Source organism: Equus przewalskii, chromosome 2, assembly GCF_037783145.1.
Source record: "Equus przewalskii isolate Varuska chromosome 2, EquPr2, whole genome shotgun sequence".
NCBI classification, from domain to species: Eukaryota; Metazoa; Chordata; class Mammalia; order Perissodactyla; family Equidae; genus Equus; species Equus przewalskii.
In genome coordinates this window covers 29417758-29637737 of record NC_091832.1, presented here as the reverse complement: position 1 = coordinate 29637737, position 219980 = coordinate 29417758, and the positions used below count along the sequence as shown (strand labels likewise).

Here is a 219980-nt window from a genome sequence, read left to right as displayed (position 1 = left end):
AAACATACAGAATAGAAGAATAGAAAAAGTAGAATGGAATGAAACAGGAAATATCAGAGAGTATCACAAAGTTCTACAATTATGTTTGTGGCTCAGTGCATATTTGTGGAATGATGAAAATTCTTTCTGAAAAGGGACCGTAGCCACAACGAACATGTCTCTTTTCCTTGATCACTAACAGAGAGCTTGCCCACGGGTTCTCTCATGGAGGGTCTCAGGGCCTCCCTTCGCGGATGAAGAAGCTGGCTCAGAGACGTGAGTGAGCTGCCCAGGTCGCCCAGTCAAACAGCAGAGCTGGGACTTGGGATGCGTAAAATAACTGATGGAGCTCAAACTCTTCGAACTCCAATCTTTCTTCTCTCTCATGTAACAACCTTGAATCTTAAACTTGCTGTTCTTTACTCAAGAACAAGGCTGTCACCACAACGCCTGTTTGCCGCTCTGGCTTATTGATCTGGTTCTAGAAAACACTTGAAAGGTATAATGGATAAGGTTTGAGGAAACTTCCCATGATTGTTGGTCCATGTGGTCTTCACCCAGCAGCCCCTGCCTGATGCCTCGGGCCCTTCAAACCATCCTAACCCCAGAGGGGCAGATCCTGAGACCCTGCCTAGAATCTGGAGCCTCAGTAACCCAAGGATGTTAAAAAACAGACAGACACACATGCACACATGCATGCACACACGCACACATGCACACTCACTCCCTGATATTAGCCAGTGGAACCGGATGACTGAATTACGCCAGGGTTTCATTTTAAAGATACTCTTTCGTTTCTAGCTTTATGGAGCTTGATGCAAGCTTTTAGAAATGTACGTTTATGAGTTTCAAAGATATTTATTTTACATGCCCTTTAAAAAGTGCCAGTATCATAAATAACAATAACAACTAATATTTAGTTCCTACTACATGCCAGGCACTCGGCTAAGACATGAATGTGCATTGTTTCATGTAATCCTCATGATGTCAGCAAGGTGAGTGTAACCCAGGACGCGAGAGTGAGAAGAACCTCGACCCCTTACTATGCTCGGGGAGGTGGCCTCAGCTGAGATTCTTGAGTACTGCGATCCAGCGCCTGCTGTGCCTCTTACTGCCAGTTACTTACATGCTCTGATCCTCAGATTCCATATCTGCAACATTCTACCATTGAGCTGATGGCCTAGAAACTCCTGGAGAGGAGGGCCTTCCCTGAGCAGTGCGTGGCACAGTGCCTCCTGGAATAGGGCTTCATAAACAGTACTGTTATTATTGTCCAGGCAGGGACCGTATCTTCTGAAATGAAAATCTGGGTGCACAGCCTGACAGATGAGAGTTCTCGTAGGGACCATGGACAGAGTCCTTGAAATTGGAGCTTCCCTGGAGACTTCGAATTCCGAAGTTTCAGTTTGGGAGGCAAGCCTGCTTCCCACTAGGACATGAGGCAGCAAGGATGCTTTTCCTTTTATAACGTTGGTTCACATCCAGGGAGTGCTCACTCTGGACCAGACTCTGTGCTACGACATTTACAACGATGAGCTCCTGTCGTCCTCGTAACCACCCTGTGTGGTGGGTACTGTGATCACCTCCATTTCACAGATGAGGAAACTGGGCCTTCAAGAGGTGAGCCATTTGCTCAAGGTCTCACTGCTGGTAGGAGATTGGGTCCAGACTCCAGGGTCCTCTTTCTTACCACTCTGCTTTCCCTTTCCCAGCATCCTGAGGACTTAGGTTTGGGATGTAGATCAAGCATAAGTCCAACCCAGCCTCTGCTCACTTGGTGGATGAGCATAACATTTGCTTCTGGCTCTTTATAGCCGGTTATTTAATTCTCACATCATCTTTCTGAGGTGTGTGTTACTATTGACCCCCTTTGACAGATGGAGAAACCAAGACTCAGAGAGGTCAGACAAGTTGCCCAAGATAAACCAGCCAATGTGCGGCAAAGCCAGGATTCAAACACGGGCCTCCCTGACTTCACACCTTGGCTTTAAGCCAGGTTTCTCACCCCTGGCCCTGTTGACACTTGGGGACTGGACACTTCTCTGTTGTGGGAGGCTGTCCTGTGCATTGTAAGGTGTTTAATAGCACCCTTGACCTCCGTCCACTAGAGGCCAGTAGCACTCCTCCCCCAACTGCGACAACCAAAATTATCCTCAGACGTTGCCAAATGTTCCCTGGGGGCAAAGCTGCGCCCAGGCAAGAACTCTTGCTCCTGGTGGGCTGGGCCACCTCCGATGCAAGGCCAAGGGCTCAGGCAGGAAGATTTGAAAAGAAACTTTTTGTGATCTTCTCTTAAGAGTCTGAGGGCAGGCGTTCTAGGCTCTGTGACCCTGAAATCAGCTCCCCCTGCACATCGAGGCACTGACTGGGTCCTGCAGCCTGCAGGATGGAGCGCGCCCAGGACAGCCACAGGGCCTTTTGCCCGGGGACCAAGCTGGGGTGCTCTCACTGGGCAGGCCCCTAGTCCGCAGTGTCTCTCCTGCCCGGGGTTGAATTTGTCTGCAGGCGACTAAGGAAGCTGCCCGATGATTATCTCTTGGCTGGAGCTTGCCTTTATCTCTAGTCTTCAACTCTAAATAGGACTAATGGCCATTTGAGATTCAGATTCTGCACCAGCTGCCCAGCACCCTGACCGCCTGGCTCACTGCTCCCATCTCAACACATGCCCCCGGCCGGGGACAAGTTAGAGGCCTGGGGATCATTGCAGCTGCCTTCTTCTCTATCAATGTCCAATTTCAAGTCATCACCAAGTCTTATCAATCTTTTGGATTCTAAATATGATTTGGATCCTGTGGTACTGTCCGCCTCCCACTTCTCCAGTTCAAGCCACCATAGACTATTGTAATATCCTCTGAAAGGCACCCACTTCATTCATTCCTGCCCTCCATTCTGTTTCTCACACTGTAGCTAGAGTAGCCTTTTTAAAATGTTAATCCGAATCCACCTACCCACTTACTCCTACACACACATTCCTACTCCTGCCCTAAATCATTCAGTGATGCTTCCTGTCTTTCCCCATCATTCTCTCTACCCAAGACATACTGGCTTGTCTGCTCTCAAAACACTATGTTCCCTCCACCCCAGGGCCTTTGCATATGCTGCCCCCTTAGCCTGGCTTGTCTCACTATCCCTCTTTGCTTAAGTAACTCCTCTCATCCTCACCACATCTCACCCACTTGGACTCTGAGTCCAGAACCACTGTTACATGTTCTTATAGGAGCATTTCTCTCTCCTCTTAGCTTGCATACTTATTTGGGGGTTGCTTAAACTCCTCTTCCCCATGAGACTGTAAGCTCCACAATGGGAACAACGCATCTATTTTTGCTCACCATTATATCCCTGAAGCTTAGCATATTGTCTGGAACATAGTAAGTACTTTATACCTACTTGTTGAATGACTGAATGAGCACATATAATTCTCCCAACAAGCCTGTGAAAATTTTGCCTGAGGCAGGTGCTCTTTCCCTACTCTGACCTTGTACCTGCCCTCATGGTATTATAAGATAGAGAGCAATAGACTCGGAAAGACATAAAGGGCTCTGGAGCCTGACTGGGCTCAAATACCCCCTCTGCCACTTACCAGCTGGGTGACATTGGGCAAGTTCCTTAACATCTCTGTGCTTTAGTTTCCTCTTCTGTAAAATGTCAGTAATAATAGTACCTGTCTCATGGGGTGGTTGCAAGGATCAATAAGTGAGTTTCTATAATATGCTTTTACAAGGACTTGGCACATAGTGAGTACCCCATTCATCTTCGTTATTATTAATGTTATTAACAGAAGCAGCATAGATTCTGGGATTAGATGAGTCTGGTTTTCTCTCGTATTTGCAAATTATTCCCTATGTGACTTTGCACAAGTCATGGCACACCCCTGAGCCTCACTTTCCCCATCTGTTAAGTTGGGATCTCAAGGCCTGCTTCAGAGAGGGCCATTGTGAGGGCCGGATAGGATGGAAGTGAAGCCCTCAGCACAGGGCCCAGTGCCTGGTGTTCCCTTCCCGACGGGCTGCACTGGTCCCTATTGCCTTTTAGATAAGAAGCTCCCTGAAGTAGGCTTCAACGCTGCCTTATTTAGGGCTGTTATCCCCACCCCTCTGTACCTGGCACACAGTAGCTGTTTAATGGGTGGTTCTTTACTGAATGAACCAATCACTAATGACAGCGACCAGGCTTTGCTCATCTTTGTGTCCAACCCGAGCCTAGCGCAATACCTGGCATCTAATTTCAATAAATGTTTGTTGATGGAAGAGATTTTTTAAACGGCTATTCGTTTCTGTTCCCAGTCCCACTTGAGTTTCTGAATTAAACTGAGAAAGATACTTGTTCACCTCTCCTCAGTCTCCCTAGCCTTAGTATTCTTGGCTGTAAAATGAGACTATTAATAATATCTGCTTCCTAGGAATGTTCTGAAAAGTAAATGAAGCAGTATGGATTCGGCACATAGAAAATGTTAGTTTATTATCATGCCCTTCCCCGAGCCTCAGTTTCCTCATCTGTGAAACGGGCATCCACTCACTCACTTATTCATCCATTACTCCACAAGCAGCACCCGTGTGGGAAGCACTGTAGTGATGACCTAGGGCAGCTGGAGAGGTGAACAAGACATGGTCCCCGCTGTGAGGAACTGAGTGTCTGCTGTGGGAAGAGGCCAGGCCAGGCCTCTGGGCTCCTGTGTCAGGTGCATCACGTGCTTGTCTCTGATGTTCACAGCTGGTTCCAGGCAACGGTCGCCTGCCAGTCAAGCTCATGAGAGACACTGAAACATCTGAATTAGAATTTTACATTTAAGCTGGGTGTACTTGTGGGGTTGGGAGAGACTATTCATCTCCAGTGACCAAAATATTTGCCCCCGTTACCCAGAGCAGTCTTTTCTTTTCAATTAAAAGAAATTTACACGCCAAGGGTATTTAAATATCAGGGCGAGTCTGCTGTCAGCAGCCTGGCCAGAGGTAGAAGGATGTCTGAATCCCAATGGCCCGTTTGTAGCCTCAGGCCTCAGGGAAGAAGCAAGATTTATGAGATGCGAGCCCGCCCGGACCGCTGCTCCTGCTGGGAAAGGCCTCCCTGCAGTATTTTCTGTCTCGTCAACGCTGCATTTCACTTTAAATTGCAGCTGAAAGCAGATATTTTCCCTCTTGCCTGTTACACCTCTTAATTTGTCTCTCCCTCTGCTGTTATTTGTCTCTATAAAGTGTTTTGCATGAAAGACCCACGCAGCACAATGTTGCTTTGCCCTGGGTTAGGTTTAACAGGAAGGGAAGACACAGACTTACGCCCAAGGAAGAAGGTGTGAGGGCCTTGGAGTCAAGACACACATGTGTCTGGGAATATATCCCTGGCAGTGTGCACGTGTGTGTTTTTGGACCTGTTGTGTGGGTATGTGTGTGCACATGTTAATATTTGCACTAATAGATATATATGTCTGTGTACGCTTTGGTATAATCACTTGGTGTCCATAGCCAAATTGTGTATGCTTGTGTGCAAGTACACACCCACATGCAATCTCTGAGTGCCTGTGTTTCTATGCATAGGAGCACACGTGCACACAGGACACATGCAGGCATCTAGATATGCATGTCACATGATGTGTGTGGTCTCTGCACACGACTAGGGTTCTCTCTCCTTCCTTGCCCTCGTACCGCTGCGGCTAGCGTCTCCCCCTGCCCCACCCAGGGGCCCCGGCCAGACCTGGGGCTGTGGGTAAGGAAGGCTGAGCAGTGGTCTGCGGGGGTCCCGTGCAAACAACTGCCTTAGGCCGGCCCAAGCGCAGCCACAGCTCTGTGGCTTGGCTCTGGCCACCCCTTGCCACAGCAGCACCACCGCGGCTCCCGCGGACGCTCTGGGGACCCCCGGGCAGTCCCCCAGCTCCCTGCCAATCCTGGACTGGCACAGAAAGGTGAGAGAGGTGACCGAACGACGGCCAGAGACCCCCAGACCAGCTGGGTCTCCTGCCCCCTCCCGGGGACCAACAACCAGAGCAGCGCGGACGGGGGCGGGAGGGGGGTCTCGGTCTCTCCCAGTCCAGCGAACGCTGGGCACTAACCAATGGGCGGCTGCGGCCCAACGGGGATCCCTCCGAGGCAGCCAATGACCTCGCTCCGCTCTGCACCCCCACCCTCGCCAGCCCCGCGCAGCTGGACCATTGGTGCTGGCGGGACTGGGGGAGTGTGCGCGGCGCGGGCCGTGGGGGAGGGGGCGTGGCTTGGAGTCCCGTGTCCTCTCCCCACCCTCGCTTAGGCCCCGCACTCCCGGCCCAGACGCCAGGCCATTGGCCTGGTGCGGCGCCGCGGCGGACCGGGCCCGAGGGGCGCGCAGGGGGCGTGGCCGGAGGGCGTGGCCGGCGGGAGGCGGGGCGCGGGCGCGGTCCCGGGGACAGCCGGGCTGCGGCGCCGGCGGCGGAGGCGTCCGGGCGGAGAGCGCGCTTGCGGGGCGCAGGCTCGGCTCGGCGCGGCGGCTCAGTCTGCGGCGGCAGCGGCCCGTCTGGAGCGGCCGCGGCGAGGACGCCAGCTGCAGCGGGGGAGGCGCAGCCCGGCTGCACACTCCGCGGAGCCAGCGGGGCCGGGAACAGGTGATCCTCGCGGGAGCCCGGAGCCCTCCGGAGTTGGCGGGGCGGGAGCCCGCGTTCCCGGGCGCAGCTGCAGCCGCCCCGGCGCGGCTGGGGGCGGACGGCGCCCGGCTGCGGACTAGGGCGCGGGCAGCCCCCCGCTCTCGGAGGCGCGGGCAGCCCCAGCCCCTGCACGCTCGGAGTGCCTGCTCTCGTCGCCTCGCCCGCCCCGCGGCCAAGCAAAGTTGTGGACGTGTCCTGACAGCCGAGCCCAGGCGCTGTAGCGACCCGGCCGGGCGGCGCGCTCTCGGAGCGGCGCTGACCCGCCGGCCCCGCCACCTCCTCGCCCCCTGAGCCGGCCGCCTGCTTCTGAGGCTGAAACTTTGGGCCGAGGGGGGCTCGGCGCGGGGCTCAGGCCTGCGGGCGCCCCTCCGCGCCGACAGCCCGGGCGCCGCGGACGGCATGTGACAGTCCCGGCGGCAGCCGCACGCGGGAAGGCGCGGGCCCCGCGGGCTCCGGCCGCGGCGAGGAGCGGCTGCGCGGCGGCCGGGGGAAGGCTGCAGCGCGCGGCCGACCCTTGCGGGCCCGGGCCCCGAGCCGTGCCGCCCAGGCTCGCCCGGGCCCCGCCGAGGCTGCTGCGCCCCCGCCGCAGCGCGGGGGGACCCACTCTGAACTCTCTGAACTTCGGGGGCAGTCCCCGGGGCGGCAAAACTCTCAGGGACCCCCGGCCCGGGTGGCGCCCCTCGACCACCTCCCCTGGCCGAGCCCCCTGCTGCCAAGTGCCTGGACGCCGAGGGCTTCGGGGCCCGGCCGGAGCTGACTGTCCCCAGCCCCGCGCCAGGCCACGATGCTCATGAGGAAAGTGCCCGGCTTCGTCCCGGCCTCCCCGTGGGGGCTGCGGCTGCCGCAGAAGTTCCTCTTCCTTCTCTTCCTCTCGGGCCTCATCACGCTGTGCTTTGGGGCCCTCTTCCTGCTGCCCAAGTCCTCTCGCCTCAAGCGCCTCTTCCTGGCCCCTCGGACCCCGCAGCCCGGCCTGGAGGCAATGGCCGAAGCCGCCAGCCACCCTCTGGCCCACGAGCAGGAGTCGCCTCCCAACCCGGCCCCCGCTGCGCCGGCCCCCGGCAAGGACGACCCCAGCAGCCAAGCCACTACCCGCCGCAGGAAAGGGTGGCTGCGGCGCACCCACCCCACCGGGCCCCGGGAGGAGGCCACGGCGGCCCGGAGCAGCGGCGTCGCGGCCCTCAGACCCCAGGAGGAGAGCATCCCGTTCAGCTTTGACTTCAGTGCGTTCCGGAGCCGGCTCCGCCACCCGGTCCTGGGGACTAGGGGCGACGAGAGTAAGGAGCCCCAGAGCGTAGTTCGAACTCAGCGGGAGAAAGTCAAGGAGGTAAGGACTCTCTTCCCCCCGCCCCAGAAATAAAGATCCCTTGTGCTTCCATCCGTTTCCCCTGGCCCCAGGCGCTCCGCGCCCCTGGTCTGCTCGAGGCCCTCCAGGCACACTGCACCCTCCCTGCTCCTCCCGAACTTCCCACCTTCAGTCCTCTCTGGCACTCTCCCTGGCTGGGTTCAGTTAATCATCCCCACCCCTGACAGATGGAAGCTGACCCATTGGACCAACTGTCCCCCACCCCAAGACTCTGGTCTATCCAGTCCAGTCCCCAGCCCAGGGGGCTCCACGCCCTCTCTTTGTGGAGTTGCCAAGTGAGAGTGGAGTTCAGGTTGGTTAGTGGACACCTTCTCTTCCTGCATGGGGCCAAGGGCCGCATTCTTTCTCACTGTGTCCTTAAGTCCTGACTTCCCCCAAACCCCTGTGGGATCTGCTACCCTGGAAGTCCAGGATTTGGGGAGTATTGGGTGTCCTGCAGGTATTTTGTAATCTAGCCAGCTACCTGCAAACCAGAGGATGTTGTGTGTGCTTGCTAACTGCTTCTAGTGACCTTTTGGAGCAACTGTACATAATTGCATAATGCAGGAAGGAATGATCAATAAGGCGGTGGTAACGGTACAGAAGCTCCGAGGTTATTGGCTTAATGAAGCAGGTCTTGGACTTGTTCCCTGTAGGGATTGTACCAAGGAGGGGTTTAGAAGGATCACTTGGAGTCTTAGTCTTAGTTTAAGAAGCCGAAAGCGAACGCAGCCTCACCATGGCTTGAAGGCTGTTGTCAAGCCTCGGCTGGTGCTAAAGATTCTGCTCCACTCCTGTTAGAGCTGCCTGTGGGAGGCTTGTGCCCAGCAATGCAGAGGGGGCTGTAGTGACACCCCCAGGCCACAAGGGGGCTGTGGGCGCACGGTGGGCCGGGGTCTCCTAGAAGGGAGAGGATGCTCCCCCTCCCGTGGGCCCAGAAGGAGAGAGCTGCTTCTGTCTGGACTTCTTGGTCTGCTGCAAAGGAGTCAGCAGGTGTGCCCTGATTTCCAGGGGGAGCACGCAGCGAGGGTCCGGTCCTGCCCTGTCCAGACCTGCTCAGGGCCACTGGAGAGCTTAGCTGTCCCTCCTTGTCCGGACCGCCCTCCCTCCCAGTGCCCACCTCTTCCCAACTTGTGTCTGCTGTTACTCAGCCCTTCTACGCTAAGCCCTGTTTGGAGTCTATCTTAACTCGCAATCACAGGACATTTGGTGACGTCAAGATAGGAAGCCACAAAGATGAGTCCTTATTTTGTGTGTGTGCGTGGGCTCTCAGTTTCCAAAGTCTTGTTGAAATCTCAGAAGTTAATTGAAGGCCAGAACTTGCAGTGGCTAAGGAAGGGTCGTCATTTCTCCCCTTTTGGTTAAGGAACTGTGTTGTTGGCTGCTCACCGGGACCCCCTGCAGCTCCCTTTCTCACAGCCGCCTCTGAACACATTAGCTCTCTCTGCGCTTTCAGTCACCACCAGTGAAATTACGTATAAACTGCATGCGTGCGGTTTCTCGGGGGACGTCCAGAGCTGCCATCCAATTTTCAACAAGATCTCCCAAAAGATGAAGAAGTGACTACTGTCTTCTTCAAAAGAGGCGCTCTCTGCGTTTATATCTGGTTGTGTAACCCATTTCTGAAAGCCTGGGGTCAGGAGCCCTGGTAGGAAGGGTGGGCTGGCCAGTGGGGAACATGGTTCTGCCCCTCTGTACAAAGACAGCCTCCCTTGCTGGCAGCAGCTGCGGGCGGTGACTTGCTGCAGCTGCTGGAGGGTGCTGGGAGGTGTGGAGACTGCTTTGCAGGTGGGTGTAAAATAACAGGATGGGCAGAGGTCCATGTGGGTTGCCAGCTGTCTGGATCTTTCTGTCTGGCGTCTCCGTGCACCCCTGGTAGTAGCTGGAGGCCTGCTTGCATGCATCTGCGGTTGGTATTCCGTGAGCGCTCTCTTACTGTCTTGAAGACCTTAAGCTCCTCGGAAGGGAGGGGCTGGACTGTGTACCTAGTAGGTTTTGAAGGCTGTTGTCTCTTCAGGCTTCTTGAGTTTGGAACTACCCCCCTCCCCCCCCCCCCCCCCCCAACAAACAACCTGAAAAACGTGGGGCAGAGTTTTTGGTTCAGCTGCTAACACAGAGTTACCTTCCTGGTGTCCTGCTTGCTGAGGAACGCGTATGCCTACTGCCGGAGGACGTCTTTATTTCCTTCTCATTTAAATTTCTATCTGTGCCCTGCCCACGGGTAGAGCATTTTAGAAAGTCGCCTGTTTTCATAAAAGGGACTCTTGCTTTCCTCTCTGGCTTGTTTGTTTCCAGACGTGGATTGATTAGACCCCCAGGAGCAGACAGGGAGCTAGCATCAGATAAAAAGGGCTCTGTTCTTATAAGATGAGGTTTTTAAAGTGGAAGTAAACATCAAGAGAGGCTCAGAGAGGGTGACAGATGGGAGTTAATGAAGACTGGCCCCCTGGGCTCTAGATCAACTAAGCATATTTATGATCATTCTGGTTTGAGAGAGAGACATGGGCACGAGGCCTGTGCTGATAAGATGGCTGAAGCTGCACGTTCTGGGTGTGCATGCATCAGGAAATGGTCTGTCACTAGAACCAACTATTCCTCCTGACTTTGCAGTTTTTGGAACCTTGGAGGAGGCAGTGTGGTGGAAAGGGGAGACCCAGAGAACATGGGTTCTAGTCTCACCCAACCGTCCACTGTCTGACTCTGGGCGAGCCACTTCCTCCCCTTCCTGGACCTGGTTTTTCCTTCTGTGATGTGGGGTGTGGGAGGGGAGAATTGGCTGGTCACATACACTCTTGCTTCCAGACCTGGCCCCTAAGTGGACTGCCGGTCTGGCCAGGGACTCCATCGCAGTTGGGCTCTTTCCAGCTCTGTTTTCAACATGTTTCAGTTCCATGAAGTCAGGGGCGATGATGTGTTGTTGACGATGGTGGTGTTTTCGCTCTTGTATCCCTTAGCACCTAGTCAAGACTAGGTATTCCTACAGTTGATTAAGTTAATCTTTCCTCTCACCCAAATTGAATTAGAAATGGGACTAGACAGCGACAGGTCCTCAGCTTGGGACCATGAAGAGTGAAAGGGTTGATGAGAATGTAAACAGCTTGCTAGCAGCCTTCCCTTTCAGATCCGACCGTGATATAGGAACTGATCGTTATAATTATTACAGGGGACCTTGGCCATAGGGGGGCCTCTTCCAGATTCAAGTTCAACAGACTTTTCTCACTCAAGATAAGGTTTGGGAGTGAATAGCTTGGACATCCCAATGAAAGGATTCAAATTCTCCTGGGTCCTATTAGTGAAGGTTGGTTGCTGATCTGGGGAACCTCAGTTGTCCCTTCCAGTGAAGGGGGATTTTGTTAAAGAGAATTGGGCAGTCTGGGGCGGTGAGAACATAGCACTGGAGCGGGGCTGCCCCTGGTCTGTATGAAGAACATGGGTTGAATTTCATCCCCATCCCCTCTGCCCATTGCCCTGTGCGCCACTCTAAGTGGCAATCCCGCTAAGAATCCAACCTGGGCTCCAGTCCGAGCCATGCCGTCAATTCTGAACTCAGGGGAGAATTCCCATTTATCACTGGGCCTCAGTGTTCACGGTACAACAAAGAGACTGGCATTTAGGGCACTCTTCTCTCTCCCTCACTCCCACCTGTTTACTGTTCTGTTTATGGGGCTGCCCAAGCACCTAGAATAGGGTCTGACACCCAGTTAGAGCTCAGATACTTGAATGAATGGCTCCAGTAAAGATCTGTAGACCAGCAGTTCAGTTGCTGATGGCAGAGGCTTGGTCTTCTTCCTGAGGGTGCCTGGAATTCTAAGGGTCTCAGAGTCGGGGCCACAGCAAGGTTTGGGGGCTCAGCAGCTCTGTGACCCAAGAGGCCTTTTACAAGCTGCAGTGTTTTTCCAAGTGCAAATCTAACTTGAAGGGAGTGGGGAGGGGGCAGCCGTGAGTAAATTCTTTCCTGCTTGGATGGCAGGCACCTGGAGATGCCCGAATCGCCCTGGAATGCCTGCAGCTTGGCAAGGAGTGCCCTGGCTCTTGCCCTCCGTGCCTGCTGCATTAGGCCGCCAGGGTATTGCTGCTTATGATATGTGGCCGTGTCTGAATAAGTCATCTTGGCCAATGATCTTTGCTCCCCATTAGTGGGCTCGTTCGTTAGTCATGTGTGATTTCTCTGTATATCTGATTTATCGCCGCCAGTGCCAGGCACAGGTTGGAAAATGAAAAGGCTTTGTGTTCTTTGTAGCGTGTGAATCTGAGCCTAGGAGATGTTCAAAATAATTAATATTAGGAACAACTCAGATTTAAATAGCTTTCCTTCGAAGAGCTGTGTTTAAAGTTGCAAATCTATTGAAGATCTCTTCCCCACCCCCCCGTCCTTCAGTTTCACTCTGTCCTGCTCTGTGATACATTTAATATAGATAGGAAGGCTGGCCTATAATAACTGGATGGGTCCTTTGGGAGACCCTTATATCCTAAGCCCGGCCACACGCCTCGTCCTTCTTCCTTAGAACTGAGTAGACAAGTAGAGTAAAGCTTAGAGTTTGTCCCTCCAGGTGTACAACTCACCCACAGGCTGGGTGGATCTGTGCTTTCATTGTGAGTTGTACCAGCATTTGGGGGCATTAGGTACAGGCATCCCAGGAGCAATTGCTTCTCAGGCCTCCCATCCTTAGCTCTGTCTTTAGTGTTAGGTCTGGAAACAAACAGTACCATGACTTTGAAAAGTCAGCTGCTTGTTTCACACTGTCGTTAGCAGGGCGGGTAAGAATATAGATTCCCCTGCGGTTTTTAGAGTGACTGATTTACATCCGAGCTCCAAAAATGCCTTTTCTCTAGCTTTCCCCGAAGACTGATCCATTACTCCACCAAAGATAAATATTGTGATATATATCAGGCATACTTTGCTCAAAGGGACTTACATCTTTTCTCTTATCGAAAAAAATAAATCAGGCTCACAGATTGGAAAGCCCTGTGCAGGGAAGCTGGCTGGTAATCCAGGTGGGCAGCAGCCTTCTGGGGACCGCCTCTGGCTTGGGGAAGGCACCTGCCTCTGCATCCCAAGTTGCGTCTGCACTAAAGGAGGTGGTGGGAGTTTTAGGAAATCTCTCCTGCTGTGCTTTCATCGGCCAGGTCAGGAAAGCCTTAGCAAGGGAGTGATGGACAGGATTCCGGAGAGTAGTGGCCTCGGGTGAATTTGTGGGTCTTTATTACATTACTGTAAAAGAGGGGCCATGCACGGAGCAGAGATGAGTTTCATGAACCAAGGATTATTATTCCAGTTCTGTGCACCTGCAGTCCAAAAAGACCAGGCTCATTCAAACAATAAGCCCTGATTCTTGATTTCCCATTACTCCAGGGCCAAGGTCTTAAGTACAAGTGTTTGCATAATTTGGGGAAAAGAAACAACAGACTTTCATAGCCCTGTATTCTCATGGCAGGTGATGGTAGGAAAGAAATTGGAGACTCCTCAAAGAATTCTGAGGACCCAGGGCCTAAGTCCCCCCCCCCCCACCCCCTTCGGCTCTGGGGGTTAATAGCTGAGGCGCATAGTTTGGGTTCTCTTAAGTGCGGAGTTGTGGCTAAGATGGCTGTAGGTCAGGCCTGCTTTTTGGTGTCTCCACCCCTGAAGAGAACAGAAACCTCAGAGAGCACAGCTCCAAGAGCCTGAGTGTGGTGGCCCAGCTGTAGGTGTTTTCTCTCCTGAGAAGGCTGTTTTCTAAGATTTGGGTTGAGAGCTCCCCAAACTCAGCAGGCAGGTGGTCAGAACAGCTTTTACTCAAAAGGGGAGGTCTGAGTACATCTCTTAACTCTGAATTTTCATCAATTAAAGGCTCAGACCTGGGCAGTTGTCCATCTGTTTTAGTTCAGTAGCACTAGTGGTAACTTCTAGAAGAAATTTGGGTGTATGGGTTAGCATCCTCCTTAATAGATGAGCAACAATTGTGCTTGTATCTGGCATGCTCTGGGAGTCAGCTGCTCCACAGGCCAACCTTCCAGGCAAACAGTTTTCACTAAATAGCAGCCATTGTCAGAGACTGAATAGTAGGAAATAATTCTCCCCTCCTTCAACCTCTGCCGGCACTTGGTGAGCACCATAAAATGCCCTGTGCCAGACAGCGAGGGCCCGGAGGGCCTGCGGAGGTGTGTAGATAAGACTGGTGGCCTCTCAGGACCTGTGCTTTGTATTCTCTTCTTGTTTTTTCACAACAACCCTGAGAGGCAGGTACTATCTATTTATTTAAGTCTAATTTACATATGGCAAAACGCACAAAACAGAAAATCATGTAAACCATACCTGTGAAGACAATGGAACATTTCCATGACCCCAGAAAGTTCCCTCTGCTCCTTTCAGTCAATGCCCCATCGTCCACCCCAACCACTGTTTCTGTTTGTCACCAGGAATTCGTTTTGCCAGTTCTAAAGCTTCAGATAAATGGAGGGGCACGACACACGCCCTTCTGTGCAAGGCATCTTTCACCCAGGAGGATGTTTTTGAAATTCGTCCACATCGTGTGTGTCAGTACTTCATTCCTTTGTTATTGCTGAGATGCATTTCATTGTGTGACTGTGCCACAGTTTGTTTATCCGTTCACCTGTTGTCGAACCTTTTGGTTGTTTCCCGTGTTTGGGTATTATGAATAAAGCTGCTATGAATGTTTTACTTACAGGTCTTTGTGTGGGCATGTTTTCAGTTCATTTGTGTAAATATCTAGGAGTATAATTGCTGGCTCACAGAGTAGATATGTGTTTAACTTTATAAGAAACTGGAAGCACTTTACCCAAGTAGATAAGACCATTTTATACTCCCACCAGCAATGTGTGAGAGTTCTGTATCTTTGCTAGCACTTGTTATTGTCCACCTTTTGAAGTTTAGCCATCCTATGTGATGTGTAGTGATATTTCATTGTGGTTTTAATTTTTGTTTCTCTAACTATTGATATCGAACATCTTTTCATGTGTTTATTTGCCATTTCTATATCTTTCTTTTAACTGTCCAAAACTTTTTTTAATTTAAAAAATTGGCTTTTTTATCATCTTACTGAATTCTAGAAATTCTTTATATGTTCTAGATAAAAGTCCTCTGTCATATATATGTATATATAAAATAAGTATTTGCTCTCAGTCTATGGTTTGTCTTTTCATTTTCTTTTTCTTTTTTTTTTTGAGGAAGAGTAGCCCTGAGCTAACATCTGCTACCAATCCTCCCTTTTTTTTTTTTTTTTTTTTTTGCTGAGGAAGATTGACCCTGACCTAACATCCGTGTCCATCTTCCTCTACTTTATATGTGGGACGCCAGCCACAGCCTACCTTGACAGGCGATGCATAGATCTGCACCTGGGATCTGAACTGGTGAACCCCAGGCTGTGAAAGCGGAACGTGCAAACTTAACTGCTGTGCCACCCATCCGGCCCCCTGTCTTTTCATTTGCTGAATGGTGTTGTTCAAAGAGCAGAAGTTTTAAATTTTGATGAAGTCCAGTGTATCAATATTTTCTTTTATGATTAGTGCCTTCTGTGTCTATTTTTAAAAAAATCTTTTCCTACCCCAAGGTCATGAAGATAGTCTCCTTTTCATTCTAGAAACTTTATTGTTTTAGTTTTTCCATTTAGGTCTCTCATCTACTTCAAATTAATTCTTGTATATGGTATGAGGTAGGGGTTGAGGTTCCTTATTTCCCATTTAGATGTCCACTTGTTTAGCACTATTGGTTGAAAACAAAATTTGATCAAAATTTCCTTTCCCTATTGAATTGCTTTGATGTCATGTTAGATTAATTGACCATATATATGTGGCTCTGTTTCTGGACTCTTCTGTGTTATTGATTTCTCTTTATGTCAGTTCACACTGTCTTGATGCTGCAGCTGTACAATAACTCTTCCGTCTCTGGACTTCTCTTTCAGTGTCGCTTTGGCTGTTAGAGGCCCTTTGCATTTCTGCATATGTCTGAGAACAAGCTTGTCAGTTTCTAAGAAAAATCCTGCTGGGGTTTTGATTTGGTCTGAGTCGAATCTATAAATCATAAATCAACTGGGGAGAATTGATATCTTAACGATATTGGGTCTATGATCCGTGAATGTGGCATCTCTTTCCATTTATTTAGATTTTCTTTAATCTCCTGAACATGTTTTATAGTTTTCAATGTGGAGGGCTTAAAAATCCTTTATTATCTGTATCTCTAAGTACTTTATATTTTTTATGCTGTTGTAAACGGTATTCTTTAAATGTTTATTTTCCAGGCATTTGTTGCAAGTATGTAGAAATACGAGATTTTTTATGTACTGATTTTGTATACTGTGACTTTATTGTCTTTTGGTAGATTCCTTAGGCTCTGTTATGTATACAGTTGTGTCGTCTATGAGTCTTAGGCTCTGTTATGTATACAGTTGTGTCGTCTGTGAGTCAAGGCAGTTTTCCTTCTTCCTTTCCAGCGTTTGTTCCTTTTCCTGCTACATTGCAGTGGCTGAGACTTCAGCTCAATTTTAAATAGAAGTGGTCAGAACTGACATCTTTGCCTTGTTCTTGATCTCAAGGGAAAAGCATTCAGTCTGTCACCATTAGGTATAGGTTTTGGTAGATGCCTTTTATCAGGTTGAGGAAGTTTCCTTCTATTCCTAGTTTGTGGAGAGTTTTTATCAGGAATGGGATTGAATTTTGTCCAATACTTTTTCTGCATCTATGGAGATGATCATATGGTTTTCCTCTTTAATTCTGTTAATATGGTGAATCATATTGATTTTAAAAGAATGTTAAACTAGCATTTGATTTTCTAATATTTTGTTAGGAATTTTTGCATCTATGCTTATGAGGGACATTGGTCTATAGTTTTCTTATAAAGCCTTTGTTTGGTTTTTGATACAGCATTATGTTGGCCTCATAAAATGAACTTAAAACTATTCTATTCTCTCTATTTTCTGAAAAAATTTGTAGAACACTTATCTTAAATGCTTGATAGAAATCACCGCTAAAGCTATCTAGGTCTAGAGAATTTTTTTGGTGTGTGATGTTTTAAATTATTAATTCAATTACTTTAACAGATGTAGGGCTATTCAGAATTTCTATTTCTTGTGTCAGTTTTGTCGATTTCACTTCCAAGTAATTTGTCTATTTCATTCGAGGTGTAGAATTTATTGGAATAAAATCGTTCCTAAGATTCTCATTTTCTTTTTAATGTTTGTAGGATCTGAGTGGCGTTCCCTCTTTTATTCCTGATATTGGTAATTGGTTTCTCTGTTTAAGTCTTAAATAGTTTACTTAGTAGTTTATCAATTTTACTGATCTTTTCTAAGAACCAACTTTTGATCTTTTGTTTAATATCTATTTAAAAATTTTATTGACTTTCACTCTTTGTTCCCTTCCTTCTGCTTATTTTGGGTTTAATTCACTTCCTCTTTCTAACTTCTTTATCTAGCCTGACAATCTGCCTGTGTCTACTTACCCTCTCTAATCTTCATTCTGCATGTGTTGTAAACTTCACAGTACATTGGTATTATTTTTTATTTAAATAGCCAGTTTTCTTAAAGAAATTAATAAACTAGAGTCTTTTAATTCACCCATGTACTTACCACTTAGAGTGTTCTTCGTGCCTTCTTGTATGTCTGATCTTCTGTCTGGTGTCATTTTTCCCTTCGGCCTGAAAAACTCCTCTTTACATTTCTTGTCGTGTAAGGCTGCTGGTCACAAATTCTTGTAGCTTTTCTTTATCTGAAAATGTCTCTCTTTTGCCTTCATTTTAAAAGGATATTTTTGCTGGAAATAGAATTTTAAGTTGACTTTTTCTTTCTTTCTGTACATGAGAGACTCATTGTCCTGTAGTTTGCATTGTTTCTGATGAGAGGTCAAATATATTCCCTTGCATATAACGTCTTTCCCTCCCTTTGGATGCTATTAAGATTTTCTCTTTATCTTCAGTTTTCAGCAATTTGCCTATGCTAGGCCTAGGTGTGGATGTCATTGTTTATCCTTCTTGAGGTTTGTTGAGTTCTTGCTTCTGTGGGTTGATTATTTTTTCATCAAGCTTGGAAAAACTTTGGCCCATATTTCTTCAATATTTTTTCTGTCCCAATCTATCTCCTTTTCTTTTAGAATTCTGGTTACATATGGACTCAATTGCTTGATATTTTCCCAGAGGTCACTGAGATTCTGTTCATTTTCTTTTCACTCTTTCTTTCTCTGCTTTGGTGTGGATAATTTATATTAACCTATCTTCAAATTCACTGAACTTTTCTTCTGTAGTGTCCAATCTGTTGTTAAGCCCACCCAGTGAATTTTTTTATTCCAGGTGTTTTTTTACTTCTAGAATTTCCACTCGGACCTTTGTCATTGTTTTTGTTTCTCCAACGTTCCCATCTGTTCACTCATTGTTTCCATATTTTCCTTTAAATCTGAAGGCATATTTATAATAGCTTTTCATAGTCTTTGCTTGCTGTTTCCAACCTCTCTGTCATCACTGGGTCTGTCCCTATTGACTGTTTTATCTCCTGGTTGTGGGTCACATTTTCCTACATCTTCATGTGTCTACTCATTTTTTAAAATTCTATGCCAAATATTGTGAATGTTACTTTTCTGAAATTCTAGACTCATCTGCTTTTAAGCAGCTTTTCTCCAATATTTCTGTTAGACTGTCAGCTGTCTCTTCTCATAGCTGTCAGGATACCTGCCTCCGGCTGCTTTATCTTCTCCTCTTCCTAGTTTGCTATTTTCTAACCTGCAGTCGGCTAGGAAACCAGTCAGTCTAACTTGTTAGCACTAAATGTAAAGTACAAATGAGCAGACTTTGAGTAGATCTCCAAAGACCCCTGATTCAAGTGTACAAACTTTAATGTGCGTATTTTAGAGTAGTTTAGATGTTTAAAGATTCTTAGTTATTTTTGGTAATTGGTATTGGGTACATGAAATATAATTTTGTGTTGAAACTGTATCCTGAATAGAGACTACAGTTCTCAAAAGGGCTTCTAATTTCTGGTTGATGTCATTTTTTCCTCATCTGCTTTTAGGTGTTAAGAGTAAATATTTGTTCGTATCTGTGATGTTCCAGCAGCTGCTATTAGTGTGACTTTCTTCTTAAAATTTTTTAACCTGTCAAATATTTTCTCTGGCCTCCTTGCCTTAAGTCTAATGACTACTTTTTAAAACTTGGTTTATAAATCCCCACAATGAAAACAAAAAGACTGTGTAGGCCAAATTGCTGAATTACTGATCAGAAGGCAGCTAAATATACATGGCTGAAGGATTTCCAAGCTGTGTTCTGTAAAATCTGGTCTCTTATCTCCCTTCATTTGAGAAAGTTCAGTATGAAGGAAATGTATCTTATTGCAAAGGCTACCTTTAATTTAATTCATCTCATTTAGGGTATTCAAGGGTGTTGAATAAAAGTTCTAAATCTCTTAAATCCTTCTCCCCCATTTTCACTTCTGGAATGAAATTTTCGGAGGTTAAACCTAAACCTTGCCAGGTAAATGCTGGTCTCCTGGGAAGACATTTTGGCACCTTTTTTGTTTTTCTGTACCTGTGTTCTTGACCTAAAGCAGCAAATCTTCCTCCTTTCCAGCTCTCCCAGAAGCCATTCTCCATGTCTGTCACATACCCTACAGAGCCCTGGAATGGTCCTGTTTTTTAATTATAAGAATCAATGGGAAAAGACGACTTTAGTTTCTTGCTTTCAGAACTGGACCTTTTAGAGAACACCTATCAAATATAATCAATTTTGCTGCTTTGGAGTGTAAGGAAACCCTTTATAGAGAAAGTTCATGTTTTGACAGAAAAATAGCAGCTCAGTCTAGAGACATCTCTACCGGTTTATGTGTAGGCCTCTTGGGTGTGTAATTATGTAAGGGGCAGAGACTTCACGCTGATGTACTCTCAGAGGTGGTGGGGTAGCACAGCCTCCCTTGTAATCATGCTCAGAGGTCTACCTCTGGTTATTGATCCTTGAGTAGCTAAGATTGGTACCAGAGTGGCGTCCATCCAGATGGGGCCGAGGGAGGCAAACAGCATTAGATGCTCCCTGAGATTAGGCACTGGATTAGATTAAAGCATAATGAGACTCTGTGCTCTGAGTAAAGTGCTCTTAAACTTGGCACCAGTGGAAGCAAAATTCCAGTTTGTCAGCCGTAGAATTTGAAGTCTTCTTGCATGTGAGGAAAGGAGTTTCTGACTCTCTGGCCTCTGTACCAACCATTGTTTAAATCCTCCGGGGAGAATCCCCAGGGGGTCTGCTTTGGAGGGAGTCAGGGCTGGGCTGGGCTGAGGCCAACCCCTTGTGGCTAGATCAGACCAAAAATTCCTTGTGTGTGTGGTATTCCTAATAGAGCCCTGGCAACCCGTTAGGAGTTTAGCTGATGCCCACCACAGCCTTGTGGCAGACAGGGCATGGACTATAATCCCATTTTGTAGCGGAGAGAGTGAAGACCTTGAAAAGGCAGTGACCAACTCCTGGCCCCACCAGTTTCCATTGTGACGCACTGACTCAAACCTCCCCTCCTGACTCTTAGGTTGACTTTCTTTCTATTACATCATCTGAAGGCTCACCGGTGTTAATTTAGAGGAAGAGTTTTTGCTTTGGGATGGAATAAAGCAGAAATTGTCATAATCTTGGTAGGTATTCAAAAGAACTGGTCCTGTGAATCTTTAGAACAGGGATGCTAACCTTTATTGCCATCTGGAACCCCCCCACCCCGGGGGATCTTAGTCAATGCTGACGCCCAGGTTCCTCCCAGAGAGATTCTGATTGAATTGGTTTGGGGTGCGGCCTGAGTACTGGGATTTTCAGACACCTCCCAGGTGCTTCTGTTGTGCAGCCGTACCTTAGAACTCACCTGTGGGTGTTTCATCTCCACCTCTGCTGGTCACCTTTCTGGCTAGATTTCTCTTTTATCTACTTATGGAAGAGGTTGGAAATTTTCTGTATTTATTAAGACCTAGACCAGAATCAGATAAGGAAAAAATGAGCTGGGGAAAAGACTCAATTAAACTTGAGTTTTCCAGAAGTAAGAGCAGATCCTGTTCACGTGCTCAAGAGAAGCCATGAATTTATGAAAACTTTTAGAAAAAATATTGAAAACACCCACTGTCTGTTGAGCCTCAGTTATGCACTGAAGGGACAGCAAAGAGGAATTGTTGGCTTTAAGGCATTTTAAAGTGTAATATTGTCATGTGTCTGAATCACTTCCCACTCCATACAGATGCACGGAAGGAGGGAAACATTATTTAGCTGCATAAATATTTGTCCCACCTAAATCTTTGTTTGGGAAGCAGGCAGGGCATAAACATCTGAAATGAAAATATTTGCCCAGGAGTAGATTTCCCGGAAGGCCATCACCCTCCCTCCTGTGGCTGCCTCTCCCGCTTTCCAGTGAACAGAGCGGCTGTTCACATTGCTGCTTGGGCCTTAAAATCGAGTAACAGATGCTCAGGAAAAAGCATGGAAGAAGTGAAAGAGCCAAACCCAGTCCCAGGTGTTCAGAGTCATGATGGCAGTGTCTGCGATTTCCTATCATCTCTGCCTGGCCAGGTGCTAGATGGGACTTAACCTGAGAGTTGCTGCCCTGGGTTGATCGGATCAAATCTATCTAGGCCACCTCTGGCAGAGGCTGTAGGAGGTGAGAATACACTATAGATGAGTGTGAGTGTCCCCCCCACGGCCTAGTGACGGTCCCCTCAAGAACCGTTTTCATGCAAGAAACCTTTGAATTCTCAACCTGAATTCTCAAGCCAAGTTGCGGTCTTTGTTCAATCTGTCCCAACTATTTCTAGCAAATTCTTTGGCTGATGTGGTGTAAAGAACAAATCCTATTTATCCCAAACTTATTTCATTCCAGCTCAAGGGGTGGACGTTGAGTGTACAAGCATTAATGGAGAGTCAGACTTCAGAGGAGAAATTTCCTTCTGTTGTTAAATCTTATATTAAACTGTGCTTACTCAGAGGCCTCTGGCTGCTGGAAGCAGTGATGAGGATGGAGCTTGGCAGATGGCTGTAGCTGTGGCTTCCTGGAGGCCTGTGTGGAGAGACGATTGTTTGTGCATTGGTTTTCATTTATGTATTGGTCTTATTTTCATCTTCCTGAGGTACCCAGATGCTATGGTGATAGATTGGTTAGAAACGACTCATTTGTCAGGGTTCCATGGGGGATGTAGGTTTCCTTCCCGTGTGCAGTCGAGTTGAAAATGTTTAATTAGATGCTGAGGCGTTTCTGCATGGGTCCATCTCTGCTGCTTCTCCCAGGTGGATGCCATTCCATAGGTTGGAGAGGGACCAGTGCTTTTCTGGGCCCAACCTCCTCTCCCCTCATTTTGTCTTGACTCAGTCTTCAGACCTACCTCCTTTGAGCTGCTGGTTTTTTTCCCTATCACTCTTGTTCTAGAAACTGCCAGAATTTGCAGAGCTGATTCGTGTTGGAAATCTAGTTGTCAAGCAGGTCCAAACCAGACTTTATGAAATCAGGTAGTTGAACTGATACGCGGTGAGAGGAATGTTAACTACCTGCTGCTCATCTGTTTTGTTCAGTTCCACTTCTTGAGAGAACTTGCCTCATTCGTACTGCATGCCAGGCAGTGCCCTGGATGCTGAGGATGCAAAGATGAGGCTTCTGCCCTCAAGGAGGAGAACGTCTAGCTAGGGTGCGGAAGACGTGTCCACAGTTGTAACACATGGAGGTGCCCCAATAAAGGGCTGAACACAGGGCTGGGGACTCACCTCAACTTGACGTGAGCTTGGGGAGAAGGATGACGTTTCAGGCAAATGTGCAGAATACCAGGGGCAGTGGGCATGTGAAACAGCAAGGAGCCCCATGTGCTGGATCTGGGGACGTGTCATAAGTGTGGATGTGGGAGGTGGGTTGAGAATGGTCAAGATTTCTACCTGGGGACATCAGGAAGTAGGGACAGTGAGAAATCCTGGGAGAGGGGGAGGCGAGTTGAATTCTAGACATGATAGAAATTATGATTGTGAAATCTAGGTGGTTGCAAATATGGGTTTGGTCCTGGTTGGGGTGATGGCACAGGAGATTAAGATTTAGAAGTCCTGTGGGGTGCCAGGAATTGAAAGGCTTGAGTGCAAAGTCATTCGAGAAGAACCTGGACTGAAAGGCACAGGGGTGAGAGCCTTCGGGAGCACCAGTGTTTTAAAGAAGAAACAGAGATCTGAGGGGAAGGTAGAGTCAGGTAGCAGAGGGACCAAGAGAGCCATGTCCAGCCTCCTTTCTCCTTTCACCAGCTGATTCTGCCACGCTCAGTCGTGCACCAAGCCCTTTGAGCAGCTCTCAGCCTCGTGCAGGCTTGCAGCCCATGGCCTCTCCTGAGGGGCCTGCCCTTAGTCTCCTGCCTGCCTCACCTTCTCCCCACATCAGAGGGCTGTCTTCACTGGCCACAGACTCCTTGGCTTTCCTTTCTTGCTGGCATTAAGGATTAGAGAATCTGTTTCTCTTCTTCATTCTCTGATGGTTTTTCAGGACTCGCTGTCGGACCTCTGCTAAGGAGAGCTGGGTGCTCCGAGCTGTCTGCTTTTTAGCTTGGACCCAGAGCCCAAGAGCCAACGTGAGGACGGTACAGACCCTTCTCCTGGCCTGAGGCAGAGTGAGTCCAGCCTTGTAGCTTCCTCCTTGTCCCAGCAGAATGTACGAAGCTGTTCCTTCACCTCTTTTCTGGTGGGAGAAGGCATGGTTCAATCTTCATTGCTGTCTAGGAAAGAAAGAAATTGTGGAGTGGTGAAGACACGTTTTGTCTTTCCCAGTGACCACAAGCAGGCAGTGGCCAAATAGATACCACTGTGTCCTTCTCAGCTTGTGGCCAGAGCCTCCATTCCAGTGGGAGGGTTCTCTTCAAACCGCGCCACTGACCGTGGAAGGGAGGGTCGTTTGGCAAAGTCCCTGCCGAAACTGCCATCTAAGGGACATCTAAGTGGCATTCTCACCCTGGCCACCCTTCCAGATTTTCTCCTGGTGTCCAAGCCTCAGAAGCCGCCCTGCTTCCTGGCCCCAGCCTGGGATCGAAAAGAGGCTCCTCAGCTGGGCTCTGTGTCCAGAAGAAAGCCTGAAGGCTCTGGTGCCACGGCAGTCCCTGTCTTAAGGCAGCCAGGCCATCTTGGCTTTCTCCGTCTTGCCCGAATCATTCTGACATTTCCTAAAGTGGTTTGAGCATCCTGAAGCCTGAATATTTAGGGCTGTTCATCCCCCTGCGGTAACAGGTGAGACACGGCCAGTGCTAGTCAGTTCCGGTTTGTCATCGCAGAACTGAGAAGCACGTGGTGTCTTTCTCCTCTCTGCTCCCTGTGTTTTCAGCAACAGCCTGTGTTGGGTTGCTTGGTCTCCTCAGAGAGGTGTCGAAAGCTAAATTGAGTTCCTGGTCCTTCGTCCATGCCCGTCCTCACAGCATTTATTTATGTTGGCAGAGGACCTTGTAGCAGTTCCACCAGCTCAGTTGAAAACTGTCCCGCATCCTGACTCATACACACTTGTAGGCCTGCCCCTCAGCTGGGCCTGGACCTTCTACCTCCGGCCAGCACCCCCGTCCTGTGCTGGAGCTCCAGAGGCTCCAGTCTTGCATCACAGAAGCTGTGAGGCGGCACAGGAAACTGCGTAGACTGCTATGTGAGGTGGTGACTTGTTTTTTAAATTGTGGGTGAGATACACATAACATTACATTTATCATTTTAACCATTTTAAAGTGTGCAATTCAGTGGCTTTAAGTGCATTCACACTGTTATGTGAGCATCACCACTGTCTAGTTCCAGAACATTTTCACTGCTCCGAACGGAAACCCTGCACTCACTGAGCAGCCGCTCCCTGTTTCCTCCTCCACCTCAGCCCCTGGCAACCACGAACCTGCTTTCTGTCTCTATGGATTTTTCTATTCTGGATATTTTACATAAGTGGAATTATACAATCTGTGGCCTTATGCCGTTTTCAGGGTTCATCCATATTGCAACGTGTGTCAGTTTCATTTCTTTTTGTCTGAATAATGCTCCATTGTATGAATAGGCCACATTTTGCTTTATCCGTTCACCTGTTGATGGATGTTTGGGACTTTTCTGCCTTTTGGCTATTATGAATAATGCTGCTGTGAACCTCCGTGTACGTGTTTTTGGGTGGACGTATGTTTTCAGAGCTTTTGGGTACCTACCTAGGAGTAGAATTGCCGGGTCACATGTAATTCTATGTTTAACTTACTGAGGAGCTGCCAGACTTCCACAGCGGCTGCACCCTCTCGCGTTCTCATCAGCTGTATGAGCGGAGGTGGTGACTTTTGGAGCCGCGTGTGCCAGCCCCTCTATCTGGGGTGAGCCTCGGTGTAGGGTGGCTGGCCCAGTGGCATCAGGAGTGAGCAGGGAGGGGACGCAGGGCCTGGGGAACTTGGATGGAGTTCACAAGCACAGCTGGACAGTGCAGGGCCTACCCTCGGGGGTGGTTGAGCTTCCCCACTTTGGTGGGAGTTGTGATGGGAAGCGTAAGGGGCAGTGACTTGAGCAGTGGGAGGGCCACATGGTGAGCCTGGGAGGGCTGCCCCAAGTGGTGTCTGTGGGTGCCAGGTGTTAGACTCTGAGCCTGGGATGGTGGCAGAGTGTGGCCTCCTCCTGGGAAGACTGGTTACAGGTGGAACAAGGGGGCAGGTCCAAGCCCAGCGCACAGGCTAGGCTGATGGGGGTGGGGGTGGGGGACAGGAAGGGAGCACTGTAATGGGAGGCCGGGGGTACCTCTCTGGGCTCCAGTGTGGAGGTGCCGTGTCTTACCCCAAAGCAGTGCCCCTCTCCTGAAGCCGAGGCACCTGATTGCCCCCTCCCTGGGGTTAGGTCCTGACCGAAACATGTGAGGTGAAATCACCTGTGGTCAAAACTCTCCTTGGAAATCTCTCATTGCTGGGACCCAGGCCCTTGGAAGCTCGAAAGCCAAAATTTAGTTTCGTTTGTTTTCTATTCAGTGGTGGCTTCTCTCTCCTTGGGGCAGTGGAGGCCAAGGTCTAGTTCCAGTGGGGAGAGAGTAATAGGAAGAGTGAAGAGAGTGGGTGGCAGATAGGTAGAATCGAATGTGTGTGAGTTAAATGTATATATGCTATGACCGCCCCCCCACCCCCACCCCGCCGGCCTTCCGGCTGCTGTACTGTCTGGCTTAGGACCCAGGGTAGGTGTAGGGCTGAGGAGGACCAGAAAGGCCACCGTCGGAGCCTCTGGGGCAGATGCTGCAGGGCTGTCCTTCATCCCTTGCTGTACGAGTGCTTGGAGAGACCTGGAGTCAGACAACCATAACCCACAGCAGCCCCAACCCGGCGCAGGCATTGCTGGGGTGGCCCCTTCGTGGTACCCGAGCTGTGAGAGCTTAGCCTGCATCTGGCGGAGGCCTCCTTTGGGGTGCGTGGGCCCAGTCAGTGCCGCCTTGTAAACGGGGTTGTTATAGTTTAGTAGTGATGCTTCCACATTCGCTGCCTCCTTGAAGCATCTGCTAATCGGGGAGCATGTTCCCAGTTTACGGATTGAGGCTTAGAGAAAAAGTAGCTGTCAAAGTTCCCTGAGTAGGAAGAGACAGAACTAGGACGCACACCAGGGACTTGTGGCTCTAGACTCAGCGTTCTTTTTATTGCGTTCCACTTCTTGGGGAAGCTATCTGATACAGGCGCTCATCTTTTCCTACACTCTCTCTGTTAGAACAGGTGAGGGCCTTGGGGTCATGGGGTGCTAAGAACCTGAGGAAAGGTCCGGGTCATGTCTGATTCTCATGCATGTAACTTTCTCTCTCCCCGGGTCTGGTCAGGTGTCAGATGGATCTGTTTTCCCTCGCTCTGCCAAGGCCGTCTTGGCCCCCGGCTTTGCCCCCGTCTGTCTGTGCCCCTTTCTGGGCAGCAGCCTCCTTCCTCTGAAGTCAGCTGAGATTTTTGGGTCGAGCGTCGATTCTGCGGAGGCAGAGTTAGCCTCTCCTGCTGCAGTCCCGGCTTTCAGCAAACGGGAAACTCTACTTGAGGGGAACGTTCAATTATGAAAATCTATTTCTCTCGCCACATTCAAAAAGTCTCCTAATGTGCCTTTGTGCACACACAAATTTAGTGACACATCGCTAAGTGTGTATGTGGTTGCCATGGAAATGTCTCTCTTCTAGCATGGCATTCCAAGAGCAAAGAGAAGGGAAGTTTTCTTTGTAAAGAGAAGCAGAGCAGAACTTGGCTAATTGTCATCGTGCTAATCCCCAAACTGTCATTCTTCCCTGACTACCTGTCTCCTGCTTCCTGTCAATGGTGGAAGCTGAATGAGCCCGCTGCGTTTCCTGAGGAATTTCACAAGCATTGTTCTTAGCATGTATGCCAGGCACGTACCAGGAAGGACCACGGGACTCTTGGTGTAAGTTTTACCCAGCTTAGAAGGGGCACCTTCCTGCGCTGTCCAGCACTTGCCCCTCGTAAGCACTCGAGTCTCAGCAGATCTCTTGGCCGTAGATTCTTTGCAGAACACGCACGTCTTCTGAAGCAGCTCTGCTTCCTGTTTCCCACCAGAGACTCGGAGCTTGGGTTTTTGTCTTTGTGACAAATGCATGATATGAGCGTGCTGATAGTCAGGCGCTCTTTGAATGTCAGAAATCCCCAATATTTTCCTCGTGGTGGTGTGAATCCAAAGAGCCTGGGGAAAGATGGAGCAGGACCTCAGAGACCTGACCCTGGCTGCTTGCCTTCTGGTCTCTCTGGCCCGCCCTCGCCCCATTTTCACCTCTGTCCTCTTGACTTCCTTGAGTGAGCTTTTCTATGGGCAAGGAAGTCCTTGTGTTTCTGGACTTGACTGGCGACTTCTGAGGGGATCTTTGGTCCATATTGGCTGATCTTTTGACTGGGTCGTTGGGCTGAGCTCGCTTTCGCGGCCTCAGGGCTGGGTGGCTGCTCTCAGTGATTCTGATGTTCAAGCCAATGAGTCTTTTTGCTAACATCGTTCACCAGTGGTGAGCTCTGAGGTGAGAACCTCAACATCTTGCCCTGAAAACCTGCCCTGGGAACCTCAGTGCCATCTCCATTCTCAGCGGCTCTGCATCTCTCTGTGAGACTGCTGTCATCCCACAGTCAAGAGATGGTTTCAGGGCTTCAGAGGCCAGTCTGCCCATGCGTGTGTTTCTGTTCCGGGTATCCAGTACACACGTGGCTTCTAGGCTGGTGGGTCCCAGAATGCTGGACTCCCAAGAGGTCTCCAACGGGACCTCTTGGTTCCTGGGGTTCTGAGAGCCTGCCTGCTACTCTTCTGTAGTGGCCCTGCATCTGATGGAAACATCTGGTTCCTGTCCAGTGTCATGGGGTGAACTCCAGAGGTTGAGAGTATTTCAGCCCTGTTGCTTTTAATGCAGATGCTCCATCTTGTCCATGGCTGTATTAGCTCCCAAGAAGACCTTTGACCACTGGCTGTGGGTGGGACAGAACCAGCTTCTGACTCTCAAAGCAGAGGCTTAAATGCTGGCAGCCCCTATGTACACAAACCTGCATCCCCGACGGGGTCCTGTGGGTCTCCGCTTCCCATGGGCCTGAGGCAGGTCTCTTCTGCCCTGAGACAGATTGTCCCTCTTGCGTTTATAAATCGGATCCTCAGGGCAGTTTCTTCCCCAACATTTGTGTCTCCTGTGCTCAAGGAAGGATGAGGAGCGTCTGGCTCACTGCTGGGCTGTGACCTTGTTGAATGTAAGTTTGACCAGGAGTTGAGGGGATCCAGTCAGCAACTGTGTAGGAGTTGGGAGCCTTTCGTTACCAAATCAGTGCCAGTGCTCACCAAGCTGAGGCCTCTAGGAAACCCATCGGTCTCTGTAGCAACCATCGCTCCAGGCTGCTTCCATGTCGCCGTTGCTTCTGAGGTTGTTCTCAGCTTATCTTAGGGCCCATGTTGAGAGCTCATGACTTCCCCCCAGAGAGACCAGATCAGACATCGCCTGCTTGACTCTCTGGCTTCACCAAATCTCCCCTCTGGCAGGGAACAGGGGCTTTTAACAATAGAAAACTCTATTTGGGACAATATAGAGCTGACCTCTGACATATCGTGTTCTGAATTCTCTTTCTGCCATTTTAGATTCTGATAAGTCTACCATACTTGGAAGTATAAGTGGCTGTTAGGAAAGCCGGCTGGCCCTTTTTGCTCTTGGCTTGTGCAAGTAAATATCAATTTAGTCCTTACAGAAAGAAAAATAAAGGCGACTTGGTTGTCTCCCTAATCCACAAACCCTGTAATTCTCACCTGGAGAATCTGAGTCTCCTTTTTCCCGTCAGTTTTAATGGTAAAGGCTAAAGGAAGGCTTTATTGCTCTGATCTGAGCTTATTTTTGAAGTTACTTTTTTTAACTTGTTCGTTTAGTAAATAAGAACCCCTTAAAGGAGAACTGGGGCGGCTTGGCTTAGGAGAAAGGGAGTAAATGACCTCAGCAAGGGCCAGGGAGGCAGGCTTGGTTCTGGAGACATTCCCGCCTGCTGGATGCTCAGAATGGAGTCCACCAACTAATGAGCAAACATTCTAGAAATCAGTGGATGCCAAGAACCAGGAGACCAGCCACTGCTGAGTTCCAGGGTGCCAGCTGGAAATCCTCTCCTGTCCTTTCTTCTCTCCCAGAGGGTGCAGACTAGCCCTTGCCGGAGACTTCTAATGGACAGTGGACCAGCTGGCCAGAAGGACACGCTGCCCAGTTTGAGAGGCGAGAGGGGTGTTGGTTCTTCCAGGCCTGGGCCCTGAGCTTGCCTGACTCTGCAGCTGTGCTTTAAGCCTCTCTCCGAGCTCATGGCCTTGTTCCTGGGGCCAGGAGGCTGCCTGTTGCCCTGCAAGTGGCTTGACAGGTTCCTGTGCCCATTCTGCCCTCTGCCATCTGTGAGCCTCCCAGGAAGTGGAAAGGGGGGCTCACAGCCAGCCCTGTGGACAGGGCTCCTCATGGCAGGGCCTGACCCTTCCACACCTGCGGGGCCGTGACCCAAGGTGGGACGCCGTTTCTTCAGTAGGATGCTCTCTGCAGGGGGAGCCTGATGCCTGTTCCTCTGGCTCGTGTCACTGAGCAGGCTGCACGGAATTAACGTGCTCATCCTTTAACTGCAAACTGATCCTTTCGGCTTGTTGGAGGGCATTCTAATCCCAGCCCTGGCTGGGGCCTGAGGTCCACTGTAAGAATGAAAGAAAGATGTTCCCCATGGGGAAAATCTGTGCTTTGGGGTTTGTATCTGGCTTATTTCAGGTGTTTCCTCAGACTCTTGGGTTGTGGGGTTTAGAAAAGCGATGAAGTCCTGTTCTGTCGGAGGCGTGTTAGCAGCATGGTCCCACATCAGTGCTCTGGTGGGTCCTGAGGGGGAGGCAAGACCCCGCTGCCTGCCTACTGTGGCCTGAGACTGGCCTGAGCAGGGATCGCTGAGTAGTTTGGGGACCCAGAGTACATGTCCTGCTTCCCAGCATTGGCTACCTAAAGCCAAGTGCTTTATCTTTCCGATTGGCCCCTCCATGGCATCTCCTGACTCCTAAGAGTCTGACCGGCTGCTCTCCAGGCCGCCAGGCCCTTCCCGAGGACGCTGGTGGACACTCTGCTCCCGGGCTCTTCGCCGAGGAGCTTCCCCCAGCGTCGGGGCTGCGAGGCCTGTGTGGTCCCTGGCAGAGGCTCCCTGACCGAGGTTCAGGCAGCACCAGGGACTCCTGCTGCAGGACAGCTGTCGCCTCCCTGGTTGCTGTTGGGAAACAAATGGCTTCTCTAAGTGACACTGGGACTCTTGCAAGTGTGACTTGCTGCCAAAGACGTCTGCTCAGTGCGGCGGAGTCACGCTCTCCTGGGAAGTGAGACTCCGCTAATGTGTTCTCAAGTTCTGTTCCAGCTGGCGGCAGCCGTGCCCCCCAGGGGCTGGAAGGCCCCCAGCACCCACTCAGGCACGGGGTGGAGGTGCCAGCAGCACTCAGCACGTGCCTGTTTAGCTGAGACGGACGCCTGCTGCCTGCCTAGTGTCAAGCCACCTTTTCCCTGCCTCGCTGGGTCTTGCGAGCTGGGACCAGAGCCTCGAGAGGCCCTGTGGTGAGGTTGCCTCCTCCTGAAGCATAGCGTGGGTGTCCTTCTGTCAACATGAGGGTGAACAGGCGGCCTTGAGCAAGTCGCTTAACTGCTGCCTCAGTTTCCTTTTCGGTACAATGGTGATAATGAGACCATCCTCAGGGTTGGAGTATGCATAAAGTGCTTAGCAGGTGCCTGGCGCATAGTAGGTGTTAATCACTACTAGCTTCTATTGTAACTTCTCTGCTGAGACTCCTGACAATTTCCCAGCACTGTGGGTCGTGGTCCAGCTCTCCAGGGGCCCTTGTAGGAAACCAGCTTTTTGTGTTGTGATGTGACTACCGTATGCCCCTTGTTCAAATGCCTTCTAATTAGGTGTCCTGTCACCCCACCCTGATGAGACGCTCTGGCTTCTCAGGTGGGCCACTCCATGGATGCCCTGATTTTCCTGAACCGTCGTGGACCCAGCAGGGTCACTGTCCTGGGCTGAGGGGCCATGTTGGAGAGGGTATTGGTCTTAAGCTACTGTCGCCAGAACTAGGCTTCTGTGGCTGGCCTCAGTTTCCCTCAAGTCTGGCTCCTGCAGGAAATTTGCCGAGCAGCCCAGCTCTTTCCTAGGGGGCAGGGGATGAGGCCTGTTTGGGAGGATGGTATGGGACCTGCACTCTGAGACTTGCTGCCCGTCTATTCCAGTGGTTCTCAACTGGAGTAATCCCCCGCCCCCCCTACCCCCCACCGCCCACGAGGGAACATTTGACAATGTCTGGAGACATTTTTGGTGGTCACAACTGGGGATGCTGTTGGCATCCAGTGGGGAGAGGCCAAGGATGCTGCTAAACATTGACAATGCACCGGACAGCCCACCACAACAAAGAATTATCCAGCCGAAAATGTCAATAGTGCCAAAGTTGAGAAACTCTGATCTATTTCAGGCTGGAGAGGGAGATGAGTTTGGGAACTCAGGATTGTAGGAGCAGCATCACCCAGATAGATCAGCCTGGGTGCTTCACCCCTTCCTGTCCTCCAGCCCAAGAACCTAGAATCACTTATCTCTTACTGATGTGCTGTGCAGCTGTGGATAAATTAATTAACCTCTCCGAGGGGACCCCAGGCTGTTACTGATTCGTGAGTCACCTGACTCCTTCCAGAGGGTACGGCTTTATAAAAGGAGAGCAGTTCTGACTTTTCTCGTGGGGGTACTGTTGGGCTGGATCCAGGCTCTGAGTTGAGGAAGCTCTGTCCCATGGGGTAGGTGGGCGTCCCCCTCAAGCTTTCCCAGGTCCCAGGACTGTGCCATTGCTGAAGCGGTTTTTCTTTGCTCCAAATAATTGTCCTTTCTTTATGCTCAGTGAGCTTTCATGTTAATCTGTGTGTGGCCGCGTTGGGAAGCCCGGCTCCACGGCAGATGCTGTGGATGGTAATCTGCTCACGTTTCGGCTGTAAATTTTCCGTGGCTCCAAAGTGCTGTGGGTTCACCGGAACACATGCTGTCCTCTGATCATTGAAGTGGCTTAAAACAAAGCGAGGCCTTATTGGTTTGAAATAAACCATCTTGTGAGCTAGGCTGTTGTGAAACAAAAACTGAACTCAGTGCATCTCTCTCGTGGAGGGCTCCTACCTACGTCATCCCCAAAGGTCACGGATTCCGGAATTAATTTACTGTGGGATCTTGGGCAAGTCCTTGAACTTCTCCAGGTCCGAGTTTCATCTATAAAATGTGAGGACGGAACTAGATCTTTGAGTCGCTTCCTGCTGCAGCCTTTTGCTCAGCTCCTGGATTTCGTGGAACCTGCTGTCTCATCTGTCCAAGCCTAAAATTGCCCCTTCTGAAAGGGGTGGGCGAGCCGAGGAACTGACCCTCTCTCCTCGCCTCCGTATTTACAATTGTCAGATGCTCTCCAAGTACCTGATGACTAGTGTCACAGAACTGGCCGACGCTTGTAGTTGAAATCTTTTGTCACAGCTTCAAGGGAGCGAGTCAAGTTTGACAAATGCAAATAGAAAACTGTTCCCTGCCTTTCCCCAGGCCCTTGGGGACAGAAGATGATCAGCGCGCTGGTTAGAAGGCAGCCTCTTCCTTGCTCATCCCTCTTCAGCTCCTCGTTTCTCTCCTCGGGTCTGTGGTCAGCCCGGTATCAGGGATACTGGCTTCCAAGTCTATTGGTTGAAATCTCTTCCTTTTTAAAACCCTGCAGAAAGAGCCAGTCTCCCCTCAGGGACTTGTCCAGGGGTTAATAGGACAACTAAAGAAATTCGCTCTTACCCTGAAACCCCAATTGTTCCTTTTGCAGTTTGACTTAAAGAAAAAAATCTTGTCCTTGAGCTTGACAGGGTGAAATAGCTCCTCTGGGGCTGGGGGTGGGAGAGTGAGTGCAGGGCCTGGACTGTGTCCTCTTTTTGGGGGGGGGGGGGAGTCTCCAAATGGCCTGTCTGCAGAGCCAAAGTGGGTCTTAAGTTACGCTTATCACGTCCTTCTAAGAGACATCATTTCATAACATGGTACAGGTGCATTTGTCACCTTCTCCAGGGTTAGCGATCTGCCAGTTTGAGTAAGAAGTACTTTCCTCGGTTTTATAGGGTCAGCTGCATATTTGGAATAAATAAGCCAGAGTGTTCATTTCTTCTGCGTCTCTACCTTCTGCGGTGTGTTTCTTTGCTGTGTGTCAGGCTGTGCTTGTGTCTGTCTGCTTAATTGCAGTGGTTCTTGAGGGTGCTGTTAGAAGAGAAAATGAAAGAAGCCTGTTGTTTGGCCCTGACCACGCTGGCATCTGGCTGTCTCTTTAGGTTCGCTGGTCAGGGAGGAGTCAAAGAGAAGGGAGAGGGATTGAGAGAGAGACCAGCTTGGGTCGTAACCAGGCAGAGGGAAGGTCTTGGGCCTGGGATCCCGACGGAAAATGGAGCCTAGGGCCCTCAACCTTCTGAGCGAGCGCCTGTCACGGCCATCCTTATCATTACCCGGCTGGACAGCTGTGTGTCCTGAAACCCTTCTCCAGGCGTCAAGGAGCTTTCAGACTGAGAGAGCCGCCCCAAGATGCGCCTCCTTCCAGAGGGTGGGGAGGAGGAGGGGCGGGAGGCATGAGGGTCGGGGTGGATGGGGGAGGGGTACTTGAAGCCTGGGAACAAAGCCATGAAGCACGGCCCGAGGCTTGGAGTGGTGGTGCCTTCCCTTTTCAGTCGGAGGTGCTTACCTCTAGTGAATCATCCATACACACAGCAATTTATGGTCTTCATTATTCTGTAGCAAGAAATAATTTCCTGTGCATCTGTCGCTTTAAGACTAAAGGCCTTACACTCCCTGTGCTGAGAATATAGTAGCTCGTTGTACTTCAGTTCTATTTATGTCCCCTTTGGGGGGCTGCCCTTTGACAAACACACAAAAGAGAGATTGATACGGCCAGAGCCATAGAAAAATGAGAGGGCAGGACCGAGGAGCTCGGTAACCTCCTGTTAGCCCTGCTCCCCACGGGGCTTTGGCCTCAGTAAGTTACCGCCGGCTACCGCTGCCTGCCTTCCTGGAGTAGAAACACCCATGTAATTCGCACGGCGAATCATCTCCCTGTGGTGTTGTCGGGGGAAATGAACTCTAGGCCGTGGATGACCACAGGCCGAGCCTGGCCCGTCACCTGGTCACCTGTCCCTTCGAGGGCTCGCCCACCTGTGGAGCCTTTACAGCTGGGCCCTGTTGTGCTTCTCACTCTTCTCAGCACCTGCTTCCTCGAGCCCCAGGCCCCCTGCTCTCCGCGAACACCTGGTCTCCCTCTGGGTGGCCTAGCAGATGTCACTCATCCAAAGCCAAAACTCAGTGGTCACTCCCAGGGGCTGGGCCTTCCCATAGGTTACTAATCTTCTCGATGGTTCTAGCAGACAGAGATGGCTCTCCTTGTGTTGTAGATGGGGAAGCTGAGGCTCAGAGATGTTAGGCAGCATACCCAGAGTTACATAGCTGGAAAGTGGCAGAGCCAGGGTGGTCATCCCGTTCTGCCCTTGATCACAAGATGCGCAGACTGTAGACTCTACCGGCTGGTGTGAGTGGAGGGGGCACTGGAGGCTTCATGGGAATAAAGGAGGGTGGTCCAGGGACTGGAATGAGCCTAGTAAGGGGACAGCCTGCTGTCCCCAAACCTGCCTCCTAATACTCTTCCTCTCCTCTGAGGTTCCTCTCATCTGCTTAGCCCACTACGTCTCATAGAGCCCTTTCTCATTTCCTCCTTTGATCTTTAAAACAGTCCACAAAACTTGTCTTCCTTACAGATGAGGAAACTGAGGCTCAGGGGGAGGGTCTTGTCCAGGATGGTGTAGCGAACAGTGGAATTAGCGGGACTTTCAGGTCCTGAGTTGTGCTTTCTATTTTCTGTACCATGCCCCCATTCCTGCTCCCCAGCCCCGCCCCATCCCACCCCATCCCACTCCATCCCGCCTTGCTCGTGTTTCCAGTGTCTCCTAAATCCTGGGCTTGGCTGTCCTCCAGGGTGGACTCTGGGCTGGAGCCTGGGCTAGCCAAGGCTCACTCAGCCCGTTCCCTGCTTGTCCCCCAACCCCAGGCCCTCTCAGCTCTGCCCTGTACCCCTGCAGCACCTCGCAGCCCCACTTATTTCCCCAGGTCACCCCCAGTCTACCTGCACATGCTGTGAAGAAGCCGAGAGAGGTTGTCCTGCCTCCTTGTGTTACCTGCAGCCTGTATTTTTCAGTCCGGGCCCTGCCTGCCTCTTCCCTGCCTCCCCCGTGTTGTTCCTGAGTCTGCTGCTCAGGGGAGAAACATTAGGAAGAGCAGGAGGCCATGGCAGGGCCCAGGGTGCTCATTCCCAACAGAGGCCTTGAGCTGTGAAGTCGCCCGCTGGCCTGCGTGGTCCCTGGTTTCACTACGGCAGGTGCTCCCAGCTGGAAGCTCTGAATCTGCAGGGGTTGGGGTTCGTCTTGTTGCTGAGAAGGCGCTGTGGGCAGCCTTCACAGTCAGGGCCATCTTGTTCTGGATCACTCACCTGTCGCTCCCACCTCGCGCTCCCCACGCCCCGTGCAGTCGGCACAGCTTCTGGCTCTGCTTCTGCAGCTCCCCAGCTCTTTCCCCCCCTTCTCGGACCTGGACTTCTCTCTCACCTGGCTGCCCTGGGGGAGCTTCTGGTTTGGCCCCAGGCCACAGTTTTCCACAGTCTGTGCTTCGATGCCTGAAAACCACAGCGCTGGCTGCGCCTTTCCCAAGCCTCCAAGAGGCAGCGCCATTCCCTCCAGAGCAGACGCTGCACTCCCTTCCCTCCAGGGAACGGAGCAGGCCTGGGAGGGGCTGGAGCACGGCTTTCAAAAACCCTAAATCTGGGGCGATTTTTTAGGGGGCCTAAATGTAATTCAAAAGAAATTTTTTTCATGACGAAACGTACCTGTCGCACCAACATTGATATAGCTGCTTTCTAGTTTTCCGATTGCACAGACGGGCGAGTCCATTAAAGCCGAATGTCCTGTGATCCCAGAGCAGGGCCTGGGCCTCCTGTGGGCGGCCCCCCAGCCTGTGATATATTAGAGCTGTTGTTAAATTTTCAAAATCTTAGCTGATTGTTAAAAATAGCCATGATTTAAAAGTTAATTATATAAAGTTACAATTAAATATATTAAAAGCAAAGGTAGCTGGTACTCAAAACTCATCACTTTCTAAGTGACTTACTACCCTTCGTTACCTCTCTCTGCCCTTGAGGTCACATATGTCTGTTGTACCTGTATGTAATGTGGGCCACTGCACGTCTGTTCCCAACCTCATGTTGGTCGCTTGAACTAGGTCGTGATGGGAACATTTACACCACAGAAATTGGCAAACATTATAAATCAGGATTTGATTTATTGTTCTCAGATTGTCTAGACTTAGGAAAGAGATGGAGAAAATGTTCATACTGTAACCTTAAGTGTGTCATTGTAAACAGCACAAAAAATTGAAAATAACATCCTTCTAGTTTTCAAAAACCACCATCCAATTCAGCATAGAATCCGCTTCCTCATTGACAAAAAAATGAAATTCTGGTATGTTTTTGTTATTTCATTTTTGTCTTTGTAAAGTAAACAAGAATGTCACCCAGTGATCGTGTGGGGGGTGCACATTGGCCAGCACACCGCTGGGTCCAGCTTTGTTGCGTGTCCCGTGTATTTTAGCGCCTCCCTGCCGGCGACTGGCATGCCCAAGTCCCCTTCCACTCACTGACTTGTTTATTCAACAAATAAGTATCGAGTGCGTCTTATGTACCAGGCACCAGAGACACAGCAGCAAACAAAACAGACAATAAACAAAATAAATGTCCGCTTCATGGTATGCATCTTCAAACTTGTCCTTCCTTCGAGGCACAAGTGCCCGCTGTCTGTGTCTTGATCTCCCCCACCGAGGGTGAGCTCTGCCTCCGCTGTGGTCACATCTTTCAACTTTGAGCTGATGGGGACGAGCCTCAGCTGGAAGACAGTCTGAGCAGAGTCCTGTGTGAACGGCTCGGAGCTGGAGGAAGGCCTGGGATTGCATACTGAAGTAGCCTTGTGGGAGAACGCCAGTGAGACGGAAGCCAAATCTCAGTTTCTTTTGAGTTTGTGAAAATGGGATGCATCCTCCCAGGCTAGTGATCTGTTAGCTGTTCCCTGTGCTGTGGGGTTGAAGGAGAGCTAAAATGACACCTTTGTGCCTGAAAGGGCTTAAAATATTTAATATAAGAAATATCACAGAATAGCCTGCTGATTCACTTATCTGTTTGTTCAGCAAATACAAGTGCCTACGCAGCGCCAGGTGCTTGCAAGCTCCGTGAGCTGCCAAACCACATGACCCGCGGTCTGTCCCCTTGAGGGACTTGCAAACTTGTGGGGCAGTTTATAATCCAGATGGCCGGCCGGGGAGCACAGAAGCCTTCCCCATCTCTCTGCAATCAGGCCCCCACACGCAGCCTTCCTCCTCTTTCTCTCTTCTCCTCCTATTTAGCGTTGATCTCAGTTTGTAATTATATATCTCTCCGTCGTTTGATGGATGTCTATCTCTTTTAGAGGAATGTCAGCTCCAGGAGGCAGGGGCCTGTGTCTGTCTTGCTCACAGGGCCCGGCGTAAGTAGGTGCTCAGGGAAACCTTGCTGAATCAGTGAATGAAGGGAGGAACAAGCGTGGAGGGAGATTGAGTGAGAGGCCGGAGGGCAGCTGGAAGACGAGGCTGGAGAAGAATGAAGCCTTCGTTCTTTGACTTTGGGCAGGAGAAGCCAAACTCTTGGTATTTGTCTAGGTCCCACCCAAACACCACGTCCATTGCGTAGCTTGTTCTTACCCCTTCTCTGTGGATAGATCTCTGTGGCAGAACACAGCAATTTGTATTACAGCTTTTATGTGGCTCTTACCTTTCTCGGGTCACAGACCCCTATGTTAGCCTGCTCCTTCTCCCCAGAATAATGCTCATGGCACGCACAGAGGTGCACAAGAAAACGCTCAGGTTTGCATTCACTTTCAAGGGGTTCACAGGCTCCCACCCCATCCAAAAACCCCAGATCAAGAACCCTGCTTTACAAAATGTGATTCCCCACAATAGATACACGTCCTGTTCCTCTGTAACCCCAACATCTAGCACCATTCTTGGCATACAGGCAGCACTTAATGTGGACTGTTGGGCGGATGAAGGGCAGGACGGATGGGTAGATGGGTGTAAAACGTGACCTCTTCAGAGTTGAGGCAGTAATTCCATTGAAGTCATGGGGGGAGAAGGGTCAGCTTGAGACTGGTAGCACTCGTTATACGGCTGGACTGTCCTGCCTCTTAGAATGTGGTCCTGCCCGTACCCGGGAGGCCCACCGACTCCCCAGGACATTTTCCAAGTAAAACCTTAGAACATGGTGTCTGGCACATTGTCTGATAATGGGACAGAACATTTGAAATTGGGCCTATCTCAGAAAATCAGAGACTGTGTGATTCTGAAGGACCGTAACTTATTCCTGGGGCTGATTGGCTTGTTCTTGGAGCTTCTTTAAACTTCCAGAAGGGGACGATCAGAGACTAGGCTGCACTCTCCATAGAGACTAGATCAGTCCTCCAATTCTGGGTAGAGGGGCCAGCATGGCAGGCCATCTGTCTTCCACGTTCTTCTCCGTGGTCACCTGTGTTGAGTGACTAGTTCCTAGTGGCATCTCTAAATGCTGCTCATCTCTTGCTCACTACTGTCCCCACCCCCCTACCCCTCTAGAAAAGGTGGTATGAATCCCTGGGTTTTAAAATGTTCAACTCTGGAAGCTTAATTTTTGCTTCTATTTTAATCCCTATTTTTCACATTAAGGCGTTTGACAATGTTGATTTTTAGACACCAGAATAGTTCAAAACCATGGGGGGAAAAGCCTACAGTACTAGCATTTGCTTCGAAAACAGTTGTCAAGGAAATAGATTTTGCAGAACACTTCCTCCCAGGAGAGCTCTCTCTTTCCATGTATCCCCACATTGAAGATTATTCTCCTGCGCGATAGCGGTAGGCAAAGGTACCCTTGGCAGGTAATTTGTCTAACCAACATCTCATCATGAATTAAAGCCGTTGCTGGCACGTTCTCAGGTCGGCAGCCGATGGTGGACAAAGCTCAGGTTCAGTTTATGGTGCATCTGAGACGTTCTTGGACTTACAGGAATGACGGAAGGTTTCTTGGCCCTGGCTGTAGACTGGGAAATAGGATTCTGTAAACTCTATTAGCAGACAATGGAAGCCCCTGATAGATGGAGCTGAAATTGCAAAACGGCGTCGTTTCGATTAAAAGAAAAGGTGAAGGCTCCTCGGGCAGGAGCTGTGACTCAAGGCACTCGCGTGAGAAGGTACTTACCTCATGATGAGAGGGCTGGCCGCCCAGGCACCAGCCAGCAGTACTTGGGGAGTCTGTCCCTGTTAGACATGCCACGGTATGTATGTGCTGCTCAGTTGTGAACGGGACCTCACAAGTGAGGCTGGCGGGTTTAATTATCACTTGTGAGAACTTAGTCAAGAAGGTACTGGCCCGGTTAGAGTTATGGCCGCCAACACTGGCAGGTGGTCAATTACAGACCTGTCCAGTTCTGTGCAAGTGCAGGCTCCGTGTGTAGACAGGAGAGTTGCTGACGGAGAGGCGAGAGATGGCCGTGTCTCCGTTATTCTCGTTGGAGTTGGGATCTATTGTACTTGCAGTGATCTTTAATTATAAAAGCTATTACTATGGGATAGATTATCAATGTTATTCATTTTGTCATGTTGCCTGGTAACATCCCTTGGTGCCCAACACACACATGTTTCTGTAGTTACGGGTTGAAGAAGAGAAACCTTCCTCTCTCTCAGCCATTTTGCCATCACAATATTATAAAAAGCTATTTTGAGAGATAGTTGAGCCAGTCCGTGGGATGAAAAAAGGACCCGGTGTGATGACAGCTTGAGTCTTCGAAAAGACTTTGTTTTAACCAGAGTAGTTCACGATGCAGTGTCCCCCAGTAGCAGGACAGAAAACCACTTCTCAGCAGTTAACTGCATTCTGCTCTCCTCTTTTAGATAATGTTCTGTCCCATTACAGACCAGTCTCCACTGCGGGACCCATTTTACGCATCCCGATGGACTGCACGAGAAGCAGGAAGATGTGAATCTTTAGGTTTGTGACGATTTCCAACCTAAGAAATGATCACTGGTGGAGAAAATAGGGCGTTAGATATTGCAGGTACAGTCTGTCTGCAACTCTGTGAAGTCGAGTTATCTCCATCACCCTGCTGGTTTTGAAAATGCCCCGTTAATGGAAGAGATGGGGGCAGAGTTATCCCCAGAAGTACTCAAAATCATTCCCTTTAAAGGTCACACTGGTGGGATTTTCAGATAACATTTGGCATTACTGTTTTTTTTAAGTGGGAAAGCAGCTGCTCCGGGCCTAGGGAGAGGTCATCCATTGAGTTTCAGATCTCTAGTTAAGGCTGTAACCCCACAAAAGTGGTTATCGCTTAAAGATAATTGCCTTCCACATTGTTCATGCTAAACCCTCGAGATGGACCGATTGGCATATTTAAATCTCATCTCCTAGGCATTTACTAATTATTGTAGCCTGGTTGGAAAAAAAAAAAACCCTAATCAAATAGCTGTTTAGAGATGCTTTGCATTTTAAAATTTTGCTGGGTTTATCCTAGGAAGAAAGGAAATGTGCCTCTGAGTTTCCTCTGGTTCTTTCCCTGACCTCAAGAGGGTTAAACTTTTAATGATTCAAATAGCCACAGCTAATCCCTCAGGAAACATTTTTGCATTTACATTCTCTGTCTCTGTTGCATCGTTTCCATCCCTGACCTCCTTTCATCACCCTCCAATGAAGCTTTCTCACTTAGTGACTTCCCATCCGTGAGGGGGCCGTTGAATTCCAGCTAATGAAGCTCATCCTTTTTATTCATTTTAAGTGGTACCAGCCAGGCTCGGAGTCAGACCTGAGCATGAACGGTTACTCACATCTTTCTCAGGTTCGTAAATGGAACACCAGGTCCACAGTGGAAATAAGAGGAATTTCTTCCTCTTGCCCAGAAAAAGACAAAATGAACAGCTTCTTGGATCAGCAGATGAAGTAGAAGCCACTCTCCTTAGAAAAGGCACGCAAGACTTGGTGTTATTTTATTAACGGCAGCTGGAGAAGACCACCCCACCCCACCCCCACCCCCACCCGCTGAATGGATATCGTTTTATGCAATGTTTTTTTCAGCTGCTGTGCTCAGAATTGGGAAAACATGCTGGTTTTCTCCTTTATACAGCGTACACGGCTGTCAGCGACAGAAATCTCACCAAGGCCTTTCTTTTGTAGGGGCTGTCTGAAAGGGCCTGTCTTTGAGATTTATGAAAGAGCCCCAGTGAGACACCATCACCCACAGTTGTACCTCAAAAGCAAATACAGGGAAGAGGAATTCTGTGAAGGTTTCATTGCATCACCTGTCATGGGCTGTCGTCCATTTGTCTCCCTTCTGTGAAAGGGTCTTTTCTGCTGGCTCCGCAGGAGCTGCCACCTTCCTGCCGCAGGTTTACAGGCCCAGCAGGAAGCCCGGATCTGCAGGCAGCTTAGGAAAGAGAACACCGGGTCCTGTTAGAAGCCAGAGCAGCAGCGCTGCGCAGGTGTATTCAGGTATCTGGGAGCGGGATGGCAGGGTTTGACGGGGGTGGGAGGAGAAAGCTAAAGATCAAGCCAGCTGAAGGCCTGTGTGCGCTTTGATTCTGATCTTTCAAACCATTCAAAAATCTGCAAAACTTGAAGATCTGAGTTTTCTCTCTCTCCCCTAGTCTGTTCCATTAATTCATCTAGATTAGAGCCTTTTGGTTTTCATCATTAATTATTCTTTGGTATTCCATTTCAGGGTTTTGAAATCAAATTGCTTGATGTTTTACTCTGTCCCGTGTGATTAGGTTATCCTTTGTAACAGGGCCACAGTAATTCTTTCAAGAACACAGTGCTTGAGCTCAGCACTGTCAAGGAAAATGTCCCAGGGTCCCATGAAATTCAGTCCTGGAGGAGTGAGCCAACACCACCCACCCCTTATTCTGGATGCAGAAGAGCCACCGCGCATCATCCATCATCACAGACCTAGAAAAATGAAAAGAAAGCCTACGCTGAGCTGTCTGATTAATGCAAACTCGAGGAGCGCTTATGGGGTGGCAGCTACGCGGCTTCCTAGGATGAATGAGCTCCAGGACCTGGGTCATTTTATACGGTGTTTGTAAGGCTGAGCTGGGCTGTTGACTGCTTTGGAATTCTCCTGGTGTGGACGAGTAATCTTATCAGTGGGTTTGGCAAGCCTTTCCAGCCAAAGAAAGGAAATGTGTACTTTAGAATCTCTGCCGATAGGGGCCTGGGGGGAATAAAGAGGAAAGTCAAATGCATTTCTCAGGCTACACGTGGGGAGCAGGAGGAGCTTTTTTTTTTCCAGATGCTAATTAAGATCTCAGCTCAGTTCTCATCTTGGAGGCCTTCCTTGGCCACCCCCACCTGCTGTCATCCCTGCCCCTCACCTCGTTTGATTTTTCTTCATAGTGCTTGTCACCATTCAAAATTACGCCGCTTACTTGTTCCCTTCTTGTTTTCCGTCTCCCCACGCTGAGCCGTGAAGGCAGGAACCTTGCCTGTCTTGTTGACTGCTATCTGTACCAGAATGTGGGGTATATAGTAGATGCTCGATACATCTTTTTTTTTTTTAAATGGATGTCAGGTGCGGGGAGGCAAGAACAGGAAAAGGAAAAGGCTGGGATCAGACCTGGGTTTGAATCCAAACACTGCACCTATTGGCTGTGTGCCATCAGAATAGTCACTGAACTTCTCTGAACTTCAGTTTCCTTGTCTGTAAAATGGGCATAATATCTGCTTCCCAGAGTAGCAACAGAGGATTAAATGAGATACAGTCTATGACAGCATCTGGCACAGGGGCTGCTACATGGAGATGCTCGATAGATACTGGCTCCTTTTCCAGGCCTTGATTCAAACAGTTTTCCTGGAGAAGAAACAGGCCCTTCCCTGTCCGTGAGTGTCCAGCACTTCTCCAGCCTCCTTCTGGAGTCCAGAAATGGAATCTCCGAGGAGAATGGTACTGATCCTCTTTTGACTCCAGGGAGAAACACGAGGAAGTGTTGACGGTTCCGCATGGATGAGCTGGAGACGGGGCCCCAAGGATTCTGTTCGCAAAGCTGTTCCTCGAGAAGTGGGGACACTGATATGGGAACCAGGCTCCTGCCCCCCTGGAGCCTTTCGTTCTCATCCTCGGCCGAGGGCCTCCCGGTGGACCCTAAGGGCCCTGAAACAGGCCGCCCAGGCCCCCTGCTTTCACAGAGATGCCACCGAGTCTAGAACGTGGCTATCCGGGCTCCACTTCCAGATTTCAAGTAGTGTTACCTCCCTGGGAACCCTGACAAGGGAAATTACTTCCCTCCACGCTCCAGGCAGGCTGTCTCTGCTGCTCGCTTTGGTATTTTCCTCATTTTCACTTAAACTTCTTTTCTTTTCTTTCTTTTTAAAATTCTTAACATTTAGGCAAAAGGACTGGCTCTCCCTCTTTCGTGTTTGCGGAGGCGCCAGCCTTTGCTGGGGCAGCTGTAAAGCAGGTCATCCATTCCTTCCAGCAGACTGAGCCCTCGCGAACTGGGAATTCGGGCATTTCTCTTTTTCAAAGAGAAGCAGACCTCAGGACGGGCCAGTCGGCCCAGGTGGCAGGAGCCGGTCCTCATTTTGATTCTGCGTGTGCCACGTGCCGTTTCGAGGTGCCGGGTTGATGTTTTATTCTTTCGTTCATCAGACAGCAGAGCAGCTGGCGGGTGGAAGGGGCACAGCCCTTTGAATCAGCCACACCCAGGCTTCAAACGCTGGCTCTACCGCTTGTGCTGGGAAGAGGACACACTGATCTTTCCCTGAGGGTGTTGAGCAGCGGGAGGCAGTGTGCTCCAGGGGCAGGAGTGCAGGCTCCTGAGTTGTCCGCTTGCTTCCATCGCCTGGCTCTGTCTGCCACTATTCTGTGTCCTTGGGCAAGTCATTTAACCCCCCAGGATGCGATTGCTTCGTCCTGGAAAATGGGGACTATAATGGTAATCCGCCTTGCAGGGTTGGTGTGGGATGAAATGCTTGTGAAGGGCGTGGCCCAGTGCTCAGCAGGTGGTCAGTGCTCAGTAGATGTCCACTGCTGGATAACGGAGGTGACACATGTGGCCACTATTATTACTCATGTGCCCTGTTGACTTCCTCTGTTTGGCCAGGCTCCCTGCTAAGGGGTTGGGGTTGCAGAGGTGAATAGGTCACAGAGCTCAAGGGCAGGGGAGACAGACTTGAAGTTATTATCCTGCAGAAGTGTTACATATTGTCATGGATGGACGGCAAGGGGCTGTGGGAGAACAGTGAATTCCAGAATGCTGGTGCCCTTACTCCAGAATATCAGAATTCCTTATGCAGAAAAAGGGCTGTGGTGGAGTGGAAAGAGTATTGGAGATTTGGTGGTTTGTTCATTCAGCTTTTCATTGGCAAGTGCAAAGGCCCTGAGGTTTACTGTTAGTCTCCTATTGTTGCAGTAGCAAATCACACAAACTTAGTGACTTAAAACACCACCAATTATTCTCTTAGAGTCCTAGAGGTCAGAAGTCCAAAATGGGTCTCACTGGGCTAAAATCCAGGTGTCGGCCGGGCTGCAGTCCTTTCTGGAGGCTTTGGGGGAGAATCCATTCCCTTGCCTTTCCAGCTTCTAGAGGCCCCCTGCATTCCTTGGCTTCCGGCGCCTTCCTCCGTCTTCAAAGCCAGCAATGGCCGCTTGCCTTTCACGTCTCTCGGCTTTGACACTGGCTCTGCTGCCTGCCTCTCTCACTTCTAAGGACCCCATGATCACCGTGCGCCCACCTGGGTACTCCAGGCTCATCTCCCCATCTCAAGGTCAGCTGATTAGCAGCCCTCCTTCCACCTGAAAGTTTAGTTCCATTTTACCACATACTCTCAGGCTCCTGGGATTCGGACATGGGCACATTTGGAGGCCATTGTTCTGCCTACCCTGGGCGGGAAGTGGCTGTGTGTGTTTGAGGTGTTGTCCAGAGGCCCCGTGGCTGAGCGTGGAGAGTGGGAAGGGGCGTGGGGAGAGGTCAGAGGCGGGCCTCCCAGGGGGGTGCCCTGGGGGCTCCTGGAGCTCATGCATGGAGGAATGAGGCTGACCAGTTTGCATCCTCAAGGGATCGTGCTGGTGGCTGTATGGAGAAAGGATGAGGGGAGGCGGGGCAAGAAGGGGAGTGAGGAGAGCGTGCTGGGGCTCAGGGACAGTGGCAGGGGATAGGGGGAGGAGGCGGATTCGAGCTGTGAGTCAGAGATGGCGTCGGCAGACTTGCTGGAGAACAGATGTGAGGGGTGGAGAAACAAGAGACCCCAGAGGACTCTGAGGTTCTACGAGGATGGTGGCCGTTTCCTGAGGGAGGAGGAAGAGAAACATGGCCCCAGGGCAGGCAGTCGCAAGTGCCGACACTGCCAGTTTTCTGTGTGCCAGGAGCTGCGCAGAATGCCGTGCATTGTAATGAATCCTTACACCTATTTGGGACAGGTGCAGGAATTGATCCATTCTGTGAGAGGCAGTGGAATGTTGTGGCCAAGAACACAGACAGCCTAGGTTCAGATCCTGGCTCTGACTCTCACTTGCTGCGACACTTGGGCGCACATGCCTCAGTTTCCCCATATGAGAATGGCAGTAATGATATACTAATCTTATAAGATTAGCGTGAAGACTAAATAAGTTAATATATACGTAAAGCACTGGTGACTCACAAAATGCTGGAGAAGCATGGCAGTGTCATTATTTTTAAACAGAGGAGAAAATCCAGGCACAGAGAGGTTAAGTATCTTGTCTAAGGACACACAGCTGGGTAGAGCTGAGATCCAAAGCTAGGCTCTTAAGCACTATGCTTCCCCCCTTCTTGAGAGGGCCTCTCAGAGCCGTGGTGAAAACCGCACATGCTGAGACACGTAACAGCCCTTGGCAGGGTGCCTGGCACACTGTGCACGTTCCATGAATGTATGCATGTGGAAGGGCACCTGCTGTTTCTATAAAATGAGAGTGGTGGCACCCACCCTGCCTCACTCACAGGTGACCATAAGGCTCAAATGAGGATGGCAGAGCACTCTGGAAATGACAGAGCCACCTGCACACAGGTGGGTTTTGTACTAAATTCCTTCCAAAGGGCCTAGTTGAACAATTCCCCTTGGAATTTCACTCGCAGGCACATGTCATGGATGGACGGCAAGGGGCTGTGGGAGAACCATCTTGGTCCCCTAGGTCATCCATCTTGGTCCCCGTACCCCATCTCCCTGCCCCAGCCCCCGACACCCAGTCTGTGATGGAGGAGAGGACTGGGGGGGACCCTTCATTGTGCACTCGGGGAACCGGTCTCAGTGCCCTGGTGGAACTCCGATTTCCTTGTGACTGTCTCCATCAGCTCCTTTTGTCCTTCTGCCGACTCCGCTCCAGGATCATAAAGGTTCTCACTAGAAACGTGTCTCACCCATTCTTGCCAGCCCTGTGGCCTCACAGGGGGAGCTGTTTCCTCACTGGGGCTGTGGTAACTCCTTGTTGAGCCAAAGCCACTGGGCTGTGGGTGTTTCTGCCCCAGGCATCCTCCTTTCCCTGTGGTCCTCAGGACGTGAGCGGCCCAGGGGAGCTGCCCTGTGTTGTCACCATCCTAAGACATTTCTTCAACATTTATTTGTGGAGGCCTCTATGTACAGGGTGCTCTGCTAGGTGCTGGGGATCAATAGTGCGCAATGGAGCCAACAGAACCTCGTGGACCCTTTGTTCTGGTGGGAGGAAATAGGTACTAATTAATCAATCACACAATTAATGTAAAATTCCGACTTTAATAATCCTCTGTAATAGGGGGATTCGACCTGATCCAGGAGGCTGAGCTTCTCTAGGACATGACGAAGCTGAGATCTGAAAGATGAGTGGAATTTGCCAGGCCAAAAGAAGAGGGAGGAGTGGTCCAAGGAGAGGGACTGTCGTATGCAAAGGCCCTGTGGCAGGAGGCGGCACAGGGTTTTTTTTGAGGAACTGAGAAAGAAAGCTAGTGTGGCTGGGGCAGAGAAGGGAGGATAAACTGAGGCTGGAGGCGTGAGTGGGTGGGACCCTACAGGGCTTGACGGGCCTTATTGAGTTGGATCTTTATACCTGACGGAAGTGTTCAAGTGTGTGTTGGGGGTGGGGTGGAGATATCAATAAATCTGCATTTTGAATAATCACCCTGGCTACCGTGTGGAGAACAATGTAGGAGGTCAGAGGACTCCTCTAGGCTGGTCAGGAGGCTGCTGCAGGAGCCCCAGGGAGAGAGTCGAATGGTTTGGAATAGCGTGCAGAGAAATTGATAGATACTTGGTAGTAGAGCAATCATCCTGTGGCTGCTTTATATCAAGTACTGTCCTGAACACTTTATGTATGTTGTCTGTCTTACTCTCGGGGCTACCATCAGGGTTAAGTGCTCCAATGTTCTTCTTTTATAGATGGGGAAACTGAGACTCAGAGAGGTTAAGTCACTCACTCAGGGCCGCATAGCCAGTAGGTAGCAGAGCCCTATAGCAGCTTCTCAAACTGTAATGTGCGTTTGGATCACCTGGGATCTTGTTAAAATGCTGATTCTGACTCAGCAGTTCTGGGATGGGGCCCAGGCTGCTGCATTTCTAACATGCTCCCTGGGTGCACCCAGCTCCTGGTCCCTGGACCACACTTTGAGCAGCCAGGGTCTGTCTGCCCCAGGGCCCCCTCTCTCCACCCTGGTGCCTTAGAACAGCTCCAGATGGGGTGAGATATCTGCGACTGCTCAGATCTGAGTCCCCATGGCCAGGATCTGGGGGAGCTGTGGGGACTGCACATAGGTAGGGAGTCATATTGCATGTTCGTTTCCTACAGTTGCCTTTCAACAGCTCGAGCAAACCCAGAAGTGAGGGGGTTGGAGGCAGCATCTCCCTCTTCAACTAACCCCCACCCCCAGCACAACCACACTGCGCCTGCCTCCAGCTTCTGAGCTGCAGACCGGGGGTTATGTGTGTTCACAGAAGTCTCTTCAGTAGTCACCAATCAGGTCATTTTGTGGGGCACCGATAGGTGGGGGTGGATTGAGAAATCTAATGTGGATGGTTTTTAGGTACCAAGTTGTCAACTGTCTCCCTGGACTGTGCTAAAAGTGAAGGAAAAAATCAACCCAACGTTTTAATCTCTCTCTGTGTGTGGTCATTAGATCCCAGGATCATTAGAGACCAAGCCTTTTCCCGCTCAGCCCCTGCAGATGGGGCCAGGTGTCACTGCTGGGGGACGCCAGTAAGCCTGTGAGTCGTGGTGTGAGCCTGTCTTTAATGACTGGGAAAATCCATTTCCCTTCTTGGCAGCTTTGAGATTTGCAACTGTGGTTCTGGGTCGCTGCCAGACCCGATCCTGTCTGTGGGCCTGTTTTACTTAAAAAGGGGGAGAACGTCTCACTGTTTCTGTGCTCGCTCCTTCCTTCCCAACTGCCCCAAAGAACTTTCCAATGCAAACTATTAGTTTTCCACTCTCAAGGCAATCTGCCAGTGTCCCTGTTCCCTCCCCCCCTCAGATGCGTCTTGGTCCCCTTGTTCTGGGGCCCCTCAGCTGGGGTGGGCATCGGTGCCTGGGTGGCACAGTGGATTCTAGTCACTTTCTGCAGGAGAGACTTCTGGAGCTTTGAGAGAGGTAGAAAGTACACCTTAAACAAAATAATAATGTCTGCCTGAAATTAGTAAATACTTTTCATTTTAAGATTTCGTGTCATTGTCATTTGTTCGGGTGGACAAGAACAGCTTTTGTTAGAGAAAGAACTGAAGAGGTGTCTTCGGACGCAGCTCCAATTGCTCTGCCTGTGTCCGGATCATTGGAGCTTTGTTTGCTGCCTCTGTAGGGCTCGGTGAAGTGAGGGCGTTGTGGTCTGTTGTCAGGTGTTCTTTGAATCTGTAAATCACAGATTGCTGGAAGGAAGGGGCTTCCAGAGACCGTCTAGAGCTGCCTTCCATCTCTACCACGGCACACACGCACACATGCGCGCGCACACATGTGATGACTGCCTGTTGTGTGTTTTCAGAACCCAGTGGGAACAGAGATATAATCTCTCTTGGTATTTGGTTCTCACGTCTCTTGATTCTTACAGCCATGTTCTTGAGTCTGTCCCAAATGTCTCCTGCCGTAGCCCAGGCTGCCCCAGCCCTAGTCAGCTGCTTCACCGTCCTGGCCCATGTTTTTGGAGATGTTACCATCCCTGTGCTGTTAACTTCTGTGTCCTGGCCATGGCAAGTCACTTCCCCTGTCTGGGCCTCACGTGTTCTTGTAAAACGTGGCTTTGGGAATAGATGATGTCTCTGGCACTCAGATTCTGTTTGACTCTGAGCTTCTGGCTCTGTGCTTCTATTTATGTTGTTTCTCTTGCTGGTTGGCCTTCTCTCTGACTCCCAGCTGTCAAGATCTTCCTTGCTTCTATCAAAACCTGGCTCCATCCCACCCACCCCATGGCCAACCACCCAAACACTCCCTTTTGACTGAGGAGTTGCACTGTATCATTTCTTGCTTATGTTTTTCACTTTAACAACCTTTAATTTTGACATTAAAACATTTTTAGATATTCATTATAGGAAATTTAGAAAATATAGGTCAGTAAGAAGAAAAAAGTAGCAATCACTCAACTTCTCCCTGTCAGACATAAGCACTTTCAGCATTTTGGTATATTTCCTTCCAGTCTTTTTTTTTCCTTTAAAACACTCATACATAGAACAGTCAGTTTCAAACTATATAATTTAGCATCCTGCTTTTTCATTTAATATTATGTAATGAGCATTTTTGTACATCCCTACACATTTGGAAACACAGTTTTTAATATCTGTTTAATAGTTTACATCTCATGCTTTATTTAGCCCTTGCGTGATTATTTCTAAATGGGAACAATACTTATCCTGTCAAGCCCACTGAACTACCCAAATTAAATGAGATGAAGTGTGCAAAGAGCTGCTCAAATGTAAACGATGCTTGTTCGTTATGTTAGTTTTCTCTCCCCAAGTGAACTGCTTTACTGTATTGTCACAAAATCGTTATACGTTTTCCTAGTCACCAAGCTTTGCCCAGTGGTGGGCAAAACAAGCAGTCTGGGTTTAATCTTTAAAAGGGAGCATACATATCAATAACTTTTAGTTTTTTTCCTAGCAGTTTCTTAGAGGCTCTGGCCTAAAGAAATTACTTGAAATATAGAAAAAGGAGTGTCCACGAAGGTGTTCGTTATGGCCTTATTTATAATAGCCCCAAAGTAGAAATCACTGAAATGTCCAATTATATGGGAGGAAGGTTAAGTAAATGATGCTGAACCTACTGGCTGGGTTATTACATAGCTATTAAAAACAATGTTTACAAAGCCTTTGTAGTCTAGTAGAAAATGTTTGTGTCATCTTCACTGGAAGAAGCAGAGATGAATGGAAAAGGGTGGAAAGAAGGACACCAAAATGGGAAAGGTGGTTATAGCATTTGAATGATGGGTGATTGTTTTCTTTCTCTCTGCTTTTCTGCAGTGAGCATGTGTACCTTGGACACATTAAAAGTAGGTAGATAGATAGATAGATAGGTAGAGATATCAACCTTATTTTTGAAACTGTCAGAAAGGATGTATGCAGAAGAAGGTAGCAGGGGCCACAGAACCCAGCTCAAGTGAAAAGAGTGGCCCTGATGTGAGAGAAAGGGGCATAGGGAACTGAAGCCCGGGTTGAGCTGGAACTTCAGGAAAATGCTCAAAACCACAAAAGGGGCCTTTTTATTTATTTTTGGAGCAGGAAGAATGGAGTAAGGATGGGCACCTCATTTGAATGTGGTAAGATACATATTCATAGAAACTGTACTTCCAATTTTGAATTTTGATCTTTTCCCAGGCCATGACATGCTATGCATACTCTCTTGGGACGCTGGGCAGCGACAGTGAGCCGGAGCTCCCAGTCAGCCACGCGGTCACGAGGGTGAACAAGTGATACACTTGGAACCATTCTGGTGTTCACTTTCAGTGCAGCATTCAAGAGTCTCCAAGAGATTCCATGAGCTATTCAACACTGTGTTATAAAATAGGCTTTGTGGCAGATGATTTTGCCCTACTGTGGGCTAATGTGTGTGTTCTGAGCACAGTTAAGGTGGGCTAGGCTAAGCTGTGATGGTCAGTAGGTTAGGGGTATTAAATGCATGTTTGACTTCACAATATTTTCAACTTACGATGGGCTTATCAGGACATAATCCCGTCATTAGTTGAGGAAGATCTGTAGTTATAAAAGGAGAAACCAAAACTGCTGGTTCCACATTTGCTCCATCTTCTGACCAGAGTGGGCGGGACAGGCTTGGCGAGGAGGATGTGAAAGCCCAGGGAGGCTTTTGTGGAATGTGGGTAAGAGGAGCTGCAAGGAGACTGGCAGAGGCACATTCTGTCATAATTTACAGAAGTGGAGGAAAACAGAATTCTGTAATGTATAACTTTGGGTGAAAATGACAAAAATTTCCAACAAAGGTCCCTGATGGTTTTTTAAAAAAAATTATTTCAGACTTGTAGAAAAGTTGCAAAAATCTAACCAAGATTTCACATTTACTCTTCACCCAGATTCCTCAAATGTTAACATTTTACCATTTGCTTTCTTTCTCTCTCTTATACGCACGCCCCACCCCCACATACATTATTGTTTTCTGAACCATTTGAGAGTAAGTTGCAAACATAATGCTCCTCACCCCTAAATACTTCATTGTATGTTTCTAAAAAGTTAGTGACACTTTTCTACATAACCACAGTAAAACCAGAAAATTAACATCGACACGACACAATCAGCTGATCCCGTTACCCCATTCAAATTTTGTCAGTTGTCTTGACAGCTGTCCTTTATAGCAGTAATAGTAATAATAATTGCTGCATTGTTATTTCTGCTCCAGGATCACTATCGCATTTAGTTTATGTCTCTTTAGTCCCCTTCTTAGTTCCTTAGTCTTTCCTTCTCTTTCATGACCTTGATGCGTTGGAAGAGTAAAGGCCATTTATGCTGTAGGTTGTCCCTCAGTGGAGGTTTGTCTGATCTCTCCTCATGATTCCATTCAAGCTTGCATTTTTGGCAGGGATACCATTGAAATGATGGTGTGTCCTTAGGGTGTCATATCAAATGGCGTACCATATCTGTTTGTCCCCACTAGTAGTTTTTTTTAATATAAATAACAGCTTTATGGAAAGAGAATTCACATACCGTAAAATTCACCTTTTTTAAAGTGTAAAATTCAGTGGTTTTTACATATTCACAGAGTTGTACAATCATCATCACAATCGACTTTAGAACGTTTTCCTCACCCCACAAAGGCCCCATGACCATTAACAGTCATTCCTCACGTCCCCTTTTCCCCATCCCCTGGTGACCACTAAGCTACTTTCTGTCTACATGGATTTGCCTATCCTGGACATTTCATATAAATGGAATCATGTGCTCTGTGGCCTTTGTATCTGGCTCTCACTTTGTGGCTGTCACTTAGCACAGTGTTTTCAAGGTTCATCCATGTTGTAGTATCTGTTAGTACTTCATTGCTTTTTATGGCTGAATAATATTCTGTTGTATGGCTAGACCGCATTTTGTTGCTTCATTCGTCAGTCAGTGGACTTTGGGGTGGTTTCCACGTTTCGCTATTACAAATAGTGCTGCTATGCACATTCGTGTACAAGTTTTTGTGTGGACGTATATTTTTAATCTCTAGGGTATATGTCAGGGGTCCCCAAGACCACCCCTCGGTTCAGCGATTCTCTAGGAGGGCTCCCATGACGCAGCCCTTGTTCCTACTCCCAGTGATTGGCCACAGTGAAAGGACACAAAGCAAAGTCAGCAAAGAGAAAAAGTGCATGCGGAGAAGCCAGAGGAGAGCAGGAGCAAACTCCCGAGGGTCCTCTCCCAGGGGATCACCCGGGACACGCTGTATTCCTCCAGCACTGAACTGTGACAACACGCGTGAGGTGCTGTCTACAGGGAAGCTCATTAGAGACTGAGTGTGCAAGGTTTTCACCGGGGGCCCCCTCTGCCCAGCACGTGCCAAAATTCCAGACTCCCATGGGGAAAGCAGGTGTTTGGCATAAGCCACGTTGTTTGTACAAACGGTCTGGGTACAGTTAACCACTCTAACCAGTCAGAGAGTGACGAGAACTCGCTAAATCCACGTTCCCAGACACCAGCCAAGGGCCAGCCTTGCTCTCAGGCCTTCTAAGGACAGACGTCTCAGGCCTGCCACAGTAACTCCTTTCTGCACGGGTCTATACTGAGGAGTGGAACTGCTGGGTTACGTAGTAACTCCGTATTTAACTTTTTACGCCAAACCGTTTTCCATGGCAGCTACACCATTTTCATTCGCACCAGCAATTTGTGAGAGTTCCAGTTTCTCCACACTCTGGCCAGCACTTGTGATCATCTATCTTTTTGATTATAGCCATCTTAGCAGGACTAATAGGTTTTTAAGTTAGTGACTTGCAAGCATTTAGAACAAAAAATGATGATCTGTAGGAGTCAAAATGGGTTCTCTAAGAACAAATCATGCTGGTCTAACCCCTGGTTTTTTCTTTAAAAAAAAAAAAAAAAAAGCAATGATTTTTTTCTGTGCTAGCTGTCCTGGGGCAGAGTGTTTCTGTGTTTCAGCTCTGCCCTTCACAACATCTTCGTGTACAAAAAGGGAGACGCGGAGGTCGTGCTGACCGTCTGGTGGGTCCCTCACTTACTGACAGATGTCACTCAAAGAGCAGTGCTGGATCCAGAAGAGAGGCCCCTCCTGCTCTTTCTCTGACTCTGTCCTCGGCCCAGCCATTTCCTGTTTCTGTCCAGAACTTGGGGGCGGACACAGATGGCAGTCCCATCAAGTTTGCACATTACCCAAAGCAGGCAGAGACACACACGCTGAGTGATAAGATCTGGCTCCAGAAAGATCCCGATGGCACAGAATGGTAGGCAGAGTCCAACGAGGTGAAATTATTAGGGACAAATGGCAGGTGCACACCCGTAGGATCTGGTCCTGATGTGACCAGGGAGCGTCTGCATTCCGATTTCTGCTTATTACCAAAAGTATAGCCGGCCATGACAAATGAGTGGCAAAGTCTTGGGGCACCGTGGAAAAACGTTGTGACGTGTGGGTCTGCAGTTTCTGGGGACTCAGAGCTCTGCCAGAGGAGAACTGTTGAAGGAGCCGGCTCTTCAGCTGGCCAACAGGTGGCCTAGGGTGACTTGAGAGTTGGCTTCTCCGGGCTAAGGGCCTGTGGTGTGAAGCAGTATGAGCTGTCTTCCCCACGGCCCATAGGGGAGAACAGATTTGAATTGATTAAGGAGGAACTTTGTGAAACTGCATAATTGGATGGGCTGCCTGGTAAGGTGGAGAGCACCCCATCATGGGGAGTGTTCAAAGACAGATTACTTCATCCTTTTAAGGAACTCGCATGGGGCTGGAAGCGGCCTGCGTGATCTTTGATGTCTTAGACCTGCCTAAGCTTGAAGCCAGGGACTGTCCATCTCTAAAGCCAAGTCCAGGGCTCTCCCAAGGCACGTGTCACCAGTTGTAGAGTGAGATTAGCCATTCTGGGAGTCATCCTCTTCTTGTGCCCCTCACAGTCCCGCCTGTCCATCAGGACACCTGGGTACCCCTGAAGCATCCCTTGAGACGCATGCTTGCCCTCTTCGGAGCACCTCTGTTGCTCAGAAGCCCTAACCCGTTACCTGTCTCACCTGTGACGTGTGTGGTCCACGATGAGTCTCCCAGCCATGCGTTAAGCTCCAGAGCCAATTTCCTTGTTTGTTCTTGTATTCATTCAACAAATATTCAATGAGCACTGGTTATGTGCCAGTCCCTGGCTGAGGTGCTGGGCATGCAGTAGTGGATATGGAGTCGGGGGACTGACCAAGTAATCGCAAGTGTAGAAGGTTGACTGCAGGCTGCTCTGGGGCCTGGCATCAGGAACGCGGGATGGAAGTGGAGGCCTGGCTTCGGGTTGGCTGGGGAGGAGGTCTCCCTGCGAAAGTGCCATTTCAGCTGGGATCTGAAGGAAGAAAAGCAGTTGGCAGGGGCGTAGAGGGTGGGGGCTGGGGAAGCACTCCCACCATGGCTGCAGCCCAGCTGTGCGAGCACAGGATGGGGCACCTGGCGGGCGCTTGCATAGGGTGCGTCAGGAAGAGAAATAATGACTGCCGGGCTGGGGGTCTTTCCCCATCCCCTGCTCATCCAGCACCTGGGCTGAGCTACTCATGACCCGAGGTGAGAGACGCACGTGCGTTTGGGATCTGTGTGTACTTGTGCACGCGCACGTGTGTGTGAGTGAAAGCAGCTCTGACTGCCTTCTGAACCCAGTCCCAAGTGACACGGGGATTATTTGTGCCTGCCTTCCCCTCCGTTGACATGAGTGACTGTGAGAACAGGCCGCCTTCCAAACATCCCCACGGCCCTGCAGTGACAGCTCCTTTGAGAACACGCAGATACCTGTGGTTCTCTTAATTACTCTGCACACCCACTTCTCTCTCTCTCTGTCTTTTAAGCAGGAGGGGTTTTGAGGGTGGGGTGCAGGCTCCGCTCCAGACCTCTGCTCCTTCTTTCCTGCTGTCATTTATGTTTTAACTTCCTCCTGCTGCTCTTCCACCTGCCACGTCCCCCCCCTCCTTGTGCTGACTTAGTTGAGGGAGCCCCCCAGATAAGAGAGACTGAGGGAGGAGGACAGTCTCCCTTAAGCACTCGTACCCGGCAGTTAGTGTCTGTTATTGCCAATTTAAGATAAGTGGAAAATAGCAGAGGAAGGGACCCAGGACTCCGAGCCCGTGCCAAGTGCTTGGCATGCGTTACCATGACATTTGCATGTGTGTCACATGGGAAGCCACAGGCCAGGCCAAGCGTGGAGGTGGGGTCTGCTGGCCCGGGAGTTGAAAGAGCTGGATTCCAACGCTGCTGGCTGTGCTGTCCTGACCGCTTACCATCTCTGAGTCTCAGTTTCGTCATCTATGAAATGGAGACGTGGTACTAGATTATTCTGCCCTTTCACGGAGAGCCCAGGCCATAGACAGTCAGGTCTGTTCTCCTGGCCAGTGCATTTGGGCTGCAGCAGCAAGAGTGGTGGTAATTCCTGTCCAGATGTGCCTGCAGGAGATGCTTTCTGAGCAGCAGGAGTGGAAGAGCATGGAGAATGCAGGTGGAGATGTCCAGAAAGTGGGGAGCTGAGGCAGGAAGTAGGCCAGAAGTTAGAAGGAGAAAAGCAAAAGGATGCCAGACAATGTCTAGAGGTGAGGCGAGGAGTAGAAATAAACACGTAATAGATCAGTGATTCTCACATGTGTCCCATGGACCAGCAGCATCACGTGGGAACTTGTTAGAAAAGCAAATTCTTGGGCCCCACCCCAGACCTGCTGAGTCAGAAACCCAGGGAGGGGGCCCAACAGTCTGTTTTAACAAGCCTCCAAGTGATCCTGATTTAGCTAACGTTTGAGAACTAATAGGATGGGTGGAAGGAGGGGTGGGTGGATGAGGCTTGGAGAACCAGGAGAGTATTTCAACCGCCGAGGAGGGAGGAGAACTCACGTTTGTTAATCACTTACAAACGTGTCAGGTCGGAAGCTGGGCATTTCCAGCTACTTTCTTTTATTTAAACCTTTCAAGATTGTGGCAAAGCAGTCCTTGTTATTTCCATTTCAAAGATGAGGCAACTGAGCCTCAGAGATGTTTAGTCACTTAAAGTCAGAGAAATGGAGGCAGAGGTAGGATTAGAACCCAGGCTTCTCTGGCCCCGAAGCCTGAGTTCTTTCTACCACAACAGGTTGCCTCTCTACCTACCTGTCCCTCAGCTGTTCCTCCACTGCCTGTCCCTGGCTCTCTCCTCTTCCCTCGTCTGCCCTGTGGCCACCCCAGAGCTCTGTGGTCCTCCTTCTGCAGCCTGCCACGTGAAGGCAAAAAAGGAGCATGATAGAGGCAAAAGGGAGACTGGGGGACAAGGGAGCAGGGCTTGGGGTGGGTTGTCACCTTGCATTCCTCTAGCCACCAGTGCCAAGTGCAGCTAGGGGACTGCAGTGTTTGTGTGATGCTCCCAAGGAGCTGACGTCATTGCCTTAATCTGGGAAGAACTTGTGCGTGCACTGCGTTACTCCTTGCTGCCTAGATATGCGAAACCCTGTGCTGGGTGCTGTGGGGGAAACTGAGGCAAGGCAAGCCTAGTTTCTAGCTTCAAGGAGCTTATGATCCAGAGCCAGGGAAACAAAAAATAACGGTGACCAACTGGGGTGCCAGGGAGCCTGGGATGGCCGGGGTAGGTCAAGGCAAGTGTTGGAGGAGTTCAGAGACTCATGCTGTGACTTGTGGGGACAGCACCAAGGCTTTGGGGACAGACCTAAGGCTGCAGAGCCAGAGGGCATGGGTTCAGTTCCCAGCACTCTCGCTGACTCACTGGGTAACCTTGGGCGAGTTGCCTCGTGTCTGACCTGTCTCCTTGTCTACACGTGGAGTTAAGAGTCCCTGAGTCGGGGGTTGTCTTGTTGGATATGGCAGGCATCACCCAGTGAGTTGTCCCTTCCCTTCAGAGGACCACTCTGGGCCAGAGCAAAACAGAGAAGGCTCCCTGGAAGAGGTGGCTTGTCACTTGGCACTGAAGGATGGTTAGAACGTTTCTAGTGCTTTTTGTGTCTTCTCTAGGGAATCTATGGTTAGTCTCTGGGCGTGTGAGGTTGTCTGAGGAGAATGGCTTTCCGGGCAGCTGTCACTAGGAATAAAATTATGGTGAGAGGAAGTTGTCGTCTCAATTTGGAAGATTGCTTGTTACACGTGTGAGCCTGTTGCCGAGGGCAAAGCCGGGGGCCGGTCCACGTGGTCAGGAAGGGCCACGCTCACGTCCCTGTCCTGCTTTCTCTGCAGATGATGCAGTTCGCCTGGCAGAGCTACCGGCGGTACGCAATGGGGAAAAACGAGCTCCGGCCCCTCACGAAAGACGGCTACGAGGGCAGCATGTTCGGTGAGTGGCGTCGGGGAGGCCGGCTGTCCCCCTGGTGGCCGAGCGGAAATTTCATCTGTGCCCCTATTTCCCCAGACCTGGGGGCTCCCAAGTCTGAGTTCCTTCTGGGCTGTCCAGGCCCCTGAGCCTTCTAGATTTGGGGGGAAACCCATACGCTTCTCTCTCACACACTTCTTTGTAGGCGCCCATGATTTATTTTTTAGAGCAAATAAAGTTGGAAACGTGAGTGAGGATGGTGAGGGGCGGAGATTGGTTTCCACGGAGGTTTGGAGTTCTGAGGGACACAGAGGACCGAGTTTCAATGCGGTCCTCCAGGTGTAGCTGTTAAATGATCTCGGGTGTTTTCATGGGGAAGCGGAGCAGTTTTCCAATGAGGGGGCCGGTGCACTGCCTTTCGGGTCTTGGGGGTGTGTCTCTCGCACGCTGACTTGGTGGACACACAGAGTCACCCGTCACCCGTCAGGAGCAGCCCGGGTGCTACCTGTGTCAGCAGCTTCTGTTTGAGCTGCAGCCTCGCCTGCTGACGTCTCTGCCCTTTCCAGCCCGAGGTTCTCCTGGCCCAGAGCCTTGAGAGCGTCTCAGCTGGAGAGACCCCAAGGTGCCTTATTGTGGGCACAGCCTTGAATTTCAACTGAACACCCATCCATGTCGCCAGCCCCCTCTCTGCACGTGAAAAGATGCTGGGGGCAGCCTGGCTTCCTTCTTCCCTAAGAGACAGGAGCTGTCTGGGGCTGGAGATGGAAATTCCTCATCTGTATTCCTCACCGCTTAGAGACACAGGCTCCTGAAGTCAAGAATCAAAGAGCAAGTCCGATGGAAATTTCCAGGAAAATCTCAAAAGCAGATTTACAAGGGCTGGCCCCGACATGTATGGCCCTGTCAGAATTATTTGTGTTGTGGGAAATGGGAGATAGGACCTACTTTTCTCCCTCTTACCAGTCAGCATCACAACCTTCCTGGTTGTTCAGACAACTCACTCCCCTTGAGGGGGGACAGGTAGTGTGTGTGTATGTGAATTTAGGTAGCTCTTTTTTTTTCTGATTATCATAAGAATGTAGGGAAAAAAGAGAAAGTATCAAAAAAATGTAAAGCAGCTAGAAAAATAACTCGTCCTGCCACAGGCATGCAGCCTCTATTGACATCTTGGCTCATTTCCTTCCAGTCTTGTCTTCTGTGTGCTTTTTTCCCCTTTATGTACAATATTATGTCCTTTTTTTTTTTTTGGTTTAATGTTACATCATAAATGTTTCCCTAACTCTTTTAAATTTTTTCGTAAAGAGTGTTTTTAATGGTTGTCATTATTGCATGGATGTGCCATAATTCATTTAACCATCTGCTGAGGTTGGACAAAGGTCGCTTCCAATTTTTTGCTGTTAAAAATAATGCAGCACTTATCCTCTTTGTGCATAAAATATAGTCTTAGGATAGATTCCTAGAGAGGGCTCCTGAGTCAGGAAGCAGGAAAGCAGATTTAAGTTAAAGTTTCTTTAACCTCAGGTCTGAAATGTGTGGATTCCGGTTTTGGGGCCCGGCTGCCTTACCTGCCTCCACGCCCTACACCTGCCCCGGGAAGGGTGGCTGGTGTGGGTCTCATCAGAGCTGTTAGAGCTTTGGCTACTGGTATAAATCAGAAATGTGATCCAGGAAGCTCCCTGTCTCCTTCCCTCTAAATAGGTGCAAATATTCAGGGAACTGGTGGCGTTTGGGGGGCGCTGCACAGAAACTGCACAGCTTGCGTAGCCATTGCTCAGACCATCCACCGGCCGAGAGGGAGCACGCTGGGGAGCATTGCTGCAGGGACTGGGCGAAACCAAGCTCCTTCTGTAAAATTCCTCAGGACCCGCGATTTAGATCTCAGCTGTCCAGCCCATTCCAGTCACCGAGCCTCAACGGAGAGTGGGCAGCCTGGAATGGATGGTGGAAGGAAACTGAGACCTTGCGTCGAAAGACCTGGGTGCAAGTCCTCACTCTGCCCTGAACACTCTGTGTGGCCAAGCCCAAGTCACTTGACATCTCTGGGCCCCTGTTCATTCATCCTGCACCCTGGGGCTGCTATGAGAACATATATGAACATGCAGAGGGCCAAGGATATATGAATGTTTTATGCTTTCTGTTGTAATAACTGTGGTTGGAAGTTGCTCAGGCGAGCCCCTGGGGGGTTCTGGGGTCCCTTTGGCTGTCTGTCACCCGGGAGCAGCCTTGGCAGGGTCCTGGGCACCCCATCATATGGTACCTGCAGCAGTCCTGGCAGTGAGCGGAGCCTGCCTTCTGCAGCCAGCTGACGAGCCACAGTGGGCAGCTGGCGCCTGGGAAGGGAGGCTCTGTGTGGATCCAGGCCCTGGGCAGGGAGAGCTGGGCCTGACTGACTGACTTTCTCAACAAATGCTTGCTTCGTGCTGTGCCCAGTGCTGACTGCTAGGAATACAGGGGTAAATGGCATGGCAAAATCCCCCCAGCTCGGCCAAGATGTACACTGGTAGCCCTTACCCGGGGCCTCTCTGGGTTCTGTCAGGTGCTCTCAGAGAGAGGGACAAGTAGAAGATGATCTCAAGTGATGACGTGATCAGTCCTTTACTGGCTCCAGTTTCTGTGCCTCTGGAGCTGGTGGACCTGAGTTCAAATTCAGACTTCACTACTTCCTGGTTTTGTGACCTTAGGCAAGTCATTTTTCTCTGAGCCTGAGTTTTTTTTGTGAAGTAGAGCTGATGAAAACATCCACCCGCAGCCCAGGGCCTGCCTGACACGTGGAACCTGCTTAATAGGTGGTCTCTGTGATTAGTGTTACCACAAATGGGTCTGACGATGCAGAGGCTCATGGGAACACGCCCAGAGGAGGAGGGCTGGGGGGCGTTCTAGGGGCCTGGAGGAAGTTCCAGTTTGGGGTGGAACTGTGAGGGGCTTGGAAGCCAGACTGTTCCCAAAGATAGAAGGAGACGAACTGGCCTGAATTAGGCTACTTGTTACACCACTACGTCTTTCTCTGGAGTCGTGTCGGGTGCTGGGTGGCATCCTTCCTGTTCTGGCTGCTGCTGTCGTCAGTGACCTCACTGTCAGCTTGGCCCTGCAGGGAACGGTCAGGGGCAGCAGTGCCCGCCTGCCCGGCTGAGTCAACGTACAGGGCCCTGAGGGTGCCTCCCGCATCCTGCTGCATGTCAGTTTGGACATGGGCCCTGGCGGCCTCCTCCCTGGCCAGCGGGACCGGGCAGGCTGCAGACAGGGAAGGGGAACGAGTTCACGCTGGTGCCCGGCTTGGCAGGGTTTACAGGAGCCAGAGCGAGGCTGTTGGATGCTGAGCTGGTCTCCCTGTGAGGCATTCCACCAAATTGAATTCCCCTCCCGACGGCCCATGGACCCCCCTCCCTGAATCTGTTCTCACTTTGAGAGCATGACCTCTGGGTGAGGTGTCGCTCAAGACAGTTTTTGTGTCCTAAGCAATTCAGTGTCAAAATGGCTTCCTTTTTACCAACATCCAGCTCAGCAGGCCCCATCGGAAGACTTAAGACCAGCGGCCGTGAGGGAAGAGGACCAGCCTGCGTCTTGCTTGTGGCCCAGACCAGAAAGATACCTGCCTCTTTCCCATTCCCCTGAGAGGTGGCCAATGGGACAGGGTGTCCAGCTGGGTGGTGGAAAGAGTGTGGATTTTGGATCCAAGCGAGCGTGAGTGGAACCTCTGTGTTGTCACTTAGCAGCCATGTGACCTCGGACTGCGGAGTGGGACAGAGGCCCCTGCTCCTGGGCCGATGGTGATGGGTGGATGTGGCAGCACTCCCATCACTGTTAAGTCACAGGGCAAGTCTGCCTCTGAAGGTGTTCGAGGAGGGGAGGGTGGAGGCACCAGCCACATCGCGGCAGCTGGCGATGACGTAAAGCACGGCGGCTCAGCACCCAGAGGCCCAGCTTCCTTGCCTGGAAGAAGGGGCTGCCGCTAGGACTTGGGGGATATTAAACAAGCTGGTTGAAGAGCATGGACTCTCGGGCCAGACAGCTTAGATCTGTGTACTGCTGTGCCATTTACTAGCTGTGTGACCTTGGGCAAGTTTCTTAACCTTTCGGGGCCTCGGTTTCCCAGCTATAAAGTGAGGATAACAATAGTACCTGCTCACAGGATTGTTTTGAGAACTAAGTGAGTTAATATATGAGAAGTGCTCACATTCATGCCTGGCACATAGGAAGCATCCTTCAAGTTCAGCTTCCGTGAGGATGATGTAAGGCTCTTAGGACAGTGTGTGCTTCTCCCATTTGGACTGGGGGGTGTCCAAGTCCCCTGGACTCAGGACCCACATGAGGGCTCCAGGGCTTTCCCAGCCCCTCCTGCCCTGTCCCCCCAGCCCTCCAGTGCCTGTGGCAGAGATCGTGGCTGGGCAGCCCCCTGGTAGGCAGTGGACCTCTCACCTCTTCATTTAAGCAGCTTACAATGGAATTTTTGACAGGGAAGAAGCGGAGGAAGGTTAGGGTTCAAGGCCATGGAATAAATCGGCCTCTTGCCAGCATAAGGGTTTCTGGGCGAGTCGTAAGTGACCCTTTGCACTCAGTGTTAGCTGCCAGCTTTGAAGCACTTAATGAGCATTTATCCTCCCAAGAAGTCAGAGCGATCCGTGAGAACTCACCCTCCCCTGGCACCGAGTCTTGGAAGGTCGCCACCAGAGAGGCCCTTTGAAGGCAAATCCAACTCTCTTGTCTTAGAGTTGGGGAAACCAAACTCAGAGAGGGGGAGGGACTTACCCAAGGTGACACAGCACTTTAGTTGTAGGACTAGGAATTCCAGCCCAGTCCTCTTTGCACCACCCACTCTAAGATTAGCCAACTGTCGAAGGCCAGATCCTCGAAGCGCAGGCATATGATGACCACCAGATACCACCAGGAACTTGAAAGGCTCAGAGCTTTAGCAGGGGCATGCTATCAGGAGGTGTATGATTTGGGGGCCAATAGCCCACCCACTCCCTGTGCATGCATCACACCAAGCACGGAAGCCACATTCTCTCGTGTACCCCCGCAGCCCTCATAAAGGATACATTACCCTTCTTGGCCCCATTTCACAGATGAGGAAACTGAGAAGTGATCACAGGTCTGTTGGACTCCAAAACCCGATCTGTAAACCACCATGCTGCCGCATCCCCCAGTGACCACATAATGGTGGCCATAGAGAAGGGAGCTGGGCAGAAGGGTGGCCTCAGGGTTGGTGTCGCATCTTGTACTTCACTACCCTCGAGGAAGCCGTGCACTTCATGGCCGGGGTCTGCAGCCACCCATCGCCAGGCATCATTGCTTGTTGGACTTCAGCTAAGTATTCAGGGCTTGGGAAACAGACCCAGCTTTCCCTCTTTTCTCACCATAGGAAACATTTTATCCCTGCCTAATAACCTAAAAACACCTAATTGCAAAACATGCCACTGGCCGTCAGCACAGCGAGCTGAGAGGAGCGTGGATTTGAGAACCAGACCAGCCTGAGTTTGAATCCCAGCTCTGCCACTTAGTAGTCTTGCCCCTTGGGCGAGTTGCTTGACCTCTCTGTGCCTCAGTTTCCCCATCTCATCTGAGCAACGAGGATAATGCTCACATCACCCCACAGTTGTGAGGATGAGATGAAGTCCATGTGTGTGAACCGCTGGTGCAGTTCCTGCCCATAGACTTGCCCACATGCGTCATGGACGGGAAGCTGCTGCCGTTATGCTCTGTTATAAAATAATTGTGAGAATAATTCTATCCCGAGGAAAGTAACAGTGTCTGGCACATAGCAGGCTCTCGATAAATATTGCGGAATGGATGAATTGCCTCCCGCGGTCTCTGCCTGCCCTGTTTTCCCTTTTGCCCTTCGTTCTGGGTCTGGCTGGGGAAGGGCTGGGTCCTGCTGTGCTGTTCCTCTCATCCTCCTCAGCCGCCTTGACCTCCTCCTCTGTCACAAAGTGCATTAAGAATCAGCAAACTGACCCTGTAAGAGCAGCCGTCCTGCGGAGTCAGCGGATCTGGTTCTCCGGCATCTTCTCTGCGGAGGATGGAGGTGCCTGCATGGCCAACAGCAACGTCCCCCTGCTCCGAGCCAGCCCAGGATGACCGTGAGAGCCCCACATTGGATTCTGCCTCTGCCTGGTGAATCCCGGACAGAATTGCCAACCAAATCCCCATTTTGAGGGATGATTTATGAGCTTGGGTGAGTTAAGAGGCAAAATGAACACAGCATGATTTTCAGATCACAGGCTAGGAGTGTTCGGCCTTGGCAGAGAGAAAAATCATCTTTGCCTTGTAAACAGAGCAAATATGGTGTTGAAGAGGGAATAAATCCAGGCCCCAAGATGTCATTTTTACAATTGCTTTTTTGGCGTGTGGCTTCGTAGTGCCTTCTGCAAAATGTTCGCGGTCTCACACGCACATGCACACACATACACACACTCTTACTGGGTCTTCTTGTTGGGGGAGAGTTACTCTCCCAGTATGGCTGCCTGGAGAACTGCACACTTTGCCGGATAGTTTGTGAAAACCACCTGCTTCCCAGTTTTCCGTGGACCCCTGAGTTTGTTTCCGGGAGGCAGCGTTTTGACTTGGAGATATGCCTGGGTTCAGATCCCCAGCATTTACCAGCTGAATGAAATTGGGCAAGTCACAGAGTCCTCTGAATATCAGTTTACTCATCTGTAGAACGGCGGGGGGCAGGGTTAGGCAGCCCACAGTGCCTGGCACGTTACAGAACATGAGCTGTGTTCCTTCCCTGCCTGCACACACGCCCTTCCCTGTGCCTTTCCCTTCTCTCCTTTTATTGGGTAACAGAGCACTTTGACTTATCTGGCTGAAAATATCATATCTACTTTCATGAGTTTTGTTTTTGGGAGTTTTTTTTTTTTTTTTCTTAAAACCAAAAACAAAACGCCAGTTTCCATGGAAAAATCAATGTCGCTGATTTTGGCAGGCCGTGGTGCACATTCCTGACCCAGGCTGAGTGTGTTTTGAGAAAGAGCTGTCATCAGCCTCAGAAGTGGTGATGTTGCAATGCCTTGGACAGAATGGGTCAGGCTTAAGTGTGGCGAGCCAACTTCCCGGTAGTCACATGTTTTGGGGGCCCTGTCTGCTCTATCTGTGGCTGGAGGCTGTCGAAGTGCAGAGGAAATGGATTAGAAGCACCCGTCACTGGCAGACGGGGCTTTAGCACAAGGAGGGTAATGAGATGAAAATATTAACCCCAGACGTGGGAAGGACAGGCAGAACTGGCAGTTGCTGATCAGATGCTGCAGCCCCGTGGTGGTCTCCCTGTGGCCTGGAGTGACACATCCATGATTCCTCCGTCAGCTTCTGAAGACCAGACGTCCTCGGGTCACGCTGGGTGATTATCAAAGCAAAGCGCTCACCTCTGAATTATCCTGCTGGATTTGTCACTCTCGAGCTGCTGACCATTCGTGGCTCCGTGTTCTGCACCCCCTCCCCAAAGATTTTTTTCCCCAAGCAGTTTCTAATTAAGATGCATCTTGGCTGTTTTCTTTTTCTTTTTGTTTAAAAGACTTTCCACCAGTGCAGGGCATAATTTATTTCTCTGGAAAATATAGTAGCAGGTTGTTGTAAAGAGAAACCTCGAGGTTAGGAGCCTTGGGTCCCCGTCCCAGCCCTGGCGCCAGCAGCCCGTGAGCCGGCGGCCGCCTTTGGGCCTCCTCTGGTCTTTAGTACAAAGAGGTTTGCACCCTGGGCCCTCACCATCCTCTCTATGATTCCCAGTTCATTTCTAGGCTGATTTCCTTTTTCTCCTCTGCGAGGCTATTCAGGCTGTTCCGGTTCTCTTGAAATTTGAAATTTTAGTAGCAAGTCTTGTTCCTGTTCGGGAGGAGTGATTCAGGGTATCTATTCCCAGAGTGAGCTGCCGGGATGCAGAAGATGATTCATATTGAAACTGACATTCCCTCCTGGTTGGCGCGTGTTCCCACCCACTCTCCAAAGACCTTTCCTTCCTTGGAAACAAGGCTGAGCCCACAGCAGCCAGCCAGCCTTGTTTTCTTCACACCGCATTGATGGCAAGCACTTGCCAAACTTCCCAGCAAATTCAGTGACAAATAGGTATGTGAATTCACAGAATCTCAGACTGACAGTGCCAGCTGGATTCTTTGAAACCATCTGGTCCCGGGTCTGAGGATGGGGAAAGAGGCATCAAGAGGGACGGGGACTCTAGATGGCCTGACAGCCGGGGTTCAAATCCTGGTCTTTGTAATGACTTTTGAAAAATTGAGATATAACTGATAGCTTACATATAGTAAAAGGCTCAAATCTTAAGTGCACAGCCCCTGAATTTTACAACGAATACCCCTGTAACTACCACGCAGAAGGAGACGGAGAGCATCTCCATTGCCCCAGAAGCTTCTCTCAGGCCCCTCCTGGTCAGTAGCCCACAAGGGTCACTACTGTTCTGACTTCTGTCAACTTAGATTCGTTTTGTCTGCTTTAAAATTTCATATCATACCGTTTTACTCTTTTATGGTTTATTTTTTTCGCTCATAATTAGACCATGAACTGTCGTTCATTCGTTTTCAGGTTTAGCCGTTCTATTGTTGCTGGGCCGTTTTGTTCCAGTACTTGGTAATTTTGAGTAAAGCGGCTGTAAACACTTTTTGTTGGTTTAAAACTTAGTGGCTTGGATTATATTGACAGTTTTGCGACCGTTACCACGATCAATTTTAGAACATTTTCATCATCCCAGAAGGAAACCCTGTACCCGTTGGCAGTCACTGCCCATTTCTCCCAAACCCTCCCTTCCCCACCAGCGCTAGGCCACCACTAATCTACTTTGCATCCCTCTATAGATTTGCCTATTCTGAGCACTTCATATACAAGGAATCCTACGATATCGGGTGTTTGTGGCTGGCTTCTTTCACTGAGCATCATGTTTTGAGGTTCATGCACATTATGGCCTGTGTCAGTTTTTCATTCCTCTTTATTGCCAAGTAATATTCCACTGTTTGGATATCCTGCATTTTCTTTATCCATTCAGCAGTTGGTGGACATTTGGACTGCATCTACTTTTTTTGGCTATTACGGATAATGCTGCTATGAACATTCATGTCTAAGTTTTTGCGTGGACATAGGTAGGTGTTCATTCCTCTTGGGTATATGCTCAGGAGTGTAACTGCTGGATCACATGGTAACTCCATGTGTAACCTTTTGAGGAACTGCCAGACTCTTTTCTGCAGTGGCTGCAGCATTTTTCATTCCCATCAGGAGTATTTGAGCATTATGAATGCTTTTGTACATGCTCTTAGTGGAAACAAGCAATCATTTATGTTGAGATCTACCCAGGATTTGAACTGCTGGTCATACTGTATTAATATGTTCAGCTTTAGTCGAATGCGGCCAGTTTTCCAAAGTGGGTAAACCAATTGGTAATCCCACCAGCCATGTCTGAGAGTTCTGGCTGCTCCATTATCCTCACCAGTGCTTGCTGTTGTCAGTATAATTAATATTAGCCTCCTGCTGGATGCTGCCCCACCCCACCCCAAGGTCAAAGGCCCAGCTTCCCTGGCCTGTGCTCCCCAGGGCCTGCTCAGCCCTTATCTGGAGGGGGTCCCTGTGCTTCCTGCCTTAACTTGGGGTGAACCAGGCCTCCCAGACCAGCCACCTCTAAGTCTCCTCGCAGCAGAAGGAAAGGTCAGCAATGTCTGCCTTCACCAGCCCCTCCCCGTGCTATCTCTCCGGTGGCATGGGGTGGCCTCTCTGCTTCCCCGCCCACTGCAGCTGTGACACACGGGCCCAAGATGACATGAACTGGAACTTGTCTAGTTTGGTGACCATGCCAGGAAAGGGATCTTAACAGAGAAAATGTTGACCTGGGAGTTAGGAGCCTTGAGCTCTCCAAATCCTGGCTCCACCACCAACTCACTGGGCAGGTGTCCCTTTTCCTTTCTGAGCCTCAGTTTTCTCTCCTGTGGAATGGCGATGATGACAGCTTCTCACTGGATTGTCCTTGAGATCACGTGAGACCATTGCTTTACCTGTCAATGATTGTTCAGTGCCTATTGTGTGCCCGACACTCTTCTAGACAGAGGGGAAGCTGCAAGGAGCAAGAGGGGCACCCACGTGGACCTCCTAGGCTAGTGGGGAGACGAATGCATGAACTTAAACTTTAATTAAGGCAGAATGAGTGCTGTGAGAGAGAAGGTCACACTAAGGGCTCCTCAGCTCAGTCTTGGAGGGATGGGCTTCAGAAGGTTCCCTGGGAAGGGGCCTGAAGCATGAATGAAGAAGCAGGAGAAAGGCGGGTGCAAAGCCTAGAGGGGAGATTGAGCAAGACCGTGGCCTCTGGGGGTCTAAGACATGTTCAGTGTGGCTGGAGCGGGTGGCAGCGAGGTAAGAGACCATCTGTGAGCAGTGCTGGTATATAATGGGGTCCCGTGAATGTAGCTCCCCGGGATTTTCTCCCCACCCCAGACCCCAAGAGCCAGAGGACCTAGCTTCTAATTGCTTCTTGGCCCTCAGTCAGCTCTGTGACCCAGACAAGGCCCGTTCCTTCTCTGAGCTCATTTCCCCACCGTACAGTGTGGGCATCTGGTATATGGTGTCTCGTATTACTTTTCGGTCCTAAAATGGTAAGTGATTGGGCCACTTCTGGGTGTGTTTCACTCTGGCTGGTGAGAGCCTGGTGCAGCCAGGTGGGCAGCTGGCTCAACGACGAGGCAGCGATGCTGCACCGGTCATGGTGGCCCCACATGGGGTGGGGACAGAGCCAAGGCCACTTCTCTGGAAGGTGGGAGCCAGGGCTTCACTTCCCCCCGCTTTTGGGGCCTCTGAGGCGGGCAGGTCGGTCCCTCGCTCCATGGACGGCTGCTCTCCCAAGCATAAGCGTGAGAACCATGCAGGGATCCATAGGGATTGTTGAGAAGTTGTGGAGAGAGCCTAGAGGACAAAAAGACCCGGAAGTGTGCTGTCAGTACAATCTGGAGCTAATACTCAAGTCTGTTTTCTTTTCCTCGAGTCTGAAAGGCGGTTTGAAATCCACTGCTCTCGTTGTTGTTTTAATGACTGCATAAAGCACAATTGCATTTTCTCCCCCAATAACTTTGAATTCTGGGAATAGATCATGGGGTGTAATTGCTGTTATCTAATCCTGCCGATGGCCAAGCAAATGATTAGGATGGGAGGAAGGGAGCCCTCTGCCTGCCTCTTACTTCCCCCAGGCAGGGCCCGGCTCCCCAGATAACGCTGTTCCTGAAATAGCAGTTGCCCAGAAACGTGTCTGGATGTTGTTTCACAGCAAGTGACTGATAGCATGAGAGCACGTGAGGAGTTTGAATTCTTTCTTTCTTCTTCTTTTTTTTTTGTGAGGAAGATTGTCAGTGAGCTAACATCTGGGCCAATCCTCCTCTATTTTATGTGGGATGCCACCACAGCGTGGCCTGACAAGTCGTGCTAGGTCCATGCCTGGCATCCAAACTCACGAACCCCAGGCCACTGAAGCAGAGCGCGTGGACTCAACCACTATGCCACCGGGCCAGACCTGAATTATTTCTTAAGCTGTAATTCAAGTCCGCAACTTTGCATTGAGTACCTACTATGTGCCAGACTCTGAGCTGGGTATGGAGTGGTAAGAGGGTGCAAAAAAGAGCAGGACATGATGAGCTCCTCGGAGACAAGACAAATGACAGCTGCTTACGCCGCCAGACAGAACGCGTGCCTAAGCAACGCTACTGCGAGAGAGAATGTCGCTGTCTATGGAGAGCTGCCGAGCGAGTTCCTGAGACCTTTTTTTTTTTTTCTGAGGAAGATTAGCCCTGAGCTAACGTCTGCTGCCAGTCCTCTTTTTTCTGAGGAAGACTGCCCTGAGCTAATATCCATGCCCATCTCCCTCTACTTTATGTGTGGGATGCCTGCCACAGCATGGCTTGACAAGTGGTGCATAGGTCCATGTGTGGGCTCCAAACAGCAAACCCCAGGCCACCAAAGCGGAGCACGCGAACTCAACCAGTACGCCACCGGGCTGACCTCCTGAAACCGTTTTTTAAAGTGTTCAAAAGTTCTCCACATTTCACTGATGGGGAATCACAAAGATGGTGGCATTTGAGAGGAGTCGTATGGGGGGGGGTGGCTCTTGGGTGCCAGAGTCGCTCAGGGTGTAAATTTTGAGAAACATCAATGAAATTTCTGTTCTAGGTGGAGGAACAGCACAGGCCAAGCTTAGGAAGTCATGCCAGGGAGAGTGTTTGTGCTCAAACGGGGGCACGGTTGTGGGGAAATGGGCTGTAGGCTCAGAGGGAAGAGGCCTCGTCTGTGCATCCAGCACCCAGCCAGGCCCTCCCCCAGAGGTCCCTGCACAGGGCCGACTCCTTCGTTAGATACAGTGCCTGGAGATCACAGAACTATTGTGATTTTAATTTCTTTTAAAATCAGAAGAAAAATATGAATATAATAATGTGTAATAATGAATCCAGCCTGGATTATATTCCTCTTCCTACCAATGCCATTGTACAGGATCATTTTAAATTTTTCTATGGAGGTAGGACTCGTGGAAGTCCTAATGCACCCCTGCTCCTGCGGCCTGGTCTTCCTTGCTGGGTGAGGGTCCCAGAAACCTGCGGCTGCTCAGACTTGGTGGGATGGGTCCCTTCCTTCTTATCGTTGTCATGAAAGCCGGCAGATAAACCCGCCGACTCAGGTTCTTTGTCTGCGTTGGTGTGGGGTGTGGGGGGCCTCGCCGCAGGTGCCCACGTGCTGTGTAGGCACCTTCTCGGGAGCTCCGTTCATTCCTTACGGTGCCTCTTTGAGGTGTCACGACGATGAGGAAACTGAGACTCTGAGGGGAGAAGGGACTCGCCCAAGCCTGCAGAGAGGCAGAGCAGCAGTTCAAACCCAGCCTTGTCCACCTCCAGAGTCCACACGTTCTGTTTCCCTGCCTCAGGGACTGTATCCCCCCTCAACGGGCCAGGACCTCCTGCGTCACCTGCCTCGTGCATCCCCAGTGTGACCTCAGGCCGAGGTGGTGCTTTTCGGGTATCCAGAGGTAACGGCGGATGGCAGAGAGGGGTCCATGTGTGTTTATTGACTAAAAGGAGGTTGTGACATACTTCCGTTGACGCTGCTCAGCCCTGGTCCTTTGCGTCCCCCTTTCCTGCATTAGGCTGTAAAAGTAAAGCCAGAGTGGTTACTTATCTTCCCCAAACCAGGGAGGACAAAACCCTGAACACCCCAGACAAGGCTATTGTATGGCACTCACCACGGTCTGGGAAAATGTCACACCGGGGCTGGACTGGGAGAAGCCGCATTTCCCGTTCTCGCCCAAATCCTACTTCAGGGTCCTTCTTTCCGCTGGGGATGTGGCTTCATCCGAAGGGTCTTGAATTCCTGGGGCGTGAGCCACATCCACACCCAGATGTAAGTGCAAAAACAGGTCCCTTGACCAACGAGACACACTCTCTGGATTCCCCTAGGCTCCAAGGGTCGGAGTGCAAAGCTGGGCACCTCCACAGACACCATCCCCCAAAAACATCCTGGAGTCTGCAGTTCAACCCACTGACTGGGGAGGAAGCAAAACCCCTGAGGCAAGATCCTGGCAATTTGAGGCAGTTACCCCAACTGGATAGGAGCAGAGGCTTTGGCACCATTTTCTGGCTGTGTGGTCTTGGGAAAGTGAACTAACCTCTCTGTGCCAAAGTTTCCTCTCCTGGAAAAATAGGAATAATAGTATCTACCTCATAGAGTGGTTGTGAGAGTTCACTTAGTTAATACATATGAAGGGCTTCGAGTAGTACCAATGAATAGTACCTGCTGTTATCATCATCATCATCATCATCATCGTCATCTTTACCATTAATATTGTCACAGCTGTCCAGGGAAGCAGGAGAGTTGGGTCCCACCTCTGCTCTACCAGTGATTGTCAGTGTGACCTTGGACAATGCACCTTCCCACCCCTCCCTGAGACAGTCTCGCTGTCTGTGAAATGAGCAGTTTGGACCAATTTGTGGCCCTTAACCAGGGAAAAGCCTCGGAATTACCTGCAGGGCTTTTGCGAACTTGGACTTCCAGGTTCCATCCCCAGGAATTCTGAGTCCCTGGGTCTGGGGCTGCTCCAGGGATCTGTGTTAAAAACGGAATCTCAGGGGGCTGGCCCCGTGGCTGAGTGGTTGGGTTTGCACACTCCACTTTGGCGGCCCAGGGTTTCGCCGGTTTGGATCCTGGGCGTGGACATGGCCACGTCAGGCCGTGCTGAGGCGGCATCCCACATGCCACAGCTAGAAGGACCCACAACTAGAATATACAACTGTGTACTGGGGACATTTGGGGAGAAAAAGCAGAAGAAAAAAAGAAGCTCCATCAGTGGTTCTGACATACAACCCGGGTTAGGAACCACAGGACCCTCCTGGGCCTAAAGTCCATCGTTCCTGAAGTGCCTGGTCCCCTCCCACAGCCCCGTTAGTGCCTGTGGCAAGGGCGAGCCCCCTGCCCCCAGTAGGGGCTGAGTCTACCACCTGGGTGGGGTCCCAGTTCAGCAGCAAAGCTGGGGTGGCCTGGAGAGCAGCCGTGTGGGGTGAGGGGTCCGGCAAGTCTGGGGGTTTTCATCTGGCAAATGTTTGGTGAACGTGGCATTTGTAACTGGGAGGCAGAGCAGTTGTGAAAAGGGGGTCCTTTCCTGGCGTGTGGTACTTAGGGCTCCTCCTACCCCCGGGTAACACAGGATATTCTCAGGGTGACTATGAACTGTGTCTGAGGTGTGGTTTAGAAGGGCTGGGGTGTGCATGTCTGTCAGCCCCTCGTTCCTGCATTGCCAGGGAGAGGATTTTGATCAGAAAAGCCTCTAAGAAGCTTTGTTATCACAAATGACCCATCTCCTTGGGCACTGGCAGGGCCCCACCTGCCGGAGCTCATTCTGCTGTCCAGCCCACCCGCAGACCCCCGCCTGGCACAGCCACCTGGCTCAGTACCCTTCAGCTGGCTCTGCTCCCTTCTCTGATCAGTAGGAACCTGCCAGGGAGGCAGGAAACCAAAGTCCCTTTCTCCCTCCTGAGGCCGAATGGCAGAATCTTCCTTCCTGCCTGCAAGCCCCATGTTCCTTTGTGAGTTAGACTGGATTTGTTTTTCTCTTTGAAGAACACGCTCTGCAGTAGAAACTGCTTCCTGAAGGTAGGCGCAGCTCTGACTGACCTTCGCAGCCAGTGCCGGTCCTGGCTAGCAGCACAGATGCTGGAAACGGGCAGGTGGATAAACCAGCCTGGCTCCTGTCCTGAGACCCAATCCCGGGGCAGTGGGGCTGTGCAGCCCCCAGCGTGGGAGCGGAGGCCAGCAGGCCACTGGGCACGAGCTTGTGAAGAGTCTTGGTGGTTGTCGTCGCTTACACATTTACCCACATCGGTTTGGCAGATGTCTTGAGGTGCTGAGTAAGCATCTTGTCAACTTCAACACAGCTGACAAAGTTGTGACATGAAGAATGTTTAGACTTTGCTGTTTTCCCCGACCTCCAGCTGATCCCGTGTAAGCATCGCTCCTCCTTCCAGAGAGCTGACTTGTGCCCCAGATTTCCCCATGTCAGCAGGAAGGGTCTCTGTGGGGTGAAATAGAGATTTGTTATCATCCTTATCCTCTGAGTCTGTGTGCCCGGCAGGAAGGCACGTTTTGTGTCTGGTTTGCTGCTGGCTTTTGGGGCTGGTGTCCCATGGGATGGAGTGATGGGGACAGATGCATGAGGATGGCTGGAGAATTTTCATTTTTAAGCTACTCCTCTTAGACACGAAAGCTTGAAAGTGGAATTTTCCTTCTTCTCAAGGCTGCCGTTCTTGATGCTTCTTCTCAGTTGGAGAGTGATGAAGTTTGAACAGATCCCTGTATCCCGTTTGGAATTATCTGAGTGTGAAAATCCTTTTCTACCCCTTAAAATTACTCCATCTCTTTTTTCCTCTTTTTAAAAATTTATAAACAGGGGCTGGCCCGGTGGTGTAGTGGGTAAGTTCACGTGCTCCCCTTCAGTGGCCCGGGGTTTGCAGTTTCGGATCCTAGATGTGGACCTACCCCTGGCTAATCAAGCCATGCTGTGGCGGCGTCCCACATACAAAATAGAGGAAGATTGACACAGATGTTAACTCAGTGACAATCTTCCTCACCAAAAAGAAAGAGAAGAAAGATAAACATAATATATGCCCATTGTAGAGAAATTAGAAACTACAAATATGAACCAGAAAGAAAAGCTTCTGAACACCACCCAAAGGTGACCCATAGTTTTGTGTGTCTGCACATGTGTCCCCATGAAAATGAATAGATGTAAATATGCATTTTTACAAAAAAAGAATTATATGGTAAATACTATCTTGTGATCTGCTCTTTTCACTTCACAGTATTTTGTGATCTTTTCAAGCTGTTAAACACTAAACATTGTATTGTCACATTTAATGACTGTGTGGTATTCTGTTATATGGATGGACTATGTATATGTGTGTGTGTTTATATTCATACATATTATATCTGGTTTTTTTTTTCTTACCCCTATTACTGGACATTTAAGCTTTTTCTGATTTTTTTGCCATTCTAAGCAATGATAAGATGTTTTCTAATTCAGTTCACTACTCTTTGCATGTTTTTCCTAATGTTTTCTTTGGATATGTTCTTAGAACAGGACTAGCTAACATGATCTAGCATTTACCACAGGCCGCTCTGCTGAATACTTTAAATATATTATCTATTTAATCCTACACATGATTCTGTACAGAAATATCCATATTTTACAGATGAGGACACAGGCCCAGAGAGGTGGCATACCTTGGTCGAGGTCACACAGCCAGCAAATTGCAGAGCCAGGATTGGAACCCAAGCTCTTTGACCCCAGAAGCTTCTGATACAAAAGGTTAGGTCTGTTCAGCCTCCCACAGTGTGGTTTAAGGTGCCAGTCTCCTGCTTCCGCTTTTCCAGCTCTTCACTGTGTGACTGCCTTGCCTGAGGCCTGGTCCCTCAGAGTGCCCCCACACATTCAATTGCACAATAACGACAGGAAGGGAAGAACTGGTGGTGTTTGCTCCATGCCGCTATGACCTAGATGTGGTTCTCAGTCCCTGGCAGGTGCCTTCTAGGGAACCATCCAGGACCAGGAAGATGAGGCCACTGGAGACCCACGTCAGGGGAGCTGTGAGCGTGTCTGCACAACTCGGCAGGGTTGGCCGGCCTGTGGGGCTGGGTTGAGGTGCGGCCAGGCTGAGAGCGTGCTTGAGCTGGGAGGTTCCTTGCAGGACTGGGCTCTGCCCCCAGGAATCCGTGCAGGCCCCTCTCGGGTAGAGCTGGGCCTGTGCATGGCAGCCTGAGCCCTCAGCAGTGAGAGCATTGGGAAAGGGAAGATGTGAGCGAGGGGCAGATCCAGGACAGGGGCTATGGAGGTGGCTGGTGAGCAGCTAGACTGGGCAAAGCCAAGGCCAGAGCCCAGAAGGTAAGGTCTGTTCTGCAGGCACTCACCAGTGAGCACTAGGGGGTCCTCCAGCCCCGAGGCGAGACCAGGGCCCTCTTCTCATCACCCTCCCTGTTCCCAGCTCCTCGGCAGTGGCTCTGCCCTTTGGGGATAACGAGAGGTCCAGCTCTGCCATGGAGCTGGGTCCTGGGACATGGCTGGCCTTGGGACACTGGCAGAACAAGCATCTCTAAGGAGCAGAGGCTCAAGGATTCTCGCCTTGGCCACCTCGCGGGGAAAGTGTGTCTTGGCCCTGCGGAAAAGACGGCCGGGAGCGCTTGCCCTCTTTTCCGCTGAGTTCTCTCTTCCTGATTTATCCATAGATTGAGCTTGATGATCTGACTCATATTCATTCCACTAATCACGCGAGTTATTTCTGCAGTTTAGGTCTTCGAATAAGTGCACTTGGTTGCTGAATATGTGATCAGCCACAGATTTCTCATTCTTTAAACCCAGGGAGCGGAAATGCCAACATAGAAAGCCATTCCACAATGGCAGAGATTTCCGAAGCACTAAAATCAGACGATTCAAAGCTCCGGCCCCTAGACCTCCCATCGCACTGCCGCTTGGCCCGTCAGCGCTCCCTGCAGAGCCCAGGGTGGGGGGTCTTTATCTGGAAAACCCCGGGGGGATGACAATCAATAGGTAATCTGCTCACATTCTTTTTACTTAACCCGAGAATTGGTCTGCCTCTGAAGTAACTTGATCTGGAGGAGAAAATGCACTTGAGGGCTTCCAAAGGGTGTAGGTCTGCTGGGAAAAGCTGCCATGGGCTTTGAGGTTGGAACGGTCAGCGTCTGTTCTGGCTGCCCAGAACTTCGCTGTAACCTTGAACCACAGCTTCACCTCTTCCTCCGTATCGTCATCACGGTCGTCACCAGCAGCTGGGCCCCAGCGTCAGCGGAGCAGTCACGGGACAGGACTTATCATCCATTCGTTCAGTTTATCCAGCGAAGCAGTGTTGAAGCCTTATAGAGTTCCACGTGTTGGAGTGGACACTGGAGATTTCAGAGAGAAACTAGACCTGGGCCCTGCGCTTACATTGCTCTGGCTCTCATGAACGGGAAGATGCTGGGCTCAGGAAACAAGTGTTGGAGTGGAAAGGACCAGGCGGCGCTGGGCTGTTTCCTGTCTGCGGGTGACGGGATGGACCACGTCAGAAGTCTCGAGCCAGCTATTGAGCAGACGCTGGTTTTGTTTATTTCTCTCCGAAGCCTTCGGATGCTGCAGGGTGGGGCGGGCTAGAGCTCGGTTGAGGGAACACTTGTCCCAGCAACAGTGGAGTGACAGCTACACCACGTACCTCGTTTGGATCCTTCCTATCTCCCCGGGCCAGTAACACTAACTCGCAGCCCCAAAGCACGGAGGAGGGGATGGTCTCCAGCCGAAATAAGTATTTTGGGGCAGAATCCAAGAGCGTGGCCTGAGATAACAAAACATACAGGAGCCATAATTCCAGGACAGCCTTCCATCCTTCCAGACTGACAGTCTCATTTTGTTTGCCCTCAAAATTTACATGGTTTTTAAAAATCAAACCTAGTAGAATACTATAAATGACTCTTAGTTCTTTCCAGGTGGCCCCTTTGAGAGGCTAGTTCACGTTCCCCGATGCTGTGCAGCCTCAAACAGCTCTAGCCTCCCATCTGAGAACGGCGTTCAGGAGCCGGTGCCTGACCACGCATTATCACCGCCTGCTGATTTGTTGTCATTCACCAGACTGGGACCCCAATAAACCCTGTTTCTGAAAAATAGGTCTCTGCCTGTCTCTCTGGAGATTCAGAACCTGAGTTAGAATTTTGCTTTGCCGTTTGTTATTATCATGACATTGGGCAGATCACTCGGCTTCCCTGGGTTTGTTTCCTCATCTGTGAAACGGGCGCAGTCCCATCTCCCCCGGCTGTGCTGGCATGACACAGAAGTACCTGACCTGGTGCTGGGCGCCCTGCAGTGCTAACCTCTCCCCGTCTCTCTGCACCCCACCCCCTTGTTTATGAGAGGACGCGAGAGATGTAGAAAGAGTGCTGGGGTGAGCGGGCAGGAGGCCTGTGTGATCCTAGGCCAGTAATTCACCTCTTGGACTCAGTTTCCTCATTTGTAAAATGGGGAATTGTTTCCTAACTTTGGCCAGCCTCAAAGGGTTAGGGTTAGAAGGGTTAAACAGGAAGAATCCTAAGACAGTTTTTTTAGATATAAAATGTTGGACAACTGCGTGCGTGATCTTAGAATCTGAGGCCGAAGCGAGTTCAATCCCAAGTCAGTACCAAGTGGCCGCTGTCTGGGGACATGTCTGAGAAGGTCCCTGGGGACCCATTCAGCTCCACCTGGGGTCTGGGCACTTGCATTTTCTAGCCCAGGAGCTGTGGGAGTCCACAGATCTGCCCAGATGAAACACAGCCAGTGTCCGCTGCCTAGCAGGAGCCTGGGACCTGCTAGGCTGAGTGACCACAGGGCTCTGAGCAAGGGGAGGTTGGAGGGTGGAAGAATGTCTGGCCCCTGCCAAACAGCAGCTGTCTCAGTCGCTTGGGGCTGCTGTGACAAAAATACCATAGACTGGGTGGTTTTAAAAACAAACATTTATTTCTTACCGTTCTGGAGGCTGGGAAGTCCAGGATCAAGGCTCCAGCAGATGTGTTGTCTGCTTGAGGCCGGCTTCCTGCTTCATAAAGGGCCATCTTCTCACTGTGCCCTTACATGGTGGAAGGAGCAAGAGAGCTCTCTGGGGTCCCTTTTCTAAGGGCAGTAATCCTATTCATGAGGGCTCCACCCTCACGACCTGCTCACCTCCCAAAGGCCTCACCTCCTAATGCCATCACATTGGGAATTAGGATTTCAACATATGAATGCAGGGGCACGCAAACATTCAGTCCATTGCAGCACCCTTGAACAGGGAACATCTCTAGGGAGGGAACAGGTTTTCCTTGGAAATGAAAGGCACGTATGGATGGCAGTCCCTGCTGCTTTGGTTATTTCTAAGATGGCGAGGCTCTGGTTGTAGGTGGCGTTTCCTGTTCTCAAAGAGAAGGGAAACCCTGGGACCTGATGCAGGCTGTAGAAGAGGTGACCAAAGACCAAGCAGGCTGGTGGAGTTTAGGAAAGTCCCATGGGACCATCTACTTATATTGCAGTCATGACAGTGGCAGCTCCAGGGTCTCAGGGCTGGCATACAGTAGATGCTCAATAAAGTCTGTAGCAGCAATAAATGGATCAGTGGAAAGTAACAGTCCTGGACTAAACCAGCACTCCAGGGACTAACAGATATTTCTTACCCACGCTAACTGTCCATCTCTGAAGCCCGTGCTCCTAATCACATCTCTGTAAGGCCTCTTCAGTTGTGTTTGTCAATCAGGTGTCATTGCTGCCCTGCTCTCTTGGTTACAGTAAATGTCCCTTAAGTTCAAGAGCCTGGGATCTGGTGAGTGGAGGGTAGGGGAGACCATGCGTGAAAGTTCGTTGTTCCACACGCTCACCAGTGCTTGGTATTGTCAGTCTTTTTATTTTTAGCCTTTCTGGTGGAGGAAACACTACATTATTTGTTGAACCCCTTGAAATGTATTTATTTATTCATTCTGCACTTTTGTTCAGTCCCTACTCTAGGCTAAGCACTAGAGAGAACAGAGCCGAATAATCGTGGTCTGTACCCCGTGGGCTTGCGTTGGACAGCTGGGGTGCAAATCCTGCCTGGCCACTTCCCAGCTTTGCTAACCTTGGGCAAAGTCATCTCACTGAGCCTCAGTTTCCTCATCTGCAAGATGGGATTCATACCTCAAAGAAATGTTGTGAAGATTAACTGTGATGATGTCTGTAAAGGGCTTGGCCTACAAAGAGATTAAGTCGATGTTGGCTGTGAGTGTTATTCATTCATTTTGTCTGCTGGCTGGCAAACGGTAGCAGGCACCAAAGGTCTCAGAAAAATCTGTGAGAGAAGAATTTAATAAAAGTAATAGCTAACATTTATTGAACACTTACTGTGTGCCAAGTGCTGTTCTAAGTGCCTTTTATATATTACTATTAAAAATTCTATTGATTTCCGTAATGTTTTACAAATTGGGAAAAGTCCATGTGGTTTGATTTTCATAGCAGAACACATGGTTGTAATTGTGTATGAACCCAGTGGCTTTCTAGGAGCATGAATCTAGAACCTCAGAGGGAGTGAGCTGGGAACTAATGACATATACTTCGCCTCTTTGTGGCTGTTTAGTGACCTTCACGTACCTGCTCCTGCCCTCTGTTCAGAACCTGAGGGCTAATAACTTAAGAAGGTGAGAGATCAGTGTTTGGTATAGTTGGAAGGGTCCTGGGTTCGTGCTTCCCATACTGGGATCCTTGTCACTGAGAGGTGTGGTTTTAGGGTAGGTCTCTCCCCTCTCTGAACCTCGGAGTTCCCAGTTGTTTAGACTGATGAACTCAGCGTATCAGTTAGCTACTGCCATGTAACAAACCAACCCAAAACTTAGTGGCGTGAAACAAAGGCCATTTATCATTTCTCATGAGTCTGTGGGTCTTGGCTGGGCTAACTCATTTGTCTGCAGTCGGCTGGTAGGTCACCTAGGATGGCCTCAGTTGGATGACCCAGCTTTGCTACATGTGGACCTGGACTTCTTCTCGTGGCAGAGACCAGGGTCCACAAGAACAGGTGGAAGACTGCATAGCCCCTCAAGACGTAGGCTCAGAACAGGCACACACACGTCCTTCACATTCTGTCCATCAGGCGAGGTAAGAGGCCAGCTGGATACACGGAGACAGACTCCATCTCTTGATGGGAGCAGCTGCTATGTCACATTGCCGAAGCCGTGGATACAGGGAAGGGTGGAGAATCAGGAATGTTTTTGCAACCTACCACACTCAGAGTCCTTCCTACTCTAAAATCTCCAAAATCAAATCGCTTGTGGATCAGCCTAGAGAAAGAAGTTGGATTCCCATTGTCTCAGGCCGAGGGATATGCTTTTCCTGGGTCTGAGATAAACTGGCCAGGTATCCAGTCACTGTTGGTGCTGAGCTCAGCTCCAAATGGACAGAAGTAAAGGACATGTTTTTACTCTGTCACTCGCTCTGCATTTATTGAGCACCACCTGTGTGCCAGGTACTGAGCCAAGCCCTGAGGAGCTAGACTAGCCCCTGTTCACAGGGCACCCTCAGTCCTTTAGTATAACAGGCATGTGCATGGTGCGTGTAGCATGTAGCATGATGCATGTAGGATGTAACATGATGCATGTGCATGCTAATGCAGCACACATGGTGTTCACGGGCTCACGGAGAAGGCCCTCCTGGGGCCTGTTTAACACCAGCGACGTCCCTGCAGCCCGGTGCCGAGGCAGATCCATGGGACTCTTTTCAGACCACATACAAATCAGGAAGCCTTGGGGCCCGATGGTTCCGTTTAAACTCCGTGGCTCTGCAGTTAGACAGCCCTGTCCAAACCCCCGCAGCACTGGGCAGCCAGGAGATGGAAAAATAGAACAAGGGGTCCAGCGCCAGCGTGCGGGTTTGATTAGTCTCCTCCTGTGCTCTAGGACTGTCTGTGTCTGCTATTTGCAGCTGCAACCCAAGGCTGCAGGTTACTCATGCACTTGCAAGTGACTGGGGCTTCCGAGAGTTATATAAACCTTCCATTTCCTGCAGCCCCTCCTCAAACAGACACCCAGCTGGCGTTTTTCCTTAAATACCACTCACTTTTAAAAGGGGGAAAAATGTCGGTGGCATTGAAATAGATCACACTTGAAAATGCAGAGTCGCAGAGAGTCCGTTCAAATTATTCTCCTAATAGAGTTCTTTACAGTGAGGAAGTGACGAGTGAACATAATCGCTGCTTTTGTCATCTGATCAAAATCTAAGGACTGCAATCCGTTTGTCTGCGAACGTGTCTCTTCGGTACAAATTGCAGTAAGCAATCCATCCCCAGGGTAAATGGTCTTTAATTAAAGTCACTCACTTGTCTCTTGGGGTTGGGGAGAGGGGAGGGTTGTTTGAAACCCCAACTAATATATATAATCTCCTTCCCTTCAAAAACAAAAAAGAATAGATTTTATAAAATTACATTTTTTCCTTGATTTGATGATTAGGGAAAAGCTTTATTTATAGGCAAAACTATTCAGGCTCTTATTCATGAATAAAAATTTTGGTAGTAAGGCCCCTGAGAAGCCGTAGGAGAATTTCCGTAGCAATCCTGGTAAAAACGCGTCCTCCAGCATTGATTTTTATAGCTGAAGTGCATTATGTGTTTTGCGTGAGCTTTTGAAAGCTTAGATAAATGAGGTGGCTCAGAAAGCAGATAAAAAAAAAATGGGAGGAAATTATACCGATCCAAAAGAAGATAAATGTCCACTAATTCCCAGGTTAACGTTTTAGACTCATGTGTTTTTATAGGGGGATTTTCACAGTGCTGATAATGTGAGATTGCTTTACAATGTCACATACCAGGTACAATCAACAAGGCCTTGTTTGAGTTCTCAGAGTAAGCTGCACTTGAAAGGAGGTAGAATTAACGCAACAACCTGGTGGTACCCTGGCACCTGTATTAGATGGCAGCACTACCCCTAAGATGATTTTTTTTTTTTTTTGAGGAAGATTAGCCCTGAGCTAACTACTGCCAATCCTCCTCTTTTTGCTGAGGAAGACTGGCCCTGAGCTATCATCCGTGACCATCTTCCTCTACTTTATATGTGGGACGCCTACCACAGCATGGCTTTTGCCAAGCAGTGCCATGTCTGCACCCAGGATCTGAACCGGCAAGCCCCGGGCCGCTGAGAAGCGGAACGTGTGAACTTAACTGCTGTGCCACCGGGCTGGCCCGTAAGATGATATATTTTAAGGGTGACATTGACTCTCAAGGTCAAGTGTGTCAGTTTGCCTTCCCTGAATTGCAAGAGACAAAGGCTTAAACTCATTTGGTTTAAGCCCAAAAGGAATTTACTAGATCACTTGGTTGAAATCATTAGAATTGGACTTCAAACACAGCTTGATCCAGGCATGAAATGAAGTCACCAAGACTCAGTTTCTCTTTCTCCATCTCTGTGCTCTACTTTCTCTGGATTGGCTTCACTCTCATATTGGCTCTTCCTTGATAGCAATTTGGCTACAGCTACGTTAGCTTCCATCCACCCCATTCGTGTGTGGTATAAAAGAGCTAGTGCCACTTTCTTGATTATTTCAGTTGAAGTCCCAAGATAAGCTCTGAGAAGCCTAAATTGAGCCCATGGCTCTGTCTGTCCCTAACTAATCCCTGTGTCCAGAGGGATGAAAGGTGTGCACTGGCTGAGGTCTAGATCACACGATCGTTCCCACTGCTGAGAGTGTGGACAGCCCCATCCCAAGAAGGACAGGGACAATAAGCCAGGGACGAGATATCTCATTGTAGCTTTATTTACACACACCTCTCTCTCTCTCAAACACACACACACACTTCCCATTACCCATTGTTTCTATTACAGTTACGTAAAAATATTGATTATTCAGTGTTTAGCACCATCTTCACTGTGTACACACTCTTCATGGCTGATCCTGGTACAGTACAATTTCTCTCTCCTTCCTGTGTAACTGTTCTCTCCAGGGCTCAGAATTGTGCTGCTGGTTTGCTGTGTCGTGTAAGTGTTTATCGCTCCTCATTCCCACGCTCTCCCCTGGTTGTGTGAATCTCCTCTCAGTGGGTTCAGCTGCGTTAGGTGTTGCTTCAGTTTCATCCCAAGTCTTCTGACCGGCTCCGTTCTGGAGACTTGACCCCTGGGCCTGCTGCTTGATTTTTACAGCTTTGTAGTTTTTAAAACAGGAAATGTGAGTCCTCCAACTTTGTTCTTCTCTTTCAAGATTGTTTTGGCCATTCTGGGTCCCTTGTATTCCCATTTTAAGATCAGCTTGTCAGCTTCTGCAAAAAAAGCCGGTTGGGTTTTGAGAGGGATTAGGTTGAATTAGCTTGGGGAGTATTGCCATCCTAGCAATATTAAGACTTCACTTCATGAATATAGAATGTCTTTCCATTTATTTAGACCTCCATTGGTTTCTTTCAACAACATTTTCTGGTTTTCAGTATACGAATCCTGCAATTCTTTTATTGAATTTATACCTAAGTATTTTATTTTCTTTGATGCTATCGTAAAGGGAATTATTTATTTCATTTTTGGAATGTTCATTGCTAGTATATAAAAATACAGCTGACTTTCTGTATATTGCTGTATCCTTGCTGAACGCATTTATTAGTTCTAATAGTGTTTTAGTAGATTTCTTAGGATTTTTATATGCAAGATTACGTCCTCTGCAAACAGAAATAGTTTTACTTCTTCCTTTCCAATACGGATGCCTTTTATTTCTCTCTTGCCTGATTGCCCTGTCTAGTATCTCGAGTACACTGTTAAATAGAGCTGGACATCCTTGTTTGTTCTTAATCCTGGGGGAAAGCTTTCAGCCTTTCACTATTAAGTATGATGTTAGCTGTGAATGTCTCTTGCTTTAAATCCCCAATTTTCTGAATTCTTTGCCTTTCTCTTTCTTGGTTTGCTCCATGCAGAAGCTTTCTGGAAAACAGTGTATTGGGGAGGGGTGGGTCAAATATTTGAAACTTGCAAAATCTGAAACTCTCTTTTCTACTCTCATGCTTAATTGATAATGAGGTCGAATAACAAAGTATAGGGTGGAAGTCATTTTCACTCAGAATTTTGAAACTGATCCATTGTTCCTAATTTCTAACATCCCTGATGAGAAGCCTGGTGCTATTCTGATATCTGATCATTTGTATGTGACCTGTGTCTTTCCTCTAGAAGCTTATGCCATCTAATCTTTGTCCTCAGTGTTCTGCAATTTCATAGTGACACGTCTTACTGTGGGTTAGTTTTCATTCATTGTGCTGGGAAATCAGTGGACCTTTGCACTCTGGAAACCCATGTCCTTCAGTTCTGGGAAATTTTCTTGAATTCTTTCTTTGATAATTTTCTTCCCTCCACTTTCTCCATTTCTTGAATTCTTACAGTTTGAATGTTAGACCTCCTGAGCTGGTTCTCTAATTTTTTTTTTTTTTTAATCATTTCTAGCTCTCTGGTTTTTCGTTTTTTTTGGTTCTACTCTGGGAAATTTCCTCAAGTTTATCTTCCAGCTCTTCTATTGCGTTTTTTGTTTCCAGAGTTCTGTTTTGTAAGTGCTCTCTTTTGAGCGTCCTGTTCTTATCTCACGGTGCAACATTTATTTTCTTTTGTCTCTTGGAGGATGTTATTTTTTGTAATTTCCTTCTTCCTGCAGAGCCTCTGTGTCCTCTAAATTTACTTGTCCTGTTTGTGCATATGGATGCCTATCTCTCACTTTAGTTTTTCCTCAGATGTTTGGGGATCCTTGGCTGCATGCTCATGTTAAATGTGGCGCAGAAAGAAGATGGTTGAAGGTCCCGTGTGGTGTGTGGGCTCTGTCAGAGGATGCTCACTGTGGGGGGATCTGACAGGGCAGCCTTGATGTAGGTTTTGCTTTCTAGGGCTGGTCCGATTCTGCATAGAGGATGTTTCCATTCTCCTTCCTAGAGGTGGACTCCTGGCTGCAGCTTGCTGAGAGCCAGGTGGGCAGAAGGGCTGGGGTTCAAACTGGGGCAGTCCGGAAACTGTCACCTAACCCCCTGCTCTCAGGATGGTGCCTTCTGCCTGGTACCCCACGGTCCAGAGGCCCTCTGTCTTACTGCTCCCACAACTCAATCTCTAGTTTTCATCTGGGATGAGAGGGGACATTTCCTTGGCTGGGTAGAGGCAAGGATAAGATCTAGGGGTCATACTGCCTTTTAAGCTGACTTTCAACAAATCCTCCTGTTATTCCACTTCCAGAGATGCCTGGGGTTGCCGCCAGCTCCAGGGCCTCTGGGGTTGTCTCCTGCTCTCAGCATCGCGACTTGGATTCTGCTTTCTTGGCTTTGCTAAGTCAGTATTACACGTCTCTCTCCTTCCCAGCTGCCAAAACTTGTTGCTGTTGTCTTCTCCCCTTTTTGTTTTGTCCTTGTGGATTGATGCCTTTTTAAAAAAATTCTCATTCTGTTGTTTTAGTGGCGTTTCTGGGGGGAAGTGAGGCTCATGCATTCATCCCACCCGCTCTCTTTAACCACAATCTCTTGCTCCTCCAATTCTTTGCTTCCCTGAGCCTCCCCATCATCATCATCTGTAAAATGGGGCAGATGATCCCTGTCCTGACAACTGCCCAGGAGCCTTTGTGAGGATCAGGTGAGTTTTTGTGTAAAGATTTACCATTCGAACACCAGGAGTCTAAGTGATGCCTGGCTGAGGGTAGAGGGTACCTTCTAGAGGCCAGGACTGGAGGACAGGCCAACGCAGGCTGAGGGATACGGAATCAATTATCTGTTGCCACAGTGATGCTGTGTAACAAGCACACACAGACCCCACTGGCATGCAACAGGAAGTGCTTATCTTGCATGGGAGGCTTCGGGGCTCAGCTGCTCCAGGCTGGTCGGCTGAGTGACTGCCGATCTGGAATGGGCCCACCCTCGTGTGTGGGGGTGGCTGACTGTGGACTGATCTAGGCGACCTTTGGCTGGGACGACTCAGCTGTGCTCCGCGTGTCTCTTATTTTCATCAGTCTAGTCCATCTGTTCTCATGGCGATGGCAAAGGGGCAAGAAAGCAAGTGGACATGTGCTGGTGTTTCTCAAGCCTCTGCTTACATCCCGTTTGCTGTCGTTGGCTAAAGTGAGCCACACAGCTGAGCCCAGGGTGAGGGGACGGGGGGGACACCTTGCTCAGACTGGCAAAGGGCGTGGACACGGGAGGGGTGAGAAACCGGGGCCACAGATGCAGCCTCTCTACCCGGGGTGCCCAGGCATGATCAGAGTGCCCCCCATCCTGGATTTTTCTTCTGCTAAACCCAGAATTCTCTGCCTAAACCAGGAACTTACGATCCTGCCACCCAGATTTATATTCAGTTGAAAGAGTCTCTCCTTTACTTACTACTCGGAAGGAATGCTCTCCATCTCTGAAACAATCAGAAATGATCTCTACAACAGAGAAGCGCGCTACCCCGGCTCGGGCTGGGGCCGTAGATCACAGGCAACCGATTTAATCTGCTTAATTATTTGATTCAATCAGAAGTTGGCTTAATTATTTTCTTGCTTCTCACCTCTTTTGAATCCATTCTGGAAACTGATTATGTCTTTAACACCAGCCCAGAGATAAGCGTTTCAATTGGGAAATGTAATTAGCCAAGGAAAGTGAACGTGGGCGCTGCCTTTTGTCAAAGCACCATTAAAACCAGACTCTGGTCGATACAACTGGCATGAAGACAAAGGGCGCAGTTTGCTCCTTTCTGACTGGAGAGGGAAGACCCCGCAGGCAGGGGCGGTTAGGCATCTTGGGATCTTAGCAGAAGGAGGTTCATTCATTCATTCACGAATGAGGCATTTCTAGGCAGTTCTGGGCTGATGCTGGAGATGCAAAGGTGAATTGGCCGTGTCGCTGGCTCCGGAGGAGCTTTCCTCCCAGAGGGCAGGATCCTCACGTGATTTGAGGGGCAAGGGGAGGAGCCGCTGACTCCACCTCTGGAGCTTCACAGAGCAGGTGGTGTCGAGCTGGGCCTGGAAGATGAGCCGGAAGAAGAGAAGTGCGTTCTAGGCAGAGGGCACAGCCTGGGCGAGGGCATGGCGGGGTGAGAGCCCAGGAGCCATCCTAGTGCAGACTAGAGCGAGGCTGCCCAGGCCCTCCTGGGTCTCCCAGAGCACGGGTGCGCAGTGTGTCCTTGGGCCATCCCATCTCACCTCTCAGCTCTTCCCTTCCCATCCTGATCCTCCTTCTCCACTCCACTTGGCCTTTTAGAAGGAGTTCTAGGATCCTCCTAAACTGTTTGTTCTAGCAGAAGTTTAAGAAAAATGACTTGTGAGGGAGACTCTGAACAATCTGAAAGCTGGGGGACGGTTCAGGGCAGTTAAGAAACAACCAGTGTGCACTCAAGAGCTGACAAGTAGGGGGGCGGAGAAGGAGGGCATTCTGGGCAGAAGGCACGGCCTGGGCAAGGGCTTGGCAGTATGGGATGTTGAACTGAGGGTGACTGTAGCATGAAGTGAAAGGTGAGTAATGAGCTGCCCAGGTGGGCAGGGGCTGGGTCACAAAGGGCCTTTCTGAGGGTAATTGGAGACCAGGTAATCTCGGCCTTGGCCTCTGTGGTGGGGGGACTGCCGACGTGGGGGGTTCTGTACCCCTGCTTGGGCTGTAGCTGCTGCTCAGCCCCTCTCCCACGAGTCTGCACTGTTTCAAAGCTGCACGTGCTCAGAGCAGCGGTTGCTGGTTTGCTTGGATCTCTGCCTGAGCCTGAGGCCTGTCTGGAATGTGGTGGGGTGGAGAGATCACCTGGCCAGGTGGCTCCTGCACCTGGGGAGAGGGCAGGAGGACCCCCTGCTGCCACAGTGCGGGAAAGGTTGAGCCACCACACCTGCACTCCACTGGCTCCTGTTCACCTTACAAGGAAAAGTTCAGTGAAGAGAGACCATGAGCTGACAGAAGTGGCCAGGCCCCACCTCACTCTGAGACAGCCACCCACTGTCTACCAGACCCCACCCATCTGATCCATGCACACTCGAGTTTTTAATGGAGTAGTGACCAGCATGTGTACAATTTTATATCCTGCTTTTTAAATTGAGCTCATAATAGTTTACATCATTGTGAAATTTCAGTTGTACATATTTCTTGTCCATCACCACATGAGTGCACCCCTTCACCCCCTGTGCCCACCCCCCACCCCCCTTCCCTGGTAACCACTGAACTGTTTTCTTTGTCCATGTGTTTGTTCATATTCCACATATGAGTGAAATCATCTGGTATTTGTCTTTCTCAGACTGGCTTATTTTGCTTAGCATAATTCCCTCTAGGTCCTTTCATGTTGTTGCAAATGGGATGATTTTGTCTTTTTTATGGCTGAGTAGTATTCCACTGTATATATATACCACATCTTCTTCATCCAGTCATCAGTCGATGGGCACTTGGATTGCTTCCATGTCTTGGCTATTGTGAATAGTGCTGCAATGAACACAGGGGTGCATATGTTACTTTGGATTGTTGATTTCAAGTTGTTTGGGTAGATACCCAATAGTGGGATAGCTGGGTCATATGGTAGTTCTATTTTTAATTTTTTGAGGAATCTCCATACTGTTTTCCATACTGGCTGCACCAGTTTGCATTCTCACCAGCAGTGTATGAGGGTTCCCTTTTCTCCACATCCTCTCCAACATTTGTTATTTTTAGTCTTAGTGAGTATAGCCATTTTAACAGGTGTAAGGTGTTATCTTAGTGTAGTTTTGATTTGCATTTCCCTGACGAGTAGCAATGTTGAACATCTTTTCATGTGCTTCTTGGCCTGCATCCTGCTCTTTTGCTTGGTAAATCCTGTAGCCTCTTTCCCTGCCTTCGCCAGGTGGGACTCCTCTCAGTGGGGAGGCAGCTGGCATAGGGAGAGAGCACCAACACCAAAGGCATTAAGGCTCTGGTTCCCGCTTACTTGCTGTGTGACCTTGGACAAGTTGCTCCTCTCTAAGCCTCAGTTATTTCATCTGGAAATGGACATGCTATAACCTCTGCTGTAGAGTTGTTATGAGTATTAAGAATAAAATGCTCAGTTTAGTGCTTGGCATGAAGGACGTACTAAACAAGTGACCGTCACTATTATGGGACCTTATGGACCCAGCTCAGATTACTGCTTGTGGACTAGCCCGGTGACCTTGAGCACCGTCATTTAATGTCCATGAGCCTGTTTCCTCCTCAGTACGGTAGAGGTGATGGCGCCCCTCAGGGTGGGTGTAAGGATCAAACATATTCATCACTGTGTGTGAAAAGACTGGAAACGGATGCTTTCTGTCCTTGTTGCTTCTGTTCTGTCTCTCCGTAGGGCCTAGTCCAGGTGTTGGTGGTTGTCACTCAGGCGGGTGATTTAAGGGCTCCTCACACGCCCCAGCCAGAGCCGGCGAGCAGGCGGTAGGAAAAGTTGAGAGCAGCGGAGGTGGAGCAGCTCAGCGTCTGCGCCTGCCCGCCCGAGAGCGGGCAGCAGGGCCGTGTGGACAGGGTGCGGTGGCCCTGCCCTGAGTCCAGGCTCCAGGGGCTGGGGGTGAGGCCTTCTCCACCCCTGCCTCCAAGCTGTGGGAAGGGAAGCCCCCTCCGCAAAGGACGTGTAATGACCAGGGTCCTGTTAAAGTTGCTGATGGCCACACCCCACTCAGCACATCACACGTTGCTCAGCCTCCTGTCCTCCTTTGGGGTCCCAGCATCAGTCCTGGGCTGGGGGTGCAGGACTGCCTAGGAGCGGGGCACAGAGGAGAGCCTGGGCCACCGATGTGGGCTTCCATCCTGGGCCCCTGCTCCCTGCCACACTGGCTGGCAGAACAATGCTCAACCGTACAACCACATGAGGTGCTCAAGTCTCCAAAGGCAGCAAGTGCATGCGCTGAGCCCAGAGGCTGCCAGGAGGTCACCAGAGCAGGAGAACGTGGGGACTGTGCAAAAACATGACAAGGCTTTGATAACAGTGTCGACCTGACAGGTCTGAAAAATCAGGCATGCATCTTCCTGGCAGGGCGTGCAATTTCCTGTTAATGAGTTGTAAGAGGCTGGAACAAGTTATCAGGGAAGCTGGGCTGACTGCTTCCTGGGGAGCTGCCAGAAGATGAAAGCCAGGCCCCAGCCTCCTTCCTGGGGGGCTCAGCTATTTGGGGAGCATCTCTGCTGAGGGGCGGAATTAAAGCCTGGAGGGAGGGTCTCCAGTCTGGGTCAGGATCTGCTGGTGGATCTTGACCCCTTGCCTGGAGCTTCTCCAGGCCTTGGCTGCGCTCCCCCTGCCTCCATAGGATCTGTGCAAAGTCCCCTCTCCTTCAGGCTCTTGGAGACACTGAAGCCAGTAACACCAGTGATGAGTGGCATCTCTGTGGTCCTTCCCTCCTTGCAGAGCATTGCTCATGTTTGTCATCCTGTTGGGCCTACACAAGAATCTGCATTAGAGAAACTGAGGCTCAGGGAGGTGAAATAACATGCCCAAGGTCATTCTGTTTAGTGAGAGCAGTTTTTACATTAAGGTAATGCTAGCTGCTGTAACAGATAAACCCAGAGATCTCAATGGATCAAGACAACAGACATTTATTTCTTGCTCATGTAAAGTCAAATTGATGGGAGAGATAAGGGTCTCTGCTCCTTCTGGTCACTCAGGACCCAGGGTGATGGAGGCTCCATCATCTTCAGATCCTGACTCCCAAGGCCCCTCAGCCTTGGAGGATCCCACAGTGGTTTTTATGGCCCAGCCTCAAAGTGGTGGATGTAACTTACACCCATATTCCATTAGTGAGAATTGGTCATAGGGCCCCACCTAAATGCAAAGGGGCTGGGAAATGCCATTCCTAACAGGGCGGCAGTCTCCCCACAGCTCTGCCCTAAGGAAGGGGAGCTTGGTCTTGGCTGGGGATTGTAAAGGGTGTTTTCCTTAAACAAAGGCTGGGAACCTTGGGTAAGAGTGTGGTGGGAGTGGTCACTTAGAAGTCAACAAGTGCCCAGTGTGGGCAGAGACCCAGAGGAAGACACAAATGTTCCTGACCCTTCGAGCAGCCTGGATTGCACGAACACTGTCCCAGCCTTCTCCACAGCCTGCCCACGGCCCCTCAGTTAGCTTCTAATCCACACAGCTGCTCATAGGCCTGGCCCTGCTGACACACCTCCATGGCTCCCCATCCCCTCTCAGTAGAGTCCAAACTGCTTAGCCTGGCACTCACAGACCCTCTCAGGAGGACCCCAACTTAACTTGCGGGGTTCTCCCACATCCCCGGTGCTCCTCCCTCCTGCGTAACCTCCCACGCCTGTGAGATGAGCATCCCACTTTATAGAGGAGCAACCCGAGTCTGAGAGATACAGGAACTTGTGTGGGGTCACACAGCACGTGAGAGGCAAAGAGGATTCCCAGCCCAGGTCTGTGGGCTCACAGCCGAGAGGTCACCACTGGAGAAACTTCCACCTTCTCTTAGCACCTGCCATGGACGTCGTAATTATTCCTTTAGTTAATAGTTTGCTGTGAATTTGCTGTCTTTCTGAGGAAGCGGCTGCAGAGTCCCTGAGGGCCGAAGGCACGGCTAATGCATCCTGGACCCTCCCTCACCGCTGTCCCCACCACCACGCTGAGGTCTGGGTGGCGATTTGCTCTCAAATCCCTCGCCCCCTGAGAACCGGAACCAGAAGTGCCTCAGATTATCGTCTGTCATAATCCCCTCCCTGCTTGCCTGTCAGTTTTTGAAAGTTAACCTGAAACCATTTGAAAATGATCTGAGAGGCACAGGCTGGCCTTCTCGGCCTGATTAAGTACGATGGCTTATTAATGATTTGAGCTGTGCCTCCCGTGGATTGACAGAAATGGATTACCGTGTATTTCTGAAAACTGTGCCACCACCATCAGATTGCTCTCGTTTTCGCCGTCATCCTCGCAAACCTTGGCTGAGAATTTCAGATCCTCAGGCTGTAATTGGTCAGTCGCACGTTGGGGGAGAACCGCTCTCACTGGGAAAGCCTTGAGAGGCTCCTGGGGGTTCGATCGTTAGGAAATTGAACTGTGTGTTTTCTCTGAAGCAGAGAGAGCTGCCCTCTGGGCCGTGGCACGGTGGCTGCATTTGTGAATTGCTTTGGTCCCTGGATCTAAGACAGACGCAGTTCTCACCCAGGAAGCTGCTCAGGGCTGTCATGCCAGGAATGACGAGTGGGTGGGCATGGGCAAGTGGGACGGGGGCGGGGGGGCCTCTCATGCTCAGCGCGTGCACAGACCTTCCGCCTCCTCTCCCTTTCGGTGAGACATTGTGCCTCATCCAAGCTGCCCACACCTTCAAGGGGATTACTATCAGTTGCTTTTGACAGATGCAGACTCACAACTCAGAGAGGTAAATTAAGTTGGTTGTAGACACACAGCTGGTAATATGCAGAGCGAAGACTCAAACATTTTGACCGGAAGCCTGTGCTGGGCCAGCCCCGTGGCCGAGTGGTTAAGTTCACACACTCCGCTTCAGGGCCCAGGGTTTTACCGGTTCGGATCCTGGATGCGGACCTAGCACCACTCATCAAGCCACGCTGAGGCAGTGTCCCACATAGCACAACCAGAAGGACCCGCAACTAGAATATACAACTATGTACTGGGGGCGCTTTGGGGAGAAGAAGAAGAAGAAAAAAAAGATTGGCAACCGATGTTAGCTCAGGTGCCAATGTTTAAAAAGAAAAAACCAAAGAAGCCTGTGCTTTTTCCATTATCACTGCTACCTCTAAAAGAAATCAAATTAAATCAAATGAAAGGTGACTCACAGGCACCCCCTGCAGTCCATTTACATTTAAAGAAAAAGAAAACCTCACTGTGCACCGACTACTGCCAGTCTCTCTAGTAACACACGTGATCTGACATGATCCCCATTTCACAGATGAGGATGTTGAGGCTCACGTGGGTGAAGTAGCTAACCAGAGGTCACACAGCTGGGAACAGCCAAGACATGATCTGATTCTATATCATTCCGACTCTAGAATGACTTCCTCACCCCGTCCGTTGTAGGAAATAAAAATCTGTCACAGACGACCCCTGCCCCCGACCTCAGTTAGGTGGTCAGCCCAGGTAATTCTGGCGATGGGAAGCCTGTGTTACTGTAAAATGTGTGCAGGCCCCTTTCAGGTAAGAGGAGGGAGTGGGGGGGCTTCTATTAGATTCTGGAAGAGGCCTAGGGACCAAGCAAAGGGAAGGTCTTTGGTCTGTAGAGGAGGGCAGATCGGTCCCCTCCTGTTCACTGGATGCTGGGAGGGAATCAGGTGGGACCATCGTGGGTATGATGGAGAGAGGGCCACCCGGTCTGGCCGTGGTCATGCTTCCTCCGGGTGCTTCTCAGTTCTCTCTCTGGGTTAATTCAGTATACGTTTTACTCCAAAGCTACTGAGCACCCAACATTATACTAAGCTCTTTGAATATGGCAGGATCTCTGCCTCCCAGGGCTCCTGCCTGTCAGAGAGACAGACCAACATGGACCCTCCTGTGAGTCAGCCTGGGCCAGGTGATCAGCAGTGGGACCCAGAATGGTGTAGGGAGGATGATCACCCCCTCGAGGGGATCTGGGAAGGCTTCCTGGGGGAAGAGGGCCAGACTGGTCTGTGCATCACCGGCAGGGCTCCTGCAGGGAGAGGCACCCAGCTCCTCTCACACAGGCAGTGCCTGCTACAGAGGGGGCATTGCTCCAGCCCACAGGCGGGAGGTACTGTCAGACCCTGAGGAGATAGCCTGAGGGTCTCGTGGCTGTGGGCACCTGCCTGGGACCCTCTCAGACCCTGTGAACCTGGCCAAGTTCCCAGAAATTGCACAGGAGCGGGATGGCACAGCAGTGAAACACAGAGCCTCTGAAGCAGCCAGCCTGAGTTGAATCTTGGCTCCCCATTCTCAACCCAGGGAAATTTACACGATTTCTCTAAGCCTCAGGTTCCCCATCTGTAAAACAGGGACACAAATTGTGCCTGCCTTGTAGGTTTCTTGGGAAGCTTGAAGGAGGTGCTGCCTGTGGGGCGCTCACCAGCAGGTGTCTGCCTCCACACGGGCTCCACAGCTGAGAGCCGTGCTGGCATCTCCGCTGAGGCCGAGGCTGAGGCCAGCCATGGGCGGCTGCTGCATCTGGAGTTTTACTCACGCTCTGTGACCTGCAGCCCTCATGATGGTTCCGCAGGTGGAGGTGGTGTTGCTCCAATCATTGTACAGATGATGAAACTAAGGCAGCCAGTAAGTGTGGTTCCGGGACTGGCCCTTTCTGCTGGCCCGTTCCCTCCGGCTCAGCCGTCCCATCGGGACCCTGTGCTGGAGCGCAGCTCGGCACCAGGCTCTCCCGGCACTGCCTCTGCCGTCTCTTTCTATTCTTGGGGTGAATAGGGCCTCTTTGATTGCCCTTCTTTCCCCCTTTCCAATAATCAGCATTCATCTTGGTATCAGAGCCATGCATCTGTACCTCTTGGCTCTAGTCCACCGGCCGTGTTTGCCATGATCAGTGCATAGCTCTGTGCGGCCACAGTGTATATCTAAGATGGCATTGTGACTCTGCGCCTGGGGGCCTGAGGGCAGCTGGAGGCTCCCCCTGGGGTTGAGGTGCGGCAACTGGGTGATGTTGACCTCTGCTCTGGGTTAATTCTTCTTGTTCCTGGACTGGGAAACCTCTGCCTTCTGGCTGGGGAGCATCTCCAGCTGCCTTTGAGGGGTCTCAAAGTGCAGGCCAGATGCTCCCTGCCTCCCTCCCACCCATCTGTAAGTGACCAGTGGGCACTCACCTCCAAGATGGACAGCTCCCTGAATTATTCCATGTGGGGTCCCTCCTGGGTCCCCTGCCAGGTCACTCTTCACACAGCAGCCAGAGGATCACTTTAAAATGCCAGTCAGATTGAGTCCCTGAGCCATTGCCATGCGTTTCTGTGAGCTCTCTAGGCCCTGTGTGGCCTGGCCCCACCCCTGCACCGCCTGCTACATTCCCTCTTTCTCACTACCTATGACCTCCTCTCTGCTCCATGATCGAACACGTCAAGACTTCCCGGCCTCAGGCTGTTCTGTTCGCTCTGCCTTCTGCCTGGCCTGCCCCGAGCCCCTCTTTCCTCCTCTGCTTCCTTCAGGCAGCAGCTCAAGTGCTGAGCCTCCCCTGGCCACGGTTCCGCTCTCTTTTCCTTTATCACTCACGTTCCTTTGTAACTAGATGTCGTCTGTGTGTACCTGGTTGGTGTCTTTCTCCCCGACCAGACCTGCAACTCTTGGAGAGTGGGGACCGGGACTGTCCATTCCCCACTGTGCTCCAGCACCACGCACGCCCTGAGCACTCAAAAATATGTTTTTGGGTGAATGAATAAATCTTGAGGAAGTGACTTAATTCCTTGAAGCCTCGCTCTCCCATCTGTGACAGAGGGGCAGTGACAGAATTGGCTCGAGGTTTAAAGAAGACGATGTGTATGAAACCTACAGCACGGCGCCTGGCACTAAGCGAGCGCTCTGTCAGTGCAGACTGCACTTACTCCTAGGAATCTCTCATGAGGAAGGGGCTGGCAGTTGGCATTTGGGAGAATTCCACATTCCACAAGCAAACCTGGGTGGGTGTCTGCCCTGGGCCAGGGGCTCGGAGCATCATGGAGTTGGTGTCTGCCCCCCCGGCACCTCACGCCACGTAGGAACGGCCTCTGGAGAGGGGCACAGTCGGGGTGGCTTCCTCATCTGGGTATGAGGCAGTGCGAGGAGGCTATCCAGTCCTTCGTTCAGCAGATCCCAGTGACGCCCAGACTCCACAGGGCCCTTGCTGGCTCAGAGCCACCAGGCATAGAGTCAGCCCTGAACACACTCCCTGCCTGCGGTAGACTGGAGAAGAGGACACAGATGACTATAATGAAAGTTGTGAAAAGCAGTTCTTTCAATAAAAGAGTCAGAGGAGGCGGACCAGGTCCAGGTGGGGCAATCAGGGACGTCTTCATGGAGGAAGCAGCATTTTCTCTAGGACTTAAAGGAGACATTGGATTGGAACATGTGTGGAGACATTTTGGGTTAGAGGAGGGTGTTCCGAGTGGAGGGAACAGTGTGAGTAAAGGGCTGGAAGGCTAGAAAGAGTGGACCACATAGAATCAGTAGTCTAGCTAGAGAAGGGAAAACACGAAGAGACTACTAAGAGTTAGGGCTGGAAGGGCATTATATCAGTCAGCTGTTTCCAAAATCATGCTGTGTAACAAATGACCCCACAATGAGTGGCAGGCGACAGTGAGCATTTATTTATTTCTCATTCATGTGGCTGTAGGTAGGCTGGAGTTTGGTTTATCTAGGCTGTGCTCAGCTGGGTCCAGGTCTGCTCCACCTGTCTCTCATCTTTCTCGGACCAGTGGCTATTCGAGGCTTGTTCTTCTCCTGCTGAAAAGCAGGAGGAAGCCCACCCATGCAAGCTTATTCCAGACCTCTGTTCAAGTCATGTCCACTAATCCCACTGGCAAGTCTCCTGGCCAAGCCGAAAGTCAAGGGCAGAGTTGAAGTCCCACCCACCACAAGGCCAAAGCAAGTTACCTGGACAAGACCAAGGTTGAGGGGACAGGGATGTCCACCCTCCCTGGAGGCAGAGGAAGGGTACTGAGCAGTCATCTCATTTACAGATAGAAGCCGGAGCGTGGAGGGACTGAGGGCTGCCCTCAGGAGCTGCCCAGAGCAGCAGTGGGGTTTTAAGTTCTCTGGGGGTGAGCAGCCAAGGGCTCCAGCTTTTGCTCGTCTCCCCAGTAAGGTGAGAAGTGTGTTAAAAATGACACAGTGCCTGCCCAGCTTGGTCCTGCCTTCCTGAGGGCTCTCGCCTGCCTGCCTGGCGCAAAGGCCGTGCCATCCTTTCTTGCTAGGCCAAGGATCTGCAAAGGATCCTGGCTTTGCTGGCCCTGGGATGGCTTCCTCTGCTGGAACTGAGCCTTATGATAATAGCCCCAGGCACTGAGCACCTCTCCGTTGCTGGGTGTATCAAATTCTCTTGTACTGAGCGCCTGCTGAGTGTTCTTGGTATACATTCATCTGAGCTGGCCATGGCATTCTATAAAGGAAACCTAATTGTCCCATTTTCTGAGGCCCAGAGAGGTCAAGATCACACAGCTGGAAAGGGAAACAAGGTCGTGTGGTCTGGAAGGTGGTGTCTGGTTACAGCTCTGCCCTGAGCTGCTGTGTGTCTTTGAGATGTCACTGCAGCATCCTGGGCTCCCATTTCTCCATCTGCCTTTGCTTCTCTCGGAGATTTTCTGAGATAAAAGCAGTTCAGAGCTGGCTCCACAGCACTGTCAGAGGGAGTTTTAAATACTAGTTTCCAGGTCAGACAGCACCCGCAGCCCTTATTTAAAAACAAACAAAACATTAACATTTTTAAACACACCCTGTTTTCCAGCGAGGAGCCCCGTCCAGTCGATGGCTTTAGTGAACCATATCCTCCATTCGTCACAGTGGCCTCGTCCAGCCGTCGGCCACGCCACACCTCCTCCAGCCAGCTGTGGCAGCACAGCGTGGCATCTGTTTGGGAAGGGCGGAGGAAGCCATTAGTTCCACCAGGCGCTGACGTCTGCAGCTGCCCATCTCGTCCCTCCAACCGTGTTTTCCTTGGATAGCTGGCCACTGCTGTGGGTGGTGTGTTTTTCTCGAGGCCTAGAAGCCTTGTAAAGTGTTTGGCGATCCCTAAGAAAGCGCTGTGGGCGTTTCCACTAGTCGCTCATTCATTCAACAGTCGTTCATTCTCCTTCTCGGTGCCTGGCCTGGGGATGGATGCTGGGGCCACTGGGAAGAGTCGGGTCCAGCCCCTGCCCCCTGGGATTCACGGGCATGTAAGCAAAGATGTGTGACGTAGTGCAGGCAGCGCTGTGACAGAGCCCCTGCAGCAGGGCAGGCGGGCTTGCTAAGGGGGGACCGTCAGATCTGCTTGGTATGTCAGGAATGCCTTGAGGGAAGCTCGAGCCAAGGCCAGAACCATGAGTAGGTGTTTACCAAGCCACCTCGGGAAGGGAAGGCATCCCAGGCATAGAGACCCATGTTGGCAGACACCCCAGGGCGTTTGGGGAGCTGCTGGTGGTCTGATGTGGAAACAGCATCACATGCGGAAAGCAGTAGAGAGGTGAGGCTGGAGAGGTTGCCAAGGCCTGGACCACGGGCACCCTGCCCACTGCGCCAGGACTTTGAACTCGGAGAACAGGGACATCACTGAGGGCTTTTACAAAGGACAGTGATGTGGTCACATCTGATCGTCTTTTACTAATCAGCCTATAGTAAGAGCATTCTGTTGGGTTCTAGGAATAATTCCTAAAAAATATCTTTAGTCCTTCCAGAGGCTCCGAAAAACTTTTGCCTGGAAACAATCAGCCTACTGGAGGGGAAAAACCAGACCTGAGAGAAGTGGAGAGGGCCTAATCCCTGAAAGGATTGCATGCGGCCAGACCTCGCCATACAAGATGATGTGGTTTCCAAACAATGTGCTTTGGGGTAGTGGGGATATCGCTTTAATTAATCTTCCTAGAAACCCATGTGACAGAACATTCCAGTTGCTACTGCTGCATAACAAATTACTTCAAAACTTAGTGGCTTAAAACAATTATTTCATTATGCTCACAGATTCACTGGGTCAGGAATTCAGAAAGGGCACAATGGGGACAGCTTGTCTCTGTACCACAGTGTATGGGGCCCCAGCTGGGAAGGCTTGAAGGCTGAGGGTGTCTTGACCACTGGAACCATCTGGAACCTTCTTCATTCACACGTCTGGAATTGATGCTGGCTGTTGGCGGGGGCCCTCCGATGGGCAGTCAGTCAGAAAACATACACATGGCCTCTCCATGTGTTCTCTCGTGGGCTGCCTTAGGCTTGCTCACATTCTGGTGGCTGGTTCCAAGAGCCAGCATTCCAAGAGGCAGGGAGTGGAAACTGCCAGATTCTTAAGGTTGGAGCCTGGAAACTTGCACATCATCCCTTCTGCTTTATCCTGTTGCTCCAGGTAGTCACAATGGGCCACCCAGCTCAAGGAGAGGAGCCGTGGGAAGAGTTGCTCTCGTGGGATGGCATATACCGTGCAGCTATCTTTGGGAAATACAACCTGCCACACAGCCGCATTGGTTTCTTTGGAAGCTGAGAAAAACATTTTTGTTGTTTCTTTACAGATTAAGAAAAGTCTCTGTGGATTATATCATTAAATTAAATGCAACCATTAGTTTATGGCTGTGGGGATACAGAGGTAATGGGCTACGCCTTGGGTGATTTTTTTCCTGCTAAATGTTCTTCCTGGAGCTTATGTTGCCCAGCCTGACCCATTTCTCTTTGCTGATATAACATCACATAAAAACCTCCTCATCGTTAGTATGGCAGAGTCAGGAGAGGGGATACAAACTCAGTCCAGAAGGATAGGGCGGTTCCTGTCCAGGCAGCCCCCAGGGAGGAGGCTATGGGAGCCGGGGTCTGGTCCCTTGTAGAGACCAGCACACACATGACAATTTACTTCTGGTGCTGGCACACACCAGCATGCGCAGGGCAATGGTGAGGACGTGCTCAGCCCCACTGACTGATCTGGCTGCAGCCTGGTGGGAGGGTCTCCTCTGTTGGCTCCAGCCCTGGACGTGGTCACCACAGACGCCTATGTGGTGGGCTCAGTCTGTTCAACCAACACGTTTTACCTTTAATGCCTCTGGGTGCTAGACCGTAGCCAGGCACTGAGAGATGCGAATGAGCCATAGCCCCCTCGAAGCGTCCCCTGCCCAGGGGGCGGAGGCCCTTTATTCCCAAATACTGACCGGGCACCTGTGATGGGCTGGAAAGTGTTGGAGGCAGTGGAGGACTGCAGTGGACAAACGGAGCTCTCCCCTCCAGGAGCTTCGGCGCCACCAGGGGAAGGCAGACCGCCAACAGGGAGGCAGATCCTCGTGTGACGACCCTGGGGATAAAGGCGCTCAGGAAGGTGAAGGGTGAGGGGATAGCAGTGGGGGTGCTGTTTCAGCAGAGCCGTCACAGTCCAAGGCCAGGGCTCCAAGGCCTGGAGGGCTCCAGGAACGGGGTGCCACTGGAGAGGAGGGAGAGGCCAGGCAGGGGCCGAGGAGCCAGGGCCAGCTCACGGGCCTCCAAGTGGATGGGAGCCATGGGAGGGTTTTGAGCAGAGGAGTGGGGTGATATGACTTGCATTTTTAAAGGTGATAGCACGGAGGAGGTGAGAGGTGGACAGAGTCTGGAAATCTTGTAAAGATTGAGCCAGATTTGCTGCAGCACCAAATGTGGGGGCGAGAGACACAGCAGACTCAAGGGTTTAGGGCCACAGCTCCCCGGAGGTGGGAAGGTGCTGGGAGGAACAGGTGTGGAGGGAGGAGCAGGATTTGCTTTCAGACAAGTTAACCATGAGATGCCTGTGGACCTCAAGTGGAAATATGAGCGGAGAGTTGTCAGATAGGTGAGTCTGGGGTTTGGGGACAAGGTCCTAGCTGGAAATTTAAATCTGGGAATCATCAGCATGTGGATGGTATTTAAGCTGTGAGATGGGATTGGATCACTAAGGGAATGAGGGACGGAGAAGAGAAAAGACCCAAAGACAGAGCCCTGGGAAGCCGGTCTTTATCCGTGTAGAGATGAGGGAGAGCCCACCGGCCACGGAGCCTGGGAAGAGGCGACCTCAGCATTGGGAGGAGAAGGAAGGGGAAGAGGGGCGTCCTGAAGGCCAAGATCCAGCGCAGAGCAAGCGTGAAGCCGGGAGCGTAGGTGCAGGTGGCCAGAGCCGGCCCAGCCTGTTGTCCTGCCCTCCCACCTTCCCACTTTCGCTCAGCAGCTGTTTCTTGAGCGTGGAGATGACTCTGGTGCGGACCAGAGCCCCTGTTCTAACAGGGGACAGGGACAAGTAAAGCGACCACTCCTTTATCGTGTGATAAGAATGGAGGAGTGCTCGGACTGGAGGTGGGGGTCCACAGAGGAGGGGCCTGCCGTGTGGGCCTGGAGGGGCCAGCGAAGAGTTCTCAGAGGGGGAGAGTCGGGAGGACCCTCGGGGGAGATCACAGGGGCTTCATGGGCAGGGAGGCGTCAGGGTGGGCTCTAGAGTCCCACAGGGGGAGGAGGAGTGGGAAGGCAGATGCTGGTGGAGTTTCTAGAAGAGTCTCAGGAGGCGGGGCGTGTGAGGAGGCTGCAGGAACAGCAAGTGGCCTGTTGGGGTTGGGGGCTCTGGCCTTGGGGGCTGCTTGACACAAGGTGGGGAAGGAGTATGAGAGAGCCAGGGGGAACCCTTGACCTCGAGCTCACAGTGTGGTTAGAGGATGGGACAAAGCCCACAGTGCAGGGTGGGGGTGGTGGGTGCCTGCGTGGAGGCCAGAGAAAGTGCTGTGGGAGCTCTCTGGGCAGGAGGAGGCTGGCTGGGTGGAATCAGGGAAGGCTGCCAGGGGGAAGTGGACCTTGAAGAAAGTGTGGGCTTTGAGTATGCCCAGATGCACAGAGCAGCTTTCCTGGCACAGGAGACCCCACATGCAAAGGTGTGAAGGCGGGAGTGGGCAACGTGTGTCTAGGAAGCAGAGCTTGGCAGGAGTTGAGATTAGCCAGACCCTTTAGAGTCACACCCAAAAGGCTTCACTCCCCTCACTGCATGGGTACTGAGAGCCACTGCAGGTCCCTGAGCTGGGGACGGACACAGCTGGATCTGGCTTTAGGAAGACAGATCAGGCAACAGTGTACAGGGTGAATCAGGGGAAGGAAAGGGGTCCTGGAGGGAGGAAGGCCCTTTGGCGGCAGGTGCACACCCAGGTCACGGCTGGCGATGGCCACAGCAGCAGGTAGGGCTCATGTGGTGCTTTCCCTTTAAGTTGGGCCAAGGGTTTTGCAGTCTCGTGCCCACATTGCCCTGCGGGGCCGGGAGAGACCAGCAATGCAGGAGGACTGCAAGGCCTCAGTGACCACAGAAGGTTTGGTGGAGTTGCTGCCCAGGGCCAGTCAGGGGCAAGGAGGGCCCCACTTCTGTTTATTGGGTTAAGCTCACATGTACCAACATTGTGCCAGCTTCTTTCCATCCACTGCCCATTTAACCCTCCCTGCAGCCTTAGGAGGTGGTTCCTACTGTCCTCATTTTGCAGGTGAGGAACATGAGGCTCAGAGAGATACAGTGTCTTGCCCTGGCACACAGCTCGTATGTGATGGAGCCAGGATTTGAACCTGCATCTCCCTGGCCAGGCCAGTGTTTCAAGGTGAGCTAAGGGATCCCAGAAATGGGAGCAATGAACTGATTTGTCAAGCACTCTGTGCCAGGCACGTACAGATGTCCTTATCAGAGGTCTTTGGACAGGGCATATATGTGATGCATTTATCCAGGCTCAGGAGCCTGCAGTGGCTCCCTCGTACCCCAGCCCAGTGGTCTTAACCTCATTTTACTGTTGAGAACTTTGACTCTTAGAGCAGATGTGTTGCTGGCCCAAGCTGGGTTTGAACCCAGAGTTGTGTTCTTTTAACACAGCTCACTGCCTCCTGCCCTCCTCCCCTCCCCAGTGGAGGGGGAGGGAGTCCTTTGTGAACAGCAAGGATTCGGAGCTGAGGGATTGGGCCAACCTGGAACCTGCACCAGGCCCAGGCCCGGTGAAGCGTCCAAGCTGGCTGCTGGCCTTCTGTGCCCGGTTGGCTCTTTCCATATAAATCATGGGCCTGTTTACTGAATGGACCTGTGTCTTTTCCCCAGGGGAGCTGCCGAAGGCCGGCTGCAGGTGCAGATAGAGTTGAATTTGGGATAAGGCCTTCTCCCCTGCCAGCCTGGCCGCCGGGTAACCTCTCGCCTGGAATGAAAGGCTTTCCAATGAGTGCCTTGCTGGCCCGCAGCCCGGCTGTGTGGTAGGTGGAGACGGGTGAGAGCTCAACCGAGAGAAGGAGTCAGGAACCTGAGAGCAGGGCAGACCCTTGCCAACAGATCTCTTAGCGAGCTGCCTTCTCAGCCGCCCACCTCCGGAGTATTCAGGAAGGACAGCGGGTCACGAGGAGCCCTCCTGGCCCAGCCGACGCCCTGGGGCCCTGGGCTCAGGCTCAGCCCAGGGGGAGGAGGGCCCGTGAGGTGGGAACACCAGCCCAGGGCAGGATTCGGAAATCAGATACTCTGCCCCCTCTCCCTTGGCCTTGAAGAATGCACAGCTGGGGCTTCTCTTAGCGAGCGGCACGGCAGGGACCAGAGTGGCCCCTGCCCCCGCAGGGTGGGGTGGGGCTGCAATCAGACCAGAAATTGTTTTCACAGGGAACTGAGAGGCAACTCCTGTCGTGGAAAACACATCACACTGGGCCCAGGCTGGGTTGCCACTCCTCCGCTGGTCTATTCTTGGGCTTGTCCCAACCCCTCTCTAGGGGTCATCTTGAAATTTAGGGGTGGGGCAGCGAGATCTTGAAAATCCCTCCAGGACCTTAAAAAATCAGGTTTGAGACCCTGTGGTATAAGAGGAGGGGGCCCTAGGTTCAGAGCCAGGAGTGGGACACCAGGCTGGCACTCTGTGGCCTGGGCATGTCGCAGTCTCTGTCCTTCTGTGGTGCATCAGTGCCCCGGTGCCTGAGCACCTCGGAGGGTACAGCGTTCCCATGCACCACGTCCAGCCTCTGGCACGTTCAGGGGAAGCAGCCAGGATCAACGGGGGTCTGTTTTCCTACCAATCCTTCAGTGTAGTGGGGGTTGACGATCTGGAAATTCACTTCCACTCAAGTACTGAGGGCATCCAGGAACGCAGGACTCCGTTGGGAAGCCCTCACTTCCCCAGCCCTCCCCTCCTTCCTCTCTTCCTTGTTAAACCCTCCCTGCTGGAAATGGATTCTTTAACCTCCAGCCTTATCTTTCTCCCAGCCTCTTCCTGATCGCCCTCCCATCCTTTTCCAGGCTGTGCCCTTTATCAGACCTTGCCTGGCCCAGAGGGGTGGGTAAGTGTGTGAGTTTCAGAGGGATTGTCTGCCTCCAAAATTGACACAAGTGAGCAGTTAGGGAAGCACTAATCAAGGAGATTCGACGCTAACTCTGAATGCAGGAGTGCCCGCAAAGCCCGTGCTTCAGACTCAAGTGGGGCTCAGCGCTGTCGGCGAGCTCTAGAGCTCCTCTGGGGGCCTCGGAGCCTGCGATGCTCACGGCTCTGAGCCTCTGCAAGGAGGACTCTGAAGGAACAATTACTCCTCTTAAACTACATTCTGATCCCTAAAGAAAACTGCTGCTGCCTGCAATGCCTGTAGTTGGAAGGAGTTTGTGGGAGGCAGCTTCCTCTTCCAGGAAGCCCTCCAGATGGCACCAACCACATCTCTTTTTCCCTCCCTTCCTCCTTCACAGGCCTCTCCACTTGGGCTCTGGTTGTGCCCTGTGGGGAGGTCGTCGTCCTCACTCTCCTGCCCAGTGTGTGGTGTGGAAAACTCTCATTCTGCACGATGATCTCAGCCCTTACTCCCAGGACGAGAGTCTCAGGCCCAGTGGCAGGGGCCACCTTGTAGCTTGTGCTTTGTGTCCTCACCGTTCTTGAGTGGCCACAGAATCTTTGGCTTGTGCATTTGTTGGGTTTCTTTGCCCAAACTTTCTTTCCTTTTTTTCTTAAACGGAAATAAACTTCTAATTATACAAATAATCCATGAGCTGAAGAAATCAAAAAGCACCTGTAATCCCAGCTTGGAGATAACGCCTGAATTATGTCCTGCCAGACTAGTTCTGTGCAGGCTCGGACGCGTTTGGCCTACGATAAAGAAAAGAAATTATGCTGTGCTTTTTTTTTTCTTTTGCAACCAGCTTTTTATTTAACTTAACAGATCCCATGGATATCTCCTCAATAAACACACAGTTTATATAACTAATCCCCTATTACAGGACTTGGCGTTTTTTCCCAACTTTTCCCTGTTATATATGGTATTGCAATAAATACTTCCCTGGATAAATGTTTATGAACATCTCTTTTTTTTTTTCTTAGAATAAAATAAGGAATGGAATTGCAAAGTCAAAGGACTGGCACATTTGTTAGGATTTTGTGGGCCAAATGCCAGTTCAACTTCCTTACAGCATCACAGAAGAGTGGTGGATACCCAACCAGCACTGATGGTTGACTTGCTGGTGGATATAAGAGTGGACCAAGGTCTGGGAAATGGCTTAGCCCATGAATGTGGTCTTCCAGCCTGCCACCCACTCTTTGCTGCCTTGAGGAGGAAGCAGCCCGTGGCGGGGTCACTGGGTCCTGGCAGCCCATGGGGGGACTCGCCTTCCAAGGCTGGTGGCACAAGATTCTCCCTGGATTATGCCTGGGCCAGCCTTGGCCTTGGCGCCTGTCCAGGCATTTACAAGGGTCCTGGGAGTGGTGGCTTGTGTGGTCGGGAATGGAAAGGATAGGAATGACCCTGGGTCCTGCCTTCCACCCTCTGTGCCTGCAGGAGGCCTCAGCGGAGCGACAGTCATTGACTCCCTCGACACCCTCTACCTCATGGAGCTGAAGGAGGAGTTCCAGGAGGCCAAGGCCTGGGTTGAAGAGAGCTTCCATCTGAACGTGGTGAGTCACAGACCCTTGGGGTGTTAGGGCCAAAAGGGACCCAAGAGGTCAGCTGCCAGCTCCACGCTGTCATCTCTGAAACCCAGAGACCTGGAGGCTCTGGCCCTAGGCTGCACAGCAGAGCAGTCACTCCATGCTGAGTCCCCTCTCCTGAGACCGGCCTTAAGGTGGGGGACGTCCCCCCAACCCTGGCTGGCCCATGAGTATTTATCACCCTATCCTCCTCTCCTGGGAAGGAAGACAGCCATGACTGTTCTTTTCACTCTCTGGGGTGCCAGGCATGTTGCTCACACCCAGGAAGTCCCTTCTACGGCTGGATGTATTGCACAGAACAGCAACAGGGGAAGTGACTCTGTGGAGGGGAGGAGTGGCTTGTCTGCTCTGAGTTGCTCTAACCTGGAGGCCCCCTGTCCTGCCCTGTTGAGAGAGGGGCTGGGAGGCCATCTGGTTAGAGGCCCACGACCAGGTCCCGGACCCTTGGTTTCCAGCCTCATAGGCATCCCTGGTCAGAGATCAGGGCCTTAAGGAGGAGACGGTAATGTGTCTGGGTGGCATGAAATCCTTAAATACCGGACCCCAACCCCATTGATCTCCCAGCCCAGACTGAAGTAACGGATCCATCCTGGAGGTCTCAGCTCACCATGGGGAGAAGCTGTTTAGATGAATTTGGGGAGCAAGAGGTGGAGACAGATAGAGGGAGGGTCACATCAAAACACACTGTCAGGCAGCATCCGGGGCTCCCCGTGGGACAGTCCCGGTGCGTATGGGGACAGCTCCTGCAGCTCATGTCAGTGCAGAGCGGGGCAGGGAGACAAACCGGGGAAAGCTGGAAGCAACACCACAACAGAGCCTCCCTGGCTTGGCTGGCAGCCTGGGAAAGTCGTTAGCCTCCCTGAGCCTTGGCTTCCCCAGTTCTAAGACAGGAAGGACACAGCAGCGACAGTGATCATGCCTAACTCGCAGGCCTAAGTCCCATGGAGGGTTGTAACAAGCATTTAAAACCCTGTCAAGTCCAGTACAGATGTGCCATAGTGCCAGCATCATCGTCTCATTACTGTGATTATTTTGAGACTTACTGTGACCTCTGGTAGTCAGTGTGAGGCGAGGAGGTTTAGAATCCCCTCATTTCCGCTGTATTGAGTGGGAGAAAGGCAGAGGTGGGAGAAGGAACGGGTGTCTTCATAGGCCCACCTTGTCCCCTACGCAGGGGATAGAGAGCGGGCACCAGGCAGCTGCCAAGGTGCCAGGTGGTGCCAGGGTCAGGGGAGTCTGGTAACATTCAGGCAGGCAGGGGTGGGTTAGGGAATGCCCCTGGAAGAAAGGAAGATGTGGTCACTCCCCCTCTCTGAGCCTTGGCTTTCCCATCTGAAAAATGGGAGTGACCACCTCAGGAGCACTGTAAGGCTAAAAGGGAGAGAGGCTGGGGCCGGCCTGGTGGTGCAGTGGTTAAGTGTGCACGTTCTGCTTCGGCAGCCTGGGGTTCCCCGGTTCGGATCCCGGGTACGGACATGGCACCACTTGGCAAGCCATGCTGTGGCAGGCGTCCCACATAGAAAGTAGAGGAAGATGGGCACGGATGTGAGCTCAGGCTAGTCTTCCTCAGCAAAAAGAGGAGGATTGGCAGGTGTTAGCTCAGGGCTAATCTTCCTCAAAAAAAAAAAAAAAAAAAACCAAAAAACTGAAAAAGAAAAAAATTAAAAATAAATTTAAAAAAAGAGCTAGAGGCTTAACAGCGTTCGGTTGATGGAAAAGCTCTCCCCATAAAGGCGTGATGGTGGTTGTTATCAGTAATAAAGGACCTGATGTGGGAAGCATGCCCAGGGGAGCCCTCGGGGGCCAGGGAGGTAATAACAGGCACCTTAAAGGAGCAAGGCTGGGACAGGCGGGCACATCGCCTGCATCACTCTTCATCTCATGTCCGCCCTGCGCAGGAAGCATTGTCAGCTCTGTTCTACAGATAAAGAAACTCGGCAGGGAAAGGCTAAATATCTTGCCCAAAGTCCCAAAGCCAAGTAAGTGGCTCAGGTGGGATTTTAACCCGCTTGGCATGATGCCCCAACACTCCTCATTTGCTCCAGACTTCAGAAAGAAAGTATCAGTGAATAAGACGAGCGTGGGCATGCCCTGAGGGCTCCAGAGCCGAGGCTGAGAAATCGCTGGTTGCCTACAAGGCTCTGCCTGGCACCCCCTCCTCTCAGCCTCAGCCTGCCCTGTCTGCCCCAGAACCTCCTCTGAGAACCTTTCCATTGCCCTGTCACCCTGAGGAAGGGCCACACCACCCTCCTACTCAGCCCAGGGGCTCCCTCGGGGAAGGGAAGCAGCCAGACTGGTGGAGAATATGCCTCCCTCGGGCTAAGCTTCAGCCCGCAGCTCCCCACCCGGTTCTTGAGTGCCTTGGAGAGCAGCCAGGCATAACTTTGTCCCGATGGCCTCGGGCAAGGGCTGGGGAAGGAAGCCAAACCCAGTGTTTATTTGGAATGCTGTAAATGTGCAATAGCGGCAGCCAGGCAGGTGTTGATCCCTCTCGCCTTTTGCCCTGAAAGCCGCCGTGGAGCATCGCCTGGCCTGCTGGGCAAGGCCCTGGAGCCTGGCACACATGTGGCCAGATCCTTGGGGTTGAGGGGCAGTGGCCTGTCTCAAGGGCCCCGCTATCCCTGGGAGCCCTGTGGGCATCTCACAAGTGTCCCCACCGCCCTCCCCCCTCCCCCCTTCTTTCTGCCCTACAGAGCGGAGAAGCATCCTTGTTTGAGGTGAACATCCGGTACATCGGAGGCCTCCTCTCAGCCTTCTACCTGACGGGGGAAGAGGTGAGTTGGCCCTTCAAGGCGCTGGACCATCCAGGCTGGAAGGGGCTTTGAAGAACATCCAATCCCAACTCCTCATTTCACCAGTGAGGAATCTGGGATTCGAGGGGATTTGCCCAGGGCCACCCACGTCCCCCCTCCCCTCCACCATGCCACCTGCAGAGTCTTCCTCCTCTTCTGCCTGATGCGGCCATTCTGCTGCCCAGGTGAGCCCAACTGGCTCTCACGGTTGATAGTAAATTCTCTAAGGGCAACCACTGCGTCTATTCGCCCAGCTGCGCAACCCCTCTCACGGAACCCGGCAATAACTGGGCTCGGTTCAGGCTTGTGGAGCTGCTGGACTGGTTTTTGGAGGTGTTGGTTCTCCAGACTGACAAAGCCAAGACCATTATTTCACCATTTCCACCCCTGGGGCCCCTTGGCCCTGTCCTACTCCACAGCCATCTCTTGCCTGCGCCTCCTGGGCCAGCCACCAGCCAGACGCTGGCTCCAGGTCTCAGGGGGGCAACAGGGAACTTGGGGCAGCCAAGCTGGTCACATGCTGTCAATGTGAGACCTTGGCCTCAGGTGAGCCGCGTTGGCTTCCAGAAGGAGGGCTGTGAAGTGAGGTGAGAAGGCAGAGTCCTGGGCATGGAGTCAGAAAACCTGGGCCTCATCTCCACCCCACAACTGCCTGTGACCTTGAGGAGTGCCCTTCTCTCATCCCCGGGCCTCACTTCCTTCCCTACCATGGAGATGATCCTAATCCCCCTTGGGTCAAAGAGCTGTTGTGAAATGGGACAGGAAGGAAAGGATTTGACCCCAGGGCTGACCGGCTCCAAAGCCCATGTTCTCTGCACTGCAAGAGAATTTTGAGAAGCGCGGAGCTCTGTAGAAATGGGGGGCTTCCTCAGCCCCTTGTAAGCTCCCGTGAAGGCACAGCCCAAGGATCTGGTGGTGAGGTTGGCCGGGTCCCCAGGACGTGGTCACTGGTCACTTGTGTTCTCTGTTACCCAGAGGGGCCGCGCTGCCCAGCACGACCACTGCTCTGTCCACCCAGAGACAAATAATTATCCCTGGCCCCCTGCCGGTGGGGAGCCTGGAGGTGAGGAGAGCAAGCTGCAGAAAATTCCCTCTTCACCTCTGCGGCTTGTTGGCTTGTTGTCTGAGAAAGCCATTTCCGCTTCCCTTCAACTTAAGGCAGCAGCGGCTGAAGCCAAGGGTTAGAGGCAAAAGGCGTGCTCTTTCTCTCTCCAGTCGCTCCAGGCCTCTCTCCATCAAGCATAATCTCCTCAGCAGAGATTACTGGTTGTACCAATTTGTCCCCAAACAATTGTAGATGGGAGCCCTGGGCTGTGAGCCACCCGAGGCCTGGATTTCATTTGAAAACCCCAGCACAGGAAAATGACATATGGAGCAGAAAAAGGCATCAGTGTTCTTCACGGGCCCTTGCCCAGCCTCCCGTCCAGCTCGTGGGGAGGTGGACGTGGGATGTGGGGAAGGAGGAGGGAGCCGTGCAGCTCGGGGCTCACAGGGGCTGGTGTGGGTGCCAGCGATTTAGGAAGGAGCTAGCGCTGCTCAGGCCTGATGCTCGGGCCTCCTTCCCGCCTCTGAGGGTGGGTGTGACTCCAAGAACCTGTTTTGGGGCCTTGGCTCGCTAGGAGGGACCATCAGCCTGGCTTTCCAGGATGCAGACCAGACAGTGGGGTGTGGATAGGAGCACCAGTGACTTAGAAGTAGTTCAAAAGGACCAAGGAGAGGCCCCAGTCGCTCAGAATCCCTGAGCGGGCAGCTCCTGAGGGTTCAGCCCCTGTGCTCCAGCCATGCCTTCCTGATCCGCCTCTGCCCCCCCAGCCCCTCCCCACGACAGATACTCTGCCGCTCGTGTACATTCTCCCTGCTCCTCAAACAGCCCATGAGGTGGGTGTTGTCACCGATTTGCAGATGTGGAAACAGAGGTTCGGAGAGCAGTAACTTGCTCAGGCCCCACAGTCCCTGACGGCTGCTTTGGGCTGACTCCTGACGCTGCGGCCTCTCCACCCTGGGCCAGGCTTGTAGCTTGTCACCAGGGCTTAGCCACACTCGACGGAGGCTTCCCTCCTCTGTCAGTCCTCGATCTTGCACATGGTGGGTGCCTATGGAATGGGTCTTTCCATTTTTAAAAATTTCCCACGAATATTTGTGGAATGAGTGGCAGAGGAGACCCCACACCCCTTGCTGGGCTGAGGGCTATCTGCTTCAGAGGGAACCTGTGGAAGGAGAAGCTCTTGCTGGGTAGGCCAGTCCTACTGAGACTTCTAGGAGACTATCAAGCATAACCACAGCACTTTACAGTTTATATGGCACATTCACTTATATACATTCTCTCATTTGATTTCTAGAAGAACCCTGTGAAGCAGCCAGGGGACATATCAGTGTTTCATTGTGCAGATGAGGCTCGGAGACAGTACGTGGCTCACCCAAGGTCACACAGCTGCTAAGCGGGAAGATCTGAACCTAGGTTCTGACTCCCAGGCCAGTGCCCTTTCCAATCTACAAAGTAGAATTCTTGCTGGTTTTTCTCACCTCTGTTCTGGAAGCACCGGCCCACTGCCCTTTGCCTGCAGTGGCTGTCTGAGGCCGCATCTCTGTGTTGGAGAGGCAGCTTGGGGTCCCGGAAAAGAGCCACTTAGTTGCCCCACAGCTTGGGCAAACTGCTTCTCTGAGACTCAGTTTCAGAGGTCCTCAGTCATCCTCAAAGTGGAGCAACACCTTCCCCACCAGCCGTTGCAAGGGTTGATGATCACGTAGATAAGAGCTGGCATGCCTCCTCACTTCCAAGGTGGTGAGGGGGACCAGTGGTCTGCTGTTCCCAGTGGTATCACTCCTGTGCACATGAGCTCGCCCAGCACCCTCCCTGGGGTGGTGGAGGCCTGCAGTGCAGCCAGTAGATAGGAGCATTCAGGAAGAGTTAGCTCGGAGGCCTCAGGGCAAAGCGCGGCCAGAGCCTTGGTGTCTAGGTTCAGGTTCCGGTGGGTTCCTTCATGCTTCTGTGCTCAGCCTCCATCAGGAGCCTCAGAGGAGAGCCCTTTGTTGTTGCTAACCCGGGGGCTTCTGGGGTGATGCGAGGCTGTGAACTCTGGACTCTAGAAAGCCCCCAGGGATCCGACCCCTGTGCCCACAGCTGGACCCACTGTCTGGCACTGACTTTACCCTCTTCTCTCTCGCATCCCCGCCAGGCCCTGGGCGTGGTTCTCCCCTCTCCCTCCCTCCCTTCCTAAGTGAGAACCACACCTGCCCCTCCCAGTCCTCCATCCACAGCCCCTGTAGGGGTCGCAAACTCCTCCCCCACTGCGGTCCCTGGACAGCTGCCTGCGCATTTCTAAGTTGCACGTGTTGGGAGGGGGGGACCTCAAGACTTTGTTTTGCAACGACACATGCAGGAGGTCAGCAAATGGGGTCACCCTCCAGATCCGAAAGGAAGTGTGTGTTGTCCCACCAGGAGCACTTGCTTAGGGACTGGCATCTCATCTTTTAAAAGATAAATCACCTTTATTGTGAGATTGTTTTTATTATAAAAATAACACAGAAAATAGAGATAAGCCAAAAGAAGAAAATAAAAATCCTCATGAGCCTACCGCTCTGAGGAGACCATCGTTCATATTTTGGTGGATTTTCTTCCCATCCTTTTCTCTCACATCCATGTGCACGTAATTTTTACAAAAGTTGAAATACACTATTTTGAAATATTTTTTTCTTAATAGATTATAAACCCTTTCTTGGCTATTAAATATCCTTCTACAACATGATTTCAGTGGCTATATGGTATTCCATTAGAGGAAGCTGTAATTTAACCACTAACCAATTGTTTGATACTTCTATTTATAGTAGATAAATAGAATATATAGTTTGCTATTCTATTATAATAGAGTATTTCTGTTGTTTCCACTATTTTAAACAATGCTGGAATGAATAGCCATAAAGTTAAATTTTTACAACAGCCTTGGTTATTTTTTATAACATCTAAGGTTGTCTGTTGCCTTAGAATAAATTCCTAGGAGGGAAAGTACTGAGTCAGAAGACCCCAGGTCCTTTTGAATTACTCAGAAGGGTAGTTCGAGGGGGTCCTAGCCTCAGGCAGGGGCCTTGAGGCTGGGACCCGCTGTGGCTCCCTTGCCATCACATGGGTGGTTTAGGACGAGCCAGTCACCTTCTCTGTTCATTCCCTCTGTAAGTGGGAACAGTGGGCAGAGCCAGGATGTCAAGGGGAAAGACTCCCCTGGTTTGACACGTGCGGTGGCAGTGGTTTGCTGAGAAGTGCACAGAAGCCAAGTTGTGGAGTCAGGATGGGAACCCTGGGTGGGGGTCTGGGCTCCCAGTCCAGTGCTCATTACACGCTGTCCAAGTTCGTTTCCCACACACTCAGCCTGTGATGTGACGTCCTGGTCCAGCAGTGTGGGCAGACACTAACCATTGGTGACCCACTGCCCTGACTGCCTCACCTTCCCAGTGGTCACCCCTAATCTCAGCTTTGGTCCCTGAGCCTCAGTCACAGGTCTGACACGGCGGTGAGGGCCTTAAAACTATTACCTACTGGGGCCGACCTGGTGGTGCAGCCGTTAAGTTCGCACGTTCTGCTTCAGCAGCCCGGGGTTCGCTGGTTCGGATCCTGGGTGCGGACATGGTACTGCTTGGCAAGCCATGCTGTGGCAGGCGTCCTACGTATAAAGTAGAGGAAGATGGGCATGGATGTTAGCTCAGCACCAGTCTTCCTCAGCAAAAAGAGGAAGATTGGCAGCAGTTAGCTCAGGGCTAATCTTCCTCAACAAACAAACAAACAAAACTATTACCTGCTTTTCATTCCTCCCTGCACTCTGAGGAAGGCAATATTGTCCTTTTTATGAAGAAGGCACTTGAGGCTCGGAGAGATGCCTCACCTGAGGGCACAAGCCAGGAATTCGTGCAGCCTCCCCTCCTGGGCCGGGCAGCATTGGCGGGTTTATCTGCCAGCGGGAGCAGCTCCTTGCAGTGATGGTGCCCTACCCAGCCGCTTTTCACAATGCCCTTTGACCCTTCCAGGTGTTCCGAATAAAGGCCATCAAGCTGGGAGAGAAACTCCTGCCAGCCTTCAACACCCCCACGGGAATCCCAAAAGGCGTTGTGAACTTCAAAAGGTAGGATGCCTTCTGGTTTCCCACTTGTGGCTTCGGCTGTGTTTGTGTGGAAACTGAGGCACAGGGAGATGACAATACCACCTTGGGAATCACAGCAAGTCAGGGGCATGGTGAAAGCTAGCCTTAGCCCAGGGCTCTCCTGGGCCGGTGTGTGTCACCAAACCTCGTTCTCAGGGTTTAGGCCACACAGGCCTGGTCTTCCGGGGATGGGGAGGGGGCAGCTGTTCCTCTGAGGTCGTCCCACTGCACTGCCGTGACGCACAGCCCTCCGGGTGTGCCCCAACCACCCGCCTTCCCAGCCCACATCAGGAGCCAGTGGGCACATCACACTCTCCCACCATGAGGAGGCACCCAAAGCTGCTGGGGGGGGTCTCAGGACCCAGGGCAGAGGGACCCTGGTCTGCCAACCCCTACCCTCCGTCCCTGGCAGGGCTGGGTCTCAGGAGCCCAGTGTCGGAACCCAGAGGGGCTTCTGGGAGGGTCAAGCCCATGGAGGCACAGACACTGAGGAGTGAAGGCCCGAGCCGGGGTCACGTAAGCCAGTAACTGACCGTTCTAGGACACGTACCCAGGAGTTCCAACTCCATTTTAATAAAATATGTATTGAAATTTTCCCCTCTATATAAAGAATAAATTCTCATTGCAAAAAATGTAGATTATACCAAAAGTGTTGGATAAGACCAAAAAAATCGCATGTAGTCCCACTAATCAAAGAAACCCTGGTAATGCTGCTTTCTGCTGGCTCTGTTGTGAAACGTTGATTTTTATTGGCCGCTTGCGTCATCCCATCACACACCCAGTGTGTGGACCAGACAGAGTCTTTCTGGGCATCACTAAGTCACAATGCCAGAGTGGACGCGACCTTGGGGGACCCTGCTCGGGAAGAGTGCGCCAGGGCTGCAGCTCCGTCCAGCTCCAGAGCCTTCGGGGTGCCCACCTGCCCCCCCCGACACCCCGTGCTGCTTCCTTCCTGCTCATGGGGGTGGGAGTGGTTTTATAGCCACTCATTTTCCAGCTGTGGCGGCCGAAACCCAGAGGGGATAGGATGGGGTCACAGTCGAGAGAACTAACCGCCCAGCCAGCTTTAAGATCCAGCTTTAAAGATGCGTTGAAGAACATGCATCATCTTGCCCCTGGGGACTGCAGTGTGCCCCCTTGTCTTGCCTTCCCTCACTCTCTTCCTCCACGGATCGCCCTTCCCTCCAGCTCCCCTGGCCGTCAAAGCCCAGCTCAAGGGCTACCTTCGCCATTAAGCAGAAGCCTCTTAGCCTCTCCTGGCCTCCAGGCACTTCATGTTCTTCCATGAGGCCTCGGTGCACTCCCCTCCACGTTCGCCCACCGCCTGGGAGCTCCTCAAGGGCAGAAGCCGTGTCCAGTTCTTGCTCATTCCTTTGACAAATATTTGTGCTAGGTGCTGTGTGCAGGATGAAAGATGAATAGTAACGACCCTGTTCCTACCGTTTAGTGAGCAACTGCTCCATGCCTGGCATTGTGCTGAGGGTTTCCGTTCGTTCCCTCGCCAGACATACTCACAGCCAGCCTCTGAGGGCAGGTGCTTATATTACCCCCATTATTCACAGGGAGTCTCAGAGAGAGATGGAGAAACCGCCCGAGGTCTTATAGACAATGGGTAATGGGGCCAAGATTTAAACCGTTTTGTTACAGATCGAAAGCTCTGCTCTTAACTCCTGAGTCCCTCCCTCCCTCATGAAGCAGACCCCCGGGGAGACACTGCAGAAGGCCCCAGGGAGCCCTCTGGGGCATCCTCGGGGAGCTCTGTGGGGCCAACCTCAGGCCTTTCTACAACCCCGGGCCTGGGAGAAGGGCTGTAATATTTCCATTGCTCTGGACTCCCCGGCTCCATCCCCTGAACTGATTTCTTATCTCAGGGCTCTCAGTCCAGCAGTAGCTTCTGCCAGCTGCCTGGGAGGAGGACGATGCTGGAGGAACGCAGGGACCCTGGGCTCTGGCGGAGTGCCCGCGGTGCCCTCTCTGTGCTGGGAAAGTCCCACGCTTAAGGTCGGCCTCAGTTGCCTCATTAGCCCGTCCTGGGCCTTGAGGAGGGGACTAGCCCTGCTCGGCATCTTCGCCTACTGTCTCTGTGGTCCAGAAGCATTCCTGGGGTGTGACCTCACTCAAATTGCACCATGGGCCACGGAGGGGCCCTCAGGGCCAATCGAATCCTGTTCCCAGTGCCAGGGTTGCTTCCCCAGAGCTGGACACTTGGATCTCTTCTCAGGTTCCTCTCCCACAAACACTGATCCTGCAGAGACACAGCCGGCTGTCAGGGAGCCGAGATGCAAACACGCTGTCTTTCTGGCTCCCTCTCCCAGATGCAGCGTCTCAGGCCTCGCCGCCCAGGGTCTGGGATAGGACCTTAGCTGAGGCATCCCTCCCTCCCTTGTGCGTGGACCTGTCCCCTACCTCAGGCCCTACAAACCGCAGCCTGGCCTGTCTGCCTTACCCATGCCCCTCAGAGCCCGGACCTGATGCTGACGTTTCTGATTAAGAAAGTGCGCTTATTTTTAGGCTGTTTGCGTTCTGCTGGTGCTGTATATGTGTGTATGTGCATATTTCCCGGCAGCACCTCCCTTTCGTTTTCTAGATAAGAGAGTCTGCTGCTAAAAATGCCTCCGTGTTCCACCAGGGAGAACGTCAGGGATGGATGTGGCCCACGTGGCGCTGAGTGTGCCCTTTGAGAGGGCCTACTGGTGGGAGCTGGGGCACACACTGCAGTCCCTGCTCTGGGCGGGACTGGCTGGGGCAGCTCTGAGGAGAAGGGTGAGACATGGGTGCCAGCAGCAGGAGTAGATAACTAGGCCCAGCCTGAGAACAGCCAGGGGAGGGGAGCCCTGAGAGGCGGTGGGCCCCGAGGGGGTGTGACTGCTCCTCCCCCCTGAGGAGGTGTGTCTGTGCAGCCTGGCCGGGGAGGCAGAGGCGGGGACAGCCGTGACCTGGGAGCTGCAGGGACACTGGACTGTCCGGGAGAGTGGCAGTGGCCAGTCCAAGGACCTCTGCAGCTGACTCAGTCTCTCGCTCACTCACACACAGCCTCACACACGCATACACACTCTGCTGCCACCCATTCAAATCATAAAGGCTCAGATACACAAGCTCACCTTTGTCACACGCACTCTTGTGTGTATACATACATGCACACCTTCACACACAAATGTGCATTTATGTATGTGTGCCCCTGCCACACACAGATATACACATCTTAATAATTGTGAATGTTTATTGAGCGTTCACTGTGTGCCAGGCATGATGTGAGCATGTGACATGGATTCTCTCTTCAACCTCACAACCACATGGACCCCATTTTACCAGCAAAGAAACTGAGGCTCAGAGAGGTGAGGTAACTTACCCAAAGTCACACAGCAGCAAAGTTAGAATTAGAATCCAGGTCTGCCTGGTTCCAAAGGTGATGATTACACTGTACACATGAGTGCACACACAGGCACACACACAGCTTCTAGCCGGGCAGGGAAGCGGCGTTGTGGAGCAGCCCCTCTCACCAAGGAGGGAGAACACAGGCTCCACGCCCACTTGCAGGCTTAAAAGCCTGGGAGGGAAGCAGAGGGCAGAGCTTCCATTAGCCCATTGCCTCAGAGGGCTGGTCAGAAGGCCTCCTAGTCTCTGGATGCTGCCCAGAACAGATGCATTTGCAGCACAAAGTACCTAAGATTTGGATTTAGATTCAGCTCTACTGGCTCTATCACTTTCTGTGTGACCTTGGAAAAGTGTCTCCCCCTCTCTGAGCCTGAGTATCCTCACCTATGAAATAAGGATCATGGTGTCTACCTCTGAAGTTGAATCTGAAGATAAAATAAGAAACCACAGCTCTCTGGTACATATCAGGAACTCAACTCTAACAACACAATTTACATGTGCGTAATTACATAAGGATAAAATTGACAGGAATTACACACATAAGTTATACCTCACAATAACCCTGTGAGGTGTGGGTACTGTCATTTAATGGATGAGGAAACTGAGCTCTAGAGAAATTAACCAACCTACCTGCCCAAGGTCACCTAGCTGGGAACTGGAGGAGCCAGCATTTGAAGCCAGGCAGGAGAGAGGGAGGGCCCGGCCACTGGCCGCCTCTGCCCAGCGCTGCCTCCGCCCGTCTGCTGGGTGGCTCCACCACAGGAGTCCACTTGGGAGGGTGAGTGTTGGCAGGGAGGAAGGAGAGGCTCGTGGGGAAAGATGAGAACACAAGATGACTGGGTGGCCGGTGGTTTTTTTTACCTTGAATTTCTCTGCGAGGGCAGGAAGCATCGGTTATTCAGGAAACCCTCTGCGGGTACCCACCGCTCCCACTGAGATCGCAGGCTGAAGAGAGGAGTCTCGCTTGGCCTAGGGGGAAGAGGGAGAGAGCGGGTACCGCCCCCCCTTCCCTCTGGGTGGATGTCCGGCAGTTGGAGTGGGAGACCCCTTAGGGAAGTGAATCCCGCCTCAAACTCCTACAGGCTCTGACCTTCAAGAACTCTCTTGACTCTCTGAGCCTCAGTTTCCTCCTTCGCACTTTGGGATTAATGATACTTTACCTTGTGGGCTGTAAACGAAGTCCAGATGCAAACAGCTTGCCCGAGAGTCTGGCATCTGTGGTGCCTCAATAAATGCAAGCTGTTTTATTTATTATCCGGAAACCCCGTTTCCCCTCTCTGTGCAAACCCATCCCTCCCTACTTGCCCCAGGTCAGGGAAATACCCAGAAAGTGGAGACAGGAAGAAGGGGCCAGTGGTCGGCTCCACGTTTATTGAGGTCACCTGCTCCAAAAGATCCTAACACTCGAGTCCTCCATTTATTTCCGGAAGCTGGGAGACTGATGAGTTTCCTGACTTCCCTGGAAACCAAATCCAGGTCGGACAACAGAGTTTAGAGAGGAGAATGGCAGCCTCAGGGGAGCCCCAGCCCACACCGGAAAAGGCAGTGCCCCTCAGGTGGCATGCCGTGACCTCCCCCACCCACACCTGCCTTCCTGGGTCCTGTTCCTGGAAGACAGAGGGACAGACAGGGGCAGTTCCTGGGGAGCGAGAGCCTTTGCAGCAGGGAAGTCGAGGGGCTCCCGGGAGGCCCTTGCAGAGCCAGTCCCTCAGCCCAGCCCACGCTAACTGCACCTTGGAGGCCCTACAAGTAGGGGGAGCTCACTCCACCTGGCTGTTTTCACCCCCTCTCCTCCACAACCTCCCTGCAGAGCGAGGTTGACCCCTGTACCCCTGGTGGTCCTAAAGGTCCCACAGGAAAGATCATCACTATACATATGCAGAAACTAAGGCACAGGGAGAGGAAGCAGCTTGTCCAAGGCCACCCCCATTCTGGAGACGGGACAGTATTATCGTGACCCAGTGTGATGGATGCAGACACTCTGCGTCACAGGATGAAATGGTTTGCTCAAGGCTGCTCAGCTAGCAAACTCGAACCCGCGCCTTTTGGCTGCAGGTCCCGGGAGATTTTAAGTGAAAGCGCCTGGGAAGGCAGTGTCTTTCCTGATTGTTCTGTAATTAAAAGTGAGGCAGCCCGCAAGGTGGCTAGGACAAGCTCTGGGTCAGACCAGCGGTGGGGTCCCAGCTGTGCTACTTCCTGTGTGATCTCGGTCGGGTGACGTCCGTGTCCTGTGCCTTGTTTTCCTCATCTGTAAAAGGGGCAGCTGGGAGCACTGGCAGAGGCCCTGCCACTGCTCTCTTCCTCCTCGGAGGTGCTCAGCACGTGGAGGCCATGTTTGACATCCTTCTCCACCGAGGTCTCGGGCCATGCTAGTAATAGTATGTCATTGACTATCTGAGGTGCCCATGAGAAGCGGGTGGTTAATGGGCGAGGAGCCTTTGCTCCAAGAGCCCTGCTGCTTTATTCCTGACATGGGGCTTCCCCGGATCCAGGAGCTCCAGGTGTGGGCGTACCAGGGCCACCTGCCCTGCAGGTGTGGGTGCCACAAAATTCCAGGCAGGGGCCAGTCTGTGTCCTCGGGAAGCACTGAGAGTTCGAGGAGAGAGGAAGGGCCAAGTGGGGCCCCTGCTTCTCTTCCACCCCCATTCAACCCTAGCCGGTACCCTCCACACGAGCAGCCAGGTGGCCTTCAGCGGGAGGAAATCAAGTGATCTGTGGGGTCCGACGGCCTCACTGAGATCACCTGTAAACATAACATGGCGCGTATGCCAGGTCTTGGTCACCGAGGCAGTTCTGCTACTGTCCTCGAGTCCACGAGTCTGGTAGGGGCTGCTTGACGGTAGAAACGAAGAATATTGCAAGTCAGACAGGCTGCGTTCAGATCACCTTCAGCAGGTCCCTTCGTCTCATGGACCTCAGTGTCCTCATCAGTAAAACGGGGCTGTTCATAGCCCCGACGCCCAGGGAGGGTGAACTGAGATGATAGGCGAAGGCTCCTGGGACAGAGCCTGGCACATAGTAGGTGCTCCCCCACCAGCAGTCCCTGTTCCTCTCAGCAGGGGAGCCGGCCTGGCTGGGGTGGTGGCGGGGTGACAGTGGCTGCTTCTGTCTTTTCAGCGGCTCCAACAGGAGCTGGGGCTGGGCCATGGCGGGGAGCAGCAGCATCCTGGCCGAGTTCGGATCCCTGCACCTGGAGTTCTTGCACCTCACTGAGCTCTCTGGCAACCAGGTCTTCGCAGAAAAGGCAAGTCTTCTCACCTGCTCCCTCCCCAGCTGGCTCCTCTCTTCCCCTGTTGGAGAGCAGAAGGCTGAGCACTCAGCCCAGGAAGGGGAAAGGGATCACGGGGCAGCAGGGGGGTGGGTGGGGAACGCAGAGGGCCTCCAGCCACTGCTAACACAGCAAGGAGCTACTTGTGTACAGGTGGCAGGGACTGAGCACAGGGAGTAACCAGGATTCTGCAGAGGACAGGGAGGAGAGGAAGCTGCCAGCAAGAAGCTTCGCACTGGTGTGCGTCAGCTCGGTGACAACCACACATACGTGGCATCTGGAGAAAGTGCAGCAACTGAAATCTAGGCTCCAGCTCGCATTGGCAGGAATTGGCCACCTGGTGCAGAAGTCCCCTTTCCAGAGACATTTAACTTCTTCATGTGAGATCTGCCTGCCCGTTCCTCCCAGATGCCTGTCTGGCTCACGTTGTCAGCAGGCTGCAAAGCGATTGCACTCCACAGCAGAGGCACAGGTCTGTGCCTTCTCAGTTGTTCCCGGGCTGGCTGAGGCTGCAGGGGTGCAGAGAGCTGGCATCCAGGCCGGTGTCCTGACAGCTGCCCGCTCCTGCCCCTCTGCGAAGCCCTCCAGAAGGAGCAGCGTCTCAGTGTCACAGCCCTTGGCAGTCCCACTGTCTGGAAGTGTCTCCGTGGGTCTAACCCTAAGCCCAGAGAAGGGACATGTACACACCCCACCCTCAGATGGCCCTCAGGCTCCGTCGGCTGTTGTCCCTTCCGGAGTCTTGCCTGGGGAGATGAAGCCCTGCCCTCCCAGAAGAACCTTTGGAGGCCCCGCTCCCAAAGCCTTCTCTTCCTCGAACGTTAGCCTCTTAAATGCCAAGGGAGCTGGCAGGTCATGGAGTCACACCTTACCCGGTGGCTCCCAGGCTTGTGTCAGCTAATTAGCCTCAGATCATCGTCTCACTGCCTGGAAGAAACAACTTTCTGGACTTCACCCTGGGCCCGGGAATCTGCATTTTCAACAAGCACCCATGTGCTTTTTCACACCAGGTTTAGACCACTGCTTGCTCATTGTGGGAATCCACCTGAGCGTTCTTGAGAAGATCAAGAGGTTTTTAAAAAAATTTTTGTTTGTTTTATACTAGATTTTCCTTTTTTTTAGAGAGGAAGACTGTCCCTAAGCTAACATCTGTTGCCAGTCTTCCTCAGTGTTGTTTGTGGGATGCCAGTACAGCGTGACTTGACGGGCGGTGCAGGTCACCCCCAGGATCCGAACCCGCAAACCCCAGGTCGCCAAAGCTGAGCTTGCAAACTTAACCACTAGGCCGCCAGGCCAGCCCCAAGAAGAGCTTTCTAACACCTTGGTGACTTCCTCTGCCCTGAGGCTCACTACTGCCCTTAGTCAGCCCGTCATGTTGTCAGAACTCCCGCAGGAGCTCTTCCTTAGATCGAGAGGGACTCTGCCTGTCTGTGACACTCCACCTTGAAAGCTTGTGGAAGAAGTTTAATCCCGCTTCCCAGCGGGCCTTATTTTCTGGTCCTTTTTCCCACCTCCAAGCCCTTCCTCCCCCAAGCCTCCCTGTTTCCATTGCTCTTGAGCAAAACTCCTCTAGGAAGAATGGAGTGGGACAAGGAGCTCCCTGCAGTCCCTGGCTGGTCTGGAGATACCACCTACCACTGCCTGAGCACCTTCCATGTGCTGGGGACCTTAGGGTATCTCTGTCCCACCCAGCAACCTAGGCAGTGGTCTTCCTGTTATCCCTATTTCACAGAGGAGGAAACTGAGGCTCAGAGAGGCTGAGTCACTTGTCCTGGGTCATCCAGCTGGGATTCAAGCCCAGGACTTTCTGACTCTGAAGCCCAGATTGGTACAGCAGGCTTCCGGCTTTTTCTCCAGAGTGCATACGCCTGTCTGTTTCTCTGTCTCTCTCTACATTTACATTCTCAGGCTATTTTTGTCTTCTAATCATGCCTCCCACAGAGGCGATTATTGGCAGTCAACAAATTGGCCCAAATTCTGAAGTGCCCGCACCCTCCCAGGGAGCAAATTTAGCCTCTTGCCTGCTCACCACCAGGACAGTCAAGAATAAGTCAGGTGCAAGCCTGTTTCTGTCCCCCATAATGGACTCCATTAACATAAATGGATCTGAAATGTGATGTGCAAAGCAAAGTCTGTGCCCTGGAAAGCAGGGTCTGACAGCTAAGGGCTGCTCTCCGTGCTCCTCGCCTGTGGGGAAACCTGCGAGCCCCCGATTGAGCGCTGGCCCCAGGGCCTTTCTCTCCGGCGGATTCTGTACCGGCAGGATTCATTTACTGCCGGACAGCAGACCCAGGGAGAGAGCCTTCCTGAATCCCGCTTCTCGCTGTTCGCAGCCCTAAAGGTTGCAGGTCCAGCTTCTTCTTGCTCCAGCTGGGGCGGCCTCTGCTGCACGGTCCCCACCCTGATCCATGTTGGACCCAGAGGCTGCTCCTGTGATCAGACACCTACTCGTGTCCTGGTCTGCCACTTACAACCGGTGACCATGGGCAAGTCACTGAACTTCTCTGAGACTTGGGTTTCTTGTCAGTTAAACTGACATAATAAACCGTGACGGCTGTTCTGAGGGTTGGAGATAGTGTGTCAAACGGGTGTGGCTCGGAGGAAATGGTAACAGCTGTTGTAGTGGATGTAGTTGTTAAAACCCTGAGATGCCCACTGGGGCACAGGGACGTCAAGGAGCCTAGCCCTCTCCTCTGGCATGGTTCCTATGGTGTCAGATAAAGTAACGTATGAAATGGCCAACATTTGACCGTTTCTGACCGTTTAAAAAGGCAGTTCTGCGTAGCACTTACGAATGAGCTACGATCACTTATATGAACTTCTTCCTTAAAAGACCCATCCCCCAAAGCGACAGGCAGTGAGGAAGGGGTGAGGTGAGGGGGCAGTGGGGGCCTGGCAGGGCTCCAGGCGGAGCAGTCAGTGCAGAGGTTGTGGGTCAGGCCCCTCTGTGGCCATGTCCTGACATGCCCCGCGTGGGCACAAGGGCAAGGCCTGCCCCCAGCTCTGAGGTGGAGCCTGCTGTCGGTCCTGCAGCTCCCCCTTCTGCCTCATGGGAATGGTTTCCTCTGCATCTGAACCAGCTGCCTCCATCCTCGGTGGGCTGGGAGCCGGCTGGCTTCTTCGGGAAAGTGAAGGTGCACCTGGTGTCCATCTCTCGACAGGTCAAGAACATCCGGAAGGTCCTCAAGAAGATCGACAAGCCCTTTGGCCTCTACCCCAACTTCCTCAGCCCAGTGAGCGGGAACTGGATGCAACGTGAGTATAGAGACCCCGCTGCCCCTCCTTGAGCTGATTCCTGCCCAGCTCCCGGCTCTGGCCTGTGCTAGGCACCTGGGCCGCGAGGGGAGTGATGCGTTTATCAGAGCCGCATACTAGCATGGCGTTCGCTCAGTGCTCCTGGACACCACCTACCCTGCCAGGCTTCGTGGGCGGTTTCATTACTGTTGTCATTGCCGTTGGGATGGATGTGATGGCTGCTGTCCAGGAAGGCCCTGCCCCGAGCATCCCCCGCACACTAGCCGTCTCCAGCCTCCTATCAGAGCTTCAGCCTTCCGTCTCTTCTGCTGCCCACTGAACCCTCCTTCATTGTCCACCGCACCTGCAGGACTATTCCATAGAGAACTACCTGCTCCAGAAGTGGCTCTAAGAAAGGCCGTGCTTCCTCTCCCAGCCCCTCTAATCTGGTAACCCACCTCCAAATTTAATTTAAAAAAAATTCAGCAGAGCCTAACTATATAGCAATATAAACATCATGAGTTCACCGCTGGTATCTCACGCCTACAAGAATCGGTCCCGGGATTTCCTGCTGTTCTCTGTTCTGAGGCTTGTTTCTCAACCAGACTGTTGCGGGTCAACGGCGGAGCCTCATTCCCAGCCCCCAGCTCCACCCTCTGAAACAGAATGAGGTCAGGGGGATGCTCAGTGTTGAAAAGTCTCCCAGGCTGCTGGGATTGCACCCCTGTCGAGAAGCCTGGGCTCCGCCTTGCCCTCCTGACCAAGGCCCTGGTCATGTGGTCACAGTGCTAACTGGTGGCACTGCTGCCACCATGGGCCCTGCCTCTGGGGGCTCCCCAATAGCTTCCCAGAGCCCCCACCTCCACTGCGTCTGCCCAAACAAGGCCCCCTCTCCCTTCCCCTGCCTCTGGCCCTGGTTGTTATGGCATCAGCAAGGGCTCAGGGGCATAGTAGACATGAGTCTAATTACTGCCTGACTGGGGGATTTGCGGCATCTCTAAGTCTTGCTTTCCCCTCCTATAAGATAGGAGGAGAGCTCCAGATGTGTTCTTTGGGGACCGTGCAGGGCATGGAGGCACGGTCAGAAGCTGCAGCAAGCAGATTTCAGTTCACCTTCTGAAGGTGATCTGTCTGTCCCGAAAGGTAATGGTGCCCATCACTAAAAGAATGCAAGCACAGCCTGGCCGGCCGCAGGGACACTGGAAGAAACTGCGAGCCCGTCTTTCCCACCCCGAGCCCCTCTGATCCGAGGGTCTAGGAAGCCCAAAAAGTTCGACCCAGGAATTTTCACAGGTGATGACCTCACGCCCACAGGTCCTCCTGCAAAAACCGCTTATAGAAATGCAAAGTATTTTTAACCAAAACACACCGCCAAACCCAAAAGTGCCAGGAGAAAACGAAGGTTTGAATTACAGATTATGGCCACGATGGAGACAGTTCAATAACTGTTACTGCTTTTAATTGCAAGGCCTGACTGAGGATGAGATAAACTACGCCGCTGCCCGCCTTCGTGGCTCCAGGACAATGCAGCAAAACCCATAAAAAGGAGAGGGGTGTGGCTTCCCAGCCTGAACAGCCACCTTGGCAAATTACAGGGGAGCCCCCTCGGAGAAGCATTATTTTCTTTTCAGCCTGCGCCAGGGTCGCGGGGCTGGGCAAAGGCACTCACGTCTGGAAAATTGTTTTGTATTAATAAAATATGAACCCGAGGCCTGCTAAAGAGCAGAGGGAAGGTTACAAAGTCCTGCTCATCTGGGTGCCTGCCCACCTCCTCCCCTGGCTTTGGCGCCTGGGTCATCTCAGGTTTTCTGTGATTTCTATTGTGTTTTTTGGTGATTGTGTATTTTTCCAGCAGATGATAACGTTCCCAACTTGCATAAGCTAAGTGTGTTCACGTTCTTTTCTTCCTTTAAATCCTCTGTTTAGTTCATTTGCAACCACAGAAATGGCAGTTTAGAGAGGCGATTGAGGAATTGGGCCGCAGCCCCGTCCCAGGCCTCTATTCTCGCCTGCTCCCCTCTCCTGCTGGGAGCTGAGCTTCAGGGAGACGGGGGAGGCCGAGACCCTCCAGCCACTAGGACTTCAAAGCCAGGATAAGTCCCTCAGGCTCCTGCTGGCACCAAGAGCGGATGCAACTGACCCCAGCAGAGACACTTAGAGCTCAGACAGCTGCCAGCCCTTCAGCTTGGGCCCTGGAGTGGCTTGTCCTTGTCCGCTGCCTGAATCCCACATTTTCCCCAGTGGGAGGGAAGTGGCAAATCCAGATTCTCCCCGGTGGGTATAGGAGTGTGCGTTCCCGTCAGCGCCAGCCTGGCAGCCTCCCCCAGCGTCACGCTGCTCTCTTGCCTGCTGATTCCCAGGCTTGTAGGGCGGCACCTCCTGCTGCCAAGTGTGATGAGAGCGTTGACACAGTCAGGAAGCAGAGGAACCCCACTCTGCTCTAGGGCTCATGGACACCAACTCACGCTCTGCTTTGGCATTTCACAGGTAAGGAGACTGAGGCCCAGACTGCAAAATGGCTTGCCCTGAGCTAATGGCAGATCCACGTCTGCTAATTCCCACCCCTGTACTTCTCCCAGTGTACCCCATGGTGCTGGGAAGATACTGCACACATGCTTACTAGGAAGCAGTAGGGCCTCCAGATGAAAATTGACCACTTCATTTGAAGCCCCCTGAGACACAGACTATACACATATCCCCAAGAGGCTGTCGTGTCTCAAACGCCCATGCGACTCCTGGTGACCTGGCTCCCGCTTGTGCACACCCCTGCCAGGTGAAGCCCTCTGCCATGTCACACACACACGCACACACACATACTCTCTCTCTGCAATCACATGATGAAGTCCAAACTCTTTGGCTTGGCATTCGAGGCCCTTCCAAGCACAGCTCAAACCTACCTTCCTTTCATTCGATCAGGACTTACTGGGCATCTGCCATGTGCCATAGAGGTACTGGGCCTAAGGTGTGAATCATACGTGGTCCCTCCCCACACAGAGCCCCAGCCTGGTAGGGGAGGCAGACCCATCAACAGATGCTTATGGCACAGTGTTGAGAGCAGCTGCTGGCCAGGCACGCACCCAGCAGTGGGAGGATGGCTCCTGCTGAGCGCTTCCCACCTGAAGCTCACTGGGCCGGAGGTTGCGTGTGCCTTATCTCCCTCACTCCTCACGGTCAGCCTGTGGAGAGGCTGGGAGCAGGTTTATGAAGACACTGAGGAGAGCCTTTCTTGGGGTGGGTGATGCCTGAGCTGAGGCATGGCAGTGAGGAAGCCTTCGCCGGGCAAGGCGGGAAGGGTATTCTAGGCGAGGGGTCATCAGAGGTGAGGAAAAGCATGGGAGGGCTGGGGCTAGGACGGTTTGGGGTGGCGGAGAAAACAGTGAGAGGAGGCAGGCCAGTGGAGATGATGAACCCCTTCTGAGCTGTTGCTCTAAGCGGAGGCTGACCCCGTGTGCCTTCCAGCCTCCCTGCCTCCCCACCCCTGCTCTGCACAGACCTCCTGCTCCAGCCGTGGACACCCCGTCAACATGCTGGGCCTGGCGCATCCCTGTCCCTCCCTTTGTGCTTGCCCAAGCCGTGTCCTCCACCTACCATTGGGGGGTAGGAGTGGGGGTCCTCTATGCTGGTCCCTCTTCCCTCTTCACATGGCAAAGTCCAGCCCACACTGACCCCCACCCACCCACTGCTCGTTCAGGTCTGTTCCAGTGTTTGCAAGTGTTTGTCCTGTCCCTGAACCCCTGCTCGGCCAGGATTTGTTTGTGGAGGGGCTGGAGGGCCGGAAGCACTGGTTTACTGGGGGGGCCCCCCCGCCCCCTTTCCCTGTCCCCATCCATCTTTACCTCTGACTTTTGTCCCTCTCTCTTCACCCATGTCCTTCCTTTCCTTGAGCATCTTTGTTTGCATTCTCTGGTTGACTGTAAAGCTGAGGAAGTGAGGGCTCTCTGGCTTGGTGGCCTTGGACGGGCTATTCGGCCTGCTCTCTGTTTCCCATCTGGGAGACAGGGTTCACAGTGCTTACCTTGCAGGGTTCTTGGGAAGATTGTTGTAAATTATCCAGTGAAGCTCCTGGCCCACAGTGGACCTTTGATCAGCGGTGGCTGGTGCTGTATTCTCTGTTTCCTTCTCTTCCTGCCACCCGCTTTCCCTCTCTTCTCTCTTTCTACCCGCTCTTTGCCCAGAGGAGCTGAAAACACTCTTCCCATTCCCCCCCAGCCTGCCGCCTTAACCCACTCGCCGTGTTCCTTGCTGTCTCTCTGCGCACGTGAATCCTAACAGGGCACTGAAGTTTGCCCTTTCTTGTGCCTGTAGTGAGAGCCTTATGCTTCCCCACTGTTCATTTCTAAGGCGTGTGAGTGAAGTATTTTCGTGTCTTGCGTCTGTGGTTAAGTGCTCCTTGGTCGACCCATCTTGCTCCTGGGACAGCCCTGGGTGCAGACACCTCATTCAGCCACAACCTGGAGGTCCTGCCACTCGAGGCAGATGCCAACAGGGCAGAGAGGGGTCCACAGATGCGATTTTCCCTCCCCCGGCTCCACTGATCTGCATGTGTCACAATTTGCTAAATTTAAACTCGGTTTCTCCAGAGCAGCTCTGTACTTTGTCCAACTAAATTAAGCGTCTCCTTCCTCCTTTCTGTGGCCTTTTATGAACCTGCCCCGCATTAATTACCATGTTTGTCGCAGGGTAATAAAAATCTCTGAACTCCCTGCCACCACATTATCTTTTTAAAGAAATGCAACTCATTTACAGTTAATAACCGGAGGCCCTGCGTCCTCCGTGGCTGAAGCAGCATGATTTATAGTGGCCGGATGAGCCCGCGCGCTTTCGTGCGGGATGATCGCGCGTCAGGACGGCCCTGGTGTCCCCTGAGTCACGGGCCATGCCATTCTCTCGGCCCCTGTTCCGGGCTTGGAGGCTGCTGATTAAATGCTCTCTCACTGCCCGCGCATAGCACCGGGGGCCACCGAGGCTGGCAGGCGAGACGGCGCCCGGTTAGTCCCGCCTGCGGCCTCAACAGATGGAGATAATGTTCTTGTCATCTTTCCCCTCACAGACCACGTCTCGGTTGGAGGACTCGGGGACAGTTTTTATGAATATTTGATCAAATCCTGGCTGATGTCGGCCAAGACAGATATGGAGGCCAAAGACATGTACTACGAAGCCTTGGAGGTAAGATGAGAGCCTTATTCTTCACAGGCCGTTGGTCATTGGCCACTGGCTCTCACCCAGGCCCCTGAGTGCTGAGGGGGGTGGGGTCGGGGGGGTGCTCACCCCTCCCCCACGGCGAGCTGGCTGGAAGAACAAGACCGTCCCCTCCCCAGCCAGTCACTTTGCACACCCTGTCTCGTGACTCTTCTCAAACACCTTGAAATTAGGGCTGTGTTAGCATCCTCATGTTTCAGATGCAAAACCCAAGCTCAAGGAGGTGAAGTCATTTGTCCGAGGTCTCACGGGAAGCGCAGGCAGTCTGATTCAGAAACCACCGTGTCTGTGCCTCAGTTGATGTGTCAGAGCCCAGAATGCAGCCAGACGGTGGGCTGGGAGCCCCCAAGTGAGGCTGCCCAAGGAAGACCCTCAGCCGTCTTCCTGCCAAACCAAAGGGGACATAGTTTGCACATCTAAGCCGGGAGGGGCCTCCCTCAGGGGAGCACCCAGTTCTGCTCCTCTTCATGTGGATGGAAACCAAGGCCCAGAGAGGGGAAGGCACTTGCTCAAAGCCACACAGCACAGAACTGGCAGAGCTGGAGCTACAGTGTTATCCCCATTGTCCGTCACCACTGCTGGTCTGTCCATGGGGTGTGAAATGAACAAGGGGTGAGTGCCTCCAAAGGGAGGGGAGACTTTAGGACAGAAGGGGGAATCGGGTAGCCTGAGCTTTTGGGAAGGGGGTCTGGAATCCCCTCAGCCCATCCACAGATACCTTTGAACCCAACTCAGAAAAAGGCACTGGGCAGTCTCCGGGCCTCAGTTTCTCCATAAAGTGAGTTGAGCAGGTTGGATCTACTTTGCTGCCGTCTTGGTCTAAGCTACTGCCTTATGTCCTCTAAACTGGTCTCCTTGCCTTTCCCCGCCCTCCCTCCAAGTCACTTCTCCACACAGCAGCCAGAGCAGCTGGAAATGCACATCCCTCCCCTCACTGGCTCCTCTGAGCACTTGGAATAAACCAGACTCCTCGCCTTTGCCCTCCAGGTTCCACCTGATCTAGGCCTGTCAATCACCCTGAACTCGCTCCCCTTTGCCCTCTCAGCTCTGGTCCCCAGCCTGCCTCAGACACACCAGATTCCTTCCCACCTCAGGGCTTTTGCACTTGATGTCCCTCTAGCTGGAATATCATGCAAATAGATAGGTCTCACTTACTGGTCAACTCAAATGCCACTGAAATTAGCCTTTCCCAACCTCTCTCTGTCACATATCCCAGACATATTCTCTTACTCACCTTCACTGGCATCTGAAATTATCATGTGCACATCTTTGTTTACTTGTTTATTGTCTATCTTCCCAGAATGTGAGCTACCCAGGAACAAGGATCTTGTTTATTCATTCACTGTATAGCCTCACTCCTGAAACAGTGCCTGGTACTTTGGAGGCATACAGTAACTATTTGATGAACAAGTAGATGCATGAATGCTGAAAGGATGGAGGGAGAGAAGGATAGATGCATGGGTGGATTGGTGGATGGGTGGGTGGATGGATAGATGGGTGAGTAGATAGAGGGGTGGGTGAATGGATGGATGTGTGGGTGGATGGATAGATGGGTGGGTAGTTGGGTGGATGGAAAGAAGGATGGGTGGATGGATGGATGAGTGATCTCTAACTATCCTCTGATCGCATGAATCTGGCCAGAAATGATAGTACTTAAAGGAAGCACAGTGAAACAGGCCTCCAGAGTCTAGCTCCAGCTCTGCCACTTCTGGACCCTTTAAACTATGGGCTCAGTGATGAGTTTTCCTTGCCCAGCTCCCTGATACCAAGGCCTCAGTTGTGAAGCAGCTGCTGGGACTCCAGGTCCAGCTCAGTCTGAGTCTCAGCCCCGTCCACTCCACGCTTCTAGGGCTGAGCGTAGACTGCAGCCAGCATCTGCTGTCAGAGGATTAGCTTTTAGCGGTGGCAGGTATGCTGCCCAGAAAGGCCCTCTCTGATCTTTCTGCAGTGCCTTGCAGAGTAAACAGAAAGTTAACGGCAGCCTGGTTCCCTGCCCTCAGGGCACAGTGGAGTTGAGGCTTCAAGGGAAGAATGGCCATGAATTATTTAAGCAAACGGGGAGCCTTATGGAAAGCACTTGATTGAACGGGAGAGAACTCAGCTCTGCTGCTGAATTTGATCTCCCCAGTGAAGAGCCTGGAGTGTCCCTGGCCCTGGGTAAAGTCTGGGCCTCTGGCAAGTTTGAGGCTTTGAAGAATATTCTGGTGGTTCTTAACCATGTCAGCATGTTAAAAATCACTTGGGGAGCTGTAAAATCCCGATGTCCAGGCTGCACCCCGACAAGGTCACAGCAGAACCTCCAGGCCGCCACAGCCACTAAGCTGCCCAGGGGCCTCCAGTGCGTGGTGAGACCAATGTCCAGCTGGGTAGGCGTGGGGGGTTCGGACAGGCCGACTGGGCACAGCCCTGAGGGTCACAGGGGGAGGGTCGGTAAGAACAGGGGGAGCCTCTGTCCCCGCGGCCTCCTCCGGGCAGGCGCGCTGGGTGCCATGTCGTATTTAGCCCCCTCTTACAGATGATGAATCTGAGGCTCAGAAGGGCCCAAGGTCACGAGGCAACAAGTGTCAGAGCCAGGGCGCAAACACGGGTCTGACTGGCTCCAGATCCAGTCCGGGAAGTGCACAGATGGGTCCCCTCCAGGGGGCAAAAGAAGCCAGAGTCTCTGACCAGCCTCAAAACCAGCCCAGGGGTTACTGTTCCCATTTTACAGACGAGGAAAGGGGCTCTTCAGAAAAGTGAAATCACTTGCCCTGGGTCACCCAGCTCTCCACTTGTGGAGCCGAGATTCGAACCCGGGTCTCTGGCTCTCAGCCAGCTCCTTGCTATGACTTAAGCCTTTTTACCTGGCGGTTGCCAGCCTGTGCTGTCTTGTGCTTTGCTTAGGGTTTTAGAAAGCCTTGTCTTTGCATCTGCTCGTCTCAGTTGTGTCCTCCGCGAGAGACTGGTCTCTCATTTCCTCTTCACCGCAATTACTTAGCTTGGGGTTAACCCCGAACAGAAATCACCTGTGGGAGATGGTCTTGAAGGTGCAGACGACTGGCTACCGGGCAGGCTTCCTGAGGTCTCCCCCGCTGTCCGTGTTCTCTCCATTGTGTTGACACCGGGTGACTGAGCTGGGTTTCTGTGCCCTGGACTGGCCCTACCACCCCTCCCGCCCCGCATGCTTAGTGATGTGGAGCAGCTGCCATGCACCCGGCCCAGATCAGACCCGGCAGAGCGGCAGGCGGCTCTCCAGGCCTCCTCGGGACTCCTCTCCACGTGAAGCAGGCACCCGGGCATGTCACAGCATCAGAGGTTCCCCGCCTGCTGCTCAGTGAGGGTCCAGCCAGCCCACCACCCTGGGCCGTGCAGGACAAGGAAAAGGGAAAACCAGTGAAGGAGCAAACGTTGTCTGAGCACCTTCCCTGTGCCAGGCACTGGCTGGGACTGTGGGTGGTGGCTTCTGCTGCCACGGCGCCGAGTCCTGGGAGAGAGACAGATGCTCCCCAGAAACACGCACAAATACGCAAACAGTGGGGGTGGTGCCACGCTGAGAGAGAACAGGGTGGCAGAGCGACGGGAGTGCTTTAGATCAGGGTGCCCTCTCCAAGGGATTGCCTCCCGGAGGAGGCCCAAAGGCCGAGCTGGGGTCAGCCCAGGGGGAGGGAGCCCCGAGGCAGGAAGAAAACCCAGCCTTCCTGCAGGCCCCGTCACCTTCTTATCTGGTCACCGCCTTCTCTGAGCTCACTCTGCAGAGTAGAGCCCCTCCGCAAGCTTTTTTCTGTCTTGGCCCCTCAGTGAGTTTCATTCAAAGTACTGAGCACACACTGTAGTTCTTCCATGTATTTGATTTCGGGGAGGTCTCTGCGCTCACCGGTGAGCTCCCTGAGGCGGGGTCCAGACCCATCCTCAGGGGCTGTGTCCCCTGCACCAAGCACAGCACTGTGCTCCCAAAATGCTCCACGTGGGGAGGGGGGGGCTGTGAATGAAAGGAGGCCAGCATGGCTGGGGCGGGGGCCGCCTGGAGAGGAGCTGTAATGGCCAACGTCCATGAGGACCCCCCGAGCTGGGAAGCAGGCCGAGCTCTGCAGACACGTCTTGTTTCATCCTCACAACCCTGTGAAATGGTTCATGCTCTTACCCCATTTTACACATGAGGAAATTGAGGCACAGAGAGAGCGCAGAACCTGCCTGATGTCACCCAACTTCGACCTGATGGAGATGGGTTTTGAACCCAAGGATTCTGCGCCCAGGAGCCGTGTCTGTGGTGGCAGCGTAAACCTCTCAGGGTCCAGAGCAGGCACGAGATGCAGTCAATTCATTATTTATAGAATGCAGAGGCCTGGCCGGGGCCCCAGAGGCCCCAGCCTTGGACCATGACCCATGGCCCCTTCGAGTCCAGCCTTGTGGTTGTTTGGGCAGCTGCTGCCATCACCTGGCTCTCCAGGGCTCCCAGGGACCAGCAGGGAGCCGGGGGGCACAAAGACTGAGACCTGCACCCCCCAACACCCCAAGAGTCCTTCCCAACAGCATCACCTGCTGCAGGAGCAGGGGGCTCCCAAAGTGCCTTGCCACCAAAAGGAGTGGCCGTCGTTGGGTAGTGGGAGGCGCCGTGCTTGGGCATCTGGGGCTCCTCGTCCTAATCCTGATGTGGCTGGGTGACGTGGGACAAGCCACTTGACCCCTTTGTATAGGGCACTGCAGCCCATGTGCCTGGCTTGTCGTGGGTGTTAAATGAGAAGCCGTCTGACAAGGGCCTGTAGGAAGCAGCTCTTAATTCTCTGTAGTCCTTTTTGAGAATCTGATAAAATATATGGACCCTCTTCCCACAGGCCAGCCGGGCTTCAGGTTAAGATGCCCTAACAGAGGATATAATGGACGATGACAACAATTTTTAAAGAGATTTTTTTTTTTAATTTTGTATGTTGAAGATTTAAAAGTCTGTATGAGAGACTCGCCCTGGGGAGCTGCCTTGTGTCCAAGCCCCTCAGCAGGCGCCGGCCTCGGCTGGGCGAGTGGCAGAGCCTCCTGTGGCCCCGTCAGGAGCGGCCGCCAGCCCGGGCCAGCAGGCCGCCTCTGCCTGGGGTGGAGGGCTCAGCAGAGCCGCTTTTGCTGCTGTCTCGGAAATGCTCATCTTCCGTCCTCTCCTCTCCCTTCTCTGTACCCCTGCCCCTTCTCCCTGCCCAATCCCCACCTTGCTCCCAGGCAATAGAGACCCACTTGCTGAATGTCTCTCCCGGGGGGCTGACCTACATTGCTGAGTGGCGAGGGGGGATTCTGGACCACAAGATGGGGCACCTGGCCTGTTTCTCCGGGGGCATGATCGCCCTCGGTGCCGAGGATGCCAAGGAAGAAAAGAGGGCCCACTACCGAGAGCTCGCAGCCCAGATCACCAAGACGTGCCACGAGTCGTACGCCCGCTCAGGTAACCCTGCAAGGGGAAGGGGCAGCAGGTGAGACTGAGGCTAGCCACCAGGAGAGACCAGCAGAGTGGCAGTGAGAAGGGACGCATGGACTTAGGGCAGCCTCGCCTTGAAGTTATGTCAAATCTGAATGGGGACAGGTTGTCTGCGCTGAGATTGTGCCCTAAATTAAAGGGAAAAGAGTGATGATGTGTTAAGCGCTTTGTGTGTGTAGGTGTTGTTCAGCACTTGACGCACACATCATCACTGAACCTCACAACACAGATGAGGAAACTGAGGCTCGGAGGTGACTTGGCCAAGGTCCCATGTGAGGGTCACAGAGCAGAGGGTCCCCCAGCCCCTGAGGCAGAAACATTGGCTGCCTGAGCCTAGCAAGTCCCTCATCCCGGAGCTGCTACCCCCGAACTTTCTCCCCTTTCCTCCCCAAAATCCCCCCATTTAGGGGGTCTCATCCCCTCCTGGCAGCACCCTGTTTGTCACCCTCTTTGATGTAAGACCACCGGAAAGCTCAAGAGTGCCTGCATCGTGCCCACCCGGCACTCGCTGCAGAGTCGTCAGTGCTAGAGTCAGAGGTCGCGTTAGATGCATGAGCCCAACTCCTTATTTTACACGTGGAGAAACTGAGTCAGCCCAGAGTGGGGAAGTGACTTGCCCAAAGTCACACTGCGCATGCGTAGCTAAGCGGGGCTGGAACCCAGCTCTTCTGATGCCCGGCCGCACCGTGTGTGCTGCTTCTGCAAGCAGTGCCCCCCGGGCCGCAGGAGGTGCCCACCACGGAGTTTAATCCCAGTCTTGGTGGGAGGAGAGGACCTAAGATTTGTAGTAGAAATTCCTGGCTCAAGTGCCGCTCTGCCACTCACCAGCCAGGTGGCCTCTGTTTTCTCATCCGTCCAGTGGGGACAGTAACACAAGTCTCCTTGGGGCGGGGGGGCAGAGGGTTCCATGGAGACCACACTGCCAGCCGCCTTCAGCCAACAGCGTGGGAGGCGCTGGTCAGCATCCCCCAGAAATGAGACTGTGACCACTCCGGTTGAGTCCAGATCTCTTAGAGCTGTTTTCAGGAAGCCAGCCGTTCGCAATGGGTCCTTAAAACCGGTCTTTAGTTCCCTTCAAAGAGCTGTCTCTGCCAGGGCTGTAAACAAATAGGTAATCGCAGGAATAATAAAAAGCTCGCTATTTGTCTGGGACAATCAGCCCAGACCATAAAAGACAGTCTGTTTAATGGAGCATATTGTTGCAGCCAGCCCGCTAGTCCACAGATGGCTGCGACAGTTGCTCCTGCCCTCACCCCATTAGCAGCTTGGCAAAACGACTGTTTTCTGATGGGCGGAGCAGCCGCACCACTCCAGAGGCTTGGAGGGGCCCGGGTCTGGCTGGTGCCTCTTCCATGCAGCCCTCCATGGCAGAGTAGGACATCCTGCAAAGCTCCAGCTCATCTCTCTCGAGGAAAGGCAGTGCAGGGCCTCTGAGGGTCCCGAATGCTAATGGGAGGAGGGGGCACACATGTGGACCAGAGCTGCGCCCTCAGCTCACCTGGACAGGATGTGCAGGCGTTCGAGGGAGGAAGATGTGACCCACATACCCTAAATTTTGGACCTAGAGAGTCAGACCCAGGACAGAAAGAGAGAGCACAGCCTGGGGAAAGGGCATCAGACAGATCCAGGGTCCCATCCCAGCTCAACCACAACTCGCTGTGTTGCCTTGGACAAATTACTTAGCCTCTCTGATCCTCAGTTTCCACATGCATGAGAGAGGAATAATAACATCTACCTTAGGAAAAAAACATTTTTCGAGGACTGAAATAATGTGTGTGAATGGTGGCTGCGGTGGTGGTTATAATTGTGGTCATCCAGAAAACAGGAACGGCAGCGAATTGTCCAAAAAGCAACAAACAAATAAAGACAACAGTACGCAGACCTCTTCAGGCCTTCTCTATCAGTTCCCTCCGCCTGAGTACCTGCCTGCTGGGCAGGTCTTCCCCTCATCGCCACCTCACCGGGCTCCCAAACTGTCAGCTCTGGATGGCTGGTTCCAGGTGTTGAAAGCCATTCCCTAAGACAGGGGGTCTGTGGAGAAGCATCATGCATGTTAGCATATTAAAAGATCTGATAAGTCCTGCAGCTAGGAGACCATTTTATTTAACGCACTGTTCCCCCAATATGTTTAAACCTGAAACCCTTTCTTGGCTGAGCTCTGGCTGACAACTTACGGAGTAGTGTTTCAAAATACACAGTTGGGGACATCGCCCAAACCTCTGCCTTCCCAGAGTGCTGGGTAGTTCATCTGGATTCTCAGATTCTAAAACTGCAAAGTTTTCAAGGCCCCGGGGTCTTCTTTGGCCAGTGTGGGTCAAGAGGGAAGCTGTGTGTCTGCCAGGCTCAGCCTTACGGGGCAAACCGAGCAGGGCCCCCCATGCCAAGCCATCAGCAGCCAGCGCTCGGCCGGGGCTTCCTGACCACTGAGATCCCTCCTGGGGCGGCTGCCTCCTGAAGAGCGGGGAGGGGAGGTCTGACCTGGGCCCTCTGGCTGCTCCTTCCCACAGATACCAAACTGGGGCCCGAGGCCTTCTGGTTCAACTCAGGCAGAGAGGCAGTGGCCACACAGCTCAGCGAAAGCTACTACATCCTGCGGCCGGAGGTGGTGGAGAGCTACATGTACCTGTGGCGGCAGACCCACGACCCCATCTACAGGGAGTGGGGCTGGGAGGTGGTGATGGTGAGTGCGCCTGGGGCGAGGGCTGGGGGTGACGGGTGGCCCTGACAGACAGCTCACAGTCAGCGTCCAGAACCCCCTAGCTCAGGCACCAGGAGGAAGGTCAAGCCAGGGTGACATCTGGCTGAGGTTCAGAATGCAAAGGGTCCAGGTTGTGTTTGCAGAGCCAAGGGTCTCCTGCTGGGCAGATTCTGGCCAGGACCTTGTGAAGAGGGTTCTGAGTGCCTGCAGCCTTCGGGCCCGGGCGGGTGTCAGCACAGTGAGAGGCCAGACACAGGGCCAGCCAGCGAGGGCCGGAGCCCGTGTGGGCGCTGCTTTCTGACCTGAAGCCTGGACAGGTGGCCTTGGAGTTCTCTTCTGGAACAGGAACTGGCTGCTGGGCCAGTAGCTCACCCCGTCCTGTACCCAAAGCCAGCCCAGCCCCAGGCAGCGCCCCCTTCTCTGGGTTCTGCTCCCTCCTCCCGCCCCAGCCTCCCCTCCACTAGCCCTCTTGTCCCCAACCACCTGTGGGAAACCTCACGGCCCTCTTTGGGCTGGGTGTCAGAGGCAGGTGTGTGGACTCCAGAAGCTTCCTTGATGGATGCTGAGCCTTCTGTGTGCCCCCCCGCCACCTCCCCGCTCCTGCCCCACAGGCCCACTGCCCTCAGGGGCACTGACTGTCCTGGGGAGAGCCACACCCAGAGCATCGCACTCAGGCGGGCACGAGGCCTGCTCAGGTTCCCTGACACAGGTCACTGGCCAGAGTCCCCTGCTTCCAGGGGGCCCTGGTTCTTGACCATTGAAGGCCAAGTGTTCTCTGCTCCTGGGCCCAGCCCACAGACCCCTCAGTGGGTAGAAACTGCATTTCTATACAGAAGGCAGACAGCCCGTGGCCCACTCACCTCTGGCCCAGGGACCACGTCTCTGTGGGGAAGCCCTGGGGTGTGCCAGGTCTGGTCTCCAGATCCCAGCCACGAACAGCACCAGTGCCTTCCTCTGTCCCCACTGTGGGGGTGACTGTCAGGTCCTTCTAGTTCCCTGAAAGGCAAGGAGAAGCTTCCTCTGGGTTCAGACTGCAAGAGCTCAGGGCAGGCGGCCCGTGTCACTGATTCTCAGTGACGGGCCCAGGGAGGGTGGCCCCTCCAGCCTGGCGGCAGGGCAGCTGAACCCTGGAAGAATACTTCGGCCTTCTGCTTCCACAAACGCCGGGGTCCCCAGCTGAGGGCTCCGGGCCTGCCTGTTTGCGAGCTGGGCAGGCACGAGTCTTGGGGACCTCTCCTCTCCCCACGCTGAGGCTGCCTTGCTTTTCTTCAGGCCCTAGAGAAAAACTGTCGAACGGAAGCTGGCTTCTCTGGGATCCACGACGTGTACAGCAGCATCCCCAACCACGACAACAAGCAGCAGACTTTCTTTCTAGCGGAGACACTGAAGTGAGTTGGGGCTTGGCCGGTGTTCTTTCCAGAGGGCAACTCAGGCTTTCCTTAGGGATGCGGGGAGGGGTCAGCGGTCCCCCCTTCACTGACAGTCAGGCTCTGACATCACAGGGAGGCCATGAGGGATGGGGGCCTTGGGATCTGGAGGGTTACACACCCCCAAGGGTGAGCCTTGGGCCAGGCTGGTGTCTCCACTCAGGGAGAGACTGGCTTGGACTCCACCCCTGAGTTTTAGCTGTGTGAGGAGTCAACTGTCTCTCGGTTTACTTAGTCCTTGGAACTGTGTCCTCTGCTGTAAGACGGGAATCATGTCGAGGATGACATCAGCACTGGTCACTGCTGTTGACTTGCCCTCTTCAGAACAGCTGCTGCTCTGTTCTCTCGTTCTTGGGGTGGGACTGGGCCACCCCATTTCCTTGCTGTTCCCCAAAGCAGTCCCCTTGTGCTTTAACCCTTTAAGATGGATTGGAATGGCCCTTTCCTTCCAGAAAGAACCCCATGGCTTGGGAAGCTGGAGTTCTGGAGTCACAACTCCCTGTTCATTTTAGCGCCCCAACATCTATGTCACTATAGTCTCCTGGGGGGCACATAGGGAGCAGCCTCAGAGTTTGGACTGGTGCAGCACTCAGGCCACCCTGCAAAGAAAGGAGAATCTAGGCCCTAAGGGGTCTTCGCAGGGCTCACATACAGGGCCAGGTGGGGAGAGAACCCGAGTGAAGCTGGCTGGGCGCGAGGGCTGGGGCAGAGCCAGGACTAACCCAGGCCTCTGCCCCAAAGCCCAGGGCTCTCCTCCCACCCACAGCTCCCTCCCTGAGACCAGCCCTCCAGGCAGATTTGGGGTCTCGGGCCTCCCTGCACCCTTAGCCACAGGCTCCTCACAGGGGCTCCTGGGATCCGTTCCCACTGGGTCCTCGTTCCCCAGAACACTGACAGGCTGTGTCTTGCTTCGCTCCCTGCCCGGGGGCACAGGTATCTCTATCTTCTGTTCTCTGAAGATGACGTGCTCTCCCCGGAAGACTGGGTGTTCAACACGGAGGCCCACCCGCTGCCCGTGAACCACCTGGACAGCTCCAGCAGGGCGGGGGGCTGACGCTGACCCCGCCTCCCTGCCACTGCCGGGCCACCTGCGCCCGTCCTGGATTTGGGATTGTTCCCAAAGGGACTGGGAACGTGGGCCCCAGTCCAGACGGGCCCCGGGCCGATGTGTCGGACAAGCAACTTCTTTTCCTCTGTGAGGAGACAGGACTTGGAGATGCAGCGATGCCACACCAGGCCCAGACATTCCTTTCTATGGAGAATTTCTATGAAACCCACTCACTTGCCATTCCAGGGCCGAACGACCAGAGGTTTCCATATCGACCCCATGTATTTGATTCACTACCTTTCGTTTTTCAGGGTTTTTTTGTTTTTGCTTGATTTTGCCTTTTCTCTACAGTTGTGTTTTATCACAAATTATAAATATAGTTTTCCAAATCGTGTGCTTTCAAAAACAGTGTCATCCTGATGAACTAAACCTTCAAGTGTTTGCACATGCCCACAAAACCTGGACCTCGTTTTCTATATTTTCAATGCCTCTGCCCAGCCTTTGCTATGTGTTCAACTCTGTCATTTATCTTTATAATTTGAGGAGGGGCTTTGATTTGGGCCTCAGTGTTACGAATCACTAGGGCTATTTTCATTGTTGTAATGGAAAAATCTGTAAACTTACAATAAAAGAGTTTATTGAATAAGAAATATGATTGGGTTCACTGCACATTAGTGACTCCTGGGAAAACACTGCAATGTTATCCTCAGAAAGGATAGTCAACCAGCAGTTGATTTAAGATACCATTTAGTAAAGACTCCAGCTTCTATTGCCCTCCCTTAAATTGGTCCTAATATATTCAGTGAGGCCAGTCCTTTCAATGGAGTTGGATAGTTATACTTAGGTCAAGGCTTGGAAGAGGCCCAGAGAGGGGCAGCAACTTGCCTGAGGTCGCACAGCCAGTAAAGACAGAGGCGAGCTCAGCCCCTGTGGTTTGTCCACCACCCCAGTCCTGTGTTCATCTATTCCATTATTCGCAAATTCTTGGTGAGTGCCTGCAGGGGACCAGACACTGGGCTAGATGCCAGGGACATACCTGGGACCACAACTGTCATAAGCCCTGCCCTCAGGGAGCGTCCAGTCAAGGGGGAGAGACAGACAGTGAACTAAAGTGACAGATAAGTCACGTGGCTGCAAGTTACATGAGATGCTGCAGAGGAGACAGGCGGGCGAGGTCCTGACAGCCAGGACCTATCTTGGGGACGGCGGAGCGCCTCCCTGAGCAGCTGGCCGTCACACCAGGACCTGGGAGAGAAGAAGGGGCAGCGGGAAGGGTGTCCCCTGCGTCCACTCTGCGCCTTGGCCGCCACCTGCTCCCTGGGAGGAGGCCCAGCACGCAGAGCAGGGAGTTCAGGCGCCTCCTCCCCTCAACCTCACCCTCACCCCTGCAGCTTGTCGCACTGCTGACTGCACAGGACAACGTTGAGCCCTTCCCCACGTTCAGCCGCTCCATTCTGGCTCTGTTAGCAAACCTGAGTAGCTGCCAGTGTGCTGGGCCCTGGGCCGGTGACCTGGCCTTAAGCCCCGGCTGTGGGACCCTGGGCAGGTCACCTCCCCTCTCTGGGCCACTCTCTTCCATCAAGCAGAGGAAGACCCCACACCTCACAAGGTTGCTGTGAGGTAAGCGGGAGGCTGCTGGTGCCCTGGCACTGCGGGAAGCACTGCTGCCTTGTTCTGGAGACTCAGATGCTTCCAGCACCTTCTTAAGCAGTGGTCAGAGCTACAGGTGAGCTGTCCCTGCGGCAGGAGCCCTGGCGTTTGGTGAATGAGTCACTGCCTGAGCCCAGCAAATCCCTTCACTCTAGACAGGCATCAAGAAAGTGTGGCTCTGGCAGCCTGCCGGTGCCCGTTTAAAGGAGCAGCAGAACAGAAAAACCCACGACACGAACATCATAGAAAGGTTAGGAGGATCTTTATTGACAAGCAGAAAGAAAAATCATTGGCCATCTTACTTTCTAGAATAAATACTGTTATATTTTCTTCTAGATCTTTTTCTATGAATGTACAGAATCTATTTTGCAAACATGGTATACTGTGCATACTGTTTTATTATAATCTGCTTTTGCTCTTGACTATATTCTGTAAACATCTTTCCATGTCAGCAAATATACATTTACCTCCTTACTGTACCTGGCTGTGTAGTATTCCATCGTGTGCTGTATCATGCTTTCTGGATCCGAGCCCCTGTTGCTGGGCATTTGTGTTTGTGTCAGTTTGGGTTCTTAAGTACAAATAAGAGAAACCAACTCTGTCCAACTTAAGCAAAAAAAAAAAAACCCTGTATTGAAATGCCTTGGGGTGATTCATGCACTCTTAGAAGAATAGACAGCCAGACCTCAAGAAAGACTAGGAAGAGGCTTTGCCCAGGGATCCAGGCAGGCCATCAGGACGGGAGAGTCCAAACGATTCCCCGTCCTGCTGTGTCTCCCTTGGAGGAAGAGAGCTTCCAATTGGCCTGGCCTGGGTCACGTGCTCCCCAGCCAAGTGGAGAGCAGGACATCGTGACTGACGGAGCCACCAAGGCCCCGTGCAGTGGGCAACGGGCTCTTCCCTCGAGAAACCATGAAGTTTGCCACCAAAATAATGAAGCTGCCAGCTGGCCAGGCAAAAACAGCAGGAGCTCTGCAGGTTTGGCTTTGATTTTTTCAGCATTATAAAGAGAATTTTGAAAGCGTACTGAGCATTCCCCTTATTCCTCTTGTCTAACTCCTGAGAGTCAAGTCCTGGAATGTCTCTCCATTGCAAAGCCCACTTCTCAGTTCCCCAAGGCCCCAGGCTCCCCCCGGGACCCATGTCGCTGTCCCCCTCTCCTCCCCAGGCGCTCTTGTCTTCTGCGTTATTGCTGTGAGCAAGTTGTAGAAATGAATATTTGAAAATTCATCCTCCAGGAGGGCCCTTGCAGGTGGAACAATATCCTTTTGGCAACTTCACTCCATTCCAAGGATAAAAATAAGTAAAACCCAAGGTAGGCTGAGAGGAGAGAGGAATTAAGAGATGAGTCACCCTCCCGAAGGAGGAGCTGCTGAATCCAAGCTCAGGGGACCGGGCCTGAAGTGGCACGTCCTTCCCCAGCCGGGCTCGGCGTCTGCCAGTCTCATTTTGAGCCTCGTCTTTGCCCTCCCCGAGGATGAAACCACCTTTTGCACCTGTTTTCTTCACAGATGGGCTTGCTGCTGCTTCCTGCCCAGAAACCTTCGTTAGCACCTGGCTCCCAGCACTGAGGCCCGAGGAGCATCACACCCCCGGGAAGGGGTCGGGCATGGTCCTTTTCCAGATGCCTCCCGTTAAGAGACTGAGTTTGTTCAGACTGGCTCTGTGCATCACTTTGTGTCTTTGGCAATTTGCAAAGTTCAAAAACCAAATACATTGGAAGGAAAAGCAAAAACAGAAAATCTGATTTAAAGGCAGCGTCCCTGAGAGCCAAGATGCGGATCTCAGTTCTGCTCCTTTTGCTTTGGGGAGGTGATCCCATGGTGGTTTGAGAAGATGCTGGAGATGGGGAATGGGCCAGCTCCTCCCACCTACCCCCCTGGGGGTCTGTCCTTGGAAATATGCTCATTGATCACGTGGCACAGAGATGCTCAACCGACTGCGACTGAAGCTGAATCACACACTCCTGCGGGGAGAGGGGTGCTGATGCTGATTTTTTGTATCTAAAAATATCGGTTTGGTTTCCTATATCTGGGGCAATATTTTGATCCCGCTCAGTCTGTCTCTTAAGTCAGAGCTTCTCAAACTTGAAATGTGCACCTGAGTCACCTGGGGATCTCGTTAAAGTGCAGGTTCACGTTCAGTGGGTCTGGCATGAAGCCCAAGATCCTGTGTCTCTAACAAGCTGCCGGGAGCTGCTGATGCTGCGGTCCTGGACCACACCTGGAGTAGCGAGGCCTCGGTTGGTGAGTAGAGTGGCAGGATGGCATCACAGGTGCCTCGGCTGCAGAGGGAGCTGCCTCAGAGCAGGCGTGTCTGTCACCTGTGTCAGCGACTCCCCCTCCACCAGGACGGTCAGGAGGAGACGGGGCAGACTCGCTGATGGCTTAGAACAATGCTGCCCAGTGGAACTGCCTGCGGTGCCAGAAACGTCCTATATCTGTGTTATCCAACATGTGGATATCGAGCCACATGTGGACATCGAGCACTTAAAATGTGACAAGTGAGACCAACGAACTAAATTTTTAATTTTATTTCATTTTAATTAAACTTAAAGAGCCGTGTGTGGTTCCTGGCGGCCGTTTTGGACGGTGCGGCCTTCGAGCTCAGAACGTCAGCCCTCCGCTCCCTGAGCCCGGCCCCGCCGGACCCTCCGCAACCTGCATCATTACGAAAATCATCTTAGCACAAAACATATTGTTTGGAGACTCGAGGTTTCCCTTGAACACACCTGGTTATTTTTACACTCACTCCAGCCTCCAACAGTTTTCTGCAAAAGCCTCTGGTTTTTAACTTGTTTTCTTTTGTTCTCACTCACTGTTTGTCTGCAGATCGGGTCAGGCTGAAGATGAGAAAGGCAGAATGGCAGGAGAGGAGACTGAAATGGATGGAACTGGGTGCAGCTCCACTCTGCCCTTTCCCTGGGCTGTGTGACCTTGGGCAAGCCCCTTAACCTCTCTGAGCCTCTGCTTGCCTGCTTCTCCATCTGTGGACAGGAAGGGTGATTTCAAGGGTTAATTGAGCTCCCCAGGGCAGGAACTCATCACTTACAGTGATGATGGTTATTGTTATTATGTGAATGCTCTTTGTAAACTATAAAACCTTGCGTAAACGTGAGGCAAAACACTGCTGTCAAAAATTCTTCTTTTTAAACCAAATGCTCTGAAACTTGGAGGAGACTGCATCAACCAGGCCCAGGAGACAGACCAAACTCTCAAAGCAATAAATCTAAATGTTTTCTGCTTTTCGCATTGAGTGAGCATTTTGCCATAAGCCCTGAATCTCCGGAAATTGGGAAATGGAGATGAAGATTTGTTGGCTGTCCCAGGGCTTCCAGGGGCCAGCCTGGCTTAGGGGGTGCGCAGGCAGGGGTCGGGGCGGAAGGAAGACGCTGCGAGCTCACCCAGGAGTCCAGCCGAGAGGCGTCCGGGGCACGTGAGGTCCAGTTCGCCCTTCGTCTTCATGGTGTTCTCCATGGCTCCTCCCGACAACTGGGAAGGGAGGCGAGGCCGGCAACCACCTGCAGAGGAGGAAACCGAGGCCCAGAGTGGCCTGCTGGGTCCAGCCGCTGTTCCCGGCCTCCGGGCAGCTCCAGGAGGCCATGGTGGTCTCCCCACCGTTCCCCACAACCTCCATCACCCCCCTTCTCATGCAAATGACTCTAAGTGTAGGGTGACTGCTGACAGCATTGGCTCGGGACGGTTTCAGCATGACCTGCTGTTCCAGCACACTAATTAATAATGCCCGCTCTGCTCTCAAAAGGGTCCCAACTGGGACAACAAATTAGGTGCCCCCCCGACCCCCTATCTAAGTGAAAAGATCGATAACTGAGATCTTTCTCCCAGAAGCCTTCAGTGCTTTAGAGAATGGTAACACCCAACCAGGAAAACATGCAATTAGCCCAGAGATTCCTTCCTTTAGAAACTGAGCCAGAACTGCCCGTGTTCTCACACACTTCCTTGTCTTTCCACACCTGTGCCTCTTTCCTGGACTGTCTCTGCCCCCCAGGTATGCCTACTAAACTCCTCTTCCTTCTTCAAGGCTGCCCTCAATGTCACCTCCTCCAGGAAGCCTACCTGACCTCTCCCTGCCACACCCCTGACACAGGCATAAAAACTCCATTTCCTGGGCTCCGGCCATACTTGTGGCAGACCCAGGTTTGCATGAGCCCCTCCCTGCTAGCCTGGGAGCTCCTGGGTGACAGGGACCTTGTCCCAACCATTGTCTCCCCAACACACTGTAGACAGCAAGAAATGTTTGTGCTGGAGGTTTAGGGATTAGTCACCCACCCGCCTCCCACAAGGTCCAACTGGTTGAGAACAGACACAAGAAACCAGGTGCGGAACTGATGATCAGTTTTATTGCAGGGTTTCTGGGGGCTGTCCTGGTCCGTGGGCTGACTGGAAATTCCAGAAAGTGTGTGTGAGGGGAAGGGAGCTCTTTCCACTAAGAGATAGGAAGGTCCCAGAGAGATGGAGTACAGATTGTGGGTCCAGTGGCCCTGTCAGTGCAGTGACCACTCCCCTGGCTAAAGTGACAGGAGTGTCAGGCTCGCCCAGTTCACCAGTTTGATGACCTCACCCCTCACCCCCTGCACAGAGCAGGGAGACAGGCCAGACCCATTTATCACTCTCCAAGTGGGGACGTCACCGATCCAGGGGCTGAGATGAGAATATGCAGAGTAGAGGAAAAGGTTTCACACACACATACACACTCACACGCACACGTGCGTGCACACCTCAGCTTCCCTCCCCCAAGCCTTTGGACTAATTGGCTGATCTTGCAGTCAGTAGGGGTGTGGCTGTCCCCTGGGAGAGAGGGAGCGTACACCCAGCACAGCTGCCCTGACCCTCAGGAGACGCTCGCCCCCCTGAGGCTGGGGCGGGAGGTTCTGCGGTGGCCCACAGGATGGTCCAGGCCTGGCAATCACTGGATCAGTGGGTCTCAGACTGCAGAACCCGGTCCCGGCACCAGCAGCACCCAGGAGCTTGTTGGAAATGCACATTTGAGGCCCCAGCCAGACCTCCTGAATCAGCAGTTCTGAGGGGAGCCCAGCAATCTGTGTTTCCAACAAGCCCCCCGGGACCCTGACTCAGGAAAGTGTGGCCCTGGTGCACGTGATCTCCAAGACCCCCGCTCGCCAGGACGAGACCTACCAGTCTCGACCTACAGGACGAGACAGGTCTATCTCCTGTCTCATGTTGCTCCAGCCTCGACTGTGGCTCATCAGAGTTTCTGCAATAAACTCAGTAAGAGGAAAACTGCCCCGCCTTCAAACAATATTGGAACCCTCCAATCACTTAATCCTCTCCTCAAAAAAAAAAAAAAAAATTACAATTCACAAGGAAATCTCCTTCCTCATAAAGAATGAAATCCAAAGAAACTGACATCCAAACTCTTTCCTTTTTCTCCAATTTTTCTTCTGCTCAGGGTGCTCGGATGTTGGGGTTCCTGCAGCCCCAGGTGCCTCCTGGGCCATCTCCTATCTCGCTGGGTGTGGCCCTGTCGCCTCCTCTGATGCTGAGTTAACCTGCCCCCGAGTGTCCAGAGCATCCTGCGTCTCTGGAGTCAGACTCAGCAGGACGAATCCCACACCGGCCAGAGGTTAGAATATAACAGCAAACTGCACTCCCTCTGGCAGTTATCCCAGCAAAATGATGCTCCCAGAGCCCGGATAATCCAGAGCCATGATGCCCTCATCTTGCAGGGACCAGAGCACTGACAGAGAGAAACCGAGGGAAAGGCAAAGATGCGGGCCCCAGCCCTCGCAGGAGCCAGGTGGCGCCGCATCCAGAGGCCGTTTCCGCTAACTTGAAGGAAAAGCCCCTAATTTGCCCGGCCTCCTCTCAAGGGCAGGGGCATCAAAGATACCTCCGTCTTCTTGCGCAATTCAGAGAATTTCAGCTGTGGCAGTCCCAGGCCTTAGGACCACATGGGCCGCCTTCTCCTCCAGCCACCAACGCCACATATTTTTAATGTCTGGCCCTTTTGCACCTCGTTCCCAGCACTCTGGTGCTGACAGGAGTGTGAGCTCTGTCTGGGGTCACAGCCTGCACCCCTCCTATGAGCAGGGGACCACAGGTTTGTAACAGGCCCATTCCTTACCAGGCTGTCTGCTGCTTTCTCTCTGCAATGCTCCATCCAGCAAGTTCTTGAGGTCAGGTTAAGGGGCTCATTGCTGCTGCCCAGGCTGCTGTTCCGGAACCCTCCAGGCTTCGGAATTCAACAAGTAGCCCTTAACCCTCTCTCAGCCAGGCAATGGGCAAGGGGCTAAAACTGCAGCTGTGAACAGGACAGACAAGGTTTCTGTCCCCTGGGGCTTCCAGGCTAATGACAAGGCAGGAGGCAGGGACAGAAATGCAAACCCATCAGTAAGGTGAGTGCAGACAGACATAAGTGCTTGGGAGGCCACAGCCAGGGGATATATGAGAGTGAGGGAGTGGGGGAGGACACTAGAGATGGGGAGATCAAGGACACCCCCGGGAGCTGACATTTGTGGCGGTCCGTGGTTAGAGCATTCCAGGCAGAGGGAACAGTAAGTGTCAAGGCTCAGAGGTCGGAAGTATCCGCGTCCCAGGAACGGGAAGGCAGCAGAGAGCAGAGAGCGTGCTGTGGGCTGGAGGAGGCGGGACAGACAGGCCTCGAGGGCCAGGGCGGTGTTTGATTTTAATCTGAGAACAGCGAGAAGCTAGGAAGAGGTTAAAGCAGGGCAGGAGCTGACCTCCTTTACGTTCCTGACGGTGCCTCTGACTTCCGAGCAGAGAGGCCTAGGAACTCTTTTTTCCCTTTACATGTGTCTCACGGGAAAACCCATCTCAGGTGCCCCAGGAGAGAGAGAGAACCCAGTGCTCTCCCCTCGGCTTCTGGGCCCTTCCAGGACCCCTGAGCCTTTCTTTTGACCTTCGTTCCTGCAGCTTCCACTCCCCTCCGTTTTCCCCACTTGTTTCAAGCAGGCCCGGCTGCACTTTTAAAAAGTGGAAGATGCTTCCTAGGATGGCCCTTGTCCTTCCCTGGCACACATGGAACCAAAGCTGTCTGGGAGGTCCAGGGCTGCCTTCTCCTTCTCTTTGGAACCTTCTGCAGTTGTGGCAGGTACCACGTCAGTGAGCTCGGAGTCTCACACTTAATATTCTGTCCACCTTCCCCCTCCCCCACCGATAATTCCAACCAGAAGATGGCCTTCCGTGCGTGTCCCTCACAGGCCTGGATCCACCTGTGTCCCTGTGCCGCCCCCTCATCCCCCCTTCCTGTCCCGATACCCCACTTCAGCTACTTCATCTTCCCTGCACTTCCCGTAGGGTTGTGACTGCGCGAATTTCTGGGGCTTTTCCTTCCGGCATTTGGCTCCTCACCTATCTCCACGTGGCCTTGATACCCTCCCTGTCCCAAGCTCACTGATGGCCACAGGGGCCGGCCTGACTGCTGCCACCCACTGTGACGCTAGGGCTCTCTCGGTGGGGCCGTGACCCCAGCTCCCTGGGCAAAACATCAGGCCTGCCCCCTGAGATCTTGCCTCTCTCTCTGCTAAATCCTCCTGTGAACAACTGAAACAGCCCCACCCCTGACCCCGCCTCGCTTCAGCCTCCTCTTCCCTCTTGTCTTTGTCTCCACACACTCAACTTTTCTCTTAAGGAAATCCCTCCCTTCCTCTGGCTCAACCAGCATGTCTTCTTTCCTTTTAGTTTGATTTTTCTTGGCTCCAAGGTCTTCAATTAGTCCTGCCTCTCCTCGAGTTTTTAAATGAAACTTTAAAAAAAAAATATTGACTGAGGTGTAATGCAGACACAGTAACATATGTCAGGATGCTGATTTTCAATGTACAGCTCAAGGGATGTGACCCGGTCCACGCCCGCATAACTGCGCACCCCCATCAAGACGGAGGACATTCCCGGCCCCCGGAGAGCTCCCTCCCACTGCTTCCGTCAATATCTGGCACCCCAGGGCGGGCCCCATGCCCACCTCCTCTGCTGTGGACGAGTTTCAGGCACAGAACTTGTTAATTCCCTTCTTCGTCTTCAGATTATAAACATTCCACTGAGTTTTCTCTGTCTCAGTTTATACAAGTCGACCCGTAACAACTTACCTTCTCTAGAATAAGGGTCCTTAGGCTTTTTAGTCTGGTCATCATAAAGCCCTTTTCTACCCGTTTGTGGTCAAAACCCCTGAAATATACCATGAAGCATCCGAGGGCCACTCTGAGACGTGTCCCTCCCTTGTGAGGGGGGCCAGCTCCCCCCAGCTCGCCCAGGACTTTGCCGCTTGGTACCGAGTGTCCCATAGCCTTGGAGCCCTCGGTCCTGGGCCAACCGGGAGGCTGACCGCCCAACCCCTGTTCTCTCCTTGGCCCTGGTCACAGTTCAGAACAGAGACGAGGAGCAGAGCTTAGGGCTCTTAACCAGCACCATCTTCCTGTGCCTGCCGCTAACCATCTGAAGGCCCCAAGTGTGAAACTCATTTTTTGCAGCTTGTGTGGGATTTGGCTGTCTTGGCATTTGAAAGTCTCAGCCTCCAGTGCTGAATGAGCAACAAACAGGACGAGCGGGAGGGTGGTTTTACAAAAAGGACAAATTCTTCTGGATTTGGCATTCAATGCTCAGCACTCTGAAAACCCCACATGGGAAACTCAGCTAGAGCCGGCTGCAGCCCAGGGATTCTCAGCCCCGCCTGTGCCTCAGAATCCTTGGGTGCCAGGCGGTGCTCGCGGCGGCCAGGCTCGATAACCCAGGGTCTCTGGGCCGTGATGTTGAGAATAAAGCTGTGCATGTGGGCGGGGCCTTTCCTGACCCCAGGAAACAAATCTCCCTCCCCGCCTGGACAGCATGAGAGCCTAGCCAAAGCCCATCGTGACCCCGGCAATTAATCTACTTCCTGGCTAATCACAGTCCCAGCCCTGTGCCTGTGAATCCAGCCAAAGCCGCTCAGCGCTCCAAGGCACAGCCACATCTGTGGTCACATATCAGCCGCTGCGGCCACGCAGGCCAAAGGCTTTTCTCTCCTTCAATGATCTCCTTGAATCCTGTGGATTTAAATGTCATTTATAGGCTGACGACTCCTGGGTTCACAGCCCATGCACCACCGTTCCTATAGCTCACAGCTCTGGACTCCTTCGCACCTTCGCGCAGCTCCAAGTGGGCGGCTCAGGGGCATCCTAACACGGCAGGTCCCACCGAGGCTTCCCCCCAGCCTGGGCCCCTCCAGCTCCCTCATCTCGGGAAAGACACCACCGTCTACTCCAGCTCAAGCCCCAGACTGACGCTTGTTTTCCTCTCACTGTGCTCTTCTAACCCGTCAGCAAGTGAGGCCTCTGAACATTCGCGACGTCCTCCGACCTCTCTCCAGCTCGACAGGCTGCCTGACCCCAGGCCCCTGATGTCTTTGGGCCTGAGACTGAACCAGCCTCCTGTCTCCTCCTTCCACGCTGGCCCCCCTCAGTCCACTCTCTATCCAGAAACGAGAAAGGCCTTTAAAAAAACCCAGCTTCAGGGGCTGGCCCCGTGGCCGAGTGGTTAAGTTCGCGCACTCCGCTGCAGGCGGCCCAGTGTTTCGTTGGTTCGAATCCTGGGCGCGGACATGGCACTGCTCACCAAACCACGCTGAGGCAGCGTCCCACATACCACAACTAGAAGGACCCACAACGAAGAATATACAACTATGTACCAGGGGGCGTTGGGGAGAAAAAGGAAAAAAAAAAAAAATCTTAAAAAAAAAAACAAAAAACCCAGCTTCATTGGGATATTATTTATATGCCATAAGGTTCCCCCATTTAAAGCTTACAATTCATGTTTTTTCAGTATATTCACAGAGTGGTCACCATAATCACCATAATCTAATTTTAGAACATTTTATACCCCACAAAGAAGCCTTGTGCCCATGAGTAGACACTCTGCATCCTCTCTCCTCTCCTGCCCCACTCCAGTTCCAGGCAACCAGGACTCTACGTGGGCTCTGCAGACTGGCCTATCCTGGATATTTCATGGACGTGGACTCGCACGTGTGGTCTTGGCATCTGGCTTCTTTCACTCAGTGGGATGTTTGTGAGGTCTGTTCATGCTGTAGCGTGTATCAGCGTTCCGTTCCTTTCTATTGCCAAATAATGGCCATTGTATGGATAGACCACATTTTCTTTACCCATTCATCAGTGGCAATTTGGAAAGGTCTTTTCAAAAACAAGTCACATATCACTCCCCTGCTTAAAACCCTATGACAGTTTCCCATCATATCTAAATGAAATTTGTTGCCATGGCCTGCAAGATTCTTGATGACATGGCCCCAGCCTCTGTCACCAACATTTTCTGCTGTTCCTCTCCGCACAGCTTACTCTGCCTTCTCCATGTTTCTTGAACATATCAAGCTTGTTTCCACCCCAGGACCTTTGTACTTGCTGTTTCTTCTTCCCACTGCCTAGGATGCCCTTTCCTCAATTCTTCACATAACTGGCTTATTCTTTCCATTCAGCTTGCCGTGTAAACGTTACCTCCTACTGAAGTTGCTACTCCCTGCCTGAGTCACTCTGTACCACCTTGTGTTACCCCTTCATGCTTAGCATTACCCGAAATTGTCTGCTTTGTGTGTTTATCACCCCTCTCCTCCTACTAGAATATTGAGCTCCAGAGAGGAAGCACCTTGTCTGTCTTCTTCCCTGCTGTGTCATTGGGCCTGGAATAGTTCCCAGTACATAGTAGGAACTTAGTTTGTTGAGAGGCCTATGGATCCAGGCATGTAAAGCCACTCCTGCAGTGGCACCAGAAGCCTCAGTTGTCCCCAGTGACATTTTGCTCCCAAATGCTGCTCCTATTATTGGCTGCCAAGATGTTAGGGGTTGGTTTGGGAGTAAATAACCCCTCTGCCTCTCTAGGGTCCCAAACGATAGAGGAGAAACACAAAAAGGCACAGCCAAATGGCTCTCAGCCCCCTTTCCCTGCCTCCGCCTTATGATCTGGGTGGAGCTGGAGAGGAAAACACTAACCTGGTCTTCCTCCCTGGGGAGCAGCAGAGGCCTGCGGAGAGAAGCCTGACCCGGAAGAGTTCACCCAGGGAACCGGGAAGCAGAAGAGGAGGAGGCTAGAGGACGGGCAGTGAGCGGGTGGGGGTGAGCCAGAGCGACAGGCCAGGGACTGGGGCAGTGACCCTGCCAACGTGGCTGCAGCCGGGCCAGGCCCTGCCTCCTCTTCCAGAGGGTGGATGGAGTGGCAGCATCTGCACCAACGCCTGGGATGTGGAGCCAGAGCCCCCCGCCTCAGGGCAGAGGCAGGGACAGAGTGGGAGGGAGGGACCCTCCCTGGGCAGTCTGAACCGGGCCTCAGGGCGGAAAGTCCCTCTCTTCTGACGACTCTGCGACTTGACTCCTTTGTCTCCAGGATGAAGTCCAAGCTTTTCACAAGTGGGCGGGGCCCAGCCTGTCTTTCCTGCCTCCTCTCCCTTCCCCTGCCCCCGCAGTCCCTCAGCTCAAATCCACTGGACGATGTCCTCACAGTGCCACGGCCGGGCCCATGCCCCGGAATGCTCCTCCCCGCGCTCTGACTGGTAACCTCCTGAGCTCAGGCCCCGCTGGACTTGCCCTCTGAGAAGCCTCTTCTGACGCCTCCTGACGGTCAGGGGGACACTCCTCTGTGCACATCCCTCTCTCACAGCACTTCCCTCTGGGGTCACGGTGTCCACTGACTTGTCTAGAAGGCAGAGACTCCGTTTTCTTCTTTGATGGATCGCCAGCGCCCAGAACAGAGCATAGGAGACCGTCCAGAACCATCTGCTGAATGGGTGAATGAATGACGTCCCTGCTAACGGCGGGCTCCTCAAGGACGCAGCCATCACGCCTCTCGGTACATTTGCTACTGCTCCCAAATACCACCCTTGCCCTCTCAGGGCCAGAAACAAGGTGCCAAGGAGCTCCTGCAGGGCTACCCCAGGCCAGAACTGCCGCGCTGGCCAATCTCTCAAGGCTCGGCCCTGCCCAACTCCTTGGTTTAGGGGCAAGCCCCATTGGGAAGGGCGCCCACCAGGTGGACACCCAGCCCTGCTCCACTGCCAAGGCATGGAGCTGACGTCTCCCCACAGCTGGGTCCCGAGATTGATCCTCTTTCCAGAGGCTTGCTGACCTGAGTCACGCCTTGTAAACCCACCGGACCCCCGCCCCAACCCGGCCCCCCACACCCTTCTGAGCTTTGAGAGACACGCCCATCCCTCCAGCGCTGGGCTGCAGAGATCGGGGTGTCTGTGTCTTTAACAAAAAGCAAGTGTAATAAATAAAAATAATCTGGCAAGGAGAACGTCCCTCATTCATCTTCCAGGGGCCTTGGCTCATCAATCTTCCCCTCCCTAACCTGCTCTGTGCTCTCTTAGCATTGCTTCCTGATAGAACGGAATCTGGGTTTCTAATAGCATCTGTCGTATGCAGGGTGTCCCCAAACATTAGCGGTAATGAGTTGGAAGTGGCACAGTTGGAAGCCTTCGGAAGCCAACACCAGATGTCGGGCCCTCAGTGGGTCTCTGAGGAGGTGGGGCCAGAGCGCTGGGCCAGGGATGGGTCCAAGGCCCATGGCTCTTGGTCTCTGGGAGTCATTCATCCAAAAGACACTGGGGTGCCCACCACATGCAGGTCTGGCGTGGGTGCTGGGAAGACAGGGTCCCAGCCACATGGCGTTGTCATGGCTGGTCACCCATGAGGGACAGAAGTGGTGGTAGAGGCAAGCCCCCGCCCCGACTTGGTCGGCTGGTCCGTCACCCACTGGGAGGCAGCGCCCACGAGATTTGGACTCACGGAGATCTGCGTGCCAGAGCTCAGACTCCTTCATTTAAAAACAAGGCAAACAATCCTCACTTCACTGGGTGGCTTGAGAACAAAATGGATCACGAGAAGCACCCAACACCAAGCCCAGCACATAGTAGGTGCTCAGAACCCCCCAATATCCTGAAAGGGGCACAAGCACAGGGGTGGCAGTGACGTCCTGGGCGGGTGTTGCTGCGTCTCAGAGCTCAGAGTTCTTGTCCAGAGGCTTGGGAGCTGCTGCCCTCTCCTGGGAAAGTGTGGACGGAGCCATCCCCCGGCTCCTGGGGTCTCGATAGGACAGAGAGAGCCGCAGTGAAACTAAGGGTCCTGAGGGCTCGACAGACGGGAAGGTATTTCCTCAAATCCAGGTCCTCCCCCAAGCATGCCAACGGCTGTTCTCTGGACATCACTCCTGTGGCTGTGCCAGGTCCAGAGAAGAGGGCGGCCAGTAAGCCACAGCCCCCCTGTCTGCGCCAGCCCGAGCTGCCCCCCGCCACAGCCCGCAGGGAGGGCCTCCTCACTCCCACTTACAGGAGAGGACATTTTGGCCGAGGGAGGTGAAGGCATCAGGGCTGCGCCACCCGTGTGTGGCCTTGAACAGGTCGTGCCCCCTCCCTGACGAATCTGCGGAGGTGGCCTTCCAGCTGGATGAGGAAGACAACAGGAGTCGGACTTTCTCTGTAATTTTTCTTTTTCTAGATGACTGAAGACATTTTCGAAAGCAGGTGGGATAAGGGTGGAGGGTGGGGTGCCCATCGGCTGCTGGGGGACCAGCAGTGCCCTCCTCTGGCCTCCTCACAGCTGCCAACCGAGGTGGACACGAGGCCTGGTGGCCCACTGGGCCTCCTCCCCAGCAGAGCTCAGGGTGTGCGGCTCCCCCGCCCCCTCCGCCGCAGCCCCTTCTTCGGGCGCGTCTCGGCCTGGAAGTGCTCCCCGGCTCGGCCGGGCGGGAGGGGGCGCGGAGGCTCAGCTGCGTTTGGGGGAAGCTGAAGTGCAGGAAGCCGGCGCCGAGCTGGCAGGAGTGCCGGGGCCGGGGCCAGGGAGGCAGGCGGCCCGGGCTCCCTTCACGGGCCGGCTCAGCTCTGCCCACCACGTCGCCGCGCGCCGGACACTGCGCCCGACCCCGCGGGCGTGGACCCCCTGCGCAGGCGGCCGGCCCTCCCCCGGCCCTCCCCACCCGCCCCGGCCTGTCCAGAGCCCGCCCCCCGGGGACCTCCGGCCCGCCCCCCGCTCTCCGCAGGCCGCCCCGAGCCCTCCGCCCCGCCCCGAGCCCGCCCCCCGGGGCCCTCCGGCCCGCCCCCCGCCCCGCCCAGAGCCCGCCCCGCCGCCCGCCGCCCGACGCCCCGCGTCCCCGGCCGCCCCGGAGCCACCGCCGAACCGCCGCCATGGGCCGGGCCCGGCCGGGCGAGCGCGGGCCTCCCCGCCCCGGCCCCGGCCCCGGCCCCGGCCCCGCCGCGCCGCCCGCGCCCCCGCGCCGCCGCGCTCGCGCCCTGGCGCTGCTTGGAGCCCTGCTCGCCGCCGCCGCGGCCGCCGCCGCCGCCCGGGCCTACGCCCGCCTCGCCGAGGCCCAGGCGGCCGCACGGCAGGTCCGGGGGGGCGGCGCGGGCCCGGGACACGCGGGGACTGGACCGGGGTGCGGGGCGGGGGGACGCGCTCGGGAAGGGAAGGTCCGCTCGTGGCTGGAGGGGGACGGTGCGCCCGGGAGGGCGGCTTGGAAGCTGGAGGGAACGGGGGTTCCGGGGGTCGGGCAGACTTGGAAGGACCAATGGGGGGAAGTGAAAGGACGGGTCAGTGAGGCAGGGGCTGGGACATACTGGAGGGGGACAGTCTAGAGGGGCGACTGGGACAGTGGACAGCAGACAAGGTCCGCCGTGAAGCTGGGACCGGAGAATCTGGAAGTGGGGCTGGGGAGCGCTGGGACAGTGGGGAGGGGGACAGGGGAGGAGAATGGGAGAAAGAAGAAATGGAGCTGGGGCCAGATAGGAGGGCCTGTGGGGGACAGACTTAGGGTGGGGGAGCTTAGAGAGTGGACAGTGGGTGAAGGCCAGGAGTGAAGCAGGAACCAGGGAAGGGGACTGGGGCTCTGGGGCGGTGTGGAGGTGACATTTGGACAGATAGACTGGGAGGTGTTGAGAGAACTCAGGACGATGGTGGTGGGAGCTGTCCCGTCCCCGTCCCTTTCCCCCCGCCCCCGCCCCCACCCCCACCCCCGTTTGGGATAACAGTGGGGTGTCCAGCGGGTGCTCAGCCCCGCCCCTTCCTCCCAAGCAGGAGTCAGCACTGAAGGCCCTGGGGACAGAAGGCCTCTTTCTCTTTTCCTCCTTGGACACTGACCGGGATATGTACATCAGTCCAGAGGAGTTCAAGCCCATCGCGGAGAAGCTGACAGGTACCAGGAGAGGCTGGGGACTGGGGAGGAGGGAGCCCAGGCACTGCGCTCCTTGCTCTGCGTCTGCTCTAAGCAGGAGGGCCTCTGGAGTTGAGGAAGACTGTGGGTCCTGGCAGCCCTGGGGTCCTGCCCGCAGCTCTGACACTTTCTAGCTGGTGGTTTGGGTGAGCGGCTTCAGCGCGCATTCCCACCCCCCAGCCTGTTCTCCTCACGAGTGAGTAACCCCAGTTAATGTTCCCTGGCCACTTCCTCTGGGCCAGACCTCACTTTAAGCGCTTCGTGTAAGTTGTCTCTTTAATCCTCACAGCGCCTGTGAGATGGACCCTGTCATGCTGCTCATGGTTATCGTTTGGGAGACAGGCACAGGGGGCTCACCACGTGCCCAGGCTAGGGAGGTGCAGAGCCAGGATTTGAACCGGGGCTGCCCTGGGCCAGCTCACAGGGTTGAGAATTAGAGAGAAAGTCTGCAGAGTGACGGATGTGCAGTAGATGTTCAGTCGATGGGAGCCGTGACTGTCCTCACGGAGTGTAAACTCGCTCAGCTGCTGTCAGCGTCCTGGCTCGTTCTTGCGATCCTTTTTTGCCTAGTTGTAATCAGTGATTTTTTTTTTTGTAAAGATGGGGGGCTGAAACAACTAATGGGTTACAAAATGCTTCTCTCACCACTACCGCAACCTCTGCGTTCATTTCTTGTGACGTTTCTTGAACTACGATTTTGGGCACCTATTTGTCACCCAAAGTGCCTGGTGTAAGTAGGTCAGTTGATGGAAAAGGTGAGAAGAGATGCTAGCTGCTCTCGGGTGAGTAAGCACCAACGTTCTGTGATGGGCTTCCTGTGTCCTGGGATGGGTTAGGGAGGTCGGCCACTTGCTCGCCCAGTGACCTGTGGTCCCTGTCAGAGGAGAGTCAGATAACAAATACTAATTTGCTGGCACAGACATGTGTCAGCGTCTCTCAGGGGCAGTCAGTTCTGTGGTGAAAGCAGATGGCCGGTAAACAGGTCAGCCCCATGTGGGCTTGCTTTGACCTCTGCACAGGCTTCTCCGAGCATCCACGAAGCCGCCTCCTTGTCCTTTTTTATGGCTGGAGAGCGAGAATTCCCTCATAATGACGCATTGGCCAAGCTTGCTGGGCTTGGAGCTGCTTTTAATTTTTTCACATAAACCCTTTTCTCCATCAGGGGAAAATAACCCCTCCCTCCACGACCTCCAAGGCCACCGTGAGTGCAGAACTGGACCAGGCAAAACCAGAAACACCAGATCTAAGCAGGACATAGAGGCAAACAGTCTCTCTAGTTGGCACTTATGAGTGTGTTTAATTTTCTGCTTCATACCTTAAAACTTTTGAAAATTGTCTATAACGAGCAAATGTTATAAGGCAAGAAATAAAACTTTTTATGAAAAAATCAAAGGGCCATAAAATGCTGAGCATTATTATGAATAACTATCTGTGACTAGCAGTAAAATAATTGAACATGCCAGGCAGACTAATAACCCTGCACAGCCCTGTTCCGTTCTGAGAGGCTTCCAGACCGTGAGGGCCTCACTGCGTTGACTACAGACGCAGAATCACAGTGATTCTTTAGAACAGGGCTTTCAGCCAGAGCCGCTGGGAGGGCTCGCTGGAAGGAGAGTTTCCTGACTCTAGCCCCTTACGATTCCGACTCAGTAGGAGATTCTGGGGAGAGTCCTGGGTGATTCTGATGGTTGCTGGTTGAAAACTGCTTCGAATGCACCCCTTGCGTCAGTCAGGCTGTCAGCCAGTGCCACATGTGGTCTCTGTACCACCAGCCTGCCCTGGGAGGGTGGACCTGACAAGACTCCGCCCTGCTTTACTCCGTTACTGGTGTCGTGGGCCCCACTTCTGTTAGTCACCCCTTTTGAAATAGGCTTCATTTCTCCCTTCAAGCTTCATGATTCCCTCCACACTTGAAAGATTAGACTCGGCAGATCTCTGAGCAGGAAGAGATCTGAGAAATCAAGGTCAGCCACTGCCAGGCCAGCCCCTCCTTATAATGATGGGGACACAAGGCCACCCAGAGAACCAGGGAGAAGCAGGCCTCCGCACTCCAGAGCCAGGGCTCTTTCTGTGACACAAAAGATCGCCTGGTTCTGTTTCCTGCTTTCATCCATTGCTCTGAGTCCCTGACCCAGTGCCTCTCGGAGCAGCGTTTGTTTCTCCACAAGACCCCCATGACGGGGACGTTCATGCCAGCATGGTCTTCATTTCTCGTGGAGGAAAACCAGAGAGGCTGAGGGGTTTGCCCCAAACGGTCCGGGAAACAGAGCTGACCTCAGGCTGGAGCTGGGCCCACGATGCCCGGCCCAGTGCGTTCTCTCCAAGCCCCGGAAAGTAGCTTCTCTCCTTGCTGCTGGGGATCCCAGCTGCCGGGCCTGGCAGATCCCCGCGCAGATGCTGCCTTTGGTGGGCCCAGCACCGAGTGCATCTCGGACTCCATGTGGAGAACAAAGGGAAGGGAACAGTGAGAATGGCCTTTCTGCGGCCAGCCTGGCCTGCTGAAAAGAGCACAGGTTGGAGTCAGAAGAATTAGGTTTGAGCCCCAGCTCCATGGACCCCCGACCCTGAAACCTCTGTAGTAGTAATACAGCTAAAGTTTATTATGGGTTTGCTCTGTACCAGGCCTGGTGCTAACATGACACAGATTAGCTCAGTTAATCCTCATAACAAGCCACTGGCCAACCATCACACAGCTGGCAAAAGGTGGGGCTAGGATTTGAACCCAGATCATCTGGTTCCTAAGCCTGTGAAGAGACTGGAGCTCTGAGATCTTAACTCCCCCAGAAGAAGGTTGATCATGGGTTTAGAGTAAGACAGGCCTGGCTTTGAATCCTGACTCCCATTACTTAGCTGTGTGACCTTGGGAAAGTGAATTCACCCCTCTGAGCCTTCACTTTCTCATTTGTAAAATGAAGTTGGTGATAATGTTATTATCTACCTCACAGGGCTGCTGTGAAACTAAAATGGGATACACATTGGTTGTTACTTTGGTGGTTGTTAACTGTTACCCCTGGCTCCAAACCTTACTCCCTTAGTCATGGCCAGTGTGGATGCCTGAGGGCAGGGCCCTCTCCAGCAATCCCTGTCTCACAGGGTCAACTCCTGCGGCCAGCTACGAGGAGGAGGAGCTGCCGCCTGACCCCAGTGAGGAGACGCTCACCATAGAAGCCCGATTCCAGCCTCTGCTCCCGGAGTCCATGACCAAGAGCAAAGATGGCTTCCTGGGGGTGAGTTGGGGGCGGGGGTCCCCCACACACAGGTCTGCACATGGGAGGATCATGTGTGTGCACTCGCCTCCTAAGAAGGGGTCTGTGCTCAGTTCCAGTTTCCTCCTTTCCGTCCCCCCTCCCTGTGTCAGCTGTCCTCCGTGCGGGCCTCGGGGGTGCAGAAGTGGGGGCGGTGCTGCCCCGGCTGTCCAGGCCCACAGTCTGGGACGGGAAGCAGCAGAGAGAGGCCTGAGCCTCCAGACTGGGCGGGGGATCTGGGCTGGCTTCCTGGAGGGAGTGCCGGCTGACGAAGATTGTAGGGGAGGAAGGCCTGGGCAGGTGAGGGCAGCGGCAGGACCAGGACGGGTCCTGCTGGAGGGAACAGCAAGTGCACCAGAGATGTGTTGATGCAGCTGCCGTTCCTACAGTCGCCACTTTCAGCAAGTCAGTCTTCTCCCCCCAGGCTGTGGGTATCTTGAGGGCAAGGCCTGTGTCCCCCACATCTGTGCATCCCCAGGCCCCCAGCACGATGCCTGGCACCTGACAGCTGCTCTGTTGAACTCCAATGAACTGGACCATCTGAGATTGGGCCCCTGGCAGGGGACATGGAGTGGGGAGGGCACCTGACAAATGCTGTGCTGACGAGCCCCACCCCCACCCGAGGCCCTGTGGACGAGGCCTCCAGCCCATCCTGGGACCCAGGCATCCCAGGCCTGGCCTGCCTCTCCCATCCTCTCCTCTCCGCTTTCTCTATTCCAGCCTCTTCAGACATCCAGGCTGTCTTCCAACTGTGAGCTTTCTCAGATGCTGCTCCCTCGGCTAGGAATGACGTTTTCTCCCTGCCCAGCCCACACCTACTCAGCTCTTATGTCTCAGTTGAACTGTCACTTCATATAAACAAAGGCCTGAGGCAGAAAGGGCCAGGCCGGTCAACCGAGGGCAGGGAGCTGATGTGGCTGAACCCAGGGCACGTGGGACACATGTCCAGGGCGTCTCGGTCAGTGGGGCTGGCAGGGAAGTTGTCTGAACGCAAAGGGCTTCTGTTGCCTGACTTCGGCCTTCATTCTGCAGCAGCAAATTACCGTCACAGATGTTGAAATAGGAGAGTTCCCTCCTCAGCCTGTTTCCAAGCTGGCAGCTGGGGAGAAATGGGAGGCAAAAGACCAGTTCCCAGGAGGGAGGCAGGTGGTGGGGGTCAGTGGTGACGGGGATGAAGGACAGCCTGGAGGATGCGGGAAAGGAAGAAAGGCAGGACGTGGCTGCAATGGAAAGCAGTGGCAGAGGAGTTGGGGTGACCCAGGCTTCTGGCTGGTGACCAGGTGCCTGGTGGGCCGTTTGCTCCAATGGGGATGAGAGAAAGGTAGTGGGTCTGGTGGAGAAGGCATGAGGCCAGCTTGAACTGTTGAAGTTGAGGTGCCTGGGGGCTGTGCAGGAGGAGAGTCCAGTAAGTGGTTCAAAACACAAGTTTGACCTTCCACAGAAAGATCTGGATGGAGATGGGTTTGGCAGCAATGGGCCTGGTGTGGTGGTTGAAGCTGTTGGAGCAGATGAGTGCCCTGCAGAGCAGCGAGAACAATGTGGGGCAGGTGCTGGGGGCACACCCTCCCTGAGAGGGGAGATGGGTCAGGAGCAGCACCCCCCGCCCTGGCCTCCCTAGCCGAGCCCCACAGAGTGCAGGTCCCCGCAGCAGGCAGCTCCCCAGCCTGTGAGCAGGCCCCAGCAGCAGGGGCTCCACCCGGCCCTCATAGCCAGCCCTGCTTTGAGAGCCGGCCTGTTAAATCCCTCCTGGTGGGAGCTGGCGCCTCTCTCCTGCCACCCCCCTCCCCACTGAGCCTGGGGCCCCACGTGGAGGTGGGGAAGGGGGGGAACCTACTGCTATCAAAGACTGGGGCAGCTCCCTGGGGGCTGAGCTCCCCGGGGCTGCCAGGCACTCACCCTCCTGTGGCTGATGCCTCAGTGGACAGGACTGCTGCCTGCGGCCCAGAAGGGCAGGGGACAGCTGCTGAAGGTGGAGCATGCCAGGGAGCTGCTAGCTCAGGGTCCCACCTCTGTGCCCCAGGCAGACGTGCAGACAGGCCCGTCAGCTCATCAGACAGAAGTGAGGGGCATTACTGAGGAAACAGCTTAGGGCAGGCCGTGGGCCGGGGCGCGCAGTCAGTGTGGCGCAGGCTGTGCTTAGGCAGGGCGCTCTCTGTGGGGGGCGCCTTCCCTCCCCTTCTCTCTGGTCTCATCCTGCTCTTGACCCTGGAGATTTCACCCAAAAGGTGGCTATGGTCTCCCTCCTCTGACTTAGCTCCAGAGCCAAACTTTGACTCATCAGTGGGACATTAGCACCAGGAGGAGACTTGGTGGGGGTGTTGGGGAGCGGAAAGCAAGGCGGGTGGAGGGGGCGAGGAAGCCCAGGGCAGGGCTGTGGCACCCGGTTGCTATGCTGGCTGTGCAGAGCACTGAGGCGGGACTGTGTGAGGCCTGCTCTGGCCTGGGCTGGGCCTGAGTTGGCCGCAGGGACGTTGTTTCTTGGGCCGGGGGTTGGGGAGGGTGAGATGAGCCTCGGCTCTGGCAGAACAGTGCCAGGCCTGCGGGGTCACCAGGGCAGGAGCCTCCCCTGGTGCCTCTGTTCCTTTGGCTTGTGGGCTGGCCCAGGGCTCGAGGGAGACCTCCACCCACGCACGACACAGGGGACCCCAAAATCACGGTTCCCAGTGCCTCACGCTTCGGCCTTCCCTGCCTCAGGTCTCCCGCCTGGCCCTGTCTGGCCTCCGCAACTGGACAACCGCAGCCTCGCCAAGTGCGGTGTTTGCCGCCCGCCACTTCCAGCCCTTCCTCCCGCCTCGGGGCCACGTGGAGCTGGGCGAGCCCTGGTGGATCATCCCCAGTGAGCTGAGCGTCTTCACCGGCTATTTGTCCAACAACCGCTTCTACCCGCCACCGCCCAAGGGCAAGGAGGTGAGGGCAGCCATGGCAGCCCCGGGGCCCTGAGCCCCAGCCCAGGCATGGCCCCTCCCCACCTGAACTGGACCCCCAGCGCCAGGCCTGCCCCACCTGTTCCACCTCCCTCTGGACCCACCCCCTCCCTGGGTCCCTGGGCCTGCAGGTTCAGAGCTGACCCTCACCCAGGGGAGCAGGGCCCAGCAGGCCAGCCTGGGGTCCCACTGCCCTCCCCCAGGTCATCATCCACCGGCTCCTGAGCATGTTCCACCCGCGGCCCTTCGTGAAGACCCGCTTTGCCCCTCAGGGGGCTGTGGCCTGCCTGACCGCCATCAGTGATTTCTACTACACCGTGATGTTCCGGTGAGTGGTCCTCGCAGCCCCATCCTGCGTGCCCCGCTCCGGGCCTGGGATTCCAGGGCAGCACAGAAGGCACGGCCCTGGGAGGGCAGGGCTGGACTTGGGGCCCCCAGCTCCACCACTCACCACCCTGTGGTCTCGGGCAAGCAGCTTTGGCTCTCTGAGCCTCGGTGTCCTCATCTGTGGATCAGGGTGGCGGTGACTCCCTCCCAGGAGGAAGAGAAAAGGCGTGGAGTGTGCTTGGCACGGGCTGGTGGCCGTGACTGTCATCCACACAGAAGGGGGTGCATAAGAGCTTTGACACCAGGTCACACAGCCGCGTGAGCTCAGGCTGAGACCTCAGGGGAGAGTCAGGCAGGGCCTCTGGGGAAGGAGCGCACGGACTGGGGCCTGAAGGACGGGCAGCGCTTGGAGGGCCTCGGGCCTTCTCCCTGCCCCGCACGCTCTCCTTCCTCCCCTGCCCAGCCCTCTGCCCCACACAAGGTTCCGGCCCAGGGTTCCCAGCTTTGGGGCAGAAGTGGGAGGGCAAGCTCCTGCTCAGCAGGGGCTCTTCCCAGCGGGCTCTTCCCCACAGGATCCATGCCGAGTTCCAGCTCAGCGAGCCACCCGATTTCCCCTTCTGGTTCTCTCCTGGCCAGTTCACCGGCCACATCATCCTCTCCAAAGATGCCACCCACGTCCGTGACTTCCGGCTCTTCGTGCCCAACCACAGGTGGGAGCCCTGGCTGTCCCCGCCCCCAGCTCCAGGAGTTCACATGCAGGGGCCCAGAGGCCCCCTCAGTCTCTATCCCCCCTTTGCTCCCCAGAACCAGGAAAGCCTGGAGCGGATCCAGGAGGAGGCAGCCCAAGGTGGGCTGAGGGGGGTCATTCCATCATCTGAGAAGCATGTCTCAGGCATTGTGTGGTCCTTGCCCCCCACTCTGCCTGGGACCCAGTGCAGCAGCCAGTAGGCCCTGAAGCGGAGCCTCCCTGCCTGCATACTGCTGACGGACCCCCGACAGGCCCACACACAGACCTCCAACAGTAACCACAGCCTGCTCATGGCACCTAGGGGAGGGCCAGCAGGGGGCAGGGACCTGGCTGGTCGGGGTCCATCCAGTCTTGCCAGAGATAGGGTCATCTAAGTGGAGGCCTGGGGGGTGAGGAGGCTTTTCCAGACAGAAGGAACAGCACGGGCAGAGGCCTGAGGGCAGGTCCCCATCACCTACGTTCCAAGAACAAGTTGGGAGGGGGAGCTCTTGGGATTGATCCATGCCAGCTCCCTGCCTGCCTGACCCGCTCAGGGTCAGCCTTGTCATGGGAGCGGGGGACCCAGAGGCCCTGGCCTCAAGTCTTTCCAGATTCCTCCCTGACAGCTGGTGGCCACTTAGTGGGCCTGAGTGACTTTGCACAGGAACAAGACCTGGGCTAGGAGCTGGGTGGCCCATAGTTAAGTCTTGGCCGTGGAACCAGTGGACTGTGTGGCTGTGGGCAAGGCCATGGCCCTCTCTGGGCCTCAGTTTCCTCATCTGCTAGATTGGAGGCTGACTCCTGCTCAGCAGTGAGGGGATGGTTGGGATAGCCAGGGAAGAGAAAGTTGCCCCCAGGAGCAGCAGTGCCTTCCTCTCACTCCCTGGAGGGAGGGAGCATCCCGGCCACAGGGAAATGAGGAGGAAGGATGAGCTCTACTCCCTCCCCTCCCCAAGCAAGCACCTGTGCTCCAGGCCCAGGGGACATCTGCCTCCAGCCCAGGGTTGGAGGTGGGGGTCCTGGACTGGATGGAACAGGAGAGGCCCAAATAGCCAGCTGCAGAACCAGCTGCTCCTGGGCATGTGTCCAAGGACCAGGCCACTGGGCTGCTGAAGGCAGCTCGCCCCACGCGGCCTCACCCCTCCCAAGGGGCCTGATTGCCAGTCCTGGGGCGCCCCCGTGTGGCAGATCTGCAGATGGCACCTGATAGGGCCAGAGTTCCCGCTGGAGAGGGAGCAGAGGAGGCCAGCGCAGGGCGGCCAGTGCTGGCCTTCCCTGCGCCACTCCTGTCCTGGGCGGGGGACGCTAATGACCTCGGCCTCAGAGTCGTGGGTCGTGGGCAGTACACGGGACATGGGTGTGAAAGCCCTCTAAACTGTAAAGGGCTGGGCCGGGGAGGGTGGTGCGGCCACAGTGCCTGAGGAAGAGGAACGGGCCAGGCTCTGCAGTCAGGACCCCAGGGCTCTAAGACCTTGGGTTCACCTTGCCAAGCCTCAGTGTCCTCGTCTGTAAAATGGGGTCAGCTGTGCGCTCTCAGCGAGGTAAAGTCTGACAGAGTGGTTAATGGGCCTTGACAGTGGTGGGGCTCTGCCCTGGCCGCCCTCTCGCTGCCCCCAGGTCTCTGAATGTGGACATGGAGTGGCTGTACGGGGCCAGTGAGAGCAGCAACATGGAGGTGGACATCGGCTACATACCCCAGGTGGGCACACAGGTCGTCCCTGCCCAGGTAGGAAGCAGGGCTCAGCTGCAGGGAGGGCCTAGCTGGCTGGGAGCCTCAGGGCATCCAGGGTGAAGGACAGGGCTCCTGGCAGGCTGAGGCCAACTGCCCCCAAAGCAGGATTCTGAGAAGCCCCCTGTTCCACACAGAGCCCAGCATCTGCCGTGGGCCCTGAGACGACTCACGTGGTGGACAGAGCCCTGGCTGGACACCAGCTCTGTCCTGGATTCACTGCATAACCTTGACCAGGCCCTGCCTGTCCCTAGGCCTCAGTCTTCCCAGCTCTGCAACGAGGGGGGTGTCTTTGAGGGCCCCCTGAGGATTCTTGCCCGTTTCTCAGACACCCCTCACTGATATCCTCTCTTGCCGACCTCTGGCCCAGATGGAGCTGGAGGCCCTGGGCCCCTCAGTGCCCTCTGTGATCCTGGATGAGGATGGCAACCTGATCGACAGCCGCCTGCCCTCGGGGGAGCCCCTCCAGTTTGTGTTTGAGGAGATCAAGTGGCAGCAGGAGCTGAGCTGGGAGGAGGCTGCCCGGCGCCTGGAGGTGGCCATGTACCCCTTCAAGAAGGTGAGGCGGCGCAGGCATGGGCCAGGGTCAGGCTCCGAAGGGCTGGGGCGGGCCTGTGGGGGCAGCAGCTGGGCACAGGGCACTGGGCTCAGTGCATGGCTTGCTGCTGAGGCTGGCTCCCTGTGGGACCCAGCCAGGGGAAGGGGGAGCCTCCCCTTTGCCATCTGAACTTGGAGGAGGCCTCCCCTGGTTTAGCAGCACCCCTTCACACACTGACACACACACCCTGCAAGCACCTACACACACACACACACACACACACACACAGAAACACTGTACACACCTATATATACATGTTTACAGACACACATATGCTACATACACACACACGTATTATATACTGAACACCCTACACGGAACCCTGGCTGCACACAGTAGCTTCTCTCTGTCTCCGTGTGACCCCAGGTCACTTACCTGCCGTTCACCGAGGCCTTTGACCAAGCCAAGGCCAAGAACAAGCTGGTGCACTCGATCCTGCTGTGGGGGGCCCTGGACGACCAGTCCTGCTGAGGTGAGGGAGACCCCACCAGTCCAAGGGGAGAATGGGGGGACACTTCACACCTTGTGGGGTGCAGGAGGCTCTGAGACCAACAGGACTGTCCTGTTGGAGCCTGCGGGACTCAGGGCTACACAGGGCAGGGGTGTGGGGTGAGGGCTTGGGGGTTGACGAGCTGAGCTCAGAGGAAGCTGCTGGACACAATGCAAAGAGTCCAGCTCAGCTGTTTTCAGCTTGGGGACCTTGGCCAAGTGACTTTTCCTCCCTGAGCCTCAGTTTTCTCGACAGGGTAACATACTGCCTAGAGTTGTGAAAATGCCTGTGTTCTGTAAAGTGTTACACACAAGTCTGAGGAAAAATAGTGCCAGAGGCTGGGCATGCATTCACTTACTCAGAAAACACTCCAAAGACCTTCTGAGTGCAAAGTTCTTTGGGTGTCTGACACTGGCTACAAAGACCCTTGCCCTCGTGCAGTCAGTCAGCAAACATCCTGGGCACCTTCTGTGCCAAGCTGTAGGCTAGGTCCTGGGAGTCTCTCAGTAAGGGAGTCAGAAGCAGTCTCTGTCCTCGGGGAGCACACAGTGTGTGCAGAAGGCAGACATTGAGTGAATAAGTGCAAGCATGCTGAGTGTTACACAAAGCAAGGTCCAGAGTGGCATGAGAATGTGTAACTGGGGGGGGGTCAGGGAAGGTTTCCTGGAGAGAGTGACATTTAAGCTGAGACTCTGAAGGATGAGTAGGAGTTTGTCAAGTGACAGGAGAAAGAATGTTTTAGGTAGAAGAACAGTCTGTCCAAAGGCCCTGGGGCACAGAGTTTAGTGGATTTATGACGTTGTCTCTGTTATAAGTCCCTGGGCCAGGTACACCCCCACCCCAAATCTTAGCCCAAGATGCTAGTATGTTACTGGTATTAATTGCAGCTACCATTTATTCAGCACCTACTCTGTGGCAGGCTCTTTGCATAGCTTATTTCACCTGGGTGCTCAGACCATTCTGCAGTCCATGAGGTTTATGCTGATAGAAAACACAGCAGGACCTGTCGGGGGGCCTCACTCTTCTGGCCCTGCCTCTCCCTGACAGGTTCAGGGCGGACTCTCCGGGAGACCGTCCTGGAAAGTTCGCCCATCCTCGCCCTCCTCAACGAGAGCTTCATCAGCACATGGTCCCTGGTGAAGGAGCTGGAGGACCTGCAGGTGAGTGGTAGGTGGGTGGGAGTGGCTCCACGGGAGGCCCTGGGAGAGTGCTGCAGATGAGACCTCAGAGTGTGCCCACCTGTCCCCAAAGAACAACCAGGACAACCCGTCCCACAAGAAGCTGGCTGACCTGCACCTGGAGAAGTACAGCTTCCCCGTGGAGATGATGATCTGCCTGCCCAACGGCACTGTGGTAGGCAACCCCCGCCACCGTGCCGAGCCCCACGTCAGGCCCTGGGCCAGAGGAGGCGGCCGGCAGGGGGCTCAGGCTTGCACACCTCCTCAGGCTTTGAGTCTCGCTCCACTACTTCCTGCTGGTCTCTTAGCCAGTCCGAGCCCTAGTTGTCCCATCTATAAAACAGGAATTATGGTGCCCACGCTGCCTGCCCTGTACGGGTGTCAGGACGCTCCCGTGAGAAGAGGGACCTCAGTAGCACTTTGGGGACCAGGTAGCAATGAGCACAGTCTAGCAGCAGAGTGGACAGGAACATGGGCTGGAAAGGAAGGCTCACCTTGGGCCATTATGGCCAGCCCTAGGATGGAAGGAGGAGGGAGGGCCAGGCCTTGTGACAGGCATAGAGGACCAGGGGAGGCCAGGCCGGGCCAAGCCTCGAGACACTACCTCTTATAAGCACGCACACACGTCCTCTTATTGGCTTCTCACGTCAGCTTTGGGAGATAGATATCATGAATACCCATTTTACAAACAAGGAAACTGAGCCTCAGAAAGGTCCCGAGATGTGGCACAAGTTGCCGATTTAGAGGGGCAGCTGGTTTTGCAGCCAGGCCTGCCTGGGAGCCTCAGAGTCTCCTGCTCTGCTGAGCGAGGCTGCTCGTTATCCTGTAAGTCCCAAAGGATGGTGAGGGTGGGGCTGTAGGAGGGTGGTCAGCTTCCCGGGCGCTCAGCAGGGCGCAGTGCAGGAGCAAGAGCTGGAAGTGGCCGGGAAGAGTTGTCCCTCAGGACACCCATGAGGCCTGGGCGGTGAGAAGAGGGCGCCACCGGAGGCTTCCACTGTCCTGGACTCAGCGTGACGGGACTGGGCCCCGGGGTGTAGGGGAGGCAGGGCCTGGGGAGTGGCAGCCAGCTCGCGCTCGTGCGCTGGCGCCCACCGTGGTGGAGCCCGGCCGGGCAGACCCAGGCTCACGGAGCTGGCAGCCAGAACTCTGCGGGGCACTGTGCCTGGCCGTGGTCTTCCGCTTGCTTGTTGATTTGTTTGTTAGCTCGTTTGTTGACCGGGCACCTGCCCCTAAGGAGCTCCCTAGCTGGAGCGAGAGGCAGACAGGGAAGCAGGCCCATCGAGTGCGTGGGCATTTTGACAGAAGGGAGTGTGGAGTTCAGGGGTCACGGGAACTGAGGACAAGAGGGTCATGCTGGGGGTGGGGGTGAGGGAAAGGTGATGCTGAAAGCCATTCGGTTTTCGCCTCATGGATGCCATATGGAAGAGCTGTGTCATCAGAGGGCCCCCTGTGAGCAGAGGCAGGAGAGGGGAGCAGCCCTGCCTGTCTGCCACCCGCTCCGAGCCAGGACAGGCCTGCACGGGGCTGCTTCTCCTGAGAGACGGGGAGCAGAGGGGGTGCTGGGCCTGGACGGGCCCCTGCTCTCCTCACCCAGCCCTTCTCCCAGGTCCACCACATCAACGCCAACTACTTCTTGGACATCACCTCCATGAAGCCCGAGGACATTGAGAGCAACGTCTTCAGCTTCTCGTCCACCTTTGAAGACCCGTCCACAGCCACCTACATGCAGTTCCTGAAGGAGGGCCTTCGGCGCGGCCTGCCCCTCCTCCAGCCCTAGTGGAAGCCAGGCTGGAGTGGGGAGCTGAAAAGAAAGGCCCGCAGCACTGATGGACAGGCCCCTCTGGCCCGGGGCCAGGGGTTCTCGCACATTTCAAACTTCAGACATTCCCTCCTGCCCCCCAGGCTGCCTGTGGGGTCTGAGGTCAACTAAGGGTGGCCATCCTGGCTTTGCGTTCAGTGATGTGGGGTAAACAAGGGGTCCTTCCTTGGGCTGACCAAGTGGATGAACCTCTAGCTCTGGCTGCCACCATCAGCTCTTTACTACCCACCTGGCTCCAGAAGCTTCTTAGGACCCCCAAAACAGGGCCTGGGGTCACTTCCCTAGACCTCAACCACTCAGGCACATAGTCCAGGCCCTTGTGGGGTGAAGAATAGGGAGCAGTGGGTGCCAGGAAGACAGGGCCACTCCTCTCTCTTTACTTTCACCTCCCTCCCAAAAGAAACATCAAGAAGCCCTGGCCTGGGCGGGGAGAGGGCACCAGGCAAGCACTCCGGTTTGTCTGGAGCCTTCTTCCTGGCCATAGCCCTGGCTGCCCTCCCATGCCTGATGTCCCCAGTGGGGTTGGTCTCAGTTGGAAACATCCTTCTAGAGGCTCTGGACAGAACCCTCCTTCAGAAGGGGAAAGGCTACTTTGTCCCAGACCACTCAATCCTGCTAATCATAGGACCCCAGAACCTGTGTCGGGACTTGCTGGAGGCCAGCTGTCTGGGAAAGTTTACTGTGAAGCTGGCTTCTGCCCTTAGCAAGGGAGTCCCCTGAGGGGTCCCTGAAGTCCAGGGCCAAGGGCACGCCCCACCTCCCCCAGCACAGGGTCACAGTAGGACTGCTGGAACCAGTGCCCCCAACACCTCCTGCCCCTCAGACCCAGCTCCACAGAAGTGCAGCCCAGCCAAAGAACACAGCCTCCCTGGGGCCGGCGCCGCCTCCGCTGCCAGGGCAGCTCAGACCAGCTTGTCCGCCAGTGGGTGGCTGTTGATCCTCCTTGGCCATTCTTAGGGCCTTGGTCCATGTCCTGAGCCACTGACCATGGCCAGTCTCTTTTTTATACATGCAGAAAAGTGTTTTTATGTGAACTTCCTCACAGTTTGTAGGTATTTTTGTAACCCCAGCGCTGAGGAGAAAGGAGGGACAATGGCTTCCTCGCGGCTGCCCCATGATGGCTGGATCTGAAATCCTGGATGGGTCCAGCTTGATGTCTCCGCAGTTGCACCTATGGGAAGAAATAGTCCTCTCTTCCTTCTCCTCTTCCAGCTTTTTTAAAAACAGGTTCTCAGAGAGTTGGCGTACCCCCAACTCTACCCTTGTCCTCTGCTCGGGCCCATGAGAGGCCCCTGGGCTTTCATGAAGGCCGTGGAGCTGAGCCGGCTCCCCTGCCCCACAGGAAGAGGGAAGAGGAAGCCAGGCAGACGCTTCCTCAGACACTCCAGGCTCCCGTCTGCCGAGCTCCTGCCTGCCATCGGAGTATCCTCAGAGCCTTCCCTCTCGGGAGGCACTTTGTTAAGAGTACATGTGTTTTCTCATTTAGTCCTCACAACAAATCTGTGAGGAGGATATTAATTGTTCCCATTTTGCAGATGAAGAAACTGAGTCTCAGGGAAGTGAAGTGACTTAACCAAGGTCACTCAGTGGTGGAGTTGAGATTCAGCCTGCGTCTCCATCTCGGAGTGTGTGTTTTGCACTGCACCGCCATCTCTCTCCCCTGCTTGTTTTCACTGAGGTGAAAAAGGAAGCCTTTTGAACCAAAATGTCTCCTTCCCTTCCCATCTCCAGACTGAATAAGGCATGGGCCAGCAAGCTCAGCCAAGTTCTTTGTGCCCTTCTGGGAGGCAGTGCTTCCATGCCCTAGAGGGAGGGAGGGCAGCTGAGCCCATCTCCGTGCTTCCAGGCGTGGGCGGCAGCCCCCCAGTGTCAGCAGAGACTCAGCCTCCCCACCCGGCAGGCTCTTCCCCTCCTGCTGGTCCTGAAGGGCTGGCTCCACGTGGAGCGAGTCTTGTTCCACGGAAGGCACTGATTTCTTGTTTTCTGCATCCTCATCTGGTACCTTTGCCTGTACCCCACTGTGCCTCAAAGGTCAAGGTCGGGGAGGGCACTCAGCTTCCCTCTGTTACCCCTCTGCCACTTCCCTCCCATGTCCCCAACATGTCCTATAATAAAATTGGAGAGACAAAGGTGGTTCTAAGTGCCTTTCCTTGAGTGGGATGTTGTTCAGTTCGGTCCTTGGTCTGACTCCTTGGTGGGATTGGCTTGGCAGATGGGCAAGGGAGCATGGCTGGAATGCATATAGGGACTACTACTCTGTCACCAGAGGGCTTGAATGCCTTGCTTAAAATAATTTTGTGATACACCTAGAACTTAGTATTTTTAGAATTTGGTGTTTTGTGTTGAGAAAGATTCTGAAGTTAAACATTATTGTAGAAGCAGAGCCTGAGACAGGCATTAGGTAACTTTTTTGAGGGACTGCACTTCAGGAAAAACCTGTAAAAGAGGAGTGAAGCAGAGTGGGGAAAGGAAAAATGCTGCGCAGGGATAGAGTCCCAAAGCCTACCAGCCTTGGCCTGATCACAGGGGAAGGGCTCTGGAGCATAAACCACACCACCAACTTGAACTGACATTTTGTCCCTGTATCAGTCTTTGGCTTGGGGGGTAGAGTAACTTCTCGGGTTAGAGCCTCCATTCTCCCTCCTGCAAGGGCAATTTTCTAGGGAAGGGGGCAGCTATGAGCAGCCAACACAGCAGCTGGAGGGTGGATTCACCAGCTGAGTAAAGGGGATCTGGGTAGGGCACCAAGACAGCATCTACCACACCCAGGAAAGACAGCTGGAGTGGATTTGTAAGACCTGCCATTGCCCAGGGGGAGGAATCAGTGACTAAAGCAACAATTTGCCATCCTGGAAAGAGGGTTGGATCTGGAAGTCAACCATCATCATATGAAATATGGTGGAGAGCAGGGTGGACAAGCTCTGAGGTCTCTGGCCAGGACCAGGTAGATAATTTGCAGAATCCAGTGCAAAATGTAAATGCTGGGCCCCTTGTTAAAATACACATATATATACATATATAGGTGTGTATATATATATATTTTTAGAGGGCAACAGCAGAGTATTAAAACAAGCACGGAGTTCTTCTAATCATGAGACCCTGTGTGACCGCACAGGTTGTCCACCCGGGAAGCTGTCCTGTCCCTGGCAGACAGAACTTGCAGGCTTTGAGAGCAAAGAACTGCAGCCCGGGAGCCAGGCCCAGCCACGTGCTGAGGTCGGAGGAGGGCACGTGACCCAGGCCTGGATGCTACGGCAACCAGGACTGAGAGAGTTCGAGCGCAAAGAGGGAATGGGTGAGTAAGCCTGGAAGGAATTACTCTGGGGTCTTGCCCATCCATCTACCCATCTGATTAACCAACTTACTGAATATACCGTGTGTGTTTGTGTGAAAGAGAGATACATAAAGGCTAAAATGGAAGAAAGCTACAAAGCGCTGGAGGACAGGAGTCAGAGAAAGAGGCCCATTGTTGCTGGAGAGGACCGTAGAGGGTCTTGGATGGGAAGCAGGAACTTGTGAAGGGGACCAGGGCGAGATGAGACAAGGCAAGCGCTAGGTCCGGTAGGCCTGGAACGCCAGGGTGAGGATTCTCAACTTTGCGGTAGGGGTGGGGACAGCAGACACCGCACAATTTGAGGGGCGAGTAGTGACACAGTGAGACCTCGGCTTCCAAGGCTGGATCGGGACAAGACGTGGAGAACAGCAAAGGCGGAGACCCGCGGGGTATGCAGCCAATCAGGCCTCCGGAATCCCCAAGCGCAGACAACTTTTCCCAAGGGCTCGACCGGCGGGGGCGTGGCCTCGCGGGATGGGCGTGTCCCTCCCTCGCGAACGGCACGTGCGGCCGCCCCGCCCCCGCAGGAGCCGCGCTACAGCTGCCGGATCGGAGCCCGCCTTCCGAGGGCGCCGGGGCCCGGCTCGGTGCGCAGCTGCAAAGGATCGCTTCCGGGGGGCAGGTCAGCGGAAGTGAGGGCGGTTGGGGCGGGGCGGCCCGCTGTGGTAGGAGGGGCCGTGAGGTGAGTGAGTCCCGGGGCAGGAGTCTGAGGTGAGACTAGGTCAGAAGGTTGCCCGCAGGCGGGAGCGCGGCTTTTGGGCCGGCAGTCGACGCGGCCTAGTGCTGGGCGCTGTGCGAAGCCCGCGGCTCCTGTTCCCGCGCTAGTTCTCGCGGGAGCCGGTGTTGTCTGCCTCGTTTGGCAGAGGGGGGACTGAGTCCCCAAGGGGTAGTTACTCGCCCGAGTCCCCCAGCTTCGGGGGCCGAGCTCCGCTAGAGGCTTCTCCTCTCGGCCGCGCTCCTCGACGGCCCGGGCCGCCGCCTCGCTCCGCCTGGGCCAGCGGCGAGCACTTGGCCGACCTTGGCCTGCGGCCGGCTGTGCGGGGGAGGGGAGGCGCGGCCCCGGCCCGGCCCGCGCGGGCTGTCCGCTCGGCGAAGTTCCGCGGGGCGCCGGCCCGGGGATGAGGGCGGCCACGCTCCGGAGGAGCGCCCGGGTCCGGCGGGCGGCCGGGTCAGCGATCGGGACGGCGGCCTGGAGAGGGGCTGCGGGAGCGCGGCGGCGGGAAGCCTAGCCCGCGCTGCCGGCGAGCGAGGGCGTCTTCAGCCAGTGACAGCCCGGGCGGGGGCTTGAAGGCTGCGTCGCTGTTCCCGTTCGTTCGTGTCTTAACTGAACCGTCGTTTAAGCGCCTGCCATGTACCAGGCGGGCAGTGCTGTGCCTGGGGAGTCCCTGCCCTTGGACAAACAGCACATGACAGTTCCCCAGTTAGCATCGTGAGAACTCCCGAGGAAGTGCGGGGTGGCAGTAAAGGACGTGACTGTCAGGGAGGGGAGGCGATGCTTGAGCTGAGTTCCCGAGAATGGGAAGGAGCTCGGTGAAGAGGGTGCTGGTGGTGGTCAAGCAGAGGAACGGTGTGGGCAGGACCTGAGCTGGTGTGGGGGCTGCGCAGTGTGCAGGGCCCGGTGTGGGCGGGGGGCCGTGCTGGGTTTGGTCCAGACCGGGAGAGAGTGCGCCTGGTGAGGCTGGGCCTGACCGTGGAGGGCCCTGCAGGCTGTGCTGAGGAGGCTAGGTTTTATCCTGTTTCAAACCTAGGAATGGTGTGACTAGCAGTGTGTTCTAGAAAGATTCCTCAGGCTGTTGTGAGAGTTAGAGGCCCGGCTGAGTCTTTGGAGGCAAGTTTGGAGAGGATATGGCTGCAGTGACCTGAGCGAGAAACCAGGGGGGCGCTGTTAGGTGGAGCCTGTGGAGGCGCTGACGTTCGGCACAGAGCCTGCACACGGGGACTCTGATGAAAGGCTGAACTGTGCTGAGAAGTTGGGCCCGTGCAGGAGGCGGCAGGATCTGAACCAGACTCAGGGTGCTTTTGCTGGCATGACCACTGAGTGACCTCAGATGCGTCCCCTCCTCTCTCCAGCTTCCTTTCCTCATAGGTATCACAAAGGGAATGGTAACTCCCCTCCCAGAGGTGAAAGAGACACCCTACAAGGGAGGTTTCCAGAAAGAGCTGCTCTGGTCAGTCCAGTCCGTCGTCCCCTGTTCGGAGCCTGCCCGTTGACTGCCCAGCCACTTCTCACCCGGGCCTTCCCAGCGCTCGTGACTTAAGCCCCAGTTTACCTTTACGCCATGTCCACTCTGCTCTTTACATCTCTCTCACCTTCCTGCCCTGGACCTGTGCTGTTGCTGTTTTTCTTCCCTTCCTACCTCCTCTGAGCTCATCATGGGGCTCTGGGACCAGGGCGCTGAACTGGCTACTTGCCTGGGGTGCCCTTCTTAAGCAGTGATACTCAGCCTCTCCTGGAATTATGTATTCCTGTCCTCTCTCCTAGACCGTGAGTTCCTTGAGAGCATGGCTGTGTCTTACTCCTTCCACAGCCCCTACAGTGCCCAGCACAGGGCCTGGCACAGAGTGGGTATTGTTGGTTTTTGATGAACGAGAGAACGAACGAGCTCATTGACTACATCTGCTCACCATGCAAGGGCAGCTGTGAAGAATCTAGTCAGGAGTGACTTCACCCATCTGTATCATGTTTTAACAGTTCATTAAGCACTTTAAAATCCCGTTTCACTGATTGATCTGTAAGGTAACCTAGAGTGGCGGCTCTTCTTGTCCTCTTTTTACAGATGGAGAAACCAACATTCAGAAAGGTTGAGTGATTTGTCTAGGGCTAGAGAGCCAGTAGGTGGCCGAGCCAGGATAATTTTTGGCTCTCTTCCCTGAGCCTAGTAGACTGAGACTGGCTGGAGCTGGCCGTTCATTCTCCCATTGTCTGCTTTACCTCTGCCTTGCGGGGGCCCCGGAGTGCCAGGCCGAGGGGCACGTGCTGGGCTTTTACATCTCATCTTCAAGGATGAGTGCTGGGCTTGGATGGTACCTATACTTTGGCTTTCCCATGAGCTTTCTAACTACCAGAGGGTTCTGTTTACATGTTTGGAAGTTTTGCCTCAGGAAGCCTAAGGGCCCAGGAAGGCTCCCCCCAGTTGGCCAAGCTCATGTAGCAAGTCTGGAACAGAACCTTTAAGGGTCTAGATTTGGAGAAACCATTGTTGAGTGAGGGCAGCCTCTGGGGCTGGTTTTCTCCCCTGTGAAGTGTCAGAGAAACCTTGGTGTTGGTCATGGCTCTGCAGGGCCTGGTTTCATGGGGCTTGTGTGGTGGCCATTGAGTCCCCATTGTGGGGGTTGTTTCACAGAAGAGAAGTCTGGTGTTCCCTAAGATGGCCTGATATGAAGGAGTCACGCCTCCCACCTCCCCGAGCCCCCAGAGTTGCCCTGTGGCTGCTTGGTCCTTCAAGTTCAGGAGCCGGTTGAAATGTCGGAAATGGAAGCCAATGTGGTAAGGGACATTCCCAGGGCAGGGGTGTGGTGGGGAAGGCTGAGTGCTGGGTCTGCTGCAGTTCGGAGACCCTCTAGTTAATTCTTCCTTTCCCCTGGAGGCCTGGAATTGGAGGGAGGCCACCCTTGCACCCACTCCCCACAGGCAGAACCAGCTATGATCTTGGTGACGTTAAGGAGTCGGCGTGTTTCTGCCTTTCTGTGCAGAGGGAAGGGAGGGAAGCCTGGATGATCCCTACACCGAGCTATCCCCTTCACTGGACCCTCCCAACCTTGACTGCGCCTTGGTAGCAGCAAGTGTACCCTGAGGTGGCTGGCCAAGGTGAAGGCTGGTGACTGGGGAACCTGCCCTCACTCATAATTGAGACTTGACTTACCCAGGGTGCCCTGTCCCTGGGATTGGGGAATTCAGTCTCCCTGCTAAAGGGAATAGGACGGGGACAGTAGTTGGATTCATCTCTGAGGTTGTGGCTGTCCCTGTCTCTGCTCTAGACCATCCCAATCTGGCAAAACAAGCCGCATGGGGCTGCTCGCAGTGTAGTGAGAAGAATCGGGACCAACCTGCCCCTGAAGCCATGTCCCCGGGCGTCCTTTGAGGTGAGTGCGCTGGAAGGGCAGGGAGAGTAGAGACCCAGAGAGTAGGGGAGGATGGTGCTGCTTCTGTACCCCAGACTCCTTAGTGTTGCCAGGCAAGTTGCTTTCTTGGTCACTTTTTCATTTTGTCAAGAAATATTTAAGTGCTTATAATGGACCCTGGTCACTGTGAGTTCCTGATTGTACACAAACCTGTGACCACAACAGTCAGGCTTCCAACTTGCTCATAAATTAATAACCTTGCATCTTTGATGCCTCTGCTAAGCGACTCAGATTGCATCAGGTTCCAGCAATACCGTTTATCAGTGCGGGCTGAAGGCCCTTGCTGAGCCACATCTCCAGACTCGCCATGTCTCTGCTCTGAGGGTTTGCCTGCAACCCTGGCAGGTCCCCCCGCGGGAGACTGAGTGCTGTGTGCGACTCTGAGGTGAACTCTGCTTTTCTCCACCAGCCCTAAGACTTGGCTACTTAGCCACCTATTTTTAGTGTTTCCCTGAGGCCATTACTCCCCATCCTCTTCTTTCTGGCCAAGTCTGGTCACTCCTTTACTGGGCTACCTCTGTGTCTAGGGTGCCTTTAGCGCCAACTCTGCAGCAGAGATTCTTGCCTGGCCCATGTCTCTGAGACCTCCTCCTGCAGTGGAAAGCTAAGTAGCATTTATTAGTCCCAGCTGCCTCCCTCTGAGAACTAATGATTAAGCACCAGCTCCAGGCTAGATGCTTAACGTGTGTGCATTTGAGGAGCTGGGACACAAAAGAAATACTTAAGCTTTCTGCCTACACACAGGAGATAGAAATATATGCCTGAAAAGATGGGGGCCCAGATGGATACAGAAATGAGGAAGCTGAGCTTGTATATCAGGTGCTGCGCTGCAGAGTCTGTGTAGGAGCTGGATCTGGAGTCAGAAGTGGTGTCAGAGTTGGTATGAGAGTCAGGAATAGGGTGGGAAGTGTGTAGGATGGGGTGAGGGGGCTGCCCCATGAGCCAGACTGCTAATTATCAAGAATTGCCCACAGGGCTGGGGCAGGATGTGGCCCTAGCTGCCTCAAGCATCAGCAACAAAAGGGAACACAGCTAAGGAGTGTGAGAGACTCAGTGGAGCTTGCCCCAACACGTGGCTATAACCTCTCCATTCCTTTGGCCAGATACTGCTGGGCAGAGATGATCAAGACCATAGGCACCCACAGAGCAGGAGTAGGCGTGAGTAGTGTTAGTAATACTAGCTACCATTTACTGAATGCATACTATGTGCCAGGCACTGTGCGAAGTACTTTATATATGTTAACTCATTTAATTGCCAATAGCAGAGGAATATTCCGGCTAATGAGGGAGAGCAGCTGGAGGCCCCCCATAAATGACCCATCTTAGCAATAGCTCCTGGGTCAGTGGAGTCCTTGTCTCTGTAACCTTGGAATATCACTTCACTCCTGTAAGACCCAGGTTCCCTGTCTAAAAGCAAGAGCCATAAACTCCTGATCCACCTACCAAACAATTTGTAGCAGAAACATCTGGACTTAACTCATGTATAGGAGAGTTTTTGAGAAATTATCCGTGGATTTCTGTTGTAATTACCTTTACCTTAAATATTATTTAAGGGAATCTTGCTGATTTGTTTTATTTTTTAAATTACCCATGTAAAAATATTAAATTATGGAAAATAAAAAGGAGAAAGGAAAATAAATTACCTATAATCCATGTAGTCTTGACACAAATAATTATTAATGTTTTGGTGTAGTTCTTTTTTTTCATGTTTACCACCCAAAGACTGATTACAATCTGTCAACCTACACATGCACCCTATTAATTCTTTCTCCCTCCTCCCTTCCCCATTCCCCTCTGGTAACCACCAAACTAATCTCTGTTTCTATGTGTTTGTTGTTGTTTTTATCTTCCACTTATGAGTCAAGACATAATAGTATTTGAAATTCTCTGACTTACTTCACATAGCATAATACCCTCAAGGTCTATCCATGTTATCACAACTGGCAAGATTTCATCATTTTTTATGGCCAAGTAGTATTCCATTGTGTATATATACCACATCTTCTTTATCCAATCATCAGTTGATGGGCACTTATGTTGCTGCCAAGTCTAGGCTATTGTGAATAAAGCTGCCATGAATATAGGGGTGCATATATCTTTTCAAATTATTGTTTTTATGTTCTTCGGATAAATACCCAAAAGTGGTAGCTGGGTCCTATGGTAGTTCTATTCTTAATTTTTTGAGGAACTTCCATACTGTTTTCCATAGTGGCTGCACCAGTTTGCACTCCCACCAGCAGTGTACAGGGGTTTCCTTTTCTCCACATCCTCTCCAACACTTGTTATTTCTTGTCTTGTTAATTATAGCCATTCTGATGGCCATGAGGTGATATCTCACTGTAGTTTTGATTTGCATTTCCCTAATAATTAGTGATGTTAAACATCTTTTCATGTGCCTTTTGGCCATGTGTATATCTTGTTTGAAAAGATGTTCAGATCCTTTGCCCATTTTTTAATTGGGTTGTTTGGTTTTTTTGTGGTTGAGTTGTATGAGTGCTTTATATATTTTGGATATTAACCCCTTATCAGATACATGATTTTCAAATATCTTCTTCCAATTGTTGTCTTTTTGTTTTGTTGATGGTTTCCTTTGCTGTGGAGAAGCTTTTTAGTTTGATGTAATCCCATTTGTTTGTTTTTTTCTATTGTTTCCCTTGCCTGGTCAGACATGGTACTTGAAAATATGCTGCTAAGACATTGGTCAAAGAGTGTACTGCCTATGTTTTCTTCTAGAAGTTTCATGGTTTCAGGTCTTACATTCAAGTCTCTAATCCATTTTGAGTTAATTTTTGTTTATGGTGTAAGATAATAGTGTGCTTTCATTCTTTTCTAAGTGGCTGTCCAGTTTTCCCAGCACCATTTATTGACGTGACTTTCCTTTCTCCATTGTATGTTCTTGGCTCCCTTGTCAAAAATTAGCTGTCCATCGATGTGTGGGTTTATTTCTCGGGTCTTGATTCTGTTCCACTGATCTGTGTGTCTGTTTTTTTTTTTAATTTTTTTCCTTTTTCTCCCCAAGGCCCCCCCGGAACATAGTTGTATATTCTTCGTTGTGGGTCCTTCTAGTTGTGGCATGTGGGATGCTGCCTCAGCGTGGTTTGATGAGCAGTGCCATGTCCGTGCCCAGGATTCGAACCAACGAAACACTGGGCCGCCTGCAGCGGAGCGTGCGAACTTAACCACTCGGCCACGGGGCCAGCCCATGTGTCTGTTTTTGTGTCAGTACCATGCTGTTTTGATTGCTATAGCTCTGTAGTATATTTTGAAATCAGGGAGTGTGACACCTCCACCTTTGTTCTTTTTTCTCAGGATTCCTTTGGCTTTTCGAGTCTTTTGTTGTTCCATATAAATTTCAGAATTCTTTTTTCTATATCTGTGAGAAACGTCATTGGGACTTCGATAGGGATTGCATTGAATCTGTAGATTTCTTTAGGAAATATGGACATTTTTACTATGCTAATTCTTCCAATCCATGAGTATAGAATCCTTTCCATTTCTTTGTGTCTTTGATTTCTCTCAACATATTTTATAGTTTTCAGTGTACAAGTCTTTCACCTCCTTAATTTATTCCTGGGGGCCAGCCTGGTGGTGTAGTGGTTAAGTTCGTGTGCTCCACTTTGGTGGCCCAGGGTTCGCAGATTCAGATCCTGGGTGTGGACCTACACACCACTCATCAAGCCATGCTGTGGCAGCGTCCTACATACAAAATAGAGGAAGATTGGCACAGATGTTAGCTCAGGGCCAATCTTCCTCACCAAAATAAAATAAAATAAATTATTCCTAGGTATTTTATTCTTTTTGTTGTGATTATAAATGGGATTGTAGTCTTAATTTCTCTTTCTGCTATTTCCTTGTTAGTATATAGAAATGCAGCTGATTTTCTGTTGATTTTGTGTCTTGTATTCATTTATTATTTCTAATAGTTTTGGTGGATTCTTTAGGGTTTTCTATATATAAAATCATGTCATCTGCAAATAGTGACAGTTTTACTTACTCCTTTCCAATTTGGATCATTTTTATTTCTTTCTCTTGCCCGATTGCTCTGGCTAGGATTATGATCCAATACTGTTAAATAAGAGTGGTGAAAGTGGGCATCCTTGTCTTATTCCTGTTCTTTAAGGGGTAATTTTCAGGTTTTATTTATTTATTTTAGATTAGCACCTGAGCTAACATCTGTTGCCAATCATCATCTTTTTTTTTCCTTCTCCCCAAAGCCCCCCAGTACATAGTTGTATATTCTAGTTGCAGGTCCTTCCAGTTCTGCTATGTGGGACACCACCTCAGCATGTCTCGATGAGCAGTGCTAGGTCCATGCCCAAGATCCAAACCGGTGAAACCCTGGGCCACCGAAGCAGAGCGTGCAAACACAACTACTTGGCCACAGGGCTGGCCCCCTCTGTTTCTTCGTGATTTTGTTTTTGAAAGTTGTATGATTCTAAGAATTTATCCATTTTATCTAGATTATCCAATTTGTTGGCATATAACTTTTCATAGTATTCTCTTACAATCCTTTGTATTTCTGTGGTGTCCATTGTAATTTCTCCTCTTTCATTTCTGGTTTTATGTGAGCCTTCTTGCTTTTTTTCTTGGTGAGTCTAGCTAAAGGTTTGTCAAATTTTGTTTGTACTTTCAAAGAACCAGCTCTTTGTGTCAGTGATTTTTCTTTTTCTTTTTAAGTCTATTTGATTTATTTCTGCTCTGATTTTTATTATTTCCTTCCTTCTACTGATTTTTGGCTTTGTTCTTTTTCTAGTTCCTTTAGGTGTACTCTTAGATTATTTAGGTTTTTTTTGTTTCTTCAGGTAGGCCTGTATTGGTATAAACTTCTCTCTTAATACCACTTTTGCTATGTCCCATAAATTTTGGTATGTCATATTTTCATTTTCATTTGTCTCCAGGTATGTTTTATTTCTCCTTTGATTTCTTCATTGATCCAGTAGTTGTTAAGTAGCATTTTGTTTAATCTCCACATATTTGTGGCTTTTCTGGTTTTCTTCTTGTACTTGATTTTCTAGTTTCATACCATTGTGGTCAGAAAAGATGCTTGGTATTATTTCAGTCTTCTTAAATTTATTGAGACTTGTTTTGTGGTCTAATATGTGATCTGTCCTGGAGAATGTTCCACGTGTATTTGAAAAGAATGTGTATTCTGCAGGTTTTGGATGGAATGTTCTGTATGTATTTACTAAGTCCACCTGGTCAAACGTGTCATGTTAGGCCAGTGTTTCCTTATTGATCTTCTGTTTGGATGATCCATCCACTGACGTAAGTGGAGTGTTAAAGTCCTCTACTATTGTTGTGTTATTGTCAATTTCTCCTTTTATGTCTGTTAATAATTACTTTATATATTTAGGTGTTCTTATGTTGGGTGCGTAGATATTTACAAATGTTATGTCCTCCTGTTGGATTGTTCCCTTTATCATTATGTGGCCTTCTTTGTCTCTTGTTACAGTTTTTGTTTTAAAGTCTATTTTGTCTAAGTATTGCTACCCCAGCTTTCTTTTCATTTCTATTTGCATGGAGTATCTTTTTCTATCCCTTCACTTCCAGTTGGTGTTTTTAGGTCCAAAGTGTGTTGCTTGTATGCAGCTTATATATGGGTCTTGTTTTTTCATCCATTCAGCCACATGATGTCTTTTGATTGGAGCATTTAGTTCACTGACATTTAAAATGGCTTTTGATAAGTGTGTACCTAATGCCATCTTATTACTTTTTTTTGGTTGTTTTAGTAGTTCTTCTATGTTCCTTTCTTTTTCTCTTGCTCACTTCCCTTGTGGTTTGATGGCTTTCTTTAGCATTATGTTTGGGTTCCTTTCTCTTTATTTTTTGTGTATTTACTATAGGTTTCTGGTTTATAATTACCATGAGGTTCATATATAATAACCTATATAAACAGCAATCTGTGTTGATGGTCTCTTCACTTTGACCGCTTACTAAAAGCCCTACACTTTTACTCCCCTCTCTCCACATTTTATGTTTTTGATATCATATTTAACCTCTTTGTGTGTATATATCCCTTTAAGCTCTTATCATGGAGATAGATATTTTTAGTACTTTTGTCTTTTGACCTTCATACTAGCTTCATACCTATAGGTGGCTCATTCATTACCTTTACTGTATATTTGCCTTTACCAGTGATTTTTTTTTCTTTGATAATTTTCTTATTCCTATTTGTGGTCTTCTCTTTTCTACTTAAATAAGTCCCTTTAACATTTCTTGTAAGGCCTGTTTAGTGGCAATAAACTCCTGTAGTTTTTGTTTGTCTGGAAAATTTTCTTTCCTTCCATTCTGAATGATAAGCTTGCCGAGTAGGGGATTCTTGGCGGTAGGATTTTTCCTTTCAGCACTTTGAATATATCATGCCACTCCCTTCTAGCTTGTAAGATTTCTGCTGAGAAGTCAGCTTATAGCCTTATGGGGCTTCCTACTAAGTAACTTGTTGCCTTTCTCTCACAGCTTTAGGATTCTCTCCTTATTTAATTCTTGACATTTTAATTATAATGTGTCTTAATGTGAGCCTCTCTGGAATCATCTTGTTTGGTGTGCTCTTTGCTTCCTGTACCTGGATGTCTGTTTCCTTCCTCAGGTTAGGAGAGTTTTCAGCTGTTATTTCTTCAGATAGGTTCTCTGCCTCTTTGTCTCTCTCTTCCCTTTCTGGGACACCTATAATACGGATGTTAGTATGCTTGATGTTGTCCCAGAGGGCCCTTAGACTGTCCTCATTATTTTTAATTGTTTTTTCTGTTCAGCTTGGGTGATTTCCTCTATCATCTAGATCTCTGATCCTTTCTTTTGTGTCATCTGCTGTTTTGTGTCTCTGCTGTTGATTCCCTCTAGTGAATTTTTCATTTCCATTATTATATTCAGTTCTGGTTGGTTCTTTATATTTTCCAATTCTTTGTTGAAGTTCTTTTCCATCTTTTACTAGATGCATGTTTTTTGCTTTGTTCTAATCATGGTCAGCATATGATTGAATTCTCCTGATTTTTCATTTAACATAGTGTCACTAAGCCTCCCTGTTCCCTGGTTGTTGTTTATTTGGGTTGAGGGGCTATTTTAAGGAATTCTACTATAATTCCTTTTGTATAATTAATCATGTCTTTTTATTTACATCTAAAATATTCAAATTATCAAGTTTGCTGTTAGATCCCAATTAGCTACAAAGGTGTTGTAAAGAGCTAGCCAGGAGAAACTGCCTGTTGATGTAATGGATTGTTGATGTCCTCGCACCTGTATTCTCACAACCAGAGGGCAAGACACTCTTAGACAGTGGCCATCTCTGTTAAAAGGTAACTCTAGCCAGTCCCACTGAAGACCCCTTTGCTCTAGCCAGGGGTCAGCAAACTTTTTCTTTAAAGGGCCAGATAGTAAATATTGTAGGCTGTGGACTATAACAGTCTCTATGCCAACTACTCACTTCTGCAATTGTAGCTTAAAAGCAACCACAGATAATACATAAATGAATGGGTGTAACTGTTTCCCAGTAAAACTTTATGTATAAAAACAGGCCCATCCCTGCTCTAGGCCACCATGTTGTGCTTGGAGGATATAACAGCCTCATAATTGGTCTCTTCAACCTCCCATCCATGTTTCACACAGCAGCAGAGTAATCTTTTAAAACCTAAAATCGGATCCCTACTTAAAATCTTCAGTGGTTCATTATTGGTCTTAGAATCAAAGCTCCTAATTCACTTTCTAACCTCTTGCATTCCCCCCTCATCCACTGTTCCAGCCATGCTCAATTATGCTCTCACAAACTCTCTTGCTTCTGGCCTCTTATTCAAGCTATTTCCAAACATTTCAGAACCCTCTTCTCCCCCAGCCTTCCTGACCCCCAGTGCTGGATTAGGTGCCCCTCCTTTGTATTTTGCAGTCTCTCATTATCTCACCATCATGTCAGTAAATGTTTGTTGATGAATTTTGCTTCTCTATAGACCCTGCCCAACATCTCTGACCTGTGTCTAAGGGATGTGCCCCCAGTCCCTACTCTGGCTGACATCGCCTGGATTGCTGCAGATGAAGAGGAGACATATGCCCGAGTCAGGTACTGAGGCAACAGCTGGTCTGCTGGAGAATGGGAAGCTTCTTCCTAGATGAGATGGTAGACAGCAAGGAGAGTGCTTGTAAGAGACTGAGGGCAGTAGGAATGAGAGCTGTGGGCTCAGAGTGGGAGCAGGACCTGGCTGTGTTACTCTGGTAGGAGTGGATGAAGGAATTTTAGAAGGGGTGCAGTGGCCAGCTGTGTCTGACTGATATACTTGTCTTTCCCGGGTCCAGAAGCGATACGCGCCCCCTGAGGCACACCTGGAAGCCCAGCCCTCTGATTGTCATGCAGCGCAATGCCTCAGTGCCCAACCTGCGTGGGTCCGAGGAGAGGCTACTGGCCTTGAAGAAGCCAGCCTTGCCAGCCCTAAGCCGCACCACAGAGCTGCAAGATGAGCTGAGCCACCTACGCAGCCAGATTGCTAAAATAGTGGCAGGTGATGCAGGTAGGAGCCCCTAAACCAAGGCCAGAATATAACCGGTGATTCCTTTTCCCCTGGCTTTTGGACAGGATAGGGGTAAGGAAATGATGGTCCCTGGTTCAGGTGGACTCAGGCCCAGGGTTCTGGGGTTGCCCTGAGGCCTGTCTAGCCTGTAGTATTCCTTGGATAGTTTCCATCAGCCATTTTGGGCTGACAGGTTTGGTTAAGAACAAAATCTTCGCATAACCTATGATCCCAGGCAGATTTCCTCCCTTGGCCACAAAAACCACCACCCTCCTCCAAGTGTCTTTAAGATCAGTCTTCCATGAGCCCTAAGCAGCTTTCTTTTTCAACATGAGAAATAAGCATTTCCCACCACTAAGAGACTTATCCCCTTTAAGCACCAATCTTCCCCTTCCTTATCCTATCTACCAGAGACCACCTCTCCATCCGTCTGCCTTTCTGTCTGCAGTTAAGGCAGAACCACTGGAAATGAACAGGAGTCTGCCTTGGCCAGCGGCATGAAACACCGACAGGTGGCTCTCTCCCAGATACTCAGGGCTTATCCTCATATTCCTCCCATCCTCATTCTTTTGTTCCTCGTTAACTCAAAGTCATAGCTTCCAAACGTAATCAGTTGGTAGAACACATGAAAATCATGGTGTTCTCTTTGAAAGCTTCACCTACTTAATTCTGTCATATGGCAGTTTTATAGAGGACTTGCACTTGAATTTTCCATTTATGTTTATTGCCTACTTTTTTGTCATCTAAGAGACAAGTGGAAGTAGTTTGTGAAAAATCAGTGTTTCTTAGAAACTTAGAAAATTCTCTTCATTAAAATTTGGGGAACTAGGAGGATGGTCACCATTCTATTTTTGCTGCAGAATGCTTCTTCCAGTCACAGATAGCATTCAAAGGAGCAGAGTCAGAAGCACTAGTCCAGTTAGAGAAAAGGACAAATTCAGGTCTTGGTTCTGTCACTGTTGCTTCAGTCTAAACTCCACAGCCCACTGCAAAATGAGAGCTTTTAGGAGCCAAAGCCTTTATGGGGTGAGTTTTTCTGCCCTCCTGGAATACCGGAAGAACCCAGTGCTTCTGCGTCTTCTTGAGATCCTGAGAGGGGAGGGTAGTGGAGGAACCTTCCACTGGGTTAGATGGCATCCTGAGCTCTCCTAGGATGTCATGGTATCAGCCCAGGAAATGAATGTTTGTAGGCAGTGCTTGTGAGGAGAAGATATTACTGCTGTATTCTAGCCCCAGTGTCCATCCATGCCTATTGTTTTCTCTTTCAGCTTCGGCATCATTAACGCCAGATTTCTTATCTCCAGGAAGTTCAAATGTCTCTTCTCCCTTACCTTGTTTTGGATCCTCATTCCACTCTACAACTTCCTTTGTCATTAGTGACATCACTGAGGAGAACGAGGTAGAGGTCCCTGAGCTTCCATCAGTCCCCCTGCTTTGTTCTGCCAGCCCTGAATGTTGCAAACCAGAACACAAAGCTACCTGCAGCTCGTCTGAGGAGGATGACTGTGTCTCTCTGTCCAAGGCCAGCAGCTTTGCAGATATGATGGGGATCCTGAAGGACTTTCACCGCATGAAACAGAGCCAAGATCTGTAAGTATCTGATAATGAGCTCTAGTGATCTATTTACTGTTTAAGTCACCCATGGCCATTGATCTAATAGAAAGGACTTAGATAGTAAGTCCTCAGTAGTAGCGATGTTACTTTATTCACAAAGCCTGCTAAGGCCTGGGGCCCCAGTTTGTGGAAAAAGCAAGATTTCACATTTGGTTGGGGTGATCTAACCCAACCAAATGTGAGACTAGTAGAGATTTTACAAGAAGGCTCATCTAATCCAACTTCTGTCCCCTGGTGGGGCCTTACCACTTCAGTTCTCATACTGGTAGTGACAGTGTCCCCATGCCCCACCCATCAAAGTGGGGTTGCATAATACTCAAATTGGTAGACTTTTCTGGTGGAAGGAGAATTTCATAAAGTGAGGGATTCTGCATTAAAATATAGTTATCCATTATGCAAACCAATCTTGCAGATTCAGAGATTTGAGAACAAGGTTTTTGAGATTCATAGGTCGTTCTTAAACCTGGCTGCCCTTCAGATTTCTCAGATTTGTTAAAAATATACCTTAAGGGGCCGACCCCATGGCCGAGTGGTTAAGTTTGCATGCTCCGCTTCAGCGGCCCAGGGTTTCACTGGTTCAGATCCTGGGCATGGACCTAGTACCACTCATCAAGCCCTGCTGAGGTGGCATCTCACATAACAGAACCAGAAGGACCTACAACTAAAATATACACCTATGTACTGGGGGGCTTTGAGGAGAAGGAAAAAAAAGAAGACTGGCAACAGATGTTAGCTCAGGTGCCAATCTAGGGAAAAAAAATACACCTTAAGCTTGCTAAAGCAGAACCCCCCCAAGGAGTGGAGCTCAAGGTGTTTCTGATGGAATCAGGAGGAAATCTGGGAAATACCTACGTCGACAAACTCATCTAGCAGAGAAGCCCTAGAGCTCCCGCAGGAGGAGGTGTTTCTCTGAGTGTGGTCTGAGCACCTGCATGGGATGCACTAGAGGCGCTTGTTCAAGTGCAGGTTCCTGGGCACTGAAACATTGGTTTGACATCCAGACCGCCAGAGGCCAGGGTGTGTAGCTGTATTTGTTAATGCAGATAAAAAGGCTTTTTGTGGGGTTGGAAGGTGAGGTCTCTCTACTGAGCTGATGAAATTCCTGTTGAAGTTTCCTCACGTAGTGCAAGGATCCCTTTGTGTCTCTGGCCCCACTTCCCTCTGACAACAAGACAAGGCTAGGTGATTCCCCATCACTTCTTCCTGGTAGTCGATCCTTAGGGGAAGTCACTTTTACCCTCCCTCTCTGGCCCTAGCCAGGTTGGTCAAACTGACCGGCAGTTCTTTCCCACATTCCCAAATTCAGCTGCTGCTGCTGCTTTTGGGCTGCCCTGAGCGGTTTTCTTTGGTCAGTGTTTTAGAGATTGACTCTTAAACTTTCTTTTATACTTGCTTCTTGTACCATATTAGATCCAAGCCCCTCCTTCTACTCATGTCCTGGGATCTTTTCTCCCTTGTTAATAGAAGGAGCTGGGTTGATGACTAAGAATGGGAAAGTAGCCCCGTCAGCAAAGGTTCAGAAATGTGACAGATTGAAGGCAGTTCCTCTTGTTTTTGCTTTCAAGGTTTAACAATCAATCTTGGCTCTTATATATAGCCTAATGACCAGTAAATATGTATGTAAGTCCACTAGAATTTCATGCAACTATTTTCCAAGTATCTAGGACAGTCTTTTATGATCTATCAGGTAATTTCAACCTACCCCAATCTAGGGTTTCTTTTGTTCCCACAGGTCCCTTATGATGTGGACATTTTACTATAAATTCTAGATCTCTTATAAAAAAATCTCACAGCTTCCCTGATGGGGAGACAGAGCAGTAGGAAATCCTTAGCACACCTTTTCACCAGAACTAATAAAGGTCAGAGTAGCCAAGAGTCATTGGTCACTTCCACTGCTGACCTGGGGATATGCTACCAGGAAAAGACAGCACCAGAATGTGGGAGCAGAAGCTTAATCACTCCAGGCCAACTCTTCACTGGTTGATGGTCCTTTACTTTGCCCACATTTCTTATAGCCATTTGAGGAAATAGTAAAGCATTCTAGTTAAGAAATGAGATCTGCTATCAGCTAGCTTGGTTTTAGACTCTGGATTCACCACTTACTGGCTGAGTGATTAGTGACTTTGGGCAAATTATATAACCTTTCTGTGCTTTAGTTTCCTCATTTGTAAAAGAGGATTGTAATAGCACCTACCCCATAAGATTCTGAGGATTGAGATTGTATTCAAAGACACGGAACACTGCCCAGGACAGAGTAAATACTCAATAAATATAAGCTATTATTCTATCTCTAGGAATCGGAGTTTATTGAAGGAGGAAGACCCTGCGGTCCTTATCTCTGAGGTTCTAAGAAGGAAGTTTGCTCTGAAGGAAGAAGATATCAGTAGAAAAGGAAACTGACAGCACTCAGCTCTGCAAACTCAGTCTCATGCTCCTGGAATTCCTTCAATAGCTGCCTTCCTCACCGCAGATGTTTCTGCCTCTCAATTAGAAACCTTCTGCAACGGTCTTGCCGAAAGCTAGAGCTTGGACTGAGAGAGAAGAGCTGGATTATATGTTTCCCATACTTCAAACCTTAGCAGAAGCTAAGGCTGTTTTTAGCTGAGACACTTGTTACAGGTAAAAATGTAGGTTGGAATGCATCAGTCTAAAGGGTGAGATAGAAGTTTCTGGTTTTTCCTTGCTCTTGTGTGAAAATAGGTCCTAAATGAATGACTTACTTCACTGCATTAGGTCCCATCACTGGTCTCACCAGACACTTTGTGCCCAGCTGTCACTCACTCTCAGCAGCTTCCTTGCGGTAGAGCAGGGCTGAGGGGAGGGGGCTATACATGTTTATGTACATGTTCACAGGGCAGGGAAAAATCTTATGCTGCTCCCTCATAAACTGACACCATTGCCCAGCAATCACCCTCTCCCCTATCCCTGTCCAACACCTAGATGTAGAGGTTGGGCCACTGGACCAGCTAACACTTGGGCTGCTGCTGGGAGGCCTGGGCTGTTTTTTTCCTAAATATATTTTGTAATACTGTACAACCAAATCTACCCTCTAAGGCCTTGGGCCTCATCAGTTCTACTGATTGAAAACTCTTTCTCTTCCATGGACTTTAGTTTAAGCCCAGTAGGAAAGAGAAATGGAGGGGGGAAAGAGTACCATCCTTCTTCCAGGCCCTTAACTACTCCTTTGCATTGGGCCAAGGTTTGTACCTGCCACACCATGCATGACTCAGATGCCTTCAGATCCCTTTCTCTATGGTATGTATCCTGTGTGTGTTTGGGTTGAAGCACTATCTAATATTAAAGGAAGGATTTGGAGAGATAGTGCATTTGCTGTGTCCATCTCTGAGTTGTGATCACCTTTTTAAGGTATGTGAACTTTTGTAAACGGACTCCTACAAGGTCCTGCTTTAATAATAGAAAACTTCCCTGAGGAGCCTCTTGTCCCTTTCTGTAGAGATTCTACCCTAAGCTCTTAAAGCAGTTCCATATTATAAGTTGCAAGCTTGCCCCCGGAGACTGTTTACACCTTTTAGATACCACACCTGCAACATGGAAATCTGCCACCTGGTGGATAGCATCTTGGGTAGAACACAAGTCAAATTAGACTCCTGTTCAGATCAGACCTATGGCAATGACAGAGCATATACTATTAAAAAGTTGCTGTTTCAAAAATAAAATTGGTAATGTTTTAATTACCATCAGAGCCAGCTTTGTAAACAGTCATTTATTTGGACTCATAGTTTTTACAAAGGGAGTTCTCTCCCACCTTGTAGTAGAAGAGTGATACAGTCACATCTAGATTATTATATAGCTCAGGCTTTTTTAGGGAGAGATGTTTAAACATAGAGTATATAACTTTAAAATGCTGTAAAGTTACCACAAAAATAAAATAACAAAAAAGAAATAAAACTACTATCATTCTAGCTATCTCTCTATCCCCCCTGCTCTGGTACACCTGGGTCAGGGAGATTTGCCTTATCACTCAAAACAGTGTCAGGAGGGGCTGTCCCCGTGGCCGAGTGGTTACGTTCGCGCGCTCCGCTGCAGGCGGCCCAGTGTTTCGTTGGTTCGAATCCTGGGCGCGGACATGGCACTGCTCATCAAACCACGCTGAGGCAGCGTCCCACATGCCACAACTAGAAGGACCCACAATGAAGAATATACAACTATGTACCGGGGGGCTTTGGGGAGAAAAAGGAAAAAAAAGAAAATCTTTAAAAAAAAAACCAAAACACCAGTTTATAAAAAACAAAACAAAAAAGTGTCAGGAATAACAGTCCCAAGCTTAGGTTGAGTGAGTATGACTACAGCCAGAGATTAAAAGAACACACATCCGTAAGAAGCAATGTCCCAGTCAGGCATCTGAAAGGGCAAAGAGGTGGCTCTGTGCAAGCTGAGTAACAGTCTCTTTGGTGGAGGGATAAGTACCTGCCCTGCCCCCTCACTGCTCCTGACTGACACAGGGAATTTACGAGCCACCTCTTCCTTAGGGACAGGCACAATACCAATCATACTGTCTCAAGTGGCACCACCTGCTCTATTTACACAAAGAAAATGCTCAATAATTAACAGCTTCATCCAATGCCTCCATCCTACCCAAACATAACCCACTCCACCCCACCCCCCGCAGGATATTTTCCTATATCTCTCTCGTTTCAAAGTACTTTTAGAACCAAACCCATCTAGACTTAGTGCCTGATAACTTGATTACCTTCAGAGTCCTGGGTAAAGAGTACATCAGGCTGCAGATTTAACTGAGTGGGCCCATCCTGGCACTGAGCCCAAGTGCTGTTAGGAAACCACCCTAAGCTCTGATTCCTGTTGTTGGTTACGTCTCGGAAAGGAGCTCTTGAGTTGTGGGCAATAACCCGCTGGCCCTGAGAATCCTCAGTGAAAAGCTGGCTGCAGGAGTCCTTGTCATTGTTTTCACTGTCCCAAGAAAACACAGGAACAGGACAAGGGCTTTGTTTCACTGACTCTGTGTTTTCTTCACTCCAGAAATCCCTACTGTGTTCCTTGGCAGACACCTTCTCAAATTTAGTCTTGTGCAAGGGCTGATGGCCCTTGCCCCCAGGTGGTTTACTATGTCTCTCCACAGCCTGACAGTTCTTTTTCTTAGGTCCATGAAGCCATTCCTTTTTCCAGGAAGAATCCTTCACGCCCTCCTTTTGGCCCAGCAAGCAAGAACTTTCCAAGTCCTGAGTGAAGGAACAAGCCAGGGAGTCTTTACTCTCTCCAGCGCAGACTGAGGTGTCAGGCTGGAACAAAGACAGGACAGTCAAGAATGGGGTTCCTGTTCTGTGGTGGGCAGAAGGCTGGAGGGACTGAGGACAAAGTCCAGCTTCCTGGATGTCTGCAGGGGTTGAAGTGGCTAAAGGGGGTGCCATGCAATCATCCACCAAGCCCTGGGTCGGATGTCCTTGCTGGGTTGTGTCTTTCTTAGATTCTTTGTTGGTCTGACTCTGTACGTGAGATGAAACACTCCTCTGGTCACTGTTTGTCTTTCCTAGTAAAATAGACATGAAAAAATACTGTTCTGCAGGGGAACTCTGCCACGAGCAGGATTTGGTTGGCTTTTTCTGAGATCAGTATCAGCTACTATCACTACATAGTACAGGGGTCTTAGACTCTTCACATACCTCTGTAGCTGATCTTCCTGCTTTCAGTCTCTCTATTCTCTCCTGAATGATCTTTCTAAAACACAGATTTTATATTCCCCTACTCAAATATATAGATGTTTCACATGACCTACCTATTAAGTCAAACATGTCATATAATCAGACCACGGCCTACTTTTCCCCCTGAGTTTTCATACGTGGGATTTGTTTAACATAGGGCACATCAGTTTTGCTTTTTTTTTTTAATTTAATGTGGTTTCTGCTAAATAGTGATCCTGGCCAAATATTACTCCTGGATATTATCCTTTGAGAAACATGCTCAATACACACTATTTTTGTAAGGTCTCAAAGATCACATTAACCATTCAACTCTGAAAAACCTGCTGGTGACAGTGTGAAGAATGTAGGTTCCCCACTCCCCAAACACTGCATGGTAGAGAGAGAGTAAAGATACAATTAGATGCTAAGTCAACCAGTAGGAAGGACAATAATTAAAAACAACTATGATTATCCACCCTGTCCATGTGATCAGGCGTGAAATGGATCCCGTTCTGCCTTACGGACAAATGACATGGAATTCCCACTCCCCCCCACCCCAAATTATACTAAGAACTAATTACAAACAAAGCTGAATGACTGATTTCCCCTTTCCTTCTCCAAGAATTATACTACAGAACCTATGATTTGTGAAAGGGTTCTCAATTTTGCCTAAGAATTAAATGCAGACTATAGAATATACCAGAATTTTAAAATGGAAAGTGTTTTTAAAAAATATCTGCCCTAGTTACTTAAAGCAAAAAGGTGTCTAAGTTTTTGTTTGGAGTAGGGAGAGTGCATTTTGAAGGCTGATGCAAAACAATCCTAGGAATCACACCAAGAGTTACTCTCTTCCCAGTACCCTCCACTTGGCAGGAACTCTGCTCTCTAAGCCCCAGCCTACTCTGAGGCAGCCTATCCCCTGAGGAGGAACATGCAAGCAAGGAACTGCGAAAGGATGAGACACAAGCTAACTTTATGCCAATCTTTCTAAGAAAAGGCATCTTTGAACCTTGGCTAATTTGAGGAGCTTCATACAGAAATATCAATTAATCTTATACAGACTACTCATTGTTACCAATCCAAGACATATACCTAACTAATGCAGATCAGCTCCCTTAGGCACCCCCAACTCCCAAGTATACCTTTCCTCACTGCTCTGTCAGGGAATAAAAATATTTAATATTAGACTAAGAAAAACAGAACCAGGAAAGTATGTTTGGAAAAGCATGTACAGTATACATTGCTTTTCAAAAGGCAATGATTTGTGTTTTATAACCTCTTCTAACAGGTCAGCTAAGTTTAACACAACACACTGCTGTCACCACTTATAAATATTCCAGCATGGAAAAATGCACACACTCCTTTACGATCCCTGGGCGCTCCCAGATGGATCACCATACCTGGCTGCAAGGTGAAGAATGAAGCAATGCTGGTCTGCCGAACGCCTGCAGGTGGAGTTCTTCTTTGAGTAAAAGAAATCTTAACCTTTCTCTCTCCAGGAAAGAGTGTTGGCATTTTGGTGCTTGGCTTGATTAAGTGTGTCTGAGAAGTGGGGAGAAAAAGAATAATAGAACCTATTAATATCAGTACAGCTGCCAGACGAGAGAGATTCCATAAACACCAGTGACCCTCTTGGAACCACACTGGGCCCTTTGGACTCCACTCAGATCCTATTCTCTAGGTAGTTTTTGCTGTACGTCATCTTCCACCATGTCCTGCCATACTGATGGTGTTTGTTTTTCTCAGGAATCATGTATTCCAACGATAGCCCAATCTTTCTGCTTCCCCATGGAAATCAGATAGGCTGACTAAACAAACAGGATTTCTTGAAGGGATTCCAGGGATGATGCTCGCTCCCTTAAAGACAATTAATGATTGTCAGCAGCAGCAGTTAATGCATTTTCAGGAGTTTTCAAATAGTCACATAGTGGTTAAGAGCATGGCTCCAGAGTGACTCAGCTTCATTTCCAATCAGTGCCAAGTCTACCACTGCCACTTATTAGCTGTGTGACCCTCCACAAGTCATTTAATCTCTCTGTGTCTCATTCTCATGTGTGAAATGGGGACAATAATATTACCTGTCCCGTGGGGCAGTTATGAGGATTTGGCAAGTTAATTCTCATAAAAAGCTCACATTGTATAGCATTCAATAATAATTGGCAATTATTAAGAGGAACAGCAATGAACCAGCACCAGTCTTACCACACTTTCATCTTGGGACCCTTTATACTTTGGAGAATGAATTGGAAGATGGGCCAGAGAGTTTGAGAAGTGTCAACTTTTATCACCTCATCCTTATTTAGTGTCATTTGTTTTTGTTTCGATTTGCTCATTATGGAATGCCTGAGAAGTAGGGAGGACAGGATTATATTTCAATTCAATTTGGCTGTGAAAGCCAAAGAAGAAATGGGATTTGCCAATATTTATACAGCAAATTGGAAGTAGGCCTGAAACTTGAACCCAAATTATTAGTTTTAGCCCAAGTTGACTTCATTTTTACATTTGGAAACTAAAATGTACTTTAAGTGGTTAAAAAAAGAAATAAATCCTGGATGTAAAATTCATACTTTGACTTGTAGTACTCGTACAGAACTTTCCCTTTCACCATACAAAACTAGAAAACTAGATATCAAACAACTGATTTTTGACAACAGACAGAGGCAGTTTAGGACTGTGATCCCTGAGATTAGGAAAACAAATGAGGTGAGCCCTGGGATCACCCTATCTTTCTGCTTGGAAGCACCTGCCAGACTGCAATGTATAGAGAGTACAGTACCCAGGCAGAGCATTGCAGCCTTGATGAACAGAGTAATTTGAGATTGGAAGCTGAGGTGGCTGGGACTCACACAGCATAGAAATACATCCAGAAATCTACATAGAGATTTCTTCAGTCTATTGCTGAATACTAACCTACACATGTGTGAGGTGACACCCCATGAAGCCAAAGAAATAATGAGAACTGCAAGCTGAATAATTCCCAGAGCTAACGCAAGGCTGGGAGAGTTCCCACACTAGCCAGAGTGAGAGACCTTCTTGAATACCAGGGGCACTCAGTAGAGTTTTCAGAAAGATCACCCGTTAGCAGTAGAGCTAAACTAGCCCTAGAGCAAAAGCTATTCCAAACCTGTCCTAACAAAGCTTTTTTAAAAGCAAGCATTTAGGGGCCAGCCCTGTAGTCGAGTGGTTAAGTTTGCGTGCTCTGCTGCGGTGGTCCAGGGTTTCACTGGTTCAGATCCTGGGTATGGACATGGCACCACTCACTGGGCCATGCTGAGGCGGTGTCCCACATGCCACAACCAGAAGGACCCACAACTAAAATATACAACTATGAACTGGGGGGATTTGGGGAGAAAAAGCAGAAAGGAAAAAAAAAAGATTGGCAACAGTCGTTAGCTCAGGTGCCAATCTTTAAGGGAAAAAAAGCAAGCATTTAAAGTATCAAGCTAATTAGCAAATAATTACCTGCCAAAACAAATTTCAAGATTCTTTAAAGACAATAAAATCCAGATACCCAAGAATGTAGCACTCATGATATCTAGTATGCAATGAAAAAATACTAGATATGTGAAAAGAAGCAGGAAAACATCCATAATGGGGAGGGGAGAGGGGATCAGCTAATAGGAATACTAGAAACGGGGCCAGAAATGTCAGGGACAAAAGAATTAGCAGACAAAACTTTAAAACAGTTACTACAAATATGCTTGAGGATTTAAAGGAAAATATGAAAATAATAAGAGAAACAGAAGACATGAAAAATTCACAAATGGCTTAACAGATTAGAGGCTACAGAAGAAAATAACAGTGAACCTGAAGACAAAGCAATATCAACTATCCAAAATGAAGAAAAGACAAAAAAACAAACTGAAAAAGAACAAAGTCTTAATGATCTGTGGGATATCAAACATACATATAATGAGAGTTCCAAAAAACAAGGTGAAGGGACAGAAAATATATTTGAAGAAAGAGAGATCAAAATTTTTCCAAATGTGATTAAAAAAACCCACTACAATCAATAACATCACGGCAGAGTGAGCTCTCCTGGTAATCTCTCCCCTCCACTGTACAATGAAAAAGACATTCATACTCCAACAGAGAACATCCAAACACAACACAAAAGACGTGTGAGAGACCCACACAGCCATAGGATGGAGGGTGGAGAGGCTGGAGCTCCCCTCGGAGAAGGTGGAACAGGGTTAAGAGTAAACTTCACTCCCTCCCCAAAAGACTGTGACCCAGGACCGTGTGTGGCCTTTGAGACACAAGGAAGGGGGGAGGGGATGTTCGTTTGTAGGAACGTCAAAGATCCCCGAGGACCCTTGCAGCCTAAAGGGAAGCCCTTTACCAGGGTGAAAGCTATCATGGGGGGTGACCTCATCAAGCCAACACCCCAGGAAAGCAGAGAGTATGAGCAGAGAGAGAAAACTCCCAAGAGCACACAGAAGAAAGTGCCCCTCCCCCTACCCGACCAGCCCCAGCTCCAGTGCCCAGGATTTCAACTGAAAGCAGAGCACTCAGAATATGCAGCTCTTAACCCCTACCCAGTGGCGATAGGCAGTAACTGCAACCAAATACAACGATGTGCAAAAACAGAGCCACACCCTCTAGCAGTATTAAAAATTATATTAAATCTCCAGACCACAGAGAAAATGACAAGTACCCAGAAATTAGTCCTGAGGACACAGAAATATGTAATCTAAATGACAGAGAATTCAAAATAGCTATGATCAAAAAACTCAACAAGTTAGAATGTAGAGAAACAATTCAACGAGTTCAGAAGCTATTTCACAAAAGAGATGGAAACTAAACAGAAGAATCAGTCAGAAATATTGGAGATGAAAGACACAATCAATGAGATAAAACAAAATACGGATTCCCTGAACACTTGAGCAGATATCATAGAGCAGCGAATCAGCATAATAGAGGACAGACATGTTGAAATGCTCGAGATAGAGGTGGAGAGAGAACTAAGACTAAAAAGGAATGAAGAAAATTTCCAAGAAATATCTGACTCAATTAGGAAATGCAACATAATAATTAGAGATATTCCAGAGGGAGAAGGGAAGGAGAATGGAGCAGAAAGCTTGTTCAAAGAAAGAGCAGCAGAAAACTTCCCAAACCTGGGGAAGGAGAGGGAAATCCATGTGGAAAAGGCTATCAGATCTCCTAAATATGTCAATGTAAAAAGACCTACTGCAAGGCATATAGTTGTGAAACTGGCAAAAGTGAATGACAAAGAAAAAATACTAAGGGCAGCAAGGCAGAAGAAAATAACATATAAAGGAACCCCTATCAGGCTTTCAGCGGATTTCTCTGCAGAAACCTTACAGGCTAGGAGAGACTAGAATGACATATTCAAATCTTTGAAGGACAGAAACTTTCAGCCAAGAATACTCTATCCAGCAAAAATATACTTCAGATACAATGGAGAAATAAAAACTTTCCCAGATAAACAAAATCTAAGGAAGTTCATAGCCATGAGAACCCCTCTACAAGAAATCCTCAAGAAGGCCAACATACCTGAGGAAAAAAAAAGGGGGGGAGAAAGGGGTTACAAAGCACAAAGTAAGGAGATAAATAGGTAGACAAAATCAGAAAATTGTAGTCATACATCAGAACAGGTTAGCAAATACTCAAGTATAGCATTAAAGATAAAGGGAAGGAAAATGCCAAAAACAAAGACAGTCTTGTCATTTTAACCACAAACTCACAACACAAGATGGAATAAGATATGAGAAAAACAACTTAGGAGAGGAAGAGGAAAGGGACTGAATTGGTTTAGTCTAAGGAAAGAAGAGGCCATCAGAAAATGGACTGTCTTATCTATCAGATTTTGAACACAAACCTCATGGTAACCACTAAACAAAAAAGCAGAACAGAGACATAAATAAGGAGAAAACAAAGAAACACAACATAAAAACCTACATAACTTGATTGGTAGACGAAAATACACAGGATGAGAAACAAAGGAAATGCAGGAGAACCAGAAAACGAGTGATAAAATGGCAGCATTAAGCCCTCATATTGATAATCACCCTAAACGTAGATGGATTGAATTCTCCAATAAAAAGACAGAGTGGCAAGATGGATTAAAGAACAAGACCCAACAACATGCTGCCTCCAGGAAACACATCTCAGCTCCAATGACAAACACAAGCTCAGAGTGAAGGGATGGAAGATGATACTCCATGCTAATGGCAAACAAGAGAAAGCAGGTGTTGCAATACTTATATCAGACAAAGCAGACTTCAAGATAAGGCAGGTAAAGAGAGACAAAGAGAGGCAGTGCATAATGATCAAAGGGACACTCCACCAAGAAGACATAACATTATAAATATGTCTATGCACCCAACACAGGAGCACCAAAGTACACAAAGCAACTATTAACAAACCTAAGATATTAATAAAAACGTAATAATAGTAGGGGACCTCAACACTCCACTCACATCAATGGACAGATCATCCAGACAGAAAATCAACAAGGAAACAGTGGAATTAGATGAAAAGCTAGACAAGTTGGACTTAACAGACATATACAGAACACTCCAACCAAAAACAGCAGAATATACATTCTTCTCAAGTGCATACACATTCTGAAGGATAGACCATATGTTGGGAAACAAGGCAAACCTCAACAAATTTAAGAAGATTGAAATAATAACAAGCATCTTTTCCAATCACAATGCTTTGAAGCTAGAAATTAATTACAAGAAAAATGCTGAGAAAGGGACAAAGATGTGGAGACTAAACAACATGCCATTGAACAACCAATGGATCACTGAAGAAATTGAAGGAGAAACAAAAAAATATCTGGAGACAAATAAAAATGAAAACATAACACACCAACTCATATGGGATGCAGCAAAAGCCATATTAAGGGGCCAGCCCAGTGGCACAGTGGTTAAGTATGCACGTTCTGCTTCAGCAACCCGGGGTTTGCCGGTTTGGATCCCGGGTGCAGACATAGCACCACTTGGCAAGCCATGCTGTGGCAAGCGTCCCATATAGAAAGTAGAGGAAGATGGGCTCAGGGATAATCTTCCTCAAAAAAAAAAAAAGCTGTATTTATAGGGAAATTCATCACAATACAGGCTCACCTTAACAAACAAGAAAAATCCCAAATAAGCCATCTCAAACTACACCTAACTGCATCAGTAAAAGAAGAACAAACAAGGCCCAAAGTCAGCAGAAAGAGAGAAATAATAAAAATCAGAGCAGAAATAAATGCTATTGAAACAAAAAGGGAAGTAGAGGGGATCAATGAAACTAAGAGCTGGTTCTTTGAGAAGATAAACAAAATTGACAAACCCCTAGCCAGACTTACAAAGAAAAAAAGAGAGAAAGCTCAGATAAATAAAATTAGAAATGAAAGAGGAGAAATTACAATGGATACCACAGAAATACAATGGATTATAAGAAAATCCTATGAAAAGCTATATGCCAACAAAATGGAAAATCTAGAGAAGATGAATAAATTCTTAGACTCTTACAACCTCCCAAAGCTGAATCAAGAAGAAACAGAGAATATGAATAGACCAGTCACAAGTAAATAGATTGAAACAGTAATCAAAAGCATACCAAAAAATAAAAGCCCAGGACCAGATGGCTTCCCTGGAGAATTCTACCAAATTTTCAGAGAGGATTTAATACCTGTCCTTCTCAAGCTATTCCAAAAAAATTAGGGAAGATGGAACGCTCCCTAAGACATTCTATGAGGCCAACATCACTCTGATATCAAAGCCTGACAGGACAACAGAAAAAAGGAAAACTACAGGCCAATACCGCTGATAAGCATAGACGCAAAAATCCTTAACAAAATATTGGCAACCCAAATACAGCAACACATCAAAAAGATCATACATCATGATCAAGTGGGATTTATATCATGGACACAGGGATAGTTCAACATCTGCAAATCAATCAATGTGATACACTACCATTAATAAAATGAGGAATAAAAACCACATGATCATCTCAATAGAAGCAGAGAAAGCATTTGACAAGATCCAACAGTCATTTATGAACACTCTTAATAAAATGGGGATAGAAGGAAATTACCTCAACATAATAAAGGCCCAATATGACAAACCCTCAGTCAACATCATACTCAATGGGGAAAAACTGAACTCCATCCCTCTGAGAACGGGAACAAGACAAGGATGCCCACTATCACCACTCTTATTCAACATGGTACTGGAGGTTTTGGCCAGAGCAATTAGGCAAGAGAAAGGAATAAAAAGAATCCAAATAGGGAGTGAAGAAGTGAAACTCTCACTGTTTGCAGATGACGTGATCTTATACATAGAAAACCCTAAAGAATCCATCGGAAAACTATTAGAAATAATTAACAACTACAGTAAAGTTGCAGGGTACAAAATCAACTCACAAAAACGAGTTGCATTTCTATACTCTAATAAATGAAGTTACAGAAAGAGAACTCAAGAATACAATTCCATTTACAATCACAACAAAAAGAATAAAATAGGAATAAAGTACCTAGGAATAAATTTAACCAAGGAGGTGAAAGACATACAATGAAAACTATAACACATTACTGAAAGAAATTGATAATGACATAAAGAGATGTAAAGAGATTCCATACACATGGATTGGAAGAATAAACATAGTGAAAATGTCCATACTACCCAAAGAAATCTACAGATTCTGTGCAATCCCAATCAGAATCCCAATGACATTCTTCACAGAAATAGAACAAAGAATCCTAAAATTCATATGGGGCAACCAAAGATCCCAAATTGCTAAAGCAGTCCTGAGCAAAAAGAACAAAGCTGGAAGCATCACAATCTCTGACTTCAAAATGTCCTACAAAGCCATAGTGATCAAAACAGCATGGTACTGGTACAAAAACGGGCACAGAGATCAATGGAACAGAACTGAAAGCCTAGAAATAAAACCACACATCTATGGACAGCTAATCTTTGACAAAGGTGCCAAGAACATACAATGGAGAAAAGATAGTCTCTTCAATAAAACATACTGGGAAAACTGGACAGCCACACGCAAAAGAATGAAGGTAGACCATTATCTCACATCATACACAAAAATAAACTCAAAATGGATCAAAGACTTGAAGATAAGTCCTGAAACCATAAAACTCCTGGAAGATAATATAGGTAGTACACTCTTTGACATGAACTAAAAAGGATCTTTTCAAATACCACGTCTTCTCAGACAAGAGAAACAAAACAAACAAGTGGGACTTCATCAGACTAAAGAGCTCCAAGGCAAAAGAAACTAAGATCAAAACAAAAAGATAGGGAGAAACATGACACACCAGCCCTCTCTGACAGAAGGGAAGGAGCAGCGCCGCGTTGTCCGCTTCCCAGCGCCGCGGGCACTTCTCCCAGGCCTCCCCGAACACTGCCGTGCCCTCCCCGCCCTCCCCGCCGGCTCCGGACAACTTCAGGGGTGGGGTGCAAGGGCAGCCGCCGGCCTCCCGCCTCTCAGCCTAGGATGCTCACTGTCTGCGCCCGCTCGCTTGGCCTTGCCAGGGACCGCGTTCCTCCCCAGCCTGCCACCATGAACAAGCTTTACATCAGCAACCTCAACGAAAGCGTGACCCCTGCGGACTTGGAGAAAGTGTTTGCGGAGCGGAAGATCTCCTACAGTGGCCAGTTCTTGGTCAAATAGGGCTATGCCTTCCTGGATGCCCCGACGAGCACTGGGCCATGAAGGCCATCGACTCTTTCTCTGGGAAAGTGGAAGTGCAAGGAAAACGCTTAGAGATTCAACACTCGGTCCCCAAAAAACAAAGGGTGGAATCAAACAAAATACTACAGGAGTTACCCTGAGCATTGAAGTATTAATATATTTTTAAATATTAATATATTTTGTTCTAACTTTGTATCTATTTGATAAATGTAATTTGTACCCTTTTAAGAACCCAAGAAACTGAATACTATACATCTAAACTGAAATGGTAATTTGAGTTTTTAAAATGGATGACATTAAATTTCCCTGAGGTCTTCCTAAACCCCTTCTTAGTCAGTGTTGGAATTTTGATCAACAATTTTGGCTCTTTGTTGAAAGTTGTTAAATAGTAACTGTCAAATATTAGGACAAAGGAGAAAAACCAAAAGTATTTTTAAGACAGTTGTGGAAAGGGTTTGCATGTGTATTTTGAGAGACTTAAGAGTAGTTAAGATAAAGGGCTACCCTCTTAGTGAGACTTGTTTATTTTGGGAAATGACTTGCTCTTAAGGGAATACAACTTTCGTTTCATTTGCCAGTATGTGTGCCTTTTTCTAGAGGAATGTGACCTAAAGACAGCATACCTACTGTCTACTGGTGTCATCAAAATAAAAGGTGTTGCTGTCAAGGGAAAAAAAAAAGATAACCCACCAATTGGGAGAACATATTTGCAAATCATATTCTGACAAGGGGTTATTCTCCATAATATATAAAGAACTCACAAAACTCAACACAAAAAAACAAACAGCCCCATCAACAAATGGGCAGAGGATATGAACAGACATTTTTCCAAAGAAGAAGACATACAGATGGCCAACAAACATGAAAAGATGTTCAACATCACTAATCATCAGGGAAATGCAAATCAAAACTACACTAAGATACCACCTTACACCTTTTACAATGGCTATAATCACTAAGACTAAAAATAACAAATGTTGGAGAGGGTATGGAGACAAGGGAACCCTCATACACTGCTGGTGGGAATGCAAACTGGTGCAGCCAGTATGGAGATTCCTCAAAAAACTAAAAATAAGTGCCGACACAGTGGTGCAGCGGTTAAGTGCGCACATTCCGCTTCGGTGGGCCAGGGTTCACCGGTTCAGATCCCCGGTGCGGACATGGCACCACTCAGCAAACCATGCTGTGGCAGGTGTCCCACATATAAAGTACAGGAATATGGGCATGGATGTTAGCTCAGGGCCTGTCTTCCTCAGCAAAAAGAGGATTGGCAGCAGATGTTAGCTCAGGGCTAATCTTCCTCAAAAAAAAAAAAAAAAAACTAAACTACAAATGGAAATAGCATATGACCCAGCTATCCCACTATTGGGTATCTACCCAAACAACTTGAAATCAACAATCCAAAGTAACATATGCACCCCTATGTTCATTGCAGCACTATTCACAATAGCCAAGACATGGAAACAATCCAAGTGCCCATCGACTGATGATTGGATGAAGAAGATGTGGTGTATATATATACAGTGGAATACTACTCAGCCATAAACAAAGACAAAATCATCCTATTTGCAACAACATGGATGGATGTGGAGGATATTATGCTAAGAGAAATAAGCCAGACTAAGAAAGATAAACACCATATGATTTCACTCATATGTGGAATATAAACAACACATGGGCTAAGAAAACGGTTCTGTGGTTACCAGGGGAAGGGGGTTGGGGGGTGGGCACAGCAGGTGAAGGGGAGCACTTATGTGGTGACGGACAAGAAATAATGTACAACTGAAATTTTACAATGATGTAAACTATTATGAACTTAATTTAAAAAAACCCTACAAACAACTGTAATAGATTATCTTTTTTCAAAGATGGCTAATAGAAGATCTCCCATTTCACATGCTCTTCTTAAAATATGACCTTGCTACTCCTCCCATCAAGTGGTGAGGTCCATACTCCCTCACCTTGAACATGGGAAGAACTTTGTGATTGCCTGACCAATAAAGTATGACAGAAGTAACACTACATGATTTCCAAAACCAGGTTATAAAAATACCATGCATTTCTGCCTTGCTTTCTTGAGATGTTCATTCTTGGAACTTGGCCACCATGCTATGAGGAAACCCAAGCGGGCAGATGGCTCTCTAAATTTTATGAGAAACACATCCTAGATACACGAAATAATGTGAGTTAGTATGCCAACGAATGTTGAACACTTATACGCCAGGTACTGGGAATGGAGCAATGAACAGAATAGACTGTTTCAGCTCTGGTAAAGCCTACAGTAGGGCCTGGGCCTTGCTTGCTCAGCAGAAACCCCCAGGCCCGTTGCAACCATGTGTCCTTCCGGCTCCCTGCTGGGCAGGCAGCCCAGCTACTGGATTTGTAATGATCTGGGCCTGGCCAGCCCAGATCCTCCCTTATCCCACGAGAAGAACACTACATCTTACAGGGACACAAAGCCCCTCCATGTGAGTTACTGTTCTGGGAACGCTGGTCGTACCAAGGAGAGCCCTTTGGCAAGCATGCAGCCTTTGTTCCTCTGCTTACTTAAGCAAGCTTCTCTTGGGGGGCGGTTGTGGGTGCACAATTCCGACCAGCTGGCCGCCACTGGATACTCTCCCGTAAGTAGGACCCAATAAACCTTATGTCTTGTTTGCAGTCTCCGGGTCATTTCTTTGGTCTCTTGGCACGACACCGCGCCACCCTAGCCCAGCTGGGCTTGTGACCTTACACCTACACTTTATGGAAAAAAACAGGCAAACTAATAATAGTTCATTTAAATTACTACAAGTATGCTAAGTTCTATAAAGAAGACTTACAGAAAACTATAGATAGTCAGAAAACAGTAAGACCTCAATTAGCAAAACATCTTGGAATAAAGCTTTTTACCAAGTTGGCCATTCTCAGCGGGAGTAGAAAGATGTTCCTTCCTTAGGTCAGAGTGATGTCATGAGTGATATTGCCAGAGTTACAGACGTCTTAGAAGACCCACGGCTCCAAGGATCTACATTTATCTCAGTGGAAATGTTAACATTCTGAGTGAGAAGAGGTTGTCTGGAACTGAGAGAGGCCCAGGTACAAAGTCCTTGAGCAGATTATCCCTACCTCAAAATAAAGGCAGCCCCTGTCTGTACAATACACAGTATAAGAAAGCCTGTCCAATAGGCATAGGGCCCCTACAGGACCAAACCCTTGGTGAGCCATAGCTTTATTAACAATTCTTACCCTATAAGAATGCCCTGAAGAACCTAACTTCAAGAAGTACATTCCCTCCAAACCAAAGAATATCTAGTCCTTTGATATGTCACATTCATGGTCCCATCAAGTTTTCTTTCAGAGTGGTGAAAGGAAAAACTGACTTCCTACAACTATGGAGCCCCGATGTTAATCACAAGGATCCTCTGTCATGCGTTCCTACAGAGAATGATGGGTTTTTTGAGGGGGTGGGGACTGCAAGTCACCCCAATAGTGTGACCCTTTCTTATACTCCACAACTCTATTATCAAAGCAGATCTGAGCTCATATATTTCACTCCTCTTACTATTAGAAAATGTTTTCATGGTTACACAGCATCTAAACTCAGCTTAGCCCTCATTCTATTTTTATCTCTTCTGATAATTTATCTGCAACTTTGTCTTAAAGTTCTGCTTTCAAACCAATTTAATTCTCTTTTTTTATGATTCACATGGCCTTCAATTCCAGGACATAATTTGATCCAACTTCCTTTTTTCATAATGGTCACTCTGGTTTTGAATTTGTGCATGAAGTTTCACTTTCCAACTAAACAGACATAACTTTGAAATACATGAATCTGCACGTTTAATTATTTTTGACATGCTACCTCTTCCTTTATGCTTCCCAGGGCCCACACTCATCCCTTCCCACATCTAGAGACACAACAACATCATCACCAAGTCCCCCCTTCTGTCTTAGTCTCTTGTAGCATTATTTTGATGACATTTTGGAAGAAAACCTTTTCCAATCAGTCACTATCATGCCTCATAGAGTCAGGCTGAAAGGATGATGATACCTAATAAGGATGTCCTAAGAAAGACTGCTTAAGGAATCCGACCACGAAAAGCTGTCAGGATTCTCATCATCTCCAAAATTTCAGTCAGCTCTGTTGGATTAGTAACAAAGTATTAACCCAAAACTTGCTTCAAACTCTCCAAACCTGCAGAACAACACACTACTCTAGTTCAAGATTTCATAAACTCTTGCCTAGTCCTAGACTATTACAGTAACTGGTCAGGCCCCCATTCACTACCTGTTTCAATTAGCCCCACACCCAATATCTACATTAATCTTCTTAAAACACAACTGTGATCATACCATCTTGTTCTGTCAATAGTCTTCCACTACCCACAGCATAGACTCTTGGACTGCACACGTTGATCCGATTCCAGTTTACCTTTTCGTCCACTACCGAAAACCCTTCACGCACCCTGTAATATAACAATCAGACAGATGCCAGCCCCTGTTATGTCCTCCATCTTCCTCACTTCTGGAAGGGCTTTTTTCACACCCAACTCTGAAAGCCTATATATTCTTCAGCTTAGCCCCAAGCATTCCTGAGTCCCACAGCCAGATGTGATCTCTTCCTCTTCTGAGCTTGACATTTATCACTTGGTATTTCAAGATTTATCCTACAAAATCCTGGGATCGACATTTGATTCACACATTTTTTTTTTTCTGTCCTCCACACAACTAGGTTAATACACATAGTGGGTACTCAATTCAATAAATGTTTTAGGAAGAAGTTGGAGATACAAGGATACGTTCCGGTTTGTTTTATATATATCTACCCATTACATTTTCAACATTAACAAAGCTGTCAGAAAACACTAAGGCTTTTCTAATACTATGATCAAGACTAACATGAGCTCCTGTCACTAACTCATGTCACACATAAGGTCCAAAACACAGATTGTATTAGAGGGTACACCCACCGAAAACTGTTAAGGTTTTCCTCCCAAAGTATTAACAATAGAAAATTATTGCAAGAATCTTCTTTAGAACCACCTGGTTTTTCATCTAAACCTAATGAAAACTCAAGAGGGATAAAAGAAAAGCAATGTCTTCTAAGTATCACAACTCCTAAATTGGAGACCTAATATATCTACATCCACTAGCATTACTAAGTCTCCTAAAAAGGTGCTTCTTGCTAATGAGATTTTTCTCATTTAAAGGATGTCATGCATAGCAGAGATCACCGTAGCACGTTTTAGTACATTTACCATCAGTTTTGCCCTAATAAGGAAGATCTGTTTAATTCTGAAGATCTGTTTAAGCCCCCCTGATTTTAACTACTTCCAAAACACCAATGGCCACATGGGGCCCTCTCAATAGCAGAGACGAAGTCCCATGAAAGAAAGAACACTGCGCTCACTTACATGGGAAAGAGGGTGTCTCAATGGAAATCCAGCGGAGGAGGAATCCCCATTCTGGAACATACTCCAAGTTCCCCTGGAAGGTGTCAACTTTCTGAATAGAAGTATTACTGTGTGTGAAGTGTACACAGTATACATGCAGATATGTATATATACACACACAATCGGCCTATACTATATCTATTCTCCCAATTTCCAAGCACTATTTCACGTTTAAAATTTTTTTTTCTATAATCATCCTCTACTTACTCAGGCACCAATTTCTGGCTCCTAAATGTAAACAGACGTGTAGGGAAGATGCAAAGGTCCTTTAAAAGGGGGGAGACATTGAGGGCTGTAGATAACTGGACCAAAGTTACATCTTAAAAAAAATATTTGAGAGACGCCCCCCCCCCCCGGCCCACATTTAGGCCCTTCTTGAGCATAACTATAGAGATCAATAATCCACCGAAAATAAATAAGTTCAACTTTACTATCCTGGATCAGGCCCTTGTTATTTCTTACCTAAACATCTGCAATATCCTCCAAATTCCGCTAACCTACTTTTAGTGTACCACTTACTCTGATATAAGCACTGTTGGGTTAACCTTCTTAGACTATGTTTCAATTATGTCAAATGTCTTCCAGGAATCTCCAACAACGTGGCACTAGTTTACCCTCCTAATCTCACCTTCAACTCCCCTACATACTCCCTACACTCTAGCCAAACTGAATTACTCCCTATGTAGTAAATTATCTTAACCAAAGAGAACTCTGGCCTTTGCCCTTGGCTCCTAAGAGGTAATCTCTAAATTCCTGGAATGTCCTGCCTGATAGTGTCTTTGTTTTCCAAGAGGCTTTGGGCCATACCAGACAGTCTATGCTAACAATGTGATCAGTGGTAGGGGCTTTGGGCCATGCAGTATCAGCTTGATCTCCATCGAGGCTAGAAACTAAGGTCAACCACACAAGTAGTCAACCATGTCTACTCGACCAATCCCCAATAAAAACTCTGGACACCAATGCTTGTTGGGCTTCCATGGTTGGCACTGTTCTGTGTGTACTGTCACATATCATTCTGGGAGCAGTTAGTGCTGTCCAATATGCCACTGAAAGAAGATACTGGAAGCTTCATGCTTGGAATTCTCCTAGACTCTGCCCTATGTGCTTGAAATTCTCCTAGAATCTGCCCTTGACTGATTTTAATCTGTATCTCTTCACAGTAATAAACTGTAAACATGAGTGTAACAGCTTTCAGTGAGTTCTGAGTCCTGGCAAATTATCAAACCTGAGAGTGGTTTGGGGACCCTCAAAGTCACAGTTGGTGTCAGAAGTGAGGGTGGTCCTGGGGACCCCCTAACTTTCACTCCCTGTTTCACAAACACCCCTTATATTTCCTACTCCTGTGCCACTAGAACGCCCACTCCACTTCCATGGCTTTCCAACAAAATCCAGCCCTTGCTTTAAGGTCTGCCTCAAATGCCACCTCTTCCATGAAGCCTTTCTTTCTATTTTAACAGCTTTATTGAGATATAATTCACATACCATAAAATTAACCGATTTAAGTGTACAGTTAAGTGTTCTTTAGTATATCCACAGAGTTTTGTAAAGATCACTACAATCTAATTTTAAAACATTTTTCATTACCCCAAAAAGAAACCCTGTACCCATTAGCAGTCATTCCCCATTCCCACCCTACCCCAGCCTCAGGAAACCGATTTACTTTCTGTCTCTATAGATTTGCCTATTCTGGACCTTTCATATATCACACAATATCTGGTCTTTTGTGACTGGCTTCTTTCACTGAGCATGTTTTGGAGGTTCACCCATGTTGTAGCATGTATAGGTACTTTATTCCCTTTTAATAACAGATAACATTCCATTGTATAGATATACCATTTCATCTACCCAAATGTTGATGGACATTTGGGTTGTTCCTACTCTTTGGCTATTATGAGAAATGTTGCTGTGGACAAGTTTTTGTTTGGACATATGTTTTCATATCTCTTGGGCATATACCTAGGAGGGAGCAGAATTGCTGGGTTATATGGTAACTATGTTTAACATTTTGAGTAACTGCCAAACTGTTTTCCAAACTGCCTACACCATTTTATGCGTGTACCAGCAACAGAAGAGGGTTCCAATTTCATGCTCACCAACACTTGATATTGTCTGTCTTATTGATTATAGCCATCCTAATGGATGTGAAGTGGTGTCTCACTGTGGTTTTGATTTGCACTTCCCTAGTGACTAACGACATTGAGTATCTTTTCATGTGTATCTGACTAGACCTATAACGAGTAAAAAGATTGAATTAGTAATTTAAAAACTTCCTGCAAAGAAAAACCCATTGTGTGACACCTAGAGAGGCTGGGAATTTTCAAAATCAGCAATTCTAGGCTCCTTTTTGTCTAACAGGGCTTCCTGTAGCTTCTCTCTCTCCTCTGGCATTTTGCTACATTTAGCAAAAAACCAGACAGCACCTTCAACACTCTGCCTGGAAATCTCCTTAGCTACATTACGAGGTTCATCAGGTACATTTTCTACCTTCCACTTACTATAGCCAACAGTGTTGCTAAACTTCCTGTCACTACACAACAAGGATCTCCTTTTCTCCAGCTTCCAATAAGATTTTTCTCACTTTCCTTTAAACCCACAGCCTCCTCAAAAACTATCATACTTCTAAAAACAGTTTCTTAAAAGCTCCTCAAGCTTTCACCAGCATTCTCTTCAAAGTCCTTCCAGTTGCCACTTCTTGCCCCATTGCAAAGCCACTCGTACATTTTAGGGTTTTGTTAGGCAGCACTCCACTTCCAGAACCAAAATCTGTACTGGCTTTCTACTGCTGCATTAACAAATCGCCACAAAACTTAGCAGGTTAAAACAACAAAAATTTATCAGCTTGCAACCTCTGCGTATCAGGAATTTGGGAGCAGCCCAGGTAGGTGGTTCTGGCTCACAATCTCATTAGGTTGCATTAAAGATATCAACAAGGGTTGCAGCTCCACTTTCAAATGGCTCACTCACCCTGCTAGCAAACGCTTAGGTTCCTCACAAGGTGGATGTCTCCACAGAGCTGCCTGAGTATTCCCATAACATGACACCTGGCTTCTTGGAAAGAGAATGAGGCTGAAGCTGCAATGTTGTTTATGACCTAGCCTCAGAATTCTAACACTTCCATCACATTCTATTAATTAGTCACCAAATACAGCAGAGGGGGAGAGGAATTTGTCTCCATCTTTTTTTTGAGAGAGATTTTTTTATTTTTCCTTTTTTTCTCCCAAAGTCCCCCAGTACACAGTTGAGTACTTTTAGTTGTGGGTCCTTCTAATTGTGGCATGAGGGATGCCGCCTCAGCATGACTTGATGAGTGGTGCCATGTCCGCACCCAGGATTCAAACTGGTGAAACCCTGGGCAGCTGAAGCAGAGCGCACAAACTTAACCACTCGGCCACGGGGCCAGGCCCAGTCTCCATCGTTTAAAGAGAGGAGTATCAAACAATTTGTGGATACATTTTAAATCCTCCACCCATAATAAAATGTAATCTCCTCTGTCTCTAAACCCTTAAAACAATATCCTTATGCCTCTAAGGTACTTAACGGTCTGTCTGACTATTGTTTGTGTACCTATCATATTCCCTGCTGCAAGAGTTGGAACTATTTTATTTACTTTTTTATTGTCTGAGGATGTCTCACACATTATGAAAAAACACACTGGACCAAGAGTCAGAAGACTTGCTTAAGTTCGCGCTTCTTGACAGCCCGGGGTTCGTCGGTTCGGATCCTGGGTGCGGACATGGCACCATTTGGCAAAAAGCCATGCTGTGGTAGGCCTTCCACATATAAAATAGAGGAAGATGGGCACAGATGTTAGCTCAGGGCCAGTCTTCCTCAGCAAAAAGAGGAAGATTGGCAGTAGTTAGCTCAGGGCTAATCTTCCTCAAAAAAATAAAAAAGTACACAGTTTAACTGCCATTTTACTGGAAGTCTCCAGTCCATCTCTCCTCTAAAAGCTCAAATTCTTCCCACTTTTCCTCTCATCAGAGACAGAAAGAGAGACTAAAGCAACTATAATACTATCTAACAGGTTTTCTGAAAGCAAAACCTAGATAGATTCGTTCACTCACTCATTCAATAAAAATTTACTGAGTACCTACTATGTGTACTGTTTGAAGGACTGACTAATGGAACTTTCATTCTAGTAGGGAACGAAAGACAATAAATGAACAAGTAAATATATAGTATATAGTATGTCTGATGATGAAAAGTGGTATGGAGAAAAATAAAGCAAGACTAAAGTAGTTAGAGAGCATGAGGAGTAGGGGATACAGGAAAAGCTATTTTACGGTGGTCAAGAAAAGGACTCACTGATAAGTTGATGCGTGAACAAATGAAGCAGCAGAACCATGCGGCATTCTTTTTTTTTGAGGAAGATTAGCCCTGGCTAACATCTGCTGCCAATCGTCCTCTTTTTGCTGAGGAAGACCATCCCTGCGCTAACATCTGTGCCCATCTTCCTCCACTACTATATGGGGGACACCTGCCACAGCACGGCTTGCTAAGCGGTGCGTAGGTCCACACCAGGATCCGAACCGGCAAACCCTGGGCCACCAAAGCAGAACGTGTGGATTTAACCACTGCGCCACCGGGCAGGCCCTGCATGTGGCATTCTAATCCCTGTACACTTCAGGCAGAGGTATACAAAAGTCCCAAGCACAGGGGTGTTTGGCTCGAAGGCCAGCAAGAAGGTCACTATGGTTGAAGTGAAGCAGAGAAAAGAGTAGATGACGTCTAAAAGGTGTGAGAGGGCATACATGGCCAGATCGTGCCTTGAGGGCCTAAAGAAGATTTTGGTTTTCATTGGAAGATAGGAAACCACTAGATGATTTTAAACTTAACAGTGAGCAAAGGGTCACTCTGGCTCAGGTGGCAGTGGGGGAAATAGTAGGAAACGATGAGATTCTAAGCACATTTGAAGGCCAGAGGATTTGCTGATGGACTCAGTGTTTGTAAAGTTGCAGAATGTCTGAGTGGCATTTAGTGCTCTGCCCAGGCTGGCCCAGAAACCACGGATGACTCAGCCAAGATTTCTGATATCTTCACATTTCTGTCTCCCTCTGAGTTATGTCCACTTCTCCTTCCCTGCTACGTATTCCAAGGGTAAGGAACTACACTGTATTATAGATAAGAAATAGACATTGTTTTTTGAGTTATAATGACATTTTAAATGTAATATGCCTAAGAGACAGCAACTATAAAATCACACACTAAATCTTTTCCCTCTTCAACGTATAGAAAAACCTGTTAGAAATATTTCTCAATGTTTTCAAATAGAGGCAGCAAAGTTAAAATACAAAATTTAAATATTATGTAAATTAAAATGGCCTTTTTAAAAATCCAGGCTAAAACCTGTATGTCCCAAATAAAAGTTCTCCCTCATATATTTAGTGAAAGGTGAACAGCAGAACAATATGTTTGATATAATCTCATTTCTGAGGGAAAAAGACATTTATTTATATACACATAGAAAATGTCTTGAAGGATACCAAATTGTCAACAGTAGCCACTGCCACTGAGGCTTTTTTTTTTTTTTTTGAGGAAGATTAGCCCTGAGCTTACTGCTGCCAATCCTCTTCTTTTTGCTGAAGACTGGTCCTGAGCGAACATCCAGGCCCATCTTCCTCTACTTTATATGTGGGATGCCTACCACAGCAAGGCTTGCTGAGCAGTGCCATGTGCGCACTCGGGATCCAAACCGGTGAACCCTGGGCCACCGAAGTGGAACATGCACACTTAACCACCGCACCACCGGGCCGGCCCCTAGCTTTTTGGTTTTTACTTAGCACAATTTTACACTATTTGATTCATTTTTTCACAAACATATATTACTCTCATAATAAAAAAAACTGAAATGAAAACAAATACAGCGTCCCCCATACTAAGGCCCAGGTAATGAGGCCAAGGCTGCCATGCCTCCGTGGGTAGTCGTCCCAGGAGAGAAGCAAACATACTGCTCTATCTTCTGGCCAGACTGCAAACTACTTCCCACTCTCCCCAAAATAGCAGACAGTTCTGTTTGCTTCTCTCCTGGGACGACTACCCACGGAGGCATGGCAGCCTTGGCCTCATTACCTGGGCCTTGGTATGGGGGATGCTATATTTGTTTTCAAACAAATATTCCTGATTCAAAGAGTAGTAAATACCCATTGAACATTTCGATCACTTTTGATAAATATATATATTTCCCTACCATCCATAAATTAGCCTTCTCCTCTATATTTTGGGGGGGAAAAGGTCACCATTCTATCTGTGCTGTAATATGATAAATCTCATCTTTTTTGCATACTAATTCACAAACCAGAGAAGAACAAAAAGGTTACCAAGGAAGCAAGATAACTTTAAACTGCTGATTTAACTTAGTTAACACAAAATGCTACGGCTGACACAGGATCCTCTCTCAGAAATTCCTGCGTTGTAGAAAATAAATGTGTTTCAGATTCAGGAAGTGACCCAAACTCTAATTACTGGATAGAAGGGAGAGACTTTAGTATTTACTAAACAAAGTTATATGTTTCAAAGTTTAATTTTAAAAACAGAGACATTCTTTGACCCAGTAATTCCACTTCTAGAAATTCATCCTACAGATGCATTCCTGTATGTGCAAAAAGATATGTGTATAAATTCCTCATTGCAGGAGTGTTTTAAATAGCAAAAGATTGGAGATAACTTTTTATCAATAAAGGATTGGTAAATATAAATAAATACACAGATTTTCCTCAATTTATGATGGGATTACGTCCTGATAAACCCATCATAAATTGAAAATATCCTAAGTCAAAAATGCCTTTAATAGGCCATATACGACAAACCCATAGCCAACATCATACTCAATGGGCAAAAACTGAACACCATCCCCCTGAAAACAGGAAAGAGACAAGGATGCCCTCTATCACCACTCTTATTTAACACAGTACTGGAGGTCCTGGCCAGAGCAATCAGGCAAGAAAAAGGAATAAAAGGAATCCAAATAGGGAGAGAAGAAGTGAAACTCTCGCTGTTTGCAGACGACATGATCTTATATATAGAAAACCCCAAAGAATCCATTGGGAAACTGTTAGAAGTAATCAACAACTACAGCAAAGTTGCAGGGTATAAAATCAATTTGCGTAAATCAGTAGCATTCCTATACTCCAGTAATGAACCAACAGAAAAAGAACTCAAGAATACAATACCATTCACAATCACAACAAAAAGAATACAACACCTTGGGGTAAATTTAACTAAGGAAGTGAAGGACCTATATAATGAAAATTACAAGGCCTTTCTGAGAGAATTGGATGACGACATAAGGAGATGGAAAGACATTCCATGTACATGGATTGGAAGAATAAACATAGTTAAAATGTCCGTTCTACCTAAAGCAATCTACAGATTCAACGCCATCCCAATCAGAATCCCAATGACATTCTTTACAGAATTAGAACAAAGAATCCTAAAATTCATATGGGGCAACAAAAGACCCCGAATTTCTAAAGCAATCCTGAGAAAAAAGAACAAAACGGGAGGCATCACAATCCCTGACTTCAAAACATACTACAAAGTTACAGTAATCAAAACAGCATGGTACTGGTACAAAAACAGGTGCACAGATCAATGGAACAGAATTGAAAGCCCAGAAATAAAACCACACATCTATGGACAGCTTATCTTTGACAAAGGAGCTGAGGGCATACAATGGAGAAAAGAAAGTCTTTTCAACAAATGGTGCTGGGAAAACTGGAAAGCCACATGTAAAAGAATGAAAATTGACCATTCTTTTTCACCATTCACCAAAATAAACTCAAAATGGATCAAAGACCTAAAAGTGAGACCTGAAACCATAAGGCTTCTGGAAGAAAACGTAGGCAGTACACTCTTTGACATCAGTATTAAAAGGATCTTTTCGGACACCACGCCTTCTCAGAGAAGGGAAACAACAGAAAGAATAAACAAATGGGACTTCATCAGATTAAAGAGCTTCTTCAAGGCAAATGAAAACAGGATTGAAACAAAAAAACAACCCACTAACTGGGAAAAAATATTTGCAAGTCATATATCTGACAAAGGCTTAATATCCCTAATATATAAAGAACTCTCGCAACTCAACAACAAAACATCAAACAACCCAATCAAAAAATGGGCTGGAGATATGAACAGACATTTCTCCAAAGAAGATATACCGATGGCCAATAGGCACATGAAAAGATGCTCATCATCGCTGATCATCAGGGAAATGCAAATCAAAACTACACTAAAATATCACCTTATACCCGTTAGAATGACAAAAATATCTAAAACTAATAGCAACAAATGTTGGAGAGGTTGTAGAGAAAAAGGAACCCTCATACACTGCTGGTGGGAATGCAAACTGGTGCAGCCACTATGGAAAACAGTATGGAGATTCCTCAAAAAATTAAAAATAGAACTACCATACGATCCAGCCATCCCACTACTGGGTATTTATCCAAAGAGCCTGAAGTCAGCAATCCCAAAAGTCCTGTGCACCCCAATGTTTATTGCAGCACTGTTTACAATAGCCAAGACGTGGAAGCAACCTAAGTGTCCAGCAACAGACGAATGGATAAAGAAGACGTGGTACATATATACAATGGAATACTACTCAGCTGCGAAACAGAACAAAATCATTCCATTTGCAATAACATGGATGGACCTTGAGAGAATTATGTTAAGTGAAATAAGCCAGCGAGAGAAGGATAATCTGTGTATGACTCCACTCATATGAGGAATTTAAAATTATGGACTAAGAACAGTTTAGTGGATACCAGGGGAAAGGTGGGGTGGGGGGTGGGCACAAAGGGTGAGGTGGTGCACCTACAACATGACTGACAAACATTAACGTACAACTGAAATTTCACAAGATTGTAACCTATCAATAACTCAATAAAAAAAAAAATGTCTTTAATACACCTGACCTACTGAACATCATAGCTTAGCCTAGCCTACGGTAAACGTGCTCAGAACACTTATGTTAGCCTAAAGTTGGGCAAAACCATCTAACACAAAGCCTATTTCACAATAAAGTGTTGAATATCTCACATAATTTATTGAATACTTTACTGAAGTGAAAAACAGAATGGTTGTACGGGTACAGAATGGTTCTCAGTGTATCAGTTGTTCACCCTCATGATCGCCTGGCCGAGTGAGAGTTACGGCTCACTGTTGCTGCCCAGCGTCACGAGATAGTATCTAACTACATATTGCTGGCCTGGGAAAAGAGCAATATTCAAAATTCCAAGTATGGCTTCTACTGAATGTGTGTTGCTTTCCCACCATCATAAAGTTGAAAAATCATAAGCCAAAGCACTGTAAGTTGGGGAACAGCTGTACATACTTGCTATGGACTGAACTGTATCCTCCCAAAATTGCTGAAGCCCTAACCCCACAAGGCAGGATCTGGCCATGTATGCCCTCTCACACCTTTTAGACCTCATCTACTCCTTTTTTCTCTGCCTCGCTCTGCTCCAGCCATACTGGCCTTCTTGCTGTTCTCCAAGCCAAATACACACACGTCTATCTACCTCCATCTCTTCCCCTTCTCCTTGCCCCTTTCTCTTTCTCTTCCCCTCGTCCCCACAGTGTGCACCAAGGAAAGGCCACGTGAGCACACAGTGAGAAGGTGGCCACCTACAAGCCAAGAAGGAAGTCCTCACCGGAACCCAACCCAAGCAGACTAAGATAATACTGTCACATTAATGGATATTATTCCAAATATTGGAATACTACATAGTCTTTAAAATAAATGAAGCAGGGGCCAGCCCTGTGGCTGAGTGGTTAAGTTCACATGTTCCGCGGCGGCCCAGGGTTTCGCTGGTTCCAATCCTGGGTGCAGACATGGCACCGCTCATCAGGCCATGTTGAGATGGCAACCCATATGCGACAACTGGAAGGACCCACAACTAAGAATATACAACTATGTACTGGGGGCTTTTGGGGAGAAAAAGGAAAAAAATAAAATCTTTAAAAAAAAATGAATGAAGCAGCTCTTTATCAATGCATATGAAATGATTCATAACATGCAATAAGTGAAAAAAGCAAGTTGTAGAACAATATATAATATGCTACTATTTATAACAAAGACAAGATACAAGTTTGCTTACAGATGCATAGAATATCTCTGAAAGGATACACAAGAACGTTGTGGCCTCTGAGATGGGGAAGGATGACCAGGAGTATTAGGGAGATATTTCACTGCACATCCTACACATTTTGAATTATGTACCACATGAATGTATCACCTACTCCAAAAACATTTTTAAGTTTAAAATTTTTTTAAAGGAGCATGTGGTTCATTTGCTACTTCTCAAAAAATGACTTTAGTTGTAAGACGCTTTTTAACAGTCCTCAGTTGATCTTATTCCAGCAAGCTGTAGCCACCTACAGAAAAAAATTCTCATTCATGGTTTAGATTAGGTTGACCATCTGGTCTTTAGACTACTGCCCAAACTATCCAAATCCAGCGCACCCTTCCCATCTCCAATCCCCTTCTATCTGCTTGGTTAAATCTTCCTTGATAATCTCAAATCATGATCATCTCTCTAGCCCCCAAAATCACATTTCCCTTGAGACCACTCATCTGGACATTTTTCTGCCTTGTAGAGGGTAGGAGCACTGGGCTTTGCAGCAGTCAGAACTGGGCCTGAACCCCTGATTACCTGGGTACATTTCTTAATCTAAGCCTCAATTTTTTCATCTATCCAACAGAGATAATGACAGTATCTACTTCACCGAATTTTTGTGAGTAGCTGCCGTCAATAAGGCATGTAATATCTCAGCAAAGTGCCTGACACACAGTAAGCACTCAATAAATGTTAGGTATCATTATTATTATCTGTCCATCTCTTTTCTTCCCCATAAGACTGTAAGCAACTTGAGGGCAAGAATCCTGCCTTTAGTGTCTAGGTATTTCTTACGTATAATGGGAATTATACTATATACCACAGAATAGTACCAAACAGACAAAACATATCTGAAATACTTAGCACAATGCCCAGCATAAAATGCTCAATAAGCATTAAGATTGTTCTCTCATACTTTTGTTTCTTCGTAATGTTTCTAACAGAGAATCCTGCATATGCGAGAAACCTGGGTGTGATGGCCGACCCTTCCTAGTTGGGTGAACCTGAGTTACTCAGCCTCAGTTTCCTCGTTCTCCTAAGGGTGATGACATATATAATGCATCTTAAACATTTAACAGCAGCTGGCACCTAGAGGATGCTCAACAAATACGAGGCCAGCTCCCCTTCCCGTCTCTTCTACTCTTTCCCCTGAAGGTACTGGTTCCGGGCAGGCAGACGGCCTGCAACCTGGCGGGCCCTCAGGAGGAGGATTTCATAAATTTGCATGCGCACCATCTCCCAACACCCGGGCCTCGCCTCCCGCCACCTGGCAGAGGCTCCGAGTGCCTGAGGAGTCTGCTCCTCTCAGCTCCTCGGAGCGAATGTTCCCTCCGCCCCTCCGCACCTCTCGAAGCCTCGCCGTCCCGCTCTCCCGACCCCTCCGGGCTTCCTTCCTTCCGCCTCATTTACCGACACCCTTCCCCAACCCCATTTCTTCCTCCTTCTTCAGCCTCCAATCCCTCTCGCTCGGAATTCCCAAAGCTGTTCCTTCTCGGTCCCCGACGTCACCTCCCTCGCCCAGCGGCGCCAGGAGCTCGTCTCCTCTCAGGCCGCCAGGCCCCGACCCCTCCCCCGACGCTCGCGCTCCAGCGTCCCACCTGCACTTTCCGCCTCTTCAGCGCCGCCGCGTCCAGCCACACGCCGCAGGCCTCCTCCTCGGGGCCTCTCCGCCTCATGGCGGGTGCGGAGGCCGAGCCGACCGAACAAGGGCTGGGGCTCCAGCCGCCTCAGGGAACCGCCGCAACCGCCGCCACCAGGGCAACTTTGGATCTCCCGCCAACGCTGGGGGCGGGGCTACGCCGCGGCCGCGGCCGCCCCGGCGCAGGCCCCGCCCCCAGCGTCGGCCCCGCCCCGTAAGGCCCCGCCTCCTCCCCTAAGCCCCGCCCGACGCCTCCCCCACGCCCTTCCTCTCAGGTGTGGAAAGCCTTCACGCTCTTTCTGTTCTCGTTCAGGAGTTGCTTTCCGGAGCCTATGCTGTGTGATCGCCTTCGCAGCATAGCACAAGGAATGTGTTTTTTCTTTTGGCTCAATTAGTTGCACTTTCTTACTGTAAAGTAATAACTACCGGGGGCTCAGGGTTTTCCTTGTCTCATCGCTGAATCCTCACAATCATCCCAAAAGGAAGGATGGAGCCGAGGCTCAGGTGCGCCAGGGTCCTCCACAGGACCCTAAATGGTGACCCTAAATGAATTACTTTTGTAATTCAAAAAGAAAAAAGAAATCTAAGCATAAGTGTGAAACCACATGGAAGAGGACTTAGAAAACCATGAATGCTAAAAATTTGGAGTCAAGAACTAGCTTTCAGTCCTGCCTTCACGGCTTACTATGTGGCCTTGGATTTTAAAGAGGATCAAACGAGGTTTGTGAAACTACTTTGTAAATTCTCAAAGCCCCTCAGAAATGCAAAA

The 219980-nt window shown here is 50.8% G+C and overlaps 4 protein-coding genes and 1 long non-coding RNA gene across 16 annotated transcripts; 3 read left to right on the top strand and 2 right to left on the bottom strand.

The window, feature by feature from the left end:
• The first annotated feature begins 6347 nt into the window (after positions 1-6347).
• Positions 6348-141412, top strand: MAN1C1 (mannosidase alpha class 1C member 1). 2 transcript variants are annotated; one of them, XM_070610663.1, is made up of 12 exons: positions 6348-7910; positions 58232-58328; positions 105531-105646; positions 108373-108453; positions 113488-113582; positions 120093-120219; positions 123402-123495; positions 128525-128640; positions 133858-134077; positions 136618-136790; positions 138081-138196; positions 139169-141412. In XM_070610663.1, the coding sequence occupies exons 1-12, from the start codon at positions 7371-7373 to the stop codon at positions 139287-139289; spliced, it is 1896 nt and encodes a 631-aa protein (XP_070466764.1). In that variant the 5' UTR covers positions 6348-7370; the 3' UTR covers positions 139290-141412. The 2 variants fall into 2 exon arrangements, with proteins under 2 accessions (XP_070466764.1, XP_070466765.1); XM_070610664.1 differs by lacking the exons at positions 6348-7910; positions 58232-58328 and adding an exon at positions 83159-83288.
• Positions 141413-143451: 2039 nt separating this feature from the next.
• Positions 143452-152023, bottom strand: LOC139081969 (uncharacterized). Its single transcript, XR_011537541.1, has 4 exons — positions 151900-152023; positions 144337-144453; positions 143752-143919; positions 143452-143593 (listed from the first exon to the last, which is right to left on the bottom strand). It is a non-coding gene; the product is annotated as an uncharacterized lncRNA (long non-coding RNA).
• A 2101-nt stretch (positions 152024-154124) lies between these two features.
• On the top strand, positions 154125-171272 carry SELENON (selenoprotein N). 8 transcript variants are annotated; one of them, XM_070610670.1, is made up of 12 exons: positions 154125-154379; positions 155971-156088; positions 159200-159333; positions 162046-162258; positions 162479-162603; positions 163175-163312; positions 164947-165028; positions 165429-165617; positions 166023-166128; positions 167194-167306; positions 167398-167499; positions 168931-171272. In XM_070610670.1, exons 2-12 carry the CDS (start codon positions 156040-156042, stop codon positions 169099-169101), a joined length of 1422 nt encoding a protein of 473 aa, XP_070466771.1. In that variant the 5' UTR covers positions 154125-154379; positions 155971-156039; the 3' UTR covers positions 169102-171272. The 8 variants fall into 8 exon arrangements, 7 of the variants coding, with proteins under 7 accessions (XP_070466771.1, XP_070466772.1, XP_070466766.1 ...); XM_070610671.1 differs by having other exon boundaries at positions 154225-154379; positions 159142-159333; XR_011537540.1 differs by lacking the exon at positions 154125-154379 and adding an exon at positions 155062-155285 and having other exon boundaries at positions 167375-167532.
• Positions 171273-172345: 1073 nt separating this feature from the next.
• Positions 172346-190405, top strand: MTFR1L (mitochondrial fission regulator 1 like). 4 transcript variants are annotated; one of them, XM_070610661.1, is made up of 7 exons: positions 172346-172438; positions 175822-175964; positions 176456-176560; positions 184534-184643; positions 184877-185088; positions 186357-186678; positions 188997-190405. In XM_070610661.1, exons 2-7 carry the CDS (start codon positions 175941-175943, stop codon positions 189100-189102), a joined length of 879 nt encoding a protein of 292 aa, XP_070466762.1. In that variant the 5' UTR covers positions 172346-172438; positions 175822-175940; the 3' UTR covers positions 189103-190405. The 4 variants fall into 4 exon arrangements, with proteins under 4 accessions (XP_070466762.1, XP_070466763.1, XP_008527281.1 ...); XM_070610662.1 differs by lacking the exon at positions 172346-172438 and adding an exon at positions 172892-173099; XM_008529059.2 differs by lacking the exon at positions 172346-172438 and adding an exon at positions 172995-173159.
• Positions 189045-219406, bottom strand: AUNIP (aurora kinase A and ninein interacting protein). Its single transcript, XM_008529056.2, is given in 5 exon segments — positions 189045-189219; positions 189222-189233; positions 191414-192208; positions 193760-193901; positions 219171-219406. Coding segments are annotated over 5 exon segments (1083 nt in total). The 5' UTR covers positions 219249-219406; the 3' UTR covers positions 189045-189163.
• Positions 219407-219980: the final 574 nt, after the last annotated feature.

Coding starts and splice junctions, on each gene's coding strand:
- MAN1C1 (XM_070610663.1), top strand. CDS start 7,371: ATGCTCATGAGGAAAGTGCCCGGCTTCGTCCCGGCCTCCCCGTGGGGG. Junction 58,329..105,530: donor CTACGAGGGCAGCATGTTCG/GTGAGTGGCGTC, acceptor CTGTGCCTGCAG/GAGGCCTCAGCGGAGCGACA. Junction 128,641..133,857: donor TGTACTACGAAGCCTTGGAG/GTAAGATGAGAG, acceptor CCTTGCTCCCAG/GCAATAGAGACCCACTTGCT.
- MTFR1L (XM_070610661.1), top strand. CDS start 175,941: ATGTCGGAAATGGAAGCCAATGTG. Junction 176,561..184,533: donor GTCCCCGGGCGTCCTTTGAG/GTGAGTGCGCTG, acceptor GCTTCTCTATAG/ACCCTGCCCAACATCTCTGA. Junction 186,679..188,996: donor ATGAAACAGAGCCAAGATCT/GTAAGTATCTGA, acceptor TTCTATCTCTAG/GAATCGGAGTTTATTGAAGG.